This window comes from Cololabis saira, chromosome 20, assembly GCF_033807715.1.
Source record: "Cololabis saira isolate AMF1-May2022 chromosome 20, fColSai1.1, whole genome shotgun sequence".
Classification (NCBI taxonomy): Eukaryota; Metazoa; Chordata; class Actinopteri; order Beloniformes; family Belonidae; genus Cololabis; species Cololabis saira.
In genome coordinates, this window is record NC_084606.1 from 18782892 (window position 1) to 19045883 (window position 262992).

The 262992-nt window shown below is 41.1% G+C and overlaps 5 protein-coding genes and 1 long non-coding RNA gene across 10 annotated transcripts in view; 5 read left to right on the forward strand and 1 right to left on the reverse strand.

Moving 5' to 3' along the window:
- The window catches only part of gc2 (guanylyl cyclase 2), a 25256-nt gene extending 13635 nt beyond the window's left edge, over positions 1–11621 (forward strand). Inside the window, exons 14-25 of one of the 2 annotated variants that reach the window (XM_061709686.1) lie at positions 389–565; positions 727–883; positions 971–1120; positions 2506–2654; positions 2778–2941; positions 4125–4317; positions 4395–4569; positions 4661–4759; positions 6257–6351; positions 6444–6529; positions 9358–9446; positions 11013–11148. In XM_061709686.1, coding sequence (XP_061565670.1) covers positions 389–565; positions 727–883; positions 971–1120; positions 2506–2654; positions 2778–2941; positions 4125–4317; positions 4395–4569; positions 4661–4759; positions 6257–6351; positions 6444–6529; positions 9358–9445 — 1533 coding nt within the window. In that variant the 3' untranslated portion in view covers position 9446; positions 11013–11148. Of the gene's footprint in view, positions 1–388; positions 566–726; positions 884–970; positions 1121–2505; positions 2655–2777; positions 2942–4124; positions 4318–4394; positions 4570–4660; positions 4760–6256; positions 6352–6443; positions 6530–9357; positions 9447–11012 lie in introns of both variants that reach the window. The other variant, XM_061709685.1, reaches the window with a different exon arrangement.
- Positions 11622–22667: 11046 nt separating this feature from the next.
- LOC133420029 (insulin receptor substrate 2-A) lies at positions 22668–44390 on the forward strand. The gene is made up of 2 exons (XM_061709580.1): positions 22668–27073; positions 38533–44390. Exons 1-2 carry the CDS (start codon positions 22981–22983, stop codon positions 38535–38537), a joined length of 4098 nt encoding a protein of 1365 aa, XP_061565564.1. The 5' UTR covers positions 22668–22980; the 3' UTR covers positions 38538–44390.
- Positions 44391–66898: 22508 nt separating this feature from the next.
- On the reverse strand, positions 66899–124184 carry col4a5 (collagen, type IV, alpha 5 (Alport syndrome)). Its single transcript, XM_061710561.1, has 49 exons — positions 123903–124184; positions 98798–98854; positions 95570–95659; positions 94293–94337; positions 93851–93895; positions 93686–93748; positions 93467–93520; positions 93142–93168; positions 92345–92425; positions 91914–91976; positions 91778–91813; positions 91584–91625; positions 91382–91474; positions 89729–89782; positions 89571–89627; positions 89344–89388; positions 89201–89254; positions 89070–89111; positions 88049–88154; positions 87003–87290; positions 86750–86839; positions 84938–85008; positions 83585–83776; positions 83311–83479; positions 82193–82285; positions 81992–82096; positions 81764–81861; positions 80797–80947; positions 80574–80687; positions 80282–80449; positions 79755–79844; positions 79203–79349; positions 79011–79109; positions 78837–78926; positions 78558–78697; positions 78347–78473; positions 76931–77110; positions 76795–76845; positions 76520–76705; positions 72438–72571; positions 72271–72343; positions 72081–72152; positions 71804–71932; positions 70766–70864; positions 70429–70641; positions 70159–70336; positions 69964–70078; positions 69204–69376; positions 66899–68814 (listed from the first exon to the last, which is right to left on the reverse strand). Exons 1-49 carry the CDS (start codon positions 123993–123995, stop codon positions 68733–68735), a joined length of 5064 nt encoding a protein of 1687 aa, XP_061566545.1. The 5' UTR covers positions 123996–124184; the 3' UTR covers positions 66899–68732.
- Positions 112903–117976, forward strand: LOC133420762 (uncharacterized). The gene is made up of 3 exons (XR_009770624.1): positions 112903–112977; positions 117186–117257; positions 117701–117976. It is a non-coding gene; the product is annotated as an uncharacterized LOC133420762 (long non-coding RNA).
- Positions 124185–128035: 3851 nt separating the features above from the next.
- col4a6 (collagen, type IV, alpha 6) lies at positions 128036–243343 on the forward strand. 4 transcript variants are annotated; one of them, XM_061710531.1, is made up of 48 exons: positions 128036–128097; positions 128267–128378; positions 128573–128618; positions 188136–188213; positions 205954–206088; positions 206445–206489; positions 207656–207784; positions 207860–207922; positions 208306–208341; positions 208443–208505; positions 209328–209363; positions 210439–210480; positions 213849–213938; positions 217500–217553; positions 217729–217791; positions 217948–217992; positions 218856–218909; positions 219321–219390; positions 219479–219583; positions 219695–219856; positions 220064–220108; positions 221115–221213; positions 221712–221869; positions 222895–223074; positions 223283–223466; positions 225818–225862; positions 227545–227616; positions 227830–227937; positions 228572–228790; positions 230598–230756; positions 232615–232785; positions 232863–233006; positions 233723–233845; positions 233964–234209; positions 234321–234395; positions 234646–234753; positions 235434–235541; positions 235648–235719; positions 235833–235952; positions 236057–236173; positions 236266–236427; positions 236507–236605; positions 237451–237600; positions 237847–237963; positions 238368–238559; positions 239383–239554; positions 239660–239774; positions 240607–243343. In XM_061710531.1, exons 2-48 carry the CDS (start codon positions 128368–128370, stop codon positions 240865–240867), a joined length of 5148 nt encoding a protein of 1715 aa, XP_061566515.1. In that variant the 5' UTR covers positions 128036–128097; positions 128267–128367; the 3' UTR covers positions 240868–243343. The 4 variants fall into 4 exon arrangements, with proteins under 4 accessions (XP_061566515.1, XP_061566514.1, XP_061566516.1 ...); XM_061710530.1 differs by lacking the exon at positions 213849–213938 and adding an exon at positions 215897–215989; XM_061710532.1 differs by lacking the exons at positions 213849–213938; positions 225818–225862 and adding an exon at positions 215897–215989.
- A 19131-nt stretch (positions 243344–262474) lies between these two features.
- ankrd46b (ankyrin repeat domain 46b) overlaps positions 262475–262992 on the forward strand; it is a 7808-nt gene continuing 7290 nt past the window's right edge. The window contains exon 1 of the mRNA XM_061709763.1: positions 262475–262582. The gene's annotated coding sequence lies outside the window, so the exon portion shown is untranslated. The remainder of the gene's footprint in view (positions 262583–262992) is intronic.

Below are 262992 nucleotides of genomic sequence, written 5' to 3' on the forward strand. Positions count from 1 at the left end.
AGACAAAACAGAGACCAAAATAATGAAAACATAAATTAACAAGGGCAGCAGGCAAGTGGGAATAAAATGATTACTTCAGTATTTTAATCATATTACAACCTCATGATTTAATGTTGTGCTCAGTTTAGTTCATCATTAGGTCAGATCATTTTATTTTTTAACTGCAATTAAAAAAAAGGCAAACAGTGCCTGAAGTACAGCTGAAGATCTCTAAATATAACTGGCTCCCCTGGTTTTTAGCCATAATTATGTTATATGTTAATAATTTTAACTAACACACAAGACATGATCATACAGATAACTGTATGCATATGTTCTAATGGAAATATCTTGTGGATTTTAATATCAAAACCCTGCTTTCCTCTCTGTTGTTGCTGTATTTTTGCAGATGAAGGACATGCGCCATGAGAATGTCAACCCTTTCCTGGGCTTCTTCCATGACTGCGGCGTGTTTGCCATCGTGACCGAGTTCTGCTCCAGAGGCAGCCTGGAAGATCTGCTCCTGAACGACGACGTCAAACTGGACTGGATGTTCAAGTCATCTCTACTTTTGGATTTGATTAAGGTGAAAGACAGGGCAAGGAAAACTTGGAAGAACATGGCATCTAAAAGAAGAATGTGCATTAAATGACATACATGATTATGTAGTCTGGCCTTCTGGAAATTTCTCTCAAGTTGGATCTGCATGGGGAAACTGACCACAGATTATGATCTGTTTTTCTTCAGGGTATGAAGTACCTCCATCACCGCGGCGTGTGTCACACCCGTCTGAAGTCTCGTAACTGTGTTGTGGACGGGCGTTTTGTGCTCAAAATTACAGACTATGGATACAATGAGGTCCTGGAGTCTCAAAGGTTCCCCTACATTGAGCCACGTCCAGAAGGTGAGACTTGGCAAAGTCACGTTCCACCTCATTTAATGTCATCAGAGTTGTTACTGCAGGAGCAAACCAAAGCTATTCTTGTTCCAGAGCTGCTGTGGACAGCTCCTGAGCTCTTGAGAAACGGGTTCCCGGGGCTCCATGGGACTCCAACTGGGGATGTTTACAGCTTTGCCATCATCATGCAGGAGGTTGTGGTCCGAGGGCCTCCGTTCTGCATGTTGGACCTCTCTGACACAGGCAAGACAGGAGTGGCACAAACTCACCAACAAACTGTTCTTACATTTATGAATTAGTTCAAAGCTGCATGAGGATTTTTGCACAATCAGTAGGATACGGCTTACTTTTATTTGTTGTTAATGAGAGTAACTCAAGCTATTAAAGCTGTGACACCCTAAGTTAATGGTTGGCTATTAAGAACTTCAAAAGCTTCATTAAATGATTCCCATTGTTTGTGAATCCTGTAATGTGCATTACCAAAGATGATAACTCAACATCAGGTGTTTCAAAGACAGAGCACTGTTTGGCTGGTAAGCTTATTTTGCAATGCTTGAAGCTTGACTAGATCCATCAGTCCATCATCTATATCTCCCCCTTCCTATCACAGGGATCTGGTGGATCCAACCCAGCTCTCTTCTGGCAAAAGGCAGGGGTTCACCAGAAATAAGTTCCCAATCCAATACAGGGCTAATACAGTCCAATTCAGGGCCAATACAGTCCAATACAGGGCCAATACGGTCCAATACAGGGCCAATACGGTCCAATACAGGGCTAATACAGTCCAATACGGGGCCAATACGGTCCAATACAGGGCTAATACAGTCTAATACAGGGCCAATACGGTCTAATACAGGGCCAATACGGTCTAATACAGGGCCAATACGGTCCAATACAGGGCCAATACGGTCCAATACGGTCCAATACAGGGCCAATACGGTCCAATACAGGGCTAATACAGTCCAATACAGGGCCAATACGGTCCAATACAGGGCCAATACGGTCTAATACAGGGCCAATATGGTCTAATACAGGGCTAATACAGTCCAATACAGGGCCAATACGGTCCAATACAGGGCCAATATGGTCTAATACAGGGCTAATACAGTCCAATACAGGGCCAATACGGTCCAATACAGGGCCAATACGGTCCAATACAGGGCCAATACGGTCTAATACAGGGGCACCCTAAGTACATAAATATACATATAAAACCTTTACTATGAATAGCATTTATATTTTCACTGAAACTTTATTACACTTCCTCTCTGTCAGTTCAAATCTAAAATGTTCCAGTATATTGTTCAGAGATATTTGTACTTAAAAAAAAGAATCCCAATGAAATTATAGTACACTATATCCCCCTTTATGCATTGCAGAACAACTTTACCAAATGACCAAAAAATGATCCTCTTTGGTTGCAGTGAATTTCCATTTGTGCTAAATTTTCCTTTTAATGAAGAGTGATGGGGTTATTTTTGTGTCAGTCTTAATTATGGACGTAAGAATACGTGTGTGGAAATTAGACAGAGCGCCTCTTGGTCACATGCATGTTCATTAGGGCTTTGAGTATAAATCTGTTTTTCTTTGCATCAACACACAATAAATTATGTTTTTCTGTACTTAAGAAATAATAGAGAAGCTGCGTAAGCCCCCTCCTCTGTGCCGTCCAGTGGTCAGTCCAGACTACGCCCCGATGGAGTGTATCGCCCTGATGAAACAGTGCTGGAACGAACAGCCAGACAAGAGACCCCCATTTGAGGAGATTTTTGACCAGGTCTGTTCAAGCAAACACTAAACAGAGAACGGTCATCTCTATTTTGGCTGAATATATTTGAAACACTGTGTTTTTATGAATGATGGCATTTTCATGCTTATTGGTTTTTCCTTTTCCTTTTAGTTTAAGAACATCAACAAGGGGAAGAAGACCAACATCATAGACTCTATGCTGAGGATGCTCGAGCAGTACTCGTCTAACCTGGAGGAGCTGATCAGAGAGCGAACGGAAGAGCTGGAGATCGAGAAACAGAAGACGGAGAAGTTGCTAACCCAGATGCTTCCTCAGTGGGTTAATATAGGCACACTCATACACATTTACAAACGAATGAAAACACAAAATACAACAAGTCATATTATTTTCTGGCTATATGGTGGAGAATAAATGGTATCTTTAAATCTCAGGATACAATATGTGCATTTTAATGCATCTGCCAACCTATTATCAGAGGTGGACAGAGTACTCGACCCCAGTACTTGAGTAAGAGTACAAATACTACTGGTCAAAATTTACTCCGTTACAAGTAAAAGTAGCTCAGTCAAAATATTACTCGAGTAAGAGTAGAAAAGTACTTGCTTTTAAAGGTACTTAAGTATCCAAAAGTAAATGCTTTTAAATTTACTTTAAGTAAAAGTAAGAGTAAGAGTAAGAGTACATTTCTTATTTTCCACATCAGTAAATTACTATATTTTTTCTAAATTAATTTAAGGATCTTTTAACTCTTGTTTCTGAGAATTAACTCTTTGAAACCAGCTGCACTGATGTGCTGCTTTTAGAACCACAATGTTATATAAAACCTGCAGAAACACCAAAAACAAATCAAATGAATGGGATCATAAGAGGACAGCAGATGATGCAGAGTTTATTAACAATCATGAACTGAAACCAAATGAACCTGCACCATCCAACTAAGTCTGGATCCCCCTCAAAGACCACTGCTTTACAAAAAACTACATCTCTGCTTTCAATAACTTAATGTTGAAGTCACTTAACTTTACAGGAAGGACATGTACCAGTACAATATAGCAATATAGAGCATAACAAACTGTCTCCCCATTCAGCCATTCAGAGGCGTGACGTATTTCCGCTTTACGTACATCCCAGTGGAGAGCGTGCACTGTGATAGGTCTCCTCCTTTGACAAAAACAGCTTGTGTCCAATAGGATTTTAGGGAAGAAGAAAAAAGAGCAGACCTGAAAGTAACGAGTACTTTTCAGCCTTCCTAGAAATTTACTCGAGTAAAGTAAAAATATGTGTCTTGGAAATGTATTCAAGTAAGAGTAATAAGTACCAAAGAAATCTAATACTCAAGTAAAGTACAAATCCTGTGGATATGTACTTAAGTACAGTACTCAAGTAAATTTACTCCGTTACTGTCCACCACTGCCTATTATAGATTCATATATCGTGTATATGTCCATATTTAAGTTCCAATGAACGCTTCTACACACCTAAAACCTCTTTCCCCAGGTCTGTTGCAGAGGCTTTGATGGTGGGAGGATCAGTGGAACCCGAATATTTCGACAGCGTGTCGCTCTATTTCAGCGACATCGTCGGCTTCACCACCATCTCTGCCAACAGTGAACCCATTGATGTGGTCAACCTCCTCAACGACCTCTACACGCTTTTCGATGCCATCATAGGAAACCATGACGTCTACAAGGTGAAGTCCTATTAGGTCCTCAGGGGTTAAAGTCTCAGTGTCTCAGTGTTTCTCAGCCTCTCAATGATCTGCTCTAGGTGGAGACCATTGGCGATGCCTACATGGTGGCGTCAGGTATTCCCATACTTAACGGCAACCGTCATGCAGCGGAAGTAGCCAACATGTCTCTAGACATCTTGAGTGCTGTGGGAACATTCAAAATGAGACACATGCCTGACGTTCCCGTCAGGATACGCATAGGACTCCACACAGGTGAGGAAAGAGGGAACAACCAAACTGCTTTCTTGTATGAGGCATAATGATCCTCAAATTAATGTAATTATACATGTATGTTGTCCCTTAGGTCCATGTGTAGCAGGTGTGGTAGGTCTCACTATGCCGCGCTACTGTCTGTTTGGGGACACGGTGACCACCGCCTCTCGTATGGAGTCCGGTGGGATGCGTAAGTTACGAAATGTAGTAGGTCTTCATGGGTAAAATGAAAAGACCTTGATGGAGGATGAATTCACTGAAAAATGTCTTTTTTGTTACATTATATGATATATAAATCGCTAAATATGTGTATTTCTCATTGCAACTTCCTCTAGAACAGGGGTCGGCAACCCGCGGCTCTAGAGCTGCATGCGGCTCTTTAGCGCCGCCCTAGTGGCTCCTGGAGCTTTTTCAAAAATGTTTGACCTTTTTTTTTTCCTTTTTTCCTTTTATTCCTTCTTTTTTCCTTTTTTTCTTCTTTTTTCCTTTTTTCTCTTTTTTTCTTCCTTTTTCCTTTCCTTTTTAATCTTGACATTTCGACTTTTTTCTCAAAATTTTGACTTTTTTCTCGATATTTAGACTTTTTTCTCGACATTTCGATTTTTTTTACACAACTTTTTTCTCGAGATTGTACTTCAACATCTCGACATTTCGACTTTTTTCTCAACATTTCGAATTTCTTTCACAAAATTTCGACTTTTTTCTCGACATTTTGACTTTTTTCTCGACATTTCGACTTTTTTCTCAAGATTGTAATTCAACATTAATCTTGACATTTCGACTTTTTTCTTGAAGTGCATAATGAAAAAAATAATCTCCCCCCAGTTATAACTAATATAGAAACATGCAGCATGTGTTGCCTTCATTCTAAGGCTTATACAAGACTTTTCATTTTTTGCAGCTCCAGACATATTTGTTTTTTGTGTTTTTGGTCCAATATGGCTCTTTCAACATTTTGGGTTGCTGACCCCTGCTCTAGAAGAATCAATGCAGTTAAATGCATAGGATTCAGTTGATCATTTGTTTATCTGAATAAACTCATGTATTCGTGTGTAGAGCATTACATATTGTTAAAAGATCAAATCAAATCAAATCAAATCAAACTTTATTTATATAGCACTTTTCATACACTAGTAATGCAAAGTGCTTTACGTAATAAAATCAACATTTAATATAGAAAAACTCACACACTCATGGTAAAAACACACATCTGGTCATTTTCGAGCACATCCTCACATTAATACCCACACTGCACACATATACCCCCCTCCCTCCCCCACATAGACATTAAAACATAATCACAAACATCGTAAAAAAAAAACAAAGAAAAATATCATAAATAAATAAATACATGGATCTAGATTGCTGTACAATAAAAATACTGTTAACTTGTATGCTAAATGTACTTTTGGAGACTTTGGACACTAACAGAGTGCTGATAACATTTAATGATGTCATAGATGCAGTTTTGTTGTGTTTAAATCCCATTACACTGTAAAGTCACCACAGTTTTCTGATACACCACGGAGCATATGTTTCCTTATACAAATGTTAAAAAGAGTATTTTGTTCACTTATCTACTGAATTGTTAGCCTGATCATATGAAAAGCACTATAATAGCACATTTTTTCTACTATTTTCCACTACAATGTACCTGTTATAATCTTTTTTTCTATGTGGCCCACAGCCTACCGGATCCACGTCCATGAAAGTATGGAGAAAGTCCTGCGGGAACTAAATCTTGGCTACAAGCTGGAGTTGAGAGGGAGGACAGAAGTCAAAGTACCTAACCCTTCATTTGAACAAGGAAGATTATTTCATCAATGTCATAGGATGTAGAAAAAATACGGTCATTAAACACCTTCTCTCCACAGGGAAAAGGAATAGAGGAGACGTACTGGCTTGTAGGAAGAGATGGATTCACCAAACCTCTGCCTGTTCCTCCAGAACTCAAGTCCGGGTAGGAATAAATGTCCTTTTCATTCCTCCTGCTCTTGTCTTTCCCCTAATTTCTCCCTCTTCCTCATATGCTTCATCTCTTTCCACCTAATGTCTATGTTCTCTCCAACTTATCAGTCCTACACTGCTTTAAAATAACCTAAAAAATCAAAAATGAGCCACTCTTACACCAGTCCTCAGATGCAGCCATTGTAGACATTCCAGTATTGACTTCATTCAATATCTAAGTCATTCCTGTTATGTTGTTACCTTCCTCTTACTACACTGAGGAAGATTGACTGATGATCAACTGATCCATCAGGATACACTTACCTTCCACTTGACCGTTGTGCTGTTCAGTGTGGTTAAAACATAAATAAATATACTTGTCAGTTCTCACATTCTCTTCCCGAGACCATTTCATACATGTCACCCAATGTTTGCTCTTATTCACCAGTGGGTGTTCAGCCCAAACTATATGCTGTTTCAGTGATTTCATTGGCATTGATACGACATCATATGTAGCTTTTGAGCTAAAAACGCTTGATTAGATGGCTGAAATTAAATCCTCATGCCATATCCTTCTTAAATACATTCTTGATGACAGGATTTATTCGATGTCCTTTATTCCAAATTTCCAAAGGGTTTGTTTTTAGTTTTAGATATCAATGTCCTCTATGTATCTCTGTGAGCTAGTTTCATAATTGCTGATATGGGTTGTAGTGACATTGTGTCACTGATGGATGACTATTGGTGTTTTGGCCTCGTCACTTAGGTTTATTTTCCACATTCTGAACTGATGTCACAATCAAAACCACAAACAATATTATCACATTGCATTTTTCGTGTGCTTCCAACGTAAAATCTTAAAGAGAAGGGATAAAAGCTCATTATATGGATTCTTTCCTGTAAACCTTGTGCCAACCCAGAGTCTGAGTGAAAAGGCCAGATTTCATCTTCCCAGAAACCATCTGTGAACTTAGTTCCGTCTTTTCTTTAGACAGGTGGGAGAAAAAACCTTGATCAACGATATTTTTGATTGATATATCTTTTAAAAGTTGTGCGTACAAGCATGTGCAACTACTGTGATGGAGAAAGTGCATGAAAGATTTCAATGATAGTCAAGACAACCCAATATTGATTGAGTTTGATTGATTTGTAGGAATTGAGAAAGGTAACGCTGATGGCATGATCCTTCAACCTCACCTTCCTCGCTATGAAGCAAGTTTTTTGGCAGTACAAACCATTGTTGATGTTTATACGGCCAGTGTTGGTCAACCCACGTCTGTCCACATGGCCATGCTAGCCATACATGGACATTTTGTGGAAAAGAGGATCAATGTCTTTTTGTAGCTTTCTGTTTAGGGTTGGTCCAAAATACTTTGCCAGACTAAAGAGAATACTGTTAGAGTGTATTTTCCCAAAACATTAGCTGCAAGGTAAACATGCATGCAACCAGTAGATCACTTCATCTGTTCCCATTCATTTCCTAAGGAAACAAAAACACCTAAAGAGGAAATCTCTGGAAGGCCGAGCATTCAGGCAGCGTCTCAAAAAGTTGAGCTTGTTCTAACCTGCCAGTGAATCGAATCAAATCAAACTATTGTTCTTCTACATCACTGAATACGATAAATAACTTTAAGTGCATGTGTCTATGCACCTTTTGGAGAAACAGGTTTGGATATACAGTAGTTGAGACACAATCCATTAGTCAACTCCAACATTTGAACAGATAGTCAAAGCAATCTCATCAGGAAATTTTCATATAAAGCTGCAGTTGGGAACTTGGGAAAAATCCAGTACCTGGCTGGAAAATTTGAATGAATAGTACATTCATGCCCCTGTCAACCTCTCCATATGACCATAACTGTCTCCCTCCCCTCTGTGCATCAGAGCTGTAGGATGCAACCATGAGAAAGTTACGTTACCAGAAAACCAGAGGCATCGGGAATCCATAAATTGGTAATGGAGTAAATTGAGGGAAATAGGTTTTATATAACTAAATGCTATCTGGATGTACCGCTACATAACCTAACTTTTAATATTTACTTTGACTTAGCAAGTGTATTGTCCCGAAGCGTTTACATTGCGTGGACGGCGAGGGCCCGAGGGCTAGCCTGATAACTGCACACAGACCTGTTTTTTTGTTTACTTTACCAGAGGGAATTAACATATACCACACCATACCAACATATACAAATAACATCAAAAAAAAATTTCAATATATCAATGCAATCCAACTGAGCCTCTCAGTATAATAAAACAAACCTTAGCTTACAAGTAAACCAGAGAAGCAGAAGTTAGATGATTAACTGTCAGGAAGAAATACTGCCAATTCCACATCCAACTGAAAACCCTTCAAGTCCTGCAACTCCTTCCACCGCTGAAACACCACTCCAATGACCTGAGTTTTTTGCCTGGCCCGGCCAGTTTCTTTCTTTTTTACTTGCTTCTCTGCAACAGTTTTCTTCTGCTCACTTTGCTCACATGTGTAAGCAGTAAATGTCGAAGAAGAACTCGGCAACTGTGTCTGCGGTGTTTTGCCTGGCTGCAATTGCGATAAACCTCTTACAACTGCTTTACACTTAGTAAAGTGTTGGGGGGGGGGCAATTTCAGCAAATTTTACAAATTAAACTTATCAACTCCAACTTTAAACAGGCACTTTAGCAGCAGCTCCAACAAAGCTGAGGACTTCTGCAGTGGCTACACTGATTAATCTACCTGACGCTAACCTGTTCTTTGGAAAGAATCAAGCTATTGTAGGACTTTAGTGTGTGTGTGTGTGTGTGTGTGTGTGTGTGTGTGTGTGTGTGTGTGCTGTGATCATCCTGTTCACTTCGTCTCAACAGGCAAATGGCCCACGGGCTGCAGATGGCCGAGATAGCCCAGTACAAGAAACGGAAAGCTGAGGAACAACTTGCAAAGAAGAAAAACTGAGGTAATGTTATGCATTACTAAACAATGTATAACATTACTGGCTTGGTTGGCAACGTGACTCGTCCTTTGGCAAAGATAATTTGGGCACGAACTGTCAAGTTGCTACTGCAGTTTGTTTGCACTTGTTTGCACTTTGAACACAGCCAGGCCATAGTTTCGGAGGAAATCTTGGCCACAGTAAGACGTAGAGGGCGTTCAATTGAGATCTGGTACAATGGCTGTTTAAATGCAACACTCGTTCATTTTCAATTAAGACATTCACAAATTTCAGAGCAAATGTTTTTGGCCTGACTAACAGTTTCTAACTGCAAGCATTCAAAGGTTTTTGTTTTGATTTGGGTCGTATTGAGATTTAAGTCAATGCAAACAAAAGCAGCAACAGTAAAGACAGTTCAGGTGAGTTATGTTGGGGGGTATTATTACTCTTTTTTTGTCACTGACAAAACTCAGTTCTTCTACTTTACAAGTTTTTTAAAAGCAAAAGGTTCATGTCAGCTGCTCGCCACGTCGCTGCTGTCACTTGAAAACCTCTTTTCACCAGAATGCTTGAGCGAATCTTCAAATTCACCTTAAATATGTTTGTTCGTATTTAAAAATCTCTTCTGAAAAGTGTTTTATACTCAGTAAGAACAGAGAAATTAGTACTTGCTCCCTTTTCTCGCAGCTTGTCCTCGACACATAATCTGAACAGAACTTTTTCTCGTGTGGTGTCCGATAACAATCGCGAGATTTGAAGTGGGTTAGACTATGTGACGACTTCCCTGGAGTTTTCCTCCTGCTTTTCTCGTGAAGTACGAAATATCCTGGCCAGATCAAATGTTTCTCTTGTTCTTGTCACTTCTAGAAAACCAACAAATGTATTTGTAATAAAGTACGTGCAGGCCTTAACCCAGCTGAAATGAAAGTTCAAGCAAAACGAGCTTTTCGTTTGATAGCAGCGATGTGCTGACGCTGACTCCCCTGAGCAGAAATGTCAGTGTTTTTCAGACACTTTCTGCATTATAGATCTCTTATTGTCATGTTAAATTGCGACGTTATGGCCAAATGTTATATCTGACCCAAATAGCTTATAATAAAAAAAGAGACTAAATTATCACCCCCGTGTTATATTTGTTTATCCCGTAAATCTTGAATAAAAAGATATTTCACCAACGTGGCCAGTGCCTTTGCCATCTCTTGTCTTTATGGGGAAATATCCACACTTTTCCTCCTTCATCTCTTTGTCTGGATCTGTGTTTGACTGGTTGATGTGCAAATATCTCAGTTTAGCTTCATTTTAAGGGCTGTATCAAAATATATAGTAAAAACAGGGAAATTGGGTTTTAAACTTCCAGTTTTTGGGTCATCTGTTCAGAGTCTGTGTGTTTAGTGACTCAGATGTTGGCTCTTTAGATGCTAGTGACTCGGATTGTTGTTTTTTATTTTGCCTTTTTTTCTGATTAAGGGGGTAGCTCAGAGTTTTGGTAGATGATTAAGATGATGATGATTTGATAAGGGTTTAGATGATGATTTCTTCCATCATCCCTCTTTCTCCTGACTCCTCCTTTCCCCACTTTCTTCCACTCAGCACGCCACTGAACACATCAAGGGACTTGAAGCAGGTGTTTCACAAGGCGGTGAAGAAGATCGCTCACGTCCGCGTTGTGACTCAGCTCTACATGCACGAAGACGACGACAACGTCATGATGGCACACCACTGACCGGCTCGGCCCGAGGTGCTGGCTGAACGCACCTTTAAACAACGTTTCACAGGCAGCATCATGAAGCTTCCCTGCTGTTTCCATGTGAACTCTCTGCTCTCGAGCCTCCACTGATGGAGGAGGAGGAGGATAGTGAACGTGTTAGCTCAGATTAAGAGCAGTAACAGTGTATTAGCGTCTGCTGTGGCGCTATCTATAGAGGCCGACCAACGGTGACTCAGCAAAGCGGGGATCTGCAGAAACCGTCTGTCAGCAGCTGAGGAACGCAGCTAATCTCCCTCGTTCACTTCCTCTTCCTTTGCTCAGGTGTTTCTGGGAGGAAATGAATCTGGAAGAGGTTTTGTGGTGCTCATTCTCAATGCTAAAAAAAAATACCCCCCTTACAAGTCAGTGTTCATACTTAACCACTTATATTTGTATATTTGTATATAACTATATAGTAAATAGTGGAGAGGTGACTAGAAGTGAGCACACGGATCATTCATCTGTAATTTTCTCTGCAGACTGATTGATAGTAGTGAAATGGCTTGTTTGTCTTAATGCTGCTACACATCCCAAAGGGATTAAATGTATTATTATAGAGGATTAAAGAAACAGAACTCGGGGGACTAAAAAAGAATTTGTACAATGCTTTCCTATAAAAAATAATAAAATATCAAAAGTGTTTGTTCACTTATTTTCTGTCAGAGAGCTAACTGAGCAGGTATAGTTACTTTTGTTGAGACTGATCAAAATCAGCAGATATACTTTAGATCACCAGGGGTGAAATCATTGTCACATCTTTCCTCCACTCACACCTTCCTTGGCTTTTATGTACTGTACGTGGTTTTTGCATTTTCTAGTTGAAAAACAAAGCATGGAAATGCCTGAAAAAAAGTTGCCTCTTAGGCAGCATAAATTGGTATAAGATTTCAATGTACCGGTACTGTATTTTCCTGCATTCATGCTGCCATCACAGCAGTGTCGCCCTTTGCCTCTGATACAGCAGTCTGAATTCAAGCCTGATGGATCAGACCCACTAGAAAGATGCAAAGCAAATTCAAGTTTGCAAGTGGTTCGTTTAGCTTTCTAGGCGATTGGAATTCTGCAAAGTCCATCAAATGTTTCTAAAGCTGCTTGAAGGAATTTTTGAAATCCTGAGCTCATAGCGCTTTAAAAACTATTTTCTGCATCTGTCATCAAATGGGAGATTGTTTGTTCATCTTTGCTCTTCAAAGACTCTTGGATACTGATTTGATACCAGATCATCATTACACTCACCTGTTGATCACCTAATTGAAAGTGGCATCTTTGTTTCACATCCTTTCTAGCAAAAGGCAAAACAAAAAACTGGCCCATCACCATATGTTTTTGGAATGTGTTCCACATCCGAAATACAGAAATATATGTACATTGATTAATTAAATGAGGTTGACAAGTAAAAGAAAAAAACATGTCCTCAAGTACGGTGATGACTATTTTCAGGTAATATTAATGCCCTTTAAAGTGATTGAATGTCATTCACAGACTGCAGAAGCCATGCTAGCATTTGGCTTTGACTTAAAGGAAAACTGTAACAGTTTGAGTCGACTGTTTTGATAAAGTACGAGGGTGGGAATGTTCGTTTAATCCCTTTACACGGCAGTCAATAAAATACTTGACATTTTTAAATTCCTTGCTCTATAAGAAGACAGCAAATCATTAGATCACTAATCACGGAGCCTACAGCGCCGTGTAGTGGTACTAACGGGGAAAAAATGAACATTTTCCAGCTACAGATGGCATCCTGGGTGCCTTGGAGGATTAGTCTGTCTTTCCTAATCCACAATGTGTGTGTGTGTGTGTGTGTGTGTGTGTGTGTGTGTGTGTGTGTGTGTGTGTGTGTGTGTGTGTGTGTGTGTGTGTGTGTGTGTGTGTGTGTGTGTGTGTGTGTGTGTGTGAACATCCACATTCCTCTCTATCCATATTCCTTTACATGCTGAGAATATAATCTCACACATGTAAGCACACTACTGCAGTTCTCAACATTTTCAGCTTGTAACACTTTCCAATAAAATAATCCCACATGCGCAGTTTCATGAAAGTCAACCCTTATTTGCTGGGTATTTTCAGAGTTGCCCCTACCAATAGATCGCCCATAGGCAATGCTAATACTAAAGTTTGATTTGCATTTGCAACTTGGAACCCAAGACTTGAGCCAGTGTTATATCTGTTAAAAACGAATAAAAACCAAGTTGGATGCATCTGGTTTCCCACAACATGATAAAGTCAGAAGAACTAAATGGATGTGTCCAGAAGAGCTAGAATAACCTAATAATTTCACACATAACAACACTGTGGCAACATGCCTAGGTAATAGCTGTATTGTGTACAGAGCTTACTAAAGTTGCTTCAAGCTATTTCAAGTTCTTGCTGAGTTTGAAGTCTTCTGAACGTCTCCGAGTTGACAAGTTCGAAGTCGGATATTAAGAAGCGTTCCACTTGTGACTGACTTTGGAAGTCAGGAAAAAACTTGGAAAACAAGTTTTGCGTGCAAACTGAATACAGCATCGGTAAAGCTTTGCTCTGAATACTGTCCAAAGATCTTCATTTCAAAGATCACTACTGAAACAAAAAGATTTCTGGTTATTAACAACAGTGAGATCTCCAGATTAAACCAAAACACATTTATTACTAATGCATGCATAAGAGAGTTGTCAAAAGAGTGCACAAACTACTACTGTCATTTAGCAGACGCTTTTATCCAAAGCGACTTACATCTGAGACACACACACCATGGAGCAATTAGAGTTAAGGGCCTTGCTCAGTGTTGGGTGGTTCTTCTTGGTTGCCATTCCAGGGCTTGAACCTGGACCCAAGTCCACCTCTGTAACCACTAGACTACCACCCCCACAAAGCACTAAAGGAGACTCTGTTGTGCAGAGTTTACAGTACCATCAGAAAGAACTGAGGTTATCTACCCCTCTGCACGACTAAAACACAGCGGTGCATGTGGTTATCTGGAGGACAGAGGCTTTGATACATCATAGGCCTCAACACTTTGGCCCTATCTATGTTTTGGAAAAGAAGGTCCAGCCTGTGCCGAGGGAGACGGAGTAAACCTACAAGGTTACACTCTGAGACAGCCTACTGTATCTAAAGATAAGTTTTCTCCTTTAGCTCCTGTCTTGTTATAATTCAACATTAGCAACCAAAGTGATTATATATTTGATTAACTAAGAGGAATTACGTACATGGTTAACTTAAAATGACTGGATACCTGATAAACTGAAAATAATTACGCATAATGATTAACTGAAGGTGATTAGACAGCATTCTCTATGAGCGAGTAATGCAAATACAATTGTTATACATAGTAAAATAAGGTCATTGATACATTTCCCCTCACATATCCTTACAATACATACACATACACAAGAGCTGACATTCCTGCACTAATATACTTGGCCAGGCTGTTAGTCATACCACTATTAATAAATTCATTGTTTTATAAACTATATAATACAATTCATCATTTTTTTCTTTACCTGTTTTATCCTACCTCACAGTTTCCATGAAAGTAGAATGATATCAAATGGTAAAACAAAACTATCAAGTAGCTGGAATAAACTTTCACATAGTTTTTAAAACATTTTTGGGGACAACTTTTTTTGCCAAAGAGTTTTCACTTTGACCACTGATTTGATTAAAGTAGAAGGACATTTCACTGAAGGTAAATAAATTGGTTTAAATACTAATTTCAACTCCCAGCTAAGACTAATTTGATAGCATAATAGGAAAAGCCATGTACGAACTACTGAACATAATTAGTTTACGATGGTACATTTATTATTTAGTGATTATCATTGTTTTTTTCTATGTTATTAATTTATTGTTCTTCTGTTTTTTTTTTGTTTTTTTTTACTTTTTTCGGCTTATGTTTGAAATAAAAGATATCAAAATCAATATTTGTAAAATGGAAACTATGTAATTCATTCCTGGTTTGCTTTTTTTTTCAAAAGTATAATTAAATGAGCAAGTTGTTTTTTTAAATTAAACAAATGACAAGAATCAGTACATTTTAAAATGATTTTTTTCCCCCTGAATTGTAGATGTAGCACAGAAAACTAATTAGCAATAAACTTGACCAGTTGTGTTGTGTGCTAGCTGCCCTCAGAGCATCCTTCTCTTCTTACCTCTGTCACTAATGGTCTTCTGTTGAAATATTCTTGGGTAACCACTAATATTCTGTCTTTTCCATTAGCACCTACTCAGCCCGACTCGCCTCGTCCCGGTTCCACCCGTTTTGTCCCCGTTTGTTTTTCCACAGCCAGGTGAGAAGTGGGGGGGGGGGGTGAAGCTGCTGTGACGTACTCGATTGCGCACCTCCTTTGTTTGTGTCAGCGCTGATGAGAAAATCAGCTGGAGCCGCGAGCGGCTGAGAAGAAAACAGCCCATCTACATCCCTTTTTCCCTCGTCAGCCACCAGGTTTATGAACATCTGCACCTCAGAGTTGGATCACCAAACAGACGTTTGCGCTGTATAATAAAATCGCCACGAGTCGCTCTCGCGCTGACTCCCGCTCCCTGATTCAAACGTCTGATGGTCCCGCCCCCCGACCAATCAGTGGCGCGGAGGGTGATGACGTCAGATATAGTGCCGGCTCAGCCCGGTTAGAACCTCTGCAGAATGGTTACAGAAAAAGTATCTGCTTGGCGCGGCTCTACACGCCTTAGCCCCCAGTGGAAAAGCGCAAGACGGGGGCGTGGCGGGTAGAAGCGAGCTGAGGTGGTACCAGTTGAAAAGGGCCATATGATAATACTACTTTCCTGAGTTCCCTGTGTTGAAAGTGCTGCCATTCATGTCCACAAGACATAGTGCAATCAGTTTTTACTGACCAAACAGGTATTTGTATAATATTAAGCTCAACTGACAAATCATGCACGTCTTTCAAGTCTCACGTATTGAGTGTGAGACATGCATTTCAACAAGTTCACACGCTCACATGGCATTTTTCATACTAAGAAATTATTAACGTCACCGCACAAAAATTCCAACAGCCCATCTTACAAAATGAGTCAAAAGCAGATGAAGAGCATCTGTCTTGGGTGACCAACTTGTCGGCCAATCAGAAAATAGAATTTCTCAGCCAATCAGAAATAACTCGGGTTAGATCTGAGTTTCAGCTTCAAGCATTTCATCCCTCTGTAAGACAACAACCCCCCCACCTCGCAAAAAGAAAATAATCTCACCCCAAGCAAACTTCAAAGCTTGAAAGCCCTGGTCATACCTCAGAAGACAAGCACGCAGCAAGAATATACGCCAAAGGTCAATTCAGGTTATACCCCAAATTTCCCTGACAACATCTGAAACAAGAACTAGCACAGGTCCGCCTGGATCCGTACTCAGTGCCATGACTGGCTGTGGTTGCACCTGGAAGCGTCCGAGGACACGCTCAGGCAAGAGGAGGCAGCTTGTGTTAACCTAGCGTTTGCAATATGCAGCGGTTATTTCTGAATTTGCAATTGAAACAACATTTTAAACCGAATATTCTGCTGCAAACGTTTGCGGTTGGGAGCCACAGCGCACCATTTCAGGATCCTCTGCTGGACTTCCCCATGGCTTTTTGGTAGCTAATTGTAGCTGGTTCTTCTTCCAGCTACATTTTGGTGGCCCTACACATACTTGATTACATGTTTAGAAATAATAATAATTTGAATTCCCGTGTAAGTTTTTTGCAACTAAAATTGAGAAAAAATGTCCTTTTATAGCCATAAAAGATCTAAAATACTCAATACTCATCATATGTCAGAGATACAGAGCTGCAGTTTATGACCCTGGGAGAGGATTTATGTGGTTAGCAAGGCTTTAACTGTGGTATGTTTTGGGGGGAGGAACACGTTTGATTATGTTAAAATGATACTGATTAAGAAGGACTATGGGTTGGACAGATTAGAGGACACTAAGGAACGGAGAACTGCTCAGATTAAACCTGGATTATTTATGTGAATGTGAGTCACTGCCTGGAGAAACATCTGCGGCAAAACCAGAGACTCAACATGTCCTTCTCTTAAAGACAGTCAAAGCTGGAATTTGGTAGAAATTGGGTTTATGTTGTACAATTTTCTTTTGATTAAGACCGTTTCACATTTTATTACCTCTTGAAAAAACAAACAAATAAAAATGCTTAATGTGTCTCCTTTAAAGTGACTGTAGGTTGGCTTCATCTTGTCAGTGCTGGCATGTTTCTTACAGAAAACAACTCATTGGTCAACAAGAGTATCTATTATCAACAAGAACAAAAATTAAGCCCACACAGAAAAACAGACATTTTACATGTAAGAATAAGATTGAACCAGGTAAATATGGCAATAAAATCATCTGAATAGATAAAAGCACCAAAAATATCAACAATGATGTGTATCCAAAATCAAAAACCTTAAATAAACATATTTAAAGCCTCTTTTTCCCCCTACTATCTATACTTCATTAGATAATCTATCAATGGCAAAGGTTGACTCGGACATGTCTTTTTTTTATTCTCAATATATAAACATTGCAATATAAAATTAATAAATGCTGCAAAAACACACGTAAAACACAAAATCTATCCATATGTTGAGTGTGCACTTGTATCTTATTCATCATGTTGGATGTTTGACCCCCACCTGCACAGTTTTGTATTGATTCCTCAAGTCTTGTAAACTTTTAGGAGATGTGGAATATCATTCTTTGTTTGCCTTAATAAACATTTATTTGGGTTGAGATTTTCTGATTTTGAAGCTCATATTTTATGACATCCAATCATCTGTATGTTCATTAAATTGTGCAGTGACCTGTCATCCCCTTTGGGTGGAGGCATTGTCATCCGGGAAGAGCCAGCTCCAATCAAGGAAGGATCCATCACAGTACGAAGAACATCACTCAAAACATTTTTTCTATTGATATGCAATTCCTGTTTCTTAAAACGGGGCAGGTGGACCCAAATTACACAACCAAATTTCCCTCAAAGCAAAACGCCATTGTAAGAGTTGACAATATGCTGCGGGAGTTCATCCAGTGCATACATCTTCATTCATCATCAAATCAATGTAATTACCACTTGATAGACAAAAAAGTGCAAAGAAGAAAGTCATACAGAGGTAAACGTCCTCTAATAAGAGGATATTTTAACAGTTTGTTTCCCAGTTAATGAATAAAGTCTGCTGGTGTCTGTTGAAATTGCAATGTCAACAGCAGCAGCGTCACAGCTGAGCTTGCTCTGAAATAACAAGATGAGTCTGTAACAAAGAAAAGCATGCTCCCCTTTGTGTTTCCTTTGTTTCCGCTTTGTTGGCTCTGCTCCTTTGTTGTAAACACAGTAAAGAATTGGCTGCAGGGTTCAACTCTGACCAACAGAGGGCGCTGTGTCGCGCAACCTGTCAATCAAAATCATTGGAGGAGTAAGAAAGGGGGAACTTTGTGGATTAAAGGGCTCAGTGCGAAGTAAAACCGAGTAAAACGTGACACAAAATGAGGAAAAAAATGAAAAGTTTCAAAATGATACGTCTCATCTGATCTTGTTAAGTTTACATGCAAGTTTACAAGTTTCATGTTTAGATTTCTGATCTTCCTCATGTGTTTGGAGACCCACACATCTGACATTGAAAGTGTACATTGGTTAAATAAATCCCAAGGTCTGAGAACAGATTTACATCACTAAAGCCAAACAGTGGCTGCATCTTTGAATGATACTTGCAACACATGCAAACGCACTGAAAGTAAATGCACTTTCAGTACTCTTACGCAACACTTGGTTTCTGCCGATCAGCAAGTTTGAAAACATTATGAAACACTTTGTTTTCATGAAAAGCAAATAGGTAACCCAAATTATCTCGAAATGTGTGCAACAGTAAAGCACAATAGAGCCATTGTAATAATGAAATGTCCATGTTTGAACTCCAGGTGGGGGATTGTTGTCCTTTTATTCCCTTTCTTTCCTATAATCGTCAGTTTGGGATTCTGAGGAATTTCACAGGTCGCAGAAGTTGAATCGCTCCTTCAGAAGTATTAAAATGCGAGACAGAAAAGAGCTGGAGGGCTACATAAGTTCATGTGTTCTCACACAAGCAAAGTTGGCAGATGAAAGGATGAAAGGTTGAGGGGCTTTTTGTGGGTTTGACTGGTCTCATGCCAGACAGAGGTTAGCAGAAACAGCCTTCCTTTGAAAAGCAGCTGATATTTCCCCCCGGGAAGAGTTGGGTTGCCTGTCAGCTCGACTGGCAGCTCGCCGTAATTGTGAGAAAGACTGGAGGCTGGTATTTTGGATTTAATATTGGTGTCCAGTTTTTCCCGTAACAAGAGATTAAATAGGTGAAGGAGTGGGAGAGAGAGCCGACTTATACAAAAGGGTTTAAGGATGATGCTTCATCACTACTGCCTGACTGGATTAAAGGATAATTATTCATGACCTTAAGTCACCCCTCAAATATGCATTTTTTATTTTTTTTTTACTTGGGAGAATATAAAGACTTAAGAACTTCCATCCAGTAAGACACTGGCTACATTTTTGTCACGATAAAGCAAAAGCAGCTACCTTAATAGTTCTTATCATGATAAAAGAATTAGGGCACCACGCTGATGCAGCAGTTAGCACTTTGCCTCACAGTAAAAAATGTCCCGGTTCAAATCTCAGCTTTGGCCTTGCTGGGTGGATTTTCGTTTTAATATAAATCAACTCCCTGACTACGTCTGAAATCACCTGCTCATCCACTGTTATCGGCTCACCGCATGGGGAACATCTAAACACGGGACAATAAAGTGAGTTAATCGGCAACAATCAACCTTTGGGTGCTCCTGTTTTGTTTATTGCATCACTACTCTCGCACAGATACAACATAACAGATTCCCCTTGGACAATGTAACCCTCAGTTGCACATCACCTTTGTGATGTATTATAAACTGAGTTCACTAAAGGTTGACTGTCATCACTGCATATTCAGACGGCACCACAAAAAAGAAAACACATATAGAATTGTGATAAAAATCCATGTTTTTTCTGTCCTTATTCATATTTTTTTATTATTGTTTTTATAGGTGTATGTAGAACGATTGCTTTCCCAAATATTGTTAGTAAAATATACAGCCTGTTACTGTACATATAACTATGATGCAGTCAAATCAGAGCTCAGATAACAAATCTATACGCTGATATTGTGTCTGTGTTGATGTTATACTCGGGGAAGCATGTCCAAGACAAACTGTTCTCAAAGTACAACTATTAAACTATTGATATTGAATTCAATTGTATTTTTAATTTAGCAAAAAGGATAATAAGTTAAGATGTTTCATGATCAATAAAGACACATTTTTTTGTGTGTGTTCTTCTCATAGTTTGTTGAACTGGACCAGTACATATTATTTCATTCCAAAAGCAGAAAAACACATACTGCTCCTAAAGTCCACATGGACTTTATTAGTAACTCTCTGAGGCAGAGTCTACTAACTAAAGATTTTGGACCAGCAAACATGCACTGATGTAGCAAAAATGTCAAGGCATCTCAAACAGGCGTCCAATGTCTGCCGCATTCGCAGTCAGCGTGGGAGCAGTTCCTTGACCACACATCACAAGCTTTGCCATTTCTTTCTGCGCAGAGACCGACATCTGCATCATCTAGCCAGACTCTTTGCATACTAGACAACAGTAACATTACACAAACCATACCACCCTGTGTGGACATTACAGTGCGGTAAGCATGAGCTCGTCTCGGGGCCCTGATTATACTCCATTTCAACAACAGCTGTTAGCACTGCAGAGAAGCAGTTATTATAGTACCCACTCATCCCATATATGCTCAGTAGATTCATATTTATTCTCTGCATATGCATTACAAGACGATTTGTGGCAGCAAAAAGCTGACAAGTACACAGAAACTGCCAAGGGCCCTGACTCCACCTGCCAATGACAACATTTACATCATGGATTCTCAATTTCTGACAGACGCACAGTGTAGCAATAACACGCACTCAAGAAAGATCATGTGATGTGACTGAAAGAACAGCTGCCATACTCTTTTGTCATCCGTATGGCTACTGACGCTCTGCATTTGTTCAGACGCCAAGGAAAAACTCTATTTATCGCTGTGAGGTTATATAATTGAAAGGTTTTAGTTAAATACAGCATGCAGCCCCAGAAGTAAAGTTCATTTGCCTTAAATGACTTTTAGGTCCTTGTCATGTACAAGGACGCATTTAGAGGCAGCCAGGTGGTACCGCATCGAGTAAAGGGTATGATTCCCGCAGGGCCCAGCTGCGCAACACATGATCCGACTCATTATACTAGAAGGTGTTAGGGGAGAAAAGGGTCAAGTAAATTGTTGCATGCAAAGTGGAGTAGAGGCTCGGAAAGCCAAGTGGGGCATTCTCTGCAGTGTGGAGGAACACAGATACGTCCCCTGAGCAGAGAGGGTAGTCCTGCTGGATTATGCAATCTAGGCTTAATAGAGGGACTTAAATCTCTGGTGTCACCCACGTAGGCTCTCTTATTAAGCATTTTTACTATGCAACTATCTAGGTTAAGTAAACTTAATGCTTACAGAGGTCAAAAGATGTTAAGGTGATATCAAAACACCAACTTTCTGCAGTTTAACACATCATTATTATTACTATTGGTGAGGCAGCGTTCAGTTATTCTGCTCCTCACCGGTGGAACAAACTTCCTGTAGACCTGAGGTCTGCTCCAACTGACAGCTCCTTTAAATCAGGCCTAAAAACATTACTGTTTACTGAAGTGTACTCTTAAATTAAACCTGCTGTATTCTACTGCCCTTATTTTTTTTTAACAGCTTGTGCTTTTTATTATTTTACTTCTTTTCTTATTCTTACCTATTTGTTATTTTGTCTTGCCGCTTTTAATGTCAATGTAAAGCACTTTGAATTACCTTGTGTTGAATTGTGCTATATAAATAAATTTGCCTTGCCTTGCCTATTGTTATTATTATTATTTTTTTAAGATTAAAAGTAAAATCTTGCTTTCAATATTTCTGTTGGTAAAAATATAATAATTTGTTAGTGCATTTGACTAAAAAGTCTTGTTTTTTTTTAATTGTGCAAGCAATTGCTTTGCAGACAAAAATGACATATCAAGTATCCAGAGGGTTCTGTGTCATAATCAAAAGATTCTGGTTTGAATTGGGTTTTGTAAGACGACAAAAAAAACACAAACAACCAAGATGTAGAAAATGACCAGACTCGAGTGTGCCCACGGCTACAGGGAGAAGATTGACCGTCTACAGATCTGCGATCAGTTTGTTACGTCCAAACATTTGCCGGATCACCTCCCAACAGACTCCAGATAAGCTGACGACGTCACCGCCTATTTCTAAACTTCAGTCAACTCATCCGAACCCGATTGGCCTAAACCATTGACGCAAACACCAATACCCGATTTCTATTGGTGCAGACATCCGTCAGAAGATGTCAATCAAACTGACGGACCAATCACAGCCGCCGGCTGCCCCCGTGGCTCCTCCCGTCTCCCGGGTGACGCGCGGGTCACGTGTTGTTTGTGCCGTGGCCCGGAGAGATGTGTGCGGGCTGCTAACTAACCGAGCTAGCCGGAACCTCCCGCGTCCAGAACCGCGGCGGAGCCGGGTCACGCCGGACACGGTAGGCGTTAGATCGCGATAATAAAAACAAAAACAAGCCGCCCCGGACCCCCCTCTCCCCTCTCCCGCCGCGCTGAAGGGGCCGCGGCGCCGCGTCGATGAGGCGGACTAACAAAGCCGGCCAGTGAGGAGCACAGCCGGCCTAGACGGAGCCGGGAGCCCCGTCTCCCCAGAACCACAACCAGGACCGGGATGGGGTCCGGGCTGCGGGAGTGACCTCTGATTCTGCACATGATGGCACATTTCACGAGTTACCAGGAGGGCAAGGCGGCGATGCTGCTGGTGGAGACGCCGGGGAGGAAGCCCGCGACCCCCGGCGGGGACGAGCCCCCTTCCCCGCTCATCACCTCCCGCTTCCACCAGCATCCTCCGCCGTCCTCCAACCACCGAGACCTCCACCACCCCTCGCCCAAGGAGCAGCAGCACCTCCCCGCGGAGAGCCTGGCCGGGTCCCCGGGCTCTGGCAGGTCCGCATCCGAGGACCCCACCGCTGCTGCCGCGTCCGCCGCAAGCGGCAGCCACGCGGCCGTAACCGCCGCCGTCGCGCATTCCGCCGACTCCGTCGACGATATTAGAAAATGCGGCTACTTAAGGAAGCAGAAACATGGACATAAGAGGTTTTTCGTGCTGCGAGCTGCCAGCGCGCTCGGGCCGAGCCGCTTGGAGTACTACGACAGCGAGAAGAAGTTCAGGAGCAGCCTCCGCTCCGCCGCCGCGGCTGCTGCTGCCGCGGCCGCCGCGTGCGCTGGAGCGGCTGCCGCGAGCGGCGGCGGCGCGGCAGCGGTCGCCGCCGCCGCCGCTTCTCCCCCCAAAAGGGTTATTTACCTCTACCAGTGCTTCACGGTAAACAAAAGGGCGGACTCCAAAAACAAGCACCTCATCGCCCTTTACACTAAGGACGAGTATTTCGCCATTGTGGCTGAAAACGAGCAGGAGCAGGAGGACTGGTATGTGGCTGTGAGTGAGCTGATGAGCGAGGGGAAACGGGGGCATTTGGATTCAGATGATTTAGATGATGGATATGGTACAGTCACCCCTGGTACGGTGTTTAAAGAGGTGTGGCAGGTTAATGTCAAACCTAAAGGACTGGGACAAACGAAAAACCTCACGGGTGTCTACCGGCTATGCCTCTCCACTAAAACCATCCACCTTGTCAAATTGAACTCTGAGACCCCGTGTGTTAACCTTCAGCTGATGAACATCCGGCGCTGTGGACATTCAGAGAGCTTCTTCTTCATCGAGGTGGGCCGCTCCTCTTCTATCGGGCCGGGAGAAATCTGGATGCAGGTGGATGATTCGGTCGTGGCCCAAAATATGCACGAGACCATCCTGGAGACGATGAAAGCCCTGAAGGCGTTTGCAGAGTTCCGGCCGAGGAGTAAGAGCCAGTCTTCGGGCTCCAACCCCATGCCTTTCATCACGACGCGGCGCCACCTGGGCAACCTTCCGCCGAGCCAGACTGGGCTGCAGCGGCGGTCGAGGACGGAATCGGTGGTGGGCACGCCGCCGTCGAGCAAAAGCTCTGGGGCGAGTGGTTATCGCTTCCGCACCTCCAGTGAAGGCGAAGGAACCATGAACCGGCCGTTTCGCTCCGCCACAGGAAGTCTGGTGCACCTCAACTCTGCACGGGCTCATCACGGCCGCCAGGATGTCAGCGGCGGCAGCGGTGGACCTGTCGCCACGGGGAACGCCGGGACGAACACTAGCAGCGGGCGGTACGTGCGAGCCATCCCGGGGACGTCCTCCACCTATCACGCCCGCTCCGCCTCCCTGCCGGTCTCCCACTTCCCCTCCACCACCAGTCCGGTGAGCGTGTCCTCCAGCAGCGGCCACGGCTCCGTCTCGGACACCCTCACCCGCCCGTCGAGCGCCTCGATATGTGGCTCCCCGTCAGACGGCGGGTTCAACTCTTCAGACGAGTACGGCTCCAGCCCCGGGGACTTCCGGTACTTCCGGGTGAGGAGCAACACGCCGGACTCTCTGGGCAACACTCCGCCAATCAGAGAGGAGAACTGCCTGAACGATTACATGGCCATGGGCTGGAACCGGGAGGTCTTCGGCACCAGCGTGGGCTCTGGGAATAACAGCAGCTGCGACACGCCGCGGGACGAAAGCACGTCGGCGGCGGAGGAAGAGCGCTTTTCCTCGTCGTCACTGCGGAGGAGGACGCATTCGTTCTCCAGAGTGGCTGCCGGCGCCACCGCAGGAGCCGGGGTGGCGGTTTACCAGAAGATGACCCAGACCAACTTCTCCTTGGAGGAGGGGTCCGATGTGGTGTTGCCGTTTGGCAGTGGGCTGCTCCGCGGGGGGCCGTCCTCTTCCACGTCCTCGCTCCGCTCCGACTACAGCTCCTGTTCGGAGCACAGCCAGCAGAGCCGTCCCTCCACCGTCTCCCAGGCGGAGTCCGGCGCTGAGCGCCCTCCTCTTTCCTCCTCCTCCTCTGCCAAGGAGGACAGCGGATACATGCCCATGATGTGCGGCGTGGCCGCATCGCCGCGGGACACCCCCCCTGACTACATGCCTATGCAACCCAGCTCCTACTCCCATCACCTCTCCCACTCCCCTCAGCTTCACAGCCCATCTCTGGCCACCCGTGCGGCACACTACCCACCGCTCCAGTCCCAAGCGTCCACGGACGCCCATGGCTACATGATGATGCTCCCGGGGGCGAGCGGTAGCTCCCCTTCCTCGGTGCAAGCCTCCCCCGGTCCTCACGGTACATCCAACGCAGCGGGCGTTGGCAGGACTGACAGCATAGCGGAGAGGCCTGAAAACGGTGAATATATGGACATGTCGTACAGCAGCAGTGGTGCACGCAGGCTCCTCAACGAAGGGAGCAGTGTGTTTTACACACCAGGCACACCCGAGGGAACCCTCAAGTCCTACAGCCCCTATTTCTCCCTCCCTCGCTCCTATAAGGCCCCCACCAGAGAGAGGAACGAGAAGGAGGATGGAGAATATGTACCTATGAGTTCTCCTGCCAAGCCAGTATATTCATCCATCGCGACAGCATCAATGTCGATACCAGAAAAGAGAAGTGGAGGAGGGAGTAGCACCTCCACCCCCTCTCACCCACCTCCGCCTTACGGAGCTCACCATACGACCACAATGATGGCCGACAGGCGGGTCGTGAGGCCCAACCGCCTCCCTTTAGGCAGACGAAGTTTCCACGGACCGCTGCGGGTGACTGAGCCCTCCACGGCGTCCGTAGGCACCTCGACTTCAGTCCCCGTCACTGGCAGCTCCTCCGAACGGCCCTCCAGTCCTGGGGAGTATATTAATATTGAGTTTGGCGATCACTTCCCCCATCAGCAGCAGCCCCCCGCGTACCCACTCTCTGCCCAGGACGAAGCACCTTCTCTGGCGTCCAGCGAGCACGGCTGCTCCCCTCCCCCGGCGCAGGACTACATGAGCGTGGAGGTGGGGGGCGACCAGCAGGACTCCGTCGAGTGTCTGGGGAAGAACCAGTCGCCTAGGCCCAGCCTGGTGGCCCCCTGGAACCCGCCCAGCTACATCCGACCGCTGGCAAACAACCCCGGAGCGTTGGGCTCCGCCGGCGTCCCGGCCGGAGGTCACTGGAGGTCAGTCGGAGACGACTACACGGACATGACGTTTAACCTCAGCAGAGGCGAGAGGACGCAAACGAGCCCCACGGCCATGCTGCAGCATCTCTGCGTGATAGAGGGACGTTACGGCCACACTTCCTCTACCTCCTCCTCGTCCCTCTCTCCACCCCTCCCTCCGTCGAGCCCCGGCAGGGCCCCCATGCAACAGCTGGAGCCCAAAGTGGTGCGAGCAGACCCCCAAGGGAGGAGGAGGCACAGCTCGGAGACCTTCTCCTCCACCTCCTCCAACTCAACCCCCTCTGGCGGGGGGCTCGGCACCTCATCCTCAGCCTTGCACCCCACAGCCCACAATGCATCTTACCCAGCGGAGGGCCAGACCTCCAGGTGGGCCAGTTCAGCGTCTTTTGACAGTGTGTGGATGTCCGTGGACGGTTTACGGGACTCACAAGCTCACCACGCCACGCCACGACTCACGGAGACGACGGCGGGCTCCGGGACCCCGGCCTCATCCACCTCCTCCACCTCAGGGGCCGGAGCTGCTAGAATGTGCAGGAACATGTCAGTCGGCTACCAGAACGGCCTCAACTACATCGCCTTGGAGCTGAGGGAGGACGGGAGCAACGCGGGAGCCGTCACATCGGGCGCTGGTGGCGCCAACGGGAGCACGGCGGCAGTGGGGATGGTGCCTCTGCCGGAGAATGGAGCTTATGCCAGTATAAACTTCACCAAATCCGACGGAGTCACAACAACAACCAAGGGTGAGTTAAGTGCTAGTATTATTGTTTACTTTGTCCGCTCAGTGATGCTAAGCATGTCTCTCTCCTCCACACAGGGAAACTATAAGTTGAGCTCACACAGCTGTCGGCCGCTCTGCAAAAAATAAACACATAGTTTCATACTACACATACTGAGTGCACGGGATTCAGCTTTCATGTCAGAGTAAAGAAGGAAATATGAGTTATTTATGAACGTTTTTTCTTCGTTGATATCCAAAAGAAGCCCGTGCGCTATTATTAGTAACATTATATCAATTCCCAGCTCCACTAGTGGATCTATTTTGAATCGAGCCTCAGCGATCTTGAAAAGGGTTCTTTGAGGCGCTGAAAGCAGCCAGCTGTTGTCTTTGAAGGCATCTGTCCAGGGAGCTGCAGTCTCGTCTGCAACAGCGCTGGTGCAGGAAGTTGCAGCAGTATGTTGTTCATCTTGAGGTCGTGTGTGTGTGTGTGTGTGTGTGTGTGTGTGTCTGCCAACAGCCTGGCAAAAGATTTTCTTTCTGAATGAATGGAAGTTTAACTTAGGTCAGCGGCGGCCCAAACCGCCCCAAAAAAAGGCTCTCGCTAGCGGCGGCGTCTCTCTGTGCCTGTCTGTGCACGTGCTGCTGTTTTGTTTGTGTCAGCACGAATGCAGACAGGGTGTACTAATGTGTGGGTGTTGAAATCCTTTTGTCTCTTGTAAGCCTGTCACTTTGTAGACTTTCTACTTTTATGAAAACATATGTTTATGTGCGTGAAACTCATCCCAGTCTAGGAACTTGGCCTAGCTGATAGCTTTAGGATAGAAATGTTTAAGGTGTTGACACTGGATGTGGTGTGTAACTATTAATCAGTGCCGGTACTGATTATTAATCTGCTGAAAATGTTCTGTTAGTTTAGTTTATAACTCCTCAGGTTGCACCGATGAGCCACAACACGACTGGTAGAGTGAATGATGCTGCTCATTTTGTTGCTACGCTGTGTTATTTACGGCGCTGTGTTAAAACCTGGATGTTATCTGACACTTGCCACCTACCTAAGCATTTCCTCCGACCGGTCACCCCCCTCAAATGGCAAGAGCAGCCCCCCCTGTATTCGTAGTTTACCCCAGCGATGCAGCAAATGCACTCCAGAGAAACTTCTTAAGACCATAATATAAACGAAAAACGAGAGACCTGCTCCCCAAAAACCAGCAAAAACCTCCCCAGATCTTTGTCCTGAATGCTCAGTCCTTTTGGCAGCACAAGGAGGCCGTGCACAATACTAGGTGGGTGGTAATAACCTTGTGGGTGATCAAATAATTCAAAATACATTTGAGAAGCTGGCTGTCAAATTTATTTTAAAAAGATATGCTTGAAGAATGATGCAAGTAAACGCTCAGGCTTTATCTATGTTGTTATAGGCAACTCAACGGTTGATTGAGTCAGTGTAGGTCTGCATGTCAACGCGGTTTCACTGCCTTTTTTGCAGTGGTTGTAACTTTATGTGTTGCCATGTGATGTTTTCCGATGGTGAAAGTCGTCCAGTCTCCTCCTCAGTCTGGGCTTTTGAACTTGTGGTGATCCGCCGCGACACACTGGAAAGTTGCGTTTCAAAGTCATCCACACCGCCATCAAACAAAGCCACATCTGCAACGAGGTAAAGGTCAGGTTGTAACGGGAAGATCCTCACCGAGCTGAATCAGCAGCTTCACCACTTTATTCACAACAGACTGATGTGACTGAGTCTGCTGCTGGCCTGCTTTTGGATTTTCCAGGTTTTTTGATTACGTTTTTGCCAGCGATGCAGCAGGTATCTTAAAACATGATAGACTTTTTAAGTCAGTACTTGCTGAACCTATTTCTCACGATTAGTCGCTGATCCTGATGCTGAAATGTGTATTATTTTTTTCTCACTCTAACTTGCAAACATGTCATATTTCAGTATTTTCAAACTAAATTAGAGATATCAGGCTGTTATGTTTGATGGATCCATTGAAGTCTGTACTAAGGTGTGCAGTGCTTAATTTCCCTCCAGAGATTCAAATTCACAATTATTTGGAGAGAGACCGACTTGAAAAGCATAAAAGATGTATCAGATTCTGGTAAATGCACAGGAAGTCTTTTACTAAGATATCAAGAGTCTTTTTTTTTTTTTTTTTAGACTTAAAACCCCGGATTTTTCAGTCAGCCAGACATCCATTGTTTTTGTTTACATCAACTTACATGTCTAGTGCTAGGAAGTGCAGCACACACACACGGCCAGATGCAGAAAGACAGACTGCGTCATTGCGAAAGGCTTTTACGAGAGATGCAAGGGCACGGACCCGGGGATGAAATGTAGGAGTTGTACTTGTTTTTAAGGTTAGGGTTGCGGTAGGTGTTGTACATGGATATATGATGATATATGATGATCGGGTGTCGCTTGCTTCCAGAAATGTCCTTTCTCTCGCTGCATATACAGTATGTGCGCCTGTGTTTGCCCGAATATGAGTCAGAGCTCTCTGCAAGCGCCATCTGATTGGTGTCGCGCTGCACACGTGCGGTAAATCACTGCTGAGTGTAACGCAGGACACCAACTCAAAGTGCTCAGACACGTCCTGCCGTCTGTGCCCGTCCGTCCGCCTGCCTGTGTACTTTTGTTTGCAGTCACTGGCAGCATATTCATTAAGCAACGTGTGTTTGTTCATGTACTTGGAGGTAAACGAAGCCCACACACACACACACGCACGCATGAAGCACATGCTCATTGAAAACAAACAGTCTAGTGTGTGTCGGCCTGTTTACAGTCTGTGCCTTGTATCTAGGTAGGGGCGTGTGTGTTTGCATGCGCTGAGTCATGGCAGGCAGCCTTTGATGTGGCGCTGTAATTGCAGCACCGGCGTGTCAAGGCACACAGTGCGGCCGAGAGGAAACGCATCATCATCACTCAGGAATGCACTTCCTCTCAGCGGCGGCGAGCTGATAGAAGCACACCTGGATCCTTGACCCAGGGGAGGCCGGGAAGGAGGGAACGAGGGGTGGGGCGTGTTTCCGTCCAGCTTGGATGGCAATTTCAAGTAAATCTGTGAATCGTTGCTCGGAATAGTAAATGGAGCGCAAATTGCGTCCCTCTGGGCATTGCCGAGGACATAAACATGTATGAAAAACGTCAGAATAGAGTTAAACTTGAGATCTGAGATCAGATGATTCTGATTTAATCCATTTTAAAGTGATGACACCACAAACATATCTGACCAGTTTCCTTCCTTTTGGTTATGGATCGTGAAGAGATTGGTAGAAAGATGCTGAGGTTGGAGCTGGCAGGCCGGAGACGGAGAGGATTTCAGTTAGCTGGTGTGATGGCGGGAGATGCAGAGGACAGGCGAAGGTGGAAACGGGAAACAAATCCATGTTTACAGGTCACATTTGTGTTCTGCTTCGAGTTGTTCAGAGTAGCAGCCGTAACTGATGAGCTCAATCAGTATCAATAAAGTCCCATCAATACTCACCCCTACTTGTAAACAGTTCTCTCTTTTTAATGTGGTCAGAGCCACCACTTGATTTTCTTTGAGTCATGAGACGAGATGTGTGGAGAAGGAGTTTCTGGATGTCAAGCATGGTGATGTGAACGTGCCCCCCCCCTCAACAACCCTCCTCCTGTTTCCTGGGCATCGGGCTACGAGGTGGCGGAGGGTCGGGGTGTAGTGTGAGGCAGGGTCATCGCTCAAGGAGCAGGCGGGGGGAGTAAGATGTGCAAGAAGAAGGCTGCCCTTTCCCTCCCTCGTCTCTACCTCTACGAGCAGGCCCGGCTATTTTTAAAGGGCTATTTCCAGACTGACACGAATTTATGGGCTGGTCGGAGGCATGTGCTGCTCGTAACAGGACCCTGCCTCCGCACCGTGTGTGTGTGTTGCATGCAGCCGCCTCTCAAATAGCCTGATACGTTAACACACAGATGTTAGAATTATTAACCATCAGCCTCAGGGACAAGTATGTTATTCTGTAACAATCCCCAAACACTTAATTTGGAAGAGCGTGCACGTCTACTCACAGGCCCGACTCTGATATAGTAGACTTGAACTGGACCTCAAAGCTTGGGCCTGTTGGGTTGGGGTCAGGTTTACCAGGGGGTCGCCTGCAGGTTCCCCGGTGGTCAGTGAATTCCTGAAGTATGACACAATTTCAGAAGGGGGTTCCCACAGTCTTGTATTTCAGCTAAAAGCCGCTCTTTCGCGATAGGATTTTGGCTTCTGAAGCAGGTCCGGATGACTTTCCAGTTCAACCAGAATGAATACCATAGAGTATTTTCCAAGCAAAAACATGTGGGATATTATTTTTCCAGGCAGAAATACGAGACGCCGCTGCCTTTTCTTTATCCTTTGTGGTAAACAACAGTTTGATGGTTACGTTTTTTGGTTAATCAGAAAAAGGAGCTCCATATTATTTTATTTCTTTTTCAAGAACCTCGTCATGGATTTTTACAGAAACAGTTTTTTCCTTCCTCTGTTTGAAGCTCAACCCTTCTTTCTTCTTATTTTAAAGACTAGTGTTTAAAAACGTTGAAGGAAGTTTAAAAGTTGTGCATTTTAATAATTCACATGCAGATTAAGCTTCAAAGACTGATGGGGTGCAGTGGGAGTGAAGCTGCGATAACGGCGGGGAGCTGGGAGGTCGTACTTTTCCACGAGTTCCTGTTTGCTCCAAGTGTAGCTTTTGTTGGTGGTTGCGAGCTCTGCTCTGTCGCTTGACTCTCCCGTGTCTCTGAAAGTCTTTTCTCACTCTTTCTGAGCCGTTCTTCCCCATCTCGCTACCTCCCGCAGACGCACTGAAATGATGAAGCAGGATTTCGCCAGAGTCCCTCTCAGCTTACTGGAATGTGACGTTTGATAGCTTTATGAGACAATGTCTGAGTTCGTGCAAGCGTGTGTTTAAGGCCTTGACTCAAAGCTCTTTGTTCAGCATCATCTCCAGGTGACATTTTAACGTCTACAGTTCTAACAGAAGTAAAGTAACACATGTCTTTTCCAAAGTTTCTTTATGAATTCCTGGCCTTTTCATTGTAAATGTTTTAACAGTACTCAGTTACTTTTTAAAATGTATTACTCTTTATTTGTGTTTTTTCTTGCTAATTTAAAGGGGACCTATTATGAAAAACATGTTTTCTCTTGCTTTAACATATATAAAGTGGTCTCCCCTCAGCCTGCCAACTCAGAGGAGGAAAGCAACCAAATTCTGCAGTGTCTGTACAGCTGCCCGGATCATCCATCCAGTGTGATGTGGATCTACGAACCGTTCAGATTCTGATCCCTTTCGTTACATAACGAAAATGAGATTTACATAGGTTGGCCTCCGATGCGTGAAACCACGCCCACAACTAACTCTGGCCGGAACAACAACTAACTCTGCCGGCCGGAGCTTCTGCCATTTTTTCGTAGCGGTGTATCGCGTCATTCAGGCAGCCAATCAGCACAGAGCCTCATTATCATAGCCCCGCCCACTCAGAATCCCACATAGATAATGAGGTTAGAGAATGAGATGATAAAGACATGGCTCAGAGGCTGAATTTCTAATTTATTTAGCAAAAACAATCAAAAGCTTGTTTTTAAGACATTCAAGGCCTGTTTAAAATAGGTATTAGATGCCATAATAGATCCCCTTTAAATGTTTGCATTTTGTCCTGGTTTCAATATGTTTTGAAGTTGGTTGTCTGTGCAAGTTGACTCAGGAATTTTCATCATCCCACAACTAGCCCATCTTTCCTGGCAGTGCTAGTGTAATCAATAAATCACCAATGATTATCCTTAAGTCAACTAAAGAGCTAAAGGTACCTGTTTAACTAAAGGTGTGACTCGTGTGGTCCTCAGGATTTATTTAGATTGTGATTCACCTCTTTTCTGCATGCTACCTAGAAGTCCATTGTAGCATTAAACCAACCCTGGTTAATTAATAGGTGGTAAGGAGTATCAAAACAATGTGCGAACGATGTGAATTAGTGTTTTTTTTTTTTGTGTGTGAGAACAGAATAATGTGTTTGCAGGAAAATGGCAATTGATATCAGCACTTGGGTACATCAGCTTCCTAAAGAATAAACTGCTATTTAGAGCCTCTGATGAGACCAAAACCAATTATTCTATATAAATACTAAGGTCCTTGCAGATGGACCAAGAGCGTACCAAAAGGACTGTTTGTACAGGCATGTCTACCTCGTTATAAGTCCATACAAGTCTATTGCAGGTCCCCATCAATAGATGGTCTCTGATTCTAACACCTATTTTGCCATTAACATCCCAGTTCTGATCCAGTTTGGTGGAATGGGTGGCTAGTTGTCTGTTAAATCCCTCCAGCCAAAAGGACGCCAGACACGATGCTGTAGAACCCTGTAGCCATCAGCGACTCCCTGCAGGCGGCGCTCTTTTTACCTCACGGAGTTCCTGCCACAGGATTGCTGGTCATAACGGGCTTCAGCGGATCACGAAGGAGGATGAAAGTAAAAAAAACATGTTGTAATGATGCCATAAGTGTCGTGTACTCGTCTGCGTGGCGGTGTTTGTGAAATTTTAAAGAAATACAAAGAGGAAAAAGAGGCAAAGTAACGCACTTTAGACGGCAGTGGATGGCATTTGCACTTTTTGTAACGCACTAATACGGTTTGCACTTGGGGAATTTCGCGTGATGGAGAGGACAGAGCTGCTTTTTTCCTTTTGTGTGCATCTTCCCTACCTAACATGGTTTAGACTTCTTATCTAATAATAGACCCAGGCTTGATTAAACTCCTGAATGGTCCTTTAATGTGTTGCATATCTTAATTTTGCCATTTTTCATCATTCCTCGAGTTCTTTCCTGCTGCACTGTGTTGCCCATCATAGCGGTATCCAGGAGTGTTCATCTTCATTTAGCTGATTTAAAGGGGATTCATTTGTTTATACCACTTTACTTTTACACAGACCTTATTAACATAGTGATTGTACAAGTCCTTCTGAGATGTGACTACATACTGAGTGTATGTTCTTGATTGACAACTCCACTCTTTCATCTACAGCCTCAAGAAACCTAAATCCAGATTCCTAGAATTTAGATCCTGATAATAGGGAGAAGGTACCGCACAGTTTTAGCTCTCATTCGAATTCCTCTTCCTCGATCTGCATCTCAACTGCAGCAGCAGCCCCCGTCCGGTCAGCGCGCTACACTGGCCGGCTGTTTACTCCCCCGATGCCTTTCATCTGCTTCCCCAGCTGGATGAATGGGCTTTAGTAACGCAGAGACAGAAAGGGATGGGGCGGCAGGTCGGCGAGGGCAGAGCAGCCGAGGAAAAGACAGACGAGCGGCGGGCCCGAGCCACCTGCCCGTGTCGCAACGACACAACAAACCGTTGGCTCGCGCAGGTGGTCGGCCAAACTGCGTTTTTATGAGCAGATTCTGTGGCGAGTGTGTCTGTGTTTGTGTGCGTTTAAGCGAGGTCATCTTGGGGCAGTCTGGCCCGTGTCCTGAGAGTGTTGTTTTGATCAAAGTCCACGTCTGGACTGCAGAGAAACCCAGAGACCTCAGACTTTCTCTGGCTCTCGCGCATACACCCACACTGAAATCCAAGTTCGCTTTATTGCCGTGACTATAATTAAGCACAGTTATGCCAAAGCTTGTTTTCAATTTAAATACAATGATTCAGAATGTTAAGAAAACAGGGCTACACTCTTCTGCAGCAGTGGGCAAATATCCTCCACCGAAATCACGTAGAAACTGCAGCTTTACAGACAAATTAAAGATCCAAAGGCATCTGAAGAGACTCAAGAAGGCGAGAGTAAAACTTAAGGCTGGGCGATTTTAGACAAAAATAAAATCCAGATTTTTTTCTCTGAAAACCCGATTTTCGATTTCGATTTTTTTGGTAAAACTACAAAAGACAATGGAATAAATTGTTTAAAATATTTTATCTTTATTTTTAAAGAAAAATAGCAAACAAATTTCCCTATTGGGAATGAAGTGCAATTGAAAGATACTGTTAATCCTCCTTGAGTTTAGTAAAGTGACAACATTTACAATTTTCTTGACCAAACAAAGATGACTAGACGAGCTCTGTCTGCAACCAGCTGCAAAAAAGGAAAATCGATTTTCCGATTTTCCTTTTTTAACATCGATTTTGATTAATAAATCCGATTTAGATTTAAAATCGATTAATCGCACAGCCCTAGTAAAACTTATAGCAATGAAGGTTAAATCCCATTATCTATGTGAGCTAAGATCTGGGAAAACCTTAAAACTGTCGCTTCTACCTGTTCAGTTTGAAAATATTTCTTTTGAATGTATCTACTGTGTTTTATGCTCTTTTAGTAACTTTGTTTTTTAAACTACAGCCTTATGTGATCTCATGCAACTTTACATACACATGTGGATGAATATGCTGGTGCTTTTCCTTTTAAAAAGAAGAAAACAAACGGCAGTCGCTGAAATAACTAGAAACTATCAAAAATGATGATAAACAACACATCAGTGAACATCAACGGTGCTCTTTCTGCATCTTACAGAGTTTGCTCTTGCAAAACTATCTCACTCCTCAAACGGGCCCAGAGATATTTGTCGTCCTAGTTAAACACAAAAGTCAGTTTACGGATGTATAATCGATATGTTTGCATGTGTGTGTGGGAACTGGTCTGTTTTCCTTGTGGCTGTTTACGTCCAGGTTCCTTCTCTCCGTTGTAAAGTTCAGTGGTTGACGTGCTTCTCTTCCTCTGTGGCTCTGACTTTAATTTAACCACGCTGTTTTCCAGTCTGCGCCGAGTCTGCGTGCCGTTACTCCTCCTCCTCCCGTGCCCTGTGCGCTCTCGTCTTTCCACCGGCCTGCGCGTTCATGCATCCCTCCATCCCCGCGGCTCACAAACAGAGGAGCAGCATTCCAGCGGTACCCCCTGTCAAAGCAGCTGTATTGTGGCGTGCTGCTCACATTGTTGCGTCTAACAAAGCCTCGTTCTCAGTGGAATAACCCAGCTGGACGGCGGCCACCGCCCGGGTCATTCGGGGCCGCCGGTCCCGCGCCACAGCGGCCCACTTGTCGGCCCGGTCCGGCCTCGGTAGCCGGGCCCGGAAACTAACTTTGCTCTCGACGTGCGCGGCGTGGAAGGATCCAAAGTTCACCGACCAGGCTCACTTATTTAACAGATAAACAGGAACTGGCTGCTGCCTCTTGAAACGCTGTCACACAACAACCCAAGCACGCACCCGTTAACTGTGATTACTCGCTTTTATTATCACTTTTGTTTATTTCTTAAAACTGTTTTCAGCGACATCACTTGGGTGGGTTTAAGGTTTACTTTAATATTGAAAGATTCATCCCCTGTGAAGGTTTTGTGGATATATTTCACTCCTACCTGGTCAGGTCACTGCTATCAGGATGGATATGTTTGAATTCATCTTAATTAAATAGACTAATAGTTTATTTATCCCCAAGGAAAAATTACATTGTTGCTGTTTAATATGAGGAAAACAAAAGTTAAAGCCAAGATCATCATAATTTTGCAAACTGCAATTGGAGAGGTTTTTCTGACTGCATGAGTGCTTTGTTTTGAAGACTGATGACATCACATTCAGCATCGGTAGATAAGAGTGTTAAATAATAAATTCATTCATTCAAAACGCTGCACATGGATCTGTGTGCGTGTTTTCTTACATATGTGCCTGCACGCTGCTCAAATAAACAGAGTAAGTTGTGCAAACAGCGACATCCACTGGACAAAAGTGGAACAACAGTCTTGTTGTTTGCGGTTCAAAGTGGGACGATCACCCGTCTCTGTGGTCTGGTCAGCGAGACCTTTTAAAGGTTTTGAAGCACCGCTTCCCCGTCAAGGCTGTTGTGGGTCATTCATACTGATAAGACCGTTCTCTAGTTTTATTCACTTTTGAAGTTATGCCAGTTTATCCAACTTATTCAAATGAAAGATCAACAGGGGATTTCAGTCTCAGCAGGCGAATACAAACTTCATTCTCATTGCCTTCAATGCTTTAAGAGAGTCTATTTTCATTATGTATTTATACAGCTTAGTTGTCTCTTTTTTAAGAGTGACCTGTTTTTACAGAATCAAAAAAAAAAAAGAATCTATAAATCAACGACTACCTCGCAGTGCTGGGCTTGCTTTTGTTTACTTTCTTGACTCACCATAAACGAGGCAAGAGAGAAAAAAACAAGCAGGTCTTAGGCCCCATTTACACGGGGCAAAAACGGAGGCGTTTTCATGCGTTTTGGCCGTTCATTTACACGAAAACGGAGGTCAAAGCCCCCAAAAACGATCATTTCTGAAAACGCCGGCCAAAGTGGAGATTTTCAAAAACTCCGTTTTCACGTTTGCGTCTAAACAGAGAAAACGGAGGAAAACGGATATTTACGTCACATTATGTGACAGAAACGTCACCAGTAGCGTCATGAGTGCGACCTGTGTTTACAATTTGTTTGGCCGCCGTCAATATTTTCTTTTATTTTACCTGTTTTAAATTCTCTCAGACTCTCGTTCCGTCTTGGAAGTAAAGCCTGAATTATGGTCCCGCGTTAAATCGTCGCAGACCCTACGCTGTAAGCTCTGCGTTGGTGTAACGCGGAACCACAAATCAGCCTTAACTGGAAGTTACACGTGTCATTTGTTGATGTTTTTTCCAGGATTCTGATTGGCTGGCATGACGTTACCAGCGTTTTCATGCGAATCCGTGTAAACAAGGATATTTTTGAAAACGGAGAGGGGAAAATATCCGTTTTTGTAAATACCCGGCTACGTGTAAACGTGGCCTTAGGGTCAGCTGGAGCCGGCAGATGTTGAACAGCATTTACTTTTAGTGACATTACAGCATCTGTCCAGCTTGAATCAGGTGTGGAAGTAGAAGAAGCAGTGGCCTAATAAATGTAGGAGGAACTGCAAGGTAGCCGAGCTGACTAATCACAGTTGTTGTCGTCCATGTCGACCCGGTTTATAGCTGTATTTCCAGGACCTGCAGGTCCATCGGTTACAGCGCAGCATCCAGAGTATACGTGTCATTGATTCAATATAAAAAAAAAACAACTAGTATTGCAAATTATTGTCTGTTCAAAAACAAGTGTCAATGCAATGCTCTTTTTTTTTTGTGTGTGTGTATATTCAGCTGCAACTAGTAATTATTTAGTTATGGCTCTTCTCGTTATTTTTTAAGTCATAATTTATTAGACGGCTCTTACAAATTATATGTTATGTCTTGTATTTAATTGATTCGTTGCTTCTCCTGTAACATGTGACGTAAATGTGGCATGTTTTACACCCAAGTCGAAGCCGTTTTCTCGTGGCCTCGTGTTACAAGACAGACTTGATGTTCACAAACTTTTATCATCATCATCCTAAACTTAAGATGCCTTTGAAAATCCAACATGGCACGTTTGTAGCTTTATTTAAACCAAAATAATCTAACCAACATGCTCTAAATCGACTAATATTATGACTTTTATAAACCTTTGAAGATGGATGGCTAATGATCTCTCTCTCTCTCTCTCCCCCTCAGACTGAGCGATAGAAGTCCAGCGTTCGCCGCATCTTCCTCCTCCTCCTCATCATAATCTCTCTCGGGGCAGTGGGCTCCGCCTGGGACCCTTGCCCCCCCAAACCCCACCCCGGCCTGCCAGTGACCTCTGACCTTCGCTCACTCTGAGAAGCTGCTCCCCTCCGGACGCCGACGACAACTTTACAACGTGACGAAAAAAAACAAACAAAAAAATGCTTGCAGTTTATTTTTTTTAATTGTTTTTCATCGTTTAATTGAGTCGTGTTTTATACGCATATCCTGTCCTGTTTACCATTCGCCCCCCGTCTCACGATGGACGCTGCCAGTGCGTGCTGCTCTTCCCCTCTCCTCGTTCAACACTTTTTGCTGTTTCTTTTCCCCAGCCGGCAGCGGTCAGTGAACTTTGACCTGACTGAGAGGTGGTAATGCAAATACAGGTAGTTTATTTTCTTTTTTTTCTCCTCCCTTTAACCAGATGTTTCTGCTTCTCTATGCGGTTAAAAAAAAAGGGAAGTTGGATTCTAAGTGAAGGCATTATGGTACATACTTAGAAGCTTTTATGCTGCATTGAGCTTAAAATATTCATTTTCATCATTTATCATTGTACTTTTTTTTTTTTTTTACCCTATGCATACTCCATCCTCCCAATTATTTAATTATGAAAAATGTTGTGGTAGAAAACGTATATTTGAAAAAATTTCTCCACCTGGTTTCCCCTTCCCTGGAACGGTACAAGCTTGTGGCTGGGTCCATTTGAGCTTCAGCGCGGCGCCGCGTCACACGTATTCCCAGGTACAGCACGGTGCCGACCGCCCCGGATCACACTTTTTTGCACACTGCTCACTCACACGTCAGTCACGCAGCAGCACCCGCGGGCCTCAGCCAGCCAGCCAGCTCCAGATGCGACCGGGTACCGGCCGTGGTAAAGCACCAGTATCAGTGTACGAATGCAAGGGGAAGCCGTAAAGCATTTCTGTGTTCATTAACTTCATGCAATATTATTTATTTGTTACACCAGGTACAAATGTTCCAGTACATTTCCTTGTTTGCTTTCCAGACTGACGGTACTCAGCAGGGCGGGAAAATACTGCCAAAAAGTTGCCTGAAACTTTTGCAAGCCACAGATGGTGACATTTGAGACCATTGACGGGGGTTATTTCACCCACCAGAAGACTGTTGCTGAACAGACACGGTACTTGAGGAAAATTGTCTTTTGTACTTCCGAATTATTACTAAGTTGAAGTCAAATGAAACCTCTGAAGACACTAGTTAACGTCAGAGACGGGCAAGGAATGTCAGTGAGTTGCTAGCAGCTCACCGGCTGCAGACGGCAGTCACGGCGCTCTCGTTTTGGAGAACCAGGGAGCGAGGTTAATAGATTGAGGAACCAGTTCTCGCCATTTAAAACAACTCAAACGTCATGATTTTTTTTAAATGGCGTTTGTGCACAGCTTTAGCACCAGTTACAGAGGCCGGGTCTGCGTCACAAGGACGCCGGAAGTTGTTGCAACTCAGACGCCCTGCGGTTGAGAAAATGTAGCAATAAATGACTGAAGGGATCAAATATATTTGCTTGATTTGTTGCAAAATTAATAAGAATTTTTCCAAATTGAGGGAAAAAAAAGTCTTTCCCAAAATCAGGCATAAAAAAAACAGAAATGTCCCTTTAATCTCACCAGGACGCTTTATGCCATTAACAGTTTAATGACACCGTTTTTGTCGGTAAAGTTCATTGAGACCGTTTTCAAAGAAAAATGAAAGGCTGAAAAACAACAAGCAAGTTGTTTTGAAACGTGCTCATGATGTTAAGTGCTAACTAGTGAGCCTTAGAGGAGTTCCTGTGCTTCAGGCTTTTCCCCCCCGTTTCCATTCTCCACGTTTAGCCGAGCAAACTTAGTGATGGCTCATAACTTAACAGCTATCAAAGTGGTGCTGATTAACATTTGGCAAGAAAATTACAATAAACTTTAAAATGTAAAAAGGGAAAAAAAATAGGTTATTTAGTGAAACTACTGTGGTGGATGTACAGACATTATTCTCCCGTCCTGCTGCTGCTCTGGTTTAGCTCACTTTTCTGCACAATGCACTGTTTATTAGATCAAAGTTTGTGGTTTTTTTTGTTGTTAATTTTTCTATTTTACCTCGTACGGTCCATAGAACAGTTCAGGTGAGAGAGTGAGAGCGGCATCGACACTAACGCACACCTGCAGAAGCACAAAGTGCAGGCACGACTGTACTTTGGAGGTACTGGCATGCGTGTCATGGAGACACCTGCGGCGTCCTCCATACCTGCGACCCGCCGCAGGCCCACAGGTCACGCAGCTTCTGCGCTCGCCCGTTTCGGTTCTTTTTCAGCGGCTCTCCATTACATCCAGGATTTTCTCCTCACGCGCTTGCACGCAGGATGTTCGTCAGTAGCTCTGAGTGACGTAAAAGAGGCTTCGAGTAACCTGAGCAGCCGCCCCAGGTGCAGCACGCTGCACATACTTCCCCCCCACCTCGTGACCAGTTTCACACACATACACGCTTTTGGAAGGGCAGCGAGCGCTTATATCAGTCTCAGCCGAAGCTCGCCGCCCGCTCCCTCGCACACTTTTATAATCTCAATGTACGCTGCTCTCCCACGATTGGTCCCTTTGTGAGAGGTGTGTAAACACCAAGACTGACGGCCAGCGTGACTCACCAGATTTCAGTTGTTTATGTTCAGTATTTATATAATTTTACCCTTTTAGCAGCACCTAATTTTGTGGGTTTTTTTTGTTTTATTTGATTGTCATCTTGCATCACAGCTTTACATGTGGAGCTGGGAGGGAGGGAAGGAGCCGTGTTGTGTCTAAATAACAGTCAGCCTGGTTAAGAGAGCAGCCTGGACTGGTTTTTGTTACACAACCGCTGAGGTTTTATCCACTTCCTGGTCAAAGGGACTGTGATCGACAGTTTGGTTGATGCCATCAACACTGCACATGGTAGTCCGCGTTCATGCCAGTGTTTCTTTTCTTTCTTTTTTTTTTGAATGTTTGTGGCAGGTACAGAGACTGAATTCACCGAATCGGTTCCAAATCAGCTTATAAAAGCAGATGTTGTCTCTGGACTTTGTGGCTAAGAAAAAATGAATTTCTAGAAGTCCTCTTTCGCTGAAAATGTGAGCAAATGTGTTAAATTGACTTGAGCGTATTTTTTTTTTTTTTTTTTTTTTTTAATGCTACAACTGTGTTGTGTGTAAAAAAAGAGGGCAGTTTCTACAGGTTTTTTTATGTCATGTCTGCGTTTGCCTCCAGGTTGTAGTTGTGCCTGATGCCATTGATCATTCTCATTATAGTTCAATGAATTGCTTACATTCAGAAAATGTAATAAGAAATTATTGAAGAAAAAAAACAATTACAGCTGACAGGTCCTTAATGTCCAGTTTTTAAATAAACAAAAGTGCTAGTGGTTGAGTTTTTGCACAGTTTTTACTCTTTTAAGCTTTAGCTTGAATTACCAAAACGAGTGTCTGTTAGAGGCCAGTATGTTCAGTGTTCAGATTGACTGTTAAAGCTACTTTGTAACATTTTGCTGTAATTACTTAATCCTGGTGTCCATATAGCACTTTTTTGGAGGCCGGAAAAGCGTTTGGAAATGCTTCTACTGGTGTTTCATTCAAAAATAAATTAGGAGTAGTGCTCTTCGTGTTTCTAAAACAAATTCGAGCTCCCTTGCATGATAAGTCGGCCTCCCGGTTGAGATGGATAATTATTTCTTTGACTTGGCGCCAAACAGAAAAGTTGTGATGTAATATTTTCTTTGGCTGAGCTCGTCACATCTCTGACAGCCACATCATGAGAGGAGTCATTGAATGTCTCAGAAACAGCAGTGTGATGTGTAACATCATCTCCTGTGAGGGCTAAAAAATAAAAAAATAAAGCTGTTTCAGACTATTTAAGGTCAGTTGGGACAATTTTAGACCTCTTAACCTGCAACCCCTCTATTTTCCTGGTTGCCAGGATGACAATGCCCTTATGATTGGTTGAAAAGTAAATTATCCCAGGGCTTTTATTTTGAAAATAGAAACATGAAATTTGGAGCTAAAATACTCAGGAAAAATGCTATGTGGACACAAGCCTCAATATATCAACATCAATTGCAAAATCCCACGAGCTGCTCCGATAACCGATATACTCCTTACTTCCCACCACCCCAGCTCCCTTTGCTCTACTTCCAGTGACGATGAAGTTGAGAAGGAAAGAAAATAAAATCTCTGAGACAAAAGTTTGTCTTCTCCGGAGTGATAAAAAGCATTATTTTTGTGTGTGTTTGTGAAGGTAAAGACGGTTTAGAAACAAAAGTAAGCCGTCTTCCCTCAGTTATTGAGCTCTGGCAGGCAGAAACATGTTTTAAATGGTCCGAATTAAAACTGAATATCCACACAATTGTTGTTGAGCGATTTTAAGCCTGTGATGTGTGACGTTATATGTACATGAACAATTTGAGGTATTTTTTTTCTTTTACCCTCCTTTTTTTTTCTCCTTTGAATGAACAGAGATGTGATGATATTGGCCGCAGCGGTCCAAGACGAACAATATTTTTTTCCTTTTTTTTTTTTTTTTTTTAATGTTTGCAAAATGTTTTAGTGTACTTTGCTACGGCCACGTATTGAGTTTGGGTTTTTGATGCTACGTCAAAAGCAGCAGTGCTAGATTTGTGGGGTGTTTATGGAAGAAAAAAAACAAACCCAACCCTCAGTTTATTTGAAGCATTATTCAGAAATGTCGTATGTCGGATTGCCTTCATGTCAAACGTGTACTCTGTTCAAACCTTTATCTCGACTTAAGTAATCTACACTGAATCTGTGTTTGTCTGCCAACAATTCAACCTCAAATGGTCATCAATGTGTTTTCTTTTCTTTTTTGTTTTAAATGTGGAGAAATGAGAGCGACCCATATATTCTCACAGAAAAGACTTAGATTACTGCATCCTTATGCAAACTTGTGTTTTCTGGATTTCATTTTCCTTTTAGTTTACGGAGAGCGAGAAAAGTTCCCCTTCCTCTTGGTTGTTCTGTTGTAACGGCGATTCTCTGAAAAAAACAAAGCAACTCAAGATTAGTTTTTTTAAAAGTACATAGGCATTTTGCAGTTATTTGTATAAAGCAATGGGTTACAACCTACCTAATGTTTATTTTTTTCTAATGATACAGTTTATTTGCTGCTGTGTAGTACAGAAAACAGTCAGTGGCAAACATGATGATGATGATGATCACTGCTATCAGGCGCTGGTCAGATTTTTTTTTTTTTCTCTTTTCTTTTTTTTGTTTGTCCCCCCCCACCAACCCCCGAATGCTTTTGGAACCTCTGAGGACTGTGGCAGAGCGGGACGCCCGCTCCACCCTGCTACCTGTGTTCTTATTTTCCGAGTTGAATGCTGTTGTTTATTAGCTTTACGGGAAAGAGGAAGAGTTTTCAACAAAAAAAAACGGTGATGATGATGATAATTCTGTGGAGGTGTGTATCCTTCGTATGTGCATTATTTTTCAGTGACGTACGTCCTGTATGAGAAAAGAAGAAAATTGAGGTTTTAAAAAAGAGAGAGAGGGGAAACTTTGAAATTGAAATCTTCCTTGTGTAAATAAGGAACGTTGTTGCTTTTTTTTTTTTTTTTTCCTTTTTTTTTTCTCCATGTTCTGAACGGCGCCTCGTCGCCTGTTTTGTTTTGTTGTTTTTTTTCCCTCCCTCTTTCTTCCTCTCTTTTTTTTCCTCGTGGAGGGAAAGGGGTGCTGGAGGGGGTACTCAGAGACGATTTGAGCATCCGCATAGTGTTTATATTTATCAGAACTTTTTTGCTTTCAATAGAGCTATTGCAATAAAAATGTGTTCATGTAACCGCCGTCGTCTCAGTTGTCTTTTGTGTGTGCATGCTTTACAGAGCTTTTATTAACATGCAGGCAATACATATGGTCTTTTAAAAAAAATAAAAAAATAAAAACAATGTCACCAAAGTGAGAAAAGCAAACAGCGGTCAATAAAAAGGATGTATGCAAATTTTCAGTTTTAATCTGAAAATGACTCAGAATTGTTAGTGTGATGGAAACTTTCGAAACCTCATTAAATAACTGCCCTGGTGACGAAGGTAAGAAGGATCTTATTAAGTCTCTGTGACCTCCTGACCCTGATAGCAGTGCAAAAACAACACATTTTCACACTTGTGACCAGGAGACGTCTTCTCTGGTTGTGACTCGTTTAATCACTGTGGCAATTTCAGTTAACCGAGGAGATTCTTTTATACACCACAATTTCTGAAGGCGTATAAACACTTGCGTAACCCCGGTTCTCTGAGTAGCATGAGTGAGTGTCTCACATTGGGGACGCCCTCGGCGTGACCTCATCAGTAGCTCCTATTACATTCTGCCAGCCAGGATTGGCTGGAACTAAGCACGTCAGTGTCAGGGAGGTTGGAGACCCTCCCCTATAAAGGTACCTGACACTGCACATCATTCAAAAACTCCCACCTCTTCCTCGCTACGAATGAGCAAGGAGGGTGTTCTGGTGAGACACTCACTCATGCTACTCAGAGAACCTGGGTTACGCAAGTAACCTAAAGTTCTCTTTCATAGCATTCGTTTCGTGTCTCACATTGGGAAAATACTGCTCCCAGATTGCTGGGCAGATGTTACCTGGGTGTCATCCGGGCAGGTGCTATCGGAGGACTAACTGTCCCGGGATGAGCCCTGCTAATGTTTAGCCACACCAAGGACTGAATGGGCCCATGGGGAAGCTGTAACATCGAGCCTGTAAAACCTGGCGAAGGTGTGTGGAGAGGCCCAGCTTGTTGCAGCGCAAATTTCCTTAATGGAGACCCCTCTGAAAAGGGCCCATGAGGTAGTGAGACCCCTGGTGGAATGAGCACGCAGACCCTCTGGTGCTTGCAAACCCTTGGCGGTATGAGCCAAAGCAATAGCTCCCACAATCCAGTGAGAAAGCCGCTGCCTGAAAAATGGCTTTCCCGCCAGATTCTTTGCCTAAGACACAAAAAACTGGATAGTCTCAATCACACCTGTAGGGAGGCCGACGGACTCTAGATTGAGCCACTCACGGGCCAGGCCCACAGGGCCAGCCTCTCTGGATGGGGATGAAATATTTCTCCACGCGCCTGCGACAGCAGGTCCCTGCGTATTGGCAGAGGCCACGGCTCCTGACAAAGGAGCTGGGTTATCTCTGCTAGCCAGTGCTTCGCCGGCCAGTAGGGAGCTATGAGAATCATCGACAGGCTCTCCTCCCTCACCCTGGCTAGGGTTGGAGAAATCAGCGCTATCGGGCGGAACGCGTACAACAGAGCCTGAGGCCACTGGTGAGCCAGCGCGTCCCCCCCATCGGTGCACTCTGATCCTGAAGTGAGAAAAATAGGGGACATTGAGTGTTCTGCATCGCAAAGAGGTCCACGACTGGCCACCCATAACACTCCCAAGCCAGAATCACTATGTCTGGGTGAAGTCTCCATTCTGCATAAAGAGGATTTCCTCTGGACAGGAGATCTGCTCCACGGTTCAGTGTCCCTGCCACATGGGTGGCTTTCAGGGACAGAAACTGTCTGCTGCACCAGACAATCAGCCCCAACAGCCTTTGGCAAAGCCTGAGAGACACAAAGTCTATGACCAGGCCTATAAAGGAGATGCTCTGACAAGGGAGAAGAACACTCTTTTCTAGATTTATCTTGAAACCCAGATTCACCAAGTGTTCTGTGAGTAGTCTTGTGTGATCTGCTGCTTTCTGGCGGGAGGATGCCGCAATAAGTCAGTCGTCGATGTACGTGGCTACTCGGATACCCCGCCTCCTGAGCGGTCCCACCGCTGCCTCTGTGCATTTCACAAACACTCTTGGGCTTAGTGAGAGACCGAAGGGGAGGACTAGATATTCGTAGCATGTCCCCTGAAAAGCAAATCTGAGATATTTTCTATATATTGGGATGTGAAAATACGCGTCCTTGACGTCGATTGAAGTGAACCAATCGCCCGGACGCAGAAAACGCAGCAGAGACGCGTGCGTCAACATCCTGAATTTGTATTTCCTGAGATGCTTGTTTAGATCTCTGAGATCTAGAATTGCACGCATGCCGCACCCCCCCTTCTTGGCGACCAGGAAATATCTTGAATAAAAACCGCTCCGATTGTGTTCGGGAGGAATTATTCTTATCGCCTTTTTCTCTAGCAGGGAATAAATCTCCTTGTGTAGAAAGAGAGCGTCTTCGCCTAAGGCTTGAGACTGGATTATTCCCCTGAATTGCGGGGGTGACACTGCAAATTGTAGCCTGTATCCCCTGTTTAATGTTCTCATAACCCACTCTGAGTTTGTGAATGTTAACCACCTCGCTGCTCTCAGTGACAGCAGGCTGACCGGTCACTCTGGAGGGCTCGTATGTCAAACACGGGGTAAGGGCTCCCCCTCATTGCACCGAGGCGCAGCGCCACTCTTTCGAAACTGCGCTTGCGCGTGCTGTGCTGTTCGCCGCACAGCCGTCTGTACCTGAGGGAGGGGTCACTCCCTCTGGGGAATGTGTGACCAAATTGTCGTTCAACAATGGTTTTATTTAGTTTAGTTTTTCATTGTTTTTAACTGCGCCCTCGGCACAATGCCTGGGTGCGATAGTTGGTACAATTTTAATGTTTTGTGTGAGTGTTTGTGAGACATATTCAACAACTGCTGGGGGTTTCTACCCGCTGAACACTGTCTCTGCTTCTCTTTACGGGGCGCTGGGCCGGGTCGAACATCCCGTCGTCCACACACTGAACCGAACTGAGCTCCGCGGAGGGCCTTGGAAACCGAGCTGCTGACACGAGCGGAGCCAGAGGGGGGAACAGGGCCGCCTTACATGCCGCATCTGAGCCTATCAGGCCAGCCGCGTCTTCCCCCTTACCATGTGAGTGGAGGTCGGAGGTGGTCGTTCAAACCAAGTTCCATCCTGGGATGGGCCTTTTGGAGCTGGTGCTCTCGGTGGAGCCTGAGGAGCTGCCTGAGGTTTGGGCAGCCTGGGGATTTTGAAGGTGGGAGGCGGCCGTGCCACAGCCTGGGCAAAGGGTTGACGAGGAGTGACAGTGGGTGCCCTTCTCGGCAAACACAGCTTCAGGGCTTCATCCTCCCTCTTCCTTTCCTCACACCTCTTCTGCATCGACGTGACCGCTGTGCCGAAGAGGCCCTGGGGCATTACGGGGTGTTGAGGAGGTCTTCCTTCTCCTTGGCTGACAGAGCGGTGAGATTGAGCCAGCGGGCTCTCTCCTGCAACACCATCAGCCCCATGGCTCTGCCCTGCATTTGGATCGCCACCTTGTGATTGTGGTCGGTGATGACACACATTTCTTCCCATAACGTGGGGTTAGGTGAAGCTGTCATCTCCTCCTCCAGCTCGGCCTGGTAAGCCACCAGGAGGGAAGTGGCGTTGAGAGCCCGGGTCGACAGTGCAGCCGCCTTGTACACCTTGTCATTGAGGCTGGATTGAAAGCGGCCCGCTTTGGACGGGAGTGCGGGCCCCACTAATGACAGGGATGCTTTCGGGTGGAGGTGGGCCGCCACCACGGGCTCCACCGGAGGGATGCTGTGGAGGCTGTGGCTCTCCATCCCCTCGCAGTCCAGCATGGATCTGCCTGTCACAGGGTGCTTCTCCCTGTAAGGCTTGTTACGCCAAGAGACAGCAAATTCCTCCAGCAACTCGGGGAAGATTGGCAGGAGTTGTTTCCCTGTTCTCTTTACTTTGGGCAACCTTTTCCCGTCGTAATGGGACCGCGTCACCTCGGCTTGGACCTCGGGCCACTGGATATTGAGCTTAGCAGCGGCGCGTTGGCACACATCCTGCAGGTCCAAATCCCCTACAGGGGAAGGTGAGCCGTCCGCTGACGAAGGTGCTGTTGGAGGCTGGGGTTTTGCAAACCGGCCCAACAAACCCAGAGAAGAGTCATCATCCTCATCCTCGTCAGTCATGAGGAGTTCCGACCCACCGCCCGAGTCGTCGTCCGCCCTTTCCACCGGGTAATCAAGCGGACCGGCCGCGAGGCCGGGCCCGTCTAATTCCTGGTGGAGCGGCTCAACGAAGCTGAGCTGACTCCCCCAGCTCGGCCCTGTTTCGGTTTCGGGAACCAACACGGTAGCGAGCTCCATAAACTCCGGAGCTTCCGAGGTGGAAGCCAGAACTGGGTCGCTGCCGGACAGGTTCGTCTGGCGGGTTAGACGACGCCGAAGTGCCTTGAGGGGGAGCCGTTCACAATGAATGCACTTCTCCGTGGACTCAAAGGTGGCTAAGGCGTGTTTAAGCCCGAGACACATCACACACATCAGGTGAGTGTCCCTGCTCGATATTTTATTCCCGCAAGGGCAGGCTCGCGCCTGTGTTTTCTCCTCTGCTTTAGTGGGGGCATTAATAGTATTGTCAGCCATGGCCACTAGCAGGGTTCGTTAGCTGTGAAGCTACGCTGTGTGGGTTGCTAATGTTAACCTGGTGTGGTTGGGGAATAGTGGACACGACTGAAAGTGTTGCGACTTCCAGGCGGATTACACAGCGGGAGTGTTGCAACTCTGTTTTGCGGTAGCTGGGTGAGGCTAGCGCGAGTATTTCTACTCGGTGTGGTATTGCTACCGTGAGCGTTGCCACTCGGCTAGCTGGTGAAGTATTGCTACTTCCCACAGATAGCGGTTAAATCCCGAGTAACTGCGCACGCCGTGAACAAAGCGCCCGGTGACCGAGTTTTCGCTCGTGTCAGTGGACAGTTAAGCTAGGCCACGGAGAGACAGTCAAAACGGGAAAAAATTGGAACTTCTGCTCGTAGCAAGAAGAGGTTTTTGAATGACAGGCAGCGCAGTGTTAGGTCCCTTTACAGGGGAGGGTCTCCACCCTCCCTGGCACTGACGTGCTTAGTTCCAGCCAATCCTGGTGGGCAGAATGTACTGTAATAGGAGCTTCTGATGAGGTCACGCCGAGGGCGTCCCCAATGTGGGACACGAAACGAATGCTATGAAAGAGAACTGAATTTGTGTTATGTCTCCTCATGAGTCCTGAATCGAACCTAAGAAGAGGTGGTGCTTTTATTTTGAAAGTTTTTTTAAACTTTATACGCTGTTCCAACTATCTGGAAATGGTGCAATATAGGGTTGTATTATAATACCGTTAGTTATGTTATAAATGTACTTGCTGACCCGAAAATGCTCCGTGTTGGCTAATTGTAGTCTAAGAAATTTTAACAACCCCTAAATCCTGTTGTGTACAGAAGCCCTAAATAGATGAGATACGAGATAATTTCCCTCCGTTTTCCAATGATAACAAGATAATTAATTTGAGATCTCAAGAAAACAAAGCCTACGGAGCCATAAAGTGTTATAAATACATATTTTATTTCCTCCGTTTTCCCCTCAGAAAACTATCTAGTTATAAGGAGAAAACAGAAGAAGTCAAACGTATGTATGTATGACCCTTGAGGGCTTCCGTAGTTTTGCTTTGAAATGAAGCGTCATAAAATCTAATTATAAGATCTGAAGCTTATTTCCTTTATCAGGTTACACCACAGTTTCCAACAGTTGTGAAACTCACAGATGCTTAAATAGTAAATGAAGTCTTTGTATGCAGGTGTTAAACCTTTTAGACTTAATTGTCTTTTTGACTTTTGCAAAAACTCAATGTTTGATTAATTACGATTAATCATGTACAGGGATAAAGATGGCAGGACGATTTGGGTCTCCATCGGGTACTTTTGACACTTAAAACCTTAGTTATGCTACACTCAACTAGTAAGCTGAGCCTAACTCGGGTTTTATGTGACCATGACACCGACTAGATCACCAGGACCTCTGATAGAAGTACTGACAGCAGGTCACCATTGTTATTGCTGCATTACAACTGAACAAATAAGAGAAGTAGTACACAGACCTAAGTGGATAGTGTTATGAGCTTGTGTACTGCAGATCCCGGGTCAAATAAAAAGCCTGACCCTTCAGCCCAAGAAACCTGTTTAATAAAGAAGACGGGTGTCAAGAAAACAGGCGTGTGTTTCCTCATTCCTGAGGCTCTGTTTTGCAGATGAGGGGACATTCTGACAACGAACAGTCCTGTTTATCCAACTCAGGTGGCTGGTCCAACATCCCAAAGTCCAACTGTCAAAACAAGCCAAAGTCCACTTTGGTCATGAGAGCCGGTGGACCAAAGGAAAACTTTCAAGACTGGTGCTGCACTTAGTTTCCATGTCTTCTTGCACAGTAAAACAGTACGTTAGCTTACAGAATTCAACTCCTTTATGTTTTAATTCCCTTTAAAACCCTGCTAATGTTTTTGTTTTAAATGCCATCAGTTCATTTGTAATCAAATGTGACAAACTATATATCCTGAAACCTCAAACTGTCATATTTACAACCTGTGTAGAGCTTTTTAAATAATCAGTGTAACACAATAACCCTTTACTTAGATATAAGTGTGCCTATGCTCAGTACTCGATTTGAGGGGGGATGAGGGGGGGTGGCATCCTCCCCTGAAATAAAAATGGTCCAAATCACCCCCCCCTGAAATAAAAACGGTCCAAATCATCCCCCCTGAAATAAAAATGGTCCAAATCACCCCCCCCGAAATAAAAAATGGTCCAAATCACCCCCCCTGAAATAAAAATGGTCCAAATCTTCCCCCCAGTAAAACTACCATCGCCCCTTTCCATCCCTTATGTCATTTCATCAATGAATGTGGTATTACTGCTATTTCAACATTTAGAGTCATCACCAGAAAAATAACAACAGAAAAATAACTTATTTTCACCTGTTTCAAGTAAATTTTCACTTGAAATAAGTAGGGAAATCAAGATTTATCTTCTCATTACAAGCAAAGAAATTTTGTTCCACTGGCAGATTTTTGTACTTATTTCAAGTGAAAATCTACTTGAAACTGGTGAAAATTGTTGTTTTTTCCAGTGATGAGTCTTGTTTTAAGTGTAATGAGATTTGTTTTACTAAAATGAGACATTTTAACTAGAAATAAGACAAATATTCTTGTTAAGATTTTGAGTTTTTGCAGTGATCCATTTTACTTATCCTGTGAAGGACAGAGTCATATTGATAAGTTCATAAAACTGTTTTTTATTGTTGTGTTTTGATGTATTTGACGTAAGCCCAGTGGATATTTAAAGCTTACAGAAGGCTGCATTTTACTGCTGCTATGTCATTCCTGCAGTATTTGTGCAGGTGTTTTGGTCAGTGCTATTATTTGTAATATATTATATTATTTGTAATCAGCACAAATTATATGATAAAATCCACCATCACCCCTGATTTCTTTTTACAACTCGAGTACTGCCTATGCTGCAAATACACAGTTTCTTACTGTTTTCTTAAGGGAATATCAACAAATGTAAGATTTGATGCCACAGAGTATGAAAAGTTGCCAGCGTTCTGGGAGATTCAACAATCAGCAGAAGAGGCTGAGGTTTCAGGCGAGGGCTCATGGGCTGCAGCACTCTCTGGTGCACGGTACAGCGGCCATTGATAGTGCACAGCACGTCACTAGCATACACTTGAAGCGATGACGTGTATCCACTGTAGCAGGGTAGCCTGTAGCCTGGCGTGCACCTCCTCAGAAATGTCACTGCATGTCGGGTCGACCTGGTTGGTGGCAGGATATTTCTTTCTGCATACTTCCCACTCCCAGCTGGGCTGAAAGATAGTAAGAAATGACTGTTAAACTACATTTATCAGCTTTCACTCACATGAACTCCACTACTTGCTACGTGGAGCCATGAATCACGATAAAAAGCAGTGACATGTCGCGGTTTCATGTCACTTATGTGACTGTATCTATGCGAATACGTCCAACTCTCTCATCCACAGCTAATGATGATCACCAACGTCTCTGTTCTTGTCAAAGTTGCTTCAGGTTATCGGATTCTCAAGAAGCATTTTGACAATTTTATTGTAATTGGCTGCACTTTGCAAATGTTTTATCTGCGGCACCAGCAGCCTGCGTGTCCTTGATTGGATGTTTTTCCAGTTTCCTGCCATCTCTTCTTCAAATAGTGCATTTCTGAGTCAGTGATCTGATGGATTGTGGTGCTTTTATGTGTCAGTGACACGTTTCACAACCATGTGATCATGAGAGCGCTGAACCACCTGCTTTGTTTCAGACTTCAAAGGGCTGCCACTTAATCATACTGGGTCAGCTATCTGGGTTGGCTGCTTTAATGTTTTGGGGACATTCAGAGAAATCAGCTCAGTGCTATATTAACTATTTTAGCTATCTGTCTGACAGAGGCAGTAACAAAGACCATCCAGGCTGCTATTAGTGAAAGCCGGCTTTGCGGTGGTACGGCAGCACATCACTGCTTACATCATGGGTAAGTTGCATCTGTCAGAAGGCAACATTGACCTACAGGAGTCCCAAATATATAACGGATATCCGGCGAGACGTGCAACCATGAAGGGGAAATCTTTTATCAGGAGGACAAGGACAGATCTCATCTCAGATCTCAGTGGGGTTTTTTTTGCATCAATTTCTAGATTTTATTTGATTATTTAAATACAACCTGCTTGTTGAGACCCTGATAATCCTTAGCTTTGTACTTCTGAATGTCAAATGTTCTTGTGTTTACCAATGACTTGTTTAAAGAGGGTTGAGTTTTTCATGGGTCTATGGTCACTGGCTGCTTTATTAGCCAGTGGATGTATATTGGCAACCAGTGGTGGACAGTAACGGAGTAAATTTACTTGAGTACTGTACTTAAGTACATATCCAGAGGATTTGTACTTTACTTGAGTATTAGATATCTTTGGTACTTATTACTCTTACTTGAATACATTTCCAAGACAAATATTTTTACTTTTACTCGAGTAAATTTCTAGGAAGGCTGAAAAGTACTCGTTACTTTCAGGTCTGCTCTTTTTTCTTCTTCCCTAAAATCCTATTGGACACAAGCTGTTTTTGTCAAAGGAGGAACCTATCACAGTGCACGCTCTCCACTGGGATGTACGTAAAGCGGAAATACGTCAAGCCTCCTCAAAACGATACCGCCAAAGTAGCCTGTGTTTGTCAAGACAGAGCCGCAACAATGGCTACGCCTGACAGACAGACAGACATTGGGAGACAGTTTGTTATGCTCTATATTGCTATATTGTACTGGTACATGTCCTTCCTGTAAAGTTAAGTGACTTCAACATTGAGTTATTGAAAGCAGAGATGTAGTTTTTTGTAAAGCAGTGGTCTTTGAGGGGGATCCAGACTTAGTTGGATGGTGCAGGTTCATTTGGTTTCAGTTCATGATTGTTAATAAACTCTGCATCATCTGCTGTCCTCTTATGATCCCATTCATTTGTTTTTGGTGTTTCTGCAGGTTTTATATAACATTGTGGTTCTAAAAGCAGCACATCGGTGCAGCTGGTTTCAAAGAGTTAATTCTCAGAAACAAGAGTTAAAAGATCCTTAAATTAATTTAGAAAAAATATAGTAATTTACTGACGTGGAAAATAAGAAATTTACTCGTACTCTTACTTTTACTTAAAGTAAATTTAAAAGCATTTACTTTTGGATACTTAAGTACCTTTAAAAGCAAGTACTTTTCTACTCTTACTCGAGTAATATTTTGACTGAGCTACTTTTACTTGTAACGGAGTAAATTTTGACCAGTAGTATTTGTACTCTTACTCAAGTACTGGGGTCGAGTACTCTGTCCACCTCTGATAGTTTTTCATGGGTCTATGGTCACTGGCTGCTTTATTAGCCAGTGGATGTATATTGGCAACCAGTCTGAGTTGGACTTTGACTAAATAAAGGCTTCACTGAGAGGGAAATTCGCCTGAACTGGTTTTCAGTGCACTGACGAAGGGCTGAGGTCGAGGTTCAGGTTCAGGGTACACGATCGCAGACTGCAAGGAAGAAAAACATGAACTTTGTCGAGTCGCTTGCTTTTGTGGGGACAAAGTTCTGATTGGGGTCAGTTCTATTAATATATATTGAAAGCAGATTGAAATGCTATTCACCAGTGAGCAGTACTTTAGAAAAACACTTTTACTAGAGAGTTTAAAGAGTATAAGAGTTCAACGACTGTCCCCTGCTTGCTCGTGGTTATTTAGTAACTTTTCTGACGTGATTCAGTCAGTTTGATACGTCAGCAGAGTGGTTAAAGTTTCGTGATGTAAATGTCCTTATCTGGCTCTTTTTCGGAAAAAAAGAGCCAGTAACAATAAAGACGAGATCCATAATACCACTGATAAGACACGCATCCCTTACGTGATCAGAAATGACATCTACTACAGCGTTACAGCGCTAAAATCCTAAAACTCCTTTCTTTCAGGTGCTTCCCTTTCAGCTCAGGATCAAACTCCAGACTTACTCAAACATGGATAAATGATCACAAATATGATTACTATCATTACAAAAATGTTCAATGATCCATACTGCCAGGTTATTGAGGTTTTGGTTTTATCTGCTTATGAAATACAACTTATACGTCGTATCTTTAGACTTCAATCTATATAAAAAGTAAAAAATTTAATCAATTTATTATTAATCTACCGTATTTTCTGGACTATAAGCCGCTACTTTTTTCATAGGTTTTGAACCGTGCGGCTTATACAAAGGTGCGGCTATTCTGTGGATTTTTCTTCCACCGCTCTAACCGGAATTAGAATCAAAACTAAGACAAAATAAATGCAAAGAAGAATATTCTACTTCTTCTTTAGCAGATAGAAGTAGAAGCAGATTTCAAACAGATAAACAGATAAATAAATGCCGGTTATTTTCTCTTGGTTCTGTCCCGTTTTAATCAGCAAAGTTGCTGCCGTGTTAAAAGACACTGTTAGGAAAGGATCTATTTAGGTACAAACATGTACATCATTTACAGTTCTAAATCCTTCTGTACATGTATAGTGGAGCACATTAATGAAAAATCGTTCACTTTGTGGTACAAGCGCCAAATTTGGTACACAAGTGCTTTTGGACCTACTATCTCATAAAAGTACGTTGCCCACTTGAACAAACAAAGTGGCCACCATTTTTCAAGATGGCCGCCATTCGAAGTGGTTTGAAACAGCGTTTGAACTATATTTTGATTGAATGAGAAATACAACTCTGCATTTAGAAAATCAAAATTATTGAATATTATGATGATACAATGCGAATAAAATGAAAAAAACACTCACAAACAAAGACATTAGTTTCACTTAAAGCTTTTGGACCTGTAAGCTACTTGCAGGTGAGGCCACGTAGAGGCTGTCTTTGTTTCCCCATTTTTAAAAAAAAATTTTGTATAGGCTATTTTTTTTTTTTTTTAATTTTTAGATAACGGTATAAAAACACAGAAAAGGTGTCAAAGCATAGGCTGTATGTTTTACGATCCAGAACTTGAATCAACATAACTTAAAAAATAATAATACAAATATCCAACTCAAACATTCAACTTAAACTTGGTTGTTCTATTTTCTTAGCCCTCACATGCACAGTCACACAACTGTGTGCACTTCAGGCCGAAGCGATAGCATTTGCATCGTCCTTGGCATTCAGTCTTGCAGCCACATTTTGTCAACTGCTCACAAGTCTGAGCAATGGGTGGAAAGGTTGTCCAGAGAACTTGCCAGATCTAACCATCTTTTTGCCAGCCCCAGTTGGCAGGACTTTCAGTTTGCATTTTGCACACTGTTGCTTGGCCCCATATGCAGGCAGCTTGGAAAGCAGACCGTTTCACGTGCTGAACGAGGGATGCGCTTGTTGGTGGAATGGCATCATAAGACCTTTGCTTCCGAGCAAACAAGTCCAGTCTTGCCTCATCAACTTTGCATGTAGTACTTTGCTTGTCATACATGGTGATGACAAACTTCTCAAGGATGTTGAGGTCTGCATCTTCTATGATAGGTGGGTATTGGCTGAGCTTTTTGAAGACAGGACTAACTTCAGGGCAAGCCTCCCATGCTTGCCATGCACTTTTCTTGCTTTTACCACGGAAAGCTGACACAACATCGCAGCCAGTGAAGGCATGGAAGAACAGCATGGCTCTGGGCCAAGATTCACCACCATATCATGAATTGGCAACCACCTAATGGACTGACCCTGGCCAAATTCTATCCAGATCTTTTCCAAGCCTGCATCCTGAAGAGTCGCAAAAACATTGACCGCAACCACAAGAATATCTGTGTCGCATGCCTTAATCAACACAGACTTTATCTGTTGCTTGGCTGCATGAAGAGCATGTGTGAAGATTCTGGAGTCAGCTTCTTCGTGGTTGCAAGGACTTAAACCTTCAAGGCTGATGGGTTTGTTTGAAAGAGCCTGCTCTCCTTTGGTCACAACTACGACATTGTCAGGACACAAGGTCACTATCTTCTCTGCTAGGAACCCAAAGAGTTCAGTCTTGTTTTCATTGTCTCGCAAGAAGCTTTTCCAGTTGGGCGGTAGTTTGGTTTTGTCGGTCACTCTACGTCGACCTCCCTTACCTCTGTTTGACCTTGTTTCAGTCTTCAGGCTTGAAGTCCAGTAGACATCAAAAATTATGTCTGTTCGCTCATACTTTGATGAGTATGCCTGGATCTTTGGAACTACATCTTGGACAGCATATTCCTCAAAGGTCTTTGATGTCTTTGGAGACAATGAATACACAAGAGAGGAACCATCAATGATAATAGCACCACATTCTGGTTGTTTGTCAGGAAGAGAAATGGTAGCTTCCAAAATGTTTGCAAGCTGAGACTTCTGGCCGTAGTAGAGTTTCCCTGTGTCGCTCAGTGCTGCAGGGAAAGACTGATTCTCATGCTTAAAGAACTCAAGCAGGTCACACTCTCGTGATTGGCAGGATATAAAGAGCTGTGAGAACAGGCGACAGTCATCTTTGAGTACCTGCTTCTTCATGTCACTGCAAGCTGAAGCTGCTTCTTGGCGAAAGAAGTCAACTTTCGTTTTATTTTAATCGGCCTATAGAAGGAAGTCTCATCCCCCAGACCATTGAAAAAGTCTCTGAAGGCAACTTGACCTTTCTCAAAGTGAGTTCTTACAAGCTCAGCAGCACTGGGATGTGCAATGTTTTTTGTGTCCAATGTGAGCAGATCTTTGGACTCTTCCTGAAAAGGATTACCCAGATCCTTCATCACAGCAAACAACCTCTGGACCTTGTCAGTGAAGGACTTCTGAGACTGACGAGTCTGCTCATGATGCCTGATATCTTCAGTTGCTTCATTGACCTCAGATGCCAACTCATACTGGTTGACTAACTGGCTAACTTCTGGTCCAGACACCATCCACCGCCTCAGTGCAGATGGATCCTCAGTAACTCCAATGGCACCACCATCACCTTTAACAACTGCATTAGCCTGCTGGTGAGCTTGGTCAATGGCTATGCCTGAGAACTCCCTGTGAGTCTTGTGGACCACAAACTTTCCCAGCTGAAATTCATTGAAAATCTGAGGATGAGTTTGCTCCAAAGAAACCATGTCTGACAGAGGCAACACTTGATCCAGTCAGTTTTAGTAGCACAACTCAATGGATTATCGGCAGACATCTTATACAGTTGAAGGTCGAGGGATTATCCTTTTACCACCCAAACATACAAAATATGATAGCACATTGGAATATGGGATGCAACTAGGTTCAAGTATCTGGTGCCCTACACCTAGCCCGATCGTTCATCCAGTGCCATAAATCCCGTGCGATCTGTACACCATCCAGGTAACTAAAGCCCCGTTACCCTTGGCTCGGCTATCCCGCGCTGGCACATCCTGTCAAGTCAGGTGCAGCTATCTAACTACAATACTACAACTAACTAAACTTCTAGTTGAGTCTATACAGGGGCTTATTAGATAGCATTTGGGACACTAAAGTATACTACAACTACAGTGAGTACGCCACTACAACAGTTAGTAAACTACAACTACAGTTAGTACACTACAAGCTGACACTGAACCCCATGCTGAGTCTCACAGCAGTGATGTCACCAGTGTGCCCTGGTTGTGCTTTGACATCACTCTTATAAAAAATTACTAACCAATAAATGTTGACCACAGAATTTTAATGAATTATCATTTATATTGCTAAATTAGTACTTTTATTTCAGTAAAGAACGCTTGTGTTGCTGTATGTGTGTGTGTGTGTGTGTGTGTGTGTGTGTGTGTGTGTGTGTGTGTGTGTGTGTGTGTGTGTGTGTGTGTGTGTGGTGAGTGACAGTCAAAAGTTTGGACACATTTTCACAAATGATTCACACAAAAAACACATCCCTCAGAATTCTGCAGATTTTCACTTAAGATCATTGCAGAAAACTGAAGAAAAAACGCGAAAACGCTACTTTTTAGTCATTTAATAGCCATTATCTTGAAAATTGGTGGCCATATTGGATTTCAATTGACACCATTGAGTTATTCCAGTCATAATACATTCATTTTGATGCTTGGATCATTAACATTCTTCTGTTAATTCAAGTTCTACCTCGAAAACCTTTTTTTGGCGTTTGATGAGGCGGCCATCTTGAAAACTGGCGGCCCTCTTGGATTTTCAGCTGGGCAACGTACTTTTATTAGAAGGTATGTCCTGGACATCATTTGTACCAAATTTGGTGCTTGTACCATGAAGTGAACGATTCGGCTCAAAAATGGACTTAAGCAGCCCCACTAGTAGTAAATATCTAATCTAACAACATAAATATCTGCGGCTTGCATATCTTTTTTTTTTTTTAAATAGAGCGGATGCGGCTTATATACAGGTGCGGCTTATAGTCCAGAAAATACGGTATATAAAAAGTAAAAAAGGTATTTTTTTTGCACACGTGGCACGTATGATTGATGATAATCCTCATAAAACACGTACTTATTAACCCACAAGGTAAATCACATTGGAGAAACAGTGTTTGTATAATTTGAACTCTTCATTAAGTCCTTCTGAAACAGGATTTGACTTCATAGTCTTCCCTCGGAGCTGCGGCTTTGAGTACATACGTAGCAAAGTCCCTCAGGTGGTCACAAGAAGGTGGCTTACATCATCTAATCATATGCAGATGACTTCCACCCACGTGAATCGTTTACAGCATGCGTAAGAAAGGGCTTCGGAGCTGATGGAGTGGTCAAGAGCGTGACCTTTCGTTGACGCTCTGTAATGAGGTCACGGATGCTTTCCCACCCAGTCACGCTCTCCGCGGCCCGCGGTACGAGGGTGGCCACCGCTTCCCTGCTGACTGACATCCCTCCGAAATGAGGCCTGAAGGTGTGAGGGAGATGCGATGTGTGTGTGCGCGCCTGCTTGGTGACGGTGTCTCAACACCAGCATGTGATCTACTAGAGTTTCACTACTGACGGACACACCGGTGGGCCCACGGGGAACCCGGACCGGTGCTAGGGTTTCAAAACAGCATCCACCGTGCGCTAACGCGTGTCAGTTCCAGCACTTACAGTATGTGCCGAGAAACATAATGTGGGCCAAGGTTTGAGGCCCACTTGGCCGGTATGCTGAGTAGATGTGATGTACGCGGCTTTCCAGCTATTAGAGCCGCCATCGACATCTCTGTCAGCGAGTTATCCCTGGAAATCCCCCCCGTTAACCCCCCCGGCACCCACCAGCAAACACAGAAGGTTTGATGAGAGAGGGAACTCAGGCAGACCGGCAGGGGTGTGGCCTCACTGAGCGTCAGCAGTTCCATCTCCATCTCCAACTCCTCTTCACCTCCTGGAAACTTTCCTTTTTAGGTAGCAGGGAGAAGACGCTCCAGGTATCCCTCAGGTCAGCTATCATCATCAAATCAAACTTCATTTATTTATAGCACAAGTAGTGCTTTACATAATAAAATCAACATTTAACATAGAAAAACTCACACACTCATGGTTAAAAACACATATCTGGTCATTTTCACACACATCCTCACTTTAATACCCGCACAGCTGCCCCCCAGAAACACGGTGATGGATGCTTGTAATTCTGTCAAATGCCCGTCTTAAAAGAGTCTGGCAGTCAGCTTTATTTGTGACAGTCTGGCTTTGTGTAACTAACCACATTGTAATATGCATTTCTTTTTTTTTATCTCTTTTTATTAAACACAAAACATACTTGGCTTAAGACAGATTTTTTTCCCCCCTTTTTTCCATTTCCAATTACCCAGTGGCGTCAATTCAGTGGAAGCTAAGGTATGGCAAGGTTACGAGTCACAGAACTTAACTAGAGTATCAATCAACACGTCCAGCAAATACTCATCACAGAAGTCTGCTATGTAGCTTATCTGTGTGGTTAAGAAAATTTGAACTTTTTCAAATGCAGTCTCGCTCACTGCAAAAACTCAAAATCTTACCAGGAATATTTGTCTTATTTCTAGTTAAAATGTCTAATTTTTAGTCAAAAAATCTCATTACACTTAAAACAAGAGTCATCACCAGAAAGAAAATAACTAATTTGACAATTTTCACCTGTTTCAAGTAAATTTTCACTTGAAATAAGTAGAAAAATCTTCCAGTGGAACGAGATTTATCTTCTCATTACAAGCAAAAACATCTTGTTCCACTGGCAGATTTTTCCACTTATTTTAAGTGAAAATCTACTTGAAACAGGTGAAAATGGTTGTTTTTCAGTCTTGTCTTAAATGATATGAGATTTTTTTTCACTAAAAATTAGACATTTTAACTAGAAATGAGACAAATATTCTTGTTAAGATTTTCAGTTTTTGCAGTGTATAATAACTAGTGAAATCGATCATGTTGTTCTGATTTGCATTTGTAGTTATTCTATATGTATTAAGTAATAGAATAATCAATACAAATAGACACAGAGTAATTCCATAAATGTATTTAAAAAACAAACATTTACATTTTCCCTTGAAGCCGAGGTGTGGCGGCTGCCGTACCTTGCCATACCCAATTGACGCCCCTGCAATTACCCCCCCACACCCCTCAGAACCTTTGTGCGTCTTCCCATACAGTCAATCAGCAATAAAACATTTGTGAGTAATTTATATACACATATACATCTTACACCAAAAAGGGGAGACCAAAAAATAATAGTTATAATGACAAATAAAAATACTACCATTAAAGAGTAAGAAAACAACCAAAACAAATGTATATGCATATATGTACACATATTCCTACCATACAGAGAAGACAGAACAAAAGAAGGCTAACACGATGTATGTGCTTTACTTCTGTAGGTCTTGGCCATCAGATCTCAATGCTTTACCGTCAGGGACTCTCAGGAAGTGTCTTGAGCTTTTCAAAATATTATAAAAACGGTCATTGTACCCTCTTAGTGTGTATTTCATCTTTTCTAATTTTAGATACAACATTAGATCAGTCATCCATACAGATAATTTTGGTGGGCAAGAAGATTTCCAGTGTAAAAGAATTTGTCTCCTAGCTATCAACGTTGGAAAGGCTATTATATCTTTGAACCTAGAGATCCTTATACTATCCAGCGGCATGGTTCCGAAAATGGAGGTATACATAGAGTATTATTATTATTATTAGGCTGACATTCTATTCCTGTTACTTCAGATATTGTTTTATACACTCCAAACCAAAATGAGTTCAAGGATGGGCATGACCAAAACATATGTGTCACAGTTCCAGGGGCACTATGGCATCTACTACAATTTTCATCCATATTGTCAAATATCTTTGCCATTCTAGCTTTAGAGTAATGCATTATGTGTAAGATTTTAAACTGGATTAAGGCTAAACATGCACAGGATGTAGTCCCATTCACCCTACGCACAGCCTCTTCGCATATACCATGTAATATGTATTCCTAAAGCAAATGTCATCCCCCATGTGGAAACAGAAATGATTCTGGAGGTAAAGGGGGCAATTTTTCTCTTTCTGATTTGTGGTTGTAAAACACAAATAATAAAGATTAAAGGAGGGTTGGAAGCGTCCCTCCTCCAACACGCCTGCTTCAAGTGAATGATGGTGATTAGTGGTGCAGGCCTGGATCCCCACCGAGGGGGAGTCGTGCATCTGGATCAGGTGTGTTGGAGCAAAGAAACATCTAAAACATGCAGGATTGTGGGGAAACGCTGGAGGAAATCGTGGTTATATGAAGCTAAAAAAAAAGAGGTGCAGGAGGCAAATCGGCGCCTTGACTGTCAGCTGATCACACGGCAGAGCTTTGAGGAAGAAAACACTGCAGCAGCACGGATCCCGGCTTGCTGCGTGACCTGATTGATAGGACAACAGATGAGTTCAGGACATTCTCCCCAAAGTCAAGGAAACTCATTTTAAATTGATTAATAAAATGTATCCAACCGCTGAATTCTTGAGACATAGATTTAAATTTGAAGTTGACCCCTGTGTTTTTTGCAATGAATCGGAAGAATCACTTGATCACATGTTTTTATTGTGTCCTGTCTCAAAAAATTTTTGGCAAGAAATTAGAAATTGGCTATCTTTAAAAATGAATGACATTCCAAATTTAGAAATCGTTAACATTATTCTTTATATAGATACTATTGACAAATCAGTGTCCTTCTTAGTTAATGTCATTCTCTTACTGGCTAAATACCACATACATTGTTGTAAGTGGAGAAAAATGAAGCCCTCTTTCCATTTTTTTATAAATGATTTCAAAAGTTTTTTTCTTTCTTTAAAAAATATTAAGTCGAATAACTCTGCAAAAAAATTAGTAACCGATATATCAAAGTATCTTTTATTTTAAGTCTCTTTCCGAAATGTTGATGCTATTTGCTTTGAAATGCCTTACAGTTCCTTTGTATTGACTTTACTTGTCTCTTATTTTTGTTTATATGTCTCTTGTTCATAAAACCTCCTGGATGTTCTTTTTTCTTATATTTCCTCTACTAGTAGTTTTGTATAAAGTGTGTTTTTCTTGTTTAAAAAATTCTGTTCAATAAAAAAAAAAAAAAAAAAAAAAAAAAGATGAGTTCAGGAAACATGCACTGGTCTGTTTCATCATAGAAGCTGTAGTTTAAGCCCAGAAAATATCTGTTATATATTCTCACAAAGCCATGCGCTCATCATGCTGTCATTACTTCCCGCAGAAGAGGGACTTTAGAGGCGGCTCACCTGTTATCCACACCTCCACAGTGTACTACAGGCCGATTACTCACTCACGCACGGAAAGCTTCAGTGCAGCTGATCCAAACGGTACTATGAATAGATCTGTGTGCTCATCTGCAGTCTGAGTCCAAAGTGGTTCACGCAGGCGGATGCTGGAACCATGTTGGCCACTTTACCCTATTTAGTAATAACAAGCACTTAGTCAGAGGTTTATAAAGCACTTGAATGTGACAGCACATGGCGGTGAGGTCATGCTTTCATTAATGCAGACATAAGGAAAACATTGACACGTCTCTTTCACAAACATTAATATGATTCCTACTCTGAAACGAAATGTACACGCGCTGACAGTTGACACATTTAGAGCATTTAGTGCCTAAACGAGAGCCAGGAAAGGTTAGATTCAGAAGTAAATACAGAGATACTGTTACTGCTGGCTTTGTGCTCTTCAAGTGGGCAAATCATTTCAAATGAGTTATTTTAGATTACAACACAGGCCCTCTAACCTCCATCCACCGCCTTTGAGTTGGGTTGTTTACGGTGGAGTTTTCTTTGTGTACAAGCAGCAGAAGCAGAGAAAGAGGATTCGCCTTCCAGGAAACAGCAACAGCATTAAAGGATTTAAGGAGCTGAGACAACAGACCTTGATGCACAAAGATCACCTCAACCCTGATCCTCTCTTAACTGCACAGCCTGGCTAGAGCAAGTCACAAAGTAGATTAGTTAAGGAAGCTTATAAACTGAAAAGGCTCATGAGCTCAAAACAAAAGCTGCAATTACACCAAGAAGAAAAAGACAAGAATGAGGAGGAACATGAAAATGTTTTTATTTTTTTATTTGTTATATATATTAGGAAATATATACGTATATATATTATATATTTGTAAGATGATGTGGTCTGTGTATATACTTTAGTAGCTTACATCCGCTGGGTTTTAGTATTGTTTGCAGTAATGCTGCCACCTGCTGGTCAGATCAGGAACGTAATCTCTTTAAGTTCTCAGCGCTCGCGTGTATTTTATTTAGGAGAAAGGAAAAAAGTCGATTCCTGATATTATTCTTCATTTAACAGCACAAAATATGAGTTGAGGAAAAAAAAGGGTGAAAGAATTTTCATCTGCGACCCCCCTTACCCACTTTGTTGCTTCTTTGCTATGATTGTTACATGTAGGGTTGCCACCTTTCAGAAATAGAAATAAGGGACGCCCTGATTTCAGCAGCGCTGGAGCCAAAAAAAAGCCCTAAAACTTCTAAACCGAATAAAAATGTGTTTATTTTATATGAAAAACAAAATGCTTTGATTTAAAGTTTAAAATGCTTTAATAGCATTGAACTTTCATGACTGTAGAGACAGACAACCATATAGCAACTGAAATAGCCTCCTATGCTACGTATGTCCACATCAGCCCAGATGTATAATATACATACAGGTGAAGAATATGGTGTAAAAGTTAAATTATTTCGATAATTCAACTAGAATATGGTGTAAAAGTTAATTTATTTCAATAATTCAACTAGAATAGGGTTTAAAAGTTAATTTATTTCAATAATTCAACTAGAATATGGTGTAAAAATTAATGAAAATACGGGACAAATCGCGTCCCATATTAGTTCAATACGGGACGCAACATTTTTTTCTCAAATAAAGGACAATTCCGTATTTTACGGGACGGGTGGCAACCCTAGTTACATATGAACAATTCTGGCCTGAAACGATAAATAGCAGAATTTAAGATGGAATTGATTGGTTATGAGGAAAAAAATACATACAAAGATACAAAACTTTAATTTAAAACAGCACATTTTTTAATTTTTGCATCAATGTTTAATTTATTATTGACGAATTAAGGTATTTGCTCATGCACTCCTTTTAATTTTATCCATCACCCTTCTGTATCTATTATCATTGCATAATGGTCTGATCCGGCTTTGTGGTGTCACAGTACCCTACAAGTCTAAACAACATATTTTGAAGCTGAGGCACCACAAACAAAGGGAACGGACTGTATTTTGTCAGTTTTGTATTGATGGTGGTTTCAAATGCCCAGATATATTGGAGGGGTTTCGAGCATGAACGAGCCAGAGCATCTCAGTAGGTTTGAAGTCCAGACTTTAGTACACCACTTCAAAACCTTCATTTTGCTTTTTTTTTTTCTTTGAGCCATTCAGAAGTGGAGTTGCTCGTGTGCTTCAGATCGTTCTCTGGTTGCATAACCCTTAAGGTCACGAACTGACAGCTGGACTTTCTCCCTCAGGATTTTCTAGTAGAGAAGTTATCAGGGTCCTGAAGCAGCAAAGCCTCCCCAGACCACCACCATGATTGGTGATCTTATTCTGAAATACTGTGTTAGTTTTACTCCAAACCTTCCAATTCTGTGTCCACAGAATATTTTTCTCCGGGATTATCAAGATGTTAAAACGTTTTTTGTCATTGTTTTTTAGCAAATGTGAGAGACCTTTGTGCTCTTTTTGGTTAGTCTTAGTTTTCATTATTGGAAATCTGCCATAGATGACATGTCTGCACAGTCTCTTCTTTCTTGTCCCCTCCTTTTTCCTGAACTTGCATCTGAAATATGCAAGCGTGACTAAAAAAAAAAAAGAAATAGAAGCAAAACCAGAAGAAAACTATAAGGAGACGAATGCTTTTTCACCTGATTCCTCAGACAACATTGTTGTTTGTCTTTGAGTAAGCGATGCCGTCCACAGTTCTCACGTGGACAACCGTTTACTACAGCTACAGCATCATGTCAGGTTCAAATGTGTTTGATTTCTCTTAACTTTTGGGAATCTGACACATTAGGTTTTCCTGAAGGTGTATCACTCGTTCCACTCACATTAAAGTCACCCTATGTAGCACTAACACTTCTAACCACATGAAGGGATTATTAATCACCATGTTGACATTTACACTTCCAAAACTAATATTTTTACATATGAAAAAACAGAGTATTTTAGACTATTTTGCTAGTTTTACAAATTCTAGTCAACAAAAATGGGTCTTACCCCATTGGCAGAGATATTTTTGCTGAAAATAAAACAATTTTGATTAAATTTGTGGACTATTAGGCTTAATTCTAACAGGGCTGCTTTTGCAATATACCACCTTGTCCCACTAGAGGCGTTTGTTCTGTCTTATGGGACTAAAAGCTGAATGCTTCTTTTGCTGCCACTGTGTGGTCAGAAGTGGTATTGTTACGTATAGTGGCTTTAAATGAAATACACATCAGTCATTTTGTATCAAGAGGTAAGCTACCTTTTATGACATTGTAATGTTTTCCTACTGCACTTGTGGTGTTGAATGATAATTTTCATGTTTAAAAATAAAGTTAAAAAGCTATAGTGAGTAAAAGTAGAAGTGATAATGTTTAGAACTGTATGGTTCAGCTGTTTTCCACAATGATGGGTATGGATTTTCCAAAGATGTTGGACATAGTATTTATTTCAGTCTTAAAAGTTTATAACAACTTCTGAGTAACATAACATGAAAACAAAACAGAAAAAAACAAACATTTTTTTAATCGTACCCCAGGTTGACAACATGAGAAATCATAAAAGCAGTTCTGAAAAATAAAAATAACAATAAAATCACAGGAAAAATATTTCCTTCCCCTTATAAAAAAGAAAAATACCAGCTCTCGCAGACTTACAGTACATCAGGAGGGCTCCCGCCTGATGCGAGGAAGACGTCACACCGGGGACCTGATTTGAATATACAAACGCAGCAATCCTGTGTTTGAAAAGCGTAAACGCTCGAATCAGTTTTAAAAAAAAAATAAAAAGAAAGAACAAAAAAATCGAGCCGGGGTACACTAGTGGGTTTGAAAGATTTTGGGTGAACAAAACAAGCAGAACCCAAAACCCTGAGGAGCTCTTTTTTACAGCAATGCCCAGCACCTGGAAATGTAAAGGACACAAAACATTTGTTGCGGTTTTCTCATCGAGTAGCCAAGCTTTAATCCAAATCCATCTCCATACAGATATGTTACGTTCCTAAAACACTAGAGTAACTACAAAGCAAACCCCCTTTACTTGACTTTAGCATTTAACCATTCTACAAATTGAATACAAAAGTTTCATGAGATATTGTTAATATCATACAAGACTGCTGCATTTGAGGGAAAAATGGCTCTTTCTGTGGTCAGTAGTTAGTTTTATTTTTCTGTGAAATGCATGACTGTTATGTGGTTGAACACCGAGAACAATCTCCCCCACAACCAAATAAAGTTTATACTTTTATCCTCTTTTTTTTCAAATATATATTTATTATATATAAAATACTGTTTCATTCATAAAAGCCTTACTTTGTACAATATCTGAGTTGACGTGCGTCAGTGAGTGATCAAGTAATATGTGTGTGTGCATGTGTGAGCGTATGAGCTAAAGAGAACCTGGAAAAATAGTCATAACAAACAGCTGGTACTGATTCAAGACCTACTACACTAAAAAGGTGTTTTACACAATATACACATTTCATTACTTACAAAATAAGAAGTGGGAGGAAGACGGTGTAAGGTAGTGGTTAGCGGGCGGGCTACAGCGGGATTAGTACAACCCAATGTAACGTTGAATGGGAGAGTGACAGAGCGACAGAGGAAGGAGCGTGTGAATGAAGAACTAGCAGTAAAAAAGGCAGTCAGTCTCACTAAGGAAAGCTCATCATCAGTGCATCTCTCATCCTGGATGTTCCGAAGTCAAAGTGCCGATTTGGTAACCGTGGAGACCATTCACTCATTGATAAGGCAAAAAAAAAAAAAAATAAGATAAAATAAAAATGACAAAAAGTATCACAGATTTGTTGCACTGATGCATCAATCGTGATTTCAGAAAGAGAGAAAGAACACAATGATTCTTTTGGGTGAAAAGGTGAAAAGACTGAAGAAAAAGCACTTTTGTTGTCACACATCCATCATGGCACCATTTAGTGGATTTTTTCTCTGCTTTCAATTTGAGGTACTTCTTAAGAAAAAAAAAAAAAAAGACTAAATGTAAGAATTTGTTATGTCAGTTTTTTTTTCTCTTTTTTTTCTTTTTTTTTTAAGCTGTGTTGCACAGTAGCACCATTGGTTTTTTTTGTGTTTTTTTTTTTTGGAGATTGTTTATATTGCCGGAAGATAATGCATCATTGGAATTGCATCTTGACACCATGCCGACAGCCGGGGCCGATGACTTCCCCCCATCACGTGAGCCAATTCTCTCATGTTCTTGATTGGGCGTCCCGCTGGCAACGGTGGCTCTGCTCGTTGCCGTGTGCCGTTACGTCCTCTTCATGCAGACCACGCAGCGGCTGACGCGTGTCCGTAGGTTACCCGCCTTCAAGGTCTCTGACTGGGGTTTCCTGTGAGGGCCAGAGTAAACAAACAATGCTTAGGACAGATGGATATATGGGAAAGGTTCTTTAAAAAAGAAGTAGGACAAAAAACATGTAGCAACTTTGGTTTATACTATCCACAGATTCTTTTTCTTTCTCAGTAATGAAAATGTTCATGTAATATATGATAAAAAAAGTTATTTATTGAATTTTTTACCGTTTTCAAGATGTTAAAAAACCTATTTGGCTTCATGGAAGATGATTTTCCAAATCAAAACCAAACACATGTGACCCAGGAGCTGTGATGGAGCCACCATAAGCCTGTGTACCGTATAAGTGGGCTAGGCTAACATGATGAGTCCGACTTACAACCTCCTTCAAACACCACAGCACCAGCCTGGCAGGTGTGTCCGTACCTGAACATGTCGCCCTCCTCCACGGTGGCCAGCCAGAAGCTGTAGGAGTTTCCGTAGTAGTTGCACGTCCCTCTGCCGTGGCACTCAATGAACGGAGCGCTGCGGAACTCCTCCAGGCAGGATCCAGGGGAGGCCAAGGCCTGACCGGAGCCCTCGGCCCCGGCGCTGGTGTGCTGCAGGGACACGTGGGATTTCAGATGAGTGTCAAAAGTCAAAGTCATCTTTATTGTCAATTTTTCATAAAATACAAGAAATCGAAAGTAAGTTTCCCTCTTGTCCGACATAAAATAAATAAAAATAAAATAAATAAGATAAAAATAGTGGTGCAAACAGATTTGAAATGAAGTTAAACAGTAAAATATAGTTAAAATACTATATACAAAGTGAGTGTATGAGGGATTTGTGTTTGTGTTAGTGTTTAAATGCTTCAATGTAGGAAGTTTAGCGCAATGACCTAACTGAGTTTTGACAGGGTGGAATTCCCAAAAATGAAATTTACTTCAAAGGAGATGAATTATAAAGCCTCTTCAAAAATGTTTTATTCTTCACAATATGTCCCTTTAAAAACCACTTGGACAAGTTATAATACTGTACTGATCATGTGCAAATGTCCAAAACTTGCCGCCATCTCCTCTCAAAAGTTTTCTCAAATTGCAAGAACCTTTTCTCTGAAAGATGAACTTTCAATCAACATTTCATGGTGAGGAACTTCAAAAATATGAATAAAATGAGTGAACAAGATGATGATGTGTCCACCTACCATCATGAAGGAGTATCCAATCCATAGTGGTTCCCAGCTTCTAGGGCAACTGGGGATCTGGATTGTCTGACTGTGGATTGCGATCACCATGGCTGGAGCTTCACAGACCGAGCATCTTCACACACAAGGATAGAGGTTACACATCATCCAACATTTAGCAGCAGTCTTCTGTGTTTTTCCTCCATGCATGCCTACCTGCTGATGAAGGGCTTGATGCTCTCCCCAGTGATGACTGCCATGGACATGGGCATGGGCTGCGGTGTGGACAGCCAGTAGGAGTAGTCGTTACGGGAGGCGAAGTTGCAGACATTGTTGATGTTGCAGAACATGAAGGGCATGGTGCTGAATCTGCGCAGGCAGCTGCCGGCTGTGCCTGCAAAGAGGGAGCGACAGAGAAAGTTATGGAAGAATCCTTACGCAGCCTCCGGGTAAAGAAAGGTTTTATTAAACGGAAGCCTTTCGTACCGAGGTCCTGTCCGTGCGCCCGCTCGTTGCCCTGAACATACAGCAGAGAATACCCATCGTAGATCGGGGAGGTTCCATCGGGACAGTAGGGCACTTCCCCGGTCTGGCTGTGCCTGGTGATGAGGAAGCCGTGAGCTGCAGAGACCGATCCAGGAAGACCGGGCGGGCCCTGTGGCCCGTCTGAACCAGGAGGGCCGGGGAACCCACGACCACCTGGGATAAGAGAAAACAGTCAACGTTGGACAAGAAAGTTGCACCTCTGGGTCACAGCATAAAAACAAAGAACATTTTTTTTCTGGAAACTCTCGGGATGAACTGGACTTTGCATGTAACTCACCAGGCTGACCAGCAGGTCCGTTGTCACCCTTTCTGCCAGGAGCGCCACTGAAACCCGGAGGACCTTCAGAACCAGGATCTCCAGGACCACCAGGCCCGCCTGAGAGGGGAGAGATAAGAAAACAAGACACTTAGCTCAGCTCAAATAATGAGATTTGAAGACGTTTGAATGATTAATACCTTTAAAAATGGATTGCTTGCAAATCCATGAAGTCAGAATTTTAAAATAGTTTTAAAACATTTTATTGAATATAAAAAAGATGTGCATTTCAGTGTATGGTATAACACTCTGGAACAATCTTGATGAAAGTGTGAAGGTCTGCAAAAACATCAGGCTATTCAAACGCTGCTATAAGCAGATTCTCATACTGAACTACCAACAATTGATGTTATAATGACCATGATTTTTTATTTTATTATTTTTTCATTGTCTTTTTTTCTTCTGTGCATGATGCTTTTCTTTCTTTTTTAGCTACTTTTATTATGGTGATTGTTTTTGTTTTTTTTCATTGACTTTTTTTTCCTTCTCTACTGTGCTTGATGCCTTTCGTTTTAGCTACTTTTATTATTGATTCACATGTCTTTTAATTACTTTTATATTGACATACTTTTATATGTCAAGAAGAAGGGTATATACTGTATATATGTATTATTGTTATTATTATTATTATTGCTATTATTATTCTTTTATATATCGGATATTCTTATATTGCAAGAAGGGGCCGGACTAGATAAGCATTTGCTTCTTCCTGTCCCTTCTTGAACAAAACTGGTTGTGCTTTATTATTATTGTTGATGTATGTGTTTTAAATTGTTTTGTTCAAGATGAATAAAGATCAAATCAAATCAAATCAAATCAAATCAAATCAAATAAGAGAATTCATTCCAGTATGAAAAGTAATTCTGTACCAGAACATTTTGGATACCTAAAAGCTTAAAGTGTTCATGCTTCCTGTCTCTACCGTCAAATCCTGAATGTGCCAAAAGGTTTACTCAACAGTCAGTAAGATTATATTTTATTGTTTAAAAGAAAACGTACCAGGGGATCCGTCACGTCCAGGGGAACCGGGTGCTCCCTGAGAACCAGGGCCGCCTGGAGATCCAGGGATTCCTGGATCTCCTTTCACAGTGTAGGGAGGTGGAGGTACCGCATTGTCACCAGGAAGACCTAGTTACAAGAAATTGGCTTATTATACTGTACTGATTTAAAAAGACAAAACAGGAATTCTTTCATGGGCTATACTGACATAAACTCTTATTGTTTGTAGTTTAGCTTGCATTTCACTCTAGCTAAATATCCGAGTGTGTTCACCCACCAGGTGCTCCAACATCACCAGGATCTCCAGAAAGGCCGGATGCACCGGGGGAACCTGGGTCTCCTTTTTGTCCTGGGAGAAACATAAACAACAAAATGTCTTGGAGTTGCTTATAATGAAAATCTGAGGCTGAAATGCATTTTTTGGATGTTAAGGAAGCCCCCCCTAAATGTCGTTATTGCAAGCTAACCAGGGAATCCTGGGACACCAGGCAGTCCAACGTCTCCTTTGCCTCCGGAGCCGCCAGGGAAACCAGGGGAGCCCTGGGAAAATAAAGAGGTGCACATGGTTAGTTTGATTCCTAAAGTTTCAACAGCAGGTGGAAATAACCTCCTATAACTTATGAAAGGTTTTTACCGGTAATCCTGAAACACCAGGGTCTCCTTTACTTCCCGGGAAGCCAGGCTGGCCTGGAGAGCCTGGAATTCCCTTGTCTCCCTTAAGGCCGCCACTTCCTGGGGGTCCACGGGCACCTTGTGGGCCAGGTGAACCTTCACATGCACAGGTGAGAGGTCAGGAACATCACGATAGAGGAGCAGCACGACACAACTGTGCTGGCATCACATTTACATGTTCATTCCTTCTTGACCTTTAAAATGCATTTAGTTTCAGATCACATTAGGTGGTTACGCTCTTGGATTGTCTCACTGCCTGAAAATATACACTGTTAAAAACCCCAGTTTTATCTTTTATGGTGAAATTCTGGCAACCACCGCTGCCAGGATTTTACCGTAAAATAGAAGGTATTTCTGTGCTAAATGAATGATGAATTATGAATAAATAAATTGCAACGAATACACAGAGAAGCTGTATATCTACAATCTTGACTAGCGATTAGATCAACGTTTTTATGGTTTAAAAGGCAAAAAACTTCCAGATTATTTTAGCCTACATTAAAAAAATCGCATATAGCAGAAAAAAAACATCTACTATTTTGACTTAACGAGCACCAAGTTGTTCTTGTATTTAGCTCCATTTCAACTTGTCAATTGCATCTAAAGAACAGTGATTTCCTGAAAAGATTAAAAAAAAGGAAAGACATATATTTTGTGAGTAACTTTTATGCTAAATAAACAACATGAAAATGAAGGTTTGTGGGTAAAGATGAGCCTGTAAAACAGTGTGTATGATTATGTTTATGGGTCCTGTGTGACACAACCAGCCTGTTCTGTAGGGAAAAGACAGGGTCAAAAAAACAGTGAGACACGTTTAAATCCAGCCCTGATAAAACACAATCAAAAGCCTGCAACAGGGATAATGTGGAGCAAAACCATCAAACCATTGGATCTAACCTGGAGGACATAGGAGTTCCCACAATTCCCAGGTAAAGCGGAGCCAAGTTGAAGGCACAGGGCAAAAACAGAAGAGGAGGTTTAGACAGAGGAAAGCAACAGTGCAGAAACAAGCTCAGCGAACTGCTTACATTTTGTGATGATATGGATGGTCTTTTTTAAGTTGCTGTCATTTTAACATTTACACATATTACCTTTAAAGTACTGTATATGGGTGGTTTTGTTCCTACAGCCAACAAATCTTAGTCATAAGTCCTAAAAAGACCAAAACAAGCCTTGAAAAGATCCCACTCACACATAACAACGTTCTCTTGCGATACGCTGATAGTCCCACCAGTAACTTTAACAACATCTAAGTCTGAAGCGGCGCTTCTGCCCAATTCAAGTATAAAAGGGCTGAAATAGTTGTTGGTTTTGGTCTTTTTATGAGCCTTGTCCTTTAAAGCTACACTGCCTGGTTTCAAGTATCTCTTAACAGCACCTTCAAATATCTCAAGACTTGCTCCCACCATACTGCAGACCTCTGAAATGTATGACGGTTGCAAAAAAATAAATATATAAATATATATATATATATATGTAAAATCAATTAAAACTATCAGTTTTATAGAAGCAAGGGAACAGTTTTACCTAGAGGTAAAAAGCTCTATAAGTTTCAAATTCTACAATTGGATTTCCGATAAAAATAAAGGATAAAAAGTTAGTTGTGAAAAGGTTTACCTTCTTCAACACAAGCTGCAAAGTGCACTAATCTCTTATCTGTTCATCTCGTTTATGAATCTGGTGAGTAAAATCAGCCGGTCGAAACTCATGTTTTGGGAACTAGGAGCTTGCAAACGGCCGCTCGATGGGAGTAAATTTTAAGTTTTTTTTTTTTTTTTAAGTGTAAAACAAAATATTAACTATGTATCGATGCTTGGACAGAGGCAAATATCCATGTCAGTAATCTTCATAGAAAAGGTATTAAAGAGTGTGACACAACACATAAAGAATTTTTTGATTTCTTAAGTGAGTTAGTTATACCCTCTGTTTTTGTGCATAAATTAAACATTAATAACACATCATGAACGTTAGATCAAATTTGACAACACCTACATGCTATTCAGCAAGCAAACTCCATATGTGGGAATTAAACTTAAATGCATGCTATTCTTTAAATTACAATATTATTTTATTTTTAAAAGGTGCTTACTTGTTAAGTGTGGGCTACACTACCCTAGTGTGCATGGAAAGTGAAAGAAGAGAGTCATTAGGGGGAAACAGATAGAAGATGCATTGATTTCCCAACAGGATTTTTCACTTCAGGGGGTGAACGTAAACACAGTCAGTGTTACTGTGAGGGACGTGCAAGAGAAGTCCGGATGCCGTTCGTCTGACCTGAGGGACCTGCGGGAGCCGGGTGCAAGAGTTGTCACGTGGAGAGGCGGGGCCGCACCGCAGTGGGCGGAGCCAAGCCACATGGAACAGGGATTGAGATTTCATAGCATCATTTTTGTCATCCTGACATTCAGATAAAAAAAAACTCTTTTAAAGCCTCACACAGTGTGGAAGTAGGGTGACAATCGTTGTTCAAAACAGTTTTCCGATGATATGATTTTCCATGTATATAAACTTTCATTATGGACGAATTCTGTTTTCTAAGCAGTCAGTTGATTTGTTTTGAAAACGAATCAGGTCACATCTTTGTAATCTAAATAGCTTAAAGTTTCCTGAAACAGCAGTTGATACCTGTATTTAAACTCTCCATTGTTTTCAGAAGGGACTGATTTTTTTTTTTTTTTTTTTTTTACACATCTATTAGGGCTGTGCAATTAATCGATTTTAAATCTAAATCGGATTTATTAATCACAATCGATGTTAAAAAAAGGAAAATCGGAAAATCGATTTTCCTTTTTTTCAGCTGGCTGCATGAGTCTAGTCATCTTTGTTTGGTCAAGAAAATTGTAAATGTTGTCACTTTACTAAACTCAAGGAGGATTTACAATATCTTTCAATTGCACTTCATTCCCAATAGGGAAATTTGTTTGCTATTTTTCTTTAAAAATAAAGATAAAATATTTTAAACCATTTATTCCATTGTCTTTTGTAGTTTTACCAAAAAAATCGAAATCGAAAATCCGGTTTTCAGAGAAAAATATCGGGATTTTATTTTTGTCCAAAATCGCCCAGCCCTAACATGTATATATTTTCTTTTGTCTGATTGAGATTTTTCAGAGCTGTGGGTCAGGTGGTGTCTCCACTTTGACCAGCACTGTGTGAGGCTTGTTTGTTCTTGTGAATGGACAAGTGCGTCTGTGCTGGGATGAACAGTGTCCATGCAGATGACTTGATTGGTGGAACAAAACACAGTGGGGACACAAAGCCAGACACAAACTCATTATACTCTTATCTACTCTCTAAATGTATTGTTCATGGAAACAATAGATGGTTTGGACATGTGTCAGTTTAACACATCAACTAAGGAGCATCTCAAAAAGTTTTTTGAGTTTGTGTTTGACTCAGGTGTTTTCACTTTATCTTCAAAAATGATCCACAAAGGACACAGGCTAGTTTATATGACCAAACACACAAACACATTTGGAGTACCTGAGGGCTGAAGAAAGACAAGATAAAAAAAGAAATCAGAGTCCCCCTTAATGGGACGAGATGAGGAGGAAAAGGGGGTGAGGAGACATGAGGATGGATGGATTGTTGGATTAAAAAAAAAAGAAGATGATTACATAGGCACAACAATGTGGAAGACATTCTTTCTGAGGGCGTTGTGATTGATGCAAGTGGAGGAGTAACCCAACATGTCCTGGTGAAAAAGAGGTGTGTTGGTGCTACAAAGTGATACATCTTTTAATTCCGGTGGTCTTGATTGGTGAGACAACATCCCATGCAAATCAAATGACATCAGGATGAAAGCATTCAAGTTTCAGGTGGAGTTTCTGGAATTCACTGTCTGGTTTTTATGCTGGATAGTTGAAAACAAAAACCACAGGTATCTCAGTTTTGAACTGGATCAAGTTATTGTTTCTATATTCATCCACACGGTTGTGCCAGGGGATGATATTCACCTCTATATTTTACTTTCTTCTGCAACAAAAGACCAGGCAGCAAATTCCAGATGTATGTGTGAAGGCAAATATTATCCAAGTGATTTACCTCCTCTTCCAGGTGGTCCAGGGGGTCCTTGGAGCCCTTTAGGGCCCTGGTAAGCTGGTCCTGGAGACCCTTGAGGACCTGAATTCCCTGGAGGGCCTGGAGATCCTGGGAAGCCGCCATCTCCCTTACTACCGGGGAAACCAGGACTACCAGAGGGACCAGGAAGACCTGGCTCTCCCTTGGCACCTTCACACCAGGGAAGAGATAGAAAAATGATGGTGAATAACATGGCACTCAATAAATATACAAATACAGTATAGTGAGCTGTAACTCACCTGGACCCCCTGGAATTCCTGGAGTACCAGGACCACCATAACCGGGAAGACCTGTGGTAGAAATAAGAGGATGTGAACCCAAGCCGAATACGCCAAAAGAATCCTCACTGATCCTACTCATCTGTGAGTGACTTACCTGGGTCTCCTTTGACTCCGGCTGGTCCTGGAATTCCATCCCGACCCGCCTGACCCTTGTCCCCAGGCAGTCCAGGTCCTCCTGGTCGACCGGACTCTCCTGGTCTACCTGCAGATCCAGGTAGCCCAGGAGCACCGGGACCACCGTCAAGACCCTTTGCGCCGGGGATACCGGGGGAACCTAACAGGCAGGAAAAAGGAAAAAAGAAAAAAGATGCTCAAAGACCAAGACCAAAATGTGTATCTTCGAAAAAACATCACTGACTTTCATCAATGACTTTTTGGTAGGGGTGTAACGATCACGAACGACACTAATCTCACAATACGGTACGATACACGATATTGAGGTCACGATAACGATACGATACGATACGATATTATAGCAGTATTTTTTTAACAACCTTGAATGAGGAACATATGACTGGAAAAAAATGTCTTTTATTTGAAAGACACAAAATATAAAACAATGCTGTACGTTTGCCCTATTGTTACAGTTTGTAATGCTTTATAACTGTTTAAGTTTTAAAGAGCAATCCAGGCCAACCATTTTCCACAAACTGAACTAAAAGTAAATGTCAGGTTTGCATTATGCATCTTCAGTTTCATACAAGTACAAATATTTAGCCACAAACTGAATAGTTTCTCTCATGTATGATTTGACTTTTTTCTTTTCCAGAAATTTAACAACTAAAATTAATTAAATAAATAAAAGTAAATAAATACATACAATTTTACATGATAAAAAAGATTGATTCATGCTCACCTTATAAGTGTAAGAGGAGATTTATTTTTGTTAAGAAGGTTATTTTGGTAATTCAGGGTTCATTATTTTATAAATATATTCTTTATATTCTGATGTAAATCAGGGACTATAATTACACTAGTCAGTTTATCTGTAGTGATTAGTCTGTTTTAGATTGGGCGGAGTGATACAGCACTAGGTGCTGTGTTGATGCTCTAAAATCCTACACTGTTGAGGGACATTAAAGTACACTGGAGTTCAGCAGAAGTTGTCCCCGTTTATATCCTACTCACGACCCGAAAAAGGTTTAATTTAATAAGGTAAGGCTTAACTCTACACCAGACTTAAAAATTCAGAGCTCAAAACCCCCCAAGAGTCCCGTGATCGGGAGTGCAAAACGGGACTAGTTTCTTCTGAGCGGAGGAAGATTTTGGTCCGCACGGTCGCGGCCGGATGCGCGTTTCTAGTCAACACAATGGATTAATATTAATAACCCAATATCGCGATACACTTTGTCACCTCCACTACACGTATTGTGACGTTTTTGTATCGCGAAATTTCGTGGCACGATATATTGTTACACCCCTACTGACTTTCATCCATGACTTTTTGGTAACTGCTTAACTTTGATTTTAATACATAATTTAACTTCATGTGGTGACAATCCACATTTACCTTGGAATCCTGGGAGACCGGGGTCGCCTTTGAAGCCTGGACCTCCTGGACCTCCTGGGAGACCGGATGGTCCTGGGCTTCCCTTCTGTCCTGGACCGCCTGGGTATCCTGGTGAACCTGCGTCTCCCTACAGGAGCAGCAACGACAACATGAGCATGAATAACACCATGGACATACTAATCAGAGACATTTGAGCAGCTGAATTTCCCACCTTTGGTCCTTGTACTCCTGGTGGTCCAACACCGGCTGAACCAGGTTCTCCTTTGGCTCCAGGGAAGCCAGGCCCTCCTGGCGAACCTGGGCCTCCTGACCTTCCTGGAATACCTGATTCACCCTTTTGCCCCGTTGGTCCTATGGTATAATTACAGAGCAACTTCAATAAAAGACAGCGGGGTATTATGAACAACAGTGAAAATACTGCAATCTGAACTTTGCTCAAAAGGTTTCGCTTGGAAAGCAAAGACTTGATAACAAAAGGATGGTGACCCACCTGGAATTCCCATGTCTCCAATGGTGCCTTTGAGTCCTGGAGCTCCAGGACCTCCTGGGCCTCCTGGGATCCCAGCTTCACCCTTAAGACCTGAGCCAAAAAAGGCACGAATAGGAAGTTAGAGATCCACGGGCCTATTTGTGATTGCATATCTATCAGACGGTAAGTCCATACCCGCTGGTCCTGGTGTTCCGGGACGTCCGTCCGATCCTGGCAGCCCAGGTTCACCTGAGACACCACGTTCTCCTTTCTGCCCTGGGAAACCTGATGCACCTGCAGGAAAGAACACATTGAAAAGTAGCTGTAAGATTCAAACTGAAATAAAAAACGATAATTGAGGGAGTGCACCAAGTTTTTGAGTCGTACCTGGTTGTCCAAGATCTCCTTTGGTTCCCTTTATAGCCGCTATTGGCTGACTTATACCCTGGGGTCCAGGGGCTCCGGATTGTCCCCTCTCTCCTTTGGCTCCAGAGGGACCTTGTGAACCATCTCTACCTGGGAATCCTGGTTCTCCTGTGAACCATCAAGATAAGAATATGAAAGGTTATGTTCCTTTCTTTTCATCATGGTTTTTTCCTAGACTTTTACTGTCGAGCTTCTGTTCAAAAAGAAAATGCATCAAGATAAAAGTCATGATCTTAAATCTTAAAATAAAATTCTGGCGTTGCACTACTGGCAGTCCATTGCAGTAGCTCTGATCATGTGTTTTTATTTTCCACATCTTGAAAGATTTCTGTTGGTAATTCTGGCACTTTGACCTCTGTTATGAGGATCTTCAAAGACTACTGGACTTCTTTTTCTTGGTTCTTGAAGACTTTCCAGCCTCCATCCTTGAAGCATCATCGGTTCAATAATATTGAACGTCATTGTTTTTGCTGAGTGACTTAGTTTAGACCGAACAACAGGCTGCATGATTACCTTTGGCTCCTGGACCACCGGGTCCTCCTGGGCCGCCAGGTCCACCACCTGGTCCTGGTGGTCCCATGGGACCCATGTCACCCTTCAGACCTGCAACCAATGAAAAAGAAAAAAAAAGTGGCAGATGGCTTTTGAATTAGAAAATGAACCACGAATGAATATGTTGTATTTTAAATTACATTTCAAAATGAATAAAAATGAATCCTATGTGATTTCTTGCTTGTGTTGTTCTCTCCTATGTAATTTCCTTTGGATAAAGGCGTCTGCTAAATGACAGTAGTAGTTGAATTTATTCTTCTTCTGAAGGATGAACTCCTAGCTCTAATATCACTAATGCAACCTCAGCATCTTTTCTAACCTCCTAACCACCTAACCAAAAAACTTATGCTACATTTGATTGGTTTTTTCTTTTAACTGCTCCCTGTCTGACAAGATTCTGCCAAATGACGAAGGTTTCAGTAAAACATTTCAAAACGAAGGCTATCAATTCTTGGCTACAGTTTCACAGTATTAGCATGACATTTTACCTGGCCCTCCAGGGAAGCCATCCCGACCGGGTCCTCCAGGGGCTCCTGCGGGTCCAATTCCTCCTGGGGAACCTGGGAAACCTGGACTTCCTCTGTCTCCTGGTGGACCCTGGATGTCTCGACCGGGAACACCAGGGTCTCCCTTTGCTCCGTTTCCACCAGGGAATCCTGTCAGGATGACATCATCATGTTAATGTCTCACTTTTTAAACAACATTGCAGTGTATTTTTTTTTAAGCGTGATGAAGATTATGCATAAGAAAGTTGAACACAGTTCGATTTTACTGTATTACCTGGTTGTCCTAGTGCGCCTTGAGGTCCAGGAGGGCCTGGGGGCCCAACTGCGCCAATGGAGGGAGCTCCAGGTGGCCCACGACCGCCAGGGATGCCAGGTATTCCAGCGTCACCTGCATTAACACAGAAGATTGCCAGTTACTGTCAGATGTCTTTGGTCTGGATGGATCTTTAACATCATCCCAGGCTGGATGATCAAGATAAAAAAAAACACATTTATACCTTTTTGTCCAGGGCCTCCATCTACTCCAGATCGTCCAGGTTGACCAGGGGAGCCAGGGAAACCGGAATCTCCCTTTGGTCCGTAAAATCCTTTAGCTCCAGGTATTCCTGGTAAACCAGGAGAACCAGGCTGTCCAAAGCCAGGATCACCCTGTCCCACACACATAAACACAGATGGGTTAGACCAGGGGTCTGCAACCCAAAATGTTGAAAGAGCCATATTGGACCAAAAACACAAAAAACAAATATGTCTGGAGCCGCAAAAAATGAAAAGTCTTGTATAAACCTTAGAATGAAGGCAACACATGCTGCATGTTTCTATATTAGTCATAACTGGGGGAAGATTTTTTTTTTCATTATGCACTTCTAGAAAAAAGTCGAAATGTCGAGAAAAAAGTCGAAATGTCGAGAAAAAATTCAAAATTTCGAGAAAAAAGTCAAAATGTCGAGAAAAAATTCAAAATTTCGAGAAAAAAGTCAAAATGTCATGATTAATGTTGAAGTACAATCTTGAGAAAAAAGTCGAAATGTTGAGAAAAAAGTCGAAATGTTGAGAAAAAAGTCGAAATTTAGAGAAAAAAGTTGAAATATTGAGAAAAAAAATCGAAATGTCGAGGAAATAGTCAAAATTTCCTGAAAAAAGTCGAAATGTAGAGAAAAAAGTCGAAATTTCGAGAAAAAGTCGAAATGTCGAGATTAGGAAAAAAGAAAAAAGAAAAAAAGATCAAAAAAGGAAAAAAAGAGAAAAAAAGAAGGAAAAAATGAAAAAAAAGAAGGAAAAAATGAAAAAAAGGTCAAACATTTTTGAAAAAGCTCCAGGAGCCACTAGGGCGGCACTAAAGAGCCGCAGGTTGCCGACCCCTGGGTTAGACAGTTCATTCTGATCAATCAGCAGGAAGGGACTGATACTAGAGCAAAGACATGAGGTAGGGTACTTTATGTGTTAAACTATGCCACATCTACCCACCTTGGGTCCCCCGAACCCTGGGGAGCCGGGGAGTCCATCTACTCCTGGTCTGCCTGGTTCTCCAGGAGCACCCGGCTGCCCGGAAATACCTGGGAATCCTGGAGGAGAAAAGAACCGAGGGGCAGATTGAGAACGTTAGAGACGCCAAAAAGGTGGATCCAAGCAGATGTAAAGAAGAGGACTGGTGGAGATTAGAAGGTAAACCCAAAGTGAGAGGAGGAACCTAACCTTTCACTCCAGGGGGACCTGGGAGTCCAATGCCTGGGAGTCCGGGGTCACCCTTCCCTCCTGGTGAACCAGGGAAACCAGGCTGACCATTCTGGCCTGGGGAACCTGATGTTGAAAGGCAAGATTGTTCATATATTATTATCGTTACCCTGAACAACAACAAAAAAAAAAAGGAGCTATACAACAAGTCTAACTGCATACCTGCGGTACCAGGGGATCCTGGCTGACCATCCTGTCCTCTGGGTCCCGGTAAACCTTTCTCTGCCACTGCCAGACCTGGTTCACCTTTGGCACCTGCGTAATAAATAAAACATGTAAATATATTTACAGGAAAACATTTTACCAGCAGACCATCTCAAAGGTGTTTGGTGAGGTGAATGAGTTGAAATAGACAAAGATATACCATATTTTCTGGACTATAAGACACACCTGCATATAAGCCGCATCCGCTCTATTTTTAAAAAAATAATAAAAAAAAGATATACAAGCCGCACCTGCACACAAGCCGCATCTGCTCTATTTACTACATGTACAGAAGGATTTTGAACTGTAAATGATGTACATGTTTGTACCTAAATAAACCCTTTCCTAACAGTGTCTTTTAACACGGCAGCAACTTTGCAAGTTTGCTTCTACCTACTTCTATCTGCTAAAGAAGAAGTAGCGTATTCTTCTTTGCATTTATTTTTTCTTAATTTTGATTGTAATTCCGGTTAGAGCCAGCCGAGCGTTTTTTTTAATTTTTTTATTAGGGATCCCCATTAGCTGGCGCCGTAGCGACCAGCTAGTCTTCCTGGGGTCCACATAAAAGACATACAAAATAGATTTACAAATACAACATTAATTAATATCAGTATTCAGTACTAAAAAACCTTACAATTTAAAAACAAGTTACATGATGGGAGTTGTTAAAAAAGCATGGTAAACAAAAAAACAAAAACAAAATACTAAAAAAAAAACCTTACAGTGACAAATACAATTTTAACTTCTTTTTAAAAGTAAGTTTACTGAAAAGGGTATTGCAGAGGTTTTGGGGCAGGTTATTCCAAAGAGCCAATGATCGATATATGAAAGTTCTCTTTAAAGCATTTGTCTTTGGACCTGGTAGTACAAGATGTCCATTACTGGAATCTCTAGTGTTGTGATCATGCACAGTATTGCTATAAACTATTTGGTGGAAGAAAAAATCCACAGAATAGCCGCACCTTTGTATAAGCCTCATGGTTGAAAACCTATGAAAAAAGTAGCGGCTTATAGTCCAGAAAATACGGTAGTTGATGGAGCCTGCTACTGAATAATCATTAAACAAATCTTCGTACCTGGTATTCCAGAAGGTCCAGGTCTTCCGGCAACGCCCTGCACACCTTTGTCTCCTGATGGACCTGGAGGTCCGTAGCCAGGGGCCCCTGCTGGGCCTCTGTCTCCAGGGAAGCCAGGGACACCTGGCTCACCTGGGGCCCCTCGTGTTCCTTTTACCTGCAGAGCACCCTGTAGGGAAGAGAATAGAAATCACAAATAGAAATGAAGGATGAAGTATTGCAGTCTCGTATGAAGCTCGTATTATCAGTGAATAATAGAGTGAAAGCCGCGTACAGGAGATCCCTTGGGACCAGGAGATCCGGGGGTTCCGTCACGGCCGGGTCGACCATCCAGACCGGGCTGACCGGGGGATCCAGGGAAGCCAGTGTCTCCCTTCTCTCCTCTCTGACCGGAGGCTGAGATGGCCTGGCCTGGATCTCCTTTCTCTCCAGGGAAACCTGGGGGACCTTGAGGACCAGAGCTTCCCTAAAAACAAAAAAACAACAGTTTAGATAGCTACCGATTAAAGTTAAACTCTTCTTCCACATGTCAAGGTATCAAGCAATTTAAGAAGAGAACTTCTTGAAAGCTCAAAAACAATCCTTTTAAGAATAATGGCCCAGGAAACTGGATCACTAATTGGCAACAGGTCAATAACGTGACTGAGTTAAAAAAACAACAAAAACAGTCAGTTGACTTTAAAATAACTGACAAAACAGTTTGAATGTTTAACACGACATTCTAGTAGGGATGTACATTTCCAGGAGATGTTACTCAATTCTTCCAGCGAACAATTCATAAAGATTGTGTTGAAATGTTAAAGTTTGTAAAGCAGAACATGACTTTTTGAAAACTGTTTCCAAAACTCCAGCAAATTATTCATTACAAAATATCAGCAAAAATATCAAATCCTCCAGTCTAACAATAACTGTTGTTGCTGGAATTAGATCTGTTACCTTTATTCAATCCTAGAAATGATTAAAAAAAAACAACATTTCAATGAATTGATTTTTTCCCATTGTTGCTTGTGATGTTTTTTTAGATGCAGGGTTTGACTTTTGTTAGACATAATTTAGAAATACGTGCATGTTTTCCTTTTTTATTTGTAATAAAAGTGTTGTATGGTTAAATTGAGTTTTTTTTCTCACTTATTTTGAGATACACTGATTCTGGCTTCTCTTTTTATAAGATTTAGGAACGACTCTGATTCTTTTCTATATAAAGTGGGATGTATGCATGCTTTTTCCTTATTTTCTACTCTGATCCCATTGTTCAACATCCATCTACAGTCACAGTGCGCTGTATTTTCATACTAAATAAACTTAAAGGTGTGTCTGTCTCCTTTATCAGTTTGCAGACTGTTTCATGTCTTGCTCTTTGAGTGAAATATGTGTTTTTGATGGATCTTTGGGCGAGCAGCCACAGTCTTTAATATCCTGTATTTGTACTTCAGAATCAGGAAGTTTAAAGTCTCTGGAAATAAATGTATAACCTTTAGGATTTTCACACTGGCTTCGTCTATGTGCAATGGACTAAACTAGGATGAACTCAGTAGGATATGTCAAGGCCCGCTTTCTAGCACTAAAAGAGAGTAATTTTACCCCTGTCAATCACCGCTGGTGGAGTAGGAAAATCAAAACTACTCACAGGAGAACCGACAGAACCAGGTGTTCCTGGGAATCCTCTGTCTCCCTTGTTACCTGGAGCGCCAGGAGATCCTGATGAAAAAAAAGAAAAGGAAAGTTTTTCCCCCATAAAACTCCTGACTTGGATATACAGATATAATATACAGAATCCCCAACATTCTTAAATCTGAGAGATGTTGCATAAAACCAAGACAAGGAAGAGTATTGTCAGGATATGTCAGTTACCCTGATGTATTTAATAGGTTACCATGGAGATTTATTCTGTGTGGCCAGCCTGCCGGCTGTCACTTAGATCAAAAATATGTTAAATGAGCAATTATGTATGATCTTTTGTGCTTATGTTACCTAATTATCAGCCTGCATAATTATATGGACTTTATGAAAGTGGATATATACTTCTCTTCAATATCAGTGCTGCTGTTGCCATGTTTAGAAAAGACTGAGGTTGTGGTCATTTCAGTCAAACAGTTCCGTTCATGATGTCATGTTCTTTGACATCAATGTTCCCATTTCTGAACAATGTTTTACACAAATGAGTAATGCCATTGTGTAATCTATGTAATGTTTTACATAATTATGCACTGACATCATCACGTCACTTAGCAATTTAAAGCAACAAATAGACCCACCCATAGCAACATCCCCTGAAGATTAGATGCAATGCAGCCGTCATGCGTAGTGGTTTTTATCAGTGTTTTGGGAAAGTTTCTACCTCTTTAGATTTTGTTGTTACTACTTTTATGAATGGTATTGTTAGTAATTTTTTTTCTTTTACATTAAATGAAATACATCAACACAAAAACCAAGATGTTAAAGAAGCCAAAACAAGGAAACAATGATTAAATGGAATATAGAAATATTTCAATTAAATTGATACTTGAGGGTATAAGGTAGTTTTTCAAAGGCAAATACACTTTTGACAGCGTTGAATTCTTTTGAACTCAGTTTCAGGTTTAATAATGTAAATGTTAGAGGAAGTTGGGTTGGGTTTCGGAATTTCCTATAAATCATGAATAAATGGACAATATACGGCATTTCTATATTTCCGATTCACATTTCTCTTTACCAAAGAGTTCATATTTGTCCGTCAGGGAGATTTTCATGAGTTCATCGTACCAGTCCAAGAGAGGAGACATGTAGCGACGTTTCCTCAACAGATTCACAAAATGTGCAGTTTGAATCCAAACATGATTTTTACTTAGTTAAAAATGTTATCACTGAATAATAATGATCAATGATTTTATTGACCACTATATATTTTCTTTCAAGCAACCACAACAATTTCCAATTAATATCCTCAAAAATGTTTCTGATGTTCTTGTTGGAGGATCTGCTATAATCTATGATTGGCTGCACCATCTGAGCTGCGTATAACTTTGCGTCACCAGTGTGACGTTACCTTAACATTCATATTAAGGCATGTTATCAAAAACCAAGAAAAAGTGGTTTTCCATGTTCAAAGTTTCTATTTCTTGAAACGAAGTTCCAATGTAATTAAAATCTATGACCGAGCTCATGGTCTGACATAGAAAGCCACCCGATTAAACACACCGCAGCTTTTCATACTGGCATCGTCTGCGTGAAGTGGACTAAACTAGGATGAACTCAGTTGGATATGTCCCAAAATTATCAGTTCCACTTTAGTGGAGCAGGTCTCAGGACGAAATATAAGTCAGTTTACGAAAATATTATTCTAAACAAGTGGATTTTTATTCAAGTCTGCTTGTTTTTAAAGACTATCCAATATCAGCACCAATCAAAGTAAACAAAACACATCATTCAAAGTTGTAAATGTAAAGTTCATAGATGTTACCAGGGAATCCGGGTGGTCCTGGAGGTCCTGAGGATCCGGGGACAGCATTGCTTCCTCCATTGCAGTTGAAGCAGGTGTCGCCCTTATCACCTGAAAGACCATTGAAACATCATGCCGTGACCCACATGCAGCGTCCAGCTCCTCTCTAATAGTATACTGTACTTCTGCAGTTGTGGTCCATGCTAGATATTTATTTCTGAAGTTTTAATACGGTTTAACACATATCTGACTTAGATTCATTTTACTTTCTCACCTTTCTGCCCCTGCTCGCCAGGGTAACCTCTTTCTCCCTGCCCCCCAGGGCGCCCAGGCGACCCGTTAACACAGTTTTGTCCTGAGGAGGAATAGCCCGGAGGTCCGGGGAGTCCCTGCTGACCACGGTCCCCAGGAGCTCCTGACCTTCCTGGTGGACCTGGCAGAGAGATGCCGGGCTCGCCTGAGGTTCCTTTCTGACCCTTGTCTCCCGGGAAGCCTGGAGCTCCAGTCCCACCACCGCCTCCGCCGCCCGGGCGTCCTGGCACTCCTGGAGGTCCTGATAAACCTGGGGAAGACAGGAAGACAATTTTCACATTTTGTGAACTACTTTTTTAAATAAATCTTTTCTAAATAAATCTTAAATAAATCTTCTGAACATGTAATACCATGTAATATGTAACATGTAATAAATGCAATACCATTCTCTGCAACGTGCATAAACAACATCTGTAAATATCCATCTGTTTTTCTTTTTGTATACTAGTATTTTTTTATTTATTACTATTTTTATTCTCCTTCTTCTTCTTATCATTATTATTGTATATACTGTTTATAGTGTTTTTTATTATTATTATTATTATTGTGTGATATTGTGTGATATTGATGCCTCTTGTGTTTTGCACTATCCCCTTTGCTGCTGTAATCTGGAAATTTCCCCTCTGGGGGACTATTAAAGGATTTCTTATCTTATCTTATCTTAAACAATGCACGGTTTTAAAAATCTCTATTAAAGTTGCAAAACGAAGGATTTTGTTCTGCATTTTTTTAGCTCACCGGATCCGCCTAAAGCTTTAAATGTAAAGTCTCTTTCACAAGATTTACTCTGGTTTATCTCTCACACCCAATCCGCTACGATGTCGTCTGCTGCTCGGTGATCCAGGTTCATTGTCACGAATAACTGAGGTAGTTCCACAAAGCCAGTTGTCCCGAGACACAATCGAACCCACGCTACTGTCAACATGTTATTCTCAAACTCTGGCTTGTTTAAAAACACCCAGAATGAAAATAATCTGGGTGATCTTTTGTGCTTGTATTTGAGTTTACCTTGTGGTCCTCTTTCTCCTTTACTTCCAGGTGATCCAGGAATCCCGGGGTCGCCCTTTTGACCGCCGCCGCCGCCCCGACCTCCATTATTATTATCTCCATATACCTGACGGAACAAAGATGGACAATAGAAAGCATTAGCAACACTAAACTAGCTTCAATTTCCCAAAGTAAAAAAGTGTTGTTTTTTTTTAAATAAAATGAACAAACAAACATTATCTGTTTAATCATCATCAATAATAATAATAATAATATATTATCTATTACTTTTTTTAAAACATCTAAAACAATGTGGGGTTAATTGTGAGAAGCATATGTAATGAAGATGAATATAAATGAATCCCTGTAACATCACATTAGCACAGGAGAAGAAGCCAGAAATGTTTCAAATGTTCATGTTTTAATAAGAAAAATAAAAGCTTAAATACTATGAAGTTAAATGTCACAAGAAGGAAGTTTGCGGGAATCACTGTTGGAGTTTCTCTACACGCATTCATGTCAAAACAACGTAAACCTTTTTCAGTTCAAAGGTAGCCTATTAAATCTTAGAGAAGACAAAAAACTAATCCAGTCCAAATCCTGTCCTTATTGTATTTGAAACAGTTAATTTACACGTGGAAAAGACAAGACAGCTGCCAGACATCCTGTACTTAGACTGTAACACACTGCTTTTAGTTTTGTTGTTTGTTAAAAAAAATAGTGACATGGTGTAATATATGACGTGCAGTTGTTCATATGAGCTTATATTTACCTAAGACTTTAAGACTTAAGGAAAAATAAAATCATCCTGACTTCACTATGTCCTGATATGTAAAAGCTAAGGACTGAAACAGAGTGTACTTTGTTTTTTTAACTAGATGTAATAACTTTTATTCACACTAATTGTGGTGCCTGTGATATAACAGTAACTGCTTTACTCTAAAAGGCTGCGGTACTCTTAGAAAATTCAGAATAAGCTTTACAGTTATTAAACTTTTGATAGTATAGCAATTTGACAAATGGGAAAAAGTAGAATACACACCGCTCCTGGAGGACCTGGGTATCCAAGTTCACCTTTTTGTCCCTACGAAGAGTGACAGGTACAGTTATGTTTAATAGTCCATGTCATCACCTTTAGTTCTAAAATGAACTTAGCTCTCGGAAGAAACCTACTCTGTCTCCATCCCGGCCTGGAAGACCTGGAAGGCCTGAGTCTCCTTTGATTCCCTGAGGGAGACGAAAAAAGTTAGATGTATACTAGACATGTTAGAAAGGAATAACTTGCATAAGTTATAAAGTTTGTTAGGAGAACTCACAGGGAATCCTGGAGCACCTGGATCCCCGTCTTTTCCTGGTTTTCCCTGAAAGACGAGGAAAATGGTGAAGAGAAGACAGAACAAACTACATTTTACTTTTAGTTTTTTTTAAATGCACAGTGATAAAGTGGTATATGTGTGTTGTTTTAGCTATCACTGCCATGAAGCGTAACTGTAGGCATTAGATTAGCAAATGAAAAACCTTAAATGAATGGAGCTATACTTACTCGTTTGCCTGCCTCTCCTGGTTCTCCCTTATCACCTTTCGCTCCACCAGAGGAACCCTGGAATAACAGTAATATACATATTATTATCAATGTTCTGCCTGTATATTTCAGGGGGCATCTTTCTGTCACATGAAGAACAGATGGAAATAGATGCTTACAGGTTGTCCTGGAAAGCCTGGATCACCTGGAGAACCAGGATATCCTCGGTCACCCTTAAAAGAAACACAGGAATGAGCTTCAACCAATGTCTTTGATTGGTTGCAGAAATAAGTCACATTATGGGTGTCTTTAACCAACATTTTGTGAAAAGAGAAACTTTGAAAAGCATTTTTGTAGCTGTGTTGCACAGTCCTGTACAGAGGTGGGTAGCAACGAGTTACATTTACTCCGTTACATTTACTTGAGTAAGTTTTGGGAAATGTTGTACTTTTAGGAGTAGTTTTGAATCACTATACTTTTTACTTTTACCGCTACATTAGGCTACGTTGAGCTGTTACTTTTCTTTTATCCCTTTTATCCACGTACGCGTCAATCTCATGACATCACTGGGAGATTCTTTGGGAAAAATATTTGTTTTTGCATGTTTTGTCACATATACTCAGACTCAAACACACACAAAGCGTTTCTATGAGTTCATGTTTGTTCTAGTTCTGCTGGTTAAAAAAGAAAAGTACAAATGCTTGAAATTTTATGCTACTTGTAATCCTTTTTTTTATTCTGTTATTTTAATTATTTTATTATTTATCAAAGTACTTGAATTTACTTTAAGATTATTTTAATTTAAGCTATTTTTTATTAATTTTAATTAATATATTACAATATTTAATTTAATTTTCCTGAAGATGATTATTTTGTACTTTTGTCTGTTTGAATGGTTGTGTTAAAAAAAAATCAACAGTTACTCAGTACTTGAGTAGTTTTTTCACCAAGTACTTTTTTACTTTTACTCAAGTAATTATTTGGATGACTACTTTTTACTTCTACTTGAGTCCTATTATTCTGAAGTAACAGTACTTTTACTTGAGTACAATTTTTGGCTACTCTACCCACCTCTGGTCCTGTAAAATGCATCCACTTTTTCTTCTATGATTATCCTACTTGTGCAGAGACGCAGGTGCTGATGCGTTTTTGCTGCCACCACGTGGCGGCAGGGAAACTTGCAGGCTCCAGCAGTTTAGGAGCGATTGTTACTGCCACCGAGTGGCGCATGATGGTACTAACAAGAACTGAACCACAAACTGCATTAACCTGTTGATGAAAACGCATGTGTATCCAGCGCATCTGCTTTTTAAAGCAACACTTTGGGACTTACAATCTCCCAGTAGGTGCGTAAAACAAGTTGCTTTTACAGCGTTGTCTGAGATTTGCTCTTGTTCTGTCTCTTGATTGGTAAACTCTTGTTTCCTTGTCCTACTTCAGTCCTACTTTCCAAAGTCTTTTGGTAACCCTCTGCCATGATGTCCACTGTGGGTTTGGGAGCTAGCTTCGTCTTACACTGTTGACCACTAATGCTGACATGTGACATATCAACACTGTATGATTTTCACCCATTTTCCCCGATACAGAGACATTACTGTCTAACATTTCAGTGGTTGTTATGAGTATTAGGGGCACTGTAGGGTTGAGCGTAATGTGCTTTTTCTGCAGGACATCGAGAAAATTACTATAGCAGTCAGTTTCAGACACAGCTTTAGTTTTAAATTAAGTAAAAACTTCCTTGTCTCATTGTGGTCTTTCTGCGTGGGTTTTTTTTTTTGGGACATGCTGCTGGTGATGCTGCCATCACTTTCAGTTTACTAAAATTACCACACCTTGTCTCCTCTCTGAATCTCCGTCTCTGGGGGCCTCTTCTGTTCTCCGACCTGTCCTGGAGGACCAGGAGGGCCTTCGGTACCTGGCTGACCCTGTGATCACACCAGGCAAAGCACAAGATTTGGTAACGATCAAATAATCTGTACATTTTGTGGCTGAAAGACAGAAAATTATGAATTCCTTTTTCTATTTAAGTTGTACCTTTTCTCCTTTAGGTCCTTGGAAGTTCAGTCCCATGTTTCCCTATTTAGAAAATCAAAGTGTGGATCAGTCAACAGGGAAAAGGAAACTGAAAAAGTATGATGTGTACACATATATGTATATATATATATCATCATCTTGTCTTTGTTTCCTCAGGTGAATGAAAAACAAAGAGATGAGGTATCTGACTTCACCTTTGGTCCGGGGGGACCAGGAGGACCTGGACGACCCTGAAAACATAATAAGAAAAATACCAGTTTTACCTCAAAAACTTGCATCTAATACTGTTTATGCAACTAAAATGAAAAAGATGCAGAAGTTGTCCTTTACATCATAGCCTCTTGGTCCAGCAGGGCCACTTGGACCTTGTAAACCTGCATTACCGGGAATACCCTGTGACAAGAAGACATAAAATACAAACTTGATTAGCATTCTTTTTTTTTAATTATTATTATATTGGTAGTTGATAACCTTTTGGCCTCTCTTGTGACACATTTAACATATGTTTCTACATGTTCAAACAAATTAAACTTGACAATGATTATGAATATGGTCGAGGATGAAAAATCTACAACTCAAATCAGCAACTCCTGAACTCACAGGTTTCCTCCTTTAGCAGCGTGTAAAAGAACAATACAAAAAAATAATAATTGAAAACAACTTAGTATCTTTGAGCTCTTTGGCATCTTTACGAGAACCTAAAATAAGGTTAGTTGGATTTTTAAAGGTTATGTAACACCAACGGTGAATAGTTCACTCACAGGAGTTCCAGGTAATCCAGGCAATCCTACCGATCCTTTCTCTCCAAAACGATTGGTGGAAATCACATCACCTGGGTCTCCCTAAAGACAACAAAACATAAAGTTCTTTAGACAGTGGATACAAGGAGGCGAGAAAAGTTAAATATTTTTGTGAAGAGACATTAACTGATTAGTCGAGACTGTTAAGTCCAGTGTGCGTGTGTCTGTGTGTGTATTGGGTTTTTTTAGCAGCATCTAGTGTTAAAAGATGAAAGTACATCCTTTTTGCTCAGCTTTAAAATTTCTTGACAGTTTAATGAATTAAAAAAAATTATTAACACTAAATTGTTTGTCTTTTTTGTGGCTATAGTCGCCTTTGTACAATAATTCAAAGAAAACTTTCACAAATCTTACTATAAAAACAAGTGCCATTTTGTACAAAGTATCACTAATAAATTTGCCTTAGGTGAGAATAAAACACATTTTATCATTTAGCACTAGTGCAAGCTGCTAAACAACCTCTGAAACAGAACAAAATCTATTTCTTTTGAATGTTTTAACTGTTCACAATAAAATCTATATATGTACTCTCACTTTTGATGTGATCATGAAGAAAGTGCTGCGCTGAAACCTGCTCCATGAAAACAATTTCTCAAGCTGCATTTGATTACTTTTAATTGTTTGAATCTGATACTTGTTTATATTTTTTATTTAGGGTAGCGGGATGTTGTGTTAAGAAATAACTAAAACCTGTAGCATACAACAATAAAAATGGCAAAGTAGGATGTAAACAAGAGAACAAACTCTCATGAATTTACCTTTTCTCCTGGCAGACCAGGTGGACCCTATAGCAGAGGAAAAAGAGAAGAAACCACTTAAAAAAAGCTGTGACTTTTTTTTCTTTTTGGTTATGCATTTCTAATCTTCACCAGCTGCTCCAATCTTCTATACCCTGCACAACACATCAAAAAAGGACAAAATACCAAATGTACGTTTGGTATCCGTGGCTACATCACAGCTGAGGCTAGAGGTGTGAGTGTGAATTCTACCATCGTTCCTTCTTACCATCGAGGTCAATCGAAACTATATGAGAAGACACCGTTCAGATTTACGTGTTGCAAAGTTCCTTTGTCAGTGACTCACCGGGAGACCTGTCTGTCCATTGAGTCCTAAATTTCCTGGGAGACCCCTTTCACCCTGGAAAAGAATAATGAGAACGAGGTCAAGGCTATTCTAATTCATGTATAATGTAGCAATATTATAGCAAGCACTATAAAAACTTCACTGAAGGTTAATTGTCTTGTTAATTTGTATTTTCTCATTTGTCATGTTTTATCTTCTGAGAGACGTAGCACTGTTTACCTTTGTCCCATTACAACCCGCTGTTCCTCTTGGTCCTGGGGGGCCGTCCTGTCCTGGTAGACCCTGAAAGACAGGAAATGAACATGGTACTCCCAAGTACAGACCACCTAGTTTTAGGAAAAGTTGAATAGCTTCAGAGGGAATTCATATCAAAAAATGGCTCACCGGAAGTCCTGGCGTTCCTGGGAATCCTGGCAACCCAGACGGGCCCTGTGGTGAGGATAGTGATTAGAAATATATCTGACTTCCAATTGTCAAAAGCAGAAAAAAAAACATTGGATATTCCTCATGACTTCACAGGGACTTAAATAAATGTAAAGGGGGACATCTGCTGGCCATAAATGGTATTGCATGATATTACTTTCTTTTTCTTTCTTCTTTTTTTTATGGAAAAAAAAAACAGTAAAATTAGGCTTAAATTAAACTTGAAATTACTTTTGTGTTTTACTCACTTTTTGAAAATTAACTAAATGCTGAAAACTGACTGAAGTTGGTTTTGTCTCTTTTTAAAGTCTCTACAAACCTTGGACATGAGACGTGGCACTGCTGCTCATAAGAGGAAAATAAACTAAATCATTATTAAAAAAAATTAAATGATTTGACTTACTCTAATTCCTTTTGGACCAGATAGTCCTAGAGGCCCATCACCTCCCTGAAATACAAAGCAAACACAAAAATCTTAGACAAAATTAATTGAACATTCTTTACCTGCAGTTAAGTTGGTCCAAAACACTTTTCAGACTCTGTTTTGGTGACTTATTTAAGTTTATAACAGTAAAATAAAAAGTTTTGTTATTGCAGTATGTTGTGTATCAACATTTTGATGATGTGACATGATTTCAGTATAAAAGCGATCTGACATTAGGGTTGTCTTCTGTGCACAACACATGAACGATTTCTGCCGTGGAGGAAGTATTTATATCATTGGCTCAAGTAAAATACTCATGTTACCTGTTACAAATACTCCATTATAAGTAAACATACAGAGTTGAAAGTATAAAAAGCAAAATGTACTTTAAAGTTTGTAAAGCTGCATACTAAAAAGAGCAAAATGGCAAATCTGAGTACTGCTTTTATATCCTTTGGCAGGGGCCAGCGACCAGTAAAATATTATTCAGTAATCATTTACAAAATACAAGAGTCTATCGCAGCCAGACTCTTCCTAGCAGAGAAACACTTTTTATTAAGTATTGTGCAAAAACCCCAAGGTGCCCATAGTCTTGTTGTTTTATCAATATCCATATTTGTTTTCCAGTTTCTTTAAGAAACCGACAGAAAATACAGAAACATCTTCGACCTGAATCAAACCTATTTAATGTTATTGCATACATGCACATGGGAGAGTCTCCTTAAAAAGAGTTAAATCTGTGCCCGGTTCTCCCACTAAATACTGACTTGTGCTTCTATAGATCATTTTGCTCTTAATTATGTGCTCATGTTTGTTTGTGTGCAAATGATTTTGACGTTGGTGTTTCTATAGCTGCAAGCAAATACTAAAGCATGGCTGATAATGCCCCAATCAGTTAACTGGTCTACCTGTTGAACAATTATGACTGCAATTTCAAATTATTATCGAAAATATCAAAAGAATGGTGATTTAAACTTTGATTAAAAAACAAACAAACAAGACCGGGGTACTTTAGTTTGCCATAAAAGCAAAGAGCTCTGAAAAAAGTTGTCAAATTTAGCAACTATTATTAAAAAGATAACAACATTTCTTGGTTTCAAAATGTAATCTCCCGTTACTATCAGCCGAAGTTTTCATCCTCATTACAATTTTGCTTGGATCAAACACTTGAAAACATTGATGGGCTCCCCCTGAAAGGTGCCTTTAGCTACATGATTAATCTACAACTACATGATGCTCAGGCGAACTGAACCCACCTTCTCTCCTCTGGGTCCGTTTGGTCCCTCAGGTCCTGGGAACCCCGGGACTCCAGGTTGTCCTGGGAGACCTGGGAAGCCCCTGTCACCCTGGTGGTCACGGCACAGGCACAAAACCAATCTCATTATATGACATATGTAAGATAAAAGTACATCTTGGTCTTAAGCAGGACTAAAACAAAGAACCTTCATGTCAATGCTGAAATAATTTCAATCTTTTTATCAACATGTGTTGGCTTCTTGAAGTTTGAGAATGTGTTGAATTTGCAAAACTCACAAAAAGGTTGTGATGCCTATAAAATATGACTGAACCCTCAATATATGAGGTAAAGTCACCCCTTAATTTGATTTGAGATATTAAATTACTGGATTTCTGAGATTTATTGGACTTTTTGCATTATGCTCAGTATATTTCCATTAACTAAATGTTAATACGGCACAGGGAATGATCTAAAAGTCTAAGATCAAGACTAAATCCAAGACCAGTTTTATAAGTATATAATTATATATTATATTTATACATAACAACCAATCCTACATTACAGGCTCAAGTCTCAACTTTGATTTGTGAGGTTATACTTTAACAAAGACTTTGTGTGAGAGATAAGTAATTTTAACTGACCTGCCTGGTCCCCATATTTATGCATTCAAGTATTTTAAAGACAAAACACATCTTTTTAAAGTGTTTTGGGAACACACTTCAAAATTCTGCGTTGAAACTCCTCTTCCAGATTACTGATCAATGAGGTCAAAAATGATCAATTTGATTAAGTAACTTAGTAGATGTAGAAGTTAAAGGATTATCTATTTCCCATCAGTTTTAATTCTACACCACAACTTCGGTTTCACTAAATCTTATTAATATGCAACAAGCTCAGGAAATGCAAGAGCGTTACGCTGAATGCAACATTAAAGTTGAATGATTAGATGATTAGAGTCCTGGAACAACTACTCTTGGCTGTGATCACAGCTGTGGAAATGCCTGGAGTTCACTCCTTCAGGCAGTCTGCTGGAATCTCAAACGCTGTTTGGAGAAATTCCCAGAGCGGCTAGGCATTTGTTCGCTGTGTGGTTCGGACCAGACACCTAAAACAAGCTCCCTGGGGCTGGGCGACTGAGGTCCCCATCACATTACTGTTAGCCAACCATCCTTCTCTTTTTCTTTTCCTCCTTAGGTTTTTTATCACATTATAGAGGCCTGAGCTCACTGCCTTGATGCATGACAAAGCTCAGACCTGTTGCAACGTGAAAAACTGCTCTACATAATGTCATTCGTGTATTTAGCACAAATTAAATCAAAATACAGAATACTAATATAGCAACTGAAGATATCTACTTTCCACCAGAGTATTTCATTAGAACTGAAGGTTCCTTGTTCCTTTTCCTCCCCTGGTGTAGATTTAGTTTTTGTCTTTTGGACCATTGCCCTGTTTCATGGCCTCATGTTTGACTCTAAAATAAACTAATATAAAGAGTAATTTATTAAGGATGTAATGACTACAAGTTGCTTGGCTCCTACTGCTGTTAATCAGGTCCATGGGTTCATGCAGATTTATCGTGCCTGGTTTTGCTCAAACCTGGCACTGTGCATCGTTAAATAATCAGTCCAAAGGTTTTTGTTCCAGTAGCCCTGCGGTTCGTCTTTAATGTAATCTATTTTAAAACATAATCTTAAAGCTGTTCTGGTCTTTTTAAACAGAGGCTCCTTTCTTCTGCTCCATAACACTCACGATTGTTTAGTCTTTTTCTAAAATTATTGTATGAACTTTAACATTTAGCATAGTAATTGTGGATTGTCTTGTGTAATATGTTGTGTTTTTTTGTTTTGCGCAGCAAAAATTGCTTCTCGTCTTCATTGCTGATGCCTTTCCTCAATGGCATTGGGTTAACACACATCTGAATGCTCCAGTAAACTGCTAAAACGTTTAACAGGCTGCTGATCATCAGTTAAGTGCATTTGATTAAGCCTTGGCTCTACTTACACTGAACTATGGAGGATGCAGTCAGGGGGTTACTAACATCATTTTTCACACACAGCATCTTCATTTTTGCTAATTTTTTTGTTCAATAAATATGTCTGAGGCAGTATTTACTTAATTTTAGGACTTGGTCAGGATCAGATCTTTTTCTTTTTTGTTATATTTTGATACATAAAAACCTGGAGTAGAGACAGGCTGTACTTTCATTTTCACATGACTGTTTAGAACAACTTTCTGAGGGTTCGACCATAAACTACAAAACAATGGACGAAACATTCGGTCACGTGACCTACTGGTTTCTGAAGACCAGTTTTGATGGCAAAAAATTAAAAAAATGATGTGTTTAGCCGACACTGGATGAATAAAAACGGGTGGTTGCTTCGCTAGGCGCGGTAGCATGACAATACAGGGATAACGGCTAGACACTGGCTGAGCCGACTGTCAATCAAATTCGAAATTAATTTAATGGTTTATATAAATTCTCCTGGCGTGGTACAAAATAATTCAGCCTCAGAGTTGTCATGGGATGTGAAATAAAACAATTAGACCAAAAACGGTTTCTGAACCAGGTTGTAAATATGTTTATTTCTGCTCTTAAGTTGGACATTTTAACATGGGAGTTGATGGAGACAGACTAGCTGATTCCTTGTCTTGTTTTGGGCTGTAAAAGACTTTTTCTACACAAAATTCCTACATACAGGACTTCTACTAGTAGTGTCTTTGGACATTTTGTCAAACACAGGAGGAACATTTGCGTAACAATTTGCAGGGAAGTGTTTATGGATCCTTGGCTTCAGACCGTTCCCCACTGAGGTAACCCTGAATGATGGCCTTTAGGTTTATCCTTTTTGTTTAAAAGCTAAAACCGAGTGTCTTGATTATTTGGAAAACATCTGTTTATTTGCTGCTTTGAAAGAACATTTGAAAAATGTGACATGGAAAATCAAACTTTTTCAAAGATTTCTTGGTCTTTATGACTGTTTTTTAGCAGAATGGAAACGCATGGGAGCAATCCTGAGTACTTCCAGATGTTTTACTGCCATTGAATGTTATGCAAATAAGCACTGACCTGTTTGGATCTCTGAGCATAAAGAAGTAATTGTATAAATGATCAAAACTGTACTATAAAGTTTTGCAAATATTAACCACCATAAGTGATAAATGATTGTTTTGAATGAGTTGTTTCAATTGTGCAAGGAATCCTACACTGAAAACTGAATGGCAATGATTCATGAGACGGTTTTCCTACCTTTCCTCCTTTAACTCCACTGCAGTCGCATTTGGATCCTACACATCCATGGCAAGCCTGATGGAGAACAAGAGAAGCAGAGATGAGATCAAAAGTAAGAAAACCTCATCAAAATCGGATGACACGTAAAAGCAAAACAGACACAACTATGACTAATCAGTATAAATAATGTTAGGCGGTCCTACAGATGAATATAATCTGTTTAAAATGTGTAAAACATATTCAAACATTTAAATTTTCTAGCTTAGTGACCTCCTGAAGAGAGTTCATCCTGAGTTTACTGATTGTATTGACTTGCAACTCCAATCACACCACTAGAGGGCACTCTAGCGTCACACAGCTGCGAGTCTACTGCCAAGTTCTTAGGGAGCATCTCTTCATACAAACAAGAAGTCACTGGATTCTCCAGTATGTTTGTTTGATAATCAGAGGGGGAGAGCAAGGTCAAAGTGATGTAAGCAGCAGGCTTATCACAAGAGGCACACAGAATCATCTTCAGCTCTTCTCACCAAAAATGACCGGTGGAAATGATCCTCCTGTGTCGAGCAGAGTGAGGGGAAAGCCAAGAAGGGAGGGAGTTTGTGGGAGTGCCAAGCTGGTGATTAACTTTTCCCATGCTCTGCTGACACAGTGAATGCCAGATGGGCATCCATTGCACGCATGCCAGGCAGTCAGGTTGGAAGAAAGACAGAGTTGACAAGTCTGTGCGTCTGTGTCCATATTTGTGTTCAATTTTGATGGTTCCGTTGTTTAATTGTTGCAGAAGAGCTGCGACTCATTTTTGGTACATGTTTAGTTTCGTTGATAAACCCCATGGCATTATTTCCCAGAAAGAAAAAAAAAAACAAATTTTAGTTTACAATTTAAAAAAAAACACCAAAATTAGAAAATCTTTCCATTTAAAGAGCTGAAATCAGAATAGATAAATAGATAATAGAAAAAATAAATCAAATATTTTTTCATGTGATTTTTATGACATTTGAACACGTATGATATCTGTATTCAAATCATTTAAATTCACAGAAACACTTATTTGCAAAAAACACATCGGTAATTTCCAGTTATGATCAATTTCCGCCATTAAAGTTAAATGAAAGGACTTTTGCCATTTTTATCTATGGGACTCCCCCTACAGGCGTGGAGGTTAAGTTGCTTTTGCAACACCTTTTAAGATTACTCTCCCTTAGTTCAGTCACTCTCTTGGTAAAAATGATACACAGCTGCTGCAGGAGTTACTATGGCTGATTTATAAGGACAGAGGACAGGAAGAGTTAAACAATACTCCTTACATGCAATCAAATATTTCAAATGCTAAATGCTAAAGAAAGGTGAATTATCATCCACTTAAAGTGGATGCTAGATCTGCACGTTTGATTAAGTAAATTACTTTAAACCATTGTTGTTGTCGCGACAATGAAGTTGGACAGAAATTTAACAGATGTAAAAAAAAAAAAACGTTTCTCAATATTAAGTCACATGTGTTGGATAGATTTAATTTGAGTAGAGTCTTACAGGTCTCAAAGTAGCAGTGCATCAGTTTAAAAAAAAAAAAAAAAAACTGTAACTGTCTACACCTGTGGAACTGAGGATGTAAGACATGCTGGGTGGCTTTTCCCACCAAGAGTTGAATTTTATACACTCACATCCAGCTGTAATGTCTGTGGGGTCTGTGGGCTTTGTGAGACTCAAAGGGGAAAAAAGGTAAAAGTGAAAATCTAGGGGATGCAATGTCAAGAAAGCCCTGGTAAGATTTTATCAAGACCCTTTTAGATGAAATAACTGGTAGATTAATCAATTAATTGATGAAGACACTAATAAATGCGTGTGGTGGCATCTGTTAGCACAGCGGCGCTTTAGTCAACTCGGCGGATCTATATGCCCCCATGTGGTCGGACGTGGTATTGCAACCACATTGAATATGCTTGGGTTTGTTGTTTTTTTCAAAGCAATAATGTTCTTGGGTTCCACTTCTCAAAAGAGATGGTTTGTTCTTTTATATAACACTGAAAGTTGAAAATATTTTTTTCTTTTTATTTACACTGATCATTAAAGGCTAACAACCAGGAAGACATAAGATAAAAACATCAACCCATATAACTTTTAGCTACTCTCTTAACCACTTTATAGCACAAACAGCATTCACGCAGTCACACATGATCTTATAGTGCTTAGAAAAAAAATGCACACATCAAAGGGATTTACAATGAGTCCTATAATGATGGTATAGCAGGGGATGTTGTAGGATTTATTACCCTGCACCCCCAAAATAAGTCAGTGGGAGGTAACGGCAACTGTTCATACCTGCACCAAATTATTTTGTGCAGTGTAAATCCTCCAACGTGCTTCTATCTGACTCTACTTTGTTTCTCCATGCACTTCCGTCGCATACCTGTCAGCGCTTTCATGCTCTCATATTAAGTTGCAGTGCATGCATGTATTAGTTCTTCCTCCACTTTCGCTTACAAACACAACAACACTTTCTTTAACCTGTGTCACATCCAGCTGGCTTAAAGGGGCGGATATACTTGCTGTTAGAGTTCAAAATCTAACCAAGTCACTGAAAAACAGACATCAACTGTTAGTGCTTTTATTCTTCATAAAGTTGTCACTTATAATTCGGCCCTTACATCTCGGTCGATTCATTTACTGGCAGAAAATTCAACGATTAGATGATGAATCAAATAGCCAGAAGAAATCTGACAGTTCTATCAACAACAAAAGAAACAGTCACCAACTTCTTTTGATCTTCTATTACTCATCATTTCAACCATTGTTTCTACTAGCTGACAGCCAGTATCATGTTTCATTGCATATAGGCAGGCCGTGCCCATGCATGTGCGTACAGAGTATGCATGCACAAGATGCCTCTCAAGTTATAAACCAGGTGTTAGTCACAGGCTGGCAGGGTTAAACCCTCTTCATCATTATCTGTACTTATGTGCAACTCATCAGCAAGATAATTATATGCAAAGTTAAGATTTCAGTTCCCGTGTTAGATTTGTAAACGTTGTAGCCAGGAGTTCTGGATATTTTACTTTAGCGGTGAACATGAAACTAGTTATCTGTACAACAGAAGTGCTCCTAGCAGATGCATACATGCCTGGATGCATTGCACTTGGTTGCTCAAGTGTGTGTATGTGTGTGTGTGGGTCTGTGTGGAGAGGTGTTTTTACAAGCCTTGAATCTCCAAATTAGTCTCTGGTCTGCTTCAGTTCAATGCAGTCTGCGCTCCCACGCCCAAGCCTGCAGCTTGCATTCACCTCTGTCTTTCTCTTTCTCTACATCCATCTGTTTTCCTGTCATCTTTGTGCTCAAACATGTTTTCTTCACTGTTATTTAATCGGAGCAGAAGTACTTGGCCGCACATGCTTGTTCTTAACAAACTTAAACATTCATGGATGAAAAGCTAATGAAATCCCTGATTTTGAACTTGATGAACACAATGGTAAATAACTAGAAAATTTCAAATGTATTATAATCGGAAGCATTGTAACTTGCTCGTATCAAAGGTACAGTATGCAATCTGTCAGTGCGTGAAACTGTTAAAGTATCATAAATTGTTTACTTATTCAAAAGCATTTAAAAAAAATTAAGTCAACAGCAGCATCATGTTGTAAAACAGAGCCAATGCATAAACGCCTCAGACTTGCATGCACTTGCGTTCTAGCTACTGGCCAGCAGGGGGAGACTGGTGGTTGGAAAACGAACAGTTTATAATACAATTACAGCAAAACATTTATTTAGAATCCCCTTTTTCAATCTGAATGATGCTTTCTAGAGTTGAACTTGCTTTAGGGTGCGGGTTAACATCATAGAATGGGAGTGCTCAGCTAGGTAAACCCAGGTAAACCCACTGATACTAGCCTGACTGCCTGTAATCCTCAGTGGCTGCTACCAGTATTGCAATAAACATACCCCCTTTACAGAAAACAAGCTAAGGTTTTATATTATATATAACACTTTACCGAGTAATATTCACTCTTAATGATTTCAAAACAAAGTGAAAGTTATGGGCGCTGTAAGATGGAAGCAAACGATTTCCTTTCATTTCAATATTATTTATGTATTGGCTGATGTAACAAGGAAAATGTTTTGTAGTTGCAATCTTTAGATCTAGTATCCAATTATTACAACTGTGATTGCAAAACCCCTGAGGGGCTCAAAGTAAATACTTCACTAAGATGAAATCTGATTAATTAAAAAAAAAAAAAAAAAAAAAAAAAGCTGACACATATGTTGAATATTTCTCTGTCTCTCCTCCATGCTGTTAGCTCCCTCTCGCCAGCCTCCCATTTACCCGACAACACTGACGGGGCATGTAATCCACTTAGAGCGGTCAGTGGACTGCAGATATGTGCTGTACTCTCGCTAACTCACCTCTCTGGCTCTCTCGGTCACATTTTTACCATCAGGTCAAACTGAATACTCAGACCCGAGGGGAGTCATATCTGCCTTGCCGGGATCATGCAGCGCAAAGCAAACAGCAAATGCAGCGACAACCACATTCATCAATCAAAATGTGATAATTTGATTAGTTGCTTGAAAATGGAGCAATAGATTAATATAATTGAAAGTATTTCCCTGGTAGCATGTGTAACTATATTTCTCTGAAGAGAGTTGAAGATAATTATTCCACATTTTTGCCATGTGACTTTGACGTCATGGTCTTAGATGTCAAAGACGCGACAAAAACCCCGACCAGTATTGCATTTAGAGACAGGTATGTATAACGTGCCGTAGAGGTCATCCAGGTGAGGCGGGATGAGGTGATGAGAGGGAGAAGGAAGAGGAGGAGGAGGAGGGTGAGCGGAAGGCATGTACCTGGGGATTAGACGGGTGAGACTGGAATTCCCCCACTCATCAAAGACTGATAATTACACACGTATAGACACTGCCCTGACATGGCCACACACGTGCACCGATACAAACAGGCACATCCAAAATGCGTTCGTGCTGCACAGAAACAAACATGGCCATAAACAGAACTCACAGACGTAACTATTGGACATCTGTGATACAAACGCGCAGCTTGTAAACACTCCGATGCAACGGCATCGCCACCGCTTACTGCACACCTTTTACTTTACAAGAGTTTGAACAGGTTTGAGACATGAGGTAAGTGTTTCCACTGTCTTTTTTGTTTGTTTTCTCTTCTGTTGTCACAGACTTATTATTAGGTGACGCATGCAATGTTGCGTGGAGACCAGAAATAAACAGAAACGTGCATCCCTGCAAAACTGGGAATAAAAGATTATTCCAAACTATAGAAAATGAAGAAGAGGAGCTGTAATTTGTGTCTCTCCTCTATCCTCACAGAAAATGCTAAATTGCTGGATAAGGGAAGAGCTTAGTCAGGAATTTCTGAGTGTTCTGATTTGTTCAGCAAGACGTGCCTCTGAAATTACTCAACGTCCCATCTGAATCCCATCAATCTAAAGAAATTACTCTGGATCCTATCATTAGAGTCAACTGCTTCAGACGTTTTTAAGCCAAAATGAATAAATCAAGAATGAAGCGATGGAGTTCCCAACGTTACCAGTAACTGATGGAGCCACCCAAACACTGGTGAGGCTTTTCAGTTCAACACATTAACAGTTTCAGTAGACAGAAGGTTTTATAAAACCACTGGTTGGCAGGAGATTCAGCACCAAATGATGCAAAAGAAACTCTCAACTCTTGACAGGAACTGACAGCTCAGACACATAAATCAGAGCTCCTCCTGTCATTTGGTGCATCTCAGTCCAGTACAGAGTTGCTGTCATACCACTGCAGCGTGATTAGGACAAACCCTGGATTTTGATCTCCTGATGTTATTACCAACATTTATCTTAATCTCACTTTTATCTTTTGAGTGATGTGTTAAGTGGGGATGGGATTTTACTAAATGATTTGTTGGAATGAGGGCAATTTCTACTCAGATTTGTCTGCCGATCTTTGGAAATATAGTGCAGGGCTGTGTAGCAGTATCCAAAAGGGAACTTAAATACACTAAACATGTTTAAACTGACAAGAAAAACTAGCTCAGCGTACTTATGTATCCTGCTGCTGAGTCCATGCCTCCCGCATGTCAGACTGTACATGTGTTTACCCTGTCATGGAGAGGTAAGTTCCAGGATCGTAGTCACTGCTGTCAATCCCTTTCATCGCCGCTGGACTTTGACTACTTCAATGTGCTGACGCCCGGCGAGGGGCGACCAAACCAAATGTTTTCACTTAGACAGAAATCCCACCATGTGTGTTTTGACTTGCAGACACTATGGAAGAGGAGGAACCCCCCAAACTGACGAGCCAGAGGTCTCTCCCTCGTTTAGATGTGCACACAGCGTGCAGCCGTGCTGTGGTGAAGGAATTCCATTGATATTCCCAGGAATTTGTCTTTTTCTTCACAGCAATCTTCATTCCTCTTTTCTCTTGATTTGGCCAAATGAGTGTTGACACCAAAGACCTCCTGTGGAGACACGGCTGCAGGAGAGCTGACCACCACTTCCGCAGGATCTATCACACCCCAGCTCAGGTTTTGTAGGCTCCAAAGTGGTCATAAAGTTTTGTAATATTTGATCCAGGCAATTTTTTTAATGAAGAAAAGTGACACGTTTTAGTTCTTTTGTAAAGACAGCAGGTCAAACCTACGACGGAGTATTAGGGCCAAACAAAAAAACAAAAAAAGGAAATTACGAGAATAAAGTCATAATGTAATGAGAATAAAGTCGTAAAATTACGAGAATAAAGTCATAATATTACGAGAATAAAGTCGTAAAATTACGAGAATAAAGTCATAATATTACGAGAATAAAGTCGTAATATATTATAAATATATAAATATAACTTCACAAGATGCTCAATATTCCTCATTTTAACACAGGGAGAAGAAGCTCTTCCTGTTAGAGTTCTCATAAATTATATTCTCATAATATTACGACTTTATTCTCGTAATGTTACGACTTTATTCTCGTAATTTTACGACTTTATTCTTGTAATATTACGACTTTATTCTCATAATATTACGACTTTATTCTATTACGACTTTATTCTCGCAACATTACGACTTTATTCTCGTAATTTTAGGACTTTATTCTCATTATATTATGATTTTATTCTCGTAATTTCCAATTTTTTTTGTCTTAGTTTGGCCCTAATACTCCGTCGTACAAACCTGCTCTAGTTGGAGTCTCTAAAAATACCACTATCTGATGCTGCTGAGTGTCACTAAGATTTAAAATGTTTATCTAGCAGTATTTTGTACCTAACATTAGGAATAATGACACAAATATTAACCCCATTGGTCATTTATCTCAAGAGTTGGCCTAAACACATCAGTGAGCATTTGGATTTGGACTTTTTAATAAATCAATCATAGTGTGTTAGAAATGTACTGAGACTACAGTCCTCCTGCAGCGGTCGCAGGTTCGACCGCCTGCGACCCTTTGCTGCATGTCGTCCCCATTCTCTCTCTGTACAACTTGAATAAAGGCCACTAGGCCACAAAAATCTTAAAAAAGAAAAAATGAATCCATCATATCTATTAACACGGGGTCCCCCAGGGGTGTGTGCTTAGCCCTCTACTCTACACAGTTTTTACCCATGACTGTTCTGCCTCCCACTTCTCAAATATGTCATTAAGTTTGCCAATAATACAACGGTACGAGGCCTCATTACTGACAGCAACAAGGCTCCATAAGGGGAGAAAGCCGGATCATCCACCCTCCACTTTACATTGGAAGTGAAGTGGTACTTCAAGCTCTTGGGTGTAGCAGTGGCAGATGATCTGACCAGGGACACCAACACTGCTTGCTTCATAGGAAAAGCCCAGCAGCGCTTCTATCACCTGAAGGAAATTAAGGAGAGCCAACCTTCCTCAAAAGCTCTTTGTGAACTTCTTCCTTTGTGCAATAGAGAGTGTGCTGACATTTGAACTTCCAGCTGCACTGAGGCTGAGGTAGGTGAAATCGGCGGGGAGAATCATTGGGACTATAGCCCCCCCAGTGATCACCTCTGTCTACAGCAGCCGCTGTCTGGGGAGAGCGCACGACATCCTGTCCATCCGGTCCAGAACTAGCATCCTGTGCCCCAGAATGCACCCCCAGGCAGTGAGGCTGCTTTATGAACACTTTATGATGGTTATTAAAAGATGAGGAGGAGAGAAGTTCACATGAGCTCTTCTGTTGGCAGCAGTTAGGAGCATCGCTGCAGCGTTCTCCACAATCCTGTGATGATTAAAGGCTTTTTTTCTGAAGACCACTAAGAAATGCATTAAAGTAATCTACGTGAAAATAAATTAAAGCATGAATAATTATCTCCAATTCCACTATTCTTAATTTCTGTTATTTCTGTAATTAGAGGGGGAAAAGTGCCATCCAGTGGACAGATTGTGCATCTGTTTTTCTTGGTCTACACAAGCAACAACTGCATATCCATGAAGACCGTCAGGAGCAGAGCCACATTGGTCCAAGAGACCACTGAGACAAACACACACACACACACCATTTCACCCCTTCTGCTCAAACACATCTGTAAAAACACACCTCTGACTCTGCTGCACTCTTTCATCTCTTATTCCATTTTCCTTCAACCATAAACCATAAACAAAACCTGCAACTATGGATTTAATCTTGCTGAACAAAACACACAGAACAGATGGTGATTTTATGGGCCTCCGGCTCACTGGACCAGCTAGACACTGAGCAGAACTGCAAAGCGAGATGTTTTTGGTAGCGAATAAACAACAAGATTTAATTCTTTCTCACAAACACACATTTTATCGGGAGTGTTTTGGAATTCCTCTAAGCTTGTTGCTCTCGTTGGGCTTTTATCTGAATGGGCCCACAGATGGAAATGTGAACGCCGGGCTCTCCTCCTCTGCGTATACATGGGAACGGATTTGGGTCCCAACAGGAATGCATCTGTTCATCAGACAAACAACGCAAATAACTGGTAAGAAGTGAATCACATTGCTGCCAGTGGGGGTAAACGTGTGTTAGGAGGTCAGGAGAAAACACCCATCCCGGCCAAGGATGGTGTGGATTTGTTAACTATACGACTGCTGCACAAGTCTGCTTCCAATCAAATCCCAACGTTTAGACATGAATAGAGAAAAGCCAAGCCTTATGCATCGTTTGCCTATATAAACAATTTTAGCAACGCAATTTCACCAGATGTGAATTTGAAAAGAAGAGATAAGAGATTTTTGTATTCGGTGGTTTCGGTTTTGGAATCATGGGGAGGACAAAACATGGAAAAACATGGAAACATCAAGACTTTGAACTTTTGGTTATGGGAAAAGGACCTTGGAAGTGTTTAAACAAGACTTCCACGCACAGCTGCAGTTGCTGAGAGCATTAAAGCTGTGCTAACACGGGGCCAGTTCCACACCGAGGCAAAAGATTCAACAAAAACACCCTGTTCATGATAGCTGTTCTAACTGTTCTAACAGTTAACACTTGAACCTCCCCTCACCCCTCCTCGTCAGCGCGGCGTGCCTCTTTTGAAATCGGCGTTTGAGCTTTGTGCTTCCCTCCTCTATGGGTTAGCAAATGCAGCAAGATAAGACATTGGGTGGAGTTATAGGGGACGAAACTTCATTATTCTACTCTGATCTCGGTTGTGATGTCACAGTACCCGCCATACACAGCAGGTCTTCTTTACCACAAAAGACCGATGCAGAGTCTGCATCACTACAGACACCAACCAATCCACCTATTGATCTCCCGCTCCATTCATCCCTCACTGGGGAACAAGACCCTGAGATACTTGAACTCCTCCACTTGGGGAAGGACCCCGACCCAGAGAGGGCACTCCACCCTTTTGTCCAACTGAGGACCAAGGACAGAGGACTGAGGACAGAGGACTGAGGAGGCACTTATCCATGGCATTTTTTTTTTTGGATTGAAATTAAAAAGAAAAAAAAGACAAAAAGACTATTTCACGAGCACCGTCAGGTACAATAACTGGGCTACAACTGAATGAAGGATTACACAATGTCCAAAGAAATACTTGAAAAACCTCTGAAAGATGAGAAAGTCATTAAATTCCCAGACATGCATTTCACAAACTCATCCACATCTCTCTATGGTTGTTCTCCTTCAATGAAATATTGTGCAAATGTTCGTGAGGTAAATCACAAACGCATGCAGCAAACTTATAGGGAGACTTTCCGTCCAGCCCTGCTTGTAAAATGTCCAGAAGATCAGTGGCTCGGAGAACGTTTGTAGGTAGCAGCTCACCTTCTGAACGAATACATCAAGTGTGATAGATGCTGCATTTAAATGTGTAGAGCTTTTTTAAATCAACTTCATAGTAATGACACTTCTCAGGTGATCATCTGATCCTTAAACGGTCTAATGAACTCAATATACACATGTATACAAGCCTTTATTCTTTATTCTATCAGAAATCTTTCAATGTTTCTTTTTTTTTTAAAAAAAACAACAACTCTCTATTTGGATTGTGAAAGAAGATGGGATTCATGGTTGAATTCCTTAATAAGCCCACCCCGGCCCTGCCCGACCAAGCCCGGCCCCACCTTGTGTAGCATAGGTTCCAACACGCCCTGCCTTCTTTCCTCGGTGCTCCACATACATCATCACTTGGCATGGTGTGTTGTAGCTACGGGCAACAAGAAATTAGAGAGGGGAGCGGCAGCTTGCCAGGTGAATACCTGGATATGTGTAGCCTGGGGACAGGCGGAGAGGAGGCGGTCTGAAGCGGTAGGCGGAGAGGAGGAACGGCTGGCAAAAGTGGAAGGTTTACCAAGAAACCTGGTAGCAGACGGCGCGAGGAAAGGAAGGAATTTTTACCACCTTTAATTTCTGAATACACCTTAAATTCATGTATAAGCCATTAAGTGTGTGGAAGTTAGTCAGTCGTGAAGATTTAAGCTTATGATCAGTATTCATAGGAACATTTAAATGCAAAAAAAAATTCTCCAAATAAAATCTGACAAAATAACAAGAAAATACATTATCCTATTTACATTTCAGCAGATGTTGTTGCAAAAAGGCTACGATGTTCAGGCATCTGTGTAAACCAGCCAGCAGTAAAATCTATGCTTTCATAAAGCTAACATAGAAAGCTGCATGCTAGAGGCCTATGGTGGATTAGCAGCCTAGCCTTAATATTTAGGCAGGAGCCTCTGCTGTAGACAAAACAAGGCAGCACAGCTTGTCCTGATACGCTTATCTGTGAGATTTTGTGATGGAGAGAAGAGAAGCACATGACTGATGCTGTGGAAGTACGGCTGAGAAGACTTGGTGTTTACATGCACTTGCTCACCTGCCTCTGTGGAGTACATCTGTGCTTTAATTTGAGTGTTTGGGTCTTTTTTGGATTGTAAACTCATTCACAAATGTTTACTAATTTAAAAAAAGGAATAAATAAAAAAGGGCTTTTTTTAACAAAAAAAGAAAAACAAATCTAACTGGGTCGAACCACTCCAACTGCAGTTCCAGATCCTCGCCACATGGGGGCAGTCACACTAGTTGAGCATATGTAGGTACAACAAAAAGGGCATTTTATATTATAAAAACAATTGTAGGTCAAAGATCCAGCATTAAATGGTAACTGACTATTAAAGTAATGTAAATTCTTAAATGTTAAGTGGATGATGAAGAAGGGATTTTAATTAGGATGAAAACTACCCTGCAACTGCAGCTATAAGCTGACATGTTCATTACTGTGTCCTCTAGATACAATCACACACTGCCTACATGCTTGAAAACTTTGCTGAAAAGACTTGCAAACTAAATAGTACAAAAAAGTATAAAGCATGACTTACATGCTGCTTGTGATTTAGTTTAGATTTACAAAAGGAGTTGCTGGTTGTGTGCAGCAGCAGTGCAAGGTAGGTCCTCCGACAAGCTCGCTCTTGCTTCTCCAGACCCAAGTGTCTGATCGCATCTTGGGAGGAGACATGTCAGAGCAGGTTTGCAGACTGCCTGCCTTTCTCTGGCTGCATAACCCCCCTGAAACAGCTTATGTTGATAGTGGGTGCAGCCACTGAAGTGTCAGGGTGTCCCAGCCCCTCAGAGCTCAGCCTGCATCTATTTTTTTAGCAGTTAATTGACTTAACATTTTTCTTGCCATAACTTAAAAGAGAGGTCCTTTTGATTCTTCACATGAACCAACTCCTCAGTAAATACCCCACAATGTATTTTCTGCTGCAAAACTTTGCAGCTCTTGCTCAACAGTTTCCTGAATTGGAGCCTTTCACACTTTTTGCACGGATCAAAGAGAGTTTAAAGCATCGCGTCCCTCACTGTCAATGTGTTTTTTTCCTCCTCTCTTGCTTCTTTCCAGCTTGAACTTCTATTCATCTCCCATTTCAACTTGTGTCACTCATCCTCTTCTCTTTTTTCTGCGCTGTCACAGATGTGACAGATGTCTGGTATCTTCCGCTGTTTTGACTGGCGGGAGTCTGTTTGTCCAGAGGAGACGAGGAATGCCATGCACTCGGTGTTGACACACAGAAGAAACACAGTCTTCACACCGGATTGTTCTGTTTTGGCACTAAAAAATGGAAAACAGCCATCTCTTACATGCAAACACACACAGCTGGGCATGAAAACACATCTGAAGAATCAGAAATAAAAGCTAAAGATTACATTTTAACTCCGATGTTTTCTCTCTCCCTTTTGTCTATGGGAATAGTTCAAATTCCGTATTATGGGATGGCTAAAGAACTTGTGCAGCGGCCTTCAGATTCAGTAGTTGTACAGCCAAGTGAACATTTGGCACATATGATGTTTTGGAGGGACATCCACTTCCTGCAAGTATCATAAAAACACCAGATGAGGGAATATCTGTTTTAATAATGATGTTCACAAAGTTGTTAACTAACATTTAAAAAAGAAAAAAGTTAAATCATTTTTTTAAATCTATATCGAGACAGGAAGAGAATGGCGCGTAAAATGCATAAAGAAGCGCAGGATCAGATGACTTTATTTCCTCATCCCACTGCTGTCTAACACAACAACGTGAAAAGTGCTCATCACACACACACACACACACACACACACACACACTAACATACTGAACATTATCCTCGGACTCTGCGCTCAAGGCTTAGCTGCATACCAGCCGGCACACTGACCAGAGATTAACTGAGACCAGGCTCCACCTGCGTGTGTGTGTGTGTGTGTGTGTGTGTGTGTGTGTGTGTGTGTGTGTGTGTGTGTGTGTGTGTGTGTGTGTGTGGGTCGGGGGGGGGGCACATACATTTGCACTCTTGTCCTTGCAAAGATCCCTGACCGCCGCTGCCCTCGCCCTACACTTACAGTAAGTATTACAATTTAAACCTAGTCCCAGATTTAACCCGAGTCTAACCTAAACCGTCACGCGGCCCTTTGAAGGTTGTACTCGAGTGCGGACCGAAGTCGAGCCGGCCCTAAGAGACACAGGTAAACACCGGCTCACACACACGCTCACACGGCGGCGCGCAGCTTAGTGTACAGTACAAACAGTATTTGCCAGTTCTGTTGGTATAGTTACTAAGACTTGACGGGAATCGGATGTGACGCGAGGGGGGAGGCGGATGGTAGCAAGCAAGGAGAACCGAGTGGACAAAAATGAAAAGAAAATGTGAAAAAAAGAGAAAGCAAAGGAGGTAGAAAATCAAAAATGGACTAAAAAAAAGGGAATGAGATATAACTTCCTTAATGTGAGATTATGATCTGCAGTGAACATACACACAGACAGACAGCACAGAGGTGCACTGATAGCGAGGGATGTGTTTTCACGACATGCATCTGTAAAGAAATGCCTTTGAATTCAGCCCGAACACCTGCAGACCCTTGGAAACAGATTAAAAGATCATTTTGGCTAACTACAGACATATTTTTAGTTGCGTGACAGCAGTAATTTCTGATTGTAGCATTTCTGAGCTCCTAGTTTTGTTTTTGTAGCTTGGAAGTTTAAAGTTTTACATCTCTTTATTCTTCAAAACATGCCTGTACTTGAATAATAATGTTATGTTTGATCTGGTGGATGTGCAAATATTGCAGCATTTCCTAGCTTGGGGAGGTTTGACTGAAGGAAAATTGATTTTACAGCTTTTTCTGCTGCCCCCAAGTGTTATAAAATCAGTTATTACAGTTCTTTGTTGGAACGCGTACATATCGATATGCCATGCTGAAAGGAGACGTGGAGCTACGTAGCATCGTACAGAGTCCACCGGTTCCTCCTGAAAGGTAAGTAGACCTAATTCTCACAATCACATGAGACCTTTTCATGGAGTGAAGTAAAGACTGGATTAACGTGTGGGTTTTGCACCGCCGGGGATTTAAAAGCTGATGTGATAATCACACATCAGAAGTTTGCAGTGAAAAACATATGCTGTTCTTCAGCGTCACTGCCGGGGAACCCCTGATTCCTCTTCACAAGTGTGATGAAAGAAACAGGTGCTCGGCCCGAACCAGTCGGGGTAAACAAAACTGCGCTGGAAACAGTGACAGAGAGGAAAATATAGAAGAAAGAAGAGAGAACCAGACATCTTCCTACGCCATCTTTGCGGGTGCATTCAAAGCAGGGATGTCAAAACAACTTTCTGCTCTCCTGATGCCGGACTGATAAGTTCATTCATCTGGTTTAAAGCAGCCGTGTACGGCTACATCAGTGGGTGAACGGCGGACTGCTGCAACGGTTCACGTGAGACACAAAGATGAGCTATATAGATAGGGAGAGGGCAATTTTATCTTAGTTGTCACTTCAATGTTATTACTACCTAACAAGAGTACTGATGGGTGGATCAGGTTGGCCAATGTTTGTACGGTTAACCAGGGATGTGGATTCTAAATGATGCTGAGGCTGCTGTGAGTCTGTAGCTGATGTTTGAACTACAAACAACAACTGCTTGGCTGATGGCGTTGACTGGAGCGACTGATGGTTGGGGGTAAATTACTGACTGGCAGCAGCAAAAAGGACCTCTTCCTTCACATAGACTATACAAGACGAGTCGCCCTCTCATGGAGGTTCACAACTCATTCTGTGCAGATGCAGAAGTGAGCCAGGTGATTAGGGTTGCCACCTTTCAGAAATAGAAATAAGGGACGCCCCGATTTCAGCAGCGCAGGAGCCAAAAAAAAAAGCCCCAAAACTTCTAAACTGAATAAAAATGTGTTCATTTTATATGAATATGAATATGGTGTAAAAGTTAATTTATTTCAATAATTCAACTAGAATATGGTGTAAAAGTTAATTTATTTCAATAATTCAACTAGAATATGGTGTAAAAGTTAATTTATTTCAATAATTCAACTAGAATATGGTGTAAAAGTTAATTTATTTCAATAATTCAACTAGAATATGGTGTAAAGGTTAATTTATTTCAATAATTCAACTAGAATATGGTGTAAAAGTTAATTTATTTCAATAATTCAACTAGAATATGGTGTAAAAGTTCATTTATTTCAATAATTCAACTAGAATATGGTGTAAAAGTTCACTTATTTCAATAATTCAACTAGAATATGGTGTAAAAGTTCACTTATTTCAATAATTCAACTAGAATATAGTGTAAAAGTTAATTTATTTCAATAATTCAACTAGAATATGGTGTAAAAGTTAATTTATTTCAATAATTCAACTAGAATATGGTGTAAAAGTTAATTTATTTCAATAATTCAACTAGAATATGGTGTAAAAGTTAATTTATTTCAATAATTCAACTAGAATATGGTGTAAAAGTTAATTTATTTCAATAATTCAACTAGAATATGGTGTAAAGGTTAATTTATTTCAATAATTCAACTAGAATATGGTGTAAAAGTTAATTTATTTCAATAATTCAACTAGAATATGGTGTAAAAGTTCATTTATTTCAATAATTCAACTAGAATATGGTGTAAAAGTTCACTTATTTCAATAATTCAACTAGAATATGGTGTAAAAGTTAACTTATTTCAATAATTCAACTAGAATATAGTGTAAAAGTTAATTTATTTCAATAATTCAACTAGAATATGGTGTAAAAGTTAATTTATTTCAATAATTCAACTAGAATATGGTGTAAAAGTTAATTTATTTCAATAATTCAACTAGAATATGGTGTAAAAGTTCATTTATTTCAATAATTCAACTAGAATATGGTGTAAAGGTTAATTTATTTCAATAATTCAACTAGAATATGGTGTAAAAATTAATGAAAATACGGTACAAATCGTGTCCCGTATTAGTTCAATACGGGACGCAACATTTTTTTCTCAAATAAAGGACAATTCCGTATTTTACGGGATGGGTGGCAACCATGGATCTATTATAAATCGGTGGCAACCCTACAGGTGATCCACATGCATACCTCAGCCGACTAGCGTTCCCAGGCTACCCATCTGCATTCCCTCCTCTTATATTACTGTTAATGTCTCATTTCATCCATTTAAATGAGACATTCCATCCCGGGAGTTATGAAAACGTACACACTCAAAACACATTCAGATTATTCAACCAAATGTGAGAGGTTAAGGCACACAATCCTTAAAAAAATCAAGCTTATATAAGATTAGCAAGATGGGGAAAGTATGCCAAAGGCTACCCCTGATAAAGCAGCCGGTATCGGAGTTGGCTGTAAATCAAATTTTTGTTCTTTTCTGTCTTCTTTTTCCTAATGAAACATAAAAACCAAATAATGCCACTGTATGTATTGACACTATCAGTTTCCTTTAAAGCTGCATCAGAGTGTTTCTCCTCACTCGTGTGGCCCAGCCCTGCCCACACTTCACCCTGCCCACATTTGTATGTGTTCTTACAATATGTTGTTTATATATCTTAGTTGTATCTATGTGATGCCTCTGGAGTGAGACTGGGCTTACATATTCATGTCAAACTGTGTGCAACAACACGTCCTCCTCCTAGAGCTGAACATGTTGTTTTAGTTCCTTATGAGCTAATGTGGTCTGTGAAAATGAATAGCACTATAATGTTAGTGACCAGTGCAGTCAGGTACATATCCAGCAAGTGACAGAGGTGTGCAAGCTGTTACCTGGCTTGCAGGAAGATATCCTGTCACCAATCGGGTATCACTGGCCTGCTATCTGTAGCAGCTAAATCAGTCTCTGGCTCTGACATGGACACCAGCTCCCCTGCAGCTTCCCAGGAGTCCTATTGTTGGCTCAACACTTCTCTCTATCTGCTCTGTTCATCTTGATCAAAAAGATGCATTCATATAAATGTGTGAAACAATCCCATAGAAACAGACCCAGATAGGAAAAATAATTTTGGCCAACCATAACAAATAAATTAGGTACAGAAAACGAGCCTTAACCTACTTTTGCCCCACATAACACTTGTCAATTCTGTAAAGTGAGACAAAAGTAGTTCAAATTTTCCCCAAATGATTCTGTTATAAGGGTATACCTGCGCTTTAGTCATTTGTATGACTATATTATATACTTATAATAGTAATAATGCAGTAATAAAGTAGTAATTACCCAGGTTTAACTTAATAAGAAACCAAGGGCGTGACAAATATACATTTAGAAATGTCTACAAACTGAGTTGCATGTTGTTGCAACTCTTGTTGTCATGTTCTTCCTGCAGCCTCCCTGAACTTAACAATCCCAGCAAATGCTCTAGTGACATAGAAATGGCTACACCAGAGAGGTTCGTGGCCTATCTGTCCCTGAGTCACACAGGGGGAAGTTTGATTGGCAGCTACATACCAATTTGAAAAAGCAATTAGTCAATTAAAAATGTTTACAGTAGATTAAGGAAGGCTGTGCTATCACCCCAAACTGCTTCTTACCTCCAGAGCTGCATCCACAGGTGACAGTTCTGATACATGATCAAACATATTGAGTAAACTGCCTTGAGGGAAAACTGTCTTTCTTGAATTCTTATATTTCCAGTGAAATGCAAGATTGAATAACTTCGGGTGAGGCGGTTTTGAAGAAATGCAACTGCAACGCAGGATGCAGAGCAGATAGTAATAAATAGGTGCTGATTGATGTAAAGGTGATGCCAGTCAGCTCAAGTCGGTTGGTCCTCAAAAATATTTGTTAATGACTTTCTTCAGCTGCAGCGGGAGCTCTGAAGCACCGTGCTTTCTCAGGCTGCAGTGTAAGACGGTACAAAGAAGTAGACATCTGCAGATCTAAACTGATCTAAACTCAGACTGATTAAGCATGCCCTCTTCCTTCTCCTTTCAGAGGAAAAATGCAAAACAAAACATTTTCGTGGTAACGGACAAATATGAGATGCTTGTATTCCTCAAACCTTTATGTTTATGTCTTGTCTTGTCCTGCCTAAAGCTTTATCGTCCATTTGTCTCCCACTTACACATTGCATTCCCCTTTACCCTTGAGTAAAGTTCTCTCCTTCACTTGGGCACCAAAAATAGCTTTTTATTAAGAAAGAAAAGGGAAAGGAAAAGATTTTAAAAAAGGATGGGTTTGTTTTCCGACAGGAGGTCAAGAAGATGCCAGAAGAAAGTGGAGGAGGGAGTTAATGAGGACGGCGTGTCTCGTGGCTGTTCTGTGTAGGTGGACCTGTTCGGTGGCCAGTGGATCCCAGCCACACACCAATACACGTGGACATCAAGTGAACGCAATTCATAAACAAGACCGAATAAAAGCTGAACAAGCAAAGGTTCAGCCGCTACTTCAGGTGTGATTATCGCTGCGTGTAAAACTGAAAACAAACAAGTGATGCACACGAAAAGTAAACTTCCATTAAAGCCGCGCGACTGAAACAAAAGTTTTGCAATGCACTAGAAAATATGTGCTTATATTTCAGAATTCACACTAGACACGTTTCTGTGCTTTGACGGTAAACACGACTCTGCATAGTTTGGTGTTTTTCTGTTTAGAAGGATTAAATTACACATTTCTTACAGTTGATTTAAACCTTAATCTGTTCTGCAGGTTTCAACCACATCGTCCTAAACACAAGATGTCTCAAAGTATCACCTTTCATTTGCAGGTGTATTGATGAAGTGCAAAATCGGCCTGCTTGTTCAACGTGAAAAGTCCTGGGAAATGTGAGGGGATCAAAGTAGACGTGCTGGAGAGTGACCATCTGACAAGAAGAACAAGATGAAACAGATTCAGACTGAGATCCAGGTGCCCTCATGATCGCAGCTTACAGTCAGCTGAGGGCCGCTTCTTTATTAACAAGGGCCCCTGCAGCGACATATAGCCGGGGAGAAACTGTGAAAACTGGAGCAGTGGAAAAATAATTTCCTTGCTAAAAAGTCACATAGGCATCAAAAGGTCTATGCTAAAATGCGGACAAATAATACGGGAAAGGTGTTTGTTTAAGAAAGAAAAGGACGTTTGAATCAGCCAGTCTCAGTTTACTTTGCTCACTACTGCCACCTCTGGCCAGGAGTGGTAACCGCCAATCGCAGTTACTGAGGCGAGATTCGTGGATAACATAAATAATATTATATCCTCAATACTCACAAAGGCCTGAGGGTTTTCATGCTGTGGTGGATTCTGTGATTACAAACCAAGAGGTGTAACAGAAAAACATTTCTGGATCTACAACAAACAGAGCAGGAGAATGTAATAAAATGACACCCTGGGGTTATATGAAGATAAAGGAACTCCAAACAGCTCTTCCTGGCAAAGGCGGCACGTTATTTTGTGTAACATGTTCACATGAATGGGATCAAAAAACAAGGTTTAGAGTATGACTGGTCTGATTTATGGAAAATATTCAATTTTGTTAGTACTTAACTGTGACAGAACTTGATCTTTTCAATCATCTACGGAAATAAAACATGTTGTAAACAAGTTGCAGCTTTACGGACCAGAATTTCTGGTGAGCACCACTGACGTGCAAACTTTAGAGGTCAAAAACATAGCACACGAATGCTGCCTTTGAAGAAATGAGGGGCAGTCATTAAGAGGCTGTTTGTCATATGTAATAAATTCAAAGATCAAGTCTCACAATCTAAATCTCCTGCCTAATTTGGCCCAAATCCACAAAGAAGTCTGGTTTAAGCTGGAAGAATGCAGTAGCCTTCAAAGGGGGTTTCTTAAACCATTGAGGGACTGTGGTTTAAGTCTCCAGATCAAGAACCTTTACAACCCAAAGTTGATTTCTGATCTCCTCTGCAACCCTGCATTTTTTGTTCAGAGTGTTTTTATAAGGAACCTTTTCCAAGTACTTATTAATTAATTATTGGAGCCATTGCTCAAGGATCTTCTGTAATAAGGTCTTTATTTTCTCAAAGCACGGGGCAATCCTGCAGTATTGTAACTGTACAATACTTACTGGCGCAGATGGCATAAACATATTGTGAGAATAATACGGGAACTTCACAAAAGCATTTTTAATATATTGTTGCAAAGTTGCCAAAAGAAACATTCACCGTTCCTGTTTATTATGAAAAAGGAAACAGAGAAAAAAATCTTTGTTGTCTTTAGTCGTTATAAGCTGTAAAGATTCCCTGACTCAAGTTCTCCTGCTATGAACCTTGTCATAGTTCTTATAGATGCCTTTCAACTGGAAAAGCTGTTTTTTAAGTTGGATGAAGTTCCCTTCTCTTTCTGTGTCCACACTGCAGGAACTTTGGCCATCCATAGTTACCAGGACTTCTCTTGTGAGTCCATTTCAGCACCTCTCTCAAAGCAAGCATCACAGCGCATGAGGAATCAACTTACAGCTGCTAAAACGTACCTATTTTGTCATAAATATCTAAGCATCCATCAACTGTCTTCCTGTTGAGTCTATAGACTCTAATAAGTGATTCTTTATACATTTTTTGTACATGTTACAATAAATATACCCTCATAATGACATTTTTTTGTCTTGTCAGAGGCTTAAAATAACCAATTTGACCCTCTGGACTAACATTAATTGCCATTGTTCTATTAATTCCAATGCAAAACACCATCAGTTTACATTGTTTTGGTCCCTAACAAATGTTTACTCTCCTAACCATCTAATAACAGACCTAGGGTTGCTTTAACTTTGGCATTTTCTTTTAAAGAATCCAGTCAGTGATAGGATATAAATGTGACAAGAACAAACAGCCTTTGAAGGAGATCCGAGGTCTGCAGCTAAGGGGGAGTACCCACTATGCTTTTTGTTCTAAAAAGGACTTAGGTCCAGAGTTCATGGTCAGAAAATGGCTCAAGTTACACAAGTCTCTCAAATGAAACAGACAGATCGGTTAAAGATCAATTGTCTTGTCAGTTGTGGGTCTCATAGTGAGCTGCTGTTTAGGATCAAAGTAAATATAATACAAAGTAAAAACAGTTTATGAAAGGACTGATTGATTGAGTATCGGTGGAAGTGCCGACTGTCAAGTGTACAGACCAAACAAAATGAAACGGAGTCAATAAAGGAGTCTAACAAACACGCCGTGTTTACCGCCCTCTTGACAATGAACCAGAGAGGAGAGAGGGAGGACGAAGGGGGGAAAAGGTTTGAGTGTCGGTGGCAGAATGAGAACTCACTAGCAAAAGAGATCCAGTGAAGAGAAGCGTTCAGGAAGAAGAAGAGGGAGCAGAAATAAAGACTTATCGCTGTAATGTGACTGAATGAGTGAAAAGGCAAATGAGGAAGAGCTAAGTGGCTGTCTAAACATTTGGTATGACAGTGATCCTAATTACATCTGCAGCTCATTAACACCAAAGTGGGAATTCTACCAGCAAATACACGGCAAACTGTGTCTGTACACACAAATTCTGTCGCAATGTTTTCAATATTGCACACGCTTTAAATTTAGGCCCTGACACAACCTCGCTGTTTTATCTGATTGCCAAAAGTTATTTAAGTGACAGTTGTGTGATGAAAATGATCCATAAATGCAGGCTCTAAAACTGGAGTTTAGGTTATTCATATCCAAGCAGGAGAGCGGTTTAAGGGATGACCGAACTCAAAGTATTTATATATGTGAAAGGCCGTGCTGGGACAGGTGTGAGTTATTCCACACAGAACATTTAGCCAAAATGAGACTTGAATGGGAGCATGGGACCGTTCTTACTGTGATTTGAACAACCAGAATGCTTCGCGAGCAGCCGATCAGCCTGAACAGGAATGACAAGACAACAAAAGTATGGGAAGGCAAATCTGAGCTTCAGTGTCCCCTCTAAGACACGCAGGGAAGGATCCTGCCGGGACTCCAGCGACACTCGCGTTGATCTGACTAAAGCAGCCTGCTGAAGTGTGCGTGAAGAGGACGTCTGTTCTGTTTCAGCCCGGCAAAAGTAGGGGCGTTCCACTCGCTGCAGGCAAAACTAAAGCGAGAAAGATGCAAACCCCGCAGGGCAGAAGCAATATACCTAAGTGATGTCTAAAGAACTTAGAGCATCTATGGCACTGATTTGTCTCAATGCCTCTAAGCCTCCTATATAACAGGATGAGATGGCTACAATGTCTCTCTGGTTCACTATCACCAGCTTATCAGTCTGGATCTGGACCCCGACAAGATCTCAGCCTTTTATATACAGTAGCCCGTGTGCTCTGATAGGCGCTCCCTGCGCTGCTGCCTGCTTAGGAAGTCCTCCCCTCAGGCCAGGTGAGATAAAGAAGGAATTTGTATTTGGGAACAGATACAAAGACCGAGACATGGGGGGGAAAAGTGAGACGGGGGTACAGAAGATGTGGGGGTCAATTGAGAGGCTGAATTGAAGAAAAAAAAGTAACTTAAGGAGGAATTAGGAGATTAGATGTTTTATCTGCACCTCTGGTTGTGATCATAGAACCGTATACACTCTCAAACCGTCTGGGTGAGATGCTTGTGTGCCTGATAACCCTCAAGGGAAGACTTTTACCGGGGACAGAAAAGGATGAGTCACCTGAAAAGCAAACACACCTGAGACACAATCAGGGGGGTGGAGGGGGGGGGTTGCACTTGACAACAATTTCTTTCTCTCCTCGCCTGAAAAATGTGGCGCGTTATCCCAGATCGCAGGTTTATCTCGGAGCTACACGGATGCAACAAATAAACTCCCTGCGTACAGCCAGACTGCACCTCTATGACCCACCTGGGGCTGCGGGTCGCGTGAAAAAGGTGAGGGAACCCATGACGAAGTATGCGGTTTGGCAGTGCGTGTGCTCACGTCCCCCCCATCCACGCGCATGAAAAAAAAAACACATCAAACTGACGGTGTGTCTGTGGTTTGCAGGGCATAACGGGTTCAAAGCGAAAGCCTCCGGGCAGCTGAACTCCCTCACCTGGCAGAACTCAGATTCATATCTGCAGAGGTTTTGGTGCTCAGCGGAGACACGCAGCCCTGAACGTGACGCCTGGGACTCTCCCTTTATCACAAGTTACACAGTCTACTAGGAGCCCTGCAGGCTTGTTTTAGGTTCTTATGTTATCAAACGCTGAACAGCATCTCCTCACAACTGTGTCAAATGCATTTTTCATTTCAAACAGTAAGAAATGTTTCAGCCAAACCGGTGAGTTTTAAGGGTTTAGTCCTCAAACTCAATTTGTGGATATTTTCCAAATAAAAGGAGCATCTGAATAATTCGTTTATGAGTTACGTGGGTTTTATTGAGCAGTGATGGGAAAGATGGGTAGGAATTGATGCACCCTACCTCCACTAGGGGGACTCAGTGAGCGCGCTGGCACTTGAAGACTTTCTACACCAGGACTCCCTCAGTATCTCTTACCACTTTGACAATGCAAGTGTTACTCAAGGTCTGGTGACTGATTAAAACTTTAAGACTGAAAAGATAGAGAGCTGACCAAGCACCTGCTCTCGAGTTCAACGATGGATTTTTTTATTTTATTCTTTAACTCTAATCATCCTTCTCCAACAAGGGTTGGCTCTGTCTCACTCTTGTGGAACTCCTTACGCCTTAAACATTACATCTAAATGGCACCGTCAACATTAACTATTTTAATGGTACCTAGTTTGACACATTTGTCGCTCATGAGGCACATTCTAACTGCCCAACAAAGTAAGTCCACAAACAATTCATCTCCATTTCCAATATTACTGTACGTTTTCCAAGTTCCATCAGCTCATATATAGTTTCAGCTTCTGCTCTAATGAAAAACTTGTGCAGGAAATCAGGAAAATGAACTTTTATCAGACTGGCCTGAATGAGAAATAGATCTGCATGAGAGCTCACACATGCAGGAAAAACTGAAGCATTCTCACACTGATGGAGCTTGAAAGTATGCAAGACACGCCTGCTGTATGGGCGTGTCTATGAATTATTAATGAGGTATGAATATTCAGCTTACAGAGCTGCTGTGTATATTACATAAGAAGTCAGAGGGAGACAGTTGCACATACTGAAAACACCGTTTGAAAGCAGTGCTTTGTGACACAGAGATGACAAGGGTGGAAAGTTCAAGAGTTGCAGCTGGATAAGGAATCACTTATTTAAACAAATATCAAGAGTGAGAGGGGCAAAGCACGCGCAAACACAAACACACAACCCGTCATGGGTCCTCATTTTAATCATTTGCACGGGAAAAAATAAGCCTGGCATCAGGATAAGTTTGATAGTCAATCAAAATATAATTTACCGGCTGCAAATGAAGCAAAAACGTAGAAAGAGACATAAATAAGCGGCTGTCAGTATAAAGCGCACCTGTGGAAGTGATACACCTGGGGATGGAGGGAGAAAATAAAGAAAGATGCCCTTTTTTTCTTCCTCTCCTGAGACTATGATGACTAGATTACGCACAGGGACCTGACTTTTACGAGGCTAGACGGTGTTATCACTGTCAAGGCGAGGAATGTCACTGAACAGTTTCATTAAAGGCGGAATCAGAGCTGTTGTTCCCCGCGCACTGTGCAGAAACACCGGCCGCTCTCCCTGCACGAAACTGCAAAGCACGATCAGTCAATCTATCTTCTTCAAAAATAAGCACCAGAAGCGCTCCTGGCAAAAGGTCTGCAATTTACTTAATAATATAGTTATTACTTCATTTCAACAAAAAACGGAAACGGCAGTAGGATTATTATTATTATTAGAGCAACGGAGGATGGGCGCTTGTTATGAAGCAGCCTCTCTAGTTATTTATAAAGTTTGGAGCTTGGAGCTGGAGCTGGAGCTCGCCGGTGTGCCGGGGGTCGGCTGAGCCCGGAGAGGGGGGACATGGTCCCGGTGGTGGAGCCGTGGATCCGGGGGGGTGTGGGGGGGAGACCCGCCAGGAGGCTCCGAGCCCTGCAAGGAAAAACCTGGAAGTAAGAAGCGCACTTACCGCAGACTCGGACCGCTGCACCGCGACGCACAGGCTGAGGAAGAGCAGCGCCGCCGCCGCGAGCTGGCGCAGGCTTTGAGAGTCTTTACTCATCTTAGCGGGATAAATCGAGGATCCTCCTGCAGTTCACACTTACAAAAGCTACCCTCACTTGCAAGTCATAGCCCCTCTGCTGCTCCTCTGCACTGTTGCTGTTTGTGAGGTCGAGGCAGTGAGAAAGACACTTCGCAGGAGCAGGCGGAGGATCCTAGTGCTCCTGGCTCGTGCACGGTGCGCCTCTGCTGTGCAGCGCACTAACTTTTTGCCCTCCCTCGACTTGCAAACCTGCGCGGCCGGATCTACTTTCCAACGCGCTCTGCGCACTGATATCAACTCCCCTGCGTTCACCCTACTGTGGAAAAACTAATTAAAAAAAATTAAATAAGATAAACTTTTAAGTTGATTTTCAAAGCAAAACACGTGCAAATCAAATTATCAGCTTGGTTAATTCTGGAATCAATTCATGTCTATGTTTTCTTTATGTTTGGATTATCTTTGAAACTATGTTTTACTGTTCGGCCCCCGCGGATGGATATGCCTATATATTTGCATATTTGTTCTAATCCAACCCTACCCGCAGGCTACACAAAATAGTGGTTTGAATATTATTTTTTTCCCCAAAAAAACTTTCAATACGCCCGGGCACGTTGCATTCCGTGCTTTTATTAAAGGTCACATTCTCGCTTTAGACTTCTGACAGCAGGATGCTGATGGCAGAAAAGTAGATAATGAGCCGAACATTTGAGAAATTAAGCCTGCAACCACCTCAATCAAAGATCTCCTGTGTGCATTCCTGTTAATACACTGTCCTGTCACGCCTGCTCATTTACAGGCTTTAACTACACATGACAGATGAGTGAAATTATTACAACTTTTTGTCTTATGAAAGTGAACGATGAGTTGTATAATGTGGTATTTATGTGCACGATACGTGAAAGTCAAATCTTGAAGTATAATTTACAGTGCAGATAAGATTCAGCAGTTGAAATGCAGTTATTTGTATTTATTGTTACAACATAAGAACAATGACAATAAAGAATCTTGAATCTTGAAAGTTATACATAAAGGATAAAAATGTGAAATAAGGGTGAATTAAAACACGGATTCACATGCAATGTCCCATTTTTGACATATTCTTTATGTGAAATATGCTTCATGAGTGTTTGATTTCATTTGATAACTTAAGGATTTCTCATATTGAACTCATCTGGACCTTTCAAGTACCACTATGGAAAAAGAGTCATCATCCAGTATTTTGAGTGCAGGTTCTGTGTCCTCTGTTTTGGATAATTCAAAGTCAAAAGAAATCCTATCTGTCCGTTAAAACAACATATTTCCACCTTTTGAGATTACATGTAACTCTAACATTTTTTCAGAGAATTTAGATGTTAAACTCTCACCTAGATTGGGATTACGTTTAGTCAGTTAACCCGTGTGACCAAATTCACCTTTGTTTTTCTAGTATACAAAGCTATTGCATGTTATATTTAGCTGATTCCTTTTAGTCTTTCTTGTATACCCTTGTTTTAACTACTGTAGCTTGTTGTTTTAACCCAGGTCTTATGGTCTTATGGTTTTAAATTGTTCTTATGCTTGTTTTAGCAGGTCTTGCTTTCTAGACCTACTACTACTACTACTACTACTACTACTACTACTACTACTACTACTACTACTACTACTTCTGCTACTACTGTCATTTAGCAGACGCTTTTATCCAAAGCGACTTACATCTGAGAGAACAACACAAGCACAAGACCTACTTCTAGGATTTTATGTTATACGTTTAAACTCTTTTAGTGTGTATTTTAACCTCATAGCCTATCTTATCCTGCTTTCTTGTAACTTTCAGCTCCAGCGTTTCCTCATGGGGAGCCTCTCTGCTTGGTTTTATTCTTTGTTCTTGCTTTTTTCATACTGTACCAATAATGAAATGAGGTTCCGGGATAGATGCAATTTTTGCCTAGGGTATGCGCAATGTCGTTCACTGCTGCTTGGTTTCTCACTAATTTTATTGTGGTGTTGAGTCTGATATCTGTTGCTGTCTGTATGTGTTGAATGTATGTTTTTTTATACGCTATGCATGTATTTGATGTCTAAAACAAATTTCCCTATAGTGGACATTAAGGTATAACTCAACTCAACTCAACTGTGGAGGCCTCTCTTGTGGTTGCGTGTTAAGGGACCTCCTGGCGTGGACGGCTCCCTGATACCGTTTCTTCACCTGGATCCTCAGAGCTCAGCCATGTACTAGTGTGGACTGCAGTGTGCTTGCGTCTGTCCGTGTGTGTGTTGGGGGGGGGCCTTATTAAGTTTTATGTTTTATGTAAAGCGCTTTGTGTTGCATTTTTTATTGGTATGAAAAGCACTATACAAATAAAGATTGATTTGATATGATTTGATTTGATTTACTCGGCTACTGCCTAGTTGTAGAGTTTGTTCGTGTTTTGGGGGATTTACGTTACATATTGCATTACTGTATAGGAGACAATAAGCCAGCTAGTTAACAAGTGAGTTTAAATTACTTCCCTCAGGTAGACGGTACAGTGTACCAAAGGCTAACCGTAATATATTTAAAAACTCATTCATTCCCAACACCATTAAGGCTCTGAATGAGGGCACGTCTCGGTAACTTGTCTTTTATGTACATGCCCTTGTTGTTCCTCCTTTTTTGCCACTAAGATGTTTTGCGTGTAAATGTTAAGTGTCTGTTGTTTTTGTATTATGAGACAAAAGACAAATATCCACTTGTGGACAAATAAACTAACTAGATAACTAACTAACTAAACTTCATCTACCAAATAGTCACGCCACAGTTTTTTCATTTGAAGAAATTGGAAAATCCTGCAATGTGTGCCTGCCTCAAGTTACCCTTACTACTACTATACAAGCTAATGTTTTTTATTGTACGTTGCTATTTGGCATTTTTAAAGAATGTATTTGCCAATTATTAAGTTATTATTAAGTTTTATGTTTTATGTAAAGTGCTTTGCGTTGCATTTTTTATTTGTATGAAAAGCGCTATAAGATAAGATAAGATAAGATAAGATAAGATAAGATAAGATAAGATAAGATAAGATAAGATAAAATAAGATAAGATAAGATAAGATAAGATAAGATAAGATAAGATAAGATAAGATAAGATAATCCTTTATAACTCCCTCAATGGGGAAACTCACGAGTTAGCAGCAGTACACTTAACACACACACACACGCATGCAGAGAAGGGGGTAAAAAGGTAAAAAGTAAAAGATATATATAATTACAAAATATGGACGATATATACATTGAGGTGGATATAAAAAGATAAAAAATACAAGATAAAAAAATAGTGTGAAGGAAAGAAAAACAGTGCAAAAAAAGCAGGTAGAATGAGTATGAGGTAGACAGATATTGCATACTGTAGTTATACAAATAAAGATTGATTTGATTATATAATCCAAGAAGAAACAATGAACACTTTAGAAAAATAGTACTAGTAATAGTAAAAATAGTACATTCAGGAGCTAATTGAGGACTGTTGTGCAACTTGAGTAAGTCACTATCTTTGGATCAGGGGGTTCAGAGACAAAGTGTTTGGACTGATGTCATACTTTAAACGGACCTGGCCATCACAACTGATGATCCTGTGGTGCATTTGGCATGTCTGTATTTAATTTCTAATTTTACTCAGCAGAAATAGAACCATATCAAAGTAACTTTATGGTTATAGTTCAACAGCTGAGAATGTTCTCTTATGAGTTATCAGGGCTATTTCATTGCTTATGCCTCTCTAAAAGTTTGATGAAGAATCATTACACAACTTTAATAGGAGGTTAGAGTTTATTACATAAAATAAAATTACAAAATGTGATCAAACATTCAAAATGACTGAGTATCACACACATGTGTGTTTCCATTTCATATAAATGTGTATAAAGTGTACTTTTATTTATGTGCATTTCTGTGTTTTTCAAGAACTGAAACTTATATATTACTTAGAATCACTAGTCCTAATGTGGTGGTGGAGTTACTCTGAGAAAGTGAGGATGTGTGAGTGAGTCCTGCTGCAGCCATGGAGGCTTGGATGATGCGTTGGCCCCGCCTACTCACTGCTGCCGAGCGCTGACTTGAAGCGCAGCCGCTCGGAGAGCACAGCAGACTGCACCGCTGGACTTTGGTGAGTTGGATAAGACCTTTTATTTTAAATGAAATGAATCGCCCGCAAAACAAGATTTGTAGTAGCTGAATTGATTTTAACTTCTTAAAGTTGCCTGTATATGTTGAAATTTGGGGTGTTTTAGTGGGACTACTTTATCTCTGTCTTTCTCTCTCCGGGTGGATGACAGGGGGTTTTTGGAGCCGTATGAGCGCGTTCTGAGTTCCTTGCTGGTGAAGACAAGGGGATTTCGTCTCGACCTGCGGCTCCCCGCCAGCCAACCCGACGAAAATGAAGCTCATGTAAGAAATTCATGTAGTTTTTTTCCCCCAAAAATCGCACTTCAGCCTTGTTTTCTCCAAAGTTTTTCAAACCTCCGCAACCTATGAGCGGTTGCGAGGCTGCGCGAGCGCAGCTCCTGCGCAGGTTACCTGTAGGAGAGCAGGCGACGGGGAAACACTAACGCACTAACTCAAACTGTTTGTTTCCTCGACAGATTTTGCGCGGTGGCACTCATCCTTTTGGTGGGATCTTCGCACGGAGTAAGTCCCATTTGTTTACTATTACTCTCCTGCAGGTGAAACGGCTCCCGGCATGGTCTACTTGTCCACGCAGAGCATGTTTTCAGATGCAGCGAATGCTTTTCAATAATCTGTTGCGCATATGGACCAGTAGTTTATGTGACCAGAGAGTCCGTAAATCATTTTTTAAATTTATATTCATCTGTCTTTTGCGTTAGTGTGTGCTGCATAAAGCCACTTTCATGCCTGTGTTGCTCACATTGGTCATAACTCCCCCTGCTACGCAACATTTGTTTTTGGTAATTTTATCATAAAGTTTATTTGCATGTGAGGTTATGATTGCATGATTTTTTTTTTTCAAATATCTTAAAAAATGTTGGGGTATTATTTAAGTTTTGGGTATTAGTGAGCATTTAAAGGCAGCCTGGGGGCCTGAAAAGCACAGGATATTTGAGTAGACCCGCTCTAATTATTTGCAACTCAAACCCAGCCCCCCTGATGAATATTTAAGCGGAGAGACTCATTAGCATCCTGCCTTTCTAAGCCACACCTTTTTACAGTGCTGTTCAGCCTTAGCTCTGCAGTTTTATAAGATTTTTTTTTTCCCTTTGTGCATTGTTTCCAAATCTGATTTGCAGCCAAGTCTCTCTGCTCGCCAAATAAGCACATTCTCTTGAATTGTTTTCAATCATTTTGTGAGTCTTACTGTCACACACATGAAGAAGCACCAGCTATTATTTAAACTCTTACAGGGGTCTAAAAACACTTGTCTTGTGCTGTAAAAAAAAAAAAAATAAAAGGAAAGTTGAACATTGTATCTCCAAATACCACTTAGTAAAATGTACCAGCCTCGTTTGATCTTTTTTTTTCTTTTACTTTGGTTTTTGTTTTTTAAACCCACATATGTCTTCTGAAATATTTCTTATCTCTTTTGTCTGATACAATCCTAGATTTTTATTCAAGATCACAACAGTAGATCCCAGTTAAGTGCAGACAGACCCTGAATGGGATTAAACTCTCAGATCTACCTGTTGGAAAGGTGCACTTTGCAACAGTGAGTTAACAATGTTTCACCATAGGATCAGTTTTTATCTCAGTTTCATGACAGTGATGACATCAGAAGGCATGCAAAAAAACATTATTTGAAGTTGTGCACCAGCTAGACTTTTTGACGTGGCTCATTGCCAGGAGATAGACTACTGGATGATCTTTAGTTTTTTAGGGAGACCAATGTGTAAAGTGACCTATATCATCATTGCAGTATTTTCAGCTTTACAGTCAATAATGTCGCCATTCAATCCATTTATGTTGATAAGTTTTGATGCCAAAACACAAATACAAGGCTGTGACATGGAAAATTAGCCGCAGGTCATTTGCAAGTCTTGGCATTCCTAACAGACCAGATCAAGCAGGTGTGGTATGTGAAAACGATCGTTTGAGCACCGTCACCTGAGTGAACGTCAGCCTCACAACAAACACAAGTTTATTTTCTACTGGATCATAATTTCCACCTCCAAAGCAGGTATTAGCTTCATAGGTGGGTGGATATTTCTTCAGTACATGCCTCGCATGCCAACATGATGACATCATGGTGATATTAACCCTTTACAGGGCAAGTAACCATATTCTTGTAGCTTCAGTAGACCTACACTGATACAAATATTGTGCTTCATCTACTTAAAAAAAATAAGTCAACTTTTTGCATGGGATTATTATGTAGATCAAGAAAGACTAGTGTTTGTATAAACAACTTCATTTTAAGTATGTAAATAATACATTTTGCAAGTACAGTCAACTTAATTGTGTTAAGAAAAGAAAAGAAAAAAAAGAAAAAAAAGAAGAAAAAAGAAAAAAGGAAAAAAGAAAACGAAAAACAAAAAAGGAAAAAAGAGAAAAAAAGGAAAAAAAGGAAAAAAATAAATAAAAAAAAATAAAAAAATTAAGTTGACTTTACTTGCAAATGAATTTTGTACATACTAAAAATTGAGTAGTTTATACAAAGACTAATCGTTCTTGATCTACATAAAAATCTCATGTGAAAAAGTCACCTCAATTTTTTAAAAGTAGATCAAGCAAGATATCTTTTACTGTGGTGTTCTACTCAAACAAATAAAGCATGCTTCATCTAAACGTTGGTCAATCTGCCCAATAGATTAAAATTATTAAAGGAAAAGTAAATACAACAAGATCATTGCTTGTTGTTTGTGTGTAAATGAAAAGATTGCCTGGGATTACATAAACACTGCTTGTTAAGGAAAAAAATCACAATGTCTTGTTTTTTGAACAAATGCAAATTAAGTTTAAAACTAGATGTATTCATGTAAAGCAACAAACTTCTTTTTTAATTGTTAATGTCACAGATTTAAATATGTTATATTTACATGCGCCTAGATTTATTTTTTCAGTGTACATATATGATTTTTACAAAAAAAAGGTTACAAAGTGAGAAAGGATTTCTCCGATTTCTCTCCAATTCTTTACCATTTATCACATTTTTGACTGCCCAATAAAGGGTTAATGTGTTTATTGCCATTTCGGGACACTCCCATCATCTATGATAAATAAACATCATGGTGTCTTTGTGTAATGAAATTATTTGTCATTCAGAAATTTTTTTAAACTTTTTCAAGCAGGTCTCAAAAAAAAGTTCCACTTTATTTTTATTTCAGCTGAAGTTATGACAAAAAGGATCGCAGTAGTGTTCATGAAATAACTTGCTTTCAAGTGAAGATGCCACGTTTAACTACCAGTTAAACGATTTAGCAGCAGAAAGTCCATGTTTCTCAATAGAAACTAAGTGATGGAGCTGCGCTGACTTAGACTCGACTCCTCCACCCACCTCCTACCTCCTTTTTGTTCCGTGCTGCTGACTGTATGTGTGTGATTGACTGGCTGGATGTGTGGGTGGAAGACTGATTGGTAGTAGGTGCTGTGGGGGGTCTTCTGCTTTCATAACTGTGCTGATCGTGCTGCTCCTGGCAAGGTCAGCATATTTGTTAATACTGAAATTAGAGGCTCATTGCCCTTCTGAGCTACTGTACACAGAGAGCAGGGAAGGTCTGTATCAGGTTTAATCAGCAGATAAGGCACACAGTGATTCATCTTTCACTGCGAATATCAATGTGTCCCGAGTAAAGGAGTTGGAAAAAAAAGAGATAAATGTGATGCAGGTGCATGTTTATATAAAAGGAATCTGATTAGTTTTACAAGATCCTGCCAAGGATGAAGTGTGTCTATAGATGTATGGTTCTGAATTTGCTTCAAGTACAGTTTTAAGAATGGTCTTAGACAATATTGCTATTTCAGATGAAATATTGCTAAAAGCAAAAGTAGACATTTCTTTATCAGCTTATCTGTTCCTGCATGCCCACAGTCCTCCTCTTGAAATGTTCTGGCAAAACAGCCTAATGTTATTGCAGGCAATTTAACACACTCTGACATGCAGTTTCTTGACAATACCAGAATAAAATGTTCCCTTTTCTATTAATGTAGGCTGTAAAGAACAACATTTTCATATGGCTTATGAGTGAAAAACTAAAGACAAAAAGTGTAAAAAAAGTGATGTTTGGTGCTGTGTTTTTGAATATATGTCAGGTCCTAATATGCTGCCAATGTATAGAATTACCTTCTAAAAACCGGAGCAAGCGCTTTGCTCTCAGGGCTTGCACATACGTTTTACAGATATTACTTTTTGTAGCAAGTAGTGGCAAGAAAGGCTTCCACAAATCCTGCCAATTAAAAAAAGTGGCCTATTAGGAGTCTTAAGGGGGCCTTAAAGAGGAAGTTCTATGACTCCGACACTGGATTTAGTGAGGCTCTTTGTAAGATGAAAGATATATGTGGATTGCTTTGAAGTAAATTTCATGTTTAACATTTTATTTCAATAAGGGCTTTAAATTGGTCCGGAATCTTCCATGCATTATATTTAGCAACATGTTTCACCAGCCTGGTCCACGTGAGTCGTTGCCTGAAATGAGCATGAGCTGAAAAAGTTTTACATCAAAACAAACCAATTGTGGAGTTGGAGACCGAGCCTTTGACTCAGTTCAATTTTACATACATATAGCATCTATTACAATACAAATTTTCTCTCGCTCTCCATGGCCTGACAATGCAGATTGCAAATCCAATTAATATCTAATTCTGTGGTCAATGCAGTAAAAAACGAATACTTCAACAGCATGTTACACCTGCTAAGTGTGTGTCCATCACTTTCATGTTGAATGTGCCATCGAACTGTTGGTGCCAAAATGGAGCAAAATGAAATCGGCGAAAGATAGACTGGCTGGTCACTGCTCAGGTGGGTCAGGCTGAAAATTGGCAAATTCTTGTCCCTGGCTGCTCGATTGGTGCATCTCTACATGCAGAGAGAGTGAGAGCATTTCTAGTAGCTTCTGTTAGTGGTTAACTGGGATGACACAGATGTTGGCACAGAGAAAACGTCACACACTGGTGAGGAATAGTGAGGAGAAGTGAGTTGCTATAATGGGAATGAACGAAGTAAGAAAAAAAACTTGTGAAAGAAAGAAATCAACTGGAAAATAACTCTTCATATAAGTTTGATATATTTGTACATTTCTGGCAACAAATGAGTTGTAGAAAAAAATTCCAGGCAACATTGTATTTGTATGGATTCAATAACTTTCATGGCCGTAGAAGACAATGCCAGTGTTTTTGTACGTATTAAGAAAGTATCTATCTATCCATCCATCCATCCATCCATCCATCCATCCATCCATCCTCTCTGTGTGTTCTTTATTCATAAGGTCATCCTCTCCCATTCAAGTGTATACCAGGTAATTAATCATAATCTTGGAGTCAAATTATTCAATATATATTAAAAGTTACAAATATTTTTCTGTATCCCATCAGTAGTATGTCATTATTCGCCTTCAAGGCCTAAGTATTTGTTGTAATTTTCAATTCTACGTAAGTGTACATAGACAACCCTAATCTGAGGAGATGGAAGACCCATAAGAGAAATGAAATAAATCAGCTACCCAGACTTAGATGCTCTGGCTCAGTTCTCACTACATGGATGGTTTAAAAAGACAAACTTCCCAATTATAATGTGTCTTTAAAATAGGTTTTATGCACGTATCAAAGGTTTTCTCGTGTATTGAGCGCATATTTGTAAAGCTGTGTGGAAATTAGATAATTCTGATTTGGTTTAAGGGGGTAAAAAAACCAACAAAAAAAGGAAAATTTGTTTGTTGTTATCTCAATGAACCCTCTTGACCTACAATGAAGAGTTATCACATCCACGTAAATAAAAAGACTTGATTGAAGCTTTTCTAAAGAGGCCCTGATCTTTCATAATCTCCAGAAGAATTAAGTGTTATATTGGCTTAACCCTTGCAAGGCACTAAGGGATAGACCTGACGGCCTTCTGGTTTGGGTCATTTTGACTCGAGTCTTTAGTGTCTTCCAAGAGTTAAACTAAACACTGACTTAACCTTTGCAATCTCTGTAATCACTTTCTTTCTAACTGTTTTGCAACATCAAAAAGCAACAGGTTGGGTGGTGCGGTGAAGAAACAGTTCACGGATGCTGCACTCTGACCCCCCCCTTCTCATCAGCCCATGTCTGACTAACAGTGTAGTTGTTGTGCAATCTCTTGCATCCATCCATAAATCCATCCATCCATCCATCCCTCTTTTCATTCCTTGACATAAACAATTTACAGCTGTCCTTTCTCAACATGTCTGCTGCTACGGGTGAGGGCAGAGGAGAGGCTGCTATGCTGTGCAGATGTGCAGCATCTTGTTTGAGGCTACTGCCGACCTGAGAATTGAGTAATCATTAAATGTTGCTAAGTTGACTGGCGTTGTTCTTTTGTACTGTTACTGACTGGGATTGTCATGTCAGGTTTCTTTCCGTGGTTAGAAATGATCGGTTTGTCTTACAGTTTGTGCTTTTTGTTTGCCAAAGTAATGGTTGTGTGGCAACTAAAGTGGTGGGAAACAGATACGAGTCCACGCCGTGGCGCGGCCCGCCTCCTCTACAGATGGAGCACACGCTGTTGGTTTGTCCCCCGAGTGGTCCCGGTGGGCTCAGAGGTCAGAGTTCACCCAGGACAAAGCAGGGGGAGGTTAGTGGCCGCAGTGATGGCTTAACATTCCAACGCCCGCTCTCCATTTTCTTTTTCTTTTCTTTTTTTTTATTGCACTTTGTTTTATGTGTTTCTGTCTGATGAAAGGAAAGCACGCAATGCAGCGGACTGATGAAGAAGGGGGATGTAGGAAAAAAAGTGAGAGGAGAGGAGAGGAGAGGGGAAGGTGGTGGTGGTGGGGTTGGTATTCTGTCTTTCTGCAGGGTGTGTTTTTGTGGAAGTCTTTAGACTTGTCAGCGAGGAGTTGAGGTGCAGCAGGGTTTGGCTGCCTGGATGCTCCGGGAGAGCGCTGTCTCGGCTTGTTGGACGTGCCCGGTCCATTCAGCTCAGTGCCATCACCTCCCCTCAGGGCTCTGTGCAGAGGGATTACACTTCCAGTCTGTTTTGTTTCTTCTGGAACCGTCCTTCCTCCTTCCCGTTCTTGTTGTTTTTTGTTGATCTCACCTTGTTGTATCTCCCCTCTTGTCGCTCCTTTCTTTACTCACCAGTTAAATCCCTGTCATCTGGGAATTTTCCTGCAGGGCTGCAGGCAGCTGGAGAAGTTGGAGACTAGCTGGTGAAATTAGTGTTTAGTTTAAGTTTTGCCAGTTGTAAAAAGCAAAAATTAAGTGGGGACAGGTGCAGTTTTTGAAGACCAAAAGGCCAAAAGTGACACTATAAAGAAAAAAGCACTTTTAAACACCAATGCTTAAAAAAAGACTCAAAAAAAAAGCCATAGACTAAACTATTTAACTAAGCAGCAGACCATTATCAAGCAACAATTGTCTTTACTTCTGTGGCTCGACTAGTCGGTTAAGCAACTCTACAACCAATCACCGCTGTGGTTTTCAAAACCTTTGCCTATTTATCCCAGTTAATTTTTTTGAGTCGTTCCTATTCACCGTGTATCTGGGTCTGATGTCTGTGACACCAAATCCAGATTACAGTGGGATTATCCTGGACCCCCATCTTTAACTCCATAGCTTGCTTCATGCAGAGAGGTGGCTTTAACACGGATTTCAGAGAGACACCGCTCAGATCAGGGAGTCACAGTGATGTCATTTGACTGACTCTACTGTTATGAATGAAGCTCTGAATGAACGGTTATAAAAGACGCTTTTCTACTGTATCCTTGGGCCATGTTGACTGAAATGTCCTTCAGATATTTCCTTAAGACCTCAAGAAACTGTACTGCAATTGTGTGGCAGCACTGCATGCTTGAGTCCTGACTTGCAGAACCTCAGGATGACAGGTTGATTTCCATATTCACGCTGATGCTCCACACTTTGCCTGTTGGCATCAGACGTCAGCATGAGCAGTTCAAGTCAAGTCCTCTTCACTGCAGTCCTCACACGCATGCCTGTGCAGAGGACCTTAATGTGGTAATAATCTGAAGAAAAGAAGAGTTTTTGACAGACTTCTTCATTATCATTATCATTCCTCAATCATACGGTCCAATCATCAATAGTGATTTTTTTGATTTATGGGTATTGAAGGCGCTGCCCCAGGCCAATCCATTTTGGAGCAGCTTATTATGTGTCTCACCAGCAACGACTGCAAACCAAACCAAAGCAAATGTGTGCGCAGCTCCACCATGCTGTTTAACTTTACCTTTAGCGTGGTGCTGTTAACTTAAACTCTGCTCGCTGAGAGAAAGCTGGCTCCAGAGGCACGTGGCCTTTCTCTCATTAATGTCCAGTTGTCGATGCTTCTAAGTTCACTTTAATTAAGCTCTCTACGAGGATCAATATCATAGGTACTAGGGCTGGGCGATTTTGGACAAAAATAAAATCCCGATTTTTTTTTTTTCTCTGAAAACCCGATTTTCGATTTCGATTTCGACTTTTTTGGTAAAACTACAAAAGACAATGAAATAAATTGTTTCAAATATTTTATCTTTATTTTTTAAGAAAAATAGCAAACAAATTTCCCTATTGGGAATGAAGTGCAATTGAAAGATACTGTAAATCCCCCTTGAGTTTAGTAAAGTGACAACATTTACAATTTTCTTGACCAAACAAAGATGACTAGACGAGATCTCTCTGTAATGCAGCCAGCTGCAAAAAAGGAAAATCGATTTTCCGATTTTCCTTTTTTAACATCGATTTTGATTAATAAATCCGATTTAGATTTAAAATCGATTAATCGCACAGCCCTAATAGGTACCCGTTTAAGCAGTTCATTTTTGAAGTTTTAAATCATCTGCATGCCTTAAAAGTGATATATTCTTCTGAAGTTACATCAGAACTTTTAACGTTTCTGATAAATGTACATTTTTTTGAGGTATTGTCTTTTATAGAAAGATGTTTGAATGTTTTCAAGGTGTTTTCTGAGGTCTTAAAAGGGACTTCTACCAGTTTTTTTTTCATCACAGCAAGTACCCCCTACTCCCTTTCTCTTTCTCGGCCTGGTATCCATGGTGACCAACTCCACGGCGGGGTAAACTCCAGCTGCAGCTAGCTTAGATGGGAACACTATCATTGGCACATCAGATGTGTCAGTTATTGTGTGCTATTACCGCCTCACTGTGTCTCAGCCTGCCCCTATAATTACCAATACAAGTGCCCTGTTTTTCCACCGCTGTGTCTCGCGTTCATCCTTCACCCCTTCTTCTTTGCCAGCCAGGTAATCCAGGCAGTCAGGTAACTACAACTTTGACAGACTGGCCCATTTTTTCCCCCCCGCTGGATAATGTTATTCCTGCCATGCTTCTCTGTCTGTCGTTGTTTCAGAAATTCAGGGAAGCAGCTGGCAAGCGTGATGACGGCACGGTTTTTTTCAGGAAGTTTCCTGGAAATTTCTTCAGTTTTGGCCATATTTTTCTGAAAGAGGCCATGTTATAATAAAACGTTTGCTTTAAGTCAGAGGTGGGTAGCAGAAGGCTGTGCCACTGATTTCAAAAGATGGACACCCAACCAAAGAACGGGTGGCATTAAGATGAGAGGCTGACTGCCCCCTAAAACTACCTGCTATGAACAGAGCTGAGGGTTAAAAATGGGAGCTGCTCTACTGTATTCCTGTGGTATTTTGACTAGGGCTGTTCGATTAATCGATTTTAAATCGTAATCGCGATTATGTAATTAGAACGATGTTAAAACGTGAAACTCGTAAAATTGATTTTTCACTTCTTTTTTTTTTATTTTTTTTTTTTAATTGGAAATATAACTTACTGTATGTTTGCAAGTGCTGATTTGCTGATTTTTTTTTCAGAGATAAAACTTTATATTTTATTATATTTTTTAAAACTTTTTTTCAACTTATTTTACAGAGTTTTGCACTTTATTCATTCATTTTGGGGCAAATGTTCAATAAAAAAACAGCATATTTGAAATCATTTCTTTGCCTTTTGTCAATTCACAAAATAATCGTAATCGTAATCGAAAATCAGATTTTGAGAGAAAAAAATCGAGATTTTATTTTTGGGCAAAATCGAACAGCCCTAATTTTGACCAAATATTTTTCATTTAGGAAAGGAAATTGTCAATTTTGAACGATAAAAAAAGTCACATACTGTAAGTGATGATAATCTGCTGATCCAGTCACGGTGATGACGGCTTGTACTCGTTGCTTATAATCATACAGTTACCTTTACCAATCAATGTGCTATGAATCAGTAGGAATTTCCAATTTGTCTTGGAGGAAAATACCACATGAGTCAGGGATAATTTACTATTCTGTGAAGATATTACCTGCATCCTGCAGGGTAGCCATTCCTGCAGACCAATCTGTCATGTGTGGATGTGAGTGGCCAGCGGGCAGGAGTCCACCTTTACTCTGGTTTTTTTCTATTTCGGTGACTACTTTGTTGTTTTGTCAGTTAAAGTTCTACACTGCTCTTTCACGCGTTAAATTGAATTACAGTGTGTAAAAGACCTCAACACCTCGGTGAACTTTAGGATCTCCTCCAAGACTGTTCAGGTATTTCATTAGCGGGACTCCCTGAGCGATACAGAGTCTTGTTTGGGTGTAGTATCTGCTGTTTAAACTCCAGAGGGGCGATATTTTCAGGGGCTGGGTCACTCTGTCCTTTGGCACACACCCCTTGAAAGCTCCTGAGCTCGCTGGCTTGACCGGCTGCTGGTCTTAACTCACTAACCTTGGCCCATTTTCTTACACCGCCTCTTGCTTGAGTGTGTGACTGAGAAAAGGTGAAGATAACTTCTAGCAGGTGTAACAATGAGCTCCTGTCTCTTTCTGACCTCTTTAACTCATTATCAATTCAACGTTACTTGACAGAACCACTTCACTGTGTGACAACAGCAGAAAACTTGAAACTTTTGTGTTGCACAGCTTTAATACCTTCTCTCTAAGCAGTTTGCTAACCTCAAAATCCTCTCCTTAAGCATGTTCCCAAGTTTGCATAGTGTCAGAGTTGCTTGTACCACTCTCTGATGCAAGTGCTTTGGGGCTTAGCACCACCGTCCCCTTCAGCTTCATCCCTCAGCTTTATGCTCTTAGTTTTAACTCCAGTCATTATTGAGAGAAGGGCCTCAGCTTGTCCTCTGGCTCGGTTCCCCGCTACCCATCACGGCCCCAAACGGCTACTAATGAGGGGGGACAGATGATCATTGTGCCAGGTTACGTTGCAACACATGGCACCTTGTGGGAAAATGTGTTTTTATTTACTGTAGCTGGCTTTTCTTGTTCCTATTATAGCACATTCACTAGCGGGCCTGAGATGAGCCTCCGCTGTGCGTGCATGAGCAGCACATTCGTGATGCATCAGGTGTAAACAGAATACATAAGCACTGATAACTTACTAGGACACCCTATAAGACATCGGCTACAAAAAAACCCATTTCAAATTGTTTATTTGTGCATAAATTAAAGTATTATTACTCTTAATAATGTACCAAAACTCTTAATGAAGGTTTAGAAAGACATGATACGAAGATAAGCCAAATCTTCAAATCTGTGTTCTTATGCCAATATTTTTTTAAAAAGTTTAAGAAATGAAATGTTGTCATTATCATTTGAACAATCGCTCTATCTCTCTGAAAGTTAGTTAACAGCTATATAAAATGCATTTATTTCAGGTCGAACAATATATAGCCATTTAGGTGGGTTCAGCTGGTCTTATATGAAAGGTATGTGCTCATCAAGCAGAAACATGATGTAAATCCTTGCTTCAGCATGTTACACGGTTCTGGGACCGGGAGCGTGTGATGAGACTGACATTTCATGTCCTTTTCATTTAACCCAACATTTAATACTGTGGCTCTTTAGAAAGCTGCACAAGAAAGGAATAAAGGAAAAAAAGAGAGAGGGAGTATCATATAATTTCCTCTGAACAGTACAGCGAGATGTCTGTCAACGTGAACTCGTATTTTCTCTTATAAGAGTACTTATAAGAGTACTGCGTGATCTTCTCTCGGCTCACATGACTGAGGGCCCCACTAGACACAGCCTGCAGCAAATCTCTCTTAACCGTATTAGCTGTTTGACATCACTGAAAGATTCATGGCTTGGGGGCCCTCGGTTTGAACATAAAGGTCTTGAATGCTCCTAAATACCGAGCGACAGAAGTACACACACTCACACATGCACGCACACACTTACACAAGCAGGCTTGATTAGTTATAGCCCAGAAGTGAAGGACTTGCAGGTGCCAACAAAGTGAAGGGGATGGACCATTTCATTTTTACTGCAGGGCAGAAGATGAAGTGATATCAAGAGTGCATGGCAGGTGTGTTTAAGCAAATTTGAGGAAAGCTGTAAGGAGACCAGATTCAACCAGGACACACAGAAAAACCACCCCTTCTTAGAAACCCAAGGTGAACTGGAGGTGTTCAGATTTGAATATTTGCTCGGCTTTATCCCTTTATGTCTGAATTTGTCCTGACAGGATCTCTTCAAACGGTGACGTCAGGAACAGGTGATAACTTACATGCAGTGCATTGAGGAAAGCTGGACGGAGACCAGATTCAGTCAGGACACACAGAGAAATACCTTATCGGTTGTAAACTCCACCCCTTCTTAGAAACTCAAGGTGAACTGGAGGTGTTCAGATTTGAATATTTGCTCGGCTTTATCCCTTTATGTCTGACTTTGTCCAGACAGGATCTCTTCAAACGGTGATATCAGGACCAGGTGATAGCCTACATGCAGTGCATTTACCGTTTCAGCCTGTGTAAAGAAACCGGCTGGTATTTATAATATTTTGTACACAGGCTAATCTTATTAAATGCATATTTCAAAACAGCATCTGTCCCTACACACTGAAGGAAATGTCCTCATAGCCATGTTGTCTTTCTGACAGCATGCTTGAGCTTTTCTCCTTTTAAAAAAAAAACCAACCAAACAAAAAGTTTTTGTTTTTATCCTGATGCTTGTAGATTGAACAGAGATCATCATCATCATCAGATCAACATGATTAGTTGTAGCAACACTGGACTTCCAGCAATGCCACCTGCAGGCGACCATTGCTGCGTTTTCCATGTGGAATCTTTCCAGGCATTCCCGATCCACACGGGATGACATTTGGGATCCTGGAATGTGGAATCTGTGTCAAACAGCACAGGACAGGTCCGTGCTTAGGACCCGTCAGCCTGCGAGAGGGTAATAGCTAATGAACCATCGCCGGGGGCGACATGGACATTCCATGTCATCACCATAGCTACTACCAGCCCCTCCCTCCTCCACCCCTGTCGACCACCACCTCTTACCCTGCTGCCCTACGGCTCGTTGGAAAGGTCACACACCTGTCTGTTCCTCCTCTTTCCTTTACTTCACCCCCCCCCCCCTCACTTCCCATTTGAACTATTGCACCGTTTCAACTCATTGACCAGCGTGCATTTAAAGTCCCTTCATACAGTCATTCTTGCATGATGCATGTGGTCCCTTGCCTTGACAGTCCAAACACAGTCAGAGGCTTTCATGCGTTAACAGCAAATAGATCTACAGGTATATGAAATGTATGTATAGCTATTTCATATGTGTCAAAGCTGTTTCTTGGTGGCGATTCAAGATGAAATGACTGGTGGAATTTAGACGACTCAGTTCTTGAGTTTGTATCCACATATCAGGGAGTCAGAGGTCACCAGTCTTTTGTTTAGACTTCAAGCTGATTTGTCTCATTAAGCCCTCCACAAGAAAACGAAGGATGAAAACAGAATTTGAGCATGTGTACTCGGACGTGAGTCAGCGACACATCCGACACACCGCAAACCTCGGATGTTTTTGTTTACCTCTTGTTAAGGGACGTCTGGCTGCTTTGGATACTTTTCTTTTTCTTCAGCAGCTCTTCAACAGATGTATTTTAAACTTTGAGACCGTATTCTCACGGATCCAAGAAACTGCATTTGTTGAATTTGGCATTTCTGGTTTTATATTTTAGATCTGTGGTTATCACAGTTTTGCTAAATGTTGTTTTCAGCATTTAGAGAACACTGCAGATTTTAACCGCTCTACTCAATGTACAGTAGGACACACAAGTGTGAAAAGTTTTAAAGGTAACGACTGCAGCTCTTTTACTATATCAAAGTCCGATTGCCTCCATGAAAGAGACTATTGGGACATACAGTATCTATAAATTATATCCAGAGACAATAACCTACTTTGGCAGTGAAGTAATAAATCTAATATCCTGGACAACTGAGATCACCCTTTTAGACATTTGTGCAGCATCTTTATCCTGCTTTCCCATCTGTCTTTTTCAGTAGATCGTTTCAGGTTTCCCAGGTGAAGTTTCCCCCTGCAGAATGCCAAACACCATCTTTTTTAAATGCCCAATACCCATAAATCTCTCTGAATGTGAACTTAATTTCTGGGGCTCTGGGAAAAGATGATTTGTAACAGCTTTCAAAGGTCACGTAAAAAGGCACAACTCAAATGACATAATGCTGCTTATTAACCTCGGGAATCTGTCAGCAGGACATGTGTACTTTAGGATTTCAATTGTACATACATCATGTCATAAAAGAAACAGCTTGTTTTGGCCTTTCTGTTTCATCTGTTTATAGACTTTAGAAGTGTGCTGTCTTTGGGTTGTTGCTGATAACAGGAGATATGATTGGCGGGCGTGCAGGTGTCGGAGTCAACTCTGGGTTTATGCGAACGCAGTTGACTATGGATTCAAAAGTGCCATTATTAATTTATGCATTTGGTAGATTGATTTTCTGTATATTTTCTGTAGAAAAATTAAATTCAATAACAATTCTGGAGGCGATGGACAGACTCGCAACAAATCTGTGTAAAAAAAACATGAAAACTAGCAGGAAGCAACAAACCTTGTTCGCAGTCCTCCATAAAGTCTGATCACATCAAACCAGGCCCTCTGTTAGATATTTTGTTGTATAAATAAATATAGATAGATAAAATAAATCATTAAAATTGAAAGATTTTTATAACTAAATTGTTCCTCGTTAGTTGACCTTGAACTTTATCAGTTTTTTTGTTTTCAAAAGTTTTGCGTAAAGCCTCTCCTTTGTGCTTGTAGCTGCCATCAAAGTCCTCATTGCGTTGTTGCGGCGTTTGCTTTTATTTCAGGAGTTTAGTTTTTCTTCTCAAGTGAGTTTTTAGCTTAATAACTTTTCCTTGAACTGGCAAAGTTCACCAGGTCAAGCGCCAATCTTAGCTATTTGCATTTTTTTAGCTAATCTCCTTAATTGATTTTCTGTTTTTATGTCTTTTTGTGAACAGCTGTTGAAGTTCAACTCTTGTTCAGACTTGATTTTGAGCAATGGACTAGAGCAAAGATGAATCTTTGTTAATTGTATGTAAGAGCAAAGTAAGCAAATAGCTGCCTCCGGTGGTTAAATTGACATGGATGACCTTCACGTACGCAGGTAAAGTGGATGTCTCTGCATGTTGATGCACAGATGTTTAACATCAACGTTTAAGACGATCTTTTACAAATGGTGATGGACTTGTGTCAGCTGGAGGTCTGGAGATAGTATCAGTGGATGATAACAGCAGTGAGTGTTGGGACAGGCCAGTGCTGCAGCACGCTGAGCCAACTTCTGGCAGAAACCTGTCACATGAACTCTGTGCTCCCTTGATGTCATTGTAGTATGTAGACATCAGGCCTCTAACAACTAAACGTCTACAAGTTGTGCTTGATGTAAAGATGAAGGCAGGGAAACAGATAAGCAAAATAACGTGGAAAGTGTTTCCACTAACTACAAGAGTTACAGGGAAAAGATGGCAGAAGGAGGCTAAATGGTAAAATATTACAATACAATTGCTATAACGTGTCCCAGAAACTACTTTAGGACCTCATTCATTCAATACTTTGTCCGTACAAAGGACACAAAAAGAAAGCCGAATGGCGCCTGGGCCTCTTCCCCATAACTCAACCACTGTTTACGACCAAATTAAATCAATGTTGTGTATTCATCCTCCTTGACGCCGTCCCACAGGGCCTCTTTGAGCGGGACTGTCCCAAAACTCTAGCATGGTCTACGTGGCCAACATTCGTCCTCACCGCTCTTGAACTCATCATTACTCCAACTTGAGTTTCTTTAGTTTTGCCTTTTACTATTCCCCTTTACCACCACACTGCTAACGACGAAGTTTGTGTTATGAACCTCCATTAGTGCAGTAATTTGGTAATTTCAGTCATTTGAGCCTTGCTTTGGGGGTGGCTTTAGAGAGGCATTGACCATGGCATGGTCCTTATTGATAGCTTTACTTGTCCGTCTTGGTTTAAATGTTAAATTTGATTGATATTTTAATGAAGCTTGGGAAACCCCTTGGCTCCCCCGGGCTCAAAGGATCTACTGCTATCACCCGGTATGAGACACCCCAGGACACCCTCACATGTGGTTTCGTCATGCTCTGGCAGGTCAGGACGGGTCAGAGCTGGTCCACACTTAATTTAACCCCCCCCTCCCAAAAAGATAAATGCATTGAAATGCTAATACCTATAATCATTCATACTTATCCTTCTCTATAGGTTCTGCTTCTATTAAGTCATTAAATATTTCTTGCCTTCTCATCACTCAACATCTCCTAAAAGTGTTTATTGCCCCTTTGGGGGGTGAAATTCACACTGAAGAGACTTACCGGTCTTTATGAGTAGCTCGGATGAGCATTGTTCCAAGGGAGATATGACAAGTTAATGTCATATCTCCCATTAATGGAGAAAGTTAATGTGCATCCGAGACCCACTAAGGCGCGGTTGTACATTTACTCGCCCAGATCTCCCCGCACTGACCTCCCGTCCAACGGCCACCAAGCATTACATTCTTTCCGCTCAAGTCAACTTCTCCACAGATAAGGTCAAAGATCAAGCAGTAGTGGAGAGGCGATGGATGTTGTGAGGGGGGGTCTCGCAGGGAGTATCCTTTATTAACATTGTCTGTTGTCTTAGGGTTTTTTTTGTGTGTGTGTGTGTGTTTTTTTTTAAGGGAACACGAAGGAAAGAATGTTCTTCCTTTTCTGATGTCCTCAGGCATGTGGTTGCACTGACATGCTGTACTTGGTGCATAATTACCCTGGCAGGTGGTTGCCTTGCTGATTGGCTCATTGTCAAGATTTCTCCTGGAGATTCAGTGTTCGGTAACTGAGTTCAATAATCAGTAAAATTCCCAAAAGAGCATGTAGCCTGATTTTCTGGAAACATATTGTCCAAAGGCCAAACAAACCATTCAAATGCATGAAGCGCAAGTCATTGCAAAGGCAATTCGTGTAACCTTGTTGTAAGATACTTATCAGCATAATGTTGATGCCATGATATCAACTTGCTGTTGGAAATGCACACCAATGGCTGCTCAGCCATCTCTTTCTAGTCTCTGTGGGTGAAACAGGCAACGGTGGTGGATTAATGATTATTCATGTTTTTTTTTAGCAGTTTAAGTTGTAGCTGCACCAACCGGTCAGTGAGACCCATTTTGTTCAAAAACCAACCCCGTACCAGGTCTCTCTTGACTTTAAACTTGGGAGCTTTTGACTGAACTCATCGGTGGTTTTATGACACAACTTCAAATTAGATGCTCAGAACCCTCAGGTAGAACAAAAACACCAACATGTTTGATCCTCATGTCCTACTGAGCAGAGGTCAGGATCAAGCTGTTACCCATAAAGCACTGGGCCTGTCTTGCAGCACCTCCCTGTTATTCCAGAGTGGCTGAACCTACAGTGTGTCGCATCTGGATGTCTCTTTGTAGTTGACGGAGTTGATCTCGTGTCCTTATTTGCTTGAAAATATTATGTCAGTTATGTACAATGTTTTTTTTCTCCCCCTCTGTGTGTCTATTCATCATCTTTGCTTTGCTGTATTGATGACTGAGCTGTAATAGCTCCCAGAGGGGATGCTTAACTCACAGTCAGTCTCTATTATTTCAGATCATTTGTGTCAGATCAAAACCTAAAGAATCTGGGTGCAGTCGTGTGACTCGTGTTTCCATAAGAGACCCAGTCTTGCCCCGGCCGCGTCTACAGCTTTACTGCTGTGAAAAGCGAGTTGAGGGGGCGTCAGCAGGCGGCTTGTCGAGGCAGGACTTCTGCGTTGTGTGGAAACCGTGCCTGCCAGCTGTGTAAAGCTCAGTTAAGTCTGTTCTGTGAATTAAGAAAAAAAAAGAAGGCGGTTTCATTGCTCAACATGAAAAATGTCCATCATCTTCTTATCTCTGCTGTTCACCGCAGATACAGTTGTTTTAACAAGTGATGATTTCTTGTTTTTAAAGTACATCACATGACTCCTCTATATGTCAGTGTGTGTGTGTGTGTGTGTGTGTGTGCGCGTTGGAATAGAAATGTTTGTTTGCATTCGGTTGAACTAAGATTAAGTTTTATAGAAAATGTGGAAAAGGTGTCTTCTTGAACTTTGCGGTAGTCACGTATTACAGCAGTTTTTTCATGCCTGTCATCTGCTTCGATGCACGCCTTAACAAGAACTAAAAACATTTCGGGCCTGCAGCTTCCACCGATTCCATTTCTCTCGTCCTTCTAAGGGCTATTGGATTAAAAAGTATGATAAGAATTTAATATTTGACTGATTCAGTTTAATAACACTTCATTTTTAACCGATCAGATTTATGAAGAAGAAATAAATCATGCTGCAGGTGCTTCGCTTACCTCCTCACCTCAAGTTTTAGTCCTACCCACATCCGATACAAGTGACGAAGAGACATAAAAATGAGAGGAGGTAAAGCCACAGGCATCAAATTTAAATCAGAGTAATATTTCATAACCGTAGAAGCAGTTTATTTACCATTTATAAACAGGTTTTTCCTAAAGCTAACCAGGCGGTTTTAGTTTAGTTCCTAAACATAACAAGTGAAATTCATTGTTATGTAATTTATCATTCGTGGCTGTTAGCATATTACGGTAAAAATATCTTGCATATACAAAAGATTTAGAAAGATTTATTTTGAAGACAAATGAGCAGTCACATCTGAAGATAGAGAGCCCGAGTTTTAAGTTGCAAACTTAAGATTGAGTGTATTATGGAAGCACGATTCACACGACTACAGTCAGAGTCCTTTGTAAATCAAAGCACAGCGAAGTGAAAATGTGTTTGTGACCTTTTGAGTGTACGGTTGGATTAAGTCATGTGATCAAGCTTTAAAACGTATCTGGATCAACACGCTTTCACTGGCTTGTTTCTGTCACTTGTAGTGGATTTCACTGACTTAAAAAAAGTGACAAAACCTTTCAGAAATACACAGTTGTGCATATTTTCCAAATTGATGAAGATGGAGCCGGGTGCTGATCCATTTTAATCACTCTAATTTGAGACATGTTATACTCTCCATGCAACACAAAGCTGATGATACTGTTAACGTGTCTGCAATCATGCTTAGCAGTTACCGGACCATGTTATCTCACAGAATAATGATTTAACTTTGTTGCCAAGAACTATTGAGTTCACTCTGCTCCATCTGTCTGTCCTCGGTGTTCTGTATTTCCACTTAAGTCCTACTATGCCTTCAACACAACCTCTTACAAACCGTTAAGCTGTGACTATAAATGATCTTTTAGTGTATACACTCAAATTGTACATCTGTGACTCCTGCAATGGCTTCAGACCTTACAGCTTGAGTAAACTCTGCTGCTCTGTGTACATGTACGTGTTTATTAAACAACTTTAATAGGGTACAGAGGCAGTTCAGACATTCTTTAAGCTCTCTGTGGGGTCCACGCTTCATGCTCCTTTGCCTCTAGACGTTTGAATGTGTTTTCCTGCTGCGAGAAAACACAACATCCTCAAAGATTAACAGGATGAGGCTTACTCAGGGGTAACATTTTCATGTGCTGTTTGTAATAGATGTCTCTTTTTAAATGTCACAAAAGAGAAACATTTAAAAGTCTGTGAAGTATAGTGTGAAAAATGAATTTTATGAGGGCTTTCACTGACCTTTTCTACTTTCAGTGTGCGGTAATTCCTTCTGTTGGTCTGTTATCAGTTTTCACTGGTGTATTGCTCTGAGCAAAACTATTATGCATACATTGGATGTGATAATTGGTGAATTCCCCTGTCTGGATGTCAAATGGGCTGCCATCTAATAAGTACATGCACAATCATGTCCAAAGTATTTGCTTCTGTTTGATGTAAAAAAAAAAGACATACTGTACAGTATGTGTATGGTTTTGTCAGATGGCAGTCATTTCTACCAAGAGTTGGTGTTGTCAAGCAGCAGGTTGGGCTGGTCAAACTGTAACTTAAGCTTAGCCACAGCTTCTCAGGTGTTGCATTAATAGGTCATTTATTGTGTAGAAATAAATGGTTAACAGCATTTAAAAGGAGCAGTCGCGTTTCCTAAGCTCATCTCAAGCTGCTTCCTGGTATATCCAACTGAGGCGTAATGAGTTGATGTTCTGCATCATATAACTGAGCAAGAGGACTTATATTCCTGTTAAAATATCAGTCTCAATTTTATTTGAAGAAATATTTGCTTTTATGACGTTTCATCTAGCAAAAACAACATTTGTCACATGTCAGCGACAATGATTGGCTGGTGCAGTTGGAGCATGGACTTCTATTAATTTTTTTTTCAATCTGAGCACTTTTAGAGCCACTTGTTCATATTTCATAAAAAAAGATTTGGCACTCAAAAGTCCATTTAATAGCTTGTTCCTGAGTTTTTCTGGCTGTGTTTGGCTTGTTCAGCTGGAACTTCTCCACACACTGGAACTTTATCTTTAACTAGTGTTTCTCCCACCTATGCATGAGGAGACACAGCTGCACAGAGCTTTACACATAGTTTTTTAAGCAGCATCTTTTTTTAGCAGTTATTATGCTACCAGGATCAACAGTTTGAAAGGGGTCATATGTTTTCTAACCCATTTACAAAGCGATAATGATGAATTATCACATTATACATGAGGATCAACGTTAATGAGTTCCATGTTTGTTACAGAGGAGCCTGCTTAGAGAATGCACAAGAAACAGGATTTGCAAAGTGTCATGCACTCTAGGTAGCAAGAATCTGACAAAATATGATTGTCTTACAGAATTTAAAGTCATGGTCTCCAGCATCGTGCAGTTAGACCAATCAGAGGACACTTAACTACACTTAACTGAGCTAATGCTAACAGAGTTCCACATGTGGCAGAATAATCTTGTCTTCCAAAAGTTTCTCCTTTAACTGTGGGTCTTTATCGGTGTTATCGTTACTCATAACTGTAGCGGCCGTGTAGCTGGAAACATTATGGTCATTTTAAAACACTTCTGCTGGCAGTCACATCGCGTATTTGTTGAACTGATTTTCTTTATAGCTTCATATTTTACTGTGTCAGATCAATTTTACTTCTTTTTTTAAAATTTTGCTCTATTTTTTTATCAAAGACGTGTCTCTTCATGGTGGAGCAGGAGCTAAATTACATAAATCCCTGTTTATGTCACTCACTAAAACAAATGAGCAATATCTTTATGTATTATGTGCACCATGGCATAATTCCTTCAACCTGATTTTGTTTTTGAAAACTTTATCTAAAAGATAGCGGATCCTGCAGTCTTAGTTCACTGCTCTAAACAGATCTGCAAACTCATCCTGATGTTGCATAGTCGATCACTCCCCGGCTGCATCAACTCTGCCTCTCTGTTCTACCTCCCTCTCCGAGCTCCTGTTGGCCAAACGTGGAGCAGGCTTTGTGTACATGGTTGCCATGCCAACCGCTGCCCGTCACGCACGCAGAGCTGACGTTAGAGAGATTCCCACCGGCTGCCTGACGTAGACACACAGACACGCACATATGCAGGCGGGCACTGAGGCATGTACGCCTTCGGTAACACACCTTCCGGCTCTCGTTCTCACACTCTGTCAGTGTCTCCGTGTCACTCGGCCGTCGTCTTCCTTCACAACCTCCTGTCACATTGCAGGGGCTTTTCATGCTCAGCCTTCGCACCCCCGAGTCAACTTCCAGAGCACACAGCTCAGTGTGTCACAGAGCCGGGTTATGGTTGCACATTTGTGTCCATTTGCATGGCCTGTAACCCACCCAGGGGGAAACATGACGAGGCCAATGTGGAGACCACAGAGCCAGCGTGTTTGCTGCAGTCTCCTCAGAAGCAGGTGGAGTGTTACGTCTGGGGGATGACGCTACACGTCCAGTGAGGATCAACCTCAAACGCTGGTCTGAAATAGTGCAGAGGTCACAGCAGAGACCATGAAAGTTAAATGCAACAGCCCGGTCACTAAAAAAGTAAATGTTTGATGAACAAAACCACTTTTTTTAATAAACAAGTTTGTGAGTTTTTCAGTGGGGGTCATTATTTTTGCCTCCTTAGTTACACAGGGGCATAACAGCTGGTTTTAGGGGCTGGAGTTAGTCACTTCATTTCATTGCACCCCCTCGTCTAAAGGGACATGCCTACTTAGTAATCAGTTTTACAGTTTCGTGCTATTCGAGATTTTGAGAATGATAAAAAAAGAAGAAAGTAAAATAGATGGATAAAATGCAGCATGATTTGAATGGAGTTATTTATATTTCTTGTCCTGTTGAGCGCTCAAAGCAGTTTTTGCTTTAAACCACATTCCCACCTCTATACTCATCACTTTTCATAGTTTCCGATTTATACAGATTGTTTTTTTCCCCATTAGGCTACTTATCATTTTCTTAGGTGACGCTAAACAAATTCACAAGGTTGTGTAATGTAAGAAATTATTCATCACTTCAGAAACCTTTATCAATTAATCCAGATGTTTCTTTTTTTTAATAAATTATTTTCTCTTTTATATTTATATGGACTTTGGAAATTCCTCTAAAATATCTACCTTTGTGCTTTTATACAGCTGAGATGAATGAATTTAGGATGCCTTCTAATCCCCAGGCCCACTGACAAGACGGATCATATTTAAACACACACAGACATTGTTCATGCTGATTAAGAGGTGAATGATGTTGGTGGTCCTGTGCAGACATATCTACGTGGGTGTGGAGATTTTCTAGGAAGATGATTGCATGTATGCTGTATGTTTATCCATATTTGTAGTGTTGTGGAGGTTTATGTCTGCAGTATGCTGTTATATAGGCGGAGATGGATGGCTTTGTAAACGGCTGTAAATGCATCTGGACTAAAGCCAGCGGTACAGCTGGGGTACTTTTCCTCCACCAGGTGTTTTGTTGGAGCGTCGAAAGCGTTTTAAACGTTTTTCCATTGTGTATGTTTCTGAGCATGTTGTTTAGCATGTTCTTGATTTTTGCTTCCTGTGATAAAATTAGCGAGCGCCTCAAACTTGACAAAAGAAAAAAGGAAACATTCAAGTAAGGTGGTGGACTGAGTCGCGGTTTTTCACTGGGTTCAATCTTTTGGTTAAAGGCCTAACTAGTCAGAAGTCTAAGACAACAGTTCTTCCATAATCTGCTCCAATATCACTTGCAGGAGTAATATCTGTCATGATAGCACTCATGGGTGTCATAACTGTTTCTATTGATTGATATGAACACAACTGGAAGAAAGTTCAGCATCACAAGGAGCTGGTACCTATTCCAGCTGTCATCAGGTGAGAGTTTGGGTGCCTCCTCTAGGCGACAGGGTGGTTGATTATGGCACTAATTTAAAACCAGTAATACAACACAATTTATTGTGGATTTTACAGTGAATCATTATTTTTTTCCACATATTGATTTGACAGGTTTTACATTAGATGCACTTCCTGACACCCCCATCCCCGCTTAGCCAGGCTGTTAGTGGCTGGAGCATTGAAGCGGGGAAGGGTTCAATGTCTCCAGCTCACCTGCAGGCTTGCATATTTCTACTCACCTTGAACATTAAACTTATGGGACAACCTTAAAGCTAATTTTGGGCTTTGGTGCTACATGCAGGGTTGCAGAGGTTATGAATGCTGAGTGTGAGTTTTGAATGCTGATCTCAATTAGTTGTGTGAAAGTCAACAGGTCAGCAGGTAGTTTCCACTTTTTTAAAAGACCACCTCTGGATGTGGCTTGAGGTGTTGGCTCAAACCTGTATTTAGCGCTGTCCACTTGCGATTTGATCATGTAGGACACCTTCAGGTCTTTCACTCTTTTTTCCAGCCTCCCACCCCCTCCCTTTCGTCGTCCTAGTGCTTCTGTCACACTTTCAGACTCCACGTCTCGTCATTCTTCACATTACAGAGGTAACCATGGTGTATGCATGGGTGGTGGTGAAAGAGGAGAACAGGGAGAGTTATCCCTCTGGTCCTCGCCTGAGGCTGTGAGCTGACAACTGTCCCGACACGTGAGGGGAGCAACCTGAGCAGGGCTAAAGCAGGGAGAGAAAGGGCTGGGTGGGGACTGCGTGGCAGGAATTCAGCTGGAGAAAGGAGATCCTTTCCTTCTCCGCTGTCTTTTTCTCCCCAACTTTGTCTTTCCTCTTCTTGTTCTCCCTTGATTTTGTCCTCCGCTTGGCATCCCTCCATCCACCGCCCCCCCCCATCCATCCCAGCCTGTCATATCTAACCACAGAGCGACTTGTGGATTGATGTGCCCTATAGACTGCAAACATACTGCTTGCATTCCTTTTCCTGTTCAACAATGACGTGCCTGTTCCTCCATGCCCTAACCTGGCGATCGTTCGCCAGCGTAGCCGGCCCTTTTTTACTGTCAACAAAAGATGTTTAATGAATTTCTCCCCTTCTTTTTGGAGGTAAACACTGCTTTCATAAATCCTTTTAAAATCCGGCTAAAGCCTGCAATTGACGAACTCCTCGGGGGGAAACAGGGAGGAGGCGAGGGAGGGCAGGTACAGGAGATGGGCGAGGCCTGGATGAAGAGCTGGAACTGTAAATCTTAACCTTTTTTATATTTCTAGTTTTCTAAGCAGCTCTGGATCCCAGTTGGTAATCTGTAATTTTAGAAAATGACTTATTTACGGCTGAATCCTTTCGGTCTGGCACTTTATAAATGAAATACGTTATTTATAGATCAACAAAATAATGAAGTTTTGTGATTCACCCCTCCTTTTGTTATCTCTTCATCATGTCTGACTCACACAGACTCAGCTGCCAGAAACGGACCAAAGTAGAAACAAACACACCTTTGACACTTAACTTTTGTCAGATTTACTTTTATATTTATTTGTTTATTTAATTTCTCAGCTGTTTTTTCTGGACAGAAACACATGCACTGAAGCAACGCTGCCTCCACCCACTTGGAAGTGCATTCATGCGTAACTATCCCAGTGGCTGAAATGCACAATTCTGCTTTGATACAAACTAATTAGGCGACTGCAGCCCTCCCTTTTCCTTATCGTTGGTAGTCTCTCTTTCAAGTCTGTTTTAATCTCAGATGTCGTTCTGCCAGTGTCTGGCGCAGGTCACAGCTGTTGGGGTGGGATCCGCCAGGTCCCGCTGGCGAGGCGTTCAGTCGGGGTGGTTCCTCTCTCCGTCCAGTCATGGGCTCGTGTGTTGAGCTGGTTCCATTCATTTTCATCGTTCTATCGTTGGTAGTAACAAGTGGGAAAACCCAGAATGAGAGAATTAGTCAGGCCTCCTGGCTCGCATATATAGACATCAAAACGAATTGATGAAAGTAATTAGTTTTCACTCTAAAAAAGTTATATAGCATGCATTAGAGAATAACCCCAAATCAAAAGAGGCAGAATGACGTGAAAAGTTTAAGAAAGAAAAATGCAGTGATGTCTTTACAACAGTCTGAACCCAGAAAAAGTGTGTTTTTTATCACCATTTTTCATCAATTTTGGAGTTTCAGGCCTGCAAATCTTTAGGTCATTGAATGCTATTAATGTGGTAAGAAAAAGTTATGTATGCATTTCAAACAGGTGATGATGTAATGGTGTCAATTAACAACTGCGTTCAGCCTGCCAGGCCAAAATTAGATTTTTACGCATATCCAATCAAAATCTAGTCCTTTTAGCATCTTATTGGCATTCTTCCTGTCCTCTTTTCTGATTTGGGGCGTTAGATCATTTATTTTTGCTTTTATTTCTGTCAGCGCATCGCACTGGTTGAACAGAAGCACCAAATATATTCCTTGATTTGTATTTTCATCCTCCAACTGGCCACACCACCTCCTCTAAGTCTCTGTCTCTGGATGACTCGGACAGATAGGCAGAGAAGCAAAAACTTCACTCCCCCTTGAGCCAACCATCACTCCATCTCGGCTATTTTAAACCGGGAACAACGATTATAGCGAATCGGCACCCCTGCGCCTATCAGCAACTGTTGTCTCATGTTCCCTTCTTCCACCCCAACCTGTTTTAGTGTGATATCCAGAAATGAGGAACTTGAGGAGAACCGCCACTTTAAAATTTCTCCATTTATAGAAGGAATAAACATATTTACACCATCATGTCATGACGGCTTTACTGTGGTGAATTTTCACTACTTAATGAACCCTGAAGAACCTCAATATTTTAGCTGTGATTAAAAAAAAAGTATGGCTGCTTTGAGGATGTACAAGCCTGCAAAACTTTGCCCAAGTACCTCCTGTTTTTAATATTAATACCCCATGAAACAACGAACCATACAAAAGCCTGCATAAATTCATACAATTACAACATTTTTGTGGAAAAAAGTATATTTACTGAAGCTGAAAGCTGCGTGCTCAGTCCAGCTTGGCCTTTTAGCTCCACTGCATAATTATGAAGCTGACATGTTTCCATCAGAGTTATGGAAAACAGTGTCTCAGGGGCTCAAAAAAGTAAAAACTGACAGCATTACGTACAATTACAAACTATGCCTTTTTCCATTTGCCTCTTGGGCTCCAGTTGACAACTAATTTTCTCTATGTGATGAGTTTGTTAGATCTTTCTGAAAGTTTGAAAGCATTCAAATTAACCATAGGGATAAAAGACAGATAGCTGAATATTTCTCTCCTCAGGCTACACAGTTTCTAACAGGGGAGTTAATGGAGGTGCGGCAAACATTCACGTACATCTGACTGCACATCTACATTGGAACAAGGATGTATAGGCTCGGAGATAAATTGATAATTGTCTGCACAGCATGCCTGTTCATGCTGTCCCAGGGCATTTGGCTCATGGTCGTATCCCAAGTACAGACACTTTGAACCTGTCAGTCTTCTTTTGAGTTACGTGTTATTTTTCTTTGGAAAAACATATTTTGGTTGCCCCCCCCCCCAATAGTACCATCAATCATTGATGATCAAAGACTATTCAAGAAGAACTGGAAAACCCCCTGTGTTTTCTGAAGTGTGCTTTGTACAGTTTTTACTCGTACTGCACGGCACCATGTTGGAGGAAAAGCAACGAGCAGTTAGATAATTAACCTCGTCCTCATCCCCCTTCTCCACCATACAGTTGTAATAGATTTAAAATGTGGCTTAACAAGGGTGAATCAGTGTTGATTTCTCAACCTCTGTTTGTGGATATTATTTTTCTTGTTCCATGACACTTAGGAAGAGAGAAATAGAGAGAGATAGATAGATAGATAGATAGATAGATAGATAGATAGATAGATAGATAGATAGATAGATAGATAGATAGATAGATAGATAGATAGATAGATAGATAGATAGATAGATAGATAGATAGATAGATAGATAGATATAACTTTATTCATCCCAGAAGGGAAATTCAACATAATGTACATACTGTACAAGGAAGTTTGGGTTTAAACTTAGTTTAAGGTTAATCCCCTGCTTTTTGATACCATGATACCAGCACCGCCGTGCTTCACATGTAGGTTGAGGTTCCAATGCTGGGATGTAGTTTTCCTTTCTGCCAATGTAAAACTTTTCAATTGTGTCCATAAATCATTTTTCTAACATCATTCTGTCTTGTACAGATGTTCCTGGGTGTTTCTCTCTTCTCCTGGTCAGCCGTTCTCCTGATTATAGGTTCATGAACACTAACATTAACGTGAGAAACGCCTAGGACATCAAAATGAGTACATTCATCATCTCTTCCTTACATCTTCCCCACTTCATCATTTCTCACCTTTCTCCTTGACCCTCCTTCTTTCATCCCTGATTTGCAATCATAAGCCCTTTTAGCCTCTTTTCTGAGAAGGATTAGCCTGCAGATACAGAAAAACCAGCCTCGACAGGAATTTCTGTACATTTTATCTCTTCTAGCTACATTTTGGCAGGTGTAAATCACACTCGCACACAAAAAGGGTTTTTTTTTACCTGTCAATCATGTCACTCAGCACGGCCCCCGAAATGTCACCCACAGGTTTAAACAAGCCTTACTACACCACCAAGATCTAAAGAGAGATTAAAATGGCATGGCTTCGTCTACTCCTTTCTCCCATTTTTTGTAATATTGCTGTCCATTATTCTGCTTTTTCAAGCCAATATGACGTCTCCTGTGATGTTTTATTGCCGGTAACATGCAGCAGCATGCCTTAACCTTTCTACTTATAAATGCTTCTACTGTTTCTGCATCCAGTTTTGCATATAGAAGAGACTTTGGGCTTAAGACAACTGAATACATTCACATTCAAATGATATCAAACAGAGAAGCAACAGGTCTACACAGATCGATGACATTCCTGTTTGAGGAATGACTTTAAAGATGAACTTTTCAAAGTTCTTGAAGATAAATGGAAAATACATCATCCGCTGTAGATTGTGTTTCTGTTATGATACAATGTAAGACTAATTATGTTTTACTGCAGTGTAAAGTTTATACATGAAGCCCACAACTGGTTTCGGATGCACAGTCTATCGTGAGTGGCACGTCTCACACACAGTTGTTTTGGACTCATATCAGTTTGTGTGAAATAAACTCGTCCCCAAACAAGCAGAGCAGACATACATTTGGGAATGGATGATGGTTTTCCTGCTAAACCTTGCCTTTTTAGTCAAACTATCTGAGAGGAATATCTGCATAATAGATGGAGTTATCTTTCGCTACAACTCAATCCCCACTTGATTTATTACCAATTTTCCTGGAGGTATTTGTTAGATTAGATTAGATTAAACTTTATTGTCATTAACACGTGTACACAAGTACAGAGCAACGAAATGATGTGGCAAATGTCTCGTAATGGTTTAAATAGCACCTTTTCCAATTCACATAAATGGAAAAAAATGTTTTGAAATATCTTTGTGGGTATTTTTTGGATGAATTTGTCACGTTTTTCCAGGTAGTCTTACAAATATGAACATTGGTCACGCTGCAAGAGGACACATTTTCGCTTAGGCAGAAGCAGAACACATTTTTTTTGTTTTCTGAAACGCGTTGTAATACTTGTATTGTACCTGTGTTCAAACAAAGGTTCAATCTCCTGGATGATTCGCGACATTCGTGAATTCATCATTGCGGGATACATATTTATAGTCTGGTTCAAAAAACACTCTGACGAGTGTTATATAGATAAAGTGATCTTTCGCATCATGGCGTATTGATTGGTATACCTACCTCTTTCATCCTGTCTTTCCAAAGGTCACCACCAGACGAATCCTTGTTCTGTTTCGCCAGTAATTTTGACAACATGTGGTTACCTCCTGTCACCAATGCTTGAAGGGTTAATTATATGGTATAGTTGTTCTTTTGAGCCTACATGGCCTCATATATCCCCCTTAGGCAGCTAATTTGAGGCTCATTCCAAAAGTGATCCTAATTGGATTTATTAGCAGAGTGAGTGATTATTTTCTCACGAAAACATTTTGTTCATAAGTCGTATTCCTTCATATGCAGCTTTTCTTTTTTTTTTTAATACTTAAAAGTAAAACAACTAGAGAACAAATCAACATGACAGCTTTATATCAATAATATGATTCCAGGCAATGTCTTCATGTCTTAAACTTTAACTGACTGTAGCTGGCAGACTTGACCTAACTGATGGGATTCAGACTAAATAAATCACGTTCATGTCTTTGGCAGAGTTATGCTTGAATGTGTTTGTTGTCGTATTTTTGTGTGGAGATGTGCGGAGGCTTGTTTCTCAGGCAACAGATAATTGCTCTGGATTTAGATACAGCAATCAACATGTTATATGATATCATCACCACAATAAAGATTGATAAATTCCCCTTATCCCAATCTTTCTCACCCACATACACGCCCGTCGTCCTCTTTCCTCCTGGGTGGCCTCGCTGCACCTACAGCAGGGAGTTTAGCTGTTAAGGCATCAAACACACGCATATTCACAGACCTTTGCTCTCACTTAGCTAGCAGATCTCTTAAAGCATTTACTCGGAATGTCGGAGTTCTTTAGGTGCGCTCACCCTTAACGAAATGAACATTAACAAATCTGCATGTAAGCGATGATAAAACAGTTTTATTTATTTTACAGTTGCAACACCGGAATTGTTTTCTTTTCTTTTTTGATTGTGATTTTAGAAACGGGGCTGAATGTGTTTTTGCCTGAAATTTGTATCAAAGTTTATCCACGTCTAAAGATTTATAAGCAGATGTGAACCAGTGACCTATTTAAGAGTTTACTCTGTTGATCTTCTGACTGAAGTGTTTCAGATTTATGAAGGAGGCCTCACAAAGCTCTTTACGGGGAGTCTGGATTAAAAAATGCAATGATTTAAAGCAACCTGACACTTTATGGGCTAGAGGTACCAGGCTTTATGAAAAAAAACAATTCTTTAGGGCCCTATTCACTAAGGCGTGCATAATTCCCCACTCTCCTTTATGTTCACAATACCCCCTTTCACACAGTCAGCGACAGGAATTATTTAACTAACATTAGTCTATACCTGAAACCCAACCTGTCCTTCTAATGGTGACGCCAACTGAGTCAGTGAGCTGCTAAACAAGCATTTAAGCTCTTAGAAGCACAGCTCATTAATATTAACAATTTGATTTTGCACCGTCAATTTAGCTTTTAGAAAGATTATGAATAGGAAAGGTTCATTGTAGCTGAAATTGATTGGAACCCCTTTGTTAAAATAAATGGTGAATCTAAAGCGATGACCTGATTGAATCAGTAGGTCTCCATCTTTCACCATCTTATCTTGCAGCAATCGTGCTGTTTATTCTCTTCTATTTTAGGTTGACGAAGCATGAAGATGCTTGTCGTGTTTTTCATGCCGTCCCACCCGAACCACCCCTGACCCGCACTTTCCTTACCTTGAAAAATCAGTTTTGTTGTAGAATATTGCAACAAAGTCAATGACAAATAGCGAAAGCCAAACGCACATGAGGCGGATTTATGCTTTTCCGTCAACTTGACACAATCAGAAGACTGCTGCCTTGACGAGGCTGTTTACCTATCAAAGTTCCTCGGTGAGGTCTTTTGCATAACAAGGGCCACACGCAACACAATTCAACTAATCGCAGCTCTTGCAGTCTGCATCAAGTCTATGAGCCACATGGCCCAGTTCATGGCTTCGGGTCAAACACTGCAGTTTGGGATGGTACAGTATATCAGGACTTGGCTCTTGTCTCCACTGGCAGGTGTGTAGGATGTATGGGTGGAGATACAGATCCAGACGATTTCTTTCTTGGTTTTACGGTCTCATCTTGCAGCAGTTTTATGTCCTATGATTTGATCTAAAGAAGTATGAAGTATGAAGATGCTTGTCATGTTTTTCATGCCTCCAGCCCGTCAAAAGCACCATGACCAGTTTTGATGTGCCTCTATCACAGTCCACTTCACTTTTTTTTCGTTATCTCTATTTTTCTTGTTGTTGTTATTTTAACATCTCCTTGAGAAAAAAAAAAGAAGGATTTGTTCAAGTGGAGAAGTGTCCCGACTCTCAAGCCACCAGCAGCTCCCTGACCTACAAAGTCACCAGGTTTGAATTGTCCCCCAGGGGCCCCTTAAATCCATCACATGGAGCAAAGTGGTGTCTGGGGATCGGTCCGTCTTAAACCTCAAAGGCTACCACTGTCACATTAGGTCTGCGTGAGTGTGTATGTGCAAAAACACAAGGGCTTGGATGTGAGTGTGTGTGGCCTGCTGCCCTGCAGAAAAAGGTTAACAGTTTACAATCTATCTCACTTTGTGGCGACATGCTGTTGTTACATTACCTTGAAACTAATCAGCCCTTTTCTGTGTGTGTGTGTGTGTGTGTGTGTGTGTGTGTGTGTGTGTGTGTGTGTGTGTGTGTGTGTGTGTGTGTGTGTGTGTGTGTGTGTGTGTGTGTGTGTGAGTGAGGGAGAGAGAGTGAGAGAGACCCCCTGTCGAGTGGGCTGCAGCGAAGAAGATGAGCAGTGCATTGTGATGTGGTGTTTTACCGTAGCCAAGCAAAGAATAGCATTATCATTCAAAAAGCCTGCTGGTGAAGTTGGAGGGGCTTGAGGAGACTTTCCTGCTCCCGATTCTTAACAGTTCTCACGCACCGTCTGGATGTTTCCTCCTAAATGAAAGATATATCGGTGGACAGCAATTTCTGATGTCTTTCAAAACATGCTTAAACGTATACAGTATCTTTTAATCCCTCTACAAGAAAGCAATCACTGTCCAAAGTTGAGGAGGGGAGTTCTTACATGACAGAGATGGGCCGGAGAGAGTTGTAGGGAGGGTGGGGGCGGCCACGCTGTAGGCTCTGTCCCCAAAACAGAAATTGGTGTGGGGGATGGAGCTGTGCATGTGACGGCCACAGCAGCTTGGACACAAAAATATATATATATCCATTAATACATTAATCACTGATTAAGGAAACATGTTCTGCTTTTAATGTATATGAGATACTTTAGTAAAAGAAAAAGAAGAACAAATTCTACAAGGTTCCAGTATAGGAGCTCAGTTGACCACCACAGCTGTATTTCTATTAGTCAGGGTCTAAAGAGTTAGGTCTCCATTTAGAGTGATGGAGCCTTTAAGATCTACTGTCCTAATAAAAAAAACACTCTATAGCCACTTTTGATGTTTACCAGTAAATAAACAAAATGACAAAAAAAAAAAAAAACAGCAGAAAAACACACTGGAATAATCAATATTTAAGGAACAATGTTGTGTTATGTTTAAAGTTTCGAGTTAGTTGCCTACATAAAGTATAATAACCGAAACCAGGGTTTCCGCGGGGTTTTAAAAAGTAATAAAAAGTGATAAATGAAAATTGCCAAATTTAAGGCCATTAAAAGTGTTAAATTCACTGTCAGAGGTATTATTTTTTTTTAATTGGTATTATTTTTTACCTTTTACATTTAAAGCAGTCTATTTTATTGTCATTCACAAAGTGAAATAAATGTGAAACATCTGGTCAACATCAATGAGTCTATAAATCTGTTCTGTATAGTGTTCTATAGTTCAAAATCTGTATTAATGTTAAAAGGTCCGTGATTAACACTTTATGTTGCGACAGTTTTTAAAAAAAATCTGAAGGTAGTGAAAAAGGTATTAAATTGGTATTAAATTTAACATAAGGATTGCTGTATAAACCCTGGAAACACAGGGGATGTTATTCTGTTTATTCTGCTTTACCTGTTAATTTATGGATAAGCAAGTCGATGGCCTCACATAAACCTTACTACATTAGCTCTTTTGCATCACTATGAGAAGCCATAAATTACTGGGGCGATGCCCCGATCACTTCCCCTCCTTCCTCCGAGTCTTTCTGTCTCTGCTCTCCGTCCCCGTTGTCCGTGTGTCTTTTTTTTCTTTCTCTCACTCTCCATCTGCTCCTCTCTTTCTTTCTTGATCCGTGTGTGGACAGGCTCATTTGGAGGTCACTGGGGCAGCGGGCTTTGACAGAAGCATGAAAAGGGTGAAATTATAGTGACAAACAAGGGAGACGACAGAGGAGTGGAGGAATTTCACATCAGAGAAATATGCCAGTTAAAGAGTATAACATGTAGCATATCCTTTTGGCCAACTTCAGTACGTGCTCAGCCAAAACTGCCCAGCGTCACTGTTCATACTTGCTGTTCCTTGTAAGTGAATACTTCTTTGTTCTTGCTGCCAATAACACTGACTCCAAAATCTAAAACTGGCGTGTGAGAACATGATTTAAAAGGATTCTCTCACCTGTTTCTCAGGACTATTTTGGCCAAAGTGTGTCGAAAACTTTTATTTAACTTGGAAATAGTGTCCGTTGATGGCTTTTTTACCATAACTATGCAGATGGCTCACAACTACATTACAATGTCACCAGGTGACAATGAGTCCATACAAGTGTTGAGTAGATGCTTACAACAAATCAATGAATGGATGTGATATAATTTTCTTCAGTTTAACAAAAACAAAACTGAAGTTGTTTTTGGACCAAAAGAAGAACATTCAAGAGTCAGCTTCATCTATTACAGCTATAAACCACTGATGAGGCCCGAAATCTGGGTGTAGTCATGGACTCAGACCTGAACCTTCAGAACCACATTAAAACAATTACAAAGTCGGCCTGTTATCACCTGAAGAACATCTCCAGGATAAAATAATCAAACCACCAACAATATACACTATTTGGGAGCATATTTAGTACATTGCACGAGAATTCATTACTACTGTTGTTCAGCAATGCTTTTGCCGTGTAGTGACAGACTCGCATCATCTTCTTCAGCAGAGGCTGAATCGATTAGCAACCCAGACACCAGAGATATCAATCTGTACTGATTTTGTTGGAGACTTAAATCACATTTGACAGTCCTACAAAGAAATCCAACAATCTTCCTCTTGCATTCCTCTCCTCTTTTGCAGTGTTCCTCTTCAACTGTCGCTCCATTTCTCTCCGCTCTGAGTTATCTGCATGCACATCTCTGGCCTGCAGCCCTTGCAGATGTACCGATGTGTTAAAGCACTGCTCCTGGAGAAAGACTGAGCTGATTAGATCACCGCTTTTTCAGTCTGTCTGTGTGTGTGTGTGTGTGTGTTCATTCACAAACCTTCACCTTTTACCAGCTAATTAAGATCATTTCAACAGATGTCTTCCTTTGAACAGAGTATAATTATTGAGGCATTTGGATAGAAATTTATGTATATGTGTGTGTGCGTGTGTTGGTGAGGGTTGGCCTGTAAATTAAAATACCGACATGACATGTACGCATGCAGGTACGTTCACTCTTTCTTAACATGTGGGTTAACTTCGGGCAGAACTTGCTGCACTCCAGAAAATGTGTATTTTTTTTGAAAAAGTTAATTTAGCATTTTGAGCTCCGTGATGGACTGGCAACCCGCCCAGGGTGGACCCCTGCTGGTGCCCACAGAGCGCCTGGATGGGCTCCAAGAAATCCTTGTGACCCGGAATAGGAATAAGTGGGTATAGATATCAGATGGAGGGATTTTTTATTCTTTTGAAAACTTTGCGTTAGAAGCAAAATGGGTGAACGCTGAGTTTAAAGTCACGCTTTTTGTTGCAATTCTGGTCAACGCTTTTAAAAAGTAAGAATTCTGTTAATTTTTTATAACAGTGAATTCTTTAATTTCACATTTTTGCCGGTGTAATCATAGTTATAAATCTAAATCAAAACATTAGTGACCTTTTTACTGAATTTTCATTGCATTTAAAGATAAACATTAAAAAAAAAACTTTTTAAAATGATGCATCTCAGCCAGGGTTAGAACTATAGGTCATTTGAAAGTTTGTGCGTCCAGGTGTTTTACAAAACCTTAATAAAAGCCTTACAGTAATATTCACAAAAAATGAGTTTTTCAGCTATGTGGGATTGCAATGTAAAAACAAATTTTTAATAAAGTAAAACAGCCTTTTATCCAGAAAGTTTAATACTAGTTGAGAGTATTTTGCTACTTTTTAGAATTCTAGTCAAGAACATTCTTCTTACCCCATTGTCATTGAGATATTTTTACCTAAAATAATACAATTTGGACTCGATTTAGGAATATTAAGCTTGTTTGTCCAGTGTGGATACTCATTTATGGATCAGTGCAATTACCATGAAAACAAGAGGAAAGGATCCTCAAAAGAGTCCTCGAAAACAGTTCAGTCAGTCAGCCCATGCTACTGTAGGTATGCTACATTTAACGATCTTGATTCTGACCTCATCCTTCCCTACGGATAACACCTTAGTCATACAGGTGGATGCGAGAGGAAGAGAGGGATTTAATGTGCTGACTCAGTGAGTTGATGAGGCAGAGATGGACAGTGATTTGCTTAATGGGTGTGGCTGGAGTGCACTGTGCACACCTGGAGTGTGAAAGGGTTGGATGAGACCGCATATTGTAGTTGAGTTGCCTGCCTGAACTACGTTACAGAAGACATCAGCTTTTTTAGGAGAGAATACAATTTAATCATATTTTATAGCTCTGCCTTTAGCTAAGTTTCATTTGTCTGATCCGTTACACTTTTACCTTGCAAGTTTCTGGTGCTTTGATGGTGAGATGTTTTAACACCAATGTTTGTGCTTAAATGTGAAAAAATGAAATGTATAGTGAGGCCTTAAGAAACAGAAAGATACAAATAGCTACTGCGCTCAAAAGATGAGGGAAACAACACCTACCAAGCTGTGTATCCTCGCTATTTCATAGTTTCTCCTGATGCTGTTGATCTCATACACTCTGCCCCTCCCACTTTCAATTTATCTCTGTAGCAATATTTTAGTTTGTTAAATACCACATCTGCCTTTGTTTCCTTTGACATTTTAGTTTTAGCAATATATGGAGGAAAATCTGTCAGTAGAAGCACGAGCGTAGAGATCACCCCTCGATAAACTCTGATGTGTTACAGAGGATTGTCAGGGCCTTGGGATGCCATCCTCACTGTGTGCATGTGCCTGTTTTTCTAAGTCAACGTTCAGAGAACCTTGACATCTTCGAACAATACGCTGACAAGAACAAGCTCATACATTTCCAGCAAAACACATACTCCAAGTCCAACAAACATGCCTGCTGTTATTTAATTGCAATGATGCAAAACTCTCAATGGAGGCATTGGGGTTCAGGTGACCAGGCAGCTGCTGGCATGTCCATGCAGAAATGTTATCAAAGGAACTCCGCTGAGGTCATGACGCTGGGAAGTGCTGGCAAATATCAACTTGAGTTTCTTTTAAGCTGCCCTGCAGTCTCAGCCGGTCACAGTTGATGCCTCCAGGTGAGCAGTCAATAAGGCAAAAGTACAATAACGTGAACTTCAGTGGAGTTCATGATATTCTGGTATTGGTATCTGATGATAAAACAGACGGAAAAATGTATTTCCAATACTGTTTGACAGGAAATTTTAAGGATAAATACAGTAAATTCCAACTTTGAATGACAAGAATATGAAACACAAATACATGAAGTGTACCGTGTATGCCTTCCAGTCCCAACCATATAGATATAAGACTTAAACAAACACATAATACACCTGTGTAAAGAAATGTCAGGTGAGCTTCCAGACAGGAAATAACCCTCTGTCTCTCCACTCTTCACGTCTGTGTCCTGGATGCACTTCTTTGTTGTTGTACTTGGCCTCATGCTGGTGTATAGATGTTGGCATGCGTTAGGAATTTAAACCAGTGACTACTGCTACTGTCAAAATCCTCCCTCTAATAAGATCTTGTCATCTTTGTTGCAGGCATGCTAAGCATCCGCACCAGTGGAGGTAAACAGAAAATAATAGCTGGGATTGTTTGTCCCGAAGCAGAGTTTCTAGGATTTTAAAAGAAACAATCTGTTAAAAGATTGTAGTTTGTAGCCTCGTGTAAAAAGTGGGATGATTATCACTTTCCTTTTTTAGACTTTGTTGCTGTGCACGAATTGCTTATATTGTGGTCGGATAAACATCCTGCTTATTTGTTCATGTGAGAGATAATACCACTCAATTCTACCTTAAATACCATCAAACTATTTCTAGACACTATTCAGACTCATTCACTTCTTTTCTTCATCTGTCATCCAGTACCACTTTTTTGATAATAACCATTCCTGTCATGACACCTACAATTTACCTCTGAAGACACCTATTTTTGCTGAACATTTCAGTAATTTTTTGGTGGATAATTTAAGTCATGAGCAGCTGGCATTTCCAGCGCTTGAAACCATCTGCTTTTCCTTCCAGACTCAAGGATTACCGTGTATCTTCAGATAGACCACCTTAGTGCTGTATTTGTTGCTCCTGCGGTTTGTGAGAAAAGATTATAGATATAAGGTGTGATATAATGTTCCCATGCAAGCAGGAATAAAACTGATAGACGGCTGAGTTTTTTCTTTTTTGACACTTTAATCATAAGCCGTATCGACTCAATCCCTCTGAGCAGAGGGGTGACCACAGCGGACCATAGTCCGCACATGGATTAGGCCTGATGCCCTTCCTGACGCAACTAAGTGACGAGAAAAAAAAACATTCAGGCAATGTAGAAGTAGCTGGAGAGATCCCATGCAAGCACAGGGAGAACATGCAGATGGGACCGGGAGTCAAACCAGGAGCCTTTTTACACTTTAATGCTCTACAAAATAACCTTAAAAATGAAATGCTACTGTAAAAAGTAAAGTAAAGGTCAGACAAATCTTTTACCTTAGTCTTATCAACTAACTTATATTATTTACCATACTGGCAGCGACTCATATAAGGCCCCTGTTGTAGTGCAGCATCCCAGGAATCCTTAGATCTCCCAGGCCGCCCTGAAGATAATGAGTAAAATGAGCCATTTCAGACAACGGCCCTCGTTCACTGTCCCTTTGAATTCCTCAGATTCCCAGATTGGGAAACGTTGAGTCCCTATATCTGATGTTTCTCTAGACCATTAGGCCCAGTGATCCTGACCCCCTACAGCCAACAACACGGCATTCCTGACCTCCCCGGGCCACTCTAATGGAGGGCCACTTTCACTCCTCCTGGCCCGTGTGCCATCCTCCCTTCGTCCCAAGGTCCTTCCTCCGTTTCAGGGTCAGAGAGTCTGCAGACGGGATGAAATGTCAAGAGGAGGAGGAGGAGGAGGAATATACAGACAGAGGAGCTCCAGTCTGACTGATATATAAGATTTAAGGCTGTCGTGCCACTGAACAAAATCTGACATTTAAGTTTAAACACCTTACTAAGCTATGAGACTAAAAAATGAGCAGATATAGATAAATAAAGTATCTATGGGATCATTGAGGGTTATCTGTCTTATTTTTGGCTGCTTGATTGTCAAAATAACTGCTTTATAATCTTTGAACGTGTATAAATTGTTGTATGGCAGCATGTTTTATAACAACAGAGTGGCTCCCCAGTTCCTGTGGCCATTTAACGGCCCATATAGGAACTGAAATTTAAGAGCTGGCAGGCAGGCATCTTTGGATGTGTGCCGAGAAAAAGTAAATAAGAGATCTCTTCATACATCAGATCAGATCAAGTGATGCCTTGAGTGAATAAGGCCTTCATATTTGATGAAAGGCACAAAAGCTATAAAATAAATTAACAAAGTTGAGTGATATCCTTAACTCTTGTAAGAAATTATTTAGGATGAGTGTGACAATGTGCTTTGTCCTCTGACCTAAGAGTTTGATAGGAATTTGAGTACGAATGCTCTGACACCTTGAGATGAGCATTGATTTACCACAAAGATTTTTTAAACTTTGCAGCCACTTGTTTTGTACAAGCGTTATTATGTTTGCAGCCTCCAATTTACTTGAATTTCAGTGAGCAGATGAAACAAAAATGTGTTCTGACCAAAATTAGGCGTGACTGTCTCAAAAGAGCATGTGTCGGCATCTCAAAAAAGATTGCCTACTTAATTTTACCCTGCTGTTGGCCAGATATACGTGTTGTTTATCTGGTTGCTGTGGCAGGGGTGCCTGCTGCCAGGCCTGTGTGGTATCATCCTCCTCCTCCTCCTGCTCATCTTACATGTCAGATCATTCTGAACCAGGTGAATGCAACTGTGGCTCAGGTTTGGTATATGGTTTCAAAAGTGCACACAGGCATCAACATGAAGAAATATGAGAACCCTGCAAGGCAAATTGTGTAATAATGATCAGACTTGCAGACGTACAGTAGCTCATGCAGAAAAAAAAAACTCCTCATCTCTTCTTCTGTGTTGTTGAGTTGTGGTGCAAACGTGACAAAAGTGACTCTTGGAATCTGCAACCCCAAATCAGAAAAAGGTGGGATGGAAATGCAAATCTAGTCAAATCATAGCGATAATTACATTAACTGTGACTGTCACATTGAGGCTAAGATTTATTCATTTTTTTAAACCTTCATCTTTGGCATAGGAGCAATAATAATAATAAAAAAGTGACACATTACGACGACTGAGGGAAGAGAGGATACAGGTTACCGGCTGGTGTGCTTGCAGTCCAGTGCTGACTTGTCTCAAAGGGAGACGGTGTGGAGAAATGATATGAAAAATGAAATGATGATGCTGAACTTTTGCAGACATACCTCAAGGAAGATGGGATGAAAGACACTTGAAACTTTTAAATGCAAATGAATCTTTGTTGGCAGGACTCTGTTAAGTGTGTGGCTTAGGGTAGTGAGAGCAGGAGCCCATCATCTATAGTTGTACAATGTTTGGATATAGTTTCATTTGCAAAAGTGCATCAAGTGTCTTACGTGTCCGCGTTCTGTCTAAAGAAGAGATAGGTTAAAAGAAATAGCTTCTTAAACTCCATAATCGCTCAGTTCCTGAACTGAGGTCAGAGACTTTAATTAAAGAAAGCAAATCCTCATTTTCTTGTCTGTTTTTCTTTCATGTTATCTTTCCTCGGTAATTCCACAATGAATCAGAACAAGACGACCAACTCTGTAATTACGACAGTTACATTCACAGATCTGTTCTTAACATTCAATTACAGCCCCAGAAAACATTTAACATTTGCACTCTTTTGCGAAAAAACATGCACAACAATCTTTGCAAACCTCGTTGCATGACTTGAGCCAGTCATCTGATGCTGCCTGGCACAGACCTGTCCCTCTCAGTTTTAGGGAGCTCATTCGGCGCCCGAGTGCAGTTCTCATGTTGTTTCTCACCATCTCTGTCCATCATGTCACTTAGCAGATGCCTGTGCTCCTCGCATGGCGACTGCAGAGGGAGACGTGGAATGTGCTGGGATGTTTAGTGCAATATATATGACCTCGACTGGCTCCATAGCATATGTAAAAGAAATTCTTGGCTCCTGCCTTCATTTTAGTGCACCTAGATACAAAAATGGGAGGGGTAATGTTAAATCTTGGATGTATAAAAGAAGATCAGACAGCTAAAAATCACCCTGCTGAAGAACAGTCATTAGTCACAGTAGGTATACAGTGGGAACCGCTCCGGACGGCAGTTTTTCTTCACCTATATGTTTGTGTCCTTCAGGATTTATTGTGGAGTCCGTGTGAGCTGGAAGCTGCTTTGGTGCAGAGACACGCTTGACTCCCATCACAGATTCATGTGTTTGTGTGCATTGATGTTTCTTGAAGTTTTCAAGGACAGATATTACCAAACTCATACTTATTTTTGCTAAAGTTTTCAATACCAGATGTATCATATTATATACATTAATTTTTCTGAGACCTCTGCACCACCCAAAAATACATGAATAAATACCCAAACACAAAAATGCCCAATGTATTCATAAAGATGGGGCAAAATTAATACTTAGAAACAGTTAAAGACTAAATTAGATTTTCTTCCAAATTATGCCATCTGAAAAATAGTGTATTCCAAAGTAGAAATTAAACTGTGAAATTAATGTGCAAAACATTTTTTTAAATTACATATTAGGTTTGTTTTCCGATCTGTATGCAAAGAAAAGTTGTTCTGTATTATTCCCTGTTCTTCTGAGATAAAAAAAGAATAAATATATATATATATATATATATATATATATATATATATATATATATATATATATATATATATATATATATATATATATATATATATATATATATATACATAAAATGCTTTAAATGTTTGGCCTGGTATCAGTTTTTGTCCATCACAGAGGTGTGTAAAGGCACAGTGGGAGAAAAATAGTCCAAGTAGAAAAAAAAAAACGATCTTACACAGAGACAAATTTCAAAATAAAATGTTAAAAGGTGGTCTTATTCTGAAAATACCATCTCCTATCTGAGGAGTGACCTCATCAAGGGTATTTCAAGCCCTCAACATGCTTTAATCATTGAGCTTCATACCTGGTAGTGACAAATGTTTGTTTAAGTTGGCCTTTCCTTACGTAAGTTCCTTAATCTTTAACTTCCTTTCCCATTTTCTGTCTCTCTATCTTTAAGTGTAATCAAGCAGACACAGATCTCTTTACCACCTGAAATGACAACACCTATAGCTCTTTACTTTCATCATTGCCAAGCATAACTGCGGCTTCCGCCAGGATTCACTTCCTAAACCGCTTCTTCAGGCGCTTGCATGCATACGCACATCGCCTGAGGACCCCCAACTTCCAAGAATGCCGTTTCCACACTCTGTGTGTGTGCGTTTGTGTGCGTGTTTGTCTGTGTGTGTGCAGAAGTTTTCATGTGGCAGGTGTCATCTTGTGATTCAGTAAAGAGAGTCAGTGAGTTGGAAGAAAAGAAAACACATTCACACCTCCAATTTTCCAGCTACTTTCTTCCTCCTCTATCCATCATCTCAAAAGATCCCACCTGTTTTCTTTGATGTGTTTGCTGTTTCACATATACATCTCGACTCATTCTCATTTTTTAATTAATTTCTTTCCACTGGCTTAGTGTTTAATCTGGAATCTCATGGAAGATCCGCTTGTCAGCCTCTGGCCCAATCCTTCCCTGGATAGACTCCAGCTCCTCAACGACCCCGAACATGAAAAAGCAGCTATATGGATGAAGTGAAATGTATTGTGAATCAAAGACTCGAGACGTGTCGTGTTTTGCTAAACTGCATTCTTGTATTTGACTCATCAGCCTTATTTAGTTACGCTCTTATATGATTTTACTTCACAAAACAGCTGTAAGTGTTTTTTTTTAATATTTTTCTTTCTATGGAGCTGAAGAAAAGGAAACCAAGCGGAACAATTAGCGGTAGTGAGACACTGCACTTGCTCAGATGGCCAGTAGGGGTTAAAATACAGCGGAAAAAGACAGTTAAAAGCCAAGAAAAGAAACGAAACAAAATGTTTTAGTCTTTTATCCTTCTTCTGGGCTGGGCTGGGCTGTTTTTTTTTTCCTTTTTTCTTTCTTCTTTTCCATTTTTCAATCCTACATGGGTCCAAACTGTACCTGACTTGCATGACTGAAAGAAGCCCTCGTAAAAGCCTAATAGTCCAGAAATAATTGAGTCTGTTTTCCCTGGGTACCAATCCCAGCAACATTCCTCCTCACCCTCCTCTCTGTCTCTCTTTCACAGCTTCAGGGCATATTTTACTGCTTCCCATCAATAATCTAGTGGTCTATAAGTTCCCCTGTTGTTCTCTCACCAACCCCAGCCCACATTCACATGGATGTATACAATCGCACACTAGTGCAAGCATAACTGTGACTTTAGGAGAAAAAGAAAGTGGTGGACCTGCATCACAAAAGAAAGAGCATCAGGGTGATATTTTTAACCTCAGCAGGAAGAAAGGCAGGTGGGGGGGGGGTGTATATACCAGAGCTAAAGGGGTCTTTCTGTCTGCAGACATACTTGCACCCTGGTAACACTAAATGTTTGTGGGGTTCTGTTTTTGTGCATGTATTTAATTGCCAACACCCTCAGAGATGCATACACATTCCTTCTCTTTAGTGGGTATTTATTTATCGTAGCATGTCAGGTTTGACGTATTCAACCTTAATACTAGATATTTCCACCCCAACATAATAAAGCATCGCTGTTTCCGTCAGCAGACTTCAATCCACTGAAAGGGGGAAAAAAAAGCATGTGGAGAATTTCAAGGACTCTCCAGATTTTCTAGGAGTGCCAACTGTCCAAACCGAATTGCTGAATAGAAGCAGTTTTCCTCCGTCCACTGTTTTACAGCAGACTATGGGCTCTTCACCATTTATGGACACACTGCACGAGTAATGCCAGACTGGGAAGAGCCACCATCGCCTCTACGGTTCTAATAGTTTTATATAATGTTGGAGAAAGCTGCAAACTCCTTGAGAAGCTTCATAAGGAATGCAGTGAAGGTGTCACACTTGCCTCACATGTCTTTCCCATTTAAGGGCATCCCGTTGCTCGCCGGGTCTGTAAACTCTGCTGCTCCTATCATGTGAGAGGGTTGACTGGAGCCCTCACAGCGGAGCTTATCGGACACAAGTTCCTGTTTGTGGTACTCCCAAGTCCTCGCTTTCGTGGTAGAAATGCAACTCAGTGTCAGTGCGCTCAGCCCGTTGTCAAATTCGACTATCGTTTCTGACAGTTTTATGCACCAGATGTGTTTGGAAAAATCCAAATTGCAACAATATTTTCAGCAAGAACATTTTTAATTGTACCTACTAAGAATTTAAATTGCATTGCCATTTTTCAGATTACACCCACTGTATATCAGAGAATGGTAACAGAAGACTTTAACTCCGTTCAAAGCTGCTTGTTCTATAGAAGTAGAGGATGAATCACATTATAAAAATGATTAAATCTAATTGGATGTAATTGTAGTACATTTACACCATAAATGGACTAAATTCAACCTGCTTACCTGAAGATGACTTTTGTCATGGATGGGGCACTCTAGAAATAAACTGAACTAAACTGAGTCAGCATCTCAAGAGGCAGACCACATCGATACCTTGCTTGAAAACGGTCACACAGCTTGGCATTACCCTGGAAACCCTGCATGACGTTAGGTAAAGATGAAGAATATGACCAATTTTACCCTGATTTGGGTCTCTGATGTCAGTCAACCGATCTGAACCACTCATGAAATAAGAGGGTTGTGATTTGAGGATATTTGAAGTTAGTTTTCACTTGAAACACAGAAATATACTTCAGGATGAAGAAATGTTATATAAAAGGTATACAGTGCCGTGATGTAAGCAGTGGATTCTTGGGGTCCTTGGCTGATGGGACTTGTTCTAGCATATCCTGCAGATTAGGAGCCTGATTGAGATCTTTTGTTTTGACTCTTTATTACGTTATGTGGGCGGCTCCTTCGCGGTTTTTCTTTTTTCAGTGTGGTGGGGCACGTCTGTGCTGCTGGAGGGCCCTGTGCCGTTACCATGACGGCGAGGATGTGCTTTGTCTCGAACTATGTTCAGATATGGGGTGCATGTCAAAATAGGATCAGTATGCGTTTCAAGGTTCCCCAGCAGAAGATATCATTGTTACACAATCAAAAATACTAGTTCTGATGCTGTGGCTGTTCAGTGTAAGTTTAGATGGAGATATTTCCACATATATCAAATTCCGAGGGATTGATCTTGCATTCAAAGAAAAAAAATGAATAAATAAAACAAGCCAAAGAATGAATACAGGGCGGAAGAACAACATGAAGGCTTGTTTTGTGGAGAAACATTCCCAAGGAACCAACTCCTACTCCCTACTCCACAGTGCACCGTGGACTGATTACATGCCCACGCATTCAGCTGATCCGGGACTATGAATAGAACTGCGTTCAGATCTGGACAGTCCCAGCTGGGTTGTAAACACAGATGCAGAAACCATGTAGGAAGCTCCAGACTTTCTGTGCTAATATTGTGTGAATAAGCTTCTTATGAAAATGCAGGCATGGACTTGCAGCAGGAGATCACCTCCACTTAGCTTGCCTTTAAATGAGATCTGCAAGTATGCTGTGTTTGCAAATTATTTCCGAGACAGTCTCCGAAAGATTTGAAGCCCCTTTTATGTTAACTAAACCCACTCACTAAGCTTCTATTTGTCCAAAGTGTCTTTGAGCAAGAACGAGGAGTCCTTCCAGTTCCAGGGTCCTGCCCTGAAAATGACCCTGACCTCCGATCGTCGCTGGGTGGGGGTGACAGACAAAAGTGGGACACGCTCCCTGTTGAGGTCATATAACATCAGCATCATCTGTTTTTGCACCACAAACACTATCATTAACAGACTTCTACAAGTCGCTCAATGTAATAAGTGAGATTTTAACAGACTGAAGCTGCCGCTGTGAGTCAGGGGGGTAGAAATGAACTTTAATGGACTGAACCATTCCTGTCGGTCTTCTTACACTGCCACAGGCTCTCCCAGGTGTGTATGCATGTCTTTAGGGGGTCAGCTTGTGGAATTTCCCCCCTCAATTTGTGTTCAGACGCATATGAATGCCCTAGCTGACTCGACACCGCCCCCTGTGGCCACGGTTGGAACTGACAGGTCATCGTCAGCTGGGAAGAGATTGAACGTTTCCCCCACAAACTTTTTTTTTCCTTTATAAGAAACACACCTTTAAAGGGTTTGTACAGATCACATCGCTCTGTTGTGGTTTTGACAAGTATGACTGTACAATAGCCAGTGGGTGGACGTGCAGTGCAAGCAAAATGCATGCTTGTTTATCAAAATGAATAAAAGTTTGCACAGCCATTAGTATGAGCAAAAGCCAGACTACCAATGCATCGACCTGTCTGGGACTTGTACGTCCCAAAAATTCAAACTAAAGAGGTTCAAAAGAGGAGCGTTTTTATTGATGAATGGGGAAGTGTCTGGCAGGATGGGTGGGTTTTAACCACAACTGAAGCTGAGTCATGCTTGTGGTTGACTGTGTTTAGAAATCGTGTCCTGACTCACTGAAAAATTAGACAAGTTGTGGTCAGGATGAACTGAGGCCTGGAGGGATGAGATGAAGAGATGGAGAGGGAATGCTTCATACTCCTATCACTTCGGTTTTATTCATTGTCAGCGAAACTGTTGACTTTTATTACAGTTTGTTTTCATATTTTTCTTTTTTTTTTTCAACATCTCAGCTTCAAGTTTTAGACTCATAAGTACAAAAGATCAATTGTGAGCAGGATTTTTGCATTCTTGCACTTCAGCCAGTGAGGCAACTTGTGAATTTGAGATATTTCCCCTCCCTTATCGCGTCCTATTTTAGACTCGTGGCAAAACTTCCAGATACTTTATATTTTGTATATTTTATTTTATTCATATTGATGTCATAAAGCTCAGGATTATTAAATCAACTTGCACTTCTGTGACAATCAAGAGAAAGAGGGATCATCTGTGACATGAAGGAGATCTCCGAAGTTCTCCGAAACTAGACTGAAAGTACTGACATGAAACAACAGATGGCGATGATAGAAAAAAAAAAGACACGAAAACCTGATTGATGAGCTCCTGCAGCCAATAAAAAAAAACAGAACATGTGTCTGCATCTTCGGTGCCAGAGTTCTGTTTACTTTCATCCTGCATGTGAGGAATTCAGCAGTAATGCCCGCATGGGAGGTGTCGCTCACATGCCCCAACACCCACAAACACCCGCTCACAAGCATCATGACATAAGTATAGATCTTGGTTTGATACATGCGTTCGACGTCTTATCCACGGACACATACCTGATACCTGTCAAGCTCCTAGATTGCGCACATGGACGCACATCTGAGTGAAATCTGTAACTGGATTACCACCAACCTTCGATTCACACTCCCTCGATGAGTTGGTGAAAAAAGAGGGAGAGAGAGAGAGAGAGGAGAGGAGCTCTGTTCGTGAAACTTCCTTTGCTAAAAATAGGTTGGCAGCAGGCGGAGGGATTCTGAGTGCCGGGCGTCATTCGGTGGTCCGGGTGGCGGGACACGACGAGAGGCACGTTTGGAGAGATGTCGTGTAATCGGTTCATTAGAACCCTGCTGATCGGAGAAATATGGAGAAAACAAGTCATTTAAGCCATTAAGAGCAATTACAACAGCTTTTGGAAATTCAACTTGGTTCATTATTTATTTATTTTTTTTAATCTTTTTGCAGCTGCTACATCCACCATATGCCACTGAAGTAAAAACATACATGACGAGTGTATCTAATCACATCCAGCTAAATAAACTGATTCAGATGTTACGAAATGGATTTCTCGTTATCTCCACAGTAGTTTTTATTCCTCTAAACAGTGATACATGTGAGATAGTTCTGTCTTTGATTTCACTTGGTTCACAAAAGCTTTACATTTCGGGATTAATTGTATCCTGAGTTATTACACGGTAGTTACCACATCGCAGTTCAAAGGGCAGTTAAGCTCCCCTGTGGGCCCAAATTGATATCAGAAGATCACCCTAAATTTTCTTTCTTTCTTTCTTTTCTTTCTTTCTTTCTGTCTTTCTTTGGATGAAACTTCAGCCCTCCTCATTGTGCCTCTTGTCGCACGCTCTCGTTCCTGAGCTCTTCTATAGGGTGAGCTCTAAGGTGTAAAGTGAGATTAAGTCAAGGCCATAACCCTCTGAGGGTAAAGATTAGGTTTAAACAGTGATTTGTAGTCGGTGTGCGTGCATCCTTCCATGGATCTTTGGATAACAGTGACAGGTTTCTTTGCTCTCCTGAGGCCCAGCATCTCACATTTCTGCCCTCCTCCACCTGTAATTGCGGTGTTGTTGGGATGTAAAGACCAAATCCACACATGCCTTCGTCGCATATATAATGCCCTGTTCTTTTTTTGACCACATTGCTCAAAGGGGCAACACAATTATAAGTGGATCTTGTTTCGGGGCTTTCAGGAGATCTCTTTCACTTCACTGCTTTCACACCAACATCAGTGTCATCTCCCCACCTTGACAACTCTTTTTTTCTATACCCCACCTACCCTGATTCATACTTTTGGGAACATCCTAAGCGCTTTCCCTCCATTGTCTCTCATCTATAATCTACCCCCTCCACCTCCCCCCTTCTGCCTCCCCCTCCATCCTAGAAAGCGCCTCCTCCCTCTCCAGGTGAGGGCTCTTTAGTGCACTTCAAAGGGGCGATTATCTAGCGGGCTGGCACTGTCACTTTGTCTGATAATCTTTTATGGGCCTGTTCTGGAGTGCCGCGCGTGTTTATATATATTATAGATGTCTGGCGCCAACTAGAAAAGATTTGTTCAAACATTTTTATCGGTGCTGGTCGTTTGCAACAGTTGTAGCTTTTGACTGGAAACCACTTCAACAGCTGGTGATGTTTGAGGGTCAAAGGTTCAGAAAACAAAAAGGAAACCAGTGTGTGTGTTTCTCTGTACTTTGGTTGCTTATAATGTTTTCGATTACTGTATGTTTTGACTTACAAAAATGACTAATTGGGCATAATGAACGTACTGAGGCGTCATAACTCCACAGCGTCTGAACTTTTCTACGTCCTCTGTTCACACTTAACAGCCAATGTTAACACCACGCTGTTCTCCGAAGTTGTGGTGCAGAAATGTAATTGTAAATATTATTTCTCCCATCTTCTCCCTCGCGGGCTCTGTTTGCCTGCAGAGCTTCGATAACTGCAGTTAATTATGCTCCGACATCATTTCACTGCAGCCGCTGTCACACAGTGCCTAAACATTTTTCTTGCTCGGTTATGAAATCTCTCACTTGACCACTTAGATGTGATTTATCAACGTTACAAATTCCCAAAGTGAGACAGCAGATGTTCTGCAGCACAAACAGAAGCTCAGGCGGAGACGAAGGGCTCAGATCCACCTACTTACTGTCAAATACCACGGAAACCCTCCGGGCACTCGCCCCAACGTACCCTTTTCAGCTGGATTGATTGATTCTTGGTCTCTAATGTTTAGCATCTGTACTCGATCCTTGTGGCACGTGTTGCACATCAATGAGTACAACTAACATAATGGGAGGAAATATTATAAAGTACAAGTATAACAATGACTAAGCAGCATAACTAACAACTGTCATCACTTGATAAATGACGTTTAATTCCCGTTTAGACTGTTGTCTGGTTTAAGTCGACGAGAGAAAAAGGAAAAAGTCGACAAAGACTTGAGAATAAAATGTGTTTATTTACATATAATGAGCAATAACATCATGTCAAACTTCTAAAGATGTCACTGTGTAGGCCCATCATCCGACCTCGCGTTGATTTCCCCACGGTTTAAAAATGTGGTGCAAGATTAACGATCTGGAGTCGAACTGAGCAAACACTTCAGATTTATAAATATATGTAATTTAATTTTACACCAGTTTAGCAATGAAAAGAGAGTTAAACCAGTCATGTTTCCAGACGTGTGGATTCATTTTGGAGAGATGGCAGATGTTTTTATCTCAACCATGTCTCAAGACGTTATTGATCCTCCCTTTCTAGGAAACATTTGGGGTTTTCAGCCTCTTTTGTTTCTTTTAAAGGTTTTTGCCTCTTTGCCATTTCAACTATTTGATTAAACAAAGGCACCAGCACTATTTCAGGAAATATTAATGCTTGTCATATAACATAATAATCTTAAATCTTTTGTATAAGTGGTACACTTTTCTTTTTTTCCTGATGGCTCAGTGAAATTAACGTCCCAGACCTGAACTACTAACACCAAACTGCAAGTTTGTGTATTTCTGTATTGGAAATAGTGTTATATGTAATCATCCTTTCCCAGTGTTTACTGGCTTGCAGGTTTGTGTGGTTTAGACCTGATCTAGAGATAAATAGATTCTTCTTCGACGTCTTTGTCTGTTTGGTTGTTTGAGCAGCAGCACACAGTTTGTTTTGTCTCTAGTCTGAGTATATCCTACTTTTTTCCGCCTGCAAGTCTCGGAGCGCTGTTTTCCAAATTAGAACGACGTCATAAGGGAAATGAAAGCAGCTCATCCGAGGCTGACCGTGCCAGTTTTGCCAGTGGGAAACCACTTGTATCGATCGACGCGCCAGGCGCTATGATGCCATTCCAGCACGGCTGGGTGTGAAGCTGATTATTATCATTATTCTGCAGGTGGCGACATGCACGTTTGGAACGATGGAAAAAGTTTTGAAAGCTCGTTTTCCTTCCGACAGGGACGTCTTTGTAGTTATTTCAAATTAAAGCACGTTCAGTTAAAAGAACAAAAAAAGCACTGCTGTTTCCTCTGCTTTTGTTGAGATCAGCTAAAAATACCTGCTTGTTCTGCTGGATAGACCCGCCAAATTAATGTTTGACCCTGCATGCACTCTGCATGTGTCACCCCGTGCTGGGCTGGGTGCTTTGGGACCACTTCCATGCAGTTATGCTAACAGCGTGTATTTATAGCCGAACTGGAGAGCAGGTGGCAGAGAAACCGAACCCAGACCGGAAGCTCAGAATCTGGAGATGAGGACTGTTGGACTGAGTCTTGGACTTCAGCTGTGAAGTTACACCGGCGCTGGTGTCATTTATCAGGTCAACAGTATTTCTGCCCACACAGGAGGTGGAGAGATGATTATCTCTGGATTCAGTGCAAACGGAAGAGGGGTTTCAAACCTCATATGACTTCTATCAAATCCCTGGTTCAGTCTTTTTTCTTTTCTTCTTTTTGATATTCTGTCAACTCAGATGGTGGCCTCTTTTTCGTGGATTCTCAAAGTTGCCTCTGTTGTCAAATTCTTATTCATGTATTTGCAATTTTGAGGGATTACTAAACACTAAGTAGGCTTTAAACATAATATACATTTCTCTTTTTGTTTCGGCATCAACTTCCCCATGTAATTATACCAATTAAAGAAAATTAATGGCCTTAGAAATTTGACTAAAGTAGTCAAATTTTCAGACAGCCGTGACTCCTATCGATAACATCGACACAGTCATCCATTCTTTATTAATGCTTCTTCCTATTCAGGGCCACAAGTGGGTTTTCTGATGCCCACCCTGGCTGAGCTACACTTTGGACAGGTTGCCAGTTCATCACAGACAAGTTTACACCTATAGCCATGTTAGAATTCACAGCAGTAATGATAACATACACATTATTGATCTTTACTGAACTGAGGGAAGAAACCAAAGTACATTTTCAGGTGTTAACCATCAAGTCACTGCCCTGCTCTTTGACTTTCAAAGTAAGCGTCAGAAGGTTTTAGGCACGAAAAAAGGCTTTTTTATTCACCTCAAAGTAAATAAAACAGTATAAAAAGTAATTCAAAATGTGATTATACCCTATTTGAACATGTTTTAGCCTCTATGAGAACTCTGGGTCTTTAAAGCTGTGTATGGACTGCCATATCTGTTGCAGGACTACCTTTTTTTCATCTGCCCTTGTATTTTATTTAATTTTTTAGTTATTTCAGACTTGTTTCTTGTTACTTTGCAGAATTCATGGGATTCAGGAACAATTCCCCCATATTTGCATAATGTTTAAAAATGTTAACATCAGAAGTGACCAAAAAAATAAATCCTGACCTTCTTCGGGCCCCGGGAGGGTTGGGATGCCAGCTGAGCATCTATACTATAAATCCATGCGACTTGTATTAGCAGGAACTTGGAATTAGCTTCAGAACTGCATGCATGCCTGCTCTTGCCTGGCTTGTTCTTAAAAGACTATTTAATCAAATTCTTCAAATGACCCCCACCCCGTTTAAGTCTCTAATTGTGTTCATGAAAGAAAACAGAGCAGGACAGCGTGACAGAGACAGAAGCAACAAGGCTAGGCAGGTAGAGTCCTAATCCTGCTAATAGCAATGTCTGTTCCATCATGACTGCAGAATGCTTCGCCAGAGGAAAGAGTGTGTGTGAGTGTGTGCGTTTACAGCAGCATGTACAGGTTTTTGCATGCATGCAAGTGAGTACAAATTTGTGGGCTCATTATTCTCGTGGGTGGAAACATATATTTACTGCAGTAATTTACTGCAGTAATCAACTACATCAAACCCGATGATGGATGTGCCTACCCTGCTTTACCTCTAAAATGACAGGAGGAGCTTGTCTAATTACGCTGAAGGAACTACAGTATTCCTTAAAACAGCTTTAACAAATATTCATATGTATGAAGTATATACGTATATTTAGATGCACATACTTGGAAGATTTCTAAGTTTATGGATAACTGCACAGAACACAATGATTTGATGTCCTTACTTACTGACTTACATACTGGTGTGGGGAATTCTTCTTGTTTTATTATTTTTACACATAGTTACATATCAAGACACACACTCACCTTACTGCACTGTTCATGTCACGTCCACTCCTCTTAGCTATCAGCCAATCCTAAGAGTTATTCTGATTTGTTTATTCTTGTTTCACGCTGACAGATATCCAATACAGATGGGAAAATGTACCCAGTGCGTCACACTTGATGCACAAAGTGAGACGGTTTTGTTAACACAGAGATATATGCGTGGTACAGTTAGGAAGGCGTTCGAGACCTAAAGAAAAGTCACAGATGGGATACGCAGCATCTGTACTTGCAGACGCAAATGTCAACTGTGACTTTGTGACTTTAACAGATTTCATTCTACCTGGTTTAAATTAAAATCTTCCAGGATGTGATTCAAAACCTTCAGCAGAGAGAGTTGTGATTGTTTCAGTTTAGGCTAGAGTAGTTAGCAGTCTCACACACGGCTGGTAGATTAGGATTGGGTAAATCTCTGACAGTGCTATGAAACATTTAAAACAGTAAGAGAATAGTTTTCTCCTGATTTGCCTGCAGCTAAGCAATAACCTTTACTTTCAGATGTTTTAAAATCAAATAAAGCATTAGAATAGATGTTATAAGAGTTATGACATGTGCGGACTGGTAAGCCACTTTAAAGATGTGGACATCTGTGGAAAAGAAATCCTTTTATGTGCATTTCCCTCTCTCTTTGAAGGTATAGGAGTTTAATTTCCTCGCAGACGTCTTGCATGTCAGCTGGCTGTGTGTGATGTCCTGTTTGGATTCACTTTGGCTTCAATCATTTCCGCCGTCTGGCAAAGTTCTAGATGACCTGACTCCAGTTGGGTGGCCCCAGCGGAGAGGAACACACACCAAGCAAGCATGTCCACTTTTATGTTCACACACGGACATACATGCTTGCGCTAAATGGGAATGTCCTCGTGAATACGCAGACGGGCATCCCTCCGTCCTCGCTTGTCACCTGCACATGTGACGCACATGCTTGCACTCTGGTTCTTGAGTGCTTGTGCGCGATCTGCGGCGCTCACAGATAACAAGGCAGTCCATCAAACACACGCAGTGTGGAATAAACACATGAGGAATGCTGGCGCTCCAAACACAGCTGGTTTGTGTCCTGTGGTGGATGTAAGGGTCACCGATGGAGATGAAGATGGAGGGAGGAGGGGAGGAGGGGAGGGGGGGAAAGTTTGAGTGAAAGGCAAAAAGAGTAATGCACATTTTAAATAGCCTCTTTCTGCCCTCTTATTTGCATAAGTAGTTAAATTGAGGCAATCCTTCAACGTCAAGTTCATGTTCGGACGAAATCTGAAGATTCCCCCGAGGTCAAACACCATCTCAAATAGCAATGTCAGTAATACTTAGATGAGGTCTTTTTTGTAAAAGAACTCAAAGCAGCTTCTGGGTACGATAACAGGTTGATTGACAAATAAACTTTGCTTTCCCGCTGGTTGGTGTTGCATGATGACACGCCGATGACATTGTGGATTTAACACATTCCTGTGGTTCAGTGTTGGGATTTAAAGCCATACATCAGGTTACTAGGCAGATCTGCAAGTTTGATGCTACGGTAAATAATGGGTCATGTGACTAGATGCAGTAGAAGTTGGTGCATGTTTTACCCATGTTTTTGCTTAAATCTCTTAATTCCAGTTCTTTCTCTGCAGTGGCTTTTTTCAAGAGTTAAAATTCAGGTGCAGGAAGGTGTATTAACTCAAGAGCTGGATATTTCTGGAGCTTAGTGTGCAAAGACCTCTTTGAATCCTACAGTGTTGACAGATACAGCTGCACAGCAAACCCACAATCCTCCTCTCTGACAGGCAGCGTAGATGGATTTCATGTTTTCTGCTTTTAGACAGCCTTAGATCGGTCTTTGAGGTTAGTCGTTGCGTTATATAGCACCACTGGTTTGGAGAAGAGCCAGAGCAGATGCTGCTAAACAAATGAATATAAAGTGAGAAGAAGATGAAGAGAAGCAGGTTTGGTAACGTGCCTGTTACCAATAATATATGCAAGTATTAGTAGTCTTGGGCTGATGGAGGTCTGATTAAATATGTTGTGTTTGAAGATACTTAGATAAAGAGTAAATTAGAAGATATTAAAGACACAATGACAGCATAGGGAACTCTTGTTTACAACTAATTTCAGTATATGTGATTATCACATGAATAAACTGGTTCATTTGTCTGCTTCGATCAGTTACAGAAAAAGTGACTCAAGCAGCAAATTGGAAAAATGTCTTTATGTTTTATGTTCATCCCTTAAAAAAAAAAACGAAAATATCATATTTTGAGCCTAAAGTACAGTATATACTAAGCATTGTCAATATATTGCTACTTGAGACAACTCATTGATAGGATGCTCAGTGACATCCACACGTCATCAATATCAGCCAAAGAGGAATTAAAATTACATATCTGCGTAAATGTTGACAAAAATCAATTTTTATGGAATTGTTTCTCAAAAAGTTGCCAATTTTCTTTGTCCAGGTGTTTTATTTTTATGCCTGGATCGTCAGTGGGTCTTCAATATGAGGACAATACGTATAATAGTAAATTTAAATGAATATAATATAAAATATATAAATATATATATTTTATATATATATATATATATATATATATATATATATATATATATATATATATATATATATATATATATATATATATGTAAATAAATAAATATAATATAAATAAATATAATAGTCAATATGCCAATCCGTCATCACCAAGACAAGAGAGAGCATAAAACATTTCTGTCCTCTTCATCATCATAAATGTGAGGAATTCTGTAATGTGAGACAAAAACAATAAAAAATACAACCCTGTCTCATCTGCGATATTTCTCCGGAAGCTGTATATCTCAGCAGTATAACGTTAGAAGCTCTCCACTGTAAACCACATACTGGTTCACATGCGACCCGTATCCAGATAACATCAGCAGACCCTTTGGGAATGAATGGGCAAGTCCAGACACCAGCCGGTACCCAAGAGCTGCCCCTCTCAGGTGTATCAGCTGCAGGGGGGGGGGAGCATGCAGGTATTTGAGAAGCCTTTAAAATATCTCAGTAAGACGTATAGATGAAAGTGTTTGGACAGTAAAGTATGAGCAAACAGCGGAGATTGATGTTGGAAGACCAGCTATAGCTGAAAGGCGCATAGCTGGCTAATGCCGGGCTGACAGAGTGGAAACGGGGATGATGTGTGGGTGAACACATGTGGAAGATGCTCAGCAGTGATCGTGTTTAAACCTGTGATTTTTGTGAATATATGCAAATGATAGCTGTATTCACAGGCGTGTATAATATATACAGGTTTTAACTCCTTTGTTGGCCTCCACAGCCTCGGTGCCGGCTTTATTTTTCCTCTTTCCTCGTTTAAACGGACATAATCACACCACACTCGCAGACGCACGGCTTATGTTTCGTGCATATAAGGAGTCGAGGTGATCAAGTGTCTTGTTATATTGTGGGAACAGGTTTTCTGCTTATTGTCCTCAAATTCCTGAGGCGGTCTTTGGGCCGTGCTCGTGTGATGCTGTGCACATATCTTTGTAATTCTGTTAAGTGAGAACTATAAGGAGCTGAGGGAATTAACTTATATTTCCCAGTGAGACTTGGGCTTTACACCACGAATCCTTGGATTTTGTAAATACAGTGTATTGGACGTCCCTCTGGCATTGCCTGTGCTTGCACGTCAAGCCATTGTGAGATTTCATTCACCACTCCTTTCTAATTATCCGATAAATCTTTGTGTATATATATATATGCTTTTTTTATAGTCTGTGTTCTCTGTGTTTAATGCTCCCGCAAACATCTTCTGGGAGCAGGTTGAAAAGTTTTCCCTCTGGCACTTTTTCAGTATTCATTTCGCCACATAATCCATCAATTTTTAAGCGAGGGTGTGGACAGGAGTGGAGTGAAAGGTAACCGAGCTTCAGCTGCTCCTGTGGAGGAATAATATCCCAGAACAATGGATTCAGCGCCAAAAACTATCTCGTTCTGTTTGGTCAATGCACCCGCAGCAATTCTTGGACAACAATGAATGTGCTACACGAGTGACTTCATACTGTCTCCCTTTCTTTTTAATAACTTTTTAGATTGAGGTTCTTATTTTGCCCTCATCAGGTCCTTATTTGTACTACCACGATGGCTCCCAGTCATTTGTTTTGTTTCTATATTTAGGTTCTCGTCTCTTTTTAGCCAAACTGTTACATCCAGTCTTCGTTTTTGGTCTCCCTCCATTTCTTTCACCCTCTCCTCTGTCGCGGCCTTCTCCCCGTCTTGCTCCCTTGCCGCCCTGCTCACTGTTGCCCTCCTTCTGTCACTGTGATTAGAGGAGTTGAGGAGATCAGAGGAAAGAGAGCCGGGGCAGCACCACTGACCTTTCCCCTCTTTCTTTCTTTCTCTCCCTGCTCTCTGCAGAGCTCACTTTCTCCTTGTTGTGTGTTTGTCCTCCGTTTTTTTTTGTTTTTTTTTGGCTGCATTCACACTGGGCTTCCTCACTGTACAAGTTACGCTCGTAGTATTTATCTGTCGGCATGCAATCCTGCTCTTTTTGCAGCTGTTGAGTAAATTGCTTTACTGGGCCTATATCATGCTTTTACTGACTTTAAACAGATTAAAAGTATCACATGTTTATCTTTTACATCATCGAGTTGAAATATATTCGTGCACTCTTGGCAGAGAAATCAATGCACTTAAAGTGCACTTAAAATCCTAGATTTTAGAGCATGCCTTTAGAAAAATTCAGTATAATAACACCAAGAAAGCCTGAAGTTGGTTTATTTAGTGCAATAAGTTGTATAAAAGTGTTTTAAAGTGACCAAAAGTGGTTTGTGATTCAATTGCAAACTCCTCCAATAGCTCTCACTTCTAATTTGTCCCTAAACTCAGAATTAAACTTTCTGAAGCATGCTGCAACAGTGGTTTTTGTTGAGGTCGATCAGAATCGCTTTCCAGAACGGATCTGAAGTCCAAAGCGAATAACGCTATAAGATCTTGCCGTCCCATAAGTTATACTGTTCTGATACTGGTTTTACCCCAGTCCTGCCTTTATTATATGTTTGATTCTTTCAGAAAGGTGACAGAAGGGTGGCAATGTTGGAGGTTGAGAAAGCAAAACCAAAGAAACAATAAAGAAATAGAAAAAAGCGGCTGCTCAGACTAAAAAAGAAAAAGAAAGGGGGATATTTTATTGAATATATTTAAGTGTCAGTCTATGTCAAGTGAGTTACTTGCAGTACTTGGTTACGATCAATAGATTTCCATCCATCCATCCATCCATCCGTATGTTATTTAGCAGCACTTGTGACTGCAGCTCGGTCTCTTGGGGCTGCAGACGGGATGCCAGACTTTCCCAGGCTCGTATTAGGCCATGTCAAGACCCAAGACCAGGTGATGATTTCTAACAAGAGCTCCGTGGCTGATGTCGCTGTGGATGTGAACAGCCAGACTGTGGTCATATGAGCTGATTAACCCTGCAAACTTTGTCCTCGTCCACCCCTGTCTCTCTTAACCTTAATCCAGCAACTATCGGGGCCGATGAAGATCCCGCAGCCAAGGCCCCTTCACACGTTACCGGGCAACACACTGAGCATTGCTTTACATAAGCTCATAAATGGGTGTCCGTTGGAATGAAACCCCTGCATATCCACAGAATGCAAATACATAATAAGGGACACTATGGGTGTTTTTTTAAGAACTTAGACAAAATGAAAACGCTCGATACAAGTTTGGACCACTTGTCCTCACCTCCCATCCTCCCTGTCATCCCTCTCTCCCTCCCACCAGAAGCGTTTCATCACCTGGTCACATTGAAGTACCTGTAGAGACCCCTGTAGCACCCTATAATGTAATAATTTCCTGAAAATGTAATAACGCCTGAATATGTAATAAAATGTGCACTTTACTCATTCGAAAATGTAATAAAATCCAATAATGTAATATCTTCACCAATAATGTAATAAAATATCCTGACTGATATTGTAATAACATTTTTACCGATAATGTAATACCTTATTACATTATGGAATAAATAAAATTGAAATTAAATTAAATGAAAATTATTGGGAATTTATTATATTTTAAGGTGGGTCTTTTTTTTTTCTTTCCAAAACTGATAATCTGTTTGCCAAATAATGTAATATATATGTTCATTTTCAGTCCAGAGTTCTACATTTTGTGTTTTAAGTATCTAAGAATGTTATACGCTGGATTTGAAACACCAGAATGACTATTGGGTTAAATTACAGACTTTGAGTACCATGTAATAAATTCCCATTAACATAATAAGGTATTACATTATCGGTAAAAAGGTTATTACAATATCCGTCAGGATATTTTATTACATTATTGGGGAAATTATTACATTATTGGGTTTTATTACATTTTCGATTGAGTTAAGTGCAAATTTTATTACATTTTCAGGCGTTATTACATTTTCAGGAAATTATTACATTATAGGGTGCTACAACCCCTATGTCTGAACCGAAAGAAAACTCTTTACAACATACACAAACGAGGCATTTATTACTTTACATGTACTGTATTCATTCATTGTAAATGAAGTTGTGATGATGAGAAATGGTATTTAACAGCTCAAAATAGATGAAAACGCTATTATTTCTCCTCACCATGTGATCGGTCACCCTCCCACCCAGGCGGCCGACATGTGAATGCATGTCGCATGTCGGTTCATGTCACTTGCACATCAGCTTAAAAAAGCTCTTTTGTCTGCTACTTGTTGAACATTGAAACCTTCGCATGATGTTTGATAGATATCTAAGGAATGCTACTCATTGAACTGAAGGTTAATCTGCAGTTCACTTGCAGTTGAAAAGCTGCACGTTGTTGTGTCTTTACTGAGCATTGGGTGAGGGAAGGGGAAGGCTTATGGCACCTGAGATGCTGCTGTTTTCTGAGAGAGACTTGCTCATTATCTTTTGAATACTCCAGTCTTACAAGTGAAGGTTAGTCGACCCATTTCCCACCTCGGCAAACTCAAAGGACGGAGTCGTGAAAGCAAAGAGTTTCCTCGGGGCTGCTCTCGGCTTCACTGGCTCCGCTCTTTTACAAGTGGAACTTGCTCTAGTTACAGCTGGTTTAAGTTTCACTTGCTAATCCACGAGTAAAGCTCTGAGCGCACTCAACGGAAAGGTCAGTTGTCATCCAGGGCTGTTTAGAAATCTAGAGCGGAGACCAAGACACGACAAAATAAAGGCACACAGCCGTGAAAATGTGATAGCACATGTTTTGTGTAGCAGGGGAGGTAATTAAATTTGTCTCGTAAAAAGCCATGCCCTTCATTAGTCAACAGGTAGAATGAGCTGTTTACTGGATCTGCTCTGTCTCTAAATCCCAATTTAACCCTCGAATCTGCATGTCATTGCTGCAGGAACACGGTTTTCTCTTCTTTTGTATTGTTTTCAGATCTTAAAAGGAGCGTTTTGATGTTTCACCTCTTGTAGAGTCCCGTGGTTGTCTAATCTCATTCATTCTTCATGTTCTGCAGGGCTTCGACTCTGACGAGCCATGCGCAGGCGAGGACTGCAGCAGAGGGTGCAAGTGCAACCCAGAGAAAGGCAGCCGGGTGAGTCGAGCATTTAACCAGTCACTTTACACTTGCATCCTCTTGACAAACACATCCTTAATAGACGGTCCCCTTCTGGCTTGGAAAGCTCCTACTCTGAAAAAGACCCTAAGTAGCATATTTATGAACTGCAATCAAAGTAAAGTAAAGAGTGCAACATCATCCGCTTTTATTTTCTCATCTATAAAACCTGTTATCTCAACATTTTCATTTTTGTGTAGATAGATAATAGCTGTAGTTTAAATACATTAAATAGACTATATGCTTTATTTTTTGTTTTGACAACATTCCAACACTCATTAGTAGATAAATTGTATACTGGTAATATTACATGTGTTAAACAAACACTTGTTTCCTGTGTGATGGAAAGATTAAACTGAACATTACGCAGAACCACAAATCCTTGTATAGCTTTTGATTTGCTTCATTTGAGGTTTGAAAACATTGTGTGGCATTTAACTTTAATTTACTGTAGTTCTTAAAGAAAAGGACCCTCGGGCTGCAATTTAAATCCTTCCCCATAGTCATTCTTAGAGAAATATGATAAATGCATTTAATCTTTACACTATCTCATCTGTCCTGGGTTTCTCCTGAACAGGAATCAGATCCATCAACACAAAATTGTTGTGTAGCTTTAGGCAAGCTGCAAATGTTCCTGTCATTGCTACCGTGAAATTAACCACTGACAAATCTTGGCAGGTTGGGCGGTGATCTCGTCATTGACGAGTGATTGTGCGTTATTGCTGCGTTAACAGATGTGTACGCAAATCTTCCCACCTGTTGGCTGTGGGTGCTTTAGTAGCAAAACAGTGAAATCCCGGCTTTTTGTGATTTATGGCTGCAACTCAGAGTGTCGCCTTAGGAGTCCTTGTGGGTGTTTTGTATATCAGCACACGCCTGTTGGCTTTATGGAAACTGTTACCCATTGACGAGGCTTTAAAAATGTGACAACATCACCAGGCCGAAGGGTTCAATGCTGTAAATCATAACTGTTGCAGCTCCTTTTTATGTGTTTCAACGACACAAGTCCCCGTAAAATGCATAATAAAGGCGTCACATTAGAGAGTTTGAATTCTGCAGTAAAACCATCACTGCTATCGGGCATCTTTAACGCAGCATTTTTAGAAAGGCACAGAATAACTGAGTTCCTCAAAGGCAGAACTAGTGAGAACAGGTATGTAGGTGATGGATGGGACCACCATACTTGTGAAGCTTTAAGATGGTTCTCTGCGGTCTGCTTGGAGACAGAAGTGACCGTAGGCGCGTTTTCTACTAGCAGGAGTTCAGGGTAAATCTGCCGGAGAGGAACCTCTACAGGGGCCGACCGACTCCTCGGCCCCTTCAGCCGCCGTGTTTCTACACTGTAGCACCACACAAGAACCTTTGACTGAAAAAAATAGCGTCGCCGACCACCAGGTGACGGTAATGCACATTTTTTGCAGTTTCCAAACGGCCAACGGAAAAATGAATAGAATAAGAAGCATGTAAACAACTTCAAATGCTTAAATGATTTGTAGTCACTTGATTTGACTTCATGTGAGAGAGCTGAACATAATTTCCTGCTTTTAGAATACCCAGTCAGCAGATACCGCCCACCAGGTAGCCCCTCTAGGCAGAAAAAAGGCCCTCACTTACTACAGGGCCGTTTCTTGGCCCCGTAAAGGTTCCTGAAGGCCACGTTTCAAAGCGTTTCTGGTAATGGAGAAACACACAAACGGCCCGGCCCCTAAAAATCTATCTGGAACTCCCGCTGGCGGAAACGTGCCTCGTATTCGGTGAAAGTGATGGAGCAGGTGACTCTTTGACGCTCAGCAAAACTTTATCAGAAGATAACTGGACTTTACATGAACTGTATAAAGGCACTGAATGTGTAACTGCCTAAAGATGACTTTAGTTGTGAATTGGCAAAATTTGATAAATCAAACTGTATTCAGCCGAAAAAAAGACTTCTTTCCTTGGTTCTTGAAGACGCTTCACCTCCTGTCGGAGACTCTTCACCGCGTTTGGGTGTGGGTGGAGAAGGGTTCTGTTTTATGATCATTTTCTTACTCCCACTCCCCCTATCAAGTAATAATGTTATTTACAGACTGCAACTGCAGTGTCCAAGTGGCCAGGGACTTATTTCATGATGCAGACACGAGTTTGTAGGTTTTTATAAAAAAATTAAATAATTTCTAAATGCGAAAAGGTAACATTTTATTTCACTATATTTTAGAGATGATTAAAAGTTTGTGTTTTTGACTCCAGACTAAAAAACATGAAAAGGATTTAAATTAATCATTATGATACTGATATTAACAGGTGTTTTTTCTACCTATGTGTGTGTTAATTTCTCTAAACTTTAATGTATTTTTTTCTTAAAGTGTTGTTTAACAAACTATCCTACTTGTGCATGTTTATTTAATATATAGCTGCACATTTTGACAGTCAAAACATGAACTGAAGCCTTTTAGTCAATTCTGATCTTCCACTTTTCTAAAATAAAACATTTTGTTTAGATGCTTGAGGTCAAATTCATGGCATGTCTTGAAAATTGAAAAATTAAAAAAAAGCCACATGGGAGAAAAAAAATGTAAAACAGAGTTTTGCATACCAACTGGAGATTACAGGGAAATGCAGTTACATATATTTGAAAATCAGGCCGATATGAGAATATTTACGGCGTCGCTATGATGCTCAGTTGCGCCTTGTAATCCCAATCTAAATATTGAATATATATATATATGTATATGTTGAGTTCATTAGAAGTATAAAACCCCAGACTTCGGCGTGTGTTCATGTAAAACCAGACTCAAACCAGACTGAATATAAGCTTCACACTGTCGCTCGTCTTCTCTCAGCCTGTATCCAAACATCAATTACTGTCTGACACAGAAGCCTACACTTATTGCCTGCCTACTGTACGCCACTTTAGCTAAATAACATAGTGACTAGTGCATTACACTCGGTACCTGCAGGTAAATGATATAGCTCAAGTAAAACTACTTACTCCTGTTCAGGCCGCCTGTTTGGCCTAAATGACACGACCGCAACTGCATTAGCTTCTTTGACTGCTGTTGTTGGGAGCCTCTCCACTGGTAAGGTGCTTATTTGTCTCTTTTCAGTTTTACTTTTGTTGTTAGAGGTCGCTAAAGTGAAGTGTGCTTTCAATCATAGCGGTTAACTGCAGAAGTTCACAGCTGGAGAGTAATTTATGGTCTTTGTGGGACGGGAACACACATCTCCATCCACCATCCACTGGACGGAAACAAATATGATCCTATATAATGTGTGTATTAATAAAAGGCTGAGGGCCACGAACATTTCTGTAGTTCTCAAAAAAGCAACGTTAGATCACAAAACACATTTTGCACTTACAGTAATTGGTTTCCCAATGTCTTGACGTCACAAAATCCTGTCTTCACTGTCCAGACTTGAGCTATTTGAACCTTAGACCATAGACACAGGGCTGAAATAATCTTCCAGCTCCTTTTTTTAAGTTCAATTAAATTCAGTTCACTTTTAGCTTCTATTACAACAGAAGTTGTCTATAGGTGCTTTCCAGAGACCAGAACATGACCCTCGAGCCATTATAACATAAACAATGGCAGGTAAAAACTCCCCTAGTGGGAGAAAAACCTTAACCCAAACATTGGCAAGGAAAAACTCCCCTTTCAGCCATTTCACTTTCACCTTTAAGTCCTACACATGTGTAATATAACTTTTGTTCAAGGATTAATAAAGTATTGAACTAAAGTGATTCAGCTTGAATTCAGTTGAATTTTTTGGTGTTGTTGGTTGAAATGCAGCTTTTTAAGCTGAAGTTCAACTATATTGCATCTGCAGTCTTACATGTGCGCTTCTTCAGACAGCTTTTACAGCTTTTGTGGTTTATCAACTTGTTAAGTATAAGAGTGAGAGGGCCCTACACTAAGCCAAATATTTTCTTTAAATCTTCTGTTGGTAACATTTCTTTGGACCGGCATTAATCGAATTCATTAGTTTTTCTGATATAACTTCACATAGCAATCAACATCAAACTTCAGACCTTCAAACTTGTATCATGCAGGAACTCAACACATATTGGCACTAATATAAAAGCATTTTAATACATTCATTGAAGCTTGACAGGGAAAAAGACACAGTTTACCGGTAAATGCCGTCACATGTGTTATCAGTGAAGCGCTGATGATCCCTGAGGGGGATTCTTTTATGTTTTTGCCTCCACCTGTCAGCGCAGACGGCTGCCGATCAACCAGAACGCGCAGAGAAGTTTATTAAAGGTTTATCTGTCACAGAAATGTGTTTACCCCTGAATCATGTTAGCAAAATGATCAAAAAGTATCCCTCTTTCATACGATCTAGAAATATATTTCAAAACAAAAATACGGATGGAAACAAAAATGAAGGGAAACAAATGCAAAAAATCTAAATGATTATCTAGTTATTTCTTTCATACAAAAATCCAAATATAAATTGGTTATTTTCGCTAATACGTAAGATTGAGTCTGAGATTGTGACCCACGTATTTCTTGTCTGATAAAAACATGAGCAATAATTTGACACCGGATATTGTGAACTTTATACTTGTTTATTTCTGCAGTTTCTGTTCGTTTGTGCCAAAACGCCTTCATGTCAAAATGTCGGTGTGCCAAAAACACGCCAAAAACGAACTATGATAAACAACATAGCCAACTCGTTTTCCAAAATTAGTGTGGATAAAAAATGTTTCATAACATTATCAGACACGTTTCAGATATGCATCAATCATCATTCAATAAATGAATCAAACAGAGGGATCCAAGGAAAATAAGAAGTAATGAAAGCAAAGCTCATAAATCTGTGCAACCCAAACAAAAACAATTCTGTTCGAGATGTTGGGCACTTTTTCTCCTCTGGCCTTACTACCTGCGTCATATTGACTGTGTTAAGTCCAATAACATCCGCTCCCAGCGGGTGAACCTCAGGGGTCAAAGGGCGGTTGGAGGGGATGACTGGGTGGTTTGTATGTTTTTAACCAGTTGTCAGGTCGACAAAAAAGAGTTGAATCAAGTTGCAAAGGGGTCAAGAGGTTTATTTGATTTTGTTCTGACCTCCATCTGTGTCAATCAGAAACAGACGCAAAGGGGGAAGACGTCCTTATCTTGTCACATTTCCAGCAGGGCCGTCTCAACATCTCCTTTCATGAGGGATGTTCTTAACCCGCAGGATTTAAACACTGGACATCTTAATGTTTGCCTTTGAGTGGCTTTTTAAATGCAAATATATTAAAGTGGTAAAAAATAACATGAAATAAAAGAACACAAAGAAGCGCTGAGGTGGGATGTCCTGAATTGTGCAGAAACAGAGTATACAATTTCCCGTCATGACGTCTTTGTACAATAGTGAATCTATGGCAGCCCAAAACAGAGCAATACTTCAGGGGGCATTCAGCAAACTGAGCCTCTTTTTGCATTATTGAATTTGCCCTGTTTTACCCCACGTGAGGGAAACTTGCTAAGGGGGGGTGATAGAAAACTGCAGCTTCTTGATCGAGTTACGGGATTTGAAGAAGAGAAGGCCTGCAGCGAGGCAGACAAGAGGCAGAAGAAGAAAGAAAAAGACCAAAAAACAAAAAGCCGTCAATAAGGTGCAAACACTGAGGGCAAAACAGGTGTGTCATAGAAGAGGCGCAGGGCAGAAACCAGAAACCAGAAACAGATGAGGATCATTTATCAAAAAGGAACAGAAGGAATGACAGCTCAATACCTGGAAGACAACAAAGAAACATAATACAGTATATAATATATATTGATTTAATAAAGTTAATTTTGTCCATGGATTTACAATTTAATTTGCTAATTCTTTTTGTCTAACAAGACATTTTTAGGTTTTTTAATTACCTGAGATGTTTCGGCGATTCCTTTCACCTTCATCAGAGTCAGAAGATGTTGTGTGTGACCCGTCATTTATCAGCTGAATTAAATTTAGTTAAAAAAACGAAATAAATTCTTGTCCGACAAAAATAATTAGCAAATTAAATTATAATTTATATTTATCTGTAAATGTTGGGCCACAATTTTAATCCAGATTTGCCAATATTTGAGCTTTTCACCAAATTGGTGAACACTCAGCAGTCGCCTATTGGCAATCATCATTGTGAACATCACAAAGCTGTATCCAAGCATTTGCCAATACACTGCAACTGCTGACAGCCAATTGATATCTAACGTGACAAATATCTATAGCCATTAGGGGTGGAGAGGGAGAATCCCTAATTTAGCTATAGCCAATGAGAAGCAAGGCAAGAGCTGATGTCACAGTAAGGAAAGTAAACCAGACGGGAAGCAAGATGGAAACACTTTTAAGTAGTCGGCTTCTATTTTTACCTTTGGTGTTGCTTCAGTTTCCACCTGTGTTTAGTTGATAAAACATCTTTTGGAGAGCAGTTGCAGTCAGATCTTGTAGTCCCCATCCTCCTCCATGCATCAGTGATATGCTTATTAATGTTGGGATGCTTTTATTGTTATTTATGCACAGGTGTTTTATATGATATTTCAACTTTAATTATATATTTATTCCATGCTTACTTTATCACCGAAGGAGAAAACTATCTTGAAATACATTTATACGATTTTTAAAGCTAAGTTAATACTACAATTAATTATAGTGGGTGCAGACACAGCAAATGCTGTTACCGGAACTTATTTCAACCCCACTTTACACTTAACTAATTTTAAAGTTGTTAGATTCACCGTTACAGCAAGAGCTCACGTTTCTGATAAACGATCCTCAAAGAGAAAAAATTTCAAGACACCCTCATATACACCCAGACAACAAAAGGAAAGGAGGGATAAAGCATGAATAGACAGGAAAAGAGACTGTCCCCCCTCCTAAAGTAAGATAAAGGTAAAGTGATAGTGGATGTGTGTCCCAGGGGGATGGTAACATAAGGAACAAGGGATGAAAACCCCTCCAAGGGCCCCTTGATGAAAGACTATGTCTCTCCATTCCTGAATTCCTTTACTTTAATCCCAAAGCATGTAAGGAAAAAAGAGGAAGCAGAGACAATTATGGAAAAAAAAAGGACAGGGAACAGACAACGTTCCTGTCCTATCAAACCTGACTAAAGGAGAACGATAAAGTGACATTGGGCAAATTTGTTTGTGTTTAATTACTATACAAAAACGTTAAAGGAAGAGTGGAAACAATCGAGACTGATGCAAAAATCTTTGTTGCTCTACACTCAATAAGTTATGTTAATGTAAGTAGAAATCAGTAGCTTACAAGAGAAGAGTATGAGAACGTGAAATTGGACATTGTTCAGGTGATCTGAAGGGAAACGTAGTTTTATCAGTTGTTTGATCAGGTGAGCCACTGAACACAGAACAAGGTTCCTGGTATGAAGTCATCTAAAAGGAACGCAGTTAAATCAAGAGTTATCGATGACATCATGGACATACTAAGTATGGTCAAATATTTGTTGGTCACTTAAGTTATTCCTCACCATACAGACCATGAAGTCGTGCATTGTTGAGCCAGATATCATCATGAGATATGAGGGGCTGAATCAACGGTCCTCTTTCTGTGTAAGAGCCTCGTCAGCATGAATACTTTCCTTGATTTTAATACATCAGTTTCATCCTTGATTGGTTTAAGGAAGGTTTGTCTTGCTCTCATGGTCTCCTGTCTCCACTATCAGCAAAAAAAACCAAAACCAAATAACTTCAGAATCTCATCCCGGTCAACTCCAGTGACAACTGTGTGCCACTTGACAGCACGATGTTACACAACAATGATGAAAGTAGCTCACAGACAGACAGCTGACATCACGGCAGAGGCGGCTAGAGACTCGAGGAAATAATGATGATATAGAGCAAGAAGCTAAAGAAGTCTTACAGATTTGTTAAAGCGAATTAACCTTAACACCTCTCGGGGGGCTCTACTCAGCTAAAAATGGCAATAGTTTCTTATAGTAAGGTAGTCCTGACTGTTATTTCCCTGCAAAACTTCCCCAGTCCTCTTGTGGAACCTGATTACAGCCAGCTTTGCATCTATTGGCACGTAATGTACATGATCCATGAGGTTAATTCATACAATTGCTCTTTCTCTGTATCCACATCAGTTTTTTTCTGTCAGACGAACATTACATCCGTCAATTGGCCCGTTAAGCAGTATCACATGTGATCTACTGTCTCAATATTACTCCTTTTATACAGAAGAGGTTATTAAATTGTCCTTTGAACGATCCGTAACTATGGAAAAAAGAAGGATGGTAACGAGGCATGCATAGTTGTACACCGTAAATATTTGTTTAACATCCACCTACGCACAGACACCCAGAAGATCAGATTACGCACAGATAATCGCTTCTTGAAGCAAATTTGACCCTGAGACGGGCATGAATGATGCCTTTGATCCTTGTCTCTTTCCTTATCTTTCAGTATAGTCTCCAACATATTCACAGTCTACAAGTAGTGTTTGTGATCCATATACGTGTTAAGCTTGTCTGGGGTTTGCTCAATGAGCGCCTGTACGAACGTTCATTTTATTTGTATGTGCATCGTTGCTTTTGAATGCGATGGTGTTTTAAGTATATGTTCAGGTAGCCACAGTCCAGACTAATGTACAGGACACTCTTATCAACAGTCGCCTGTCACTCAAGCGTTCCCGTTTTCAACGCAAATGCAGTACAGCATGTGAACCTACACACCCCTTGGCTCCTGTATGGCGTTTTATCAGCCTGTCCCTCCTTTTGATGCTCAGACTGCATAGCTTTAGGGGTTTTTGTTTGGAGTTCAACTGAATACACTCACACAAATACATACACACACACATAAGACGGAGGTAGGGGCGCCATCTCGCCTCCTATTGTCCACAGTGGGCTGCAAACAGAACCTCCTTCAGTTTAACTTAAAGTGATAGCTTTGAATTTCGGTCTCACCACCGCTCTCCTTTTTCACATGCAATCAGACACACAACACTCCTAGCTGCAAGTCCCACCCCACCCCATCCCCACCCTACCCGCTCTCCATCGCTAAACAATGCGTAGCCATGCGCTGGTCAAAGGTTGCAGCCACCACAAAGGCGCCGGCACCGGCGCCCGATGCAGCTCGTCACCAGAAGGTTAAGTGAACTGGGATCGCAGGCTCAGACAGACAGACAGAAAGACATGTGGGGTCAAGTGTACGTGTGTGTGTCTGTTAAATAAGCTTCCAGTCACTTTCAGATACTCCTTTGACCCCTTTCCTGTCTCTAATCTGTGATCTCTCTACTCCTGTTTGATCCTGTGACAGTTTTCAAGTTTAGTTAAATGTAACAGAACAAAAACATTTTTGAACAAATTGAAAATATGGGACCATCATACTTTCTGAGATTGTGATGCACTCTACTGCCCTCACATGGCTCCTATCAACCAATTTAGAGTTGTACAATCTGCTCTTTTTCTTTCGGATTGGACTCAGTTATACTGTTAACTGAAAACATAGTAAAACCACTTTTCAGTAGATATTTTGCATCGGGTACCCTTCCTGACTGCTTGGGACCACCATTATAACCGGCTGGAGCTGTGTGTATGCAGTTACCGCGTGCTTAGATGCACTTTCTAAGGATACCAATTGGTGAGAAGTTAGACCAGAAGATGCATAAATTAACTTTTCACCGCTAACAATACCACACTTAAATGCATCGTAATCCATTGTTGTATGGAGTTAATGTTAAGTACTTTTGAGAAACGTACTGTATGGCAGAATTTGACGGAAAATTATGTCCTTCGTTGAGGCATTAGGGTGTCGTTCTTGTGCATTTTTTCTTAAAGCAGTGTCTGCTCAATTACAGATTAGGAATAGAGAATAAAAGAAGAAAAAAGTGGAAAAATTCTGCAGGGAAGGTCTTAAGTTCACTCCTGTCTTTCTTGCACAGAGCAGGAATTAGACACCTGGGTGATCTAATGTCAAACACACACACACACACGCACGCACACACACACGCACACACACACACACACAACAAGGCCAACGCATGCAGGAATGTGGGGAACTGATCATTACTGATTTTATAGTTCATTGGGATTTCAAGGTAACATGACAGCACAGTTTTTATGGCATTTCTTAAACATGCACACACACATGAATGCACATACTGTACTTGGGAAAAAGTCAAAAAATTATTTATGATTTTTTTCCCAGCAGAAGTGCCTTTCCCTGCTTGTTTCTGAATGTTAAACAAAGTGAGACGCTGTTAAACATGTAGAAGCTCATCGCCTTTGAATGTGGCAGGAAATAGGGTGTGCAATTACTCTTCAGTTTGTACTGATGAGGATCCGCCGGGCCGGTCAGAAGACCAGATGATGGATCTTTTTCTGTCACCAATAGTTGTATGTTTTCAGACTCCTTCTGAAGAAGAACACTAAGTCAAACACAAGAGTCTTCAAATATCAAGTCCAAAGAGTTTTTATTCCTCAACACAGTTAAGTTCTGCAGAAACTACTGACGTTAGAGTGCTGAGCATGATTTTTTAAATCGCACTTTATGGGTGTGTTTTTAGCTACGGGCAGTTCTAGTTATTATTCTTATTAATCTTGGTTCAAACATATTGGTATCTTACAATCCACCTTCAATAGAAGTTTAGACTGTATTGCAGTCTGACTTCTTATTGGTGTTTTTTTTTAAAGAGCAGTGCACTTTTCCCATACTGTACATCAAAATGCATCATCAGATCGGATCTCATATCAAAGCAGAGGGGCCTCTTATTCATTCTTTATCTCAGAGCTCTTCCTTTGAATGAGCGAAGAGGAGATAGCTGGAGGAGAGGTGTCCCGTGTTGCAGATGCATGCACACACACACACAAAGACATCCAGAAAATATGCACATTAGCAGTGGGGTATTAACAAACTCTGCAGGAATCACAGTCCCAACCTAACTAAACACAGCTGGCTGGAGCTTGTCCGGTCACAAACATACACCTCATCTCTTTCGTAATGCAGACCGAGAAAAAAACCCAAAACGTGACCACACGTCTTCTCCTTCCATAAACAGAGAAAACCGAAAGAAGACGAGACGGCGCTATCTCTGCACATCTAACCCGAAGTATTTAGGCTACTTGTTATTTCGGTTTGTCTCATTTCATAGTCGTCGCTCTCAAATAGAATTAAACGGGGATTTGAACAGAGCTGTAGGCATGCGTTATTAAAAAAGAGAAGACTTAATGTAAGGTGTAAATATAAAGAACAGGTGTTTTACAGGGAAAAGAATTCTGGGAAAAGACAGATAATTAAATCTCTAAACTAGTGGAAAGTGCCTTCTTCATCAATCATAACGAGTTATTCCAACATTAGATGTCATTATAGAATAATTCTCCACTCAGGATGCTCCTCTACCCAAAAATATGTATCCTTTTTTTCTGCAGCCTGACTGAATACAGCGTGAACTTACTGCATATTTCATAAATTCATCATTCTGTATTCACTCTTCCTGTAAAATGGGACGATGAAACTCAGAATTCTGTCATTTGTCACAAAGTGGCAAAGAAAATAGGCTTCCTATTCTTTCTTGCTTTGTTGTTAAAAACAACTTCTTTTCAGCTTTTATATACATGTAGTTCAATAAATGTTAGAATTAAATGTTTTTTTTAAGACTTGATAGTCTCATGTTATATTAGGCCTAACAAATAAATATTAGGTTGTCATGGGGAATGTCGTAGTACAAATCTTACCCAACTTTCCAGCAAGGAAATGTGACCTTTTGCCCTTTTTTGGAGACGATTTTGTCGTTAAAAGTTAAGATTTTCAAGTTTAGTGCTGTTGCTGAATGCAGTTCAAGGGTATGAGTTATAAAGAAGTTGGCAACAATCATTCATTCAAGTCTCATGGAAGACATAACTACATGATTAACATGTGTTCACAACTTCTGAATGCAATTATTGCTGTGCATGAGATTATATAAAGTGTAAATACGTAGATGTCGCCTCCTTTTATCTGAATTCAACTTTCCCTGCATCACCCCTATGCACCCTGGGATCTGTCTTTCATCAATACATATCTCCTACCCTTCCTGCCCTGCATGTTTGTAATTCGTTAACTGATCCCGAGACTCCATGTTCACGGTTCCTCCCCAAAACATATCAGATGCAAGATAGAAAACTGGATCTCTCGAGGAAATAACCGCTTTTGCCCAGTTCATATTTAAGCTTCATGTATATATTTTATATTTAATAAATAACCTGCAACTTAGCATACTGTAGTCATAGATTTTATTTTTAGTGGTATTGAGGCGTCTACATGCATTACATGCGCAGTCACATCTGTAAAGGTCTTAAAGTTTTAAGTACTCCATACGTGCCAATTATATGTGCTGTTTGCACTCTGCAGTTGTCATCACCTCAGGCTAATCTTCTGGGTGTGTACATGGGAGTATAACATTACATTTCCACCAAGAATCCAAGTTTTGAAGCCAATATAATAAGGTGTTTTGTATTAAGAGCTCTCGTAACTACTGACTTGTTTTAGTGGGAAATGGCTCCTTTTGTGGAGAAAGAAGTTTTACGTTGATTTTTTTTTGTTGAGGATCCTAATGTGCGTTCAAATTAAAAGAAAACACCCGTACCATAATTTGATTTCGCCATTAACCGTGCTCTTTTTTCGCCTTCCTGTTGTACAGCTGAGAAAACACAGCAAGTTTATGACATCATCACCGTGGGACACTGTGGCCTGCTAGGCGCTAATGGGGTTTTTATTGCAGAGCAAAGCACCTGGATGAAAAAGAGAGCAGCTTGTTTGTTTAATGGCAGCCATCAGCACAACCAGATGAGTCAAAGGCTCAGAGGAAGGGTGGGAATCAGTAAAAGGAAAAGCAGTGGAGGATTCTTGAACTGTTTTTTGTTTAATCGCAGTTTTACATGAATAATGATAGTTTTTATGTCTGGTGATTGCACTTCAGTCGGAGATCACTTGCATGATCGTGATTCATTCTAAGATGCTTTTTTTCAATCATGTCTTGGTAGCTGTTAAGAGAAATACACAACAAATACTCTTCTGTTTTCAAAGATTAAGGTATTTCTTTTGTTTCGCTGCATTTATTGGACTGATTTCAGTAGAGGACAAACAAATAGTGGGACTAAATGTTAGCAAGGAGGAAATATCTTAATTTCTTTTGTAGATTAGTTGGAAGGGGACTTATTACTGTATAAGATAGATAGATAGATAGATAGATAGATAGATAGATAGATAGATAGATGATATAATCTTCTCATGTCATTGAAACTAAGACCAGTAAAAGTAAAAGGGCAACAATTTGCTGTATGATTTAGATCTTTCATCTGTAAAGTTTTCTTTTTTTCATCTCTGGGATCAAAAGTTAGTGATTTTTTTTTTGTCTAATTTGTCTTACAGATGTTATCTGTCTCTGATTGTTAGGGTTGGGGCAGCAGAGCTACTTTGTAGAGATAAGATGTTCACTCAGTAGACCACCTTCGAAGCCTCCCGCTCACGTCTGCTCTCACGTGTGGCATCACATTTATGTCAGACATCAAGTGCACAATAAACCACACGCAGGTCACTGTGTGTGTGTGTGTGTGTGTGTGTGTGTGTGTGTGTGTGTGTGTGTGTGTGTGTGTGTGTGTGTGTGTGTGTGTGTGTGTGTGTGTGTGTGTGTGTGTGCAGCTGCAGCCTGAAATACCTCAAGAGCAACAAAAAAACAAACGTTCACCCCATGCAACTGAGCCTACAGTGCTCAGGACCTCTCTATGCATGCAAGAGGTCAACACTGGCCAATACTGACGGGCTTTCGCACCTTTTCAAGCCTGCTGTGCTCTTAAACTTGATGTCTGCTCACTCAAGCTTATCGATGCATGCATTTGAGATAATCCATCCATGATTTAAAAAAAAAAATGAATAAAACACCATCAGCATATGTTTATATTGATGCAAAGGAAATCATTATGAAGGAATTTCATGTATATTTCAGAAGCTCATTAAAAGTTCAAGACACCACCATCTCAGTGTGAATATAAACATCTTCATGATTAATGTTAATTTGCCTCACAGGCTTACTGCCTTTTTCTGCCAGCTCCCAAACCGCATGTGTAACGAAAAATGTTTAAACGTTTAAAGTAGTTTATTCAAGTCCTGCTCTTGATTGAAGGCCTTAAAAGGTTTGTTGTGAATAAAAAAGATCAATGCTGTTAGTTTTTCAGGAAAATTCTTGCCTCTACAAACAAATCAAAATAAATAAGGGGATGTATTCAGTATTCAAGGTATGCTGGTTATAGGGATTCACATCCTTGGCTGTGATACCCAGATGGAGAAAGCTATCAAAACCAAGTCAAACATGTGCGACTATGCTTCTGTCTGCTGTGTCTTTAGTTGCCGTATTATCATTGAGCGGGACAAACACCACTGATTGCAGCGATGCTGTTTGGGTTTGAGTCGGATGATACAGGACAAATGTTGACACAACCTAAACATTCCCATGTAGACAGGATTCCCCTCTTTCAGTTTCTCTTTCTCTGCGGGTCCACTGATCGTGATGCAGCTCCTCACTTTTTTGGGGTATTGTCATCACTTCTCTCATCTTTACATTCTTCCTTTTTGTGGAGTGCATCGGCGGTTCTGCTGATCCATTTGTGTGTCTGCATTTGGCTCGGACTGTAACTGGGTTTTCAGACTGGCCGGCTGTTCAAACTCGCACCAACAGACCCGACGTTTGCCGCTCCCTCCCTCCACTTTTTGCCCATCATCATCCCAAAGTGAGCATGCGGTGTGACAGCTAAAATCTTCCCCCTTGCACCCTCCGGCACTCAGAACAATACACCCTGATAAAACCCTCCGCGGGCCTGAGGTCCAGTGTTCACGTTTGTGCGCGCGTGCGTTCATGAACAACGCACACACACACACACACACGGGCTGGTTTTCACACATTTGGTGGCTAGAATCTGTCTGTCCCAGCACTCTCCTCTATCAGGAAGTGAGGTAGGCCCGATGGGACCAGCGAGTCCAGAGAGCTTAGTAGCTCAGAATAGACTCCATTGTGCCCTTTGTGCTGGAAGGGATTTGGGCCTACAAACTGACCAGTCTGCTGGAAGGTGATGAGGACGGAAGGTCTGGAAGAGCAGGGCAGAGATCTGGCGGGCTGGCATGAAAACAGACAAAGATGTCAACTGGCAAGAGGATGAGATGGTGCTGGGACTCCGAGGGATGCTGGCAGGGGGATAGACTGATCTCTGATCAAATTTGTCACCGTGTGTTAAAATCTGACCATATTGTCTATAAAATGTGTTCAAACTAGTTGAGGACAATGCAGCAGCCAGCTGTAGTTTTGAAAGGCCATAGTATCCATATATCTCCTTTTAATTTCAATGTAAAGTACAACGGGTTACAGAGTACAGAGTAATGATGGTTTAAAATCAAACTGCCAACTATCAGAAAAAAAATAATAGTTAGAAGTCTGTGCTTGTTTTCCACATTTTCCACTTTTTTTCCAGAAGTTAAAAAATTGTTGTCCCTCAACCCACATATCTGATTCTACAGTGAAGATGACAATTTAACACACATCTAACGAGAAAACAAATGACAGGGAGGGGAGAAAATGCCCCCTGTAAAATGATGCTGCTAACAGCTAATTGTAAAACAACGCAGAACAATTGGCATATCCAGCTTTTAACAAACCAAGAATGTTGTAAAAACATCATCCATATTTAATGCGATTGATCTTTCAGTGTAGAACAGTAATCAAGCCAAAGTACAAATGTAAATGCAATTCCTCAAGTGGCCACTTGAGGCTTTCTCAAAAGCTGAGTCAATCCCGTCATAGCTTTTTTTTGCATAAGTAATTTATGCAGTCAGAAGTAACAAAAGGTATTTTACCTTTGGCCTTTTTAATCGTTCATTACAATAAAAAAGAGATGCAGGTTGACAGCTTACGTAAAAAGACTGTGGCCACATTGACCTAAACTCAGTTAGAGTTCTTATTTGGTCTTTATTGTTTTGTTTTATTCTTAATTTCATTAAGAATTTGTGATCATCCTCTCTTCCCTCAGACTGCACTTCTACTTGGATTCTATTTCCCACAAAAGACTCAAAAATATCCTCTGAGGTTTGAATTTTAGAAGCCACTTCTCATGTTCATTGTCTTTTCACAAGCAGGAAAAAGTCTGGATTCGACTGAAGTTAGCGGTTATCAGCAAAGCTATGCGTAGCTCAGGAATGAGACCAAACCATCTCTTCACCTTGACTAACACTTCACCTTTCACCATTTACTGAGCAGCAGCGAGACAGCCGAGTCATCTGAAGTGATCGGTCACCTGAAAAATAAATACTCGTAAGAACTCAAAGGGCTTTTTACAAGATAACCCTTCGACCAGCCAGAGTGTGTCTATATATGGAGGATGTTTAGGATATTTACAGGTGGTGGTCATGGATTTAGCTAAGAACTGGAGACAGAGTAGAGGCTGAGTGTGAAGCCGACATGTCTTGGAGAAACGTGAAATGCACAGATAAATAGATACATGTAAGAAAGCAAGGTCATGAAAATGAAATGTTCATTCACAAGAGGAGGCATCCTCGCAGCACAGGGAGGTGATGGGGAAGGAAAGGCGTGAGAGAAAGTGGCTACCAGTGGGAGCGCTGCATATTTTCTCTGGGTGAAACCAGGTGTGAGTGTGAACTGTAGGACAGGCGGCCTTTAGCGGGCACAGCCCTGTCATTACACTTACCTGCATGCCCCCGGGCCACGTACGCTGGAGGCAGCACCGCAGCTTCAGCCCCACACCACAAAAACACTGGAGGTTAATCTGAGATCAGGGACTAAATTAGTCAGGGACATTTCACCAATGTTTTTTTCTTTCTTTTGGGGTAGTAACTACCATGTACTTTACTTTATACTCTAATACACCATGTGAATTGTTGCTACAGTATATAAATGTTTAAGTCAGACTTGCTGCCACTCATGCAACCTGAAGATTTCTTGTTACTGTACATATGTAGCAGTCACACACACACATATATACAGTACACACACGCACACAAACTCCCTCTAATTTTATCTTGTGATATCAGAGGTTAATTAATTAATGAATGCATTCATTGATTAAAGAAAAGAAGTGTTCATATTAAAGCTATAAACCCTAGATCAGACTGACTCAAGGCTTTACTGCAGGTTTGAATAGGTAGCTGCTGCATCCACATGTTCCTCTCTCTTTGCCCTGTTACACCACCTAAAATCAGAGGTAATTGCAGGATGTCAGAAGCTTGAGGTGTTTTGTGAACTTCTGTGTCTTATTGAATTATTGAGTCCAGCCTCCTAATGAGAGGATCCCACCAACCTCTAATTCAGCACCTGTTACCGTGTGCAGCATCTTTTTCTTCGTGTCCTTATGCTGCCATCGTGTGGTTGAAATAGAGCGTGGCTGTCTGCAAGACCATGCACTTATTTTATTTTCATCATAAATAGTCTGTTATTTTATTTTATTTTTTTGGTGTTATCATGCATTTAACACCACAAAGGTTCACATTGCTGTGGTTTTCGATCTGAGCACTAGTCTCATACTCATATATTCAAGAGACCCTCACAACCCTAGGAAGCACTGATTGCAAGATAAATACCTCACAAGTGGGTCTAAACAAATATAGTCTAAAAATTAACATTAATATCTATCTAAATATACAAATATTGAATGTAATTCAAATGTATTTGACCAGAATTGAAAGATAAAAATCCAAACTGAAAAGGTACATAGACTTGAATAATGATTAGTGAGTTGTTCACTCTGCCGTGTCTTTCCTCTCAGGGTCGTCCGGGGCCTCTCGGGCCAGTCGGGCCAAGTGGACCAGAAGGGACACGTGGGGACCTGGGACCTAAAGGGCCTAAAGGGGAAAAGGGACACATTGGGCTTAAAGGACCATCTGGGGACAATGGAGACAAAGTAGGTGTCATGAGCAAACAATTTCACATATCTGATGAGTAACCACCGCTAACAACATAAATGATTATTTAGCATCCCACCCACCTAAACTCCACTTCAGACCACATGCCCACCTTCATACAATAGTATTTCCTACTAAAGACTAGTTGTGGAGTCTTCGGAGTCCATGCCTTGAACAGTTAAAGCTGTTTTGGTTGTAGTAAAGGGACATGTAGTCCGAATACGTTGAAGTGGGGTAACAGAGAACAAACATCTGCATTATAAGGCGGATGGTTTTTAAGTGCATCATGTCTGTTAACCTGCAGTGGCATGCTTTTTAAGTGTAAATTAACCCGGTGGATTATTCTCTTCTGCAGGGCCCAATGGGAGTGCCAGGATTTCAAGGAACTGATGGAGTTCCTGTAAGTAAATCAGAAACAATCCCTTTATCTTTAAATTTTTTTACCTTCTCCTCTTTTCTTATACCAATACAATCATTCAGATTGTACACCATGACCTTTTTTTCTCCAGGTGTTTCCAGTTTTTTTTGCCAACAGGTTAATTCATTTAAGGGGTCAGTCTTTCTACCCTTTGGGAGTAACATAAACAATTTATTTTTAATTGAATGTTTCACATTTAAGTCCAAGAGCAGAATAAGTGAGAGCATGAGTGTCGGGTGTGTGTTGCATCTCTTGAGATACAGAAATATGTAGTCGGTGCGTCACGCTGGAGGGATTCAGGTCATCCTCGTCCACATTTCAAATTTGTTTCAGTGACAATAATCAGTACTCGAGTTGTAAAAAAAAAAAAATCAGGGGGGATGGTGGATTTTATCATATGGGGACAGATAATTTGTGCTGATTACAAATAATATATTACAAATAATATAATATATTACAAATAATAGCCCCCAATTCTGCAGCCTTCTTTAAGCTTTAAATATCCACTGGGCTTACATCAAATACATCAAAACACAACAATTAAAAACAGTTTTCTGAACTTATCAATATGCCTCTGTCCTTCACAGGATAAGTAAAATGGATCACTGCAAAAACTCAAAATCTTAACAAGAATATTTGTCTTATTTCTAGTTAAAATGTCTCATTTTAGTAAAAAAAATCTCATTACACTTAAAACAAGACTCATCACTGGAAAAAAAACAACAATTTTCACCTGTTTCAGTAGATTTTTACTTAAAATAAGTAGAAAAATCTGCATGTGGAACAAGATTTTATTGCTTGTAATGAGAAGATAAATCTTGTCCCATTGGCAGATTTTTTCTACTTATTTCAAGTGAAAATTTACTTGAAACAGGTGAAAATTGTCAAAGAAGTTATTTTTCTGTTTTTATTTTTCTGGTGATGACTCTAAATGTTGAAATAGCAGTAATACCACATTCATTGATGAAATGACATAAGGGATGGAAATGGGGGATGGCAGTTTTCCAGGGGGGATGATTTGGACCGTTTTTATTTCATCATCCCCCCTCAACTCGAGTACTGACAATAATAACATATGGAAAAGCTGATCCTCATTTGACTGCATCAGTTCTCGTCTGAGTCCACCCCCGTCTCTTTCAACGTTGCAGGGTCACCCAGGTCAGCCGGGGGGTAGAGGATTACCCGGTCTGGACGGCTGTAACGGGACCAGAGGAGAGCCTGGACCGGTCGGCTATGGGACGGGATCACCTGGATCACCTGGAATCACTGGACTCTCTGTTCGTGCTTCTATTTTCTTCAATCACATTATTTAGATGAGGATAAGCCACTAATGCTGTCCTTTCCTTCAATAGGGAAGACCTGGGGTGAAGGGTCAGAAAGGAGAACCTCGATACGTCTCGTTGGATGGCTCAGGGGTAAGGTCTCCTGTGATTTCCACTGATCACATCGTTCACTGTACTACAGCCCTGACTCCTACTTCCCTTTGTGATAGCTGCCTCTCCATCCTCACTTCTCTCCTTTTTCCTGGTATTGTCAGTCCTTCTGCTAACATATTAACGTTTAAGCAGACGTTTAAGTCTCCAAGAAACACCAAAAAAGTCAAAGCCAAATGTGGACGCACTTGCAAAGTTTGTTTTTCCCCCAGTAGAGGTTGCTATGGGAACAGTTCAGTAAATCTGAATCACAATCATGAGCCTGACACATTTAAATCACAGCCTCTTCTTTGTATGTAGACTGGTCTTTTACTGTTTGCTTATCTTATCTTATCTTATCTTTTCTTTTCTTTTTTCTTATTTAGAGTTACCCAGGCATTCGGGGGCCCGCCGGTCCAGCTGTAAGACTTTATTTCATTATTACATAACCTTGCAGTTGATTCTTTTTGAAGCTAAATACAAAAACGGAGCATTTCCCAATGTTGTTCTGTCTCCTCTACAGGGCTTCGTAGGTCCGATTGGTCCAATTGGTAATCCTGGCCCGAGAGGACCTGACGGATACCCTGTGAGTGAACTGAGCTATTTCACACATTAGACGTTACACATGTTTCATTCATGTTTAGAAAGATTTTAGATATAAGTATAAGAGTGTAGGTCAGGGGTATTCTACTAGATTCGGCCGGGGGCCACATCTGCAAAAGGACTGTATGGAGAGGGCCGCACAATTTGAAAATGTGGGGGTTTTCAAAATGTATTTTGCACTCAAAGACGAAGACTTATGTAAATATAATACATTTGTATTATACATTTGAATATATCTAGTTTACATATGAATTATGTATTAATTGTCTCCAGATTTAGTAATTGTGAATGTTAAATATAATATTCAGATAAAGAAATATTATTTTGAATGCAAGTTCATTTTGAAACCATGCATTGTGCAAACTTAATGAAATTGATATTCACCTACTTTTAATAAAACACGCCATAATGACAAAGCACCACTTTCCACCAAGATTTCCTTATTTTAATATTATATTAAGCATTGAGCACAACCATTTTAGTCCATAGTAGCCAGTTATAAAAATATTATTAAAAAAAAAAAAAAAAAAAAAAAGAAATTTCAACAAACACCCCCTTTTTTTAAATATGGCCAGGGGCCACATAAAAGCTCCTGGCGGGCCGCATGTGGCCCGCGGGCTGCCAATTGAATATCCCTGGTGTAGGTGTTAAATCTAGCGTGTACAGGTGTTGTGTTATGAGGAAGATTTACTCTGTTTTACAGAAGCTGTCATAAATCTGTCTCTGATCCGTGTCATTTTTCTGCTGTATGAGCTCCTGTTTTGATTAGTTTATCAGTGAGTTTAATTGTTCTACCTCTTTCTAGGGTTCACCCGGTCCTCCCGGTCCCCCAGGGCTGATGGTAAGACAGAAAATCAAAAACAAGACATGTTCTTCTAAAAATGGATGAAATGGCAGTCAGTATGAAGGAGGTACTGTGACTTTTCCAGTATCAGGTCCTTGGCCAGAGATGTAGGCTGCCTCTTCATTCGTTTTCTTTATAGCGTTTTCAATCAATTCATCATTTCTGACCACACAAGAACATCCTGACTGCTTACTGGTCAGCTGTCGTTGCCAGGGGAACAGGAAAATAAATATTACAGGTTGAAGATCCTGTGATGTGGAATAAACAGATGTGCTGGTTGTCCTCCATCACATGGTGACCTACAAGGATTATTTTCTATTTGATATGACTTAATACTCTCAGGCTGCAGAAAGCTAAATAACAGTAGAGGATTTGTGTGCATTAATCAGGCAGAACTGTAAACTAAATGGTTAATAATCCCACAGAAACTAAAGTTGACGCTTAATTCACGGCTTCAGATTACTGGATTCAATCTTTTAAAAAGCTTTAAAAGCTCCCTTCGTAAGTGTATATTTGCAATCTCGAATGCCCATTGAAATGCAAAAATGAATACAGGTTCAAAGATATATTCATAGAACATAATAATTAATTCATCTAAGTAACAAAGTTTAATCAAATGTATCTGATAAAAATCATATATGTCCCAATTATACATCACAAAAATAACTAAATTTAGCACCAGATATTAAATTGAAATTGAATTCCAATTCAAAACTACTTTATCAATCCCTGAAGGCAGATTAATTATAAAATTAAACTTAATATCAGGAAAATTAAATATCACTTTTTTTAAAGAAATATACACATATTAATAAAATGATCATTTGGTGATGAAGGTCCTGATCCTGGAAAAGTCAAGACAGTGAATCCTTATCTGGGTCTTGCTGGCAGGATCCAGCCATTTATTCTCTTCATGATGCACAGAAATCTCGTCTGAATATGATGACGTATCCGTTGTAAGGAAGTGTATTTTTCTGGTTGGATTGCAGTTTTGTTTTCTTTCAATTTAAAGGATCTTTTCATATTTTTTTTTTCTCTCCAAAAAACATGTTTTAACCATTTTCGTCCTTAGGGGAGCCGTAGTGACGGATATCTAGGAGAGAAAGGAGACAAGGTACAGTATGCACCGTTAACCGTGAAAGTCAGTTCACGCGAGTGATGATGACGTGTTTCTCCTCCTTAAATTTATCGATCCAAAATTCCTCAAAGACATCATGAAAAGAGCAAGAAATGTTGGTTAAGAGTTTATTTTATTCTGCCCAGGTGTGCATTTACAGCACTAGACCACAAGGGGGAAAACCTCACATTTTCTTACAGTCTTTTTTTTCCTGTTTTTTTTTGTTGTTTTGTTTTTTTAAGCCACATTTGTGTAGTTATTTCTGAAAATATAATCAAAGGGCAAACATATAACTCACAGTTGGAAGAAGCAAAACTTAAAAGCCTTTATTTTAAATAATGTTTGAATAAGTTGTTTTACTATAATTGTATTTGCTGATTTGGAAAAAACTGAAAAAGGCTTTTAAGAGTCTTCTTTAATCTGAGAAACATTTCTTTTCTCTGATGAAATCTTTCATTTACAAATGAGATTTGTTTTACTTTTCTTGCACGAATGTTGTGAATTATTGTGTATTTTATTACAGCAGATTTTCACGTCCAAAACAGCAGGCTGAGAGTGTTTTAGCTGGGTTCTGTGCACAACTACTGCGCATGTGCATTCATGCTTGTTTGAGAAAATCTTTTTGTTTTTTTCTTTGTCTAAATTTCATTTATTTGACCGGTTCCATTGTGCATGCTGATGTTTTGGTGGTGGCTTCACAACCTGCACTCCCTCCATCCACTCCTTCCTCCTTTTAACACCACACATCCCTGCATCCCTCCATCCTCTTGAGTGACACATCCGCTGAATGGATTGGTCCATCTTCTTCCTGTATGATAAAAAAATCACGTGAACTTGATTCAGTCTGGTGTGTTCTTTCAAATGATCCATCCTGCCGCAGAGGCAAACACAACTTCCCACGAGAGAAGCAGTTTTACTTTGCATATTAATTCAGTGTTTTATCTGAAATTATGGGGGGGAAAGAAGAAAAATAAAAATGATTGGAGGTGTGATTCGTCACATGCTTCAGATTGGGAAGTTGTGAGTTGTCTGGTGGCTTCACGCACTTTTATTCTTGACTGTTGAATGGCAGCTCAGAGATTTTATACACTGCAATGACATTTTCAAGATGAGAAAAGACAAAAGAAGTAGATTAAACTACTTCTTTTAATCCTATTTGGGACACTCATTTTATGGGAATATCTGCATAAATGCATCAAACAAACTTTAAATCACTTCTGATTTCTGAGCTGTCATTCTGGGGGAGAATCTGTGGACTGTAACTGGGTGCTGGAATCACTCGCTCCTACTTCCTGCATTGCTATATTTACTCATTTTGATCATGTCTGATGGTGAACTCATGGACTGCACTGCATTTGCCTGCTCCTTGGCTCCCCCACTCCTCACCCCAGCCACTCGGCTCACTTCAGCGGTATCACACGACTAACTAACAGTCACCCTTCTCGCAGACCGCATGCATGTCACGTTCAATCCAATCCTCACACGCGGGGCTCAGACAGATTCACGGCTTGAGGTGGCGTGGGATCAGCTGGATCTACTCTTTAGCCTGTTGAAGCACATTTCTTGAACGATTAAAGATAGCAGTTGTGTAGCATTGGGCTGTACTGATTAATAAGAAAGTCAAGAAATTCTTTCCAAACTTGTCTCTTTCTCTATCGTGCACTTTCCACTTTTCTTTTCTATCCTGAAGTTTTCATCTTTCCTCTTTTCCTCATGTCTAACTTCTTTCTCTGAGGTTCTTTGGCCTTATATAAGCGCTTTGCGTTGCATTTTCTATTTTGTATGAAAAGCGCTTAACAAATAAAGTTTGATTTGATTTGATTTAATTATCTTAACGTTGTCAGAGGTGTAAACAGTTTGTTCAGAGCTTTCTCTGAGCTCTAATGTGCAGAAGATGTCATATTTATGTTAGATACGGGACATTATTCTGTTTTTGTTAGCTGAGAAGAGGCACTCATGTTACAACACAGATGAGATGAAAAAATCTTCCTAAATCAGTAACTTTCTTGAGGTGCTCTGTTATAAACCAGGAGTTCAAAAAGTTCAGATTAAAAGTTTGAGCCATTGTTGTCACTTTATTTACATCCATGGAGATTACAGATGCAAGTCTAAAAGGTACAAAGAGTTAAAAATAAGGTAAAGAAAAAAACTATGTCCCATAGTAGCAACAACAATAATAGTAATAATAAAGTGACAGGCATAATTAAAAAGTATAGAGCAGTTAAAAAAATCAGTGAAAAAAGGAGGTGTTCATTGATAAATATATTGTAAACAGTTTAAACATATTGTAATCTTTCATGAAGTTGCACTTTCATGGAAACCCAAACAGCAGTGTTTCAAATGATGGTTCTTTTCTTAAATAGTCTAAGTAGACACAATTACTATTTTTCAAAGGCTGAAACTATATCCAGTGGTATAAATGGTCAAAATTGGTCAAAACACTGCACAGATGCAGTTCTGTCAGCTGGTTTTAGGAGACGGAGTCAGACACACGTATCACAACAGATGCAGAAAATGCAACAAGATGTGAAGATGAGTAGAGATAATTATGTGCAAGCTGGATAACTGTACTCTGATCTGGAGCTGGGATGCTGCAGTACGCTGCATAACTCAATGAATTACACATTTCTAAACCCAGGCAACTCTGAAAAAACTGACAGGGTTGTGTCAGAATTAAGGTTTTGATGAAAAATCAGTGATAAAATAAATAAATTATTAAGTATATGATCCATTACTATACCAATTTTGGATGTACTGTAGGTGACAAGGGAGGACACACAACTCTCAAAACAGAAATAAAAGTGTTTTTTTTTTTATAAATTGTAGGATGGTGTGTAAAATTAAACTGAACTACAACATATGGGACATATTACGGCTAATCAGGTTAATTTGCAACGAATCAGAAACAAAAGAGCATTTCATTCAGTCTTTCAGGGGTAAAGATGGTCAAAGTTTAAACATTAACGAAAATATGTCTGAAAGTAAAATTTGGAAAGATTGAATTGGATTTTATTGTCTAAAGTACGTAATATTATTCAAAGACTGAAAAAAGCCATAAAGATAAATTTCTTTGAGCTTCAATGGGCTCAGCAGCAGAATTCATCTTTATATCTAACAAGTTCATAAATTTTGCCGTGCAGAAAAAAAACCAACATGAACAAGATTAAAAGAATCTGCAGGAACTTGTTTTTTTCTTCATTCTTTGTTGCTCTTTTTCATCATTTCTTTCCTTCCCAGCTTTTCCTTCCTTTCTCTCGTTCATGTTTTCCATCTCGCCCACTTTCTTTCCTCCCTGATGTTCCCCTGCTCAGCCCTTCGCCCCCTCAGATTGGCTAACCGTGTGTTGTATGTATTTCGGACTCCAGGGCGATGTGGGTCCTCCTGGACCCGGTGGTACTCCCGGAGCCGGGTCGCTATTTGGCGAACAAACTCTCACTATCTACAAAGGAGATCAGGTAACACGGCAAGGAAAGGGAAAAGGTTTTCCGCATCACACTTTCTCGCATCACACAGGCACACGAGCACACACACGGATGTGGTGGGGCTTAACTATAAAAGTGTTGGGAATTAAAGTTAACAGTGGAAGCAGGTCGTTCAGTTCAGAGATGAAGAGGAGCAGTGATTGCAGCAAACGTTACAGCCATGGATGGGAGCATGTGAGGATCTGGAGGAGGAGGAGGCGGAGGCTTGGACGAGGTAAAAGAGAGGCTGGTCCATCATGGAAACAGTTGTTTGGCATCTTTCTTCTCGCTGTAAAATTCTTTAAACAACAGTTTTTTCACAAACACTGAACCTTTAACCTCAAAGGAAGGGAAGAAAACAACATAATATAAGGTCTGAAGCTTTTTGAAGGACAAGTTAATGTATGAAAAATGTTCCACATGCACAAATTTGATAGACAAAACTAGAATTTGGATGTTTATTTAGTTAAAGGAGAAAAAAAAGGAACTTCTAAGGTTGTATAGTATCAGGACAAGATAAGAAATCATCCTTTCCTATCCAGATCTAATGGAATAAAACCTCAGATGAACAACAATACTTGATTTATTACAGCATGTCATTAACTTTGGAACAAAGCTGTCAGTGAAGAGGAGAGTACAGCTCCTGATTCAGGACCAAGCAGAAGCAACTGCATCAACACACAAAGTCATTTCTTTGTGTATGATATTAGTCTCTCACATCACTTGAGAGGAAGTTAGGCCCACTTTTACAATCTTAAGTGGTTATTATGGTTTGAAGACATTCATTCAAGTGCAGATCTTTAAAAGTTCCATCACAGGATTTTATTAGAGATAAGGCCTGAAATTTGACTGGACCATTGCAGTTTTGGTCAAGATTGAGTCCAGAATATGTCTAAAAAGGTTCAGGGTCCAAGTTCAGATTGTGTGGCTGCAATAACAAGCCCAAATCATCCCCCATACCATAATAAGGCTATTATTCCAAACATTTTGTGGTTTGGTCAGATACTAATTTTCCACCCAAACCCATAGTGCCATGTTTCTTTTAGAAACTGAGTTCAGTTTCTAAAGAACTAGAACTAGAAACATGGCCTCATGCCTGCTGATAATGAATTAAATCATCAAATTTAGTTGGCAGCCCCTCGATACCATCCACACTCTTGATTCCAGTGGGAGTAGTAAAGGTTTACTTACATTTGGTTTAGTTTTGCCTTTAATGACACTCATGCAATATGTCATGTCTTGCTGTTCACCTGAAGTTGCATTTATCTGATTCTAAATTTGGTGAGGAGATTGAGAAGATTTCTTTTTCAACGTCCTGATACTGAAAACCTTAAACTTTTTACAGGTTGAACTTTCTTTTTTGGCTATAATTTTACAAAACAACAAACATCCTCATAAGATTCAGGAATAGTTTAACTTTTCAATTAAAAACACTATTTTAAGACTTTTTTTTATACTTAAATAATTCTAGACTGACTTGAGTTATAACCACACGAAGAATGTGCAGAAAAAAGAATGTTTGAAACATTTATTTCTTTTTTGTCATATATTACGCAACCAGAATAAATGCCATCGAAATCAGAAATGTTTGTAAATACACATCTTGGTAATTTGGTAAGTAATATCCCTTCAGAAATTCCACAACTGTTATAATAACCAAATTATAAAAACTCTTGAGTGATGAAAAGACCCGCCTCTCATCACCTCAGTCACTCCGTCTTGTCCTCACTCCGCACGCTCCATCCTCTTCCCTGGCTTCATGCGCTACCATGGAGTCCCTCCTCCTTTCAACGTTCCTGTCAACGGTCCCTCCGCTCTTCCCTTAAATACCCAAACCTGGTCGACCCTTTCCAACAGCTTTCCCCTCCTTGTTCTGCCGCCACCGGTTGAACTCAGTCCTGGCAAGAAGCTGGTATAAACAGCTCTCTCTGTTCCATGGTTATGGTATCCAGGGCGATGTGGGCTTGCCCGGTGACCCTGGTCAGCCAATGATCAATGGCATTGGGGAGTTTGTGGGTTATCGCAAAGGAGACAAAGGATTGCAGGTTTGTTGGAAAACACAACTTACGTCAACACAAGCTCATCACACGACATTTCTGACGTCAGAGACTGGATGGAAGTTATTTCAGTGTCAGAAGGAGCTTAAAAGTGATCAGCAGGAGCCATGGCAACATCCTCTTCCATGATGTATATGCCATTATTAGATATGTTGGTACCAATATATATACATTTGAAGTGGTTCAAAACATTTCATCCTAGTTGTCCTCAAACAAGAACAGATAGTGTTCAAAATGTTTGCATATGTACGTGTGTTTTCGATCCACTTCAATCGTTGATGACTAGCAGCCTTTTAGCAATGAAGTACAACTGCAACTCTAACATATGATGCAAAGGAATAATAAACAACAACGGTACACCCTAGTCAGAGAGTAAGCCTCCTCATTCCATGTGTCACACTAGAACTTTTCAAAGAAATGGTTTCATACAATACAAGATGCAGGATTTAGCTACAAAGGTCACTATCAGAAATGTGAACATTTACACCACCAATGTCAATGTTTTAGAGTTCAATCCCTCCACAGACCTAAAATGTGTTAGTCTGATTAAAAGGTTTGGGTTATTGAGACCTCCTAATATTAGAGGAAACTCTCTCTTTGTTTCAGACATTTAAGCAAAAAATAATCAGAATATTCCAGCAACATTTGTGAGCAGCCTGAGCCCAGCAGAGCTCCTCCTTTCAGTTGTTCCTTGAGTAGATTCAAGGTGGTGGATTCATTAATGCCATATTTATTTAAACAGCCTGTTTGTAAACAATGATGTGACTTACTTTTCAAATTAAATTAAATTGTCCCTTACAGTATCTCATGCTGCTGGTCTTGTTGGTGTAAGCATTACTATGAGAATGACAGAAATGAAAAAAATGAAAAAAGGAAGTGAGGACTTTCAGTCAGTGTGATAAATAGGGTGTGATATGGGTAAAGTACCCAGGATTTAAAAAAGAAAAACAATCTTAAAGATTTTAGGTGCAGCAAAAGCTTATCCAAAGAGATTCAACCAACTCCAAACATTCCTCAGAAAAACTAGAAAGCAGTGCAGGGGATGCAAGTGAAAAGTAGATTAAAATAAAGTGGGAAATAGGTGAAATAAAGAAAACAGAACACAAGTCAACAAAGACAAAGACTTAAACTCAAACCAAAGTTTAAATATTCAACGCCTGACACTGCAGTAAGTCAAATAGAGTATTACATTGTAAAATTTGCATCATTTATCAAAGGACCTTTTGCAAATATAACTAAAACATTGACTGTAAGTCACATTCATGTTGAACCAAAGTTGGCATTTAATTGTACATTTTTGGTAAGCATTCATAAAGAAATGTGTTTTTCTTCCATCTGATGTCAAAGCCATAATCTATGATCGGCCTTTTACCATCCCAATCAATCTTCCAAATAAACCAAGCCAAGCATGTCAGCATGGAGCCCCAGCTTCTGTTCTTCCCTAAACAAATGAACCTGTTCTCAGATGTACCTTATTCTTTCTCTGTCTCTCCTAAAGGGGGACCCTGGCCTGAAGGGCTACAGGGGAAATGATGGGACCCCTGGACGACCTGTAAGCCTCGCTTTGTCATTACTGCACAAATTACAAATAATCCACACCCAATACGTAAAAATGCCCACAAGATGTGGGAGATCATAAGAGATCATAAACTTCTAACCAGCTCAGAGACCACATTTTATTTTCTTCCCTTTGAATATACTTTTTCTTTTCTATCATCTAACTCTAGGGACCTTTTGGCTATCCTGGGGAATTTGGAGAGAAAGGCATTCCCGGATACCCCGGTGCAAGAGTAAGACTTCCTCACACTACTCGATGATGTGTTGTATTGAAAAGCATTGCTGAAAAGTCCAGTTAATCACTGCTGTCATTTGTGGTATGAATTATCAATCATGTTTCATTTTGGTCTGCTTCTGTCATTAATCTTGTTTGATGTGTAATCAAACAGGGTCCTCCGGGTTTTAATGGACCTCCCGGCTCTGAGGGGCAGCAGGTAAGTGTTGTTGAACAGCAGCTGCTATATATTTATTATTCTCAGCCAATATATTATAGCATGTACTTTTAACCATATAATACGATGCATATTAAAATCACTCTATGTAACAATACCACGTTTGACCACATGGGGGCATATAAATCTGCTGTGTTGACATGAGCAACCAACCACTGTTTGCTATTGAGCGGAAACAATAATACTTGTAATAATGATTTATCCCACTAGAGGTAAACTTTGTTGTTTCTTATCCTATGGGCTGACAAATTAACTTTCTTATGTCTCCCCCATTTGGCCAGGGATGGTATTCTTACATAGAGAGGCTTTAAAATGGTTGTTGCTATGGAAATGATGATTGTGCTACCTTCTTTAAGACCTGTTAACAAAGATGTCAACCTAATTCAGCCCAAGCTTACTGCCTTGAAATCATATTTTTTTCCTAAATTCCCTTCAGTGTAAGAAACCCAATGTTCATAATCCTGCGCATTTTTAACCACCTATTTAAAGTGAAAATAAACACTTATCAAATATGTGGCTGTGTTCTTACTCGAGCTTCCTGTTATTAAGTTGTTTTGTATGAAACCTGCAACAAAAAAAAAACAACTTCAAAATAATATTGACCTTAAACATGAAGTAAAGTGTTCGTATCAAATCAAATGTGTTAAATCAGAGATAAAGAATGTAAGACTTTGCCTCCACCTTCATTTTCTTGAATTATGCTACCCTATAAATGTATTTATTTTTGTAGGATTATAGGCTTTTAGTGGCCTTTATGGAAAGTGGTGAAAAAAGAAATAGAACGGGGGAAGATAAGCAGCAAAGGGCCGCAGACCTTAATTTTAAAAGGGTTTTTTTCTTCACAGGGGTTTAGAGGTGACGCAGGTTACTCAGGCCAACCAGGATACCAAGGACCCAAGGTAAAAGTGATCTGCACGTGTACATGAGTGTGTGTTTGTGTGAATGTGGGAGGTAGGAGGACAGATGAACAACCTGTTAATGTGGTTTCACGCAGGATGTGAGAGCTACCAACGTTTTTCATGGTCTTGATGGCTAATCTGATTGGTGTTTTTTGGTTAAATAATCCTGCTCGTGAGGATTTTAGCACTTTAGCCCTATTCACTTCCTTTCATTGAGGACTATCCCGCGAGCTTCCCTTTGATGAATTCCAGGATTTTTCTTGTACTCTAGGTTTAATAGGAAGTCCCCTCCTATTTTTCCTTAATTTCTTGAACTTTTTGATAGCAGTGCCCAGGAAAAGAGTATAGAAGGTAATTTTCTCTATTCATACTCTTTGTTTCCTAATCCTCTGCTGCATGGACCTTTCACAGGGAGACCAAGGAGAACCGGGTCCTCCAGGACCTCCAGTCTATGTGAACGGCCAAGGCGTTTCCGGTAGAGGTAAAAATCACATACACGTTTATTCTTGATTTAATGCTGTACTGTTCAACATGCACCAGTGTTTAATGTTACCCATTATTCACTGCAGGGCCTCCAGGTGACTACGGCCGCAGTGGCGTTCCAGGTGTCCGTGGTGACCAAGGATCTCCGGGATACCCTGGACCTCCAGGCGAACCAGGCGGTTTTGGCGGAGGTAATTTAAACAGATCATGAATTAACTGCACAAAGTCAAGATAAACAGTATGAACCGTTGTTTTTATTTTTATTTATTAATTATTAACAACAAAATACCAATTTCATTCAGGATATGGAGGAGGATATGGAGGACTCCCAGGTTTTCCCGGGACCCCCGGCCCGCCGGGAGAGAAGGGTTCTCCAGGTGCTCCAAGCTATGGCCCTGAAGGACAATCAGGTTCTCCTGGACCACCCGGACCCCCTGGCCCTCCTGGACCTCAGGGCCCGTCAAGTAAGTGCCCTCAGGACTGACTGGCAACGTGTTTGGTCCTATCACAGGTGGTGAGGTGCGGCTTGTAAAAGGGATGAGAATTTGAAATGGATTGTGTGTGTTATTTGTGGAGTAAACGCCAGTTCATCTGTCAGAATACAAGACGAGGTCGAAAGGTAAAAAAAAAACAAAAAACATAACAGCTGTGTGACTTTACTGTTCTCCAAGGGTATTCCAATGATCCCTGCAAGATCTATCCTCTGGACCCCACAGGTCAGTCGTACAGGTATCCTAAAGGCAGCTGTAATCGCTATTGGCAATACCCAACCTCTCAAAGTGATATTCAAAACAGCATCTTTCAGCCGGCTGAATCTATCTGCAAAAAATGCTATTTTTTTTTTTGTTTCGCGCTGTACCTTTTGCAGGAAGTAGTGGTAAGTGGAGAGCGCAAACTGTTACCAGCTTCAGACTTGGATAGGAGAATATCTTCATTCCAAGCTGCTTTACTTATCTACAGCCACAAGGTGTCGCCTGCTGTAATCAAAATTCACTGATTTTACATGGACCTCAGTGCTTGGGAGCAGCATTAGTGATTTATTTTATTCTTAAAAATCCTATAAAATTGTCTCTATTATTTGTTCTGTTAATATTTTTCTACATTTTAAATTTTAATCAATTTTATTTTTTGACAGAAACATATCCAAAAAGTAAATAATTAAAAATGACTGATATGTACATGTTTCATGGAGACTATCAGCCAACAAAGTCTATGTAAAATCACTGAATGAATTCTTGCTGAATATTTTGCTGTTTTATATTTTCATATGATGTATATAATTCAGTGCTTTGTATTCCTCTCATCTCTTGTCACCTTCTCCTCTTCCACCAGCAGCTCAATTCTAATGTCAACTCGGAGTTCAAAAAAATTCAAAGAAAATCTATTAAATTTTTCATTAATTTTTCATTTTATTTTATTTGCAAACTAACACAGATATTACACTGTTACCCTAAGCTGTAATTGCACTGCAGCTGTGCTGATTTAAGTGATTCCTGATTATGTAATATAAACTTTTAGGCTTTAGAGCCTTTTTAAAATTAAAAATGAAATGCTCCAAATATTTTACAGGTATAGAAATGCAGTCAGTGCAATTCAGCTCAAGTTTTAACAGTGTAAAGTCTGAAAAACAACCTTGTTGTATTATTTGTGTGCTACCTTTGGGCTAAGCCAACCCTTCGGCCCCTGATTCCTCTAATTGTCCTTGTGTATGTGTGCCTGCAGCTGGTCCCGGTCCCGGTTCCGGCTCCAGTAGCCCTGGACTACCCGGGCTTCCTGGCTCCAGAGGAGAAACAGGTTACAGCGGAGGCAGAGGCTTTAGAGGTATGAATACAAACTTGATGAAAAGAGAACATCCTTTACTTAAAATATCAACTTCTTTTCATTGTGCACATGTTGTCATTGTTATTTACAATTGATACAATGACTATTTGAAGACGTTATATTCCCTGCAACAGCACCTGTTTTACAATTTAGCAACTTCATTCTTAAAAACTGTAATGGAAAAATGTTGCAAAAACATGGCTTTATTCATTCTTGAGCTACGTTACCATATTAGTCAAATTTGTAAATATACATTTCCCCTATGTTGCGTAATGAGTATAAGTCATAATAAATATAAAAGACAATGAATACTAGTTTTGTCTTTATGATTTAATGATCTAAACTCTTTAATTATTCTTTTGTCTTTCTGTTTCGTTCCCTCAACCATTTCACTCTCGTCCTTCTATCCGTCTTACTTTCCACTTTGTCTATCTTTTATTGCTCCTTTTCTCTTGGTCTCCTGCTTTCCCCCCAATACTTAACACCTTCATCTTCCAGGCGACCCTGGCGACTGTAACTGTTTAGGGGGAGGCTCTTCCGGGTATCCTGGCGGGCGTGGAGGTCCAGGTGCCAACGGGAGCCCTGGCTTCGCGGGACGGAAGGGGGAAACTGGTGACCCGGGTTCACTTGGTTTGAGTGGCGTCCAGGGAGCCAGGGTAAACAAAATGTTTTCTTTCTCCGTCTGTCTGTCTGTCTGTCTGTCTGTCTGTCTGTCTGTCTGTCTGTATCAATAATTACCGTATTTTCTGGACTATAAGCCGCTACTTTTTTCATAGGTTTTGAACCATGCGGCTTATACAAAGGTGCGGCTATTCTGTGGATTTTTCTTCCACCGCTAGGGGCGCTCTAACCGGAATTAGAATAAAAACTAAGACAAAATAAATGCAAAGAAGAATATGCTTCTTCTTCTTTAGCAGATAGAAGTAGAAGCAGATTTCAAACAGATAAATAGATAAATAAATACTGGTTATTTTCACTTGGTTCTGTCCACTTTTAATCAGTAAAGTTGCTGCCGTGTTAAAAGACACTGTTAGGAAAGGATCTATTTAGGTACAAACATGTACATCATTTACAGTTCAGAATCCTTCTGTACATGTAGTAAATATCTAATCTAACAACAGAAATATCTGCGTCTTGCATATCTTTTTTTTTTTAAATAGAGTGGATGCGGCTTATATGCAGGTGCAGCTTATAGTCCAGAAAATACGGTATCTAGCCACACCAGTTAATTATTTAATTCAGGCATTTTAAAGAAAACAACAGGTATTAAAATCAAGTAAATGGCAGTATTCAATTATGGAGGTGTTTGGGAACAATTGGAAAGTACCGCGAAGTTTCGGACCATGACAGAACTCAGAAGTGTGGTGCGTACCTTACCTGGATACTCTCCATACCTGGAGAGTCTCAAACGCCCGCTGGCGTTTATGTAAGCACAGTAAGAACTTGACTGGCCTTCACGAATCCTGCCCTCAACTCCATCAAGCACTTTTGGACTAAAGAAGAACAAATATTTCAGGCCCTCTGATCTGACATCGGTGTAGGACCTCATCAATCCCTCACAGAATGAATGGGCAGAAATTCATATAGAAAACACTGCAACGTGTTGTGGAAATCCTTGCACAAATGACACTACCAACTCTGTACAAACACGTCTTTTCTGTCTTTTCTCTCCTTTCGTCAGGGTGGAGCTGGTCCTAGGGGCGGTTTTGGTCGTAAGGGAGAAAAGGGGGAAGCGTATTACCCCTACTCTTTCTCGGTGAAAGGAGAGCGTGGAAATACTGGACTAAGGGGGGCGGCAGGTGAACCAGGAAAACAGGGCAGAGATGGACTGCCTGGGTTCCCCGGAAACCTAGGACCCCCTGTGAGTACTAGGACACACCGTTTACATTTAAGTTAAAGTTTACTTCACAAGTTCTGTGTTTAAATATCAAAACTGAAAGCAGCATTCCCATTTTTTTTCCTTCCATTGCCCTATATTTATCCTTGCCTTTCAATGTATCTTTTCCTATTGCTTATGTCCTTGAAATCTGTTTCCCCCCCCCTTTCCTGTTCTTTGTGGTCCTCTCCAGGGTGATGGCGGCTATGGCACGGGTGGAGAGAAAGGATTCCAAGGCTTCCCAGGGTCTAAAGGTGCTGCCGGACAGGTCGGCGAGTCCGGCAGGGGTTTCACAGGAACCCCAGGCTTCCGTGGAGAGGCTGGAGATCCAGGTGTCCCTGGATTACCAGGGCAGCCGGGTCTACCTGGGCCAAGAGGTAAGTGATGATGCGGAGGAGCAGTAGTATGCTTGTTGTTGAAAGCGTGCATCCATGAGACGGACAATGAGTTAGAAATAGGAAAAAAAGCGTGCAAGCTTGAATGAGTTTAAGTTTAAGTTCAATGAGTTCAAGCTGTATTCATCCCACAGGTCAAAATCCCAACCGTAGATACCACACGCCATCACTGTCCAGCCTTTCTGCAGTGTAATTATCATAGCAGCCTCATCCTAACATCAAAAACCATCAGAGGACTTTTCTAGGGGACAATACCTGCTTCACCATCATTACTGAAGCAACTAAACCCTCCAGGACCGGAAGAAGACAATGTGGCTTGTGTTAGTCTTTCTCTACCAAAGCAGCTTCCTGCCCGCTGTGCCTCGGCTGCTTACTGTTAACTACATGATTAATGGTCTCCATTAATGAGCTTGTTCTCTGCTGCAGCTAGTGCTGATAATCCATAAGCTGCTTCTTTATTTGACTGATTATGACATCGTAATCACTGACGTGTGCAGCGACCGCCGTGCTTCTTTAGTCTCAGACGAGGTGAGAGGGCTTCATTTGACATTTCTGGACAAAGCAATGAAGTAGGAATCCAAGAAGTAAAACTCTCTCTTCATGGTGTTAAGGAGCCATGTAAGAGAAGAAAACCCTGACTTTCTCTTTGATCAAATGTGTTCATTTACAAGTTAATTTAGAAAAAAGAAATAAACATAGATTATATTTTCTCTAAGATTATAGTTGTGCATATTCAAGAGAAGAAAAACATACCACACACAAGTATACAAATTAGCAAAAATCTTCTCCTGAATTTCTCTTAAAATATATTACAAGGAATCTGGTACTAAAATTCCAGACTGTAAATTGTATCTTCATAAGAAAATAAAGGCAAAATCAATGTGTTGTAAAGTTAATCCAAGCCTATAAAGTTAAAGGATGTGGTTCGATGGCAAAACATGTAAAACGTCAAGTATTTTCTTATAAAATACACTATGTAGCAATATCGCTTCTGACCACAGGGGGGCGTACAGAGCTGCTGTGTTCACAAATGAGCCACAGAGAACACTGCACTCATGAGTGGGGATGCACCTGCACGTCTTGTAATATCAGTGTGTCCCACTAGACGCGCATTTTGTTATCCTTCATGCCAGGGGTTGACCAGTGAGTATAAAAATAACCTGACAAATCGCCTGTGATGTCACTCATGGGTCTCCTAAAGAGTGCTTTTAACATCCCCAAAACCTTTTTGTGGCTTCACCCCACAGTTAATCCAAAAATGGCCAAGTAGGTGAAACGAGCAGCTCTGGGAACCAGCTGGAACACCCCCACCTTACTTCAGTTACCTTAAGTTAACTATATTAGCTTGGCTTATAGAATCTGACTTTAACTAATGTACATTGCCTCTTGGGGAATATATCAAGCCCTTATTTCATCGACATCTGAAACGTGTGCTGAAACAAGGATTTGCTTAAGTACAACGCCAAATCCTTCCAGGCCAACCCTCATCTCTCTCATCTTTACAATAACACTAATTATGCTTTCCTTAGTCTTTATTTACAAAATAAAAGTCAAAAGTTTACAGAGGGTACTAAGTAGCCAAAGGCTAGCTAGGTGTTTGACTCCATAGACCCACGTGGCCAGAAATTGTATTGATTGTTCTTTGGATGTAGCTATCCATTTATTTATTTATTTTTAACTGAAACCTACAAAAACTGTATTCATAGACATCGACTTTACTCGGCAGCACTGAATCTTTAGTGTAACTGCAGCAGGTCTTTGCTGATATTCAATTCCTCCTCTCTGAGACTAAATGACACAGGATCTTCTGCAGCAGCTGGTCCTCATCTTCAGTATGAATGTGCGCTCTCATATCATTATGCTTATGCTGAATAACTGATTCATTTTGCTTTCAATATGAGGGTTATTGTCACTCACAGGAGCTGAGAGAGAGTGAAGGAGTCCAACAGCAGTTGCTGTTTTGTGTGACATCTCAGTCACTGACAAAGCAACTCTTTCCCTCTTTCCTCTCTCCTGTTGATGGTAATAACCTGATTTGTTTGTTTTTTTAGCACTTTGACACCGAACCAAGCATTTCGGTATGCTTCTGCCTTAACAGAATGAGCCTTGAATGAATTGACTGGAACTGATTGCTGATTTGCTGATATTTGTTTGATGAAAACAAAAATTAATTCCTATGGCGCATGCAAATGACCCTGACTGGCTTTGTATGCTGCCATCTTCACCCCTCATTCTCTCTATGAACATATCTCCATCTCTATCTGTTTCTCTCTCTCTCCATCCATCCATCCCTCCATCTCTGTCACCTTCCTTGTGCATGTGTATCTGTCCAGGTGAAAACAGCTGTGGAGGGGTTAATGACGCCGGAGAGGGAACGGGTGGGTAACTAACTTTTTCAACCACCGGTCAGAGTAACAGCGTATGTTGTGTTACCCCGGCAACTGGTGGATCCAAACATCCCTCAAAGGATATAAACAGTTTACAAAAGCTGCTGAAGCGACTACTTTTACCCGGTCAGAACTGGTCTGTCCGCACTAGATGAAAATAAATATCTCAAACATTCAGTTAACCAAGTACTTCTGGTCTAGCACATGTTCACAGTTGTATTGAATGCTATTTTAAAAATGCATTTGGAGACACAAAATTAAAAGAAAACCACAAAACTATGACTGGGAGTCCTGCTGAAAAATAAAACCAGGTTCAAAGAGTTAGGAATATTTTGAGAATATGGGCTTTGAATGATATAGACTGCAAAAGTGGACATATTTTTTTTACTGGAAATCACAGTTCAGGAGTAAAGATTTCAAATGATCAATATCAGCATTAAACACTCCCTTTTTTGAATGATTTATGAATTAAACATAACATTTTTTATCTTCACTTTAATTTCCAGTCTTCAATGCAGAAAATATTTTATGGAAGCAAAAAAAATGTTTTAAGAAAAAAAAAAATGTATACACAAAACACTTCAGAGACCGCAGAAAAATCACCACTTTGAAATAGACTTTACCATCAGTCTTTAACACATTACAGGATGTATGGGAAATGTTACTTTGAGGTTTTTGGTTCGTAAAAAGAAAGAAAAAATAATTAAATTTTTTTATGAACTCAGTGTAATATTAAAATTGTTATAGAGGTCCACCTGCAGTTACTTTAAAAATGACTATATTCATTCAATTTCTGCAAACCATTTTACAGTAGATGGTAAAATCGAAACATGTTTAATTAATCTGGCAGCTCGGAATTTGCTTCAGTAGTTAAATTATAGATAACTGACCATAAAACAAATTACAATAATAAAAAAAAAGTTAATCTTTTTAGAAAATGGTGAAAGAAAGGGCGAAGGAAGCTTCTCGTTCCCTGCTTCTCAGAGATGCCATCCGGCCAGTCTGGATGCATTTGGTAAAGTCCTTAGCCCTATGTTTTGTTCAGTCAAAGCTGCTGAAACATGCTGCATGTTTGCAAGCCGCCTCTGCTAAGTGCTTTTAACCAGTTAGGGTTGGGGAAGGAGGGGCCAGAGGACAGAAAACAGCTGATCTCCAGACACAAAGCCCATTTTGACTTCATAACTTCAACCTGCTCATGAGCTTCTAATTTTTGATCCGCCCAATGATTGAAGCGAGTTCTATGATTGAAGCGAGTCCTGAATTTGCTATTAACAACATTAAACGTCCAACACACATTAATTCTCATGGTTACACTTCAATTAACCCAAATAAAAATCATCACAGCCTGAATGAAAGCGATTGACAATCAACACTGCAAAACTGGCCAGATAACCGAGTCGTCCTCAAGCTGACGGAGACTGCTGACAGGAGCGGATATTTCAGTTATTGATGCTTGTGACTTATAAACAGTTGATGTGAAGGTTTGCGTAAGTAGTAGAACTTTTCCTGTCTACACTTTAAAATGTAAGCAAGTTAATTACTGCGAAGACAACTTTAGTGTTTGGAAGTGATGTTATGAGCATCTGTTTTAATGGCATGAATGTGTCCAGGTGTCTTTATGTCTATGCAATTGCATAAAGTTTGAATTCTAACCATTGTCCGACTGCTACTAGGCACAGTACTGCCGTGTACCATCCCCGGTGAGGCTGGAGACCCCGGTTATCCTGGTTTACCTGGAGGACCAGGTACAATCACAGTCCTTTGTTAATGTAATAATAACATGTCCACTTGTTCAGCCACCCATTGCTTTAAGTTGTTTTGCTTCATTTTTACCTACAGTTTATTTATGAAGAGGAGGGAAATAATTTCCTTTGGAGCAGATATTTTTAGATAATTGAAACTTATAGGTTTAAAGTCTGTAATCACAAAATTGTGCTTAACTTGTTTGTTTCTGTCAGGCCCGAAAGGCCACTCGGGCGCACCTGGAGGCTCTGGCCGCCCAGGGTTTGATGGTGCCAAAGGAGAGAGGGGAGATGTCGGTTTTGGAGGCCAACCTGGACCGCAAGGTACAGTAAATCTGCATGGTGATCAGGCTGTGAGGAATGAACAATGAAATGAGTTTGACCAAAGTTTGTGATTATCTGAAACTGGCTGTAGATTGATACCATAATTACAAAGGAAAGGTCAATTTAAGTAGAATAATACATATTATGACCTTGTAATTGTCTCAATGTAATGTCATACCCCATCCTGGGTATGTGATGTCACGGTCACTTGTGTAGTGAGTCGTAGGTGGCCCCAAACACAGCGATGAGATTGTGCTTTGTGAGGGTGTTTGAACTGTTTTTAAATTCAATTACCCAAATAAAAGCAGTTTCAAAACATAATTCCAAGTAATTTTCAGGTAAATGGAAGAATCATCTGTAAAAGTCATAAGAGAACTTCAGTTATTATTCAAATGAATCAGTTGTTACAGGAGGAGGCCCAGAATCAGCCTCCATCATAGAGGGCAGTTTAGTAAAAAAGTGATGTGTTTTTAGTTTCTGTTCTGTATTATTTTTATTTTGGATTTCTACTCATCCATTTGGACTGTAATAATAGAAGCAGCATACTTACTGACTTCAAGCCCCTTCATGCCATTACTTTGACTATACTTAAGTTACGGTCTCTGCTGTTCCTTCCTCCACTTTTTTCCTGCAGGTTTTCCTGGACCCAGAGGAGACCCGGGTGGTCCAGGAATTCCAGGACGGAGTTTTGATGGAGGCAGGGGGAAGGACGGCATTCCAGGGCGCCCTGGACCCAAAGGCCAGGTTGGGGACACTCTTGGAGCCACACCTGGAGCTCCAGGACGGGACGGTGCACCTGGACTGCCTGGAGACAAAGGCGAGCCTGGAACTAATGGTGGACCCGGAGGCCCTGGTGAGTTTGAGATGCAGAGAGTGACACGGTTTAGGTCTTAAATCAATAACAGTACTAATAATGTCACTTTTAACATATCATACACACTTGTTTCATTTATGGATGCTGTAGTTACCTGCTAAACACATATTTTGGTAGCGATATTAGTAGTTTAGAGCTAACTAGTAGTGGTACCATTAGTAGCAGTAGTAATAGTACAGCTGTTGTGATAGAGCTTCATCAAGTTGCAGCAATAGACAAACACAATGTACTTCACCTCATAAGCAACAATTATAATATCTCATATATTTATATATTTAGACACTCTAACATTCACATTGCTAGAGAAAAATGAAGCCATTCCCTAATTATTTCAACCAAAGATAATTTGAGTTAGTTTGAAAAACTAAAGTCTAGTTAGTGAAATACATTTGGAGGTGTGATGTACCGCTACTTTGAGTGACAAAAGACATCTAAGCCATCTTTTAAGTTTGCTGTTCATTGGAAGCATAATCTGAACTATACCTTGCAAAAAGGAGTTTTCTGAAGCAATGTAATCAAGATGAATTAATCTCAGTGTTGAGACATCCATCAGTCCACAGTTATATAAACCAGCTATCAATGGAGCCAGATTTGTTGCTACAGCTACTGCTGATCTGAGAAGTGGGCTTCTGGTCATGATCAATGCAAATGCAGGATCCTCAATGACGTAAAGAAGAGCTTTCGAGCAACAGCAACAACATCTATGTTCATGAATTTAGTGCATATAGAGGCTTGTTCAATGGACGACTTGCCGTTGTCAAGGAGATATCAGTTCCCAAAGTTACCGGACAAATGTCCTTCAGGATCATGTGAGACTGGCAGCCCAAGCTTAGGTTAGCTGAAGCCTAGCCGGTGATGGGGGATGCAGCAGGATGACGATACTGGGCATCTTTGGGAAGTAAAGGGATTCATGTTCGGTGTGAACGCACCACAAGGAGAAGGATTGCATTAATATGTTCATTAGGGGTGGGTATTGGGAAGGACCTCACGATACGATACGCATCACGATACTTGAGCCACGATACGATACACATTGCGATATCCCGATTATGCGATATCCCGATTATTATATTCTACATAGTTCACAGAAAAATTTAAAAATGCATTACACATCTTAAAATCCAAGTTGTATATATGTACATCAGATGATAGTGATGGATCTTAAAATCCGAGTTGCACGTTCATCAGATTATAGTGACAATTCATGGGACAAACTGAGTCAAAACAATGTTTTATTATAACTATACAAGCTAAAGTTACAACTTATTTGTATATGTTTTTCATATTATTTACATCATATGAAATTAACATTAAATTTAGTATGAGGTTGCTTTAATTATGTGGCAAATGATAATAAACACAAGAAAGATGGGTACTAAAACCAAGGACAGGCACAGTGATCAGTCGGTATAGATATAAATCCATAAATAAATAAACCTCTGTCGTTTATTTTTCATTTTTTAAGGACAGGCAATTGTGTTATATAAAAAATAAATTATAAAATGAAATAAAACGTGAAATAAAACCTGAGCTCAGTGCAGGGCCCTCCCAGGGTTGGTAGAGAGTGGCAAAGCCCAGGACTGTCACTTAGGTAGGAGCACTGGGTGATATAATGGGAAAAAAATCGGGGATAAAAAATATTTTAAAAAAAAATAAATTAAAAAAAAAAAATCGATATTCAAATTTTGAATATCGATATTGAATCGGCTGGAAAAGTATCGCGATATATTGCCATATCGATATTTTTGCCCACCCCTAATGTTCATGCTTTTTGCTCTGCCGTCAGGTTTGGACGGCCGCATCGGTGCTCCTGGACGGAGGGGCGAGCGCGGAGTTGACGGTGTCAATGGTATTCCCGGTCCTCCCGGACCACCAGGTGACCCGGCCTCAAGCTTTCCTGGTCGGCCTGGAGCTGCTGGCATCAAAGGACTGAGCGGATCCCCAGGTGGGAGATAAAATCCGGCTAACCAGCTTTCTATTCATTTTAATCTATACTTAAAGGAGATATATGTTGGGTGTTTATCTTTCCTTCTTTCTTTTTTGTAAAAACAAGACGACACCATTTCCTGATGCATTAATGAGATGTCTGCCACAGGTCCCATTTCACACAGCTCTGTTCATAGCCGTTTTATGGGATGGAGTAGCACACAGTAAACTGCAGCACACCAAACTGACAGACACACTCCAGTGGTCTCTCTTCAGCCCTCCATCAGATTGCCTGTTTTATTCCTGTGTATTTGACTTCTGTATCACCCAAAAGAATGTCTTCTTCTCTTTTGTATTTTTCCTTGTCATGTTTTTTTTCCTCCTTATATCCTCCTTTGTTTCTACACTCCCCCCCACCACCATCATCTCCATGCATCCTCTCATCCCTCCATCCTTTTCTTGTTGGTGTTGGTGAATTCGTTTTAGGCTGCCAAGGTGAGACACTTCCCCCCTCCCCCCCAATCCGTCATCCTTTTCTTCTTCCATCTGCTCCAGCTTTCGCTTCCATCCCTGAAGTCCCCTGCTGTCCGTGCATTCAGCATTTAACCGCTACGTTCATTCAAACTGTCACCCTGCGCTCCATTTCCCACCACGATGCAAGTACATATCCATCAAAGGAGTTCTTGCAGTCAGTGGGTGTGACAGTGTGTTCCTTGAAACACGTAAAGGAACCTCCCAAGGTGGTAATATTTTGGTTAAAGCAATAACATACCCTCAATTTTAATGCAGCCATGCAATGATAATCTTCTAAGTCGACTGATACTTAGTAACATAGCTTACAAAAAGAAACAAGCGATGGTATTTCACCGAGGAGCTCTCTTCAAATGGCAGTGCTGCATCAAATTTGTTTCTGTTCTTACAGATGTGCACCAGAAAATATATAAAAATGCGTCAAACTGCATCACAGCCTACTCGCAGTATTCGCTTGAGTTCAAAAGAAAAAAAAAACAATACACATTCAAGGGAAATGTGACTGCTGACAATTGTTTTTTTTTTTTTCCTCTTTGTTTTTGTAGCCAGAACTAACCCCCTTGTGTTTCAATGTTCCGTCTAATCAGTACCATTTTTCTTTTTTATTTGATTAACTGCAGTGAGTTTGTTTGGTGCAAATGCTATTTAGCTTTGTCACTGCTCTGCTGAGTCCAAAGGCTTTTTTCTACATTCTTAAAAGGACTTTTTTCACCACATCCCTGCTTCCTCGTAGATCAGTAGCAAATTCGGCTGTAAGCTTTCCAAATCTGCAGTACAGATGTGTTGAACGCTGGTCCTTTTTTTTTAAAACAAAAAAAAAAGAATGTAAACAGTAGTGCTTAGCGCTCTACCCTGCAGGATAAACTTTAGGTGGTTTAATCTCTAATTTAGCCTGGAATTGCACTCATGATCGGCGTACCTGTATGATTACAGCCTTGATTCAGAAAATGTTTCAAATCTCCCAATAATGAGCCGGATCATGCTTTCATCTATTCGATACAATTTCTTGTCTTCTAAGTGCAATTGCAGCCTAATCAAGACAGTAAACCCGTGCAAGCCACAAATTGTGGCCCCACTGTTGCCTGCTTTGTGCCAAATTGTGTGTCGGTGTGTTTATCCGGAATAAAAAATCGTTGTTTCTAATTACATTTGTTGCTGAAACAGAAAGGTAAGTTTTAATTGATAGTCAAAATTTGATTGTTTTTACTATTTGTACATAGTATATTATAAATCTGAATAAGTGACATTTATTTTAGACAGTGGTTTCTTGTCTGGTTTCGTTTATAGATGATTGCAGCTATTTAAAGGTCTTTCACTAAAGTCTTTCTACCATCAATCATTGTCAGGGTTCCCTGGACGAAAGGGAGACAGAGGAGATCCAGGTTACACCGGGCGAGAAGGTATCAAGGGAACCCAAGGACTTCCAGGCACTCCTGGAGGACCAGGGTCAAGGGGACTCCCCGGACCCCCAGGATCAGGAACCAGAGACGGAATCCCGGGAATACCAGGAAGAAAGGGTAGGCCCGTTTTCCATCCATCCACTTGTCTCAATCGCTTCTGATCTGCTGACGATTGTTCTCGCTTGTGTCTGCAGGTGAACAAGGCTTTTCAGGAGTGATGGGTTTCCCTGGACTACCAGGTCGCCCTGGATCTCCAGGCTTCCCTGGAGGAAAAGGATTGCCCGGAGGACCCGGGGGAGAAGGAAGACCTGGCGGTTTTGGATCACCTGGACAAAAAGGTAGAGTCCAGAAGTGGAGCGAAGCTGGTGACGCCAGAGTCAGAAGCAAAACGAGTGTGATAATAATAATAAATAATAATAAACTTTATTTATATAGCACCTTTCAGACGAAAGTCGCAGCTCAAGGTGCTTTACATTAACAGTACAAATAAGAAACAACAACAGCAAATAAAACAAAAAAACACAAATATTTAAGTGCAGTGATATAAAACATAACCCTCACAAAATTCAGTTTCAATTTCCTCCACAGAACAACTACTAAGATAGGATAATGTAAAAAGGTATATAAAAATGTAATATATGAATATAAAAAGGTAAAAATGCTGCACGAGTCGTAGGCATATGAAAAATAAAAAGATAAAAATATCAACAAATAAGAGTACAAGATAAAAATGATCATATAAAAACATTTAAAAGTATAAAAATAATGCAGACAGTAAAAATCAATGATATATATACGGTAGATAAAAGGAAAATGGCAGCTAAGGCGCGGTTATGTTATGTTTAAATGCTTGAGTAAAGAGATAGGTTTTAAGTTGTCTTTTGAAAATATCTACCGACTCGACTTCCCTGGTGTTTTTGGGCAGTGTGTTCCATAATTTTGGGGCGTAGTTGACAAACGCTGCATCACCGATCTGCTTTAGACTGTGTATATATCTGAAAACGATCGACAGCCTGTGAATCTCTCAAACCTCCACGTGTGTCCACTTTTGCAGGCGAATACGGACTGCCTGGTCTACCCGGCTTGCCTGGAATTCCGCAACAGGTTGGAAGAGTGGAGAAAGGAGACCCTGGAGACCCTGGGTCCTCAGGTTTCCCGGGCTTCACTGGACCCAGAGGTATCAAGACTTCCTCTCTATGTTTTAATGAGAAAATAAAAATGGTCAGTTGTTTAAAAGCTGTTTCAGACTGATTCCATTTCTGTTTTCACCCACATACTCTTTCTCCGGTTTACAGGGGACAGGGGTTCGCCTGGTTCACCTGGTCGCCAGGGGCAGCCGGGATACACTCCTTTCAGTGAACAGAGCAAAGGACAGCCCGGCCCGCCCGGATATGCAGGACGTCCCGGATCCCCAGGCTTTCCTGGGTCAAAGGGGGAAAGAGGAATCATGGGATTCCCTGGCATAACAGGACCAAGGGGGGATGATGGTGGCCCTGGGTACCCTGGCAACCCTGGAGAACCTGGTCGTCCTGGTGGAAAAGGTGACCTTGAATGACAGCTCATCCGTTCATATTTATAAATCTGTGCATTCAGGCTGTTATGCTGGAACATCCAAGCTGGATCATTTAAACTCACATGTTTTCGTTGCTCAGGTCCACCTGGCGAAGCTTACACTTATCCCGGAGCTCCAGGGCCTAAAGGCCAAGCAGGAGATCCAGGCTTCTCAGGTAATGCTTTTGGTGTTGAAGACTAAAAAAAAGCCGGTACTAATAAAGCTGCTTTTCCCCGGCTCCCGTTAAAAGGCTTTTATTCATCAATTGTATTCTTTCTTAAATAATGCTATGCTTAAACTAGATTAGTAAGAGCAACTTACTCAAAGAAACTACAGCCCCTGTAGATCTTTTGATTGCTTAGGTTTTCAAGTCTCTGTCACGTGTCCAAAGATGTGTTTCATAGCACACTGATATCTTTCTTCAGCTGGTGGAGGACTTGACGGTGCCCCCGGTGACCCCGGCTTCCCAGGGGGGCCAGGTTTCCCTGGTGCAAAAGGTGCTATCGGTGAGGGAGGACGGCCCGGAGCATCAGGTGAGAGGCGAAGCAAGACAAACTCATGAAGCTGATTAGGGATGGGCGGTATGGACAAAAAAATGTATCACGATAATTTCTGGCATTTAACCCAATTACGATAAAAAAAATACCAATACAAAAAGTGTCATCAATGGGAATATTTCTTTCTTTCAGGCTCATTTCTTTCTTCTTTCTTTCTTTCATGCTCATTTCTTTCTTCGTTCTTTCTTTCAGACTCATTTCTTTCTTCTTTCTTTCTTTCATGCTCATTTCTTTCTTTCTTTCTTTCTTTCTTTCTTTCTTTCTTTCTTTCTTTCTTTCTTTCTTTCATGCTCATTTCTTTCTTCTTTCTTTCTTTCTTTCTTTCTTTCTTTCTTTCTTTCTTTCTTTCTTTCAGGCTCATTTCTTTCTTTCTTCTTTCTTTCTTTCTTTCTTTCTTTCTTTCATGCTCATTTCTTTCTTCTTTCTTTCAGGCTCATTTCTTTCTTTCTTTCTTTCAGGCTCATTTCTTTCTTTCTTTCTTTCTTTCTTTCTTTCTTTCTTTCTTTCTTTCTTTCTTTCACGCTCATTTCCTCAATTTCCTCAAATTCTTACCGTGGGGAATTTTTTTGACGGTTTATCGTGAATGGTAAAATATTGCCCATTCCTAAAGCTGATTCAGTCATCTTGAGGTTAACTTTTTTTCAAATTTCCTGCAGGCGGTCCTGGTTTCCCTGGGGCAAAAGGCCTGCCTGGATTCCCAGGAAGACAAGGAACAGATGGTGGTCCTGGTTTCCCTGGAGGTCCAGGAGGTCCGGGGGCGAAAGGTGAGAATAGAACCAATCTGAGCTTCCACCACCCACAGATGTAGGAGGTCCGAGGACAACTATAAATTGCAGTTAAGCCAGCTCACAACCATGTTTTTTTCTGCAGGTTTGCCTGGACCATCTGGTCTGGATGGACTCAACGGCCTTGGTGGACCTAAAGGTCTCCCAGGAACCCCAGGCAAGGACCATGTCCCACTCACCATCTCCCTGTGGAGATGTCTCTTCAACTGCTCCATTTTGGTGCCGTGGAAGATAAAGTTCTGATAAACTTCTTGTCTCGTCTGTTACCAGGGGGGAACGCAGGAGGTCGCCCTGGTGTCAATGGTGCTTTTGGATTGAAGGGAGAGAGAGGTGTGTCCTACCCTGGAGGCCCAGGCTTTCCTGGACAAAAAGGAGAGAGAGGAAACCCCGGTAAATTGAAATTAAGGAAAATTCAAAATATTCTGTAAAAGTAAGGTAAATGGTCATTCCTGCGTTGTTTTTTGATTGTTTGTGTGTGTGTGTGCTTCTGCCAGGTGCTTCTGGACTCCAAGGTGCCCCTGGCCTGCCAGGACTTCCAGGAACATCAGTAGGATCACTCATCCCTGGACCTGTGGGAGACCCCGGCCTCCCTGGACTGGATGGAGAATACGGTAAATGCATTTTGCTAGTGCATCATTCTCATCGTTCCTTTTCTTTTCTCCCTTCCCCTCTTCAATTTATAACACTCCTTTCTCTCCTGCAGGTTTCCAGGGTCCTCCAGGTGCCGCTGGGCCACCAGGTCTAGGAACAGCGCCGGGAGACAGGGGTGATTCAGGGCTCCCAGGGTTCCCAGGATCCCCCGGCCCAAAAGGAGATCTAGGATTCTCTGGAGGCCCTGGAGGCCCCGGAGGCCCCGGATTTAAAGGTGAAGTATTTATCTCTGTGTGTGTCGGTTGCATAAATCAAAAATGAAAGTTAAAGGTGGGTTTTTTTCTGCTTTTCAGGAGCTCGAGGTGAAACCGGTTACAGCGGATCTCCTGGTCTTAAAGGCTTTATTGGCGACCCCGGTTACTATGGAGGCAAAGGACCAAAAGGATTCCGAGGTAGGATAAGCAGTACTGGAGTTGAGGGGGGATGAGGGGGGATGGCATCCCCCCTGAAATAAAAACGGTCAAAATCATCCCCCCTGTAAAACTGCTACCCCCCCTTTCCATCCCTTATGTCATTTCATCAATTAATGTGGTTTTACTGCTATTTAGATTCGTCACCAGAAAAATAACTTATTTGACCATTTTCACCTGTTTCAAGTAAATTTTCACTTTAAATAAGTAGGAAAATCTGCCAGTGGGACAAGATTTATCTTCTCATTACAAGCAAAAAAAATCTTGTTCCACTGGCAGATTTTTCTACTTATTTCAAGTGAAAATCTACTTGAAACAGGTGAAATTTTTGTTTTTTCCAGTGATGAGTCTTGTTTTAAGTGTAATGAGATTTTTTTTTACTAAAATGAGACATTTTAACTAGAAATAAGACAAATATTCTTGTTAAGATTTTGAGTTTTTGCAGTGATCCATTTTACTTATCCTGTGAAGGACAGAATCATATTGATAAGTTCAGAAAACTGTTTTTTATTGTTGTGTTTTGATGTATTAGATGTAAGCCCAGTGGATATTTAAAGCTTACAGAAGGCTGCATTTACCTGTTGCTATGTCATTCCTGCAGTATTTCTGCAGGTTTTTTGGTCAGTGCTATTATTTGTAATATATTATATTATTTGTAATCAGCACAAATTATCTGTCCCCATATGATAAAATCCACCATCCCCCCTGATTTTTTTTTACAATTCGAGTACTAAGGATAAGGATTGTGATTAGACAAGAATGTTCATTATTTTTTGTTCTTGACCTTCGCGTGTTGATTATGTCTCGCTCTCTCCACTCTTCTCCAGGGCGCCCTGGACAGAAGGGTCAGCCTGGAGTCCTGTTGCCGACGCGATTTGAACGCGTCAACCAACCTGGAGACCCGGGTCTTCCTGGTCGAAGTGGAAGCCCTGGTTTTCCTGGAGGGGCCGGTCAGCCTGGCCTACCAGGACGTCCAGGTGCGGAGCGACAGCACTCATTTTCTCCTACTGTTATATCTAAACCACATCACCATGGCTCCATCTAGCCTCTGTTAGGTCTGCTCACCAGCCTGAACTAATGCTGCATCACGTAGTATCTCCCATGAAGCTACGCATGAACATTTTCTACATTTCTGCTCCTCCAAAGATGAAACAATTAAATAATTAAGAAGAAATATTTGTGTGTGTTTGATCACATATGTATAACTTATTTTCCGGTTGCAGGTGAAAAGGGACGTCCCGGCAATGTGGGTAGCCTAGGCAGGACCGGCGGACCCGGTCTGGATGGTACTAATGGTGAAGTTGGACCCCCTGGCTTCCCTGGACCCACTGGAGACCAAGGTCACTGTTCTTTCTTATACTGTCCTCAACATTATTTCCATCTTGTTACAAATCCTGTTACTACTGAGAACAAATGAGTTACTCACAGATGGATGTAAAACACATTTCCATGAGCATCTTTAAAGCATCACAAAGGAGTTTTTTTTTGCATGTTTAAACATCAGTTCCAACTATGTCAAGGAATATTGAATTACTTTTAGGGAGTAAGTAACTTTGGACTTCCATCCCAGTTGTCACTTTATGACACCATGTCTCAAGTCATTAGCAAGGAAACTGTAGTAGTTCATGGCTGAGGTAAATAGAAAACCCTTGACCACCGAAGCTCAGCCAATAAACCGACATGTTACCATAAACATTTAAACACAGATCTGCTGAACATTTGTTCTCATTTTTCTCTCCCTCAGGTCAACCTGGAACAGTCGGCCAACCCGGCATACCCGGCGGTGCCGGCCGCAGCTCCAGCCTGGGCTACACTCTGGTGAAGCACAGCCAGGGCTCCGACGTGCCCATGTGTCCTCAGGGCATGGATAAGCTGTGGGACGGATACAGCCTGCTGTACGTGGAGGGACAGGAGAAGGCGCACAACCAAGACCTGGGTATAGAAACACTCTTTATCGTAATGTGTCTCTGCAGATATATGAACCGGATTACACAAGATACACCAGTTGACAGTCTTTAACTTGAATTAACTTTTATAAACCTTCCTGACCACTGAATAGGGGCTTGTTATGGGGCTAGAGTCGATTCACAGCTGCGTCAGCTTTAGTCTTATAGGAACTTGCTTTTCCATCACTGGGAAAGTCGTAAACAAGCAGCTTTTCTGATATTCGGACGGTGTTTATGCAAGCCGTTACAAACAGTTTTACTGCTGCGAGCAGAAGCCATAAATGGTAGAAAGTGGCGCTCAAGGCTCAATAATGTTTAGCAATGAAGGTGCAAACCATGTTTTTCATTCAAATCAGTTTAAAGGGCTACTGTGATTGCCACTTGTGCAGGGGATCCAGCAATGTTCACAAATTATGAAACATTATAACTCCAGCAGACTAGAGGCTTCAGTGGCCGTATGTTTTTAAAATACAGAAGTAAAAAAAACGTGTATTTCACTCACAACGATAGTGCAAGAAGACAAGAAATGACTTAACATTTGCAGGTTAATCTGTTCTGTATCTGCAGATGTAACAGATTCTCGTGTAGAACTAATGTTTTATTTGATATTTTGAGTTTGGCTATCCAATTTGGCACTTGACCTACTGTACTTGAAATATATGGAATATCAGGTTTAAAAGCTAGAAGTCACACTCAGATCAATTGCCATTAAATAACTTATGACAGGAACAAAATCGTATGGGAAAAAAATGATTTTGTTGCTCACTTGTAGCTTTCATCCAGCGGCTGACCTCTCCATGTCTCTCCATCCAGGTACGCCGGGCTCATGCCTCCCCAGGTTCAGCACCATCCCCTTCCTCTACTGTTCCCCCAACGAGATCTGCTACTACGCCAGTCGCAACGACAAGTCCTACTGGCTCTCTACAACCGCACCCATACCCATGATGCCCGTGAACACTGAGCAGATACGGCCATACATCAGCAGGTACTGCACACTGCTGCATGAGCTTTAAAGCCAAGTAAAACCACACCTGCATAGCACCGCTTCCATCGAGAACATCTAAACTAACCTCGTAATTCATTTTATTAGGTGTTCGGTTTGTGAGGCTCCGTCTCAGGCCGTGGCCGTCCACAGTCAGGACCTGACGATTCCCACCTGTCCTCCTGGCTGGAGGAGTCTCTGGATCGGATACTCCTTCCTGATGGTTCGTCATAAACAGCTGTTTATTATAAACTGTTGAATTTAACGTTTGTTTGACCTGCAATGAAAAACCCAAAGACAAATATGTCACCACTCTAGATCTCTACAACTCTATATCAGTCTTTATTTAATGTTAGCTGGGATATAACAAGCTCTTATAGGAATGTCCCCCTTTTGCTTAAGTAAAACCTAACCAACTAGACCAGGAGTGACACATAAAGATTTATTTTTGTGGGTTTTCTTTATTATAACTCACTACTAAAAAAACTTCAGTCAAATGTATACTTTGCATTTTCTTCTCTGTTGAAAAAAAATCAGGATAAACTGAAAAAGAGGTCCTGAAACTGCAGTCGGATGTGTGAAAAAGAAAACTTTTCTCAACGCAGTCAGATATAAAAATATACCCGAGGGCTCAGTTGTTCAGTTGAAGTAAATTTCAACCATCCAAAACCACTACAATTAGATTATTTGGGCCTATTTTCTACACTGGAGACACCCATTTGATGAAGACATGTAGCTGGGTGGAGGAAAAGATGGAGAGGATGGATAAGTGTACTGAGTAGTAAGTCACAGTGCCGTACAGATGTAGATGACTCCCACTGAAGATTTTTTTAAACTTAAACAGTCCCAAACAAAGTAACACGGGGCATTATGTCAACATTTCCGATTTGGTGGTCCATTCAGACACCCAATGCTTTCATGCACAGAAAAGGCTATACTTAAAGTTGTTTCATTGCAAGTCGAGCAAAACTAGAAGAAGCTGGAGACAAAAGTGTGTTTAGTTTTTGTAGCATTTACTGTTTTAAATAAAAAAGATCTTCTCTTCTCCATCTCAGCACACAGCAGCTGGCAAAGAAGGCGGCGGCCAGTCTTTGGTGTCTCCCGGCTCCTGCCTGGAGGATTTCCGCGCAACTCCATTCATCGAGTGCAACGGGGCCAAGGGCACATGCCACTACTTTGCCAACAAGTACAGCTTCTGGCTAACCACCGTGGAACCCAGAGAGGAGTTCCTCTACTCCCCGAACATGGAGACTCTGAAGGGAGGTCAGGAGCGCTCCAAAGTCAGCCGCTGCCAAGTCTGCAGCCGGTTCTTGTAGTAGGTGCAGGGGAGCGTCGAGAGGTCTTACAGTAACGGATGTTCAAGGCGGTGGACGAGAACGAGAACATGTGACTGACTGAAATGAGTCGAGATCAACCCCTTTTTTTGTCCCATTTAACGGCTTACCAAAGGAACAAGCTAGAGGGAGAGAAAGGAGGGCGGCCTCAGTGCGGCTGCTCTTCTTCAGATTATCACTGACAATGGTGCTATTGTTTATTTTTGTTTTCCATTTTGTCTCTGCTTTCTCGTTACAGTTTTTGGCGAGGATCATTCTCAGTTACCTCAGAGCGTGCCCCCCCCTCCCCCCTTTCAGAAATTACTTAACTCTCACGGGCTTAAACGTCCACTTCAGATGATTCAGTTCAGAAAGCGAAGTCACACGTCGCTGTTGGATTGTAAGCTCTTAGCAGCAGTGGCGGACGTCGTTCTCTGAACTGGTTTAACTGAAATGGATGAAGTCCTCTCCAACCCCGGTTCAGGCTCCCGTTTGCACTTAAAATAACCTCTTTCTTCTTTGGTGCTACATAACAATTTGTAAAGTTACTGGTCATTTTGAATGTTTTGCATGAATGGATATGATTTGTTAATTGATTGATTTAATTTCAAACAAGTTTGCAGGCTATATATTGAACATTCAATGTATTTGTACATATGTCAGTCAGACTTTGTCAAGCACTTTTCATTTGAATTGAATGGAGCACAAAGTGCTGTACATGATTAAAAAAGTTCAAATAAACACATTTATACACTCCAGCCTCACTCCAACCTATCCCCCGTCGCCAACCTGAATGAGTGAGACCATAGACGCAAGAGACTGGGGAAGCATTGCAGTTTAAAAAAGATGCAAATTTCAGAGTACTTTTATAGTAATAAATAATAGAATTTATTTTGAAACCACTAACTTAACTCAAAAATGTAAAACTAAAAATAACCCAAAAAACTGAAAAAAAGGTTGGTCTTGATTTGTCCAGTTTATAGAGCCGTCCTTCTTCGTAGCGATAATGTAACATGGTGTCACATTTATGTCACATTTATGTCAGATGTTAAGCGCGCAATAAACTATGTTCACGTGCAAATTATAACAATGTCACAGACAAATTCGTAAATCCTTGTTGAGGAATTGCAGAGAACAGATCCTTGTTTCTTCCCGGCCACTGGAAGGTTTTTGGACCTTTTTGATTAATTATGATCTCAAGGTTTTCTCCCTCAAATCAACTTCTAGCGCATGTGTATCTAGAAACTAGTTATTTCAAAACCAATGTAGAGAATACTTGTGTGGACAATCAGTTACAATATTATCTATCCATAAACATGCAAAACTACCAGTTAACGTGAATTTTGTTATTTTTCTTATTTTAATCCTATCACCTCTTTACATTTCACACTGTGACTCTGGTGCTGCACTTCCGTTACAGTCGATTTGAAACGTAACATCTGAGTTCATCTCCTTCTTAACTACATGCAATAAACAAGGCAAATTAGCACTTTACATTCATATATCGCAATCAGAACCTTTGCAATAGTTAGAGATAATAGCAAATTACTGGCACTGCACTGATGGGAACCCATATACATTACAAAAACAATCAAGTCACAGAAGGGGGTATATTTGTCTTCTCAAAGGTTTTCACTATGTTGACACCACTCTAGTATTTTTAAATCACTCTTTTTAAGACCAACAGAAAACAGAGCACGTTCAATCTGAAATATTTTTTTTTTCTGTACATAAGACTTACTGTATTTCCCAGCAGGACTTGTCAAAGCGAAGATTTACAGTGCTGTTAGTTTTTTCTAATCTCTGTATATTTTTTCCTCTTTCTGTTTCTTTATGATGTACTTGGTTAACGAGGAGAGAAACAAAAAATAATTTTTTGCCTTTACCTGTAGACTCTCTTGCAATGGTGAGCAATGACCGTGTTTTTGGAGATAAAACTATAATTCTCTACAGTGCTTTTTGGTTTGTAAGTCCAAATGGTTGGACAGTGAGCGCTACTGCTTTTGTAACCACTATGATCATTGTGTCTAGCTTGTCTTTCTGCTGGTAGCCCTGATATTTCACCTTTTTTTAATTTCCTTTCTTTTTTTTTGTCCATATTTTTTATTTTGTAATCTAGTTTGTAATTATTTTTTCTATCCTCTTGTATTATTTGCTAAAATGGGAGGGAACAAGAAGATAATAATGTAAACATAAAAGTGTATGGTGAAAAAAAAATGCCTTTAGGATGTTTGTATATGAACAATATATTCAACATTGATGATTTAAGTCATAACAAAAGATTTTATTCTCTGTTTAAGTCAAATATTATATTCAGCATCATCATCTCAGTGCCAGAAGTGAATGAAAAGAGATCCATGATCCCTCAGATTCATTAGAAGAAGAAAAAAACATTGTAATAACAATTCGGTAATTGTTATGTGTATGGTATGTCTGTGCTCAAACTCTTTGGAATAAAGTTTAAAAACTGACTGAGAAATGCATCATTATTAATGGTTGTTGGCTGTGTGAGGAAATTAAATTAATTTCCACATGGATATATTGATGGATATTGGTCCAGCTAGATCCAAATGAGCCGGTTTAAGGCGATCCACTGACACACGCTCCAGTTTACCTCCCATGTCCACAACAAAGTGCTTGTCCCCAGGCTCCACCACACGGAAGGGGCCCTCGTAAGGTGGGCGAAGGGGTGCCCTGTGTCCATCGACACGGATGAAAACATAACCTGCGGACTGCAGGGAACTGGGCAAATGTGAGTTCGGCAATCTGTGGCAGGACGTAGGGAGCGGTGCGAAAAGTCTGGCATTGTCGAGCAGGGCGGTGCGTTGGATTGTGGCAGACCAAGGGGCAGTGGTGCTGGGAATGAAGTCCCCTGGGACCCGCAGTGGCTGACCATAGACCAGCTCCGCAGAGGAGCACTGGAGGTCCTCTTTCGGCGCTGTCCTGATTCCCAGCATGACCCACGGTAGTCTGTCAACCCAGGAACTGTCCTTGAGGCTGGCACGCAGGGAGGCCTTCATAGATCTGTGAAAACGCTCACAGAGGCCATTACTCTGTGGGTGGTAGGCCGTGGCGCGGTGGAGTTTAAGCCCCAAACTGCTAGCTATGGCGTTCCACAGCGCAGACGTAAACTGAACGCCGTGGTCGGAGGAAATGTTAGAGGGGGTGCCAAACGGGACACCCAGGTGCCAATAAACGCCCGGGCCACGTCGGCCGACGTTATTGACGACAGTGGAACAGCCTCCGCCCATCGTGTTGTCCTGTCCACCATAGTCAACAAGTGTGTGTAACCCTGTTAGGGAGGCAGGGGACTAACCAGGTCTATGTTAACATGGTCAAAACGCCGCTCCGGCACCTCAAACCGTGCTAGAGGAGCCTTAGTGTGCCGATGAATTTTGGCGCGCTGGCATTCGACGCATGTGTTTGCCCAGTCTCTGACATCTTTTTTAAGACCATGCCACACAAACTTGTTTGCCACCAGCCATTGCGAGGCCTTGGTTCCTGGGTGTGAGAGGCTGTGGATGGCGTCAAAAACTGTACGCCGCCACTTCTCAGGGACAACAGGTCTAGGCGAGCCTGTGGAGACATGCAAAGCAAAGTCGTGCAAGCTTCATTAAACTTTATGTCCTGCAGCTGCAGACCTGTAGTGGATGAACGAAAGACCTGCACACCCGGGTCTGCAGCCGGGTCCGCTGCCATGTTGCCGTAATCTAGGGCGAGGTGGACTGTTCCTGCAACCGCCCGCGAGAGGCAGTCAGCGACGTGGTTGCTCTTCCCTGCCACGTGTTTGATGTCCGTCGTGAACTCGGAAATGTAAGTCAACTGTCGCTGCTGTCTACCAGACCATGGCTCAGTGATTTTAGTCATGGCAAAGGTAAGTGGCTTGTGGTCCACAAAAACTGTGAAACGGCGCCCCTCCAGCATGGAACGAAAATGTCGGATAGCCAGGTAAACACCAAGTAGCTCGCGGTCAAAGGTGCTATACTTCTGCTCGCTGCTGCGTAACTGCCTGCTGAAAAAAGCGAGATGCTGCCAGGCAGTACCCACCCACTGCTCATAAACCGCCCCCACAGCATAGTCTGAGGCGTCAGTGGTCAGTGCAATGGGAGCTGAGGAGTCAGGATGAGCCAGCATGGTGGCTCTAGCCAGGGCCGCTTTGGCATTAGCAAAGGCTTTGTCTCTTTCTGGGTTCCAGTCCACCTCACCTTTGGGCTTGCCGCCTTTCAGGGCCTCATACAGTGGTCGCATGGTGTGGGCCGCCCCGGGTATGAAACGGTGGTAAAAGTTAACCATACCGAGGAACTTCTGCAGTGCTTTCACAGTGGGCGGGCGTGGAAAAGCGGTAACTGCCTCCACCTTGGATGGCAGAGGGACTACCCCATCCTCAGTGACCCTGTGCCCCAAAAAGTCAATGGTGGAGAGGCCGAACTGGCATTTTGCTGGATTAATGATAAGGCCATGCTGACTAAGCCGCTCGAAAAGAATGCGAAAGTGTGACAGGTGCTCAGAAAGATATGAACTTGCTATGAGGATATCATCGAGGTACACAAAAACAAAAGTGAGGTCACGTAAAACTGAGTCCATTAACCGTTGGAAAGTCTGAGCTGCATTTTTGAGCCCAAAAGGCGTCCGCAGGAACTCAAACAAACCAAATGGTGTGATCACTGCAGTTTTAGGGATGTCAAGAGGATGTACCGGCACCTGATGGTATCCCCTGATAAGGTCCACTTTTGAAAAAATTACCTTACCGGCAAGGTGTGCTGAAAAGTCTTGGACATGGAGAACTGGGTAGCGGTCAGGCGTTGTCACATCGTTGAGCCGCCGATAGGCTCTGCAAGGCCGCCGTGTGAGGGCCGGGAACTAGGCGAGCAGCTGCTGGAAACTATCCGTGACAGGGAGCAGGCTGGAGAGGTGTATGGCAGTAGAGGCACTTGGTGTGCATGCATACGAACAAAAAGTGCAATCAGGCGGAGGTTTTTTACATCCACGAGTAGACCATATGCAGAGCCGGATTAACGCAAAGGCAATTTTGCGTTAATTTTTTATTTTTTATTTTTTTTTGTCTGCACACATTAATGGTTGATACCATGCCGGTAAAAACCAGGCATATGTGCATTATTACTATATTTAGTATGCATACATATATATACGCACACATACGCACAGGGTGTGCGAACCGTGCGAACGCACGGGCCCTCGCGCTATAGGCCTTTTTTTTTTTTTTTTTTTTTTTCCGTTTTTTCCCTTATAAATATCAACAGTCACGTTCCATTACAGACTTAAATGTGTACTAGTCTGTGCATATCAATAAATATATGTGCAATTATGCGCGTGTCTGTTGTTCAATACAACTAATCAGACCAAGCGCAGACACAAGCTGCTCTGATCCAGACGGGTGGAGTTGGAACAAACTGTCACACAATGTCGAGAGAACGAGACAGATTCAGGAAATTTCCATCAGGGGATGAAAAAAGAAAAAAACAAAAGAAAATGGAAGATTTTAATGCCTCTCTGAAAAGCTCGTTTGATAAATTTGTTACAAAAATCACCGATCCGACCGGGTCTCAAGCAGCCGTGGGGCCCCGCTTCGAGGCAAGCCAAATGATGATGAGGCAGGAGAAGGTATCCAGTATTTTGCTAATTGGAGAGTTAAAATTGCGCATAAAGACACCCGATCCGACCGAAAAACCCCAAAATTTTGCCCCCCCCCCCCCCCCCCAGCCATTTCGCACAGGGCCTCGCAAATCTCCCAGACGGCTCTGCATACGCATACACATACATACACATACAGACATACATACTACAACACACTTATTGGTCTTTGTAGATTTGACTTCTTATTTAACTATTCAATTGAATCAACACATTTAATTAAGATTTTCTGCAAAATGCAATAGCTTAAAACATTTATCTTATTTTACTCTGTTTACATAGCAATGCTGACACCTATTGGTGATTTACTGGTACTAATACCTTAACAATGATACTCGCAAGCGATAAGATACGGATAATTTAATAGCATTTAATAGAGCGGTGTAATAACGTAGAAATAATACAAATCAAAAAATAGTCTGATAGACTGTTTAATATACAACACATGACTTAATGCCTAGTGTAGTCCATTTATTTAATCCGGCTTTGACCATATGCACAAACAAAATCTGACCCTAAGAGGGGAAAAGCAACCTTGGCAGTAACAAAATCCCAGCTAAATTGAGTTTTTTTTTTGTTTTTTTTTAAATATTTTTATCCCGGTTTTTTCCCCATTTTATCACCCAGTGCTCCTACCTAAGCTACAGTCCTGGGCATTGCCATCCTCTACCAACCCCGGGAGGGCCCTGCACTGAGCTCAGGTCTCCTCCTTAACCTGAGGAGTGAGCAGGCCGCTTCTTTTCACCAGACAGGGTGGGGCCTCTCCGGCCGGACGTAGAGCGTGGAAGGATCACGTTATTCCGGCCGGATCCTCCCCACCCCATCTGGCGCCCCGGTTGGCCAGAGGGGGCATGTATAGCCCAGGACTGTGTGCATGTTTTTGTGAGGGTAGCTCCCATTAGCTACCCAGGGGAACACGGGTAGAACATGCAAACTCCACACAGAAAGATCCTTTCCTCAGCACCCACAGCGTCCCCGGCGGGAATCGAACCCAGGACCTTCTTGCTGTGAGACGGCTGCACTAACTGCTGCGCCACGTGCCCCCCCAAAACAGAGTTCAACGTGCCTCGTGCCATATGTGCGAATAAGACTGCCATTTGGTCCTGATATGGAGTCGCGTATGGAAAGCAGCCTGCCGGCACGGCCGACACTCACGGCCACTACTGAGCGTCGGCCCTGCCGTTTCCCGCTTTACCGAAGCTGCACAGAGAACGGCAACGTCTAGCCTTGGGGCCAAATTTGGCATGGTAAAAGCACAAAACTGCAGCCGCTGCCGCAGTTAACGTATGGTCCAACGTAGGGCTGGGCGATATGGACCAAAAGTCATATCTCGATATTTTCTAGCTGAATGGCGATACTCGATATATATCCATATTTTTTCTGTGCCATAATTGGGGTTTCCCCCAAAGCATTATAGCATAGCATCTCTGTTAGCTTCATTTTTTTCTGAGGCAAACCCTTAAAAAAACAGTCAGTTTTAATACAATGCCTCGTGCCAAATATCACACAGGTACCTTTATTAACAGAGGTCTGCACAATATCAAAATGTATAAAACAAATGAAATAAAAATAAACTGCCTGCATATATAGAATAAAAATGCTTCTTGAATAAAATAAAACAAATATCCCTTTCCTGCATAACAATGAAATTAAAAGACACTGTGCAATTAATACAATGTAGTAACAGGCAGAGTTTTCCACTGAGGTTGACAGTTGTGCAAATAACAAAACATTTGTGCAAATCTCAAATAAAACATTCAAGTCAATTTGTCACGAAATAAGCTATATCAAAATCATAAAAAAAAAATATATATATATATATTTTTTTTTTTTAATAATCGATATAAACGATATTGTCTCGTACCATATCGCGTTTGAAAATATATCGAAATATATTAAAATCTCGATATATCGCCCAGCCCTACTTCCTGCCATCATTTCCTCCCCCAAAAAAGAGCCATTAGACAGAAATGTCACCATTTCCTTCCTCTCGCCGCCTCTTCTCCTCCTTCAGCTGCTGCTTCTTCTGAGCTTTGGTCAGCTTTGGCTTGTTGGTCGACTTCAACACATCAAAACATTTCAAATGAGTGGTGAACAGAATTAGCTCATGATTAATCTCTAGATAAAAATGGGTAAAATGTCTGAGGAAACAACTTGAGAAATACATATGCAAGTATAATTTTACTGCTTAATCCCAACATTTTTAGAGTTTGAAATTGATATTATGATGAATTTCTAATGACAGAGGTGTCATTAAATGACAGAGGTGTCATTAAACCTGTTGTAAGTTGATGTACCATCACAATGACTCTGGAAATATTATATTAAGGTGGAAAAGTTACATTGTGCTGCTTTAAAAGTTGTATGCTTTTATCAAAGTTTTTTCCAGTTATAGAAACATCAATCTTGATATTCATGTGTTCCTTAAATGACCTTTCTCAGAGAATAACTGATAGTTATGTTCTTTAAAGGAGACTTATTAAGCTCCTTTTTTCAATGAGCTCAATGTCCTGGCCAGTGATAGTTGAAAACACGGCAGGCCTGAGATCCACCAGCCTCCCAGTTACAGGACAACCCGACTCACTGATCCCAGGCTGCCACAAAAGATTGCGCACTATCCCAAGGTATTAAGAAATTGGTCTAAACAACTCAGCCACGTTCTTACGTTCATTCAAAGCAGCTGGATCCCTCCACAGGGTGGGCCTGCTTTTGAGATCAAAAGCTTTAGCAGTGACACGTTTTCTGCACACTTGGGAATGCTTTCTGTGCTAAAATCACATAGAGCATCATAATGTGAAGGGATCTTAGCAACTTGGGTCAGCAGCTGTTCAAGGTACTTGTTTCAGCTTGTAGTCCCGGTAAGTCTGAACTGAAACCATGAGTTGTCAGACTTTAGTTAAACTACCAACCACAGTGACCCTCAATATGTAAAACAAGATGTGAATTAATTTTTTTAATTTCAAAAGTCTGATTTTTCTCTTGACAGAGTAAAACGCAAGATTGCTCAGAGGCTGAAGCAGAGCGGCTGACCCGGCGATCTCCGTGGTAGGTGACTGAATGTCCTCACTCACATGTGCCTTTTTTCCTTCTGTGGTTTATTTAAATAAGCTGCAAATTGAATATTCATATTAAGTGACATCAAAGATGTGTATCATCATCACATAAAGGGCGCTGTGATTAAATTCCAGGCAAGTGGACTTTTGAAGTTACTGTACTTTAAATTGATGCAGATACATGTGTGGGCTGTGGCTGTCGACCCCTGCCCCCTGGGCTTGGTGTACAATGATTGAGGGTTGTTGTTGTTATGCCCTTATGTGATAACGGTGGTTTCCAGGAATGTGGCGGGGAAGAGCATGACGCGTCCCCCACTAAAACGGTTTGTTAGCTCTGCGGCCTGAGTTGACACGGAAGAGCCTTCTGACATGATGAAGGGGTAAGACGTGCCAAGGCCACGGAGACCTCACTGCGTCACACAGGTCCTTTCACAGCAAACTCTTATGCATAAAGATGGAAGCTGTCAGGTGTGACATCATCACTCCATCCATCCATCCATTGTCCACCGCATTATCCGAGTCCGGGTCGCGGGGGCAGCAGCCGGAGCAGGGATCCCCAGACTTCCCTCTCCCCGGAAACATCATCACTCTATCTGCTAAATGCTGAGGCCTATTTTGAGGTTTGTTCACGTACAGATTTGTTTTGGTAGAACAGAGGATGGAATCAACTTTTGTTCTTCCTACTAAAAAGCATACAGCAATGTTTCTGTACTTTAGTCCAGAGAGTGTTAGATGATTGGCAGTAATCAGTGTTGATGTTGGGTTGAAGTTTGTCACCAAACAAACTCAAAATCAGAAAAAGGAGTGACGATGACACCAAACACTTGCCGGCTATCTTTAATGCATCTGGCCCATCCTCTGCATGGGAACGTACGTGTCTATCAGAAGCCTTGCTTTTCTCAAATCAGAGGTTGTGTCGAGGCCATTAGGGGGGGGCAGGGGTGGGCTGTGCGTCCAGCCCAACGCAGTGGAAGACAGATGGTATCACAGATGTGTCGTTTTAGGAGGCTGAAGCCAAAATCTCCTTCAAGATGGAGTCATTTCAACCTTTCGTGCTGCTGCAGAAAACATATGCCAACCTTCCATTTCAAAGCTGGGAGCTTCGACCGCTGGGCCAGGACTCTGCCCTGTTCACCGTCAATGGGGCTCTCATCAATCTCAGCATCACAATTAAGGCAAGAAATTGGGAAAAAAATGTAAACAAAACCAGAAGTGGTAACCTGACTTTTACTGCTTATAATTGTGCTCGGTTCACAGGATAACCAGTGCATGCTGCAGTCAGAGCAGGAGAGAGGACCATCACATCTCCTAGGCAAGTGGATGAGTGGTCCTGCCTTGCAGAGAGCGATGATGAACGCAGGGATCAACATCTTTGTGAATGAGCACTCAGACAGATATGTCAGCATCTGTGACAAGGTCTGCATCTTTTACTTGATGAATTTAGTAATAGAAAACAAGTGAGACTGTGTTGTGCCATACAGGTAGCTAAGCTGATCAGTTATCGAAGGCTAATGATAATTCTATTAAAGAATTATTAATAATTAATAAAGTCCACTATTTATCAAATTGAATTATCATAGTGATAATTCTCGTAGGGGCACCACCCCAGGGCCTTAATCCGGGGAAAAATGATAACTTAACAGCAGAAAATCAGTCTCATATGATTTGAATTATCCTGCAGAACAGCAAATCTTACTATCACTTACAGAATAACAATTGAAGGAGTGATATCCGAGCACTGGTTCTGCTTAAACAAATCAATTCGCGACCAAATCTTGTATGAAATAACCGAAACCACTCATTAAAAATCAATCAGAATTTATTTCCATACGGGTATCAAAGATGATAAACGCAATACCCCAAATAATTCTGATGGCAGAACTTAAGTATTATAAAACCATTAACTAACTAGAAAAACAACAATCAATAAAAATGAAATGAAAGTTAAATGCATGGAATGAAAAGAAAAGAATCAAATGTAATAATAAACATGGTATCAATGAACATGTACGGTTTAAAACATGGCTGCGGTGTTTAAAGAAGCCGGGGTATTTAAAGATGGCGGAACCCTCTTTAAGCCACGTGCAGATCTAGACCGGATGTTACTCCCGGTGTTTTAAACGTGACTACGGCAGAAAACAGCGCTTTAAAACATAAATGACTAGCAGAAAGTGGTGACTACAAATTAATGACAACAGTCATGATGATAATGTAATCTCAGCTCTGAACACAGATTTAGCTCTGAAAACGTTCTTAAGTTACCAGGGATCACGACTTCACAGTTCTGAACGCTCTTAGTCCTACTGATCACTGCTCGCGGGCTCACGTCTCCTCTGGGATCCGGATCGGGTGCCTGCGGGTTTTGTCGACTGGTTTCGCGGTCCTGCTGGGGTTTCGCAGTCAGAGAGTTCCGGTTCAGCTTTGATCCCACCGCCGATCGCTTCTGGCGGGGATGCTCCGATAGCGAGCGGCCCCTCAGTCTCTGTCCTGCTCCTACTTCAAAAAGAAAAGGGCAACAGTTGCTGCAGCGGCGCCTGGTCTGGAGTCATGCAGTCATAAAACTCTGGCCCCAGGACGAAACCAAAGTCTTGCTTTCACTTGGAATTCATAATCCTGAAATGTTCATATACATTTATGACAGTCCACATGATCACTGAGTGTGGTCCAACAACTGGGATGCAGCCAGATTGTTTCTGTATCTGGATATATTATATTCAGCAATGCTATCATGTTGATGTTGACCAGGTGTGCATCCTAAGTTTGGACATTACAGCTAAACATGACTATACAGCAGCCATCACATCCCCAATTTGACTAAGATTGTTTTTTGAAACTTGAATGGTGTGTATTATTTTATACATTTCGTAGTCGCTTTGAGTACAACAATTTTTCTTACGCCACAGTACCTCAAATATTCACAATACGGAACTATATACATGCAGAATAGAAAAAAAAATTCAGCACTGATGACTCATCTTCACAGTGAGTATTGGTTCTCAGCACAAGATTTCCAACTGTCTCTCTGATGTCTCTTCTTCAGGACCCACTTACAGAACATGCTGCCTATGAACAGATGGCCCTCTTTGCCTCTGCCTGTGCCTTCTCATGGAGCAAGTGGAATGCCAAAAGTGGAACCAGGGATCTGGTTATGCAGGTAAAATCTGGCTTTTACTTAAATTTCTCTTCAAATGTAGAAAGGTCAGTTTCTCATGAACTACAGAAGTGCAAATTGACATCCTTTGCAAGTATCTCCTTAGCTATACTACTAATATATGGTTGAGTGGAGAGAATGACACTTAACATTTAACGCAAATGTTTACTTCTGCATCCATTTGCTTGTTTCCTGTCAGGTGTGTGAACACTATGATGCCACGCCTATACCTGAAGACTCGTGGACTCTGTACCTGCTCGGCCCACAGAGAAGTAAAAAACTCGAGCTTACTGAGAAGTGTGAAGTTTTCTCCCCAGACCACTATCCCGGCTGTGAATTTCACTCCACCTTAGTTCACATCCTGCAGGACGACATGAGTCCTGATGCAGTAGTCCGGACCAGAAAGTGCCATCACCTGTTTGTTGACACAGTGTTGTGCCCACTCTGATCACTGATCAAACATGATGTGACAGACTGTGGTGGGCAAACCATCAGCAGCAGCACTGACAACTCCACTAATGTGTCAATGACATCAGGTGGCTCACTGCTAAAGACACCGTCCATCACCGCCTGTCCAACGGCTTTGCCTTGTAAACACAGACACATGCATGCATACACAGACTATCTACTTCAGCAAACAGGAAGTGATGCATTAAATCCTCCACAGGGTTAACTATCCCCTTGAGGACTGGCCTGTGCCATCAATGCAGTGATTTAGGAATCTTCAGGCACCGGTAAACATCCCAACATCCTTTCCTCCAGAGTTGTGTTTAGTCCTTTTTCCCCAGTCACACTCTTGTACAAGGGTGATATACAGTAGCACTATTCCCACTGGACTGGGGCTAGACGGGGGGTTGTCCGTTGTGTCGACGCCCTGTGTAGGGCCACAACAGCTGCTGGATTGCCATCCACGAGTCCCCTGTCCCCACGGGGGCAGCATCCACCGCTGGCTGCATCACCAGGCTGGCCAGCAGTGCCAGGAGGCCTGTTCACAACACAAATAGCATGTAACCAAGTTGAAAAATGCTTTAACAGGAGATTCAACTCAATTTAATCCTGCAATGGATCATGATTAACCCCAGACTATATAACCTGTTCAACTCTCTGTTCAACTCTTTGATATTATTCAGCGAGGTACCCCCTGGCATGGTTTAGTAGTAAAATGATTTGTCTTTACAAAGACAGCATGTAATATCAAAGTGTTAGATCTGATGCTGGGGAGGGGTCTTAAAACCAAGGCTGGACAGTTCAAGAAAAAAACAATAACACGTGCAATTTTTCTGTCAAAAACGAATTTGTTATATTCACTCTGTATTAGAATGACTGTTGAATATTAATGAGCTCAGTTATCCTACTTGATGGTACGTCAAACGACTCAGAAACTACAGTCCGTTTAATTGATTTAGCAGGTACAGTATGTCAGTGGTTTCCCATAACGTTTTACATTTGTTGTGCAGTGATCTGTGGCATCGCTGTAAATGTGGTTCAGAGCGTTGCCTCTGGACTGTGCCATGATTTGAGTCCTTCTTAGTCGTGCATCAACACAACAGGCTTACTTTTCTTCAGGACTGATGTTTCATCATAACCTTTAGGTTGAATTCTGGCTGGTTCCAATTAAATGCTATACTTCTGTAGCCGAGCGTAATGGGTTCGCCTGTACGGTAGGTGTTAATACTTAATCCATGAACGAGACAGGAGACGAGAAAGTGGATTCGGTAGCCACCGCTTCTTTATTTTCCCTCTCCACACTCAAAACAGGGACAGGATGAACTACGTCACAGCCGTACGGTAACTCAGGCAGGATAAAATACTCCCCCTCCTTCAATAACACAATCCCCTTTTGAGCCAACACTAAACAGTTTGCTACATACGTCCCCCCCTCACGGAGAAACGTCCCCGTTTCACTATACTCAAACCAGTGAGCAAACCAAACAAAAAATAAAAAAATAAAAACAAAAATAAACAAACAACCCACACAATGCAGCCACTCCCAGCGCATTCAAACCCGTGCAGAACTCGACCAGGCTGGGAAAAAAACAAAAAACAAAAAAAAAAAAACAACCTCCCCAACATGTCCGGCATCCCATAAGGCAGTGATTCTTAACCATAGGGCCGCGGCCCACACTTGGGGCGTGAGCGCCATCTAGTGGGCCGCCAAAAAAAATTTAGTTTTGTACGTGTGGGCCGCGAGGGCCGCGGGACTGCATAGCAACTCCCAACCAAATGAGGAGAAGACACTCAGCTAGCTGTACGTGTAATAGTAAGAGAAATGGTGTGTCTTTACAGAGAAAATCCTTCATTTTGCACAGAGTAGGTTTAGATCCGCCAGGATTAGGGATCGATTAATTGGGTCTGCGCCCAGAGCGAGCGAGCGCGGCGTGATCATTTATCCCGGCGCGTCCCCACGGCCGGGGAGGTCGGCTGAGGCTGCCGCTCGGGCGGTGGGCTCCGTCGTTACTGCTGAAGGATGGTAGATGTAGATGCGTGGGCTGTCGTGTCTGCTGGACTGGACTGTTCGGGCTTTCGAAAAAGCATCAGAAAGTAACTGCTGCAGCGCGACCAGAGAGCTGCGGTGCGGGCTGTGCCCGTCGCAGCTGATCAGGCTCGGATGAACCCGACACACTGAGTCCTGACAACTTATTAATGTAAATAACTTAAAGTAAAATCAAACTAAGTTTTGTCCTCGCTGTATTTTTAAATATGCAACCCGGAATGGACAAATTCATCCTGTTCAGTCTTCCCACTGGGACAAAACCAGTGTCTCATACGTTCAGAGACCGTGGCGTTCAAAGTGCGAAAGTGAAACGCCACTGAAACAAAACACAAAGTTTTTCATCAAACATATCCACTCAAGTCTGAACTGAAGTCACAGAAAAATAAACTGACCATCTTAAAACATCCTGCCCATGTTTGTGTCCAGATACAGCTGTGAAGCAGCTTTCTCCACAGTGAACATAATTAAAACTAAATATCGTTTCAGGCTCATCAATGAGCACCTTTACATGCATATGAGAACCTGACACCATCCAGCCCAGATTTAAAGTCCTGACAGGAGAAGTTAGAGCTCAGTTCTCTCACTGAACAACAGAAAGTGGGGGCATAAGATTATAAGAGGGGAAGAAAGAAAAACTGCAAAACTGTTAAATTGTTAGGATGTGTTTATATTAATTTAGTATAAAAATGTGTTGAGACAATTAACAAAGAAAAGGGGAAATTCAAACTGCTGGTAGATAAATAAAATAAGATAGCATTTGAAAAATAAAATAAAATCTACTTTATTTTTAAGAGAAAAAAATATGTTTAATTCAAGGTAAACATGTTAATTGGCAAATATGTACTTTTTTTAATATAACAGTCAGATGCAGATGTTGATATATATATATATATATATATATATATATATATATATATATATATATATATATATATATATATATATATATATATATATATATATATATATATATATATATATATATATATATTATGATGTTCTGGACCTTCGCTTGAGTAAATTTTCTTTAAATGGACCTCTTAAAGTTTTAGTTGAATACCCCTGCTATACGGTGTTTATATTTAATGGGCCCCGGGCCACTCTGTACTGAAAAAATTGGGCCCCAAGGTCAGAAAGGTTAAGAACCCCTGCCATAAGGCACAAAAATTGGACCCACAAACAACATTACTTCACATTTTTTTCTATCTTTTTTCTATTTTTTTTTTTTTTTCTTAACACATCTCCTGGGCTAGAACACTGGAACCTCAGAACATGACAAAGTCCCGAAGATGCGACGGCTGTTGCACCACTCTCCCCCTGCGAGACCGCCCGGGCACAGGCTCCAACGAGTCCCCCCACAGACCATAGTCCAACTCCCCTGCCTGAGGGACAGGCAATGCCCCCACGGCAGGAGGACTCCCAAAGGTGGGAGGGGAGCCAGGCGCCGCTTGTGCAGGTAGAGGTAAGGTATACGGCTTCAGCCTGTCATGATGAACCACCTGGGCTCGCTCCAACAAGTCCATCGGATTACTGATGCGGTATGTCAGGGCTGCCTCTCCACCAGAGACCAGCACCTGCACGATTCTGTATGGACCCTTCCAGTGCGGCGCCAGCTTAGTACGGCTCTCCGTGGGGTTATTCAGCCACACCAGTGCGCCCACCCCATAGGCCCGGTGGCAGCTCTTCTCATCATAATACAGTTTCTGTCTCTCATGAGCCTCCACTGCATTAAGCCGGGCCGCACTGAAAGCGAACTCCAGCCGCTCTGCCAATGATGAAACGTAGTCCAACAAGAGCCCAGAGCCCCGGCAGTCCAGGACACTAGAGGGCACCAGCACATCAGCAGGCACTCGGGCCTCGCGCCCGTGCATGAGGTAGAAGGGGGTGAACTGGGTGCTGGCGTGTTTGGACGTGTTATATGCAAAGGCGACCTGCTTCACATACGTGTCCCACTAGGCTGTCCCATAGCAGGAAGGCTGACTTGGCAAGACGAGTAGGAAGGATCCTCACCAGCTCCTCGTCGCGGCTACGGCCGCTTCCCGCCGTCGCGCTAACGGCTACTTCCAGCCGCCTCACCCAGCTGACGAAGCTCTGGCTCCCATCACCAGAGAAAGGAGCGGGCAACTCAACTCTGATATCCCCGCTGTGTGATTGTCTCTCAAACCGCGCCCTGCCGGGTTTAAAAGGGTCCTCGTCTCTGAGCCACATGACCACAACGAAGCCGGGAAGCTAAGCGGCTAACCGAGAGTCCACGAGTCACAGCGCGACACCTAGCAGTCTTCAACACAGCGGTACGTACAAGAGCACCGCTGCCACCAATGTAGCCGAGCGTAATGGGTTCGCCTGTACGGTAGGTGTTAATACTTAATCCGGGACAGGAGACGAGAAAGTGGATTCGGTAGCCACCGCTTCTTTATTTTCCCTCTCCACACTCAAAACAGGGACAGGATGAACTACGTCACAGCCGTACGGCAACTCAGGCAGGATAAAATACTCCCCCTCCTTCAATAACACAATCCCCTTTTGAGCAAACACTAAACAGTTTGCTACACTTCTGTGTTTGGCAAGTATGTTTACTGTAGTACATTAATATGATGTTACACTTGATTGTCAGACTTAACTTTAACATAAGGAAGACAGGTGGCTCCTTTCCATTACCCTTGAAATTAAGCAAAGTTTTTGCATAAGGCCTTTTATTTATTTTGCAAAATTACAGTTTGTTGCAGTAGCCAAGTTTTTTTCCAAGTAAAAAGGATGACTTGAGTTGTTACAGAAATGGATACTCCATCCATCCATCCATTATATATACCCGCTTTATCCCTTGCGGGGTCACGGGGGTCTGCTGGAGCCTATCCCAGCTCATTTCAGGTGAGAGGCAGGGGTTACACCCTGGACAGGTCACCAGTCCATCACACACAAACACACAAACCATGCTCACAACCACACTGGATTCACGCTCACACCTACGGGCAATTTAGAATCATCAATTAACTTAATATGCATGTTTTTGGACTGTGGGAGGAAGCCGGAGTACCCGGAGAAAACCCACAGGGGAGAACATGCAAACTCCACACAGAAAGGCCCCTGCCAGGCCTGGGAGTCGAACCGGGGACCTTCTTGCTGTGAGGCAACAGTGCTCAGGTAAGAAGGAGACCTCAGCTCAGTGCAGGGCCCTCCCGGGGTTGGTAGAGGATGGCAATGCCCAGGACTGTTAGGTAGGAGCACTGGGTGATAAAATGGGGAAAAAACCGTGATAAAAATTAAAAAAAATAAAAATAAATAAATAAATCACTTGTTACATTGACGCACATTGATCTTAAGCCAGTAAACCACTGCAGAACATTGCTAATTCCTGAATAGTAAGAACATTCTGTTAAAATTACTGAAAGCTGCTGATAGAGAAGCTGGTCCAGCAGAGATACCATATATTGAAAGAGTTTCATCACTTAAGAGGTTCCAAAGGTTTGATGCTGCTCATCATCATCATCATCATCATCACACATTATAGAAATGTAATCAATGCCAACCAATGTTCCCTCTAATTTTTCATGTATCTGGGCACACACACAAGCTCCCTGAGCAAACTGAGGACGACTGTGAGCAACATCACATATGCACGCTTTATTTTTAAGTATCTCATTACACATTAAAACAAGACTCGTCACTGGAAAAAAACACAATTTTCACCTGTTTCAAGTAAATTTTCACTTGAAATAAGTAGAAAAATCTGCCATTGGGACAAGATTTATCTTCTCATTACAAGCAAAAAAGTCTTGTTCCACTGGCAGATTTTTCTACTTATTTTAAGTTAAAATCTACTTGAAACAGGTGAAAATTTCGACTTTTTTCTCGAAATTTTGAGAAAAAAAATCGAAATGTCGAGAAAAAAAGTTTTGACAAAAAAGTCAAAATTTAGAGAAAAAAAGTCAAAATGTCCAGAGAAAAGTTGAGATTTTGAGGAAAAAAAAGTCTAAAATTTTATGAAAAAAGTTGAAATGTTGACAAAATTTTGTTTTAATTGACCATTTTCACCGGTTTCAAGTCAATTTTCACTTGAAATAAGTAGAAAAATCTGCTAGTGGAACAAGATTTTTGCTTGTAATGAGAAGATAAATCTTGTCCCACTGGCAGATTTTTCTACTTATTTCAAGTGAAAATTGACTTGAAACAGGTGAAAATTGTCAAATAAGTTATTTTTCTGGTGTTATTTTTCTGGTGATGAGTCTAAATGTTGAAATAGCAGTAAAACCACATTCATTGATGAAATGACATAAGGGATGGAAAGGAGGCATGACAGTTTTACAGGGGGGATGATTTGGACCGTTTTTATTTCAGGGGGGATGATTTGGACCGTTTTTATTTCAGGGGGGGATGATTTGGACCGTTTTTATTTCAGGGGGGATGACTTAAACCGTTTTTATTTCAGGAGGGATGATTTAAACCGTTTTTATTTCAGGGGGGATGACTTAAACCGTTTTTATTTCAGGAGGGATGATTTAAACCGTTTTTATTTCAGGGGGGATGACTTAAACCGTTTTTATTTCAGGAGGGATGATTTAAACCGTTTTTATTTCAGGAGGGATGATTTAAACCGTTTTTATTTCAGGGGGGATGACTTAAACCGTTTTTATTTCAGGAGGGATGATTTAAACCGTTTTTATTTCAGGGGGGATGACTTAAACCGTTTTTATTTCAGGGGGGGATGATTTGGACCGTTTTTATTTCAGGGGGGGGTGCCATCTCCCCTCATCCCCCATTAACTCCAGTACTGCTGGTAGACACAGCAATGGTATGGATAGCTTTTAGCAGAGGCTTCAGACTTTCTCGTGTCCGGGATCCCCACAGCTCCTTGTATTCCCCAAATCCTTGAATACTTCTCCTCCTCTCGACTCGCGGGACCTCCGTAAACTGATTTATGGTTCCGTGTTACACCAACGCAGAGCCTACGCCGTAAGGTACGCGGCGACGCGCATGTACGTTGCGCGTTGCCGCGTACCCTACGGCGTAGTCCTTGCGTCGATTTAGCGCGGAACCATAAATCAGGCTTTGCGAGTGAACGTCTCACGAGGGGCAGTCGCGTTGCGACGCCACTGTAGCCAAATCGCAAGGAGAGAACAGAGAACTGAGCTCATGAGAAGTCCCAGTACGCTAGAGGCTAATATTGAGAAGTGGGGGTACTCCGTACCGGCGCGTACCGGCCCACTTAAAGCACTGCGCTGGATAGACTTTCTTGTGCGCTGAGAATATGCGGGCAGTGCGCGATTGCGCACGCGCGCAGCTTAGAGGGAACATTGATGCCAACCCTGGTTCAAGTAAAATATACCAGTCAGAGACTGGGAAGCATACTGACATATGCTACTGACGTTTAAACATTACTGTAATAGACAACAGGAAACATTCAGGTACAAATTCCTGGAACCTCAGTGGAGATGAGTGGTAAACTCTTTCACTATGCAGGAAGTATCTTAGTTGTGCCGGCAGGCAGTGCTGCTGCAGTAGGCAAGTGGGTGGGCTTTTGGTTGGACTAACGTCTTGAGGGGATGAATGAGGGAGGTGAATTTTCTGCCTAGATCAGAGAGACTGGACCTCCTTTCTGGCACTGACTTCTTCTGTTCCTCCTCTGACTGGCAGTCTGTGTTGCTGCTGGCCATCCTGAGGGCATGCACGATGAGGAGTTAACGAACACATCGCTCATTTGCTTGTTCATACACAAATGCACCAACATAGCCACAGGGGATTCGTGACCACATGCACACGTATCATCATGCAGGTCCACCTATGACAAGCAGGCCGAGGCACACACTCATGAAGAAGTGAACAAATTACACCAAGTTTTTCCTTCTTAAATAGGAAATCATGGCTAAAAGTTCATATCTGCAAAATGACACGGCATTCCCAGCAAAGCAGGCTACACAGTTCAATATCAGAGCATAAAGCCACAAAGCAAGTTTACAGTTTTTCAGGGATTTGGGTAGCACAAATATATTTCTATTTGAAAAAAAGCTTTACATGTTTTTTTGCTACTTTTGTTGTACAAACATTTGGCATTTAACTTTTAAATACTTAGCTCTAAACGCTGTGGGGTACGGCGTAGCATACGGCGTAGGGTACGCGGCGATGCGCACCATTCTGCGCTGCTGTAACGCGGAACCATAAATCAGCCTTCAGTGTGTGCTCTGAGTGCTGACGCCGGGTCCCTCCGCCGAGACACAACTTTTGCGGTATGCGTTCATTGTAGTGTCTAAAAATGATGCGCAGTGCCCACCCAATCAGAAACGGTACAGATATTCTGTGATATTTTTTTATATTTATAAAAAAATAAAATTATAAAAAAAATAAAGGATCTCCATAACTTTGATTGGGTGGGCAGGGTGCACATTTGGGTGGGCACAGCCCACCCCTGCCCCCCCCTAAAACGCTTACAGGTGAATGAGACATGGGGTAGTTTTGTTGAAAATGTGCTGTCCAAAATGTCCTGGAAAACTCGACTCCTGCAAATGCGCGTTCCCCAAAATTTGTGGGGGCGTGGCTTTGGACGGAGCGCTGACGGGAGGGTGAGGGGCTTATAGGAGGTGCCACTTTCAAATCTTGCTAGCTCTCCAAAATCAGGGACTATACCTTTAACCTACTACTCATGTTTTTGGACTGTGGGAGGAAGCCGGAGTACCCGGAGGGAACCCACGCAAGCACAGGGAGAACATGCAAACTCCACACAGAAAGACTCACGCTGGGCCAGGGAGTCGAACAGGGGAGCTTCTTGCTGTGAGGCAACAGTGCTAACCACCAAGCCACCGTGCTGCCCGTATTATTATTATTATTATCATCATCATCATCATCATCATCATCATCATCATCATCATCATCATCATCATCATCATCATTATTATTATTATTACATTATTATCATTATAATGTTTGTATTATTATCATTATTATTGTCATGATTATTATTATTATTTCATTAATTATTATTACATTATTGCGATTATTATTATTTTTCATTTCATTTTCATTTTTATTTATTCCATATCATGGAAATAGTTCACATATGTTCCATTCTATGATGGAAAAGGGGCAAGAAGAGGAATTAATATTATCATGATGATGATGATTATTATTATTATTATTAGTAGTAGTAATATCATGATTATTATTATTATTATTATTATTATTATTATTATTATTATTATTATTATTATTATTATTATTATTACTGTTGTAGTTACGGCTCCAGGACAGCAGGGGGCGCTAGAGGTTCCAGGTTTCCGGCCGAACAGAAGGAGTTTGCGTCACAACAACAACAGTGGACCGTTAGCTTCAAGGAAAGCGAGATCATTTTTTTTCTGCTAAATTGGGCCATATTAACAGGTTGGTAAGATGACTAATAGCTAACAGACAGTTGAAACGAAGACTCTGTTTTTGTGGGTGTTTCTAAATGAATGCGATGCTTGTTAATACTCTTTAATTCACAGCCAGAACCCCAGGTTGCAAGCTAACTGCTCCGCTGGTTGCAGCTGGTTCTACACCGTTCACACGTCGTTACACGACGAAACTAAACCCTTCATATGTTGTGGACATAAACCTGTGATAATGGTTTCAGTTTGGTCCTCTGTTCGAGCCTGTAAGGTCATATCACCGGTTAGCCGACATGTGCTACTGGTAAAACTACAGTTTATGTTCAGCTTGTTACTCCAAAACCAAAATGTGGATAAATATTACATCGTGTTCACTATTTGAAGAGACTGTGTTTGTCAAGAAATATAACAATTTGCCTTTTT

Coding starts and splice junctions, on each gene's coding strand:
- col4a6 (XM_061710530.1), top strand. Junction 206,089..206,444: donor CTGGGGACAATGGAGACAAA/GTAGGTGTCATG, acceptor TCTCTTCTGCAG/GGCCCAATGGGAGTGCCAGG. Junction 233,846..233,963: donor GGGCTTCACTGGACCCAGAG/GTATCAAGACTT, acceptor TCCGGTTTACAG/GGGACAGGGGTTCGCCTGGT.
- LOC133420029 (XM_061709580.1), top strand. CDS start 22,981: ATGATGGCACATTTCACGAGTTACCAGGAGGGCAAGGCGGCGATGCTG.
- col4a5 (XM_061710561.1), bottom strand. CDS start 123,995: ATGAGTAAAGACTCTCAAAGCCTGCGCCAGCTCGCGGCGGCGGCGCTG. Junction 91,475..91,583: donor AAGGACCTAAAGGAGAAAAG/GTACAACTTAAA, acceptor GTGTGATCACAG/GGTCAGCCAGGTACCGAAGG. Junction 83,777..84,937: donor CTGGTTCTGTCGGTTCTCCT/GTGAGTAGTTTT, acceptor TTTTGTTTTTAG/GGAAGCTCTGGTCCTCAAGG.